Genomic DNA, 285,784 nt, shown 5'->3' with positions numbered 1-285,784 from the left:
GTCCCCAGGACCTGGAAGAGCCTGCCTTTAAAGGAAGCCTGGAACCACTCCTGCAAAGCCGTTAGCCACCTGCAGTTCTGCCTGGTCAGTGAATCAGATGTGGACACGACAGGTTTTCCTAATATGTGGCCTGATCCTTCGAAGAGAAGTCCCCTCCAGCCCAGTTCCCACATGTCATGAGAAACCGCAGGCCACAGAGCAGGGCTGTGTACCTGAATGCTTGCCTCCCTTCCCTTCCCCTGCCTGCCCAGCAACTGGCCCCATTCAGGATGGGAGCCTTCAAGAAGCCCCACCCCCACTGGTGCCCAGAGGTCAAAGTCCATCTTGTTGCCCTTAGCTCGATTTCTGGTATACCTGAGGGGAGGTCTTGGGCCCAGTGTCATCTCCCCTCCAGCCCCACCATGTGTCCAGCCGGGGTGCTGGGCTTGTTCCCTGACTTCTGGCTCTCAATTGAGCCCTGCGCTGGGCATCAGAGGCCCTGCCTTCCTGCCTGGTGCTATCCCCTTGGTCCAGGAGACCAGGTCTCTTGCAATCACCAGTTTGAGGTTAAATATATGTATTAACAAAGATGTGGCTGGCATCACTACTGACCAGAATGCCCCCGTGCCCCTCCCACCTGAGCTGTCCTCATGCTCACCAGCCCCCTCGCACAGGTAGGCCACTTTCTTTAGGAGCCAGGCTTCTCCCCACCTGCCCCCCACAACCAACAGCCAGGTCCCAGCATCCCAGCACGTGAGCCAATTTGAGTTGACCTATGTTTACCAGAAGGTGGACGTTTGACCAATACTAGACTCATCGCACAGAGCCATCCTCATCTTGTGCAAGTGACAGCCCCCAACCTCACTGCTGTCCTCCTTATTTCCCGATTCTGCCTATAAACCAAGGCAGGCTGGGAGGAGAGCAGACTCCAATATCCACAGACGTCCACCCTAAGATGTTCTCGCTTGGCTTGTCCACTCACATCAGCCCAGGCCAGACAGAGGATCCCTGGGGAAGCTAAGGAAGGCAGTGGCGGCCCTGGGCCTCCAGGAACCCAGAACTGGGTCTGGGAGATGGAGGCCCTCCCACCCCTGTGGTGCCTCTGGGCTCTCCCCTACAGCATTTTCTTCTCCCTGGTACCCGGCCCTGGTGCCCCACTCCTCTCCTCCCTCCTGGTCTTGGCCCTGAGGATGATGTCATGATGCTGCGTGGGGCCCTTGTGGCTCCCAGGTGACATGTTATCAGATTATCCTCCTCCCATGGGCAACTCGCCTCCTCTATTCCTGGTCCAACACCTGAGGGGGTCATCTGATTGGCCCAGCTCGTCTTTTGGCACGAGGCCGTAGGTCATGGCCAGCCTGTGCATGAGCTGCCTCCAGGCCAGGTGTCCACCCACGATCCCACCAGTGTGACCAGAGGGCCTATGGGAGCCAGTTTTCCTTCACGGCAGCTCTGCTCACCATCTTCCTCTCCATCATTGAAATCCCCATCTGGGTTTTGTCAATTTTGGTTTGTAAAGCCCCTGAGTTCGTGAAGTTTTATTTGACCTTTAAAGGTTGACAGACCATTGTATGGCAGCCCAAGGACCCTGACCCAAAGCCCATGTTCTGGTAATAGTTGCAGTGGGTGTGCGCTGGGCCCTGGTGCTGGGGGCCGGCCTGGCCAGCCGGATGCCCACTTTCCCCAGGAGCCTAGGTCGACTGTGTTCTCTCAAAGTGGGGACTGAACAGACAGGTTTCTCACCTCACAGAGGAAAACTACCCCACTAGCCTCAAGTTTCCCTGTCCAGACAGCCGAGGACTCACTGGTCAACTCGCTACTGGTTCTTCAGGGAAGGCTGAGGGTGGCCCCCCAAGGACACACGGGTTCTCAGAGGTGACAGCCGCACCCAGCTTCTCCTTGACCGCCAAGGGGCGTGGTTAATAAACACCTGGGTTGGTGGTGGGAACGCCTTTCTTCCAGGAAATTAGTGCAGGAGAGTTCGGTGGCCTGGACCAAGTCAGCTGTTAAAGAGTAACTTACACCCCATATTACATTCGAGACGTGGGAGTAAACATCCAGGGGAAGTGTTTATTTTAACGGGGGAACAAAGCATCCTTTGTCGCCAGCTCTGCCAGCGCCAGGCTCTCCTTTGATAGGAACCGGCTGGCTCAGTCCCCCGGGAATGTGCAGCCTTGCGGTTGGCCAGTTAACCACTCTCCTGGGTGGGTTTGTCCACACAGGTCTTTGCTCTCCCCAGAGCGTGGGATTGACGGCTCTGTCAGCAGCCTCTCCAGGCAGCCAAGAGGGAGTCGGCCTCTCCCTCTCAGACCCTGAGGTGGGCATGGGGTGGGATCTGTCTCCACGTGTGGTTTCTCTCCTCGTCTGGAGTGGAGGTGCTGTGCACCCCTCGAGTCTGTCCCCACTGCTCTGGGGTCTCACCACGTCTCCCAGACCCTCTGGAGGCAGCGCCCCAGGTCTCCCTGCCCCGCAGGCGGGCCCTGGCTGCACCTCCACGTCTCCCGGAGCTTTGCGGAAATACCCTTTTTCTGGGCCTGGATGACTCGATTAAATTCCTGGAGGTGAGAATCTGGCACTTGTACTTAAAAAATACCTCCTTGGGTTGATTCCAATAGGAAGAAAGGAAGTAGTTGGCAGAGTATAAATAAACAAGATGGACGTGGGCTGGTCATGGATGTGGGGACCCGGGGCACCACAAATTCTGTCCTCTTCTGTAGAATGTTGGACGTGTAAAATATGAACAGGATTTGACACAAAGTGAAATCTGTTTAAAATCTCCCAAGAGATTCTGCTCTGCAGGCAGACTGGGAACTCCACAAGCGAGCCCCACAGGATTTGATGGCCCTGGGGATGCGGCTCAGAAAGCCCCAGGGCAGCAGCCTGCAGCCAGCACCACCCCATGCCTTCTGAACACAGGGTTCCATCTGATCCAGGCAACAGCTGCACAAGGTAGATCTGAGGATCTCCGTTGCACAGGTTAAGAAGCCCGGGACCAGAGGCAGCCTGTCCAGGCCACACGGCCAGCAGAGCAGGAGGGCCTGGGGTGCACAGGACCTGCAGACCAAGCCCAAGGCCCTGTGGGGTAGGGCGCCTCCTCTCTGGGACCCTTTGTGATGGGAGGGCAGGCAGACCCTACTGGCTATGGTGCCCTTTGGCCACTGGGCACAAGTGGCCTTGTGAATAAGCCGGTGGCCTCCAAGGAGACTGGCACAAGGTGATCAGGTGAGCGCTGCCCTGGGGAAACCAGGCCAAGGACGCTGTGTGGGGCGCTGGCACCGAGGACACACCCTGGCCATACCCTGAGTGTCTCCCCGCCCCCACCTGCCTCCCCAGCTCCTCAGGATCACCCTGCTTGGCCTCTTTCAGCCAAATGCCTGGGAGGTAGGTCAGCTGAGGCGGGCCCGTCTGGGGAGAATGGGACCAGGCCCATGACCTGGCAGGTACCCATAAGTTTGGGGAAATTTGGTGACTTCCGGCTGGCAAGCGGGTCAGCAGTGAGTCAGGAGGAAACAGTGCGTAAGGAGGCTGGGGCCACTTCCCCTCGTTCTTCCTCCTCCTCGGGAAGCCTGCGTAATTAGGGCCTTGGCTGCCTGGGCCTACATGGGAAGCACTGCAAGTCACACCCTCAGCCCGCCCAGGTGGCCTGGCCTCCCCGGCATGTGCCTCACCCTGACCCCAGACTTGGGGACGGGTGCCCAGCAGAGGCCACCCAGCGCTGGTATGGTGGTGAGAACTGATGCTCTCCCATGAGGGATGCGGGCAGCAGCACCTGGCCCTGCACCTGGGCCCACCCGGCATGGAAGGGGGCACAGGTCGTGTGTCCTAGAGGGCAGGGCCCATTCGGACATCTCCCAACCCCAAGCACCCAGGCCACGGAGGCTCAGGGGAGTCAGGGGCCCGGAGGAGGGAGAGCGTGTAGCTGGACAGTGCCTAAGGAACGCCTCAGCATCCGGTGGGGCACTCAGCTCGAATTACAGCCAGAACCACTGAGGTTCCCAGAGGGCCCCATTTCCTCCCTCTGGCATCTGGGCTCTGGCCTTGGTCTCCCTCGTCGGCCACCCCTTTCTCTGTGCCCCATACTCACCTGTCATGCCTCCCCCTCTCAGGTGCCACCAGACCCTGACCCTCACGTGGGTGGGGACAACCCCGGGCAAGTCACTCACCCTCTCTGAGCCTCAACTTCCTCATCTGTAAAATGGGCATGAGAATTCCTGTCTCGGCAGTCCTCTGCGGCCCCATGTCCTCCGCGGCAGTTGCAGGTCATAAGGTAGATTTCAACCTCCTGACAGGGCAAGATCTCCAAGATTTAGTTTGCTCCAGGGGAAAAGCAATCTGCAAGATGATACATAAAGAGTGACGCTTTCTGAGTTTAAAAACACACACCCACACAGGCCCCAAAACTCAAACTATGTGTTTATATGGGCACGTGCTTGTATGGAAATCACACGGCGAAAGTCTGGAAAAACATATACCAAAACAACACAGTGAACACACCAGGAGCGGGGGAAGTTAAGGGAGATTGATCAAGATGCACGTGGATTTTACTGCTAGTGCTTTAATTTTAATTAGACTGTGTTCAAGAATTACTGCATGATTTCAAATAAACAAAATTTTAAATTGCACCCTTCCTGCAAGGGTGTGGGGAAAATTACTCCCTAAGAACCCAGTGCAGCCCCACCCTCCTGCCCTTGCTCCTCTCACCTTCTCAACACTTCCATTCAAGGAATGTTCCCCCCATCCAGGTCATATATTCACTCAACAAGCAGGCACTGCCACCTCCTCTATGCCAGCGGCCTCGGGCTGGACTCTGGGTCAGAGGCGGTTCCGAGGCAGGCCTGACCTGGAGAGGCTCCCAGCCCCACAGGATGCTGCACCGGGCTGGACAAGAAGAGAGACTTCACACCCAGTCCAGCTTCAACAAGGGTCCCCTAAATGTTTGGAGGTGCCACAAAATCCAGCAAGGGGTTTTTCATGCCAAACACCTGTGAATGTTTTCTTCAAAGGAGAAAATCAGTCAGACCCAAATTACTTAGCCAAACATTAAAACACACAGCAAGACTAGAGGAGGCCCAGGCACCTGGTACCCCAGCTCCAACGAAGTAACAGAAAGCAGGTGACTTAGCGAGCTTTACAAGCACCTGCAACACCCCTGTAAGGCGCCCCAAACCTGAGACTCTCCCAACTGCCCCCTCTGGGCACCCGGTGCCGATGGCAGCGCCCACTGCAGTTCCGCACTTGGTCCCCTTCTCTGCACCCAGCCCCATTCTGATGCTCTTTTCCCATTCCCTCCTCCCAGCCCAAACCCCAGGAATCTCTGAGCCAGCCAAGTGTGCCCAGGATCCACTATCACCAGGGCACGTCTGCCAGATGCCGGGGGCGCAGCATCCAGACGCAAGCCCAGGTTCCCAGCTCACTCCAGGGGATCTGGGAGGGAGTCCCCAGATCTGGCCACCTTCACTGGAAGGATCACACCAGGGCCTGGGAGAAATGTGTGTATCAGGCCCTGTGGAATGCAGTCCCCAAGATGCCACCAGGAAAAACAGGTTCCCGGGTTAGCCTCCCAGGTTCCCGGGTTAGCACACCCACTGCCTGCTGACCACTGGGCTCTGGGAGGCCCTGCTCCTGGAAGACAGGCAGCGGCATCGTGTCCCTAGGGTCAGGGCCTGGGGAGCCAAGTGTAGGTGGGGAGGAGAAGGGGGGAATGACTTGGACTGGCCCTACGAGGGGGCAGAGGAGGAAGCCACCCAGGCGGGCAGGGGGGAGCAGGCGGTGGGCAGGCAGTGGGCAAGGACCAGCTCCTCGGCAGACGGTGGGGCTCCAGTGCCCAGGCCAGGGTCTTAGACCTGGAAATGGGTCCTGGCTGAGGCCTGACCAGGAGAAGAAAGTTCAGGAACTAGGGCCGGTGGCAAGAGCCCCACATTCACTGGCTGAGCCCCCATGGAGCCAAGTGCTCCTGGAGTCATGGCAGACTCGGCACCCGTGATTCCCGCTGATGGGCCCGGGGGACACCCTGCTCGTGGCAGACTGGGTGAATGTGGAACAGAAAGAAAAAAAAGACAACAGTCCCATCACCACCCAGGGACATGCTGTTCCGTGCCAAGCACCAAGCTCGGTACCTCCACAAGACCCAGCCAGGAAGGGGTGGCCTCTGCGGGCCAGGCCAGGTGGGCCTCCTTCCAAGGCTGCTGTTCTTCACCCTGCTTCACCCATCTCCATGGTGACGGCCAGCATTCACAGGCCTGGCACCACGGCCCCTCAGTGAGTCCTTGCAATGGCTCTTGAGGTAGGGTGGTCATCATCTGCACTTTCCAGGTGAGGATCTGAGGCTCAGAGAGGCTAAACAACCTGTCCAAGGACACACAGCTAGTATTCAACAGAACCAAGACGCAGGCCTGGGCGATCTGAAGCCAGAATTCCAGCTCTCAGCACCAAGCTGTGCCACTCACCCCAAAGCGGTATGGGAAGGGGTGGCCTCAGCCCTGGGTCAGGCTACCAACCCTCTGGTCACCTCTGACCTCCCAGCCACTGACCCCTGCCTGTCCGACCCTGTTGCCTGCGAGACAGTAAGATCAACTGGAGAGAAGAGGGGTTTCTGTTGTCAGATGACACAAGTTTCAAATCAAATTCAGCCACTTAGTAATGTATGACTTCAGACACATGAACTTTGCCCCCCCGGGACTCAGTTTCCTCACCTGTAAAATGGGGTTGTAATGTCCACACGAGCAGCTCATGGGAAGACGGCGTGAGAATGAACTTAGGTGACCTGTGTTCCTCGGGACACCACAGTCTGGGACAGGCAGAGGGCTCAGCCCTAAGATCAGGGCTACAGGAACAGTCACAGCACAGAGTTCCTCAGCAGGACTCCTGCTCCAGTGCTCCCCAGAGGAACCTCATGCACGCTGACCCAGAATCGGCCTTCAGCTACCTTGGCATGGAGGAAGAGGGTCATTCCCCAACCCCTGCCTGCCAGCTCTCAGCGGCTCCCCCAACACTGGGAGGCACCAGAGTGTCAGAGCAGCCCAGGCCCACCCCACCCCCACCCCTAGACCCCGAAGCAGGAAGCAGCTGGAGAAGCAAGATGGGCAGCAGCACCGTGACAGCCCACCGGCGGCCTGGGGACTGTGCCAGCATCTGCCCTTAGTCCCTCTCCCATCCCTGCCCCACCAGGCTTGTGCACAAAATACCCACGTTTGGGGTCGACTTTAGGTTGGGAAGGGCCAGGGTGCAGACCAGGACAGTCTGCCAGCAGCCCCGCCTTCCCGTGTCCCGAGGGACATTGACTAAATGCTTTTTGTCTTCCTGCTGCTGATTCTGATGAATTGCGATGGAGTGCGTCACCTCCCGTCCCTGAACCGAACTAATAACACCTCCCACTCAGTGCTTAAAGTCTTTATCTTGAGCATGTATCGCTTCCGTAATCAAAAAATAACAACAGGGCACTTTAAGAACAATAAAGGAATAATCCCCCAGCAGAGGCGGGGGCGGGCATCAACGAGGGCGCCTCAGGGAGGAGCTTCCTGAGCTCTGGCAGCTTGGTGTCCAGATGTCCCTGGTGCAGCCTCACCACCCGACAGTGACCGCCACTGCTCTTCCCACCGTGGCTGCGGGCCCTCGAGGAGACCGCAGGATCCTCAGCTCCCACTGCGCGGCTCTTTAACTGGCGGCTTTGCCAGGGCCCTCGGTCCCTGTCTGTCCCCACATCTCTGCCCCTTTGCCCCGGGTGGGCTAGCAGGCTGAGGCTGTGCTGGGGGTGGCCTCCCACCTGGAAGGACAGACTCTGCTTCCGGAGCTGCCCTGGGTAGGGGCCCTCAGGCAGCCCTTGCCGGCCTTTGCCCCTCGGAGCCATACTCCTGACCCCTGCCCAGACCTAAGGCTGCAGCGGCAGCCTCAGTTTCCCCCACAGACATAGAGACGATCAGGGTGAGGCGACTGAGGTCCCAGGGCACGACTTTGAAGGAGGCCCTCACTCTAAGGGCCCAGGGGCCCCACCCTCCGCCCCTGCTCCACCTAGGGCCCCACTTCCCCACCCGGCTCTGCCCTGGGAATCTTGCCTGCTGTCCAGCCCTGGGAGTTTAGCCCTTCCAAGTGGCTTTCCCAATGGGCCTCAGAGGCCAGATCCACTGCCAGTGTATGAGAATCTGGGTAAAATTTTTAAATGCCAAACCAGAGTTACACACTGTGACACCCCGGAAAGGTAACTTTCCTGGTGGAATCTCTCTCTCACCCCAAACCCCACCTACACCTCACTGGAGCAGGTGCGAGAGGCCTACAGCTGAGGCCTTAGCGAGGGTGGCTCCGGGCAGGCCCGCACCTCCTGTCCACCGGGCCCTGCCCTCCTGCTCCGTGCTCACTGTTCCCAACAGCCTGGACTGGACGCTGGCCTCTCAGCACAGGGCCCAGCGCAGGCTTCAGGCACAGACCTGGTGTTCAGACAGTGGATGGAGGGACAGTGGAGCACAGGGCTGGGCCTCCAGGAGCTCAGGCAGGGACCTTCTGCTCCTGCCGGAGAGGTCGCTCGGGCTGGGATGGCACGCTCTTGCTCTCTTGGCCTCTCAGAAGGACAGTCTGGTGACAATCCACTTCCTCCTCCTGGTCCCGTGATTCACCTGCACTCAGGTCATCTTCTCGCCTGACTCACTTTCAGCATCAGCTGAGAGTGGCCAGAAGATGACAGACTCCATGGGGACCAGAGGGCAGGAGGGAAACGTGGTGGAGGCCAGCCCAGCAGGAGCTGCCGGTGCTTCTGCTGCTGCCGTAGAGGGGAGCCCTGCTTCCTGCAGCCTGCGGCCCTTCCTGTCTTCACAGCACATTACAGTTTACACAAGTGGGTTTCCCCATTCTCTCAGGAGGCAGGGTGGGAGCTGGGATTTCCATTTGGCTGATGGGGAAACAGAGGCTCCAGGGGACCTTGACCGCCTAGTGAGGGGATGGGCGGAATGGAAGGCTGGCCTCCAGCCTGTGCTCAGTGCCTGCGGGCCACATTGGGCAGAACCGGGAGTCGGCTGGTCCTGCCCCAGGGCCAGGCCTCAGCCTCAAGGCCAGGGCTGAGGGAGGAGAGCCCAGGTCCGCTTCTGACAGTGGAGTGGAGAGTGTGAGGATGGTCTGGGGGTGGGCACAGCAGGTGCTTAGTGCTTGGGGGGTATTCATGAGCCCCCCACTCCACTCTCCAGCCCTTCAATTTAACCTGCCTGGGAAAGGTTTGCTGTCAGAGGCAGCTCAGAAGTGGGTCAGCCTGTCTGGATGGTGGGGTGGGCAGAGGAGAGGGAGGCATCACATCTCCAGCCAGTGGGGCAAGGAGACTCACACGCCCACTGGGTGCTGTGTGTGTGGCTCACCCCAGCCTCACCCCAGCCCTGGAACGAAGCTGTCGCCCCAGGTGGAGGTTCAGGCGCGCAGCAACCTGCTCAAGCTCCCCTGTTCGGGACGGCTGCAGGGCACCTGGCTTCTTCCCCGTCTGCTGGTTCCAAGCCCACCTGCCTTGTGCTTGCGCAGGGCCAGTCACTGGAGGGACCATGCAGCCTGGTTCTGCCTCACAGGACCTTGGCCAGCCACCCCCATGAATCACAGTGGCCCCACCACCGTGTCCAGTTCAGGAGGCCTTGGTGGCTCCATCTGTGCCCATCCCAGTGCTGGGGGCCCAGGAGGTGCCCAGAAAGTGTGAGGGGAGGGAGGGTGCTGGGCATGCCCAAGCCCAGCCTTCGGAAGACGGAAGACATGAGGCCCGCCGACTCCAGGCCTGCCCCAACTGGCTGGAGCTTCTATTTTTACATCCACACTTCCCGTTTCTTTTCCTGTTCTAGGAAAAGGCCAGTGGAGCTCCATGGGGCCTCAGGTTTCTCCCAGGAGCCGGAGGCAGCCGGGCAGCACCTCTGCCCTCAGCGAGCAGGGGCTGGATCCCGCTCTCTGGACGGAGACGTGAAATGTACAGCTCCCACACACATCCCCAAGGGAGACTCCCTCCTGCAGCGTGTCCTGGGGATGCCTGTCTGCCAGGAACACGCAGGGCCGTCAGGGGATCCAGGGATCCTGGAGAAGCTGGCCTCGAGCCCAGAGTGAGTGGCAGCTGAGGAGTCTGCAGTAGCCACTGCCCACTTACCTGGTCTGTCCTGCCCACTGCCTTCCCCTCTCCCCCAGACTCATTCTCCCAGCCCCATCCTGCTGTGACGCCAGCCTAAGAGCAAAGTTGGGAAGAACCGGGGAGGAAGGAAGGAGTGGGCAGGAGAAACTGTGGAAGAAGCTGCTCGCCTTTCTTTAAAAAGAACCACCTGAACGAGAATTCTCGGACCTGGGCTCTGGATCCACAGCAGGGCCTTGGGCAAGGCAGGCAACTCTCCGGATCTCAGTGTCCTTCCCTGTGAAGAGAGGGCTCCGGGCTGCGGCAGTGATGAATGACACTCAGCCTCGCTTGGGGTCACAGCCCTGGTGGAAAGGCCGTTTATTAGCTCTTTCTACCACGAGCACCAAGAAACCAGCTCTGAGCAAAAAGGAGACCTACTGGATGGAGGTGGGGCGTCTCCAGGTTAACAGGGGAGCTTGCCCAGCGAGTCTGGGATGTTGAGGTTGGGGGTCCTCTAGCAGGCCCACGTTTCCCTGAGGCACAGCAGGCTCAGGGCCAGGCCAACGATGCTTTCAGGGCTCCCAGAGATGCTTTTATTTCTTCTAAAAGCAGAAGGAGAAAAATGAATTTTCAGGTTGAAGAAAATGTCTCCATGTGTGATATGAATATATTCATCTTTATGCCAACGTGGTTATAAAATGTAATTTTTAATATTCTTTTATGGAAGGGGAAGGGGCCCCAGGTGTGGCCCTCAGGGCTCTTCTGTGGGCCAATCCAGAGTCAGATTTCCAGGAGGGAGATTCTGATTGGCCAGCTTAAGTTGGGGGTCCACACTGGGACCAACAACTGAGGCCAGTGGGCAGAATGACTAGGCCCAGACTCGGCCACTGGGCACCCGCATGTATGGGGAGAACGGGGAGGTCTGGGAGTCCCCGAGGTGGGGGTTATCCTGACCACTGTGGTCCCCTGTAGGGGCTGTGGTTAGACTCGCCCGTTTCAGGGCCAGGCACCATCCTTTGTTCCCCCTCTGTACTCTCAAAGATGGACATCCACAGGCAGAGGCAGACAGCAGCCTCCCAAGTACAGAAGACCTGGGGCCACGGGCTGGAGTCCTCACCCGCCAGCTTTGGATGTGCTGCCCTCAGAGAAGCCCAGCAGAGACCACTGTGGTCACGACCATTTTCAAGGTCAGCATTGCCAGCCTTGACCTTAGCCATGGGAAACCTCAAGGACACTCCTGAGCACCCCACAGTTTGCTGGGGGGATCACCAGAGTGAGGCCTCCACCAGGCTCCCCTGATAGCTGGAGAGGGGAGGGACTCTTTGGGCCAAAAGAATTTGGGGTATGGTACAAGCCAGGGCCATCCGTACTGGCGACGGATGGGCTTCTTTGGTCCCCTCCAGGTCTGGTGATAAGGTAGACTTTGGACCAACGGTGGGACTCCAAGTGAGCTCCTTCCTCCCTGAGCCTCGTTTCCCTCTTCTGTAAAGAAACGCAACCGCAAGGAACTGACCTCACAGCATCGCTGCAGCAGGGGCAGAAAACCAGGACACCCTTGAGGGGCAGGACAGGGTCCCAAATTGACACTTCTGAACCCTCACTACTGGGCACTTGCCGAGTTCTTCCAGGTAACTTGGAACTCCTGAGTGGAAACGTTAGCCCAGGCCCTCGAGCCAGCTGGTCCTCGCTATCCAGCAGGCAGCAGGAGATGAGGAGACTCCCAGGAGGAAAGCTAGGGCGGGCCGCCGCTCTTGCTCTGCTGCCCGGCTCTCCAGGCCCTTTGGCACTCGGGCCCATGCCCCAGCCTCTGAGTCCACGGGCTTTCTCAGGCCTCAGTGTTTCCAGACGTCCTGTGCCCTCCGCCAGGGTGCCCTTGTCCATGTGGTCAGCCCAGCTTGTCCAGAGCAGACACAGGATGGGAAGATTCCCAACCTGACGGAGCCCCTCGCCCCTCCTCTGTGCACCTGGGCATGTACCTGCGCATCGTCCTGAGCGCTGGCTATGTGCCCGGCGCCCAGACTGTGTGCCTCATCCTTGCGACCCCCTAGAAGCAGTGCCCCGATTCCTATCCCCATATTTCAGATGGGGAGCCCGAGGCTTGAGGAACTGAGTCGCTTGTCGGTCTGTCTGCCTGTCCTCTACAAACACATCACCCTAGCACAGCAGCTTATAAAGAGCAGCTTCCAGGCTGGTCTCTTGATACAAGAGCTCTGGGCCTGGGGCAAGTGTGGCTCATCACGGCTGCATCCAGGAACTGTCAGGTATGCAGGGAAGGGCTGACTGGGTCCTCTGCCGGGCCTCCTGCTCACAGGCTGCCTCTCCGCCCAGCCTGTCCCACTTGGCACTGAACTGGAGTGGGCTGCACTGGGTCCCCCAGCCCAGTGGCCAGGCCAGGATCTCCAGCACTGGTCCTCACAGGCTGCTGCATAGGTGTTAGCAGAGCCCAAGGGACCCCACCCAGGCGTTCGGCCTCCCTGCTGTTCCCTCTTGCCCCAAGGCCCAAGCACTGCCAAGTGGCACACACAGAGCATTGAGCAGGAGCTAGGCCTGGGCAGGAGAATGGGAGGCAGCTCCTGCACATCTGGAAGACATCATCTCCCTCCCCCAGGCTGCGCTGGAGATAACACGGCCTGTTCGTGGGGGGCGATGCTCGTCCATGGCCCCGAGCGGAGTCCGTGGGAGGGTGGGGGTCGCACCTTTGGCCTTTTCATGTGAGCTGTGTTTTCACTGGACGCCCGGCCTTGCCCTACCCCTGCGTGACCACAGCCCTCCTCAGGAGGCCCGCCGCCGAGTCTTTCTTCTAAAGGTTTTGGAGCTACTGTTTTTGCTGGGTTTTTTTTAAAGATTTTATTTTTCCTTTTTCTCCCCAAATCGCCCCGGTACATAGTTGTATATATACTTTTAGTTCTGGGTCCTTCCAGTTGTGGCAGGTGGGACACCGCCTCAGCATGGCCTGATGAGCGGTGCCACGTCCGCGCCCAGGATCTGAACTGGTGAAACCCTGGGCCGCCACAGCAGAGTGCGAGAACTTAACCACTCGGCCACAGGGCCGGCCCCTGGAGCTATTGTTGGTGGTGGTGGTGTTTACATTCAGCCCTCTCATCCCTCTGGGACTATCCTTGTAAAGTAAACTACTGAATAACCAACCAGCTTCCTGCAAACCCTATTTACAGGAGTCTGTCTTTTCCCCGCTCATCTGTGCAGCCAGCTGTTTGTGGGTCAAGTTCTTGAAGATTTCAGATTTGATCCTGGGGCCGGCCCAGTGGCACAGCAATTAAGTTCTCACATTCTGCTTAGGCGGCCTGGAGTTCACTGATTCAGATCCCAGGTATGGACATGGCACCACTCAGCAAGCCATGCTGTGGTAGGCATTCCACATATAAAGTAGAGGAAATGGGCACTGATGTTAGCTCAGGGCTAATCTTCCTCAAAAAAAAAAAATTTTAGGTTTGATCCTGAAAGCGACAGAGACTGGTATACAACCCTAATCCAGGGAGTCAAGCCCGAGAGCAGTTGGGACCACACAGGCACGAAGCAGGGAGACCGGCGGGGTGGCCACTGCCTGGTCTGAGGAGCATGAAGGCAGCTGGGTACAGAGGAGAGGACAGGCCCGGAAGGGGACTTGAAGGGGCTGTCCCGGTGAGGCCGGCCAGCCTTCTCCGTAAGCAACCCTGCAGACAGGGTCTGGCTTCCCTGAGAGGCCAAGAACAGGATGAGAGTCCTACAGCCAGACAGAGGCCGGGGGGCTCCTGCCCGAGTGCTCTTTAACTTCCTGGATTCCAGGAAGTCTCCCAGGGGGCAGTGGGCAAGCCCCAACAGGGGTGTGCCCATCCTGCAGCTCCGGCCAGCCCTTCCGGCCGGGGCAAGCCCCACGCACACCCGCTGCAGTGTCTGGGAGTGTGTGGCCATCCAGAGCCGCGGCTGGCAGGCAGGAAGGCCCCAAAGCCTCACAGAACAGCGAGGAGACAAGCCCAGGACCACAGCCGCAGAGCGGAGCCACTCGGGGAGGCCCAGGGTTATTTGGGGAAGAGCAGGCGGTGACTGTGGCCACGCCCAGGCCCTGGCCCTGACCCTCTGTGTGCCCGGCCACCTCTGCCCTCCTGGTCTGAGAACTTTGGACTGCCCATCCTCCAAGGCCCTTCTGGCTGACAAGTGGGGAGTATGCGAGCCTGTGCCCAGCCATGTGCTGACCCTGAGTCATCCCTGAGCAAGATGGTGATGACTTCTCACCAGACACCGGCATTGCGGTGGGGGATGAAACACAGGGCACTTCGTGTGGGTGACTGGCCTGCCCGAGGCAGTCGGCCGTGCAGGGAAGGCGAAGGCGGGCAGATTCCGAGGTGTCAGTCTCAGGGTCCTGGGGAGTCGGGGCAGGGCTCAGGGGGCAGAAACGCAGGAGGGTGGGAAGGTGGGGGATGCCAGACGGCTCTCGGGATGTGTCAGTAGGGAGGGCTGATGGGGTCCTCTTGTTGAGCCTCAGGCAGTCAGCATTTCAGGCTGGGCCATGGGCCACATCTAACCAGAGAGGTGACGGGGGGGTGGGGGGTGGTGTGGGCTGAGAGGGAACAGAGAGGGCAGGAACCCTGAGAATGAAGCCCAGTGGGGAGGCAGAGGGTCCTGTGAAGGAGACAGGAGAGCCACCACCCACCCTCCCAGGTGGGCCTCTCTAAATCAGCCACAACCCCCCCCAGCCAGCTGCCCCCGAAATGCCAAAGCAGCAGAAACACAGGGACAGCTGCCAGGGCTGCTCCTCAGGAGAGGGCAGGAGAATGGGGTCCGGGCAAGAGTCAGGCCAGCCAACTCAGGGGTCGGGGAAGGAGGAGGAGGAGGAGACCTGGGCTTTAGGCACCTCTTGGGGACCTTCAGCAAGCCAGCTTAGGTGGAGGAGAGCCCTGACTGGGCACCCCAAGTTGGAATACACACAGGGCGGGGGGCTCACTCCTGCACCCCACAGTAGTCTGCTCCTCCTAGGGGAGAGTCCCTCCTCCCAGGAGAGATGAGAGGCGGGCATGGCTGCCTGGCCCCCTTGCCTGGGCCAGGAAGCTGGGGGAGCCATTTATCCAGACAGCTTCTCACTTGGGGACCCTAGAACCAACAGAAGCCCCAGTGGACACTAGCTTTACCCTGGCCTCTGGTGGACCTGCCCAGAGCAGACTCACCTGCAGGCCACTCTGCCAATCCCAAAACCACATGTGGGGGTGACGTGTGGAGGGCCCCAAGAACACACCGCACCTCCGCAGTCGCAGGCCCCTAAAGCCACTTCACAGCCCCGAAAAGGCAGTTCCCTCGGTTACCGCCCAGGGAGCCCAGGTACCAGGAGGTCAGTACTAGTTAATGGATCCCTCTTTATTCCAGCTTAATCAGCTAGTGGCAGCTAAAGGTGATTTTACACAAAATAATGTGTCAGAGATAATTGCTCCTGGGCACAGCTCCCAAATTCCAACCTGCAACCAAAGGCCAAACGTGCCCATTAATGATTAAACCCTGGAATCAGCGCTGAGGGGCAGAGTGGCAGGGAGAGGTGCCTGGCAGGGGCCCAGCAGCCAGCCCCGCCCAACAGGAGCTGCTTCCTGTTCAGCGGGGGAGGGGAACACTTCTCCGCCAGTGGAAAGCTAAATATTGTCTAACCTTGGAACCCGGGCGGCAAACAGGCATCTCATTGTCTATCACACAGCAGGTCGCAGTCACGGCCCAGGGTGTACCCACCTGAGGTCTGGGGAAGGCCAAGGGAGGTCAGAGCATCCTGGCACCCAGCAGGTGGGACCCCAAGTGGGAGAGCCCCTGCCTCTACTGCCTTCCTCTGCACCAGGGACATTACCAGGAAAGGTCTTTCGTGGCGCAGAGCACTTAAACTTCGTGAAACGAATGGGTATGGGTGGGCACCAGCTTAAGGAAACCCTTATTTGGCGACAGAAAACAAACGAGGGCCATTCTCCAAGGTGGTCAAGAGTTTTCGATTTATACTCAGAGAGGCCCGGGCTCCTCCAATCCCAGCTCTGCCAATTTTTAGCTGTCATGTGATGTCTCTAAGCCTCAGTGTCCTCATCTGTAAAGTAGGGACATGGTACCTGACCTCAGGACATCCTGAGGCTAATGAGAAGATGCATGTAAAACTCTGAAGGCCATCACCTTGGCACATAGTAAGTGTTCAACACGCAGCAATTATTTTTTTAATCACAATTATAGTTACAAAAGGATTCTGTCCCTTTGCAAGATCCTTTCCCAAGCTCAGCCTCCTACCACCTGTTGCTGTGTGTCTGCAGGCTGACAATGACAGTGTTGAGGGTCAGTGTTTGGGGCTGACTGAGCAGGGATGGGGGAGCAGAAGGGAGGGCACCAGTCACCTTGCCTTCCCAATGGGGTCAAGAGTCAGTGAAAGTACATATATTTTTACATATAAAGCTTTATTGATATATAATTCACCTGGCATAAAACATACCCTTTTAAAGTTGCAATTTGGTGGGTTTTAGTATAGTCTCAAGGTTGTACAACCACGACTATCTAATTCCATCATTTTCATCACCCCATAAAGAAACCCTGAACCCATTAGCAGTCACTCTCTGTTCTCAGAGTTGCCAGCCCCTGGAAACCACCTCTACTCTCTCTACGGATTTATCTGTTCTGGACATTTCATGTAAATGGAATCATACGAAATGTGTTTTTGTGTGTGTCTGGCTTCTTCCACTCGGCATCATGTGTTCAACTGTCCAGCGTGTGTCAGTACTTCATTCCTTTCTATGGCTGAATAATGCTCCATCGCATGGATAGGCCACCTTTGGTTTACCCATCATCAGCTCACAGACACTTGGGTTGTTTCCATCCTTCAGCTATTGTGAATAATGCTGCAGTGAACATTCATGTACAGGTTTTTGTGTGGACAGACGTTTACACTTCTCCTAGGTATATACCTAGCAGTGGAATTACTGGGTTATACAGTAGAAAGAATGTTATTTAAAGTCACCAAAAAAGCAGAAGAATAAACGTAATTATATAAAGATGAAAGATAGGAGGGAAATGGGATGTAGTTAGACTTCCATCTTTCATATTGAGGAGTCCGCAGCGTCCACAATTTGATGAGTCAGAGGCTAGAGACAGACATAGGGCGTAGAGCTGCAGGGGCAGCTGGGACAGAGCGAAGCACAGAGAGACAGAAGACCAGCCTGAGGAGACCCCGGGAGAGCCACTGCAGAGGGGGAGGCGGGTGGCCTCCGTGTGGCTCTGCATTATAAGCGCCGCTGTGTTATTTGATTTGCGACCGTAAGTGTGTTGCTTGCATCAAAAAGATACTTTGTTAATTATAAATGCTTGGAATAACTGACCATTTCAGAACTAAAAATGGAAGTTTGCAGGAATACCAGGTTCCATTTCCCACTCGTCAGGAACACAGCAAGAAAGGGCGTGTGCACCAGCGATTGGCTTCACCTAAGATACCATGGCACCATCCGCCTCCCGCCCCTTCTACCACTAGTCCCCAGTTCACTCCTGGAGCCATGGGGTCGGGGGGGGGGGGGAGTCCTTGCCTTCTCCTGGGGAAGAGCCTCCAAACCCTCAAAGGGAGCTCTCCTGCTCCCCTGGGCCTCGCCTTCTGCAGGCTAAGCTTCACCCACCTCTTCAGCTGTTCTGTGGACAGTCTCTCTGATCCGTTCTGGCCAGGAGCCCTGGGGCACTAGGGTGTGCCTGACGCAGGGGTGGTCTGCTGGCCTCGGTTAGGAACACACTAGCCACACACCTATCCATCCACCCAACCATCCACTACCTACCTGTCCTTTCATTCATCCACCCAGCCACTCACCCACCCGGCCACTCACCATCTACCTACCCACCCATCCATCTACCCATCTGGCCACTCACCCACCCACTCATCCATCCATCCGTCAATCCATCCACCCATCCATCCATCTATCCTTCCATCCACCACTTGCTCATGCTTCCTCAGAGCCATCCCTTGGGGCCCTGCTCTCAGTGCAAGGACCAGACTGGCCTGTAAGCCAGCAGTGATCACACGGAGTAAGAAGTGCTGGGGCTGAGGTCAGCCCCGGGAGCATCAAGGAAGACTTTCTGCTTTGGGGAGACAGTGAGGAAGACACTTGAATAAATAGCCTGGGGTCCAGGGCAGCAGAGAGCTGGAGAAACAAGAGTGGTCCACGGGGCCGAATATGACCAACTCAGGGGTCAGGCCAGAATGGGTACACTGGTGCCACCAGCAGTAACGATTCTGCAGCCATCCCCAGCCTCCTTCAGCAGACGCTCTGTTTTCAGGAACTCTGGTGGACACCCCCCAGCTCCAGGAGAGCACATGCAGTGACGAGCGGGGGCTCTGGAGCCCCTCCAGCCTGGTCTGGGCCTGGTTCTCCAGGGGGGTGGTCAACCCTGGGCAGTGACCTTACCTTCTCGAGCCTCCAATATCCACCTCCGGAAGCAGGAAACATGAAATGTTCCTGGGGTCTCATTTGACAAGAGTTTATTGAGCACCTGGTAGGTGTCAGACACAGGTCTAGTCTCTGGAGATACAGCTGTGAGCCAAAGTCCTGTCCTCAGGGCCTGTGAACTAGAGATAGCGCACAGACAGCTCACACGCAACAGCAGGGGCTCAGAAAAACCGTGGCTGCACGGGTTACTTTCTGTAAGAACGATGGAGATACAGAAGGAGCACCCACCTCCTGCAGGACCCTGGGCCTCGCTCAGATGGGGTGCTGGAGCCCACTCCAACTCCATCTTTCTATCGTGAGCAGACCCCAAACCAACTGTGAGGAAAGTGTGTCTGCAGACTACCCGGTGGAGACATTCCACTGACCAGGCTTTGGTTCCAGAAACTTCCTTTTCCCCTTAAAAGAAAAAAAAAAAAACCCAGAACTTCCCAGATGTGGGGGGGCAACCATGAGGGATGTGTGGCCCTTCCTCCTGTAGGCCCACCCTGTTCTGGGAGGACAGCCCCCTTCTCTTCTTCCTGACTCCTCAAGGCCCAAGTCACACTGCTATGAGAAAAGTCTGTCCTGCTCTTGCATGACAAGATCCTTGTGGCCGAGTTGGGCCATGTTGCTGGTGGCCATTGTGGTACCAAGTGACCCACGGATGTCGGTCAGTGACGGCACGTCTGACTGGCCTCCCCAATGCCCGGTCTTGGGGGCTGCTCGGAGGTTGGTGCTTGGGACTGGGGGTCGGAGTATGACTCTCCCGAGATGAGAAATTAAACCGGGTGCCCCCTGTGGAGGGGGAGTTTTGGGCAGGGACTGGGGGATGGGCAGGCGAAGAGGGGTGAGCCAAGGCGGTCAGCAGCCGGGTCTGAAGGTCTAGGGGGCGGGGTGGGGGGGGGAGAGGGGGGCCTGGAAGCGTCTGGTGAGGACGCTCCCAGGGCAGGGGGCATGGGAAAGGCGGAGGGTGAGCCAAAGCTCTCCTTGTTGTTCCTGTCATTGTCACCTCGTCTTGGACACTGGATTCAAGGAGAAAGGGGTGGCTGCGGGCATGGAGGCGCCAGGGGAAAGAAAGCAGGGCACCGCCTGCCGAGACAGAAGCCCCCCAACAGGAAGGAAGGGTCGCGGCAGGAAGGGCCCGCAGGGCTGCGAAAGCAGGCCCCGCCCCCGCCCGCCGAGGCCACGCCCCTTGCCGGGGCCGCGGACCCCAGGGCGCGCCAGCTGCAGATACCCGAGCCCGACGCTGGCGGCCGCCTCCTCTGCGCCTCCACGCCCAGCCGCGGCCTTCCGCCCCCGTCTCGTGCGCGCTCATCCTCCCGAGGGGCCGCGGCTGGCGCAATGTGTGTGGGGATGCCGCTGCCCCACTACACGTTCTCCCTGAATGGGACAGTGACAGAACCCCCGGGAGGGGCCTGCAGGCTGGACTTTGTGTGAGCCTGGGGCAAGGGTGTGCCCACCAGGACAACAGGAGAGGGTCCAGGAGTGAAGAGGCCCCGGCGGCCTGCCCACCTGCTGGCCCCAACTGAGGCACTTTCTCCCCAGGGGGAGGCTCCTTCAGGGATGCTCCAGCAGGGCAGCAGGGCACAACCTGGGCAGGTGGGCTGCTCAGGGCCCTTCATCTGGACCCCCTCCTTGGAATAGGAATCACCATCCCCTGGGAACCGGGGACAGCCACAAACATGGGACAAGAACTCCAGACACAGCCATCACGGTGGCTACCACAGCTGACCTGCACACACCTGGGGATTGTTGCTCCATTAACAGGACATTCCGCCTGACCAGCCAGTGTCCAGAGGCCATGCCCAGGGAGGATGGTGCCAGGGTCCACCCAGCAGGTAGTCAGTGCCAGTGACAGGCTTCACATAGTGTGCTTGGCCCAGCTGGGCAGCAACAGACAACAGTGAGGGCAGACCACAGGGCAGAAGGTGACCAGGGAATGGAAGCCAGAAATCTGAGAGGCCCACACAGGGACAGGGGAACAGAGGCTAAAACATAAGGACACTATTAGAGGTGGGGGACCCTTCCAGGTCGGACGGGCTGTAAGAGGCTTCTGCCTCTGAGCTCCAGAGAGGGACTGAGCTGGTTAGGTCCCTCCGGCCTCAAATCAGGCTTGGGGCTGGGCTGGAGCTGGGGGTGGGGGCAGGGAGTTAGACCAGACCTGAGACTCCATCTGTAGGGGTCTGAAGCCCAGTTCTGTGTCCCATATACTGTTCTGACCAACGCCACACCGTTCCTTCTGAGTCCTCCGAGGCCCAGGCCTGGGTGGAAGTTGGAAGGTGGAGGCTCAGGAGCTCTGGTTGCTAAGAGACCCCTGGAGGAAAAACCGGTCCCCCATGTCTCCCTTCTTAAGGGCAGTTCAGACATTGGAGGCAGAGACAGAGAGCCTCGAAGGCTGTGAAAAGGAGCTCAGAGCTGGCCCGGTGGTGCAGCAGTTAGGTGCACACATTCCGCTTCAGTGACCCGGGGTTCACTGGTTTGGATCCTAGGTGCGGACATGGCACCGCTTGGCAGGCCATGCTGTGGCAGGTGTCCCACATATGAAGTAGAGGAAGAGGGGCACAGATGTTACCTCAGGGCCAGTCTTGCTCAGCGAAAAGAGGAGGATTGGCAGCAGACATTAGCTCAGGGCTAATCTTCCTCCAAAAAAAAATGACTTCAGACTTTATCCTGCAGGCAGTTGGGAACCAGAAGTGTTTCAGGGTGGCCTGGGCAGATCATGGAGAAAGAGAGCGGTTGGGGCCAGGAAGCCCAGTGAGTGGCACTGCTGTCTGTGAAGAGGGGCGGTGGAGCTTGGGCTGGTTGGGGCCTGAGGGCTGTAGCAGTGGGGCTGGGGCTGGGACTGGGGCTGGGGAAAGTCAGGACCTCGGGCATTCACCCCAGGAGGCGTGGGGATGGTGAGCCGTGAGTATCGCCATGGGTCCTTGGGGCCCTCAGGTCTTTCCTTGGAGACCCAGCAGAGCTGATGCTGCTCAGCCTCCCAGAAGCCCTTTGTAGAGGGTGGCTCACCCCACCCCGCTCCCTGCCCCAGTGGCCCAGGCTGTGGTGGAGATACCCGAGCTCCAGGCTGGGCAGGTGCAGGACGATGCACAGTCGTGTCCTCAGGATGCCCCGCATGCTGGCTTGAAACTGACCTGTAGCTGCAGCTCTCAGAGCCTTCCGGAACCCAGATCCCCACTGAGATCAAACCAAAGACCTGGTTTCAGGTCCCTCGCTTGGCTTGCAGCTTCCCAATGCTGTCCCACTTCACAGTGTGTCCTTATGCCAGCCCCCCGAGCTCTCTGGGCCTTGGCTTTCCCATCTGTAAAATGAGAGGGGGCCAGAAAATTTCTGAGATCCCTCCTCACCCTCACCCCATGCACTCCTGGGTGCCAGGCCCTTGAAGAGTGATGGGGTCACAGAGGGGTGCAGACACAGTGGAGGGACAGACATGTACTCAGAAGGTGGCACACGTGACAGTGGGAACAGAGAAGAGGGAGGGGGAGGAGGTCAGGGTGAGGCCATCAGAGTTGGCCCTTGAAGGCTGGAGTGAGGCAGAACCTGGGGTTGCCTCACGCACCCTGCACCCTCCCCCACCCCGCGCCCAGCACCCAGTGCCAGCTCTTGCCCACAGGCCTAGCTGATGAACAGATAAGTTAACATTAGTAGCAGCTACCAGTAACTACCGATAGGTGTGGAGCCTATTAAGTTACAAAGGCCTGACTCATTGCAACTTGGTTTGCCTTCCAGCAGCACACACCTGGGCCTTGTCTCATTATGTCCAATTCACAAATGAAGAGACTGACGGTCAGAGTGGTACAAGTCTCTCACTGTGGGTGAGTGGCCATGTAGGGTGGCCCTGAGCCTAGGTAGGATAGAGGTGCAGCCCTGAGGGCCTGGAGTGGGCAGGGTGCTGAGGACCCCTCCTTGCAGCCCTGGGAAGCCAGACGCACTCAACCAGAGCCTCAGGGCAGCCAGTCCAGGAGAGCCCTTGGAGTGAAGCCCAGGGTGACTCCCCCCCAGGATAGGGGAGCCTAGGGCCCAAGCCACACCCTTCCCTCTGGCCTGCCCTGAGTTTTGGAGCAGGTAGTGGGGGCTAGGCTGAGCTCGCTGAGGCTGTGTCTTGTTGCGGTAAGGATTTCGTGAGATAAAGCCTGCTAAGTGCCTAGCTCAACGCCCGGCACTAGACCAGGAGAGAATGTGGTGGAAGAGGGAGAGTCTGGGCTGAGCTTTGAAGATGGAGTCAGATTGTAACAAGAGAAGGTGGAAGCAAGGGCCTCCGGGTGACAGCAGGAGTAAAGGCACCAGGTGGAGGCAGGTGCTAGAGGGAGGGCCCAGGGGATTGTGAGCCAGGGGCAGTGGGAAGCAGGGACCCAGGCCTCCTTCAGCACATGGGACCCCTCAGGTCCCTGGCTGATCACTTCTGTGTTGAGCTCTGAAGGGGACACCTGGAGGCCTGGGGAGCATCACCACCCACACCACACACCACTTTTGTTTGCCCACAAGGCCAGCTTCCCGGGCCAGCACTGTTATCCAGATAGGTCTGAGCTCCGTCAGTGGCCCCCGGCCAGGAGGGCATGGGGACAGGGAAGGCAGGGGTTGTGACCAGAGGCCCCACTCCAGGCTCCATCGCCTCTCCCCACAGCTGGCTGGTGGAGGAGATGCAGGGCCCTCTGAGGAGAAGAGAAATCCGGGTCCAGCAAGGAAGCAAATGGATTGTTTCCAGCCGACAGGCCCTGAGCCAGTGCCTGCAGGCCCAGGCATGAGTGAGAGCCGTCCTCCAGCCCCGCCTCCCACCTGGCACCGCCTGGCGCTGCATGCAGCTGGGCCCCGGGCGAAGGCACTCAGAGGGCGGAAGTGCAGGTCCCGTCAGAACTGCAGGTGTGGGAGCACCTGGAACAGAGCAGGGCTGCAGGGGCAGCAGCCCCCTCCTACCTGTGTGACCTCGGGCAGCAGCTTAGCTACCCTCTCTGGGCCTCAGTTTCCTGCTCAGTCAAGTGGGGAGGACAGCAGCGCTCGCTTCCTCGGGGCTGTGGTGAGGATGCAGGATACCTGTAAAAGCACCCTCGGGGAGCTCCCAGCGCGAGGCCGGAAGAATCATGCAGCACCCCAAAACCCACGTCAGCTACCTGATGAGGCTGCTCGACCTTTGGGGAGGTCACGAGGTAGCAGGAGTGCCGGGAAGGCTCCCGGCAGGCGCGGTTCTGGAACGCGGGCCCATGCGTGAGCCCCTCTCAGTGTCCCTCCAGCATGGGGGCGCCTACCTCTCCCCCAGGAGCAGCTCCCAGTCCCTGTCTCCTACAGGGCATGCTGTGTGTCCTCTGAGCCCTGCTGTGTGAATCTGGGCCTTAGGGGCCTGACCGGCTGGAGCAGCTCCCTGCTAGGTGTGACCTGTCACCCTCAGGGGAGAAGGTCACCTGCACCATCCCTATCCCAGGGCTTGTGCCAATAGCCAAGGTGCCCAGTGAGTCCCTCTTCAGCCCCTGCCCAGCTTGGAAGCAGTGGGACACCCCCTGTCGTTTCTGCAGTGCTGCCCCCAAGCTGCTTCCTCTCAGGACGAGGGATGTGGGCATTGCCCTGCTGAGGCTCTGGAAGCCCCGGGAAAGAGCAAGTCCCAGTCACCACCCCCAAAGCACTTGGCCTGTAGCTCAAGCCTGCCCCAGAGCCTAATCGAGGGAATCACACAGGTTCCAAGCAGAGGGCTTGTCCGGGCTGACACTCCCCACTCAACGGCTCGAATCTGGACCACCACCCAGCCAGGGGCGTGTGAACTGTTAGAACCACGTGACTCAGTGGTTGCTGGCTCAGGTTCATATCTTCTCCTGGGCACTTAGCAGCTGTTGGGCCTCAGGCAAGTTGCTCAACCTCTCTGACTCTGTTCACTCACCTAAAAAGTGGGAGTGAAAATTGTGGGACCTTCCTCTGAGGGTCCTAGGTTTACCAATGTGATAAGTGCCTACAAAGGAGCCTGTCCCTCAGGGCTGAAAATCTGACTTTCAGAGGAGGAGTTGGACTCAGAAAGGGGCGGGTTAGACAGGCCGAGTGGGCAGTGGGTCCTGGCTGCCACTTTCCAGAATTCCGTCCACAGCATTAGGGGCCGGCAACAAGCCCATAGGACAGCACAGGACAGAGACACAGAGCCCAGGACAGCCCAGTACTGGTTTTGAAGATGAAAAGGAACAGGAGGGCGAGTTGGCAGGTCTGAGGAAGCTGCCGAGGGACGCCAGTGGGAAGAAAGCCCATTCACTCACTCATTCGTTCACTCACTCATTCTCACTCATTTGTTTGCTCGCTCATTCACTTGTTCGTTCTACCTGTTTATTGAGCACTCATGTGCTGGGCGCTGTGCTGGGTGCTGGAAGATGTCTCCCTCACTGAGCGTCTGTTCCAGAGTTTAAACAACATGTGGAATGCCATCTGGAGCACTCCGGAGAACTTTAAAGTAGGAAATGGGCAAAGGGCAAAGGTCGTGGCAGAGGTGGGGGCGGGGCCATAGATGCCACAATGATGCAGGGTATGGAGCAGAGACCGAAGTGGGGGAGGAGCAAGTGCAGGGCAGGTTTAAGGGACGAGCAGCCCCGCGGGCCCCAGGCCCAGGGCTTAGGCTCTGTACCTGCCCCTTGAAATTCTTAATAATTTTATCTTTGAATTTGTGTTTTGGAGGGGCGTCCAATGGGATATGGAGCATGCACTTGGTGTTGGACCTGGGCATGTGTGTCGTGGTCTCACTTCCCACTGTCTCTCTGCCTCTTGGCTGCCCGCTTCCCTGCTGGCTAGCACCCTAGGCCCCATCAGAGCCGCATATTCATGCCAGCCCAGCAACAGCTGCCACCCTCTGTCCCCAGTGGGGACCTGGGCAGGGGCACAGGAAGGGTCAGGGACAGTCCCATGTGTCCCATGGCATCTTGGAGGTAGACGTCCTTGCCGTGGGCTGGCAGCCACATAGCAAGTTCTGTAGGTGATTTGGTGGGAGCGAGCCTGTCACCCACATCTGATCCAGGTACTGAGTGCTTCCTGTACAGAGATTGTATCCCTTGGGGGTCGCTCATGGGAAGGAGAGATTGCTTTCCCGCCCCGCTGGTGGGGGTCACTCAGCAGCCTGTGGCTTGTGCGTGCACTGAGTGTGGGGCCCTGGGTACTTGTCAGGGCCTGCACGTTCCTGCCAAGCATCCCTGTGCCCCAGGGAATGCAACATTAGATAACAAAAAACGCCATGACAGGTCAAGAGGGAGCAACTGTGGAAGAAAGGAAAACTTTTATATTTTAGTACATTTAATGACAGTGTTTTTTCCTGCTGTTTGAATGAGGAGTCCCACTTTTTCATTCTGCACTGGACCCCACAAATTATGTAGCTGGTCCAGGTCATGTGGAATCTGAGAGAAGGACTTCCCAGGCAGAGAGAAGAGCAGGTGCATAGGCCCGGAGACAGGAGTATGGCTGGCATAATTGAGCAAGGTGGCCAGTGTGGCTGGATTAGAGTAAGCAACGGGGAGAGTTGCTGGGGATAAGGTGGGAGAGGGAATGGGCAGTGGCATTTGTGTCGACCCTGTAGGCTGTGGAGGGCCTTTGGCTTTTGCTGGGTGAGATGAAGAGCCAGTGAAAGTTTTGAGAGGGGAGTGAAATGATGCTATTTCTTTTAGAAGGGTCACACCGGATGCCAGGTGGAGAAGGGGCTCAAGGGTGGCTGGGGAGTGGTAAGCAGGCGGCAAAGGCAGAAGCAGGGGACCAGTCTGGAGGCTTTTTCAGTCACCCAAGTAAGGGGTGATGCCACCATGGCCTGGGGCAGTAGCAGTGGAGGATTGAGAACTGGTGAGATTCTGGAGATGTTTCAAAGGTAGAGTTGAAATAATTGCCTGGTAGACTGGATATGGTGCGAGACAAAGAGCATTCACGGACAACTCCAAGGTTGTGGTCTAAGCAATTGGAAAGACGGAGGAGCCCTCAACTGACGCGAGGAAGGCTGTGGGAGAAGTGAGGGTGGGGAGTGTGTCCGTTTCCAGTTACTGCTAGAACAAATTACTGTAGACCTGGTGGTTTAAAACAACCCACATTTATTCACCTACAGTTCTAGAGACCAGAAGTTTGAAATCAGTCTCACTGGCCTAAAGCCAAGGCATCAGCAGGGCTGGTTCCTTCTGGAGAATCTGTGTCCTTGACTTTTCTAGCTTCTGGAGGCCACTTGTGTTCTTTGGCTTATGACCCCTTCTTTGCATCGCTCCAAGCACTTGCTTCTGTTGTCTCATCTCCTACTTCCTCCTCTGACCTTCTTGCCTCCTTTTCTAAGGACCTTGTGATGGCAGTTAGGACCCATCTGGATAATCCAGGATCGTCTCTCCATCTCGAGATCCTTAATGTAATCACCTGCCTGTCCTTTCTGCCGTACAAGGTAACATGCCCAGGTTCTGGGGTTTAGGATGTGGTTTTCTTTTGGGGGCTGTTATCCAGCCTACCGCAGGGAGTTAGAAAGCAGGGGTCCAGTTTGGGACATAATAAGCCAAGATTCCTATTAGATATGCAAGTAGAGGTGCAGAGAAGGCGCTTAGATAAAGGAATACAGTCACTCGTCACTTAACAACAGGGACACGTCCTGAGAAATGCGTTGTTAGGCGATCTTGTTGTGCGAAGATCACAGAGTGTCCTTACACAAACCGAGATGGTACAACCTGCTACCCACCTAGGCTCTATGGCACAGCCTGATGCTCCTGCGCAGCGTGCCACGGCACTGAATGCTGCAGGTCAGTGTACCACAATGGGAAGTATTTGTGCATCTAGTCATAGCTAAACAGAGAAAAGCTACAGTAAAAATATGGTATAAAAGGTAAAAAACGGTACGCCTGATAGGGCACTCACCCTGCATGGAGCTTGCGGGACAGGAAGTGGCTCTGGGTGAGTCAGTGAGTGAATGTGAAGGCTAGGACATCACTGGACGCTGCTGTAGATGTTATAAACACTGCACACTTAGGCTACACTAAATTTATTTTTGATTTTTTTTTAAACGATTTTTTTAATGATTTTATTTTTCCATCTCCCCAAAGCCCCCCAGTACGTAGTTGTATATTCTAGTTGGGGGTCCTTCTGGTTGTGGCGTGGGGGACGCCGCCTCAGCATGGCCTAACCAGTGGTGCTAGGTCTGCGCCTGGGATCCGAACCAGCGAAACCCTGGGCCGCCGAAGCAGACTGCTCGAACTCAGCCACTAGGCTACAGCGCTGGCCCCCCCTTTTTTTAAAAAAAGATTTTATTTTTCCTCAGCTATGTTAAATTTATTTAAAAAAATTTATTTCTTCAATAATAAATTAACCTTAGCTTACTGTACCTTTTTTACTTTATAAGCTTTTACTTTTTAAAACTTTTTTACTCTTTTGCTGTAACACAGCTTAAAACATAAACACATTTTACAGCTATATAAAAATATTTTCTTTATATCCTTATTCCATAAGCTTTTTTCTATTTTTAAAATGTTTAATTTTTTTGTTGCTTTTTAAACTTTTTTGTTAAAAACTAACACACGAACGCACGCATTAGCCTAGGTCTACACAGGGTCAGGATCATCAATATCACTGCCTTCCGCCTCCACATCCTGTCCTGCTAGAAGATCTTCACGGGCAATGCCGGGCATGGAGCTGTCGTCTCCTATGAGAGCAATGCCTTCTTCTGGATCCCTGCAGAAGAAAGGCCTGCCTGAGGCTCTTCCCGAGGAGGAGCCACTCTTTTCAGGAATACGTCCCTGGTGGTTTGCTTGGTTTGTTTCTTTTTTCCATCATAGATTTGCATGGAAGCAATTAATGTGTCATGAACATCCCTCTCGATTAATGAAAATCTTTCGGAGTTGGGGTCCATGTTTTCTAACTTTTTAAGGAGTTTGTTGAGGTCTGCAAAGCCTTCTGCTAAGCCCTTCACTGGGAATTTTCGTAGAGACTCTCTTTTCTTCTCATGCAGTTCCTTTTCTCTTCCCTCTTTTTCAGCTCTGTGTTCCTGTTCCGGTTCCCACAACTCCTCAGCCAGTTCCTGAGGAAGCAGCTCCAGGAGCTCCTCAGTGTCATCCTCATCCGCATCCAGAAGAAAGCTGTTTGCCATCCCAGCCACAGCCTTGTGGATTTCTGCAACCTCCTCATCCTTAGCAAACCCTTTGAAGCCGTGGACCAATCTCCTGAGTGTCTTCTTCCGATCCTGTTAGTACACTCCTTGGTGACATCACCCCAAGGCCAAGCAAGGCTCTTGATGCAGCCGTAGATATTGTAATCCTTCCAGAATCGCATCAGTGTCTTTTCAGTGTCTTCCTCAGTTGCAGCAATAGCCTGGGCAAGGTCCTTCTCGGGCTGTGGGCCTTAAAAGCTGCTATAACTCCTTGATCCATTGGTTGGATCAAAGAGGTGGTGTTTGGAGGGAGAAACACCACTTTGATACTGAGTTGAAGATTACTAATAAAAGGAGGATGTGTAAGAGCATTATTAACAATAAGCAGAATCTTGAAAGGTATGTTATTCTCCGGATAATACTTCTCCATTTCACTGTCATAGCAATTCAGGAGGGCTTCTTGGAAGAGGAGCTGGGTCATGCATTACTTCTCTCTCTCTTTTTTTTTTTTTTAAGATTGGCACCTGAGCTAACATCTGTTGCCAATCTTCTTCTTGTCCCTGAGGCACCTCCAAACATACTTGTATATTCTAGTTGTGGCATGTGGGATGCCACCTCAGCATGACCGGATGAGTGGTGTTAGGTCCGTGCCCAGGATCCTAATCGGATAAACCCCGGGCCACCGAAGTGGAGCGTGCAAACTTAACCACTTGGCCACTGGGCCAGCCCCTATCCGTAACTTCTTATTGCTCCTGTCGTGCACTGGCAGTGTGTGCTTATTGATATGCTTGCAGGCTCTGGGGTTCTCACTGTGCCAGATCACAAAGGGTTTCGATTTGTAGCCTGCAACACCGCCCCCAAGCAAGACTGTTATCCTGTCCTTAAAAGCCTTTAAACCTGGCATTGCCTTGGCCTCTTTATGGAGGAAAGTCCTTACAGGCTATCTGTTTACAGAATAATGAGGTTTCATCCCTATTGAATATTTTCTCTGGCAAGTAATTTTCCTCTACAATCAGCTTATCTGGAGCTTCCAAGAATTCTCCAGCTGCCCTCACATCAGCACTTGCAGACTCACCCTTCACTTCCACATGATGTAATGAATAAGGATTCTTGAATTGTTTAAACTACCCAGAGCTAGCAGTAATTTCAAGATCATAGTTGGGTCCAGACTTTTCTTTTCCTTTTCTTTTTCTTTCTTTCTTTCTTTTTTGCTGAGGAAGATTCACCCTGAGCTAACATCTGTTGCCATTCTTCCTCTGCTGTGTACACGAGCTGCCCTCACAGCACGGCCACTGACAGATGAGTGGTGTATGTCAGCGCCCAGGAACTGAACCCAGCCCACTGAAGTGGAGCATGCTGAACTTAACCACTAGGCCACCAGGGCTGGCCCTGGCCTCTTCTTTCAATGTTGCAAACAACCTTTTTGCTTTGGCCATGATTGTCATAGTGCTCAGAGGGATATGCTTCTGTGTCTGGTCTTCCATCCAGGTCAGTGGAAGTTTCTCCAAGTCTGAGATAGACCCTTCTGAAACTTTTGTTAGTCTCATTGCCTTCAATGAAGCAGATCCTTACCAGCTTCCTTCACTTTGTTCTTGCTCTTCAAGATCATAGCTGTGGTGGAATGGGACATGCCCGACTGGGGAGCAATAACCATCACTGATTCTCCACCTTCGTAGACCTTAATCTCTTTTAATTTCATTTCCAGGTTAGTCATTCGATGTAGCCTCTTGCTGGCAGCATTAGCAGTGGATTTCATATAATTAGTGGCCCTGATGAAACAAACAACATGAAATTATATCAGGCACAAGAGAAAATGGTGCAATCAAGAGACGCGATAAACACAAGATATGAGGCTGCTGCTGTCAAACGTGGCAAACTGTTTTACAGTAAACTTTTTTTTTTAATAAGTAGAAAGAGTACACTCTAAAATAACAAGAGGAAGCATAGTATATCCCAGCAGGGCCTCCCAAAAAAAAAAAGAAGCATAATATAGTAAGTACATAAACTAGTAACATAGCCATTTATTATCATTAAATATTATGTACTGTACATAATTGTATGTGCTATACTTTTATATAACAAGCCTTGAAGTAGGTTTGTTTACACCAATGTCATCACAAACACATGAGTGATGCATTGTGCTAAGACATTACAACAGCTATGACGTCACTAGACGACAGGAATCTTCAGCTCTATTATAATCTTAGGGGACCACTGTTGTATATGTGGTTTGTCGTTGACCAAAATGCTATTATTCAATGCATGACTGTACAGAGTTAAGAGGAGAGGTCCAGGCTAGAGATGTAAATATGGGAGTCACAAGTGTGCAAACAGCGTTTAGAGCCATGAAACTGGATAAGATCATCTTGGGATCATCATTTCATCAAGTTGAAGGAATCTCCCAAAAGACAGAGATAGAAACAAGGAGAGGAAAAAATAGGAAAATTAAAAGATTAAACCTGGAGGTCCAATATCCGAATGTCAGGAGTTGGAGAAACAAAAAACAGAGAAAACAGAAGAAATGAAATTATCAAAGAAAATTTTAAGAAAAACTCCCAGAACTGAAGGATATAAATATCATGATAAAAAATCCTGCCAAGTTACCAGCACAATTAATAGATAAAAATCCACACCAGTGCACTTCATCTTGAAATTTTAAATCAGCAAGCATAAAGATAAGACTCTAAAAGTTTCTAAAGAGAAAAAAGCAAGTCATCTTCCAAGGGTGAGACAGCAGAACAGCTTCCACAGCAACACTGGAAGCAAGACGACAAGGGAGCGAATGCCTTCAAAACGCTGATAGGTGATGATTTCCAACCTAGAATTCTATACCCAGACAAACTACTAATCACTTGCGAGAGCAGAATAAAGACATTTTCAGAATGCAAGACCTTAGTGGGCCAGCCTAGTGGTGCAGCGGTTGAGTGCGCGTGTTCCGCTTTGGCGGCCCGGGGTTCACTGGTTCGGATCCCGGGTAAGGACATGACACCACTTGGCAAGCCATGCTGTGGCAGGCGTCCCACATATAAAGTAGAGGAAGATTGGCACAGATGTTAGCTCAGGGCCAGTCTTCCTCAGCAAAAAGAGGAGGATTGGCAGCAGGTGTTAGCTCAGGGCTAGTTTTCCTCAAAAAAAAAAAAAAAATTTACCTCCTGTGCACCCTATCTCAAGAAGCTACTCAGGGGCTGGCCCGATGGTGTTGTGGTTACGTTCGCGTACTCTGCTTCAGGACCCCAGGGTTTGCTGGTTTGGATCCCAGGCACGGACATAAAGACTGCTTATCCAGCCATGCTGAGGCAGGCATCCCACATATGAAAAAAAAAAATAGAGGAAGATGGGCACAGATGTTAGCTCAGGGCCAATCTTCCTCAGCAAAAAGAGGAGGATTGGTGGCAGATGTTAGCTCAGGGCTAATCTTCCTAAAAAAAAATTATTCAAAAAAAGAAAAGAAGCTACTCAAAGATGTGCTTTGCCATAAAGAAAAGGCCACGTCAAGAAAGAGGAAGATAAAGGATCTAGGAAACAGATATCCCATGCAAGAGAGGGGGCAAGGAGAATTCCCAGGACAACAGCCATGCAGCAGACTGGAGAGCAGCCTATCCAGACTGAGATGTGTTGATTCCTAGGAGAACAAAAAATTATAGAGAAAAGAAGATGTTATCATAACTGAGATATTTTTGCTACAATTAAATATATATGTTCCTGTAAAGTCTTGCCTTCTATATACCCACTCATTAAAAATAACAGGGCTTACAGAGAAAAGAGGGTTAGATACAGACTACTCAAAATCTATTGAACATTTTTAAGAAGTTGGGTTTATCGAGGTATAATTTATATACAGTAAAATTTTTCTTTCTGAAGTGTATAATTTGATATTTTGAAAAATGTAAATAGTCGTGCAGCCACCACTATCAAGATATAGACATTTCCATCAGCCCAAAAAGTTCCCTCATACCCCATTGCAGTCAGTTCCCCTCATCCTTCAGCAACTACTGATCTAGTTTCCGTCCAGATGACATTCCAGAACGTCATATGAGTGAAATCATACAGTATGTAGTCTTTTGTATCCTTTCACCTAGCATAATGTTATTTTTAGATGTATCCATTTTGCTGTGTATATCAGTTAGTTTGTTCCCTTTTATTGCTGAGGTCATATTCCATTGTATAGATGTACGACACTTACCATTTGAATGCAGGGTGGGTTATTTCCAGGTTAGGGTTGTTATGACCAACGCTGCTATGAACATTCACATAGAGGTCTTTGTGTGAACTTATATTTTCATTTTCCAGGGTAAATGACTATAAGTGGGACTGCTTCTATATTCTATAAATGTGTGCGCGCGCACACACACACACGTGCAATGTCATAAGAAAATACCAAACTGTTTTCCAAAAGGGCTGAACCATTGTGCCTTCCCGCCAGCAGTGTATGAGGGTTCCAGGTGCTCTCCCTCCTCACCAGCACTTGATGTCATCAATCTTATTCCTTTTAGCCTTTACGGCAAGTTTGTGACGGTATCTCATTGATGTTGACTAATGGTGATTTTTCCATGTGCTCATATGTCATCCATATCTCTGCCAGGGCATCTCTGGCATCTCTTCAAATTTTTGCTCATTTTTTATTGGGCTGTTTGTCTTATTCTTGAGTTATAAGAATTCTTTATGTATTCTGGATACAAATGCTTTACTAGGTTTGTGTTTTGCATCTTGGAACTTTGTAGCCAGAGCCCTAATAAAAACAACAATGATGCTAATAAAGATAGAACACAGTCATTTTTCCTCTGGCATTAGCACCTAAAATCACAGCTGGTCCCTCCTTTTCAGGCTAAGCCTTCAGACTTCTTCCTTCCTGGAGGTGCTGACCCTTAAAGATGTTCACTTCTAAAAGAGACCAGTTTCATCAACAAGAAAAATACAATCTAGAGGTAGCTTTCTATATTGATCAAAAACCAAAATGTTTTAACATGAGGGAACGTCTTCACAGCTTCCTCATCTGCACACGCAGCTTCCTCAGAGACTGAACATGGAGGAGAGCGCAGTGGTCCTACACTATACTATTCTTGCCCTAAGGGAAGGCTTCTCTGTGGACTTTTTCAGCTTACATATTTTTTTTTATTTATTTTTTGAGGAACATTAGCCCTGAGCTAACATCCCAATCCTTCTCTTTTTGCTGAGGAAGACTGGCCTTGAGCTAACATCCGTGCCCATCTTCCTCTACTTTATATGTGGGATGCCTACCACAGCATGGCTTGCCAAGCGGTGCCACGTCCACACCAGGGATCCGAACCAGCGAACCCCGGGCCACCGAAGCAGAAAGTATGCACTTAGCTGCACCACTGGGCCAGCCCCAATAAGCCTCTCTTTTTAATTGCTGGCATGCTGGCCCCTGATGGCTTCAAAATGTTAACACATTGGGAAAAATTGTGCATGAACAATTCAATCTCCAGGTTGTATTGACATCATTCCCCCGCCTACCAGGCACCTGTGAGCTAAGCTGCATTAATAAAACGCATGTTGGAGCAGAACAGTCCATGCACAACTTGTCTCTGCGGTGAACAGTACTCACCCGGGCACGATAATGGAATCCTGAATATGTTTAAACCAAAACTATGATAAACTGGGCTGTGAAAAGGGAAAAGACGTGTTGGGAGAGGTCGCGTAAGATTACTAAATTCTCATCTGCCAGAGTGGGGAGCCAGTAGAAAATATCTAGAATTGAAAAATCAAGAAATAATAGTATAATCATAATATTTACAAATACAAAAATAACACACACACAAAAATCCATAAAAGAATTGAAACAGGCTGCCCCTGAGGCATGTGATTCAGAGACCGGTCTGCACAGGCTGTTTTTCATCAGAAGCCTTTGCATACTATTTGTCTGGTTAAAAATCAAGTCCGTGGATTATTTTGATAAAAATAAGAATTAACTTTAAACTTTAAAGAAAGTTAAGTATTTTGTCTAAACAGAACTATCTTTGCACATTTGGGTTTTTGAACATTCTGGAATTTGAATCAGGTCTTTCTGACTCCAATCTACGATACATGTAGAGAACGTTAGAAGCCAGTTTGGGAGGTGACAAGAAGCGAGGGCTGTGCTATAACCCATACCAACGTGTGTGTGTGTGTGTGTGTGTGTGTGCGTATGTGTGTAAATTCTTCTGACCCAGCCAGACCCATCTTTCAAGACCAACGTTCTCCGGCAAGGTTCCCACATGGCCTTGATGTGTTCCTCATCCTTCATTCAGCTACACCACCCTCCTTTCTCAGCCAGGCAGGCTAAGGGGTCTGCAAATTCCCCTCAGGGTCACTAGGAAGCATGTCCGGTGTCCTCCTGCTTCTCTTGGAGGCGTTTCCTGAACTTGTCCAGAATCGTCTCAGGCACCCCGGTATAAACTGTAGCATCAGTCACACTATCTCCACATACCAAGAGGGCCAACCCTGCCGCCAGCTGCCTTCTTTGGTGTTGGCAAAAAGGACAGATCACCCTGTTCCAGCCTGTGTTCACGTCTGTGTGGAGGAGGCTGAGGTGGGTGAACAAGAGGGAGAAGATGCTGCTATTTATCTGGTGGGGGTGTTTCGAGGTCAGGCTGGCGTGCCTGGGCACCCAAAGCTGAAGATCCCGCAGATGAGCACGGTGGCTCCAGAACCCCAGACCCTCCAGCCTGGCAGCAATGCCTCACCCAGTGCAGGATAACAGCAAATATCTCTGTGGCATTCACTACATGCCACAACCATCATTTTATGTAATCTAGACAAAAATCCTTCAGGTAGGCGTTGTTATCCCCATTTTACAGATGACCAAACTGAGGTATAGAAAGTTTTCAAAACTTGCTGCAAATTACACAGAACTGAATGACGGGTTGTCTAGCTCCACAGTCCAAACTCATAGGTACTACATGAAAGCACCTTTTGTTAAGTTTTTGCTACAAAATATCCAATTAGTTTCTGCAAAATGGATTCTAAGCTCATAAAGCCATGCAAAGTGTGTATGGAGAACAGGATTAAGAGTCAGAAGAACTGGGTTTGAATCTCGGCTCTCCAGCTGGGGAGGTCCATCTCCATGGGCACACACAGGTTCCTGGCCCTCCAAACCCAGGGGGTTTGCCCAGTGGCGTACCCTGGGGGGAGGTCAGGGAGTCCATCCTAGTCCTCCGGGTGGGGGCCTTGGACAGGCTGTGTCACTTGACTGAATGTTATTATTGCTCTCAAGGTCAGGCCTCTCCTTGGTGACTCTCTTCTATCATTTGTGGTGCCCTCCCCTCTCTTCCCGCCAGTCCCGGGGGTGGTGACTGTCCCCTTGTGCAGGTCCTGGAGTCCTGTGCTGTCCCTGTGATTCCCTTACCTCCTCTTCTGTAAGCAGTCCCCCTTTGTAAATAACCCTCCTGGAATTTCCCTAATTTGCGGAAGCCATCTGTTTTCCCACGGGACCCTGACTGCTGTGACAGCATCGTGAATAATGGTGGAAACTGGAAGCACCTGAAACGTCGGAGAGCACGGGGAGAGAGTCCTGGTTAGGGGACCCTGCAAAGCGGCCTGGCAGGAGCTGATGCAGCCACGGGAAAGGATGTTCGGAAAAACCCAGTACAACGGGGCGGGGTGGGGGTGGGGGGTGGACAGGGGGTTGGGGGATGCCTAGGGTAGGATGCTTGGGGAAGAACAAAAGACCAGAGACTAAACTGTGTTATGGCACGACCCCAGACAAGCTCCCTGGGGCAAGGATTGGGACCTCGAAGCCTCAAGTCTCGCACCAAGGACACAGTACAGGTCAGAAGTGAATGAATCAATGAATGAATGAATCAGTGAGCGTCCTGGCCCAGCACAGGCCTCTCTCCTTCCCTCACGGGCCCCAGCGGACCCCAGGAGGAGGGGAGAAAACGTTGTGGGCCTCAGAACAGGACCAGGGCTGTGTGTGTAGGCATGCAGACCCTCTCAAGGAGGGGGAGCCCCGCCCCCACGACAACCCGCCGCCCTTGGCCGAGCAGGCGGCACCTGCTCGGCTCCGGCACAGTAGGTTCCCCGCTCCGTGGCTCCGGGCAAGTGGCGAGACCTCTCTGGGCTTCAGAGAACACCTGTTTCACGGGGTCCCCGCAGGGATGAACCGAGCCTGTGTTCTGAGCGCTGGTGTGTCCTCGGCATGCGGACCCCTCCCCCATAGGCCACAGCCCCCCAGGTGGGGACCCCGCAGCTTGGCACTCGCGGCGGCGACAGGCCTGTGTGGGAAGGAGAACTGGCGGGTCGGCTCCCGAGACCCCGCCCTGAGGTCCCAAACTCCTCGCGTGTGAAAGCCTGGCAGGAACGCCGTGTTCCATGGCCCGGGGCGGTAGAGGCTGGGTTTTCAGCTGTGTTTTCCTTGGTGGAGGCGGCCGCGGCGTACGCGCTCCACCAGCATTATTAGGCGCCGCGGAGTATGCGCTCCACGGGCATCATTAGGCGCCGACTCTGTGCCGGGCGCTGGGATCCACGGGCTGACACAGCCCCGCGGGGCCGCGCACGGCCGAATAAAACGCGAAAAACAGATCGCTGAGTGTGTTCGTGCCAAGTTCTTCTTTTCTAACCTTGACGACATCAGTATTACTTAATGCCCCAGAGGAGGGAATGGAACCACGACTGGTTCACAGCCAACACTTGTGGAAACAGGTTTCCCGGGAACTGCGGTTTCCCGGAGCATGAGCCTCTGTCCCCACTGAACCCACCCCCTCACTGAGGGGGATAGGGGAGGCCACAGGAACTGTGGGGGTGGAGGGCTGCCGGCGGGGGGAGTGGGAGCAGTAGGAGTTGGCCTGGGGCGGGTGGAGATGGGGGGGACTGTCTGGCAGGCAGAAGGGGGGCCTGAGGCTGGGGAGCAGGAGGCCCAAGCCTCCAAGGGTTTAACTACCCACTGCCCTGCGCCCTGAGGGCTGTGGAGAGCCACTGAAGGGTCCCTCTGGGGCAGTAGCAGGTCTGAGTGCCGTTTTAGAAACACCCTCTGGCCATAGGGAAGCTAAATTGGTGAGGTGAGGGTGGCTCTGGTTGGGGTGGGGCAGGAAGCAGTTAGGGGGTGATGGGCAGAGAGGGGGAGAGGCCCCAGCGATGCCCAGTGTCTGGCTGGAGTGCTGGACCGATGGCAGGGTGGGGTGCTGGCTTAAGCTGGACCAAGGAAGGGGGATCCTGAAATGCAGCCCTCTCCAGGAATGGCATGGCAAAGCAGGACATCCACGCTGGACCTTCCAGAGCCTGCTTGCTGGGCATTCAGGGGGCTCTGTGACCAAGGCAGCCTGGTCTGCACCACAGCCCCCAGCACTGGGCAGAAGCCTGGGGGGCCATCCTGGCTCCTTCCTTTATGTCCTCCCCAAGTCTCACCCTTCAAAGCACGTCTCAAATGGAACCCCTTCCCACATCCACCTCCTCCACCTTAGTCTTCCTACGGGGCCTCCGTCCTCCACTCTTGCCACATACCAGCCAGCCTCCCCATGGTGGCCACTGGGCATTGGAAAACATAAATCAGATCTCTCTCCTTCCCTGGAAAATCACTAGAATAAAATCCATACCATGGCCCACAAACCCAAACCTGACCTCACCTCCTTCCGCTTTCCCCCAGTGCTGCCCATTGAGCCCTCCAGCACCGCCCCAGAGCCGCCATAAATTCTTCCAGCTCCTTCCCTTCTCAGTGCTCTTCCTCCTCCTTTTCACTCTCCTCTCCAGGAGCCCCGAAAGGCTGCCTCCTCAGTATTCAGGTCCCAACTTAAATGTTACCTTCTCCTGGCAAAAGCAGCTGTTTGTGTCATGTTATCTGGCTTTATTGTTTTTTTAATACACTTACTTGTATTTGAAGTTACTTTATTTGCTGATGGTCTTGTTTATCATGTTCTGCCCAACCAGCATAGAGGGTCTGTGAGGACAAGGACCTTGTGTGTCACCAGGGTCTGGACCAGTGCCGGGCACATGAGAGAAACCCAACTGATGCTTGTTAACTGAATGAGCTCACTCTGGGAGAGACAGGTGTGTTACCAGCTCTAAGGTGTTAGGTTGTGACAAGTGACCCAGGACTCAGCAGTCTGGGAGAAGGAGGTAGAGATGAGTTCTCCTGGGGGATCTGGGAAACCTTGAGGAAGAGGAAGAATTTGAATTGTGACAAGAACAGGGTAGCACTTCTTGAGGAAGTTGACAGAGTGCTTTTGCAGGTGTAGGGAAGCGAATGAACTAGGACCCGGAGCGGGGAAGGGCCAGGGTCTGGGATAGCTGCGGTGCAAGATCTAGGTGGGGGGTGCTGGGGCATGGGAGATTAACTTGAAAAGGTAGATGAGGGCCGTGCTATGAAGGGTCTTGTTGTGGACTGAATTGTGTCCCCATAAGATTCATGTTAAAGTCCTAGCCCCTAGTACACCTCCGAATGTGATCGTGTGTGTGGAGATAGAGCCTTTACAGAGGTAATGCAGGTCGAACAGAGGTCATCCAGGTGAGCCCTAATCCAGTGTGACTCGTGTCCTTATAAACAGAGAGGGACACCAGGGATACACACACAAAGGGAAAAGACCATGTGAAGACACAGGGAGAAGACAGCCGTCTGCGAGCCAAGGAGGGCAGCCTCAGGAGAAAGCAACCCTGCCAGCACCTTGATCTGGGACTTCCGGCCTCCAACTGTGAGAAAATAGATTTCTGTTGTTTAAGCCTCCCCATCTGTGATCTTTTGTTATGGCAGCCTTAGCAAACTAATACAGGTCTTAAGTTTTTAAAATTTTAATTTTAAATAGTAATATATTCACCTGGTTCAAAAATCAAATGCAAAAAGTAACAATGACCAGGTGATAAAGGTTAACATCAGCAGTGACACATCATGTGTCCTTGATATGTAATGATGGAAATGGCATTTTACCTCTGTGGTCTTCCTCCAAAAAACCCATAACCTCAGTCTAATCATGAGAAAAACATCAGATAAATCTCAAGTGAGGGACATTCTAAAAGACACCTGTCCAGTGCTCCCCAAAACCGTCGAGGTCATAAAAAACAAGCAAAGTTTGGGAAACTGGCACAGCTGAGAGGAGCCTAAGGAGACGTGATGACTAAATGCCATGTGTCCTGGATGGGATCCTGGGACAAAGGGCATCAGGTAAAACTAAGGAAGTCTGAACAAAGCATAGACTTTAGTTTCTAACAATGAATCGACATTGGTTCATTGGTGGTAACAAATGTGCCATACTAATGTGAGATGTTAACTGGGGAAACAGGGTAGGGGGGTGCGAGTAATATGAGAACTCTATATTATCTTTCAAATTTTTCTGTAAATCTAAAATTGTTCTAAAAACAAAGTTTATTTTTAAACAGTAATAGTGAAAAGTCTCACTCCCATTTCCATCCCTTATCTCTCCAGTTTCCATCCCCACCTAGTCATTGCTTTAGTACTGTCTACGGATCCTTCAAGAATTCCTTTATGCAAATATGAATCTATACTGATTTCCTCCCCAAATGGCCTTTATATTTGCTTTAAAAAGCATGTAGTCATTCTTTTTAAACATTTTATTTTTCCTTTTTCTCCCCAAAGCCCCCCAGTACATAGTTGTGTATTTTTAGTTGTGGGTCCTTCTAGTTGTGGCATGTGGGATGCTGCCTCAGCGTGGCCTGATGAGCGGTGCCATGTCCGCGCCCAGGATCCAAACCAGTGAAACCCTGGGCTGCTGAAGCGGAGTGTGAACTTAACCACTCCGCCACGGGGCCCGGCCCCATTCTTTTTTTTTTTTTTTTTTTTTGAGGAAGATTAGCCCTGAGCTAACTACTGCCAGTCCTCCTCTTTTTGCTGAGGAAGACTGGCCCTGAGCTAACATCCATGCGCATCCTCCTCCACTTTCATATGTGGGATGCCTACCACAGCATGGCTTGCCAAACAGTGCCATGTCCACACCCGGGATCCGAACCAGCGAACCACAGGTCACTGAGAAGTGCAACGTGCGCACTTAACCACTGCGCCACCGGGCCGGTCCCCACATTCATTTTTAATATAAAATAGTTCAAACATACAAAGCAAAGAGGAAAATACAATGCACTCCATGTACCCATCACCCATATTCACCAATTATCAAGAGTTTGCCGCCTATGCTTCAGCTGTCCCTCCTTGCCTCGCTTGCTCTCCCTTTTGCTGAACTGTTTTAAAGCAAATTCCAGAGCACTTACATATGCTAATGTGCATCTCTGAACCATCTGGACATCTTCCTACATCACTCTACAGTCCTTATCCCACCATGAATGGTGATTCTTGAAGGGCCGCTGGTGAACCTTGGTCTGGGTGCTGGGGAGACACAGAGGACTCTGCAGGGCAGGGGTGTGTATATGTGACCTAATTATGTGTGCATGTGGGATGGTTTGGGTGTGGAGGTTAGAGCAGGGAGGCCAATTCGGAACACCCTTGGTCTAGATGCCAGGTGAGGGGTCTGATGCTTGGCAGTTGCAGCAGGATGGAGAGGAGGAGGAAGATGAACTGGAGAGCCTCTGCGGGAGGCCGCTGGCCAGCCTGGTCTCAGATGGATGCCTACCTGGAGGACAGAGGGGGCCGTGGTGTGAGAGTGGGGTAGCCTGCCGTTGTCTGTGCCCACAGGTTCCTGCAGGGAATAGTGGACCCAATGGCTAAGGTTCCCCTTCTGGGGAATGGGCTCATTTTGACCACCTCACCCCAGGTGGCACTTCTCTGCAGTGCCCTGACAAAGCCTGTTCCTTGCCTGGCTTAGTGGGCCAGCACCAACCCCTTTATGACTTATGAATATTAGCATGTCAGAGCTGGAAGGCCCTCAGAGATCACAGAATCTAACCCTTTTCCAATTACAGATGGAGAAACTGAGACCCAGAGAAGGGGTGCAAATTGCCTAGGGCTACACAGGGAGTCTGAAGCAGGGCTGGAATTTGAACCAGGAATATGATTTCCAGCTTAGGATCTCCCATTACTTAGAGCTTCCTCTTCTCTCCAAACCCTGCTCTCAGAAGAGACATGTCATTAGCCATTAATGCCCAGTGTGTTTAAGTTTAAAAATCCCTGGGTGATCCTTCTCCCAGGGACATTTGTACACTAAGCCTGCTTGCTAATGATAGCAAAACTACAGAAAACTACTATTTATGGCATAGCTACCACAGTGCCACAAACTGTGCTAGAAGCTTTTCCCACATGTCTGAACCTCCCCAAATCCCATGAGGCAGGCGCTATCACTTCTATAATCTCCCATTACAGAGATGGGCAAATTGAGATACAGAGAAATGTAGCTTGTCTAAGACCACACAGCAAGGGTGTGGCAGAGGCACTCTGTCTAACTGGAAAGTCTATGCTCTCAACCACGAACCCTCGTGGCCTCTGAAGAAGAGGGGTGGCTCTCCATGAAGAGGATGGTGGTTACTCCCCGCCCTCCTCCTCCCTCTTTGCCTCCCAGCCCCACCCAGCAGCCTTGAGCCTCTCAGAGGACCAGACAGGCTACAGAAGGACGCTGATCACCACCTGCTGCCATCTCCAAGGAGCTAGGCCCTTCCCAAAGTGGTTTATGGCCTTTGGTGTTTGGGGCCATAAACAGACCTCCGTGTTCTGGATGCTCGTGGAAGTTTCAGGGCTGCCTGTGGAGTACATCTGTCACAGTCTCACCTGTCAGGGTTCAAGTGAATGGCACAGTGTGGAGGGCACAGAAAGGATGCCTACCCGTTTGGCAGCCTTTACTAGGGTCTGCTCCGTGTCCTGCGCTGGGCTTTGGATACAAGGATGGTCCCGCACAGGTCTCTGTCACTCAGGTGCTCAGGCCAGAAGGAGTGGGGTGTCACGGGAGACAAGGAGACCGGACCCTAGAGATGAGGACTGTGCCCTGTCCTGAGACGTTCGAGCAGCGAAGCATGCTGGCACAGGTGGGCAAGGCGTTCTAGGCCAGTGGCACAGCCTGAGAAGGGCGAAGGCTCGCAAGCGGATACGTGCCCTGGAAAGCCGGCTGGCCAAGGGAGCAGGGCACCCAGAGCCGCAGAGACGCGGAATGGAGGGGCGATCGGCTGCCCAGGGCCGGAGACCCGGGCCGGTTCGTGGGTTCATCCTGAGCAATGAGAGGCCGGGTCACGAGGATGGTTTAGGGCGCACCCACTGCCCTCCGACCCGGCCCCTCTGCAGCAGCCTCGCGGCGCTCCAGGAGCCGGGGTCAGGCCGCGGTCAGACGCGGGCGCGCGCGCCGCCGCTGCGAATGCGCCCCGCCCCCGGCGGCCTCCTGAAGCCCGGGTTCGAGTCTCGGCTGGCGTGAATCGGGGTGGCACCGGGCTGGCCCTTCCCTCTTTGGGCCTCCTTTTTCCCATGCACAAGGTCTCCGAGAGTCCGGGCTCTCGGTCCGGCGCGGCCATGAGCCCACAGGACGATCCACGGGGCGGGGCAGCCGCCGAGCGGCCGACCGTCCGCAGCGGCCCACCCCTCCCCCACCCGCTGCGGGAGCGCGGACGCGCACGGGCGCGCTCGCACCTGGCCGCCGCCGAGAGGGAGGGATGGCGGGCGGGGCCTAAAAGCCACGCCCCCCTGGACCCGCCCCCGCCCTCGCCGGGCCAATCGGAGGGGACGGATGACTCCGTGGGGGGCGACGCGCTGGGGGCGGGGCCTGCGGGGGCTGAGGAGCGAGCCCGCGGGCGGGCGGCGAGCGGCGGTCGGGCGGAGGCGGCGGCTGCGGCCGGTCCCGGGATAGCGACGCAGCGCGGCGGCGGCCGCGACCGAGCCCGCCAGGCTCCGCATCCCGCCGCAGCCGCCGCGTCGCTGCCGAGGGCCGGGGAGCGCGGCGGCGAGCGCGCGGCCTGTGAGGGCGGCCGGAGCGGCGGGCGCGGCGCGGCGCAGCGCGTCCTGTCAGGCGGCGAGGGCGCCGCGGACCCGCGCCGCGATGATGCCGGTGGGTGCGGGCGGCGGCGGCGGCTTCCTCCGTGGGCGGCCGGCCAAGCCTCCTTCCTCCCGCGGCTCCCCGCCCCCGGGGCTCGCGCGAGGCCGGCCGGGCGGGCAGGCGGGCGGGGAAGGAAGTGGCCTGGCGGGCGCGCCCGGCCCCGGCGCCCCCTGGGCTGGCCGGCAGGTGGGGGCGGCGCCGGGCTGTCAGCGCGGCCGGACTGGGCTCTGGGGGTCCGGGTCCGAGCCGAGGGTTGGGGTCCGGGCTAGCCCCCCCTGCGCCGCGGGGAACCCCTGTCCGGCGCCCCCCGCCCCCGTCCCCGGCGCGGCCCTTCCTGCGAGCCCCCCTGCCGGCTGCCCGGGAGGGAGGGAGGGAGGCGGGAGATGGAACTGGAGTGGCTTTTCCGTGGGCTCTGCCGGGTGGTCAGGCGGGGGGCGCTCGCCCGGTTTCGGGGTCTCGCGGCGCCTCGGTGACCCCGCCTGCACCGTGCCGGGGTCGCCTGCGGAGCCGGCGGCGTGGGCACCCCCGTGCGGTTCCCACGCTGCACACCCACGTTTCTCCGTAGTCCTTCCCTGATGCTGAAATCCTGTTGTATTTAGGAATTTACTTAGGGGACGGGTTCAGGGCCATTTTAGGAATTCCCTGTTACCGTGCCTTCGATATTTGTACTTTTCGCTGTAATTGGCCTGTTGTCACTGTGTTGTGAAGGTTGAACGAGGTTCGTTTGTGGTGGCGCCGCCTTTGTCCTGCCCTCAAGGATGCCTTCTACTAGAGAGAAGGCGCTGGTCGTTAGATTTGCCATCCTCCTACCCGACCTGTTCCTTCACCTGTGATCTAAAGAGCAGTGGGTGCTGGATTATAATTTTTCTAATCTGGCTTTTTGTCACGTAAATGTCAGGACTTATGAAAAAACGTAGGACTGGTGGTACCCAGTTGGGTATATTGGTTTTCCGAATGTCTATATAATAAGTACAATTCTCAAACACATTTATAGTGAAGTAACGACGAAATCAGTCTTTTAATCTACAATTTCTGCAGTGAAAATCACATTTCAGAAGGAAAGTGTCGTTTCTCTGCATCTTCTACCCGAATACTGTTATTCTGCTATGCTGCCCCCAAGGACGTTTAGATTAGAATTTTTTTTTCCTGATCTTTCAAGTCATTTCCTGTCTCTTGATAGTCTCTTCTCCCCTTTTTGAACTGATTCCAACACTTCGTGTTTGCAAAGTCTTAAGGTTTGACCTACTTGATCCTTAGATCCTTCTTTGGCTGCAGGGCCTGCTGGGTTTCTAAATGCTTGGTTTTAAATGAATGGCTGTTTTGTAATGGAAGGAGAATTGGATGAGCATCAGAAGATCCGGACTCCAGTACTGGTTCTGCTGCTTTTCAGCGATGTGACCTTGAACAAATCAAGGTCTCCGAGCCTGGAGTTACCTCTGAATTAGGGATAAAAACATCCCAGTCTGAAGGCCGTCCTGAGGATCGGAGAGGATGATGTGTCCACAAGTGCCTGTCAAACAGAATGCCATGCAAATATCTGTTGTTGTTAATGTGGCTCTGAATTGTCAATTTCTAATTTTAACCTCTGCAAGATAATGCCTTTGGAAACTGTTCCCTCCCTAATTCTGCCTGGCTAGATTTGGAAAGGGCAGTATAGTGGTTTGGAATTTTGAAAGCAGTTTTCGTTAAATCCTGTAATAGTTGATCGTTGCATTGTACTATAGTAATATTGAAGGATGTCTGCAAAACTTTGGTTTCGTCATGGTGTAATGTTCAATTATAAATACTCTGTTAAGAAACTCGGCTTCCATTTTACATATGGTACATTCAGACATTTTACCTCTATTCCACATAGTTAGAGTTTCTTACCAGGTTTCCTTGTTAAGAGGTTTGTTTAGCTGGCCACTGGGAATTTTCTTCCTGATACTCAAAATAATCCAATATTGTTTTTTAAAAAACAGATTAATGATTTAAAACACTCTGCTTTTGTTTTAAAATGCCTTCTAGAAACAGATGGTATTTCTTTTAGTCTCTCTTTTGTGGCCTTTACTATGGTATTTCCTTCTTGATCCGTCAAAATACTACTTGTAGGATTCAGTCCTTTCTCTAATGCAGTTTGAGTTGGCTGTAAACTAAGAGAAGTTTTAAGAATGTGCCGTTCTTGATGCTATCTTAAACTATATATCCAACATATAAATAAGATTTTTCTTACTTAATTGTATATTTGGTGTTCATTCTTATGATGAATCATCGAAGGAAGATTGGATCGTATTTTGCATATTTTGTACAGAGCAGCACTGTCCAATAGGAATGTAATGTGAGCCACAAATGGCATTTTAAGTTTTCTAGTAGCTACATTAAAAAAAGTGGAATTATCTTTAATATCTTTTATTAACTCAGTATATCAAAAATATTATTTTAACATGTGATCTATATGAAAAATTTACTAATGTGTTATTTTGAATGTGTTTTTGTACTAAGTCATTGAAATCCAGGGTGAATCCAGTGAAGTCTTACGTTTGTGGTGCACTTCAGACTAGCACAGTTGCAGTGCTCAGTAGCTACGTGTGGTTAGTGGCCACCATATTGGACAACACAGGTTTAGAGTATACTTTATTTCTTTGAGAGTTGGCAGTTAGTGTGCAGTGTCCGTGGTAACTGTTAATTGATTAAATGGTTTACTGCAGCGCCCACTGTCTCAGCTGTAGGGAATAGATGGGAGAGTATCTGGCCATGTTCTCATCGGGCAAGATAAAGTCTTTGGAGAAGTCTTCAATTTGCCTGTTACGCAAAATTCCATGACTATCCACTTTTAAACAGTTATATTTTGGAATTTTCCCTTATTAAAATAGTGCTGCATTCTAGTATCTGTAGCCATTCACCTTTTTCTCAGTGGATGACATTTTAAAAATGTTTTCCCAAGGAAAAAACTGGCTATACTTTAAAGATTACTCCTTGACTTTTCCCTAAGATCTGGACCTAAAAGCATGTAGGGCATACCTGAACAACTTTGATAGAAATAAGATTTTTAGTAAAAATATCCTGATTCAGAGCATGAAAAGGATGAAAACTGCCTTGATCATTAGCCAGCATCATTCTTTTTTGTGTGTGTGAGAGGAAGATTGGCCCTGAGCTAACATCTGTTGCCAATCTTCCTGTTTTTGCTTGAGGAAGATTGTCGCTGAGTTAACATCTGTGCCCATCTGCCTCTATTTTGTGTGGGATGCTCCCACAGTGTGGCTTGATGAGTGGTGCTAGGTCTGCACCTGGGATCCGAACCTTCGAGCCCCAGGCCACTGAAGTGGAGCACTCCAACTTAACCACTGCACCACTGGGCCAGCTCCGAGCATCATTCTTTTTGAAAGAGAGTGAACATTTTGCAGCTGGTAAAACTTTTTGTGCATAGATGAAATACATCTGGTGAATGGCGCTAAGATACTTTTTTCTCTTTCAGAGGGATGTTGACTTGAGCAAAGGAAGTTCTATGGTTCTGAAGTGTGTTTTATTCATAAGGAAGACACCCTGGTGATAGTGTTTTGGTAATGTTAGCAGTGTGACTAGCTGATTCCACTCATTTCTGTCCTAAGAGCCCTTTTGGCATATTCACTGTAGGCTCTGGGTTACATTAATTTGTGCTTAATGTTTAGCTCTCATTAAAGAAATATTCACTTATTTCAGGTATTCGCTTCCTTCTAACTACGTAGAAACATTTTGAGTACTGGAATAGATCTTTCTCTCTTTAAACCATCAGCTGTTGCATAATTGATACAACAACAACTTGGAAGTAGGGAGACTTAAGTTCTAGTCTCTACTTGTTAGTGACTATGTGACCCTTGGCCTTAATCTCTTTGGGCTTTAGTTTCTCATCACTAAGATGAGTTGGACCTGGTGATTTCCAAGTGTTTATGGTTGGTCCAGTAGTTGATATATAGCAGATACTTTCATGAAGGTCAGTAAGATTCATATGGGCTGCCTCAAGGGTTGAGGCAGCCTGGCGCTTGTCTCGGCAGCCTTTTACTCAGTTTGTTCACTTCCCAGGTGTCTTTGGATAGAGCAGATAGGAAGAGCCCAGGAGATGTTCACTGTTATGGTTCATTAATAATTAAGTCACTTGATAGACTTGAATTTACAGCCTAATTCAGTAAACAAAACACAAGACTGGACAAGAGTGTTTCTTTTAAACTCTAATTTCTTTAAAACAAAAATTACAAACATAATATTACCATTTAAAATAATAAAACTATTTCTAGTCTTTGGACTGCCCAGAAATTCATAAAAGGAAAAGCAAAGCCTCGATCATACAAAGATGTGTATATAAAACCTTTTATTGTTAGAGTTTTATTGAACTTAAAAATAGTCTATATGGATAACTCTTCTAAAGGCTACAGTATTAAGTACAGCCATAAAGTTTTGCAGCTATTTAACTTCCTACAGTTCAGTTTAGTAAGAGTGAGCACTTGGTGAATGGTCTCTTGTCATTCTGTGCTGAGGCACTGTGTCATAGGCTTTGTGGTAGTCTCTCTGTTTTTATGGAGAACTGAGGCTCAAGAAGTAAAGAAACTTGGCTGAGGTCCCCAGTTGGTAAGTGGGAAAACAAGGTTTGAAAACAAACTGTCTGACTCAAAAGCCTTTGCTCCTGGCCCTTGTGCCAGTCCCTTAAGGAGAGTTTGCCATAGTTAAGGCATTTTTCTAGAGGTGCTAGTAAATTGAGTTTGGCTAAATTTTTTCCCCTTATGCTTAGCTCAGATGGAGCTTCATATTTAAAAGAATCCCAAGGTGAATCTTTTTGATAAAAAGTGATAGTTTTCGGGGCCGGCCCTGTGGCGCAGGTTAAGTTCGCACGTTCCACTTCAGCAGCCCCAGTTCGCTGGTTTGGATCCCGGGTGCGGACATGGCACCGCTTGGCAAGCCATGCTGTGGTGGGTGTCCCACATATAAAGTAGAGGAAGATGGGCACTGATGTTAGCTCAGGGCCAGTCTTCCTCAGCAAGAAGAGGAGGATTGGCAGCAGATGTTAGCTCAGGGCTAATCTTCCTCAAAAAAAAAAAAAAAGTGGTAGTTTTCTCCATCTTGAATTTGGGGACAACTGTGTTTTAAATGTAAATGGGTTAAATGTATCTTTCCTTTCTCAGCATCCTGCTTTGAACAGTCTATGCCAGTATATATGCTTAACAGTTACTTAGGATTTTTAGTGTGATAGGAACTTAAAATATCACCAGGTTATTGTATTGAAGTTACATAAGTGGTTGTTGACATGTATTTTTGTGTGTGTTTGCACAGATGAACAGTGGTTTCTTAGCAAAAGTTCGATGAGATTTTGGTGCCTTGAAGTGCTGTTGCCATAGTTATTTCACAAACTGGTTCTAGGGCTGAACGGAGGGATGGTGGTAATCAAGTTCTATTGTGACACTTTCTTGGCTTGATTGCTTTATTTTATTTCACTGCAAAGATAGCTGTATGACTGTTGTTCATACTAATTGGTAAGCAAAAGCTGTTGTTACAGGATTTTGTAAAATAAAAATTTTCCATGGTGACATGGAACAATAAAAGACTGGAAAAATGAGGTAGTTTTGATTAAAATTAATAAATGACATTCAAAATATTAGTGTACAGTTCAGTACAGGATCTTGCTAGTGGCATTGTTAGTGTGTCTAGAGAATGTGTTAACTAAAGTTTTGGCAGAATCGTGATTTACAATATATGCTGTGATTGTAATCATCATAGCCCGAGCCCATGCAGAGGCCCTGTGGTGGGAGCACTCCCAGCGTCCTGGAGAGGCACAAGGAGGCCTGTGTGGCTGGAGCCAGTGTGTGAGGCGGGCAGTGGAGGTGAGGAAGCCAGAAAGGTGATGGTGGAAGGGGATGGTGTAGGGTCTATCCTACAGACAAAGGACGTGGAGAGAAATTTCTCTTGAAAGAAATGAAACACAGTAGTCTACTTACTGTTTTGTAAGTAGTTCTGAGTAATAGGCATTGCCTAGGTGACTTCACTGTAGCAGGTAAGAGAGTGGGCCCTGGTGTCACTTGGCTTAAGTGTGGCTTCTGGCATCACCGTTTACTGGCTCTCTGACCTTGGGTAAAGTTACTTGACCTCTCAGTTCTTTGTCTGTAAACTGAGGATAGTAATAGTTAACCTCATAGGGTTGTTAGAAGGATCAGATGGATTATTAGTGAAAGGTGCCTGTTGTGTAGTAAATGCTCAGTAAATGTTAGTTATTTGTAATAAATTTCATTTCCTCTGGAAAGCTTTCATCATCTTTGCATTGACCAAATCCACTAGCAGAGGCACTCAATCTGTTATGTCTTTTTCTTTTTATATCATTCACATCCCATAAAATTCACCTTTTAATGTATACAGGTCAGTGGTTTTTAGTGTATTTACATGGTTGTACAACTCTCGCCACTGTCTAATTTCAGAACATTTTGCCTGGTGTGTCTTTGCAGTACTTGTCATAGTTGCAGTCTTAAACATTTGTTTGTGTGACTGATTAACGTCTGTTTCTTGTCATAGAATGTAAGTTTCATGAGGGCAGGAGCTGTCTTTCTCTCTCTCTCTCTGTTTTTTTTTTGTGAGGAAGATTGGCCCTGAGCTAACATCCATTGACAAGCTTCCTCTTTTTTTTTTTTTTTCCTTTGAGAGAGATTGCCCCTGAGCTAACACCTATGGCAGTCTTCCTCTATTTTGTATGTGGGATGCCTTCACAGCATGGCTTGATGAGTGATGCATAGGTCCGCGCCGGGCATCTGAACCTGTGAACCCTGGGCCACTGAAGTGGAGTGTGTGAACTCAACTACTGTGCCACTGGGCTGGCCCCAGGAGCTGTCTCTTTTTATTTGCCATTTACCACCAGTGCCTATCCCAATGACAGGCCACATAGTTGGAGTTCAATAACTATTTGTTGAATGAAAGAAGATATGATGTGGAAAGAAGTGTTCGACCCCATTGTGAAGAGGTGTGTGTGTGTGCTGTAATGGGATTGGACTTGATCCTGTGGGTTATCAGAAACCACCAAACCTTTTTAAAAAGTAGAGTGATGCAATCAGATTTGTATGATAGAGAATTCTAGAGCCAGTGGAGGATAGACTGTGGAGTAAAGGAGATTAAAAACAGGAAGAGCAGTTAGGAGACCAGTTGGTGCAGGCCTGACTTGACCTGAAGAGGGAGAGAAAAATCCAGTCAATAGGAGGTAAAATAGATCTGATGGCGTGAACGTGTGTGAGAGAGTGTTTGGGAGTGAGTGTGATTGCTTGCATGTGTGTGTAAGTGTGCGCGTGATTGAGAGAGAGAGGGGAAGGAAGTGTAGTGGCTGGAGTTGAAGATAACAGGGTTATTGCTTCAGCAGCGAAGCCTGGCTTTCCTTTAGCTAAGATAGAGAACACTTGAGAAGGAATAGGTCTGGAGGGCTGTGAGGAATGAATGAGTTTGATTTTGGCTGTGTTAAGCTTGAGATGTCTGCTATTTCCCGAAAGATGTTGCTCTTAAATCTTAAAGTAAATGTATCAAGTAAAAAAAAATTTGCACTATATTAAGTGTTTTTTAATGTGTTTTTGGCATTCTAAGTTGCTGCCTGGGCATCTGTGGCATAGCACACATGTCATCCCTTGTACTTGTCAGTTTGCCTGATCAGCCCCACCCTGAGCCCCCAGTGGACCAGGCTTCCCAGGGCAGCGGCTGGCCTTGGCCTCCTCCATCTTTGTGCTCCCAGCACCTGGCAGAGTTTATATGCATGCTTTTTATAGCAGTGTCATCTGTGTCTCTTCTTTGATAGTTTGTGTTCTTTTTATTCTATTGTGTGTTTATATTTCTATCTAATTTCTTGAAAATAATATCGGTAAATAATAGTTAACGTCACAAATGATCAAAGTATAGACAGATTTTTGTGGTAGAACTAGAAATGAGAAATGAAGTTTGGTCAAAATGTGAAGAAAGATGAAGTAAAATTTGGTAATTTTAGGATTAACAGAAAAAACTCCAAACAATAGGAAAAGAGTATTTTGTGACAGGAAATACAGATGTCAAACAGTGTAGCACAGTGGTTATCAGCTCAGACTCTGGAGCCAAGACTGTCAGGTTTCAAATCTAGCTTTGCCATTTACTAGCTCTGTGACCTTGGACAGATTATTTAACCTCTTTTGTGCCTTATTTTCCTCTTTAAAATAGGTTTCTTAACAGTATATTTCAAAAGGTTGTTGTGAGGATTGTCAAATGTGTAGAGCGTTCTGTTAATATACGGAATAAGCACTGAATAAATGCTCTTTTTGTTTTCTCCGGCAACCATAGGCTTCATGGTGGACAGGATTCAGTTGGACAAGGGTCGTTAGTGCACTTTTATCCCACTGAGGTAGAATGCTTATGTTCTTCATGCTGAGAGAACTAGGTGGTAATTGCAGAATCTATCAAGTGGATAGCACAGAGAGAAGGAATAGTTTGCTTTTCTTAGAAATTAAAGTTGACCTTCTTTTTCCAGTACCTTCTGTCATCCAGACCACAGCTCAGAACCAGAGTAAGGTCCACTTCACTCAGTGTTCTATCAGTGAGCCGAGAAGCTCATGCCCTTCTTTCTGGTTGCTACCTGGATGACACCTTCCAGGCCCTTCTGTATAAAATGCCCCTCGGCATGCTGTGCTTTATTTCTCTTTATAGTACTTATGTCCATCTGGCATTTATTTGTGGGAGCTCCATAAAAGCAGGGCTCCATTTTCTTTTCCCACTGCAGTATTGCCAGGGCTTAGGACATTGCCTGCCTCTGGTAGGCATTCAGTATTTGTTTACCGGATGGCCTCAACAGGCATTTACCTGTTAGGGTTCATCACTTATATGCTGGGTCTATGCCAGGGCTGGGCACAGTCCCTGCTCTCAGTGAGCTCACGGTGGCGAGCAATCATGTAAACAAAAAATGCCATTCTAAAAGATAAGGACTGTAAGAGTGGCAGAGTGCAAGGTATAGCAGGGCACCATGGTGAGAGGAGTCTTCTCAACCTCAGGATGTCAGGGCAGTTTTCACAGAGGAGGTGACATTTGAGTGGAGTTTAGAAGGATGAGGAAGGGGTGGGTGGAGGTGGTGGGGAAGGGCTTTTAGGTAGAGGATTTAACGTGTGCAGGGCATTGAGATCTGAATCCACATGCTCTGTTGTGGGAAATTGCCTGGAGCATGAAGCCAAATGAAGCAAGAGGGTGGCTAGAATGGGAGGCAGAGGTCAGATTCTGAGGGCCTGAATAAGAGGTTGAACTTGATCCTGAGAAAGATATGAAACTGTTGAAGGTTTTTTTTTTTTTAATGATGGTAAAATATCCATAACAAAATTTACGATTTTAATCATTTTTAAATGTACAGTTCTGTGGCATTAAATACATTCACATTGTTCAGCAACCATCACCACCGTACATCCCCAGAACTTTTTCATCTTCTCAAACTGAAACTACTGTTGCAGGATTTTAAGCTGAGTTGTAAAGTGCTCCAATTTAAGTTAAAGTTGGTACTAAGTGTCTGGAATTGATACGAGGCATCTGTTCATAATAGTTGAGGCAGAAAGGTCTCTGAGCAGTCAGAATAGTTGTCAAAGAATCTGGCATTGAAGCCAACTTGTAGGAAGCCCTCTTCAGCCCTCACTTAACCTTTATTTTTACGTGTTGCACAATTCTAATTTACGTTGCTTCTAAATCTTTAGACGGTGCATCTGAGGTTGCTAGAGGGGTGTAGTTGTGGGCAGACAGACTGCTGGAAACCATAGAAAGACACAGCTTTAAGTACAACCTGAGGTTGTGGTCTGAGGTCTGAGGGTGGGCAGCCTAACCTCAGTCAACACGAAAGATATCACAATTACAGATTACACACAGGGTGGTAGTTAAAGTTCCTCATGATGACTGAGTCATCAAGAAAAGAGTAAATAATATCAGTAATGTAGACAGCTGCTGGATACAATTTAGATGAGCTCTGTCCGATAGAAATATAATGTGAGCCACAAATGGAATTTTAAAATTTCTAGTAGCCACATAAGAAAGTAAAAAGAAACAAGTGAAATTAATTTTAATAATGTATTTTAACTTACTGTATCCAAAATATTATTAAACATGTAGTTAATATTAAAGCATTATTGAGATATTTTACATTCTCTTTTTTCTACTAAGCCTCTCAAATTCCAGAACATATTTTACACATGTAGTATATATTAATTCAGTCTAGCCACATGTCAGGTTCTCAGTAGCTGTTTGTAGCTAGTGGCCATATCACATGGACAGCACAGTTTCAGATTTTGGCTCAGACAAAAGGGTTAGACCCTCAACTATTCAGAGAATGCTATTATTCATAAGAATTAGTTCCTCAAGGATTATAGATGGCTGATGTTTCATTATAGTAATTTTTACTTACTAGTTTTTGCTTTTATGTTTGAAAAACTATTGAGAGGCAGTATAATGCAGTAGTTAGAGAGCACAGATTTGGGGGCAGATTGAGATTTGAATCTCAACTCTTTCATTTCCTGCTTGTGTGATCTTGGATGAGTTACTTAATCTCTCTGTGTTTCAGTGTCCTCATCTGTAAAATGGAGGTCATAGTAGTACCTACCTTATTGGGTTTTGTGAGGATTAAATGAGTTCGTTTATGTAAAGAACCTATAACAGTGCTTGGTGTATAGTAAACCCTATAGATGTGTGCTGTTATCCCCAAAATGTTTATTGTCTCCAAAAAGTTAAGTGATTTCAATTCAGTGCATATTAAAGACATTCTTGCTTTGGGGACTGCTTAATTTCAGATAAGCATTTAACAAGTTTTCATAGGTGAAGAAAAAATGTCAAATTATAATTTTGTGAGGATACTTTGTAATTGATGTCTTTGGGTAACTAATTTTCTTGTTTGCTGCAACATTGATGCTGCTTAGCAACCACAGAAATAGTGTAATTAAAAATTGAAGGATTTAGGATTATAATTAAAATTAGGAAAAATTTGAAAGGATGATTTTATCAACATTTAATTACTAGTGCTGTTATAATTAAACTCCTCTCTCTCTCTGAAATACTTTATCAGTCATACTATGTCCAGGGAGACTACTTAGTTCTAATTTTTTCCATTCCATTTCCATTAACCCTCTGGTTAGAATATACTGGTTCTAACCCATTGTTTTGAGAGTTTCACCTTTTACTATTATTTCTAAATAGGGTAGAAAAGAGTAGCAAAAGTAAAGCCAAAATATAAAAGATCACTGTTTACAAGTGGAACACGTTTCAGAGGAGGTCCTCTGTGACCTTCTAGAGTGAAGCATGGTTACAAACATGACCAAATTATGGTATGGTTATTTAAATGTCAAGTTTTTGGCACAGAAGAAAGCAGTGCCTAATGGGGGGTTGTTTAATCACAGCTGTTTTCATCTGTGATTGATTGGCAACCCTTCCCTGCTGTCTAGTGTATGGACCAGTTAAACAGATTTTCTCTACTTAGAATATAACCTGCCCACCCCCGGCTCCGTATGCATTCTCCACTCCCCTTCATTGCTGACTCCTTTAATCTCAGCCCACCTGTTGCTTCCTTTGGGAAGTCTTTCCTAACTCTGGCATCTGGATCTGGTGGCCCTTCCATGGGATCTCCTGGCACTCTGCGGTTTCCTACCAGTTTCCTGGTGTCTCTTCTCTGTCTCAGCTCCAAGATCAGTGAAGGTGAAGTTGGGGCCTGTCTTGTTGACTGTGCGTGCCCTGAGCCTGGCCCAGGGCCAGGTTGGGCTCAGTAAAATTTTCCTAAATGAATGAATGAGTGATCTTGTAAATGTGCCAAATTTATGTTGTATACACAGTAACACTTTGCTTTATACTATGGAGTTGGGCTTCTTGTGCCAGTTTTACTCAGTGTCTTGCTGTAAAACAAATGAACCCAAGAGCCTAATTTTGATCTCCTTATGTGGTTATTTGTTTGTAGAATTGAATAAATCCTCAAGTATCATTGTTAACAGAGAATACCTTATGGTCTATTTGGTTTCTGATGGGAGTCCTTTTGGAGAGTTGCTGGTAATTAGATGCTAAGGCTTATATGGGTAGCTGGGAGGGAAAATGGGATATTTTTACAGTAGCAGTAGTAGCTGCTCCTGCTTTTGGTAGTAAAGTCAAAGTAGCTAAGTTCTATGGCTAAATAGAATGGAAAAATAAACTTTTGTGTTTGTTTTGCCAGCTTTTTTAAATGAGAAAACCGTTACTAAAGTTTCTTAATCTGAAGCTTTATGGTTAATGATATGCTAGAAGAACCCATTTCTAGCAGTTTGTGAGGTATTGGGTAATATTCAGAGAAGTCTAGTGCTAAAGATTACCAGGGTCAAAATTCTGCACTACCATGGAATCAGGCAGGACAAGACTGTAAACTCGAGGTTCTCAGTTTTTTGGAGGCGCAAATAGATATTTAGATCTTGTAAAATCTCATTGCCTTCATATCCCAGCCCCCTCCCTAAATAGTACTTAGCATAATCCATGTTTAAGTGCCTTATGCTTCTGTTTTGAAATTTTCAGTTTCTTGTGGGTTGAAGCCTTATAGTGTATCAGAAAACCATGGTTTACAATCTCTGTTGCTATGAAGTGAGGAGGGGTCCAGGCAAGTAACTGGTAAGATCATTTCTACTGCTAACATCTTAGGATGTTGTGTTAGAGCTGAATAGAGGGGTCTCCATGTGAAAAGCCCTCTGTGAGGGAAGCCCTTGGAGAAGCACATGGGCTCTGAGCTTGAGCAGCACGTGAGTTCTGAGATGGAGAGAGGCCAAATGACCCAGGCTGAGAGTGAGAGGCAGTTCTGTCCTGGGTGTTGGGTCTATACTTTCAACAGATATGTTTGTGCCCCCACTACTATATGCCAGGGCATTGTGAAGCATGTGAATGGCATAGTAGGGAAGATGAACGTAGTACAAAAAAGTGACATTCAACAGATATTTTCACAACAAATATTTAACAACTTTTATTATGTGCCAACACAATGCTAGGTATTGGAGACTCAAAGACACTAACTCGCTGTCTTCGAGGGGTTCATAGTCTAGTTGATGGAAACATGAAAACAGGTCCATTGTGGGCCAGAGGTGTTTGAGAATGCAGACTTTGGAATCTGGTAGGCCTGGTGCCAGCCCTGGCCCTACCACTTACTAACTTTGTGGCCTTAGACAAGTTACATAACCTTTGGAGCTTACCTCCTCATCTATAAAATGAAAGTAACAATGCCTGTCTCTAACTAAATTATGGTTTGGCCATATAGAGAAATAGTATGTAGCCTAAAAAAACAATGAAGTCGAACTGTGAGTATTCTCATGGAAAAATGCCTAAAATATAATGTTGGCTGAAAGACCAACATGCTGCTTATTGTAGTCTCACTGTAAAAAAGAAGAAAAGAATTTTGTAGTGTAGAAAAAGAAAGGATATATACCAGTTGTGGCATGTGGGACACTACCTCAGTATGGCCTGATGAGCAGTGCCATGTCCATGCCCAGGATCCCAACAAGCGAAGCCCTGGGCCACCCAAGCAGATTGCGTGCACCCAACCACTTGGTCACAGGGCCGGCCCCTTAGACTTACTTATTTTTAACAAATTGGTGTCACTTAGCTTACATTTTCCAGGATCCCACTGATGTTTATGGAGCCCTCTTATAATATTTTCAAAGCGTATTATAGGTCTATTTTATGATCAGCTACCCTTTATAATTTGCACTTGATTATGTGTTCCTGTGTCAATTTTATTTCATGATTCTCTTTTGTAACTTAGTTTCAGTTTATTTCTATAATTTTAAAAGTCCTGGGGGGTTTTCTAACCTTTTCAGTGCCCAAAATTGTTTTCAGGTGTTTAAATAAGAGAGGGAGGAAATAAGATTTGAGAGATTATTGTGTCAGGCTTCTTGGTAGACATTTCACAGCCCTTCTCATTTAATGTGGAGTAAGCAGTGTAACTGAATGAACTGCCGAGAGGGAGGCAGCGTGCTCGCTGAGAATCAAGCGTCCTGATTGTAGTCTTGGTTTGTTACTAATGAGATTTACTAACCTTGACAAATTATTTCCTTCTCTGGGCTTCTGCTTCCTTATCTGTAAAATGGGGAAAGAGTAGTGGTTAGATTAGGTTCCTTCTGGCTCTGGCTCTAAGATTTGGTGACTGATCTTTATGATAGCTTAAATTTGAAACTCTCAGCATATCCCTTTTAAAATAAATTGAATGTTTACAAAAGGATTAAGAAGCAAGTGCTCACTTACTCTAAAATAACTCAAATTACCAATAAATACATTTTTTTCTTTTCTTTTTCCTAAAACAACTTTAGTGGCTATTGAAAAAAAAATGGAGGCACCTACGTACTGTCCTCTCAAATTTGCAGCTTAAAATCTATGCTTTTAATAAAACTAGTATGAATGTTACCCTAGGGAACACAATATTTTATTTTTGCGTTAAAATATGAATCCTTCTGAGCCAGCCCTGATGGCTTAGTGGTTAAAGTTCGCTGCTCTTACTGCCTTGGCAGCCTGGATTCGTTTCCCAGTCGCAGAATCCCATCACTTGTCTGTCAGTTGCCATGCTGTGGTGGTGGCTCACATAGAACTAGGATATACAACCATGCACTGGGGCTTTGGGGAGGGGAAAAAAAATGGATCCTGTGAGGACATCCTGAGTGCTGAGCCAACAATAATACGTTAACTATTTTTGAGATCCGAGGGGAAAGAAACTGTTTTGTGGCAGTGTAGGAAGAAGATAAGACCAAAGGAAAGATGATCTGCCAACCCAAGCCCCATTTTCTCTCCTCTTCTGGATGGAAATAACCAGAACTTTCAACTTGGTGCAGAGCTGGGACTTCCCTGTGTTTGCTAAACAGAGTTGCTGAGGCTCTTGCCCCTGTGGGGTGGACGGAAAGGCGGGGGTTCTCCGTAACAGGACAGTCCCCTCTTCTCATACCTGGTGGCATGCTGGGACTGAAGCAGGCGTTCTTGCTGACCTTTTCTCCCTCCCCTGTCCCCCTGTTGTTTTTGTTTTAGTTTTAAGTTCTCTGTACCTGTTTGCAGGTGGAGGACTAGTCAAGGCCTGGGAGGCAGTGTGGTGGAACAAGCTCGGGCTTTGGAGCCCGGCAGACTTGTGTTCACGTCTGCACTCAACTACCCATAACTGTGTTGTCTTGGATGAGTGCTGACCTTTTTTATACCTCAGGTTTCTCATTTATAAAATGATAATAATTTAAGTATTTGAGTTCATTTTAGTTGCAAGTGGCAGAAACCAACTCTTGTTTTGTAACTTCTTAGAAAAGAAGGGATTTATTGAAAGTACGCTAGAGGGAGAGCTGAACAACTGAATCTTCAGGTGGAGTAGGACTGAGACAGCTCTGGGGACCTGGGCAGCAGGCCTGTCAGGCCTCTTCTCCATGGCGCAGCCTCTTTCTCTTATAGTCCACATCCACTCCATCAGCATATCTCATCAGAGCTACCTTCACAGTCTACTCAGCTTCTGCTTTGCACCACCTCCAGGATTCTCGGTGTCTCCTGGAGAGTGTTAGCCTCCTGAGGGGTCTTCTTGCTTCTGTGCTCCTTCCTCTCAGTCTGTTCTCAACAGAGCAGCCAGAGTGAGCCTGTCAGTCATTGTGGTAAAACGTGCCACTTACTCAGAACGCTCCAAGGGCTTCCAGTTTCTTTCTGAGCAAAAGCCTGATTAGTAGTTTACCTCTCCTCTCCTCCCCTCCCCTTGACTTGTCTGCTCCTCATTGATTCTGAACCTTACCAGGCATTCCTTCTGCCTCAGGGCCTCTGCGCTGTTGCCTCTGCCCAAGTGCTCTTCCTTCAGGCTGTCTGCAGGCTCACTCACCTCAGGGAGGCTTGTTTTAACCACCTTGTTTAAAATTGAAATTGCCCTGTTCCACTCTCTTTTAAAGACCTTCTTTGTTTTTCTCCGTAGAATACATCACCACCCACCATGCTACATGTTCTACCTACTTATTTTATCTTTTCCCCCAAACTATAATCAAAACTCCACTAGGGCAGGCACCAGTCTGCTTCATGGGTGTGAACCCCTGAGGCCTGGCACATGGCGGGCCCCAGGAAACACTTGTGAAGAGCCTTTCCATCAAGTGTCTTCCTTAGTTGAGTCCACAGTGGCAGGAGGGGTGAGCCTGTAAAGTGAGTGTGACCTTTGGGAACTTGCCGGTGTGGGTCCCAGAGAGGAGGGGAGAGAATCGCCATCTGAAAGATGTCCTGCTGGGCACTCTGCAGTTGCCAGGAGTTGTGTCTGCTTATCTGGTAGGTGCTGAGAAGATGCTCATTCTTTTCCCTTTCTGCCTTCTGACAATATTAACATTCAGAAATTCAGTCATTCTCCACAATAGAGGTTGTTGTCTGGAAAGGTAAATATTGTGATCATAAAAAAAACTAAATAGAGATCTGAATTTCTTGAAATTAAAAAAAAATTTATGGTCATATAATAAGAAAACTCATATGCAGCGTAATGTTTTAATAAGTGATGGAATATATAATTCTCTCTTCGGAAGGAGTGAAATTATGCAAATTGTACACAGTTTTTTAAAGACTTCCGGTATCTGCGCAGTCCCAAACCTCAGGACCCAAGCCAGGTCAAAAAAGAGGTGAATTCCTAAGAGTGGGAGAGCATCAGTTTTCATTTTAACCTTTCTTTAGTAGGAGTTCTTTTACCTGGGGAGTCTGGGCTGTTGAGTACATTCATCTTTGGATTTTATAATGAATCTCTACTAACTTACTCTTTTATATTCGTTCCTATAATGTTTTGTTTTTCACAGGGACGTGTGCATTATATGTGTGAAGTAAGTTCTTCCATTATAAAAAATAGTTTGACTTGATGTTTTTATCTGATAATTTTTGAATAAAGGTTGTTTCTTACAGTTTCATAAGGATGAAGAACTTCAGTAGCTGTTTTGTTCTGTTTTTAAGTGTTCATGAATTTTAGCACTGTTTTGTTCCTGAGCTATTCGATTAGAAACTTAAGCTTTGGAGTTGGGCACTTTGACACTTCTTAGTCGTGTGACCTTGGGCGGTCCTTCAGCCTGCAGCAGCAGGACCATCTGAGCTCTGGGCTCCCTTGGCCTTTGAGAGCTCAGTGACAGCACGGACAAGCAGCGGACCTGCCAGAGGACATAGTAAGCGCTGAAGTGATAGCTATGTTTATTATCAATAAATTGTGAAAGTCCTTCGATGTTAAATTTCTTGTTATAAACTTCATTCTGATTTTAAGCATATTTGAGTATGTCAATACTAGCAGAATTTGAAAAAATAAAATTTGTAGCTCTGTATCTGCCCTGCCTCCAACAAGCTATTTTCATAAGCGTAAAATATGAACAAGGCATTTATTGTGGAAACTTATTTTAAAACTTTGAGGTTTTCCTTTTTAAAGTTGATAACAAAGCTTAGACAAGTCTTTTTTAAAAAAAATATATAACATGTTTTATGTGGAGATTAGTAAATTAATGCTTAGTTTTCTTTTTCATAGTGATTTCTAGATCCTGGTTACAGTTGTTATTGAACAATGCTAACATTGAACTTTTTCTTCCATGGAACTCGCCTAATTCGGTGAAACTTTATCCACCGTACCACTCTGCTGTAACAACAGTGGTCTGTCTTGTTTCATCAGGGCATTTTATCATGATTCATGTCATTAGTGCCTGAATTTAGATTCCACAGGCCTAAGGGACTATCTATTTAAGTATTTTTCCTTTGTAAATGGCATAGATAATCTCCAGGCACTGGGACTTTTGTTTTTCATGCTCTAGTTTTGCTTAGTTTTCTAAAGGTGAGAAACATTTTGAAAATGGTAATTCAGATAATTATAAGCAAATTCAAAGTAGCATCATGGTTTTCTTTTTCTTTCTTTCATTCTTTTTTTGTTGTTGAGGAAGATTCACCCTGAGGAAATATCTGTGTCGATCTTCCTCTGTTTTGTATTTTGTATGAAGCCACAGCACGGCCTCCCACGAGTAGTATAGATCTGCACCTGGGAAGTGAACCCGGGCCACTGAAGTGGAGTACACCAAACTTAACCACTAGGCAGTGGGGCCAGCCCCAGCATCATGGTTTTCAAGAGCTGGCTCAAATCTGAAAGAGAAAATGCGCAAAGCCATTTGTAAAAAGATACGAGTGCTATTGGATTTACTTTTCCTTTGTAAATTGTATTCTGATTTTGTATCAGAAGAATAGTGTTTACTATGGTGTGTCTGTATATGATTATATAAAAGTGTTCTTCAGAGACATTTTGCTAATTACCTTTGTTATTTTAAGCTTTGTTTCCTGCTGGCAAAAAGATTAGTACTCAACTTTTGGTATTAGCAGACATGAAAAATGGGATTCATACAACTGGAAATGTTTATTACTTGAGAAAAGAAAAATATACAGTCATCCTTTGGTATCCTTAGGGGATTGGTTCCAGGACCCCCCAGGGGTACCAAAACCTGAGGATGTTCAAGTCCGTTCTATAAAATGGTATAGTATTTGCATGTAACTTACACACGTACTCCTGTATGCTTTAAATCATCTCGAGATTACTTATAATACCTAATACAATGTAAATGCCGTGTAAATAAATAGTTGTTATACTGTATTGTTTAGGGAATAATGATAAGAAAAGTCTGTACATATTCAGTACAGATGCTGTCATTATAACCTTTACAACCCAAGGCTGGTTGAATCTGTGATGTGGAACCTGTGGATATGGAGGGCCAACTATATACAAGGAAATATAATATTTATTTAAAGTTTCCATTGGGAAAAATACTTTACTGATTCTATAGGTTGAGTAATTGGCATAGCTAGATTTTTTTAAATAACAGTTTTATTGATATATAATTCACATATCATAAAATTCACCCTTTTAAAATATAAAAATTCAGTGGTTTTAATATATTCATAGAGTTGTGTAACTATCACCACTATCCAATTTTAGGACATTTTCATCACCCCAAAAAGAAACCCTGTACCCATTAGCAGTCACTCACTATTGCACCTTGCCCCATGCCCCTCGCAGTCACTAAGCTACTTTCTGTCTCGATGGATTTGCCTTTTCTGGACATCTCATGTAAATGGAATCATATGATATGTGAGCTTTTGTATCTGACTTCTTTCACTTGGCATAATGTTTCTAAGGTTCATCCATGTTGTCACATCTACTTCATTCCTTTTTATGGCCAAGTAATATTCCACTGTATAGGTAGATAGACCACATTTCTTTTCTTTTTTTTTTTTTTTGAGGACGATTAGCCCTGAGCTAACTGCTGCCAATCCTCCTCTTTTCGCTGAGGAAGACTGGCCCTGAGCTAACATCCATGCCCATCTTCCTCTACTTTATATGTGGGACTCCTATCACAGCATGGCATGCCACGCGGTGCCATGTCCGCACCCGGGATCTGAACCGGCACACCCTGGGCCACTGAAGTGGAACATGCAAACTTAACTGCTGTGCCACTGGGCCAGCCCAAGACCACATTTGTTTGTCTGTTCATCAGTTTGGGCTGTTTCCACTTTTTGGCTATTATGAATATTGCTGCTGTAAACATTCATGTTCAAGTTTTTATGTAGATATATGTTTTTAATTCTTTTGGGTATATACCTAGGTGTAAAGCAATGTTTTTTAAAAACACAGGGGCTGGTCTGGTGGCGTAGTGGTTAAGTTTGTGTGCTCTGCTTTGGTGGCCTGGGGTTCCTGGATTCAGATCCTGGGCGTGAACCTACACGCACCTCATCAAGCCATGCTGAGGCGGCATCCCACATGCCACAACTAAAAATACACAACTATGTACCAGGGGGCTTTGGGGAGAAAAAGGAAAAATCTTAAAAAAAAAAATTTGATTAGAACATCTATATAGTTTTAGAGCGATAATCTTTGTAGTTGATTAATTTAAAAAAATGCATGATTCTTTGCTCGGATTCCCTTGTGTGATGATTAACCTTGCAATTCAGCTAGTTCCAACTGTAAACACTAGATGAAACTTGGTTAATTGAGAAGTTATTACATAATGGGGAGGACATTGTAAGTAGGAAGGTACTTATTAAAACTTTTGCTGTTCCTTTTTTATTTTGAAGCAGTTTATAGTAGTGATTCAGAGCATAGCTGTGGAGTCAGACAGACAAGGGTTAAATCCTGCTCTGGTATTTATTATCTCAGTGACCTTGGACAAGTTATTTAACCTCTCCAAGACTCTCTTTCCTAATCTGTAAAATGAAGAGTGGTGTTTGTCTCAGAGTTAGTGTGAGAATTGAGTGTGTGCAGTGTGTGTCACAGTGCTGGTAATAAGCACTGATAGACGGTGTTGGGGTGCTGTTCCCCAGTGCGGTCATTGTTCACTTAGTCCTGGAGGGTTTCACGAAGCCCCGAGAGCACTGTCTTTCAAACTTCTGAGACCCGGACCTACACAGGTTAAGGAACACCTTTTACAAGGTGACCCAGTCTTACCCACACACGTATCTCTGGATGTGGATGTATGTAGTCAGAATTTCAGGAGACAACATGCGCCCTTACCATGTGTAGTCTCCTGCTTTATTTTTTATTTTAAATGAATAGACTTTATTTTTTAGAGCACTTTTAAGTTTACAGAAAAATTGAGCCCCAACAGTTTCTCCTATTATTAACATCTTGCATTAGCGTGGTACATTTGTTACAGTTGACGAACTAATATTCATACATTGTTATTAACTAAAGCCCATAGTTTGTATAGAGGTGCACTCTTTGTGTCGTACAGTCCTGCGGGTTTTGACAAAGGTGTAAGGTCATTTATCTACCATTATAGTGTCATTCAGAGGAGTTTCACTGCCCTAAAAATCTTCTGTGCTTCGCTCACTTGACCCTCCCTCCATCCCCAACCCCTAGCAACCAGTTTTTTTTACTGTCTCCATAATTTTTCCTTTTCCAGAATGTCATATAGTTGGAATCATACTGTAGGTAGCCTTTTCAGACTGGTTTCTTTCACTTAGCAATATGCATTTATGTTTCCTCCATGTCTTTTTGTGATTTGATAGCTCATTTCTTTTTATCACTGAATAATATTCCATTGTCTGGATGTACCACAGTTAGTTATCCGTTCACCTACTGAAGGATATCTTGGTGGCTTCCAAGTTTTGGCGGTTATGAATAAAACTGCTATACACATTGGTGTGTAGGTTTTTGGGTGGATATAAGTTTTCAGCTCATTTGAGTAAATACCAAGGATTTCAGTTCCTGGATCATATAGTAAGAGTATGTTTAGTTTTCTTTCTTTCTTTTTTTTTTTTTTTTTTGAGGAAAATTAGCCCTGAGCTAACTACTGCCAGTCTTCCTCTTTTTGCTGAGGAAGTTTGGCCCTGAGCTAACGTCCGTGCCCATCTTCCTCTACTTTCTATGTGGGACGCCTACCACAGCATGGTGTGCTAAGCGGTGCCATGTCCGCTCCCGGGATCTGAACCAGCGAACCCCGGGCCGCCGAGAAGCAGAACGTGCGAACTTAACTGCTGCACCACTGGGCCGGCCTCGAGTATGTTTAGTTTTGTAGGAAACTGTCTTCCAAAGTGGTTGTACCATTTTACATTTCCACCAGCAAATTCCTGTTGCTACACAACTTCACCAGCATTTGGTGTTGTCAGTGTTCTGGATTTTGGCCATTCTAATAGGTATGTAATGCTATCTCATTGTTGTTTTAATTTGCAATTCCCTCATGAACCTGTGATGTTGAGCATCTTTTCATATGCTTATTTGCCATCTGTATAACCTTTTTGATGAGGGATCTGTTTGGATATTTTGTCCAGTTTTTGATTGGGCTCTTTGTTTTCTTCTTGGGTTTTAAGAGTTCTATGTATGTTTAGGATACAAGTTCTTTATCAGATAACATGTTTTATAAATATTTTTCTTCCAGTCGGGGGCTTGTCTTTTCATTCTCTTAATACTATTTTATTGTTCCATTAAAATCAAAACTAGTCCTGAGGCTTTAACTAACTTCACAGTCCACTAGTGAGTCACAACCTGTGCTTTGACAAGTCAGTGTTCGCTCTGCTTCCATAATGTCACATGGACAGTGTCAGTAAAGCATCCATCATTCTGGGCTGTGATTCCCAATATTGATCAACAGGGATGTTAGAGTTGATACTGCCCTTTTTCTATCCTAGAGGATTCTGTAAGTTTTAGTGAATAGAATAAATTTGGTCAGCTGCATTACCTCTACCCCCGATATAATGACACATCTAGGCATTATGGAAAGTTTCGTGAATTTTGCATTTCTACAAGGTTTTAGACAGTTTCCTCAGAATGCATGTGCTTTTAAATACTGAAGGGATTCAGAAAATGAGGTAAAGAGAAGCTAAGGCGTTTATTTTGTATGCCCGGGAGGAAGAGGTAGCCAGATTTCACCAGTTCAGGTTGGCCAGAGGGGATTTTTGTATGATGGAATCTGTCTGTCTGTATTTTTTTAAGATTGGCACCTGAGCTAACATCTGTTGCCAATCTTCTTTCTTCTTCTTCTTCTTCTTCTTCTTTCTTTTTCTCCCCAAAGCCCCCCAGTACATAGCAGTATATTCTAGTTGTGGGTCCTTCTAGTTGTGGCATGTGGGATGCCGCCTCAGCATGGCCTGACAAGTGGTGCCATGTCTGCGCCAGGATCTGAACCAGCAAACCCCTTGGCCGCCAAAGCAGAGAGCACGAACTTAACCACTCGGCCACAGGGCCGGCCCTGGAGTATATTTTTTTTAAATGTTAAATTATTAAAGCAAATAAAAGCTGTGACCTGAACTAAACAATTGATAATATTGAGGATCTAATTTAATGAACATTTAACTGAGTGGATGCTACTCAAATATTTACATGTATTTGGCCTCTCAGGAGAGTTAAATATGTACCCCTGCAATCTTAGCACTTCTCATTTATTTAGGAAAAAAAATTTTCATTACTCTCAAAGCCAATTCTATTTCTTTGGCAAAACAATACGAGTTCCAATTTTGGAAATTGAACTTAACATGATCTTACTAAACCATTCCTCTGTTTTCTTTGGAGTTAATTCTTTCCCCCTAAATTTGCAAAGGAGGAGAACTCACCCCAGATACCCTGCAGTGCCACCTTGTGGAAGGAGGGAGGGATGTAACAAGGCACATCCGTGGATCTCTCTGTTTGCATAAAATCTGCCAGATATCACATACATGTATATAGGCTCCTGACTTTCCCACTAACATTGTTTAAAGATGTTTTTTTCCTTCTCTCTGATGTTGACTAACTCAGTGATTAGAAGGGTAAGATATTGGCTGTCTTTTTCTATCAAGATCTTGAAGATAAGAAGGTAGACACTTACCCTTCTTGACTCAACCTATTGTAAAAAACAATTTTATGGGGCCTGGCCCTGTGGCTGAGTGGTTAAGTTCGCGTGGTCTGCTTCGGCGGCCCGGGGTTTTGCCAGTTCAGATCCTGGGTGCGGACATGGCACCACTCATCAAGCCATACTGAGGTAGCGTCCCACATGCCACAACTAGAAGGACCCACAACTAAAAATACACAACTATGTACTAGGGGGCTTTGGAGAAGAAAAAGGAAAAAAAATCTTTTAAAAAAAGAATTTTGTGTATAATTATGGGAGTTTGTTGAGTGCCTGCTATGTGCCAGGCACCAGTGATACAGCAGTGAGCTAAAATTCCTGCTCTCAGGGAGCTTATATTCTAGTAGGAAGAAACAGAGGATAAACAAATATGTAAAATAGATCAGGTGGTGGTGAGTGCAAAGAAGAAAAAAATAAAGCAGGGTGAGAGGATAGACAGAATAGTGTGGTTTTAGATACACTGGTTAGGGAAAGCTTCCCTGATAAGGTGACATTTGAGCAGAGACCTGAAAGAAGAATAATATAGCCATGTTAGGAGCTGAGGGAAGAGCGGTCTAGGCAGAGAACAGCAAGTGCAAAGGCCTGAGACAGGAGTCGGTTTACTCTCTGGAAGGAACAGTGAAAATGCCAGTGTGGCCACAGCAGGGGAATGCAGGGACGTATGGTAAGAGGTAAGATCAGAGCAGTGTGTGTGTGGTGCAGGTCATGTAGGACCTTGTGGAAAGTACTTAGGACTTTAGAATGTATTCTGAGAGAAGTAGGAACCCACTGGAGGGTTTTGAGTGAAGTGATATATCTGAAGGCAAGAGTGGAGACATAGACCAATTAGGTTGCTCTTCAAAATGTCCGGACTGAGAGGTGGTGGTAGTTTGGGCGAGGGTAGTAGCAATGGAAATAAACCGGTCAGACTCTGGGTGCACTTTTAAATTAGGGCAACAGTATTGCTAATGTGTTGTTTGTGGAGTATGAGAGAGAAGGGAGTCAAGGGTACCTCCCACGTCTGTCCAATTTTATTCTCCCTGCTCTGTGTGAGTGGGCAAGGGCCAGTGCCTATTTTTCAGTCTTTTTCTGTTTTTGAGACATTGATTCAGGGAAGTGGGATGAGGCATTCAAGGCGGTGTCTTGGACTTCGTTTTCCTTATAGCCCTAATGTTTCTGAGATTCTAAATTGGTGAAGGTATTGCAACATGTTAGGGCTTAAGGGAGCTTAGTGTTGGTTCTCATATTGCAGCATGCAGCCCACTGGAGAGCTGCAAGGGTCTTCTGATGTCCCCCTACCCCACCCAAGCGAATCCTGTCTATGGCTTTCATGAGCTACTTACTCATAAGCTACCAAGTTGTTATTACAAGTTACTGAAATTTGATATAGCTTTTATTATCTTCTCAATTTACTCTTTGTCATCTCTGAGTTCCTTTTCCACTAGAAAGTGAAAGTATGTGGGGTTGGTGAGCTGAGGGGTCTGCTGCTCTACCTGAGGGGTCAGGGCCGGAAAAGTCTGAGAGACATTGTCCTAAAGAGTATCCCATCCGTATGATGTAGGGAGCTTCTCTGATGAGAAGCCAAGGCCCAGCGATAAACGCGGGAGCAGCTTCCCCAGGCAGTCACGGCAAAATCAGTGGCAGAGCCAAGGATAGAACTTGTTTCATATTCTAGGCTTCTTTCTACCATGTAAGAGTTTCTTGTTTTCTTTTTTGGAAGTCTATAGTTTGTACTTTTAAAGACTACCTTTATTGAGGTATAATTTTGTGTTGTAAAATTCACCCTTTTTAAGTGAACTTTTCAATGATCTTTAGTAAATTTACAGAGTTGTGCAACCATCACCTAAATCTAATTTTAGAACGTTTCTATTTACCACAGAAAGAAATTTTGTGCACGTTTGCGTCACTCCCCATTTCATCTAGTTTCTCTATGGATTTGCCTATTATGGACATTTCATATAAATGGAATCATATAATATGTGGTCTTTTGTGTCTGGTCTCTTTCACCTAGTATAATGCTTTCAAGGTCTATCTGTGTTGTAGCCTATGTTAGTATTTTGTTCCATTTTATGGCTGAATAATATTCCGTTGTATGATATACGGCATTTTATCCCTTCATCAGTTGATGGACATTTGGGTTGTTTCTGTTTTTTGGCTATTATCAATAATGCTGCTATGAGCATTTGCATATGAGACTTTGTGTGGACACATATTTTATTCTCTTCAGTAGGTACCTAGGAGTGGAATTGCTGGGTTGTATAGTAAATCTGTGTTTAACATTTTAAGCAGCTGCTGAATGATTTTTGAAAATGGCTATACCATTTTATATTTCCACCACCAATGTGTGAGAGTTCCAGTTTCTCCACATCCTCATCAACACTTGTTATTATCTGTCTTTTTGATCATAGGATAGTTCCTCTTTTTGTTGTTGTTACGGGTGATTTTTTCCCCAGCTTTACTGAGATATAAGTGACATATAACATTGTCATTGTGTAATTGCCATATCACGTTGTATACACTGTGATGAGTTGATGCATGTATACATTGAGATAGTTCCTATTTTTTAATGGCTTATACATCCCTAATTTGTGTTTTGCTTTGATTTCCTTGGATCAAGAACGTCCTTTAAATACTGCATTTGTAAACATTTTACAAATTCTATGTAGAATACTTAAATTAGTGCTTGATTCCGATTGATTTTCTTTATGTAGCCCAAATGGTTTTTAATTTTTTTGCTGAGGAAGATTTGCCCTGAGCTAACATCTGTGCCAGTCTTCCTCTGTTTTGTATGTGGGTTGCTGCCGCAGCATGGCCAGTGATGAGTGGTCTAGGTCTGTGCCCAGGAACCGAACCCAGGCCACTGAAGGGAGTGTACCAAACTTAACCCCTGGGCCATGGGGCTGGCCCCTCAAACGTTCTTGAAAGTAACGATAAGGTGACCTCTTAAGTTACTTGATATGGTTATGTAGTTGTCTGCCTGCTAGCCTGCCTCCAGCCTTCATTTACCAGCACCACTTATGTGTCTAGCGTTTTACTCAGGCGCTGAGTTAAAGACACAAGTCCTGCCTCAGTGGCCTTATGGTCATTCTGGGTTCTTCAGACATTTTTTTTTTAAATAAAAATATCTGCAGCTTGAGACACACTTAGATGATTTCAAGCCCAGGTAAGGGGCCCCCACTCAGTCGTGTGAGTCACAAACACTGTTCCAGTAGAGGATATAACCCTGAAAACCATTGATAACTTAGTGTAAGAATGTCATGCTAGAAATAGCCACAGTCTCTTACAAGAGAACATAAGAGGCTCTATCTCAGATTGGGTCAAGATGGGTAGACAGCAGTGTCAGGAAATACTTCCAAGAGGAGGCAGATGTTTGTGGGTGATGGAGAAGGATGAGCAGGCACTAGCAGGGTCTGTCAGCATAACTTGTCTGGGCAGAGGGAACAGTTTGAAGAAAGTCATAAATAGGGCATCTTGTCATCACATGCTGTATTTGTTATAGCACATAGTGCTGTGGTCCCCCCTTATCCATGGGTTGTTTCCACAGTTTCAGTTACTTGCAGTCAACTGCAATCCGAAAATATTAAATGGAAAATTCCAGAAGTAAACAATTCATAGGTTTTAAATTCTGTGCCATTCTGAGTAGGGTGATGAAATCTTGGGCCGTCCTGCTCCATCCTGCCCAGGACGTGAGTCCTCCTTTTGTCCAGCATATGCATACTGTATACATTCCCTTCCCGTTAGTCACTTAGTAGCCGGCTCAGTTGTCAGATCAACGGTCTCGGTATCGCAGTGCTTGTGTTCAAGGAACCCTTATTTTAGTAGTGATGCTGGCAAGTTGAGTATGCCAAAGAGAAGCTGTAAAGTGCTTCCTTTAGGTGAAAAGTTGGGAGTTCTTGACTTAAGGAAAGAAGAAAAGTCTTTGCTGAGCTTGCTAGGATCTACAGTAAGAACAAATCTTCTATCTGAAATTGTGAAAAAGGAAACATAAATTTGTGCTAGTTTTGCTGTCACACCTCAAATATGTATGTACTGGAGGAAAAAACGTAGTGTATACGGGTTCAGAACTATCCACGGTTTCAGGCATCCACTGCGGGTCTTGGAACATGTCCCCACAGATAAGGGGGGACTACTGTGTAAATCTTTGCATATTTTTCTGTTGTTGACCAAATCTTTTATTTTCAACATAATAATCTTTTAGGAAGGATAAACATTAACTTCTTTTTTTTTTTAAGATTTTATTTTTTTCCTTTTTCTCCCCAAAGACCCCCGGTACATAGTTGTATACTCTTCATTGTGGGTCCTTCTAATTGTGGCATGTGGGATGCTGCCTCAGCGTGGTTTGATGAGCAGTGCCATCTCCACGCCCAGGATCCGAACCAGCGAAACCCTGGGCCCCCGAAGTGGAGCGCTCAAACTTAACCACTTGGCCATGGGGCCGTCACCTCTTTAGTCTTTTTTAAGCTAAGGAAATCTTGCTAGAATAACAGTAGCAGTCACAGGCCTTTTCAGCTTTAATTTTAGGCAATACCTTAGGGAAGTAGGTACCGTCCAGGTCAGTGTCAACTTAATTTATCTTGAAAGCTTTTAAATCTGTCATGATTATAATGAAATTAGCTTTGATTAAGTAATAGAGATTAGGGAAGATGAATTTTGCCAAGATTAGGAAAGATAGAGTTTACTAACTATAAAATAGAATTAAAAAGTGAGGTAATGTTTAGGGCCTTTTGGATAAAGTTATCTGGGAGTTCTTAGCTCTTAAAAATAAATGTTCAGACTCACAACTCAGCTGTTCTGCCTCTCCTCCCTCTCTCCCTCCATATTAAACTTATTCATGAGCTGAAAAGTCTTGGTAATTCAAAAAGCGCCCCAAAATAGTGCCATGCCATCTTTCATTTGGACAGCAAGTTCATAAAGAACTCTGCTTGTCAGAGCAAGTAAGCACAAGCTGTGCCTTTGTGAGCTCTAAAGGGGCTACTCTGTGCCCACAGTGGGCAGTGAGCGGGCAAGTTCCTGGTTCTGGCCAGAGGCCCATCTTCCAGAAGCAAATTATTATGTGAACATTCAATAACGCATAGTATTGATAACAAACCAGGAGATACTGTAGCAGGCACAAGGGATAAGGGGTGAGGAATAAAAAAGACTGAAGGCCTGAGGGAAACAGGGCACTCTATTGGTTGTTAGTGAACTGTACTAATAACACTTAAAGGGAAGGAGTAAAAAAAGGAAAAATGTTTTTACTAATTTGAAGCTTTGATTTATAAAGCATGGTTTGGGAAAAATATATAATTAGATCTTGAAAAGCATGGGCTATGGAATCACATGGGAAAATATTTACCATTAGAAGAGTAAAATAAATGTGTGTAAACAAGAATAAAAATATATTCCGTTTGTTTTGGTGGAACTGTTATAGTATTAAGACTCTTTAGTTCTAGGCTTGTTTGTACAGGGTTCAGGAATTATCTGTTTTTTCTAATTTCTATAGATTCCAGGCCATTTATTTCAGTATTCAGAAGCCCCCAGTTTTTTATAAATTCCTCTTATGGGTTAGTGAGCAGAAATAGCTGTTTAATTTCTTGTAAAATGTAACTGTGTTTATAATATCCAAGAAGAACTGAAGGAAAAATGCTTGTTTATTGAGCAGACTGGATGTATCTTACTTAGATTATGTGCCGTATTTCCTCAGTTCTATGGTATGATGCAGACTTTAGATTTTGTGTGTCACTCATGAAGTCAACCGTATTTTAGTGTGTCCTCCATGGGTCAGGCAATGGTAAAGAAAGATTCAAAAGTGAATTGCTTGGAGGAGCACAGAGCCTGCTGAGGGGAGGAGACGTGTTCATGCTGTGATGTAATAAAGACACGTGTGCAGAGTTCCTGGATCACAAAGGAAGGATCATGTAGCCTCCCTGGTGAGAGGAGGTGGTGAAGGGAGGTTTTGCAAAGGTCGCAGCATATGAGCTGAGGTTCTTCTGAAGGGGGATAGGAGTTCACAGGCAAACAGCAAGGGCAGGGGGGCCTTGGGCCTGAGAGAACTTGATTGGAATTGAGGGAGCAGACTTCAGCGCGGGAGGGAAGGCACTAGGACTGCAGGCCCCGGAGGCTGTGGGGAATCTGTTTGCTGTTCTGGGAACTAGCGGTTTATCCTGTAGTCAAGGCTTTCTCAGAGGGTGTTCTGTGGAAGTCCAAGCCGCGTGCGAGTCTCTGGAGGGAAGAAGTTAGAGATGCACATGAGCATTACAACATTAGACTAAGTCTCAGTGAAGAAACCTGTTTCCTGTTTATACACCAGAAAAAGGTTTGGGGAAGGGCTGCTGGCAGTGCAGCGCCCTTGAATATCTTAAGCCAGGGGAAAACTTTACCTGATTTACAGTCAGAAGACGAAGGGTAGGTCTGAGTGAGGGGAGAGTGGCGGCAAGGAAACCAGTTCATAACTATTATCAATTTTGGTAATGTAAAATCTGATGAGCCGTATAAAGATGTTTTATATCAAAATTTAGGAATTTAGGGCACTTCTAAGAAAAATATTTTAGTAATGAACTAAAATACTTAGTTGACAGCTGCGATTTTAAGTGAGAGGAGAATTTTGGGACAAATGCAGATTTTGTTTCTGACTTTGATCAAAGATTAAACAAATACTTTATAATACTGTCTGATTAAGGAAAATCTTTGGTTTAAATTGTGCTTTAGGAGTAATGTTTAGATCAAGGTGGTAGGATTTTTTAAAGATTTGAAAAAAGATAATGCTGGACAATTTTTTTTTCAAATACGTTATAATGTATTTTCATGTTTAAGGGCAGTTTGCATGTATTAGATTATTATTATTATATATTATTTCCTTTCCTCAGCCAATTTTTAAAAATAAATGGATTTTTGGTCTTTTTGTTACCAATTTTTAGGAGTCCTTATTAGCCTTTTATTTGTAATATGAATTGCAAATATTTTCCCCTAATTTGTCTTTTTTGCCTTGTGAAAGAGTCTTTTATATATATATATATATTTTTTTTTTTGAGGAAGATTAACCCTGAGCTAACATCTGCTGCCAATCCTCTGCTTTTTCTTTTTCTTTTTTCTTTTTTCTTTTTTTTTGCTGAGGAAGACTGGCCCTAAGCCAACATCCATGCCCGTCTTCCTCTACTTTATATGTGGGACGCCTGCCACGGCATGGCTTGCCAAGTGTTGCCATGTCCACACCCAGGATCTGAACTGGCGAACCCGAGGCCGCCAAAGCGGATTGTATGCACTTAATCACTGCGCCACCGGGCCGGCCCCTGTATATATATATATATTTTTTAAAGGTTTTATTTTTTCCTTTTTCTCCCCCAAGCCCCCTGGTATATAGTTGTGTATTTTTAGTTGTAGGTCCTTCTAGTTGTGGCATGTGTGATGCCACCTCAGCGTGGCTTGATGAGTGGTGCCATATTCACACCCAGGATTCAAACCGGCGAAACCCTGGGTCACCGAAGCAGAGCTTGTGAACTTATCCACTCGGCCACGGAGCTGGCCCCAAGAGTCTTATATTTAATTACTTAATATATCAGTCTGGTTTTTTTTTTTTTTTTTGATGGGTCTGGTTTTTGAGTTGTAGTTAGAAAGGGCTTCTGTATTCCAAGGTTATAAAAAGGAATTTACCCAGTTTTATTCTAGAACTTTTTATAATTTTATGATTTATATTTAAATATTTGATCTGTTAGGAACTTATGCTAGTGTATGATGTACCATATGAATCCAATTTTTTTCCAAATGGGGATTTTAATTGGTCAAACATCATCCATTGTATAGTCTTTTCCTGCCTTGATTTTGAGATGCCTCCTTCATCATTTACCATTTCTGTTTCTAGACTTCCTAATTTGTCCTTTTGATGTATTTATGTGCTAGTGCCGTATTGTTTTGGGTTTTATAATATCTGATAGTGCTGGTTCTGTTCTAATACTCCCCTTTTGGAATTTTCCTAACTTATTTAATTTTTCTACATGAACTTTAGAATCAGCTTGTCTATTTCCAAAAACTAATCCTGTAGGCATTTTGGCCCAGGGGTGGAGGCGTGGGAGTGGGTGGAGGTGAGTGGAATTGGGGTAGGGGAAGAAGGGGTTGGAGAGATGGCTTTCAATTTACAAATTAATCTCTTTATGATAATGACTCTAAGTTGTAGCTTACATTTAATCTTTTCTCTTACAGATGATATTAACCGTGTTCTTGAGCAACAATGAACAGATTTTAACGGAAGTTCCTATAACACCAGAAACAACATGTCGAGATGTTGTAGAATTTTGCAAAGAACCTGGAGAAGGCAGTTGCCATTTAGCTGAAGTGTGGAGGGGAAATGGTATGTATTAGGCTCTATATACTAATTGTATGAAATTTAATGTTTATTAAGTGGAGAATATTGTTTCTGGTTCTTAGTTATCTGTGGTAATAAGGAATTGAATAATTAAAATAAAAACTATATTGCATGAGGATAGGATTTTAGAAATGCTTTTTGTAAAAAAAAAAAAGGATGTGATTTGACCTTTCTATAGCCATCTGAAATAAGCAAGGAAAGTAGATCCAGCTTTTGTGTGAACTCTTTCTTAATATCACTACTAACTAAATGAGAGCTTTCTGTCCACTGAGACCTGGCAGTGTTTTGTTTGTTACATGTCTAGTTGTTCTTCTCTGTCTCTTTTCTCTTTGATAACTGCATGAAGAGAGAACCGTTATTGTGTTCCCTAGTGTACAAAACCTTTTAAACAGTAGTGATGCGGGCTCGGTGAGCTGAATTGTCAAAAGAAAGCTTTCTTGGACTCTCAAGGTCTGGCAGTAGTGCTCTTTTATTCAGAGAATAGCATGGAGTAGCACGGGGACAGGACCCATGGGCAGTGAAGAGCTGCAATGTGTTGAGGGTTAGGGCTAAATTTATAAGGCATAGGTATGTGAGTTATTTCTTTACAAGACAAAGGAAAGATCATGTAAAAAAGTCATTAAAATGGTATCAGTGCAGGTGGGGTCTGGTTATTGGGTGGTCCTATAGCTTTGGATAGGAGTCAGGTCGGATCAGGTCAGGACGTCCTATGCTTCCCGGAGGATCATATAGATTGGTATGTAGGGCCAGAAGCCTTGGGCTTCTCTCCCTGGGGCAGCCCTGATCCTCATCAAGTAGGCCCTTCACAAATACTTGCTTATTAAATTGAGAAGAGTAAATACTGGCTCTTACATTTAAGGACTTTGTCAGCTACCTGGGCAGAGAGGATTAGGGTAGTTAATGTCATTACTGAATACAGAAACTTCTGCAAAATAATTGGGTCTCTATAGGAGGGACTGAATTTAGATAGGATAAGACATACTAGTAAGGGAAGCAGTAGGGTGGGAGGACAGGAGAGGAAAATGAACGTGGTTTGCTCCTAAGACAGTACTGAGAGAAGGTGGGCAGCAGGGTAGAGACTAGACGAGCTCGTGCAACGCCTTCAGCACCAGCAGAGGAGGCTAGCCTTTATTCAGCATGCAGAAAGGTAACTGTGTGGTATGGATGAGTCTGTGTTGGAATAAGAGAGTGATCGACTGGAACAAGTTGAGTTTGAGGTGATAATGAGATGGGCATTCAAATGAAAGTGTTTAAAGGGCGCTTAGGGATAATCAGTGAAGTCTTACACTGTTGTGTTTTTTTTTTTTTACATTTTTTTAAATTGGGATATAATTGACGTAAAACTATATTAGTTTCAGGTGTCGACGAAAATAATCCATAACCAATCTATAAATGAAAATTTGGGTGAGTTTATTCTGAGCTTAAATTTTAGGATTATAACCCGGGAGAGTCTTTCCACAAAGGAACAGAGCACTCCAAAGAAGTGGGGGTATAAGGGTGGTTATATACCCTCAAAGAGTATGTTTCACATATAATTGAAATGTCCCTTTTACAGTAGTCACGAGGCTGCTCTGTCAGCACAGCGATTGATGGAAACGGCAGATAGGTCTGCTGTCTCAGTGAACACCGTGGGGTGGCAGGTGTGTTGCCTCGGGCTGGGGGGGGGGGTCACAGATGAGCGCTGCAATCGGTTCCCAGCCTAAAGAAAGATGCTTAATCTTTAAGGAGATGCCAACATTGGGAGGGGGAGAGAAGTTGCACCTTTATCTCAAGGGCCTTTTGCTCTTGCCAGAGGGAATCTCTAAAGCAGATATACAATGCATGCTCAACGACCTCGGTCAGGCCCTTTTGGAAAGACAAGGTCAGGCCGAATTAGGTTTATACCAAATGGCTTCCTCATATATTCCAATATATCCTATTACTTGCCATTTTTATTTGTCACAGGTGTACAACATGATTCAATGTTTGTATATGTTGTGAAGTGATCACCATAATAAGTCTGGTTAACATCCATCACCACACAGTTACAGAATTGTTTTTTCTTGTGTTGAGAACTTTTCAGATCTACTCTCTTAGCAGTTGTCAAATATGCAATAAAAAATAGGGAAGGCTTGACGAATTTGTGCATCATCCTTGCACAGGGGCCATGCTAGTCTTTTCTGTACAGTTCCAGTTTTAGTATATGTGCTGCCCAAGTGAGCACTCTTATGCTTTTTTTTTAACAGCTTTATTGAGGTATAATTCACACACTATACAATTACCCATTTAAAGTGTGCAATTCAGTAGCTTTAGTACACTCAGAGAGTTTTGCAACCATCACCTAAATCAAAGAACGTTTTCATCACCTCAAAAAAAGAAACTCCATACCCGTTAGCATTCACTCCGTATTCCCCTGTATCCCCCTCCATGCTTGGGTAACCACTGATCTCCTTTCTGTCTCTATAAATTCACCTGTCCTGGACATGTCATGTAAATGGAATCATACGATATGAAGCCCTTTTTGACTGGCTTTCATTGAGCATATGTTTTCAAGGTTTATCTGTGTTGAAGCATGTGTCAGTCCATCATTCTTTTTTGTTATCAAATAATATTCCATTGTATGGGTGTACCACAATTATTTATCCATTTATCAGTTGATGAACATTTGGGTTGTTCCCACTTTTTGGCTATTATGAGTAACGCTGCTGTGAATATTCATGTACGAGTGTTTGTGTGGACATGTTTTCACTTAGGTATATACCTAGGAGTAGAATTACTGGATCGTGAGGTAATTCTATTTAATAACTTTGAGGAACTGCCGGGCTCCTTTTCCAAAGCCACCATTTTACATACTCAGTATATGTGAGTTCCAGTTTCTCCACATCTGGCCAATGCTTGTTGTCTTCTATTTGTAGCTATCCTAGTAGATGTGAAGTGATAGCTCATTGTGGTTTTGATTTGCATTTCCCTAATGACTAATGATGTTGAGCACATTTTCATGTGCTCATTGGCCATTTGTATGTCTTTGGAGAAATGTCTGTTCAGAACCTTTGCTCATTTTTTAATTGGATTGTCTTTTTATTATTGAGTTGTAAGAGTTTTTTTTATTGAGGTATAATCGACGTATGACATTATATTAGTTTCAAGTGTACAACATAATGATCCGATATTTGTATATATTGTGAAATGATCACCATAATAAGTCTAGTTAACATTCGTCACCATACGTAGTTACAAAAATTTTTTTCTTGTGATGAAAACTTTTAAGATCTACTCTCAGATCCCACAACTAGAAGGATGTGCAACTAGGATATACAACTGTGTACGGGGGTGGGAGGGGGGTTAGGGAGATAAAAGCAGGAAAAAAAAAAAAAGATTGGCAACCGTTGTTAGCCCAGGTGCCAATCTTTGGGGAAAAAAAAAAGAAATTAAAAAAAAAAGATCTACTCTGAGCAATTTTCAAATATGCAATACAGTATCATTGACTATAGTCACCATGCTGTACATTACATCCCCAGTAAGAGTTCTTTATGTATTCTAGATACAAGTCCCTCCCTTAGCAGGTATATGATTTGCAAACATTTTCTTCCAAAGTCTTATTCTTTTAATGTTATCCTTAGAATTCAGAGTAAAGACTTTAAGGACACATTGAGAGAAACTTGATTTTGATAAATGTTGAACTGTTACTAAACCAAAAGTAAGAGGGTAGGTCCTCAGTTATCAGTCTGATAACAGCTACAGGAAGAGGGGTGGTGGTTAATTAAGTGTAGTTTTTTGGGGGACTAATGTTAGAGCCTAGTCATTCCATCATTGTTTCTTCTTCTCTAGCTTCTTAGCACTCTTACTCTTTGTTACTTGTTATCACTTGTAATTCCTTATCTACCTCTCCTCCTCTTTGATTTAGCCTGGGAGAGAATACAATTTTTTGCGTTAAATATTGTAGCCCCAGGTGCTCCTTCGCCACTTGAGAGTGCTAATCTCTCTTATGTGAGTCATTCAGATGGTGCTATCCTTTCTCCATGCCCACCTGAAATCGTAACCTGTGGTTTTACCTCATTAGGAATGAGAACTACACCTCAGAGCACAGGGTCACAGCATACTGTATTTGCCATGGCTTTTGTGCATGCTATTCCCATTGTCTAGAACAATCCTTAGCACCTACCCTCCTTTGCTTGGCTAATTTCTATTCACTCTTTGCTTCTCATCCCTTCCTTGAATCTCACAGGGTGTTAAATGTCCCTCCCCTGTGCTCTAATACTGTCAGTAGTATTTATCAAACCTAATATAGTAGCTTTCATGTCTCTAACTCGACTAAAATTCCTGACAGCAGGGACTGGTCTGTTCACCATTGTATCACCAGTGCCCAGCCTAGTGCTCCTAATAGGCCCTTGGAAATGCTTAGATCATTGAGTGAAACAGAGTAGCGGAGCTGAATGTTGAAGAGCTGTTTCCCAGTGGATGAGATTCAAAGGAAGGGGAAAAGAACTGTAACAGCCTTTCTCAGCCTTTCTACCCTAAAGGAACCCATAAAGTAATCATCAGCTTTCAGAGAACTCCTGCGTGAAAATTGTTGCATCTATAACTCATGGTATATTAGTATGATCAGTATATGTCATAAACATAATACTCTAACATAATTGTCCATGCTTTTGAGAAGAGAATATTTCTCTGTGAATCTGTGTATTAGTTTGCTAAGGCTGCCATAACAAAGTACCACAAATGGGGTGGCTTAAACAACAGAAATTTATTTTCTCAAAATTCTGGAGGCCAGAGGTCTGAGATTGAGGTGTCAGCCGGCCTCGCTTCTCCTGAGGCCTCTCTCCTTGGTCTGTAGACAGCTGTCTTCTCTCTGTGTCCTCACATGGTCTTTCCTCTGTGAGTGTTTGTGTCCTAATTTTTTCTTATAAGGACACTAGTCATATTGGACTAGGGCCCACCCTAATGACCTCGTTTTAACTTATTACCTCTTAAAAAATCCTGTCTCCAAATAAGGTCACATACTGAGGTGCTAGGGGTTAGGACTTCAACATTGGCATTTGTTGGGGGTGGCGAGGCAGGACAGCACACAACTTAGCCCATAACGTTCTGTTAATTGGGCCAGTTTGTTACCCTGCTCTGCATGTGGCCTTCCCCACACAGTGGCAATGCTAGTGCAAGTCAGGAGTGCAGGTCGAACCTTCGGTTTTTCCTTTTGTGAAATTTGCTACTTGATTTTCTTGTTGCCTCACCCAAAGAACGCCTTGAAGTCGCATCGTAGATTTCCATTATGTCAAGATGCTAATGAGTGATAGTATATATTACATGATATGTATAGGGTAGTTTTGTTTCCACATTAAAATAAAAGTGACGTTTTAGTTAACCTTGCTTATTTAAAAAAAGATAGTGAAGCTTTGCTTGCTTTTCTTGAAATTAATCTTTTCTTTAAAAAAGGAAACAATAAATTTCTGTTAAATAACTGATTTAAGACAAAATTGGATTTAATTTTTATCAAGTTACACTCAGATTTGGTAGATTTAAATAAAGGTGGTAAATGGATTTTAATGAATGTAAAAAACATGAAAATTTTTTTATAATGTTGATTAGTAAAGTGACTAAAACTAAAGTTACTAACACCATAAGCCAAAGCAATCTGAATAAAAATATGGCCTCAGACAATTTTATGTCAAACTGAGGGACACAGTTAGGCTTTAATATCCGCCTCACCGTTAAAAAATTACAATACACATGTTTTTAAAAATCTTTTTTGTAGGCCTATATACATAAAAAATGTCACTTCTGTTAAAAACAAAATTTCACCCAGTAAATTGGAAGACCTAATTGGCTTTATTAAGCGATTCCTGAATTGGGCAGCATCCAAACTAGCAGGCAGAGAGATAGTCCGGGGGGGTTATACAAAATGGATGGTTTTTATAGGCAGGAGAGTGGGACAAGGAAGTTATTAGCCAAAGAAAAGAAAGGAGTATTTGGGGCCAGCACATCTTCTCTCTGGGGGGAAGGGAAGGCAAGAGTTTGATCGTGCAGATTGCCTTGTCTTCCTCTGGGGGATGGAGAGGGCCCACAGACCGGAAATGCTGGTCAGTGATTAGGACTGTGTTTCTGGGGAGGTCGAAGCTGCAGTTAGGTCAGGTATTAAGTCTGGGTTTGGTGTCATGGGCTTTAGCACAAGTGATGCCATTTTGGGCCTGTGGTTTTTGTCTTTAACGCTTTCTAAACTAAAAATATCAAATGATATTTACTTCTTTAATGTTCAATTTGTGCTTCTCTTTTGCTGTACACATACTCAGTTCTGAGTTGAACTTGAGCTAAGCACACACAGATTGCATTTTCAACTGAGATGAGACAGTTTCTGTCCTTGCCCTTGGTGTTTGCTGAATGAGACAGAGCTTGCCTACACATGTTAGAAGATGAAATGGCAGCAGCACAATGTATGTTGCATTTCTATGAATGGCAGGATTTTCTTCTTTATAGAAATCTAGGACTTATCTACAGCAAAGCAGTAATTCACTTCTTGAATGTATGATTAGACTGTAGCTTGCAAAGTTCTTTCTCTTGTCTTAAAGTCGAGTTCCAGACTGAACAGAAAACTTAGAGGAGGGTCGCTCACCCAGCCACACACTTGTGTTGAAAGGAGGAAAAACACTGGTTGGCTTCCTCCTGCTGCCCTCTCCTCCAGGTTGTTTTCTATCAGTCTTCTGACTTGCTGGTGGCCTTCCTCACTTGCAAGCAGAAGGAGCAGTGGGAACGTTTCAGACTTTCCTTTTTTCCCCTTTAATTTGAGATAAAATTCACATAACATAAAAATTACCATTTTAAAGTGTACCATCCAGTGGTTTTTAGGACATTCACAGTGTTATGCAACCATCGCCAAACTCTGTACCTCCCCATTCCTCCCTGACCCCCTGCCACTGGCAGCCACTCTGTTACTGTCGTGCTCTATGTATTTGACTCTTCTGGGTACCTCATAGAAATGGGCTCATGAAATATGTTTGCCTTTTGGTCTAGCTTCTTTTACTTAGCCTAATATTTTCAAGGTTCATCCATGTTGTGGTGCGTATTAGTACTTAATTCCTTTTTTTGGCTTAATAATGTCCATTGTATGATGTGCCACGTTTTATTCATTCATCAGTTGATGGACATTTGAGTTGTTTCCACTTTTTGGCTACTATGAGTAATGCTGCTGTGAACGTTCATGTACAAATATTTGTGTGGACAGAGGTTTTCAATTCTGTTGAGTGTAGGCCTAGGTCTAGAATTCCTCTTACCTCACACCTTGTCTTCCAAAATTGCTGCATTGGGCTACCAAGAATGTTTGTAAAGCACAAATGCTAATAAAATAAACAGAAAGGCATAATTAATAACTAAGCAAGAATTACCAAAGAGTGCCAAAACTTCAGAGTACAATTCACTTTTTACCTACACAATTCACATTTGTTAAATTAGCAACGCAAAAAGCCAGGGGGACAGCTCCTGAAGTGTAAAGCTTCTCTTTAGAAATAAAAATTCCCTTCAGTTTCCTTTCACAGGACGAGGTGGAATAGGGCCTGTAAGTTAGTTGCCAACAAATAGGGAAATCCTGAGGGAGATGTTTCTGAAGAAAGAGGCTAATGTTATCAGCTGTGGTTCTCCCCTCCATGCAGTACAGCACTCACCAGTTACCAGCTGCTTGATCCTCAGGTCCCCTCCTCCCTGATGCTCAGACACCACCTCAACTAAGTAATCAAGGCCAATGTCACCAGTAATACGACAAGGTGATGATGGCATGAATTCCCTGGTATGAGAGATGAGAACGGCAGCCCCCCCTCCCGCACCACGCTGTGGGGTTCCCCCCAAAATCCATAACCTCATTCTAACCATGGGAAAAACATCACACAAGCCCAAATCAGGACATTCTATAAAATACCTGACCAGAACTCCTCAAAACTGTCAAGGTCATAAAAAACAGGGAAGGATTGAGCTATTACAGACCAGTGGAGACCCTGGGATTATGACAAGTAAATGCAATGTAGTTTTCCGGATCAGTTCCCGGGACAGAGAGAGCATGTTAGTGGAAAAACTGGTGAAATCCAAATAAAGCCTGGAGTTTAATCAACAGTGAGGCAGCAGTGTAAATTTCTTAGTTTTGACAAATATGCCATAGTTATGTAAGATGTCAGCATGAGGGGAAGCTGGGTGAAGGATATACAGGAACTCACTGTAGTGTCTTGGTGACTTTTCTATAAGTCTAAAATCATTCCAAAATAAAACAATTATTTTTTTAAAAATATTTGCACATGTAAGCAAAAAATCTAAAGGTGCAGAGGAATAGATTATGATATGCAAGACCTCTATGGTGAGACTTAAAAAAAAATCATTGAAGAACACAAGGTACCCGGAAGAAATGGAGAGACATAACCATGCTCATGGACTAGAAGACTCAGTTCACAAAGATGTCAGATCTCCCCAAATTTATTTATAAATAAATTCTTATGAGTCCAAGTAATACCTTTAGAAAATGAACTTGACAGGCTGCCCTTAAAATATATGAGAACAAAGGGCTGAGAAATGCCAAGACAATTTTGAAGATAAGCCACGTGAGGGGACCTGACCTCCCAGGTAGCAGTCCTCTGTAAGACGATGGTAATTAAGACTGTGGTGTTGGCACAGAGGTAGATTGATAGCCGATAGGATAGAAGAAACAGCTCAGAAAAATCCCTTGCGCATGAGAAGTCCTGATACGTGTCGGGTGGTAATTACGTGTGTAGGGGAAAGGACAGACTATTGAATAGATGGTGCTGGATGATTGATTATTCAGGTAGGATAAAGATGGGGCTGGCCCCGTGGCACAGCGGTTCAGTGCGCATGTTCAACTTTGGCGGCCCTGGGTTCGCTTGTTCGGATCCCGGGTGTAGACATGGCACCGCTTGGCAGGCCATGCTGTGGTAGGCGTCCCACATATAAAGTAGAGGAAGATGGGCACGGATGTTAGCTCAGGGCCAGTCTTCCTCAGCAAAAAGAGGAGGATTGGCAGCAGTTAGGTCAGTGCTAATCTTCCTCAAAAACAAAACAAAACATGTAGGATAAAATAAAATCAGATCAATTCCATAGACACAATGACAGTAATACTTTAAAATTTGAGGAAAAAATATAAGAGAATATCCTTTTGAGCTTGGAGCAGAGAAGGATTTATTGTACAAAAAACTCAAAATTGGGAAAGATTGGTAACTGCTTACATGAAAATTTTTTTAATTTCTGTATAACAAAAGATACCAACAAAATTAAAAGACAAGCCTATTTTCAGTCTATGTAACCAACCCCAGATTAGTATCCAAAATATAAACACCTCCTTCAAATACCTAAGAAACAGGCAAACAACCCAGGTTTTCTTTTTTCCCCAAGGGGCATAATGCATGAGACAATTCAAAGGAAAATGGAATGTATTATAAACATACGAAAGTGGTAACTTTTAAATTTAACAGCTGTCTTAGTGCTCTTCTCAAGTAACTGGTAAAGAGATATTCTGTTAGCTTTTTAAAAAAATATTTGAAGTACATTAATATGTTTAATTTTATAGAATGTAATTTTTATTAGTAGTAATTTTTGGTCTCTGCAAGTGCTGGCAGACATTCACAATGTTACCTGAATTGCCGGGAAGTGCCCTGCCCATCCTCTGTGTGTGTGACTGCCATGTATAACATTTTGATGAATGATAAGACTCAGCCAGTTTGTTAATGTGTCTCTATGAAGAGTGAGAGACACACTGGTTAATGATAAATAAATATTGTAAAGGGCATTTTTTCTTCTTTTTTTTTTTAAAGATTGGCACCTGGGCTAACAACTGTTGCCAATCTTCTTTTTGTTTTTCTCCCCACATCCCCCCAGTACATAGTTGTATATTTTAGTTTTGGCATGTGGGACACCACCTCAACATGGCCTAATAAGCGGTGCCATGTCCATGCCCAGGATCCGAACCCTGGGCTGCCGAAGCGGAGCGCGCGAACTTAACCACTTGGCCACAGGGCCGGCCCCCTGTAAAGGGCATTTTTTCAATGTTCCCTATTTAATGTTGTAAATCCCAGGTGTGGACATGGCACTGCTTGGCAAGCCATGCTGTGGTAGGCGTCCCACATATAAAGTAGAGGAAGATGGACATGGATGTTGTAAAATTGCTTTTATTTATACTTCTTGTATTTATATATTACCTAGATTATTTCACATTCATATTCCTGCTTTTATTTCATCAAAGTTAAAATTCGGTACTTGTAATAGCCTTGAATTCTACTATATATGTGAACATTTATTTAAATTTATTTTTATTTTTTTTTTTAGTTTTTGTAGAAGTCATTTTGTTTGTGTCTGGGATAAGTAAGATGTGTGTTGTTTTTTTTTTCCTAGAGCGTCCTATACCCTTTGATCATATGATGTATGAACATCTTCAGAAGTGGGGGCCACGAAGGGAAGAAGTGAAATTTTTCCTTCGACATGAGGATTCCCCAACTGAGAGCAGTGAACAAGGTAGATAAGTGCTCTTTTTTCCTCATTTGTTAATTTTTGCCGTAAAAACTAACTTAAGAAACATAGGAATAATATTAAAATAATTATTAACCTGGTTTTTTTCCTTAACTCACAGTGGTGAGAAGGAGAGCTGGTCTCACGTTTCTTTGACGTCTGTTATTTCAATATACAGTTGTTTCACACTTTTTAGGCACCCAGCACTTGCTTCCTTCTCAGGACCCTACATCAGTCAGGTAATGTGCTCAAACATGTAGAGAGACCTGCTGTTTTAAGGAATTGTTTTTGATAAATACCAGATGGATCAAATATCTAGATTTTAAGAATAAATAAAACCATGAAAGGATTAGAAAAATTCTGGGAAATATGAATTTTTTTAATTTTTAGGATGAATGAGACCTTTCTCAGTGTAACACTAAGCCATAAAAGAAAAGACTGATAGGGGCCAGCCTGGTGGCACAGTGGATAAGTTCCCATGTTCCGCTTTGGTGGCCTGGCGTTCGCCGGTTCGGATCCCAGGTGTGGACATGGCACTGCTTGGCAAGCCATGCTGTGGTAGGCGTCCCACATATAAAGTTGAGGAAGATGGGCATGGATGTTAGCTCAGGGTCAGTCTTCCTCAGCAAAAAGAGGATTGCCAGCAGTTAGGTCAGGGCTAATCTTCCTCAAAAAAAAACAAGACAAGACTGATAAACTGAGTTATTGAAAAAACAAGAAACAAAAAACCCTGCGTGGCACTAACCACCCTAAGCAAGGTCAGAAGACAAATTATAAACTGCATTTATAGCTCATATTACAAAGGGCTAATTTATTATAAGAGTTCCTAAAAATTGATAAGGGAAAAATAATAAAAAATAGGCAAAATATACAAATGCAGAGTTTGCAGAAAAAGAAATATACGTGACCCTAGGATATATGAAAAGGTATTCAGCCTTACTTCTGATAAAAGAAATGCAGAGAAAACACTGAAATACTTTATTTCACCTCTCACATTGGCAAAAATTAGAACATTTAATAACATAGTGTTGGCAAGGGTGTTGAGAAACAGGCATTCTTCCACACCGCTGTAGGAGTGTCAGCTGGCAGCTTCTATAGAGGGCAATTTGGCAATATCTATTAAGCTTACAAAAGCACAAAACCTTTCACCCAGCAGTCTCACTTCTGAGAACTTATTCTAAAGCTGTGCCTGCGCACATACAAAATGACTTACACGTAGTGTTACTCATAGAGCTTTGATGGTAGGAGTAGTCTAAATGCCTACCAGGGACATGGGGTAAGGAAATCATGGCACATCCGTACAGTGGACTGCTCTGCAGCCAAAAATAACAAAGCTCTGTGCCCTGACCTGCACCATCTCCTGAACATGGTAAGTGAATAAGCACAGTGCAAAGCAGTATGCACACTGCTACCTTCTGTGTGACAGAGACGAAAGACTATGTCTCTATTGGCTTGTGCATGTATAAAGTGTCTTTGGAAGGATACCTAAGAAACTAGCCTGGGGGGAAGGCTGTGGGACAGGAGAGGGAGGGAAAATTGTTAATTGTGTATCTGTTTGTTCCTTTTGAATTTTGAACCATGGGAATATTTTGAATTTGAATTTTGAATTAAAATTTAAACAAAATAAGAGAATCTTTTTTTCTGAAAACATATAAACTGTACAATTAAGAGACTCTTGTTATTTAACAGTGATTGTGGATTACTTCTGGTATTTAAAAGAATAAACAATGAAAGGACATCCTTTTGTAAAAAGAAGATTTTTTTATTGCAAGTTATCCCTCTTTATTTGAATTTTATATTAAAGGACATTTTCTCCCTAGGATGAGCTACTGTCTACTTTAAAATCATCTTTCCACAGCCGTTAATACTGTTATGATGCTATTTTTTACAATGGCCCATTACTTCTGGGTTTTATTCCACTGGCTACTGGTCATCTGGAGCCGAGAGACCAAAGCTCCGGGTCCAGCTCTTTATCCACTTTACCTTAGACGACAGCCCTGCCTGCTGGACAGAATCCTCCTGAGAAGGAGGATTAGACCAGCTGACAGATGAAGTGCTGTTCTAGTGCTAAGAATTTATTTTAACTCTCCCTGAGCTCTCCAAATATTTACCCTTTCCTAGGTATACTTAAAAAGTTTTATATTTTACTTTTATTGATATGTGTACATGACCCTTAATGTTGCAAGGCTGTGGGGTGGGGGAATCTTATATTATTCTCACTTTATAAATTGAGAAGTATTAGGGATACCTAAGAGAACTGTCCAGAGTCATAAGGAAGGTGACAATGCTGACCTTCCAGTTGACCTTTACTGTCACACCACGGTGCTGCTCAGTCTAATGGTCATGCTGACACTGCAAGTGAACATGAGACGAGTGGGAAGAGTGGGGTGTTTTGCTGTGTGGTGTTAAGGAGACAGTCGTCAGTGCGGAGGAGATGGGGCTTGAGGTGGACCTCGGAGAAGGTGTAGGGTTAGAGGGGCAGAGTGCAGAGCTGCTGCCTTCTAGGCAGGGGCTCAGGATGAAGGAAGCTCCAAGGAGGGGTGTGGTGACAGGGAATACACCTTCTCAACCCGGGCTGGTACAAGGATTGGTCAGGATTGGAAGAACCAAATTTATCACACAACTTTGATCACTTTTCAGAACTCTCAGCGAAGTCCTCAGTTTGGCTTTGATGGCATTTGTAATAGGATCCTACCCATCTCTTCAACCTCATTGTTCCTTCTTTGTCTCTCCCAGCCACACTCTTTCTTGCATGTTCATTCTGTGTCCTAACTGAGAATCCCGTCTTCCCCAACTCTAATGCTCGACCTCTGCCCTTTTTCCTCTGCCTGTGTTCAGCCTGTGCTCCCTCTCTCAGAGCTCAAGAATGAGGTGGCGGATAGAACGACTCACATGGGCATGGTGTTCTTGTTCTGTTTTCATTCACAGAACTTGTCCTCCAGCTTGTATTCTAAGCTGCTGGAGTCGAGGGCCCAAAACTCATGTTTCCTCTGTGCTTCCCACAGAGCTGAGACAAGGCAGTTGTCACCAATTGATATTATTGAAAGGGGATTACATTTGAGTATTTATCATGTGGAGAACTACAGAATAGAACAAGAAGAAGTAGGGACTGGCCTGGTGGCATAGCGGTTACGTTCATGTGCTCGGCGTCAGTGGTCCAGGGTTTGCTGGCTCGGATCCCAGGTGGGGACGTAGGTGCACTGCTTGTCAAGCCACTCTGTGGCAGGTGTCCTGGGGCCAGTCTTCTTCAGCAAAAAGAGGAGAATTGGTGGTAGATGTTAGCTTAGGGCTAATCTTCCTCAAAAAAAAAAAAAAGAAGTAAAAGACATCCCTTACCTTAAAAGAGTGAGATTTCTCTTTTTGGAAGCTATAGAGGAGAGCGTAGAGCACATTTACTTCAATCACCTTTTACACTTGGGGAAACGAAGCTTAGAGCACAGGTAACTCGAGGAAGGTCATGCAGAGCATGAACTGGAACCCGGGAGCTGGCGTGATGGAGTCTGGAGCAAGGCCGCCTATGTTCAGCCCCGGCCCTGCTGCTTACTTAGTGTGCACCTTGAGCAAGTGGCACCACATCTCCGTGCCTCGGTTTCCTCCTCTGAGCAGTGTATAGGGTTGTGGTGTGGGTTAACGACATGTAGTGGTGAGGTGCTCAGAGGGGCTGGGTGCACAGTAAGTGCTCACTAAATGTTGGCTCTTATTAGTCATTATTTTCTGACTCCAAAATACAAGATTGTGAAGTTTCTTCTTTACCATCAGAGATTAGGTGGCACTTGGTATAATTTTCATGTTGTGTGTTCTCTAGTATTCTAATTTCTTGATAGTTTGTTGTTTGGAAGAGGCAGCAATTATAGAGTATTGTTTACCTGAGTACTTTATTCTTTAAAAATACCAAGAGTAACTACGAATTTAACTTACCCTGTAAATTGATAGATGCCATAGTCTAGGGGATGTGTGTGTGTGTGTGTGTAATTCCTGCTAATAGGAAACTACTCTAGATTTTATGAAATGGCTATTGTATAGTACATGACTATTCACTCACATGCCATGTCACTCACATTCGTTTAAACTCCTTTTTCGTTATCACTCCTGTAAGGACCCTTTTTTGGGCATTGTATTCTTGCTTGTCCCCCTCCTTTCCCCTCTCAGATATACTTGTGTCTGTTTGTGTACTATATGTCTTTGCTTTATACATAAAAAGAATAAGATACTTTTATCCCTCAAGAACCAATCTTTGTCCCCTTGGGGGCCATATCACTCTCTTTGAGGATGCATAGTTTAAGGTGAAGCCATACTTCCATAAGAGAATTTTTCTTCACATTTTTCAAAGTAATAGGAAGAAAATAGAAAATATTTTTCTGTTTTTTTTATTTTTTAAACATTAGGTTCATGGCCCTTTGAAGTCATGTATTCTAGGTAATAAAGCAGGTTCTGGGATGTGACAGTTCTCAAAATAGCATCAAGTAAAAGCTGGAGGAGATAAGTGAAGTATGAGCAGGCATTCAACACATAAGAGACGTTAATTTATATGACTTCAGACTCACCTGTTTAAAAATTGCGCATCACATTTTATTTTGTTTAAAAAAATACTGCAGGACATATAGAGAATTGTTCCAGTTTAAATTTGAAGCCTTTTTTAAAAAACATTTTAATTTTTAAGGAACAAAGGAGAATTCATAAGACTGCCCAGGGGCTGGCCCCGTGGCCGAGTGGTTGAGTTCGCGCGCTTCGCTGCAGGTGGCCCAGTGTTTCGTTGGTTCGAATCCTGGGCGTGGACATGGCACTGCTCATCAGGCCACGCTGAGGCAGCGTCCCACATGCCACAACTAGAAGGACCCACAACGAAGAATATACAACTGTGTACTGGGGGGCTTTGGGGAGAAAAAGGAAAAAATAAAATCTTTAAAAAATGAGATGATGTCCCATCTCAGTTTTAACCCTATTAGTGAAGATCACTGTTGTACATCAGTTTTTTTAATTACTGGATATTAAGTTCTATTTTAGTCTCTTCTAAAATATAAAAAGGCTTTAAACAATTTTAATATAAATTAATTGTGATAAAATACATATAAAATTTACTGTCTTGACCATTTTTAAGTATTAGAAACCTTTTTTTTTTTTTTTTAAGATTTTATTTTTCCTTTTTCTCCCAAAGCCCCCTGGTACATAGTTGTGTATTTTTAGTTGTGGGTCCTTCTAGCTGTGGCGTATGGGATGATGCCTCAGCATGGCTTGATGAGCGGTGCCATGTCCGCACCCAGGGTCCGAACTGATGAAACGCTGGGCCGCCGAAGCGTAGCTCGTGAACTTAACCCCTCGGCCATGGGGCCGGCCCCTAGAAACCTTTTGATACAAGTCAGTTTCAAGGCTCTGAAACAGAATGTTTTAGAAGAAAAAATTTTGTTTAAACAATTTTATGTATAAATTGTAAAACATTTTTTCAACTGTACTAAGTCTTGAGATTTTCAGCTTGGTATTTTGAATTTGTGTCAATAAATATTTGCATGAGTGAAGAAATGGGAGAATATTGTTTTTCTAGTATGTCTTTTAGAAAGTTTGGTCCTCTCATCTCTTTAGGTGGCCGTCAGACCCAAGAGCAAAGAACTCAGAGAAATGTAATAAACATACCTGGAGAAAAACGCACTGAAAATGGGGTAAGTAATAGTGATTTCAATTGAAAATTTTAAATTGCTTTTTGTAGACGCTAATGAGTTTAGGTTATAATTTATTTTTAAAGAATTACTTTTTGGGTAGAAATTGTCATTTCTGTTGAGTATTTCAAAACTTTTTCTGAAGTTGTGAAGGGGCGAGTACTGAGTGGTTTTACCTGTCTGCACCCTGGGCCGTGTACAGGACAGTCTCAAGCAGAGCAGTGCCCTTCACAGGTTGCTGCCTGTGGCGTGTCCTGGAGCAGCAGCTGCGCACCTGTGTGCACGGGGCACTGGTCTGTCTCCTGGAAGCAGATAGTCTCAGTCTCTAGACTAAGAGATGAGCAAGCTGACTTGCTTTGTATCTTCAGTGTTGTCCTGAACTTTGGGTCAGATTTTGAAAAATGAAATAGCTGGTGGATTGCAGTCTTCACGGCTGCCTCCAGGAGAGAGAACTTCCTTTATCGTAGATGTAGAGTTGGAGAACAGGCCTAGCACTGATTATAGGTGAGGAAGTGTGTCTAAATGAGGGGTTCTTTTTAAGAAATGTTGGTGCGTGTTAAAAGAATAAGCAGAAATGAATGAATCAGAATGAGAATGAGTAAATGAGAGAAGAATGAAGAATGACATTTTCAACAGGGTTTTTTCTGGAAATTTTAGTAATAACTTTTCCAAATAATTTTAAGGCTAGAGATTTGCTTTCTTTTCCTGGCTCTGCTACTAACTAGGTATGTGAGCTTGGGCAAGTTATTTCCTAGCACAGTGCTTGGCACAGCCAGATTCCAGTAAAGAACACAAGGTCTGGAGTGTGGAGAGCCCGTATTCAGACACTGGCTTCAGAACTTTCTGACTAGCTAAATTTGAGCAAGTTACTTTGCCTTCTACTTCCAGTTACTATTGTTCAATTGCTGTTTTCATTCTTTCGTTGGTTACCATGTGACTTTAAATGATACACTTAAATCTCTCTTTCTTTGTTCTGTTGACTTTAAACCCTGTCTCTGGACCTCCCTCTTTGTAAAATGGGGGTGTTAGTGCCCCTGCCTTTTCCATCTCTCTTCCCTCCTACCTTCCAGCATTTTCAGCTGTACTTCTCTGTTGTCAAGGTGGATGATATTTGTGTACTGTTATCTAATTAAGCCTTTTGTACTTGGTCTATAGATTGGTTATAAAGTTGAAAACCATTTAATAATGTTTATTATTTTAGATTTTGCAGATATTACCCACTACAGAGCCAAGTGGTATACTAGATTATGTTTTCTTCTCTTTGGCTCCAATGTTATAATCTTTGTGCCACGCAGGGAGAGTTAGTCCTAATGTCAAGATCATGGATTCTCCTTCCTTACCTTCCAATTTCAAAAGATCATTCCACAAATCCTCCTTTTACTCCTGCCTTCTGACATACTTGTTCACTCCAAATCTAGAGCCTCTGTAGGATTCTGCCAGGCATATCTGCTTCAGAAAGTCTTAAGAACTAAGGGCCCTTGGCCGGCTCCAGTGGCCTAGTGGTTAAGTTCGCCATACTCTGCTTTGGTGACCCGGGTAACCTTGGTTCCTGGGCACGGACCTACACCACTCGTCTATGTGGCTGTGCTGAGGGCGGCTCACATACGCAAAAGAGGAAGACTGGCAACTGATGTTAGCTCAGGGGGAATCTTCCTCAAAAAGAGAGAGAGAGGGAGAGAAATAAAGGGCCAGACCCCATTGGCAGAACTTTGGATTCGTTAAGTCTGATGTGGGCCTGAAAAACCCCTATATGACTGTGTTGCCCTGCCAGGTTTGGGAACCTCCAGGTTACGTACATATATTGTCATAAGCATTCAGAACTTACTTGTCCAACAGAATTTTGAAGATCCTTTTGAGTTCTAAGATTTCCCCTGACCTGAATTTTGAGGAAGGTGAAATAAATGTATTGAGTAGGCTGTGTATTAAGGTGAGGTGTGTGTATATATGATACAGGGAAGGGACTCGGAAGGAAAGGATTTCAATGGTGTAATAAAGTGAGTTTTGATGTTTTGATATGATGACTCTGTGATCTTTCACCTGATGAAGTTGTTTCTTGGTAACATGCAGATAATGTTTACATTCAAGATCAACAAAACTGAAACCTGAAACCAAAATTTAAAATCTGTTTGTAATAACCTTTATGTAAACTTGTAAGTAAGAGGTAGAGGGGCCGGCCCCGTGGTGCAGCAGTTAAGTTCGCACGTTCTGCTTCTGCAGCCTAGGGTTCCCTGGTTCGGATCCTGGGTGCGGACCTACACACCGCTTGGCAAGCCATGCTGTGGCAGGCATCCCACATATAAAGTAGAGGAAGATGGGCATGGATGTTAGCTCAGGGCCAATCTTCCCTGGCAAAAAAGAGGAGGATTGGCAGCAGATGTTAGCTCAGGGCTAATCTTCCTCAGGAAAAAAAAAAAAAAGTAGGAGGTAGAGAGCTGGTCTAGAGGTATAACTCTTTGCTGGAAGCATTACATCAAAGATGTTACTATATTTTATGGCATAGTACTTGCCTTTTAAGCCTAATAATGCATTACTTTTTGTAAAGCGTTTTATTGTCTACAAAGCACTTTTACATGCATTTTTAAAGTTAACAGGATGTTAAACATCTTTCTCCAAAAATGTTTTTTGTACACCCTGGGTGTGGAATAATGATATGCTGAACCTTCTGCCTCATGGGCTACAGCACCCAGGAACAGATCAAGCAGCAACTGAGGGAGGAGGGCGTGTGTATTGGAAGAGAAGGGCAGTGTGCTGAGTGGATGTGATTCATGCCCAGTCGCAGCTGCTGAGGCAAGAGACTGGGGAAGTTCTGCTCTCTGAAAACGGCAGGTCAGCAAGTAAGGTTGTCTAAGAAAGGTCCAGACCCCCACTGGCAGAGCTTTTGTTTCGGTAAGTCTGGAGTGGGCCTGGAAAACTCCCCATATGACTGTGTTGCCCTACCAGGTTTGGGAACCTGCAGGTTACATGCAGATACTCTCATAAGCATTCGTAAATTACTTGTCCAACAGAATTTTGAAGATCTGGTTTGACTTTATGCTGTAAAGGCAAATTGATTGATTCTTGTTGTATTTGCCTATATCCCAGGTGGGTACAGGCCATCAAGGCACAAACCAGCCTTGGTATTTCCTCATTGCCCAGAGCTGCTGCTGTCTCTCTGTTTTTGGCACCGGTAGACTGCTTACCATTGTGTCACCTCAGTGATGCTCTTAAAAATAGGTTTTTATGTTGTATCTTGCCTTTTAGATGTTGCAGTCAGGACTGTAGTTCAGTGTGTCTTGTGGGCCATACTGTTGGAGACAGACGCTTCTCACAGTGTTCGGCTTGTGGCTCTCATGTGGCACGTAGTTGATTTTCTCTCACTGTTACTTGTGTTCTTTGATAGCCTGGTTATCCTGCTGATCTTTCCCACCCTAATCATTTCTAGCCACTCGCCTTGGGTATGAATATGTGTTGAACTGAACTGAACTGATATGGGTGAATTTTAATCATAAGAGTAATTCACATTTATAGGATAAAATAGCATATTGTAGTAGTATTGCAGGGTTTAGGGATCTGGTATACATTTTAGATGACTAATTGACTCTTAATTAATTTGTGAGACCTAGTGATTGTTGGAATATGAAATATTCCCACTCCAGAGTATAATGAAGTGTCAGAGAGGCTTGATTTTACTGACTATTTTATATGATAAAAATAAGCCTGCGTGTTTATAATTTATCTTGATATCATTATCTCCTATTTTTTTGTTTGCTAAATAGGCAAGTAAAAATACTTTCCAAACCTGGAAATTTATAACTTTGGAGAGGTAAGAAAAAAGAGAAATGATTTAATGTTCTAGGATATTGTGTGAGCATAAATAGATTTTATCCTAATTATTTTGTCAGAACTTTGTTTTAGGGATGTTTGTCATTTTGAAGTGACGTTATACTTGATAATCCAGTTACACTTTAAAAAACTTGTTATAGTTTTAAACAAATGTCTTGTGATGATTAATTACAAGATAGAATACTAGCTGTTTGGTTTAATTCTTCTCTATTTCTTAGTTTTTATTGTGAAATATATACACAGAAGAATGTGTCAGACATATGGTTTATAGAACTACTAACAAAAACCACTCAGGTGACTACCACCCAGGCTTAAAAATTCTCTCTTTCTTCCTTTTTTTCTTTTTTTGAGGAAGATTAGCCCTGAGCTAACGTCTGCTGCCAATCCTCCTCTTTTTGCTGAGGAAGACTGGCCCTGAGCTAATATTCGTGCCCATCTTCCTTTACTTTATATGTGGGACGCCTGCCACAGCATGGCTTGACAAGCACTGTGTAGGTCCGCACCTGGGATCTGAATCGGGCTAACCCTGGGCCGTGGAAGCAGAATGTGCAAACTTAACCACTGCGCCACTGGACCAGCCCCTCTCTTTATTCTTTTTAAAGCAATTCTATTCAATTTATTTTTAGACAGACCAAAGACACTATGAAAGCAAGAAGTTTGGTGACGGCTACTTGAAGTCTATCTCAAATTCCAGAGAGAAAGAAAAGGTGTTGTTGGAGATAGGTGTGTAAACAAGCAAATCACCATACAGTGTGAAAAGTGTAGTAAACTGAGAGTGAGGCACCAAAATAATTGGCTGTGATTGGATTAGCTTACTGAGGTGGATATCAGGAAAGATTTCCCAAGGAGGAGGAGGTCAGAGGCTTCTGCAGAGATACAGAGGAAAACAGGAAACTCATTGGCGGCAGAGAGTTATAAACATGTTGCTAACAGCAGAACCTATTGGGGACAGGAAGGTGGGGGTGATGCTGAAGAGGGAAGACAGCCAGAGGATTGGCCGGTGGGGGGGGGGGGGGTCCAAATCTTCGCTGTGCTAAGAGCCTTTACTTAATCATGTAGGATTTTAAGCCAGAGAAAGACAGGATCAGCTATGTTTTAGAAAGTTCCCTCTGGTGCTAGCGTGCGACAATTATATATCAGGGGGTGGGGGTGAGCATAAGACTGGAGACGGGGCCTTGTGAGGTCATTGCTTGCTGTACTTTACAGTAGAGTTACAGCTGCTTGAATCTCAGAAGATTTACTTTCAAAGAAAATATTTGAAAATAAAAATTTTAAGGTTATGAAGATGTAAACTTAAAAGGCATCCGGTTATTTATGTAAACTACAATTTAGAAAAACTGTCCCTCCTTGAGATGATAGCATAAACAAGGGAGGTTGTTATTAGCTAACAGAGTGATGTCTCTTTAAAAAAATCTTAAACGCTTTATGTGAGAACAATGTTACTATCCAAGAAAAGAAATTCCTTGAAAATCATTTCTCAAGGAAAAAGGGTCAGACCTGAGATTTTAAAATTAGTTCATTCTCTCTTATAATTCGTTTCTACTTATATGAAATTGTCCCAAGAAAGTCAAAACTGGAATTAGGCTTTTTTAAACTTCCTCTGGAATAATACAGTGATAGGCAGGCCTCCTTAGCTATCCTGCCTTCCTCCAGAAAGCCCTTCAGTGTTGCTGGGCAGGTGACATTAGTCTATTTTGTCATTTCTCATAATCTTCCAAAAATAAAGAGTTTGCTAGAGTTCTCATTCTCCTCTTTATTTTATTTGTTTATTATTTTACGCTAGAATCAAGTTATCTTTAGCTTTTATGTTTTTCAAGAGGGGGAATTAATCCTTTCCTGTTAGATTGAACCATATGAAATTGTTGATGTTTGGCCCGTTTTTTTTAAGGAAGATCAGCCCTGAGCTAACATCTGCTGCCAATCCTCCTCTTTTTGCTGAGGAAGACTGGCCCTGAGGTAACATCCATGCCCATCTTCCTCCACTTTATATGTGGAACGCCTACCACAGCATGGCTTGCCAAGTGTTGCCACGTCCGCATCCGGGATCCAAACCAGTGAACCCCAGCCGCCGAAGTGGAATGTGTGCACTTAACTGCTGTGCCACCAGGCTGGCCCTGTTTGACTATTTTTGATTTACAAAAACAGCATTTTCATAAGATTGAAACCAAAAATAAATGAATAGATGGTATCTGGTGGTGTTTACCCTTTGATACAATGAATTGCTGTTGGTTGAGAGCAATCATATGTGCGTATGCTGCAGCCTGGGCAGGCAGCACCTCCTTTATGATGGAAAGTGCGTCCGCTTGCTGTCAGGAGATCCATGTTCAGATCCTGACACTGCTGCTGACCCACCACCTGAACTTGGGAGAGGTACCAACCAGCTGCCCAGAGACTTCTCTTTCTCAATGGTAAAATAAGCTTCCTTTTCCTCATAGGGTTTTTGTAAGCATCAACTAAGCTAACTATAAACTCATGTGTATATAAATGTCTGGCGTGGAGCAAGTGCTCTTTACATGTTGTTGAATCTCTTAAATTCAGACTTCATTAAAAAGTACTGAGTTCTCTCTCATCTCGGGAAGTGATGTCAGATCCTGAGTGTTAGAACAATTGCATGAGAGATTCCTTAGATGATCAGGAAAAACTTCAGGAAGCAGATGACATTTCCACTACATCTTAAAGGCTAGGTAGAGTTTAGAATGTGGGGGCATTATAGACAGAAAGAAGAATGTGAGCAAAAAATATGGAGGTGGGAAAGTGTTGGTTCTGCAATAGAGAGGCAAGCACAGATGTGAGAGAGATCATAAAGAGCACTGAGCAACAGCTTATATTTGGAGCAGGGTAGACTCAAGTCAGAGATGATGCTAGAACCATTAATAGAGGTAGGGAATATAGGGAGGAAACCAGGTTTGGAAGGAAAGGGAGGAGTTTGGTTTTGGCCATGTTGAGGTTGCAGTGCTGGCAGGGCATACAAATAAAATTTGGCTATGGGGGGCCTGGCCCCATGGCGCAGCAGTTAAGCACACATGTTCCGCTTCGGCGGCTCAGGGTTTGCCAGTACGGATGCTGGGTGTGGACATGGTACCGCTCGGCAAGCCATGCTGTGGCAGGCATCCCACATATAAAGTAGAGGAAGATGGGCACGGATGTTAGCTCAAGGCCAGTCTTCCTCAGCAAAAAGAGGAGGATTGGCACGAGATGTTAGCTCAGGGCTAATCTTCCAAAAAAAAAAAAAATTGGCTATGGGAACTGTGCATCTAGAGCTCTTTGGGGAGAGGCCGGGGGTGGATGGGTAAGGTGTGTTCCTCATATAAACTAAGTACAGAAAGAAACAAGCAGGACAAACTGTTGAACTATGGCATGTCATCTCATTGAAACTTGAAAGCTTAGGAAATTTATTTTTTCCCTGAATATTACAGTAACATTCTTGTCTGTTATAACCAAAGATGAAGTTTTTTGGTTGAGTCTTAAAATCAGCATATCAGGATTAGAGGTTTCATCTGAAGTGACCCATTAACGAAGGAATGTATGTTAGGCATTGAGGAAAAAAGCAGCATTTATAGTTAAAAACCCTATTGAGAGACTTACCGACGTCAGTGAAATGGCAGAGTGAGCTGACCCAGGACTCTCTCCCCTCCAAACTACAACCAAAACCCGGAACAACTGAATTTCAACCAATAACTCTAATAATACAAGAGATCGTCAGAGACCCACAGCAGCAAAATGACAATGGAGGGCAGAGAGGCTGGAGCCGCCCTCGGAGGAGCTGGAACCGGTAGGAGAGATCTTCGCTCCCTCCCCTAGAGACTGGGATCGCTGTTCGGGTGAAGGAAGGAGTGGAGGAGGGGCCGTGTGTCCAGGGGATCGTCCAGAACTCCCACCACCAGTGCAGCGGAAACCCGCTAATGGGGGAAAGCTTCCGCATGTGGGGACCCTATCAAGCCAGGGCCCTGGGAGACCAGAGAGCAAGAACTGATGGGAATCCAGGTTGCTGTGTGAGAGAAAGTGCCCCTCCTCCCCAACCCATGCTGTACACCGCCATCGCAGCTGAAGGCGGAGGACTCAGAACGAGTGCCTCTCGACCCCCATCTAGTGGAGACAGGCTGCCACTGCAACCGAATAATTCCATCACGCGCGAAAACCGCTCCTCTACCATTCAGCAATTTATAAAAGCTCCAGACCAGAAGGAAAATAATAAAAACACAGAATTAAGTCCTGAGGACTTGGAAATAGGTAAACTAAGTGAAAATGAGTTCAGAGTAGCTATCATCAAAAAACTCAATGAGGTAAAGGGAAATATAGAGAAACAAGTCAATGAGTTCTGGAGTTACTTCACAAAAGAGATAGAAACTATAAAGAAGAATCAATCAGAAAGAGATGAAAAATACAATGGATCAGATAAAACAGAATACAGATTCCCTGAATGCCCATGTAGACACCATAGAGGAGCAAATTAGCGTAATTGAAGATAGACAGGCTGAACGGCTCCAGACAGAGGAAGAAAGAGAACTAAGAATTAAAAAAAAATGGGGGCTGGCCCTGTGGCTGAGTGGTTAAGTTTGCACACTCCACTGCAGGTGGCCCAGTGTCACATGGCACTGCTCATCAAGCCACAATGAGGCAGCATCCCACATGCCACAACTAGAAGGACCCACAACGAAGAATATACAACTATGTACTGGGGGGCTTGGGGAGAAAAAGGAAAAAAAATAAAATCTTTAAAAAAAAAAAAGATGAAAATAATCTCTGAGAAATAGCAGATTCAATGAGGAAATCCAATTTAAGAATTATCGGAATTCCAGAGGGTGTGGAGAAGGAAAATGGAGCAGAAAGTGTGCTTAACGAATTTATAGAAGAGAACTTCCCAAATCTAGGGATTGAGGGAGAAATGTGTGTGGAGGAAGCTTTCAGATCTCCTAGATTTGTCAATGTAAAAAGACCCACTGCAAGACATATAGTAGTAAAAATGGCAAAAATGGAAGAATACTCAGGGCAGCAAGACATAAGAAAATAACCTACAAAAGAACTCCTATCAGACTTTCAATGGATTTCTCTACAGAAACCTTACAAGCTAGGAGAGAATAGAATGACATATTCAAAACTTTAAAAGATAAAAATCTTCAGCCAAGAATACTCTATCCAGCAAAAATCCTTCAGATATGAGGGAGAAATTAAATCTTTTCCAGACAAACAAAAGTTAAGGGAATTTGTAACCAAAAGTCCTCCACTACAAGAAATAATCCAGAAGGCTCTCATACCTGAAAAAAGAAAAAAAGGGAGAAAGGGGTCACAAACCACAGAGTAGGGAGACAAATAATAGAACCAGAATAGGATAGCAAATATTCAACTATAGCATTAGGATACAGGGAAGGAAACCACCAAAGCGAAGACGATCTTATCACTCTAACCACAAACTCATAACACAAGTTGGAATAAGGGATGAAAATAATAATTTAGGAGGGGAAGAAGAAAGGGACTGAATCAGTCTAGGCCAAGTAAGTAAGAGACCACCAGTAAATGGATTATATTATACATGAGATTCTGAATACAAACTTCAGGATAGCCAGTAAACCAAAAAACAAAACAGAGACACAAAACATAAATAAGGAAAAATGTAAGAAACCCAGCATAAGAAATTGCAGAAGTCAACGGGTGGCTAAAACACACAGGGCAGGAGACAAAGGTAACACAGCAAAACCGGATAACAAGCGACAGAATGACAGCATTAAGCCCTCATGCATCAATACTCACCCTCAATGTAAACGGATTGAACTCTCCAATAAAAAGACACAGGGTGGCAAAATGGATTAAAGAACAAGATCCAACAATTTGTTGCCTCCAGGAAACACACCTCAGCCCCAAGGACAAACACAGGCTCAGAGTGAAGGGGTGGAGGACCATACGCCAAGCTAATAGCAAACAAAAGAAAGCAGGTGTCGCAACACTTATATCAGACAAAACAGACTTCAAGATAAGGCAGGTAAAGAGACACACAGAGGGACAATATATAATGATCAAAGGGACACTTCATCAAGAAGAAATAATGCTTATAAATATGTATACACCCAACACAGGAGCACCAAAGTTCATAAAGCAACTATTAACAGACCTAAAGGAAGATGTTAAAAACAACACAATAATAGTAGGGGACCTCAACACCCCACTCACATCGATGGACAGGTCATCCAGACAGAAAATCAACAAACAGTGGAGCTAAACAAAAAGTAAAACAGTTGGACTTAATAGACATATATAGAACACTTCATCCAAAAACAAGAGAATACACATTCTTCTCAAGTGCACATGGAACATTCTGAAGGATAGTCCATATGTTGGGAAGCAAGGCAAGCCTCTACAAATTTAAAAAAATTGAAATAATAACAAGCATCTTCTCCAATCATAACGCTATAAGGCTAGAAATTAATTACAAGAAAAAAGCTTAGAAAGGCACAAGGATGCGGAGACTCAACAATATGCTATTGACCAAGCAATGGATCATTGAAGAAATTAAAGAAGAAATCAACAAATACCTGGAGACAAGTGAAAATGATAGCATGCCATACCAACTCATATGGAATACGGCAAAAGCTGTATTAAGAGGAAAATTCATCGCAATACAGACACATCTTAACAAACAAGAAAAATCCCAAATCAGCAATCTTAAACTACACCTAACTGAAGTAGAGAAAGAAGAACAAACAAAGCCCAAAGTCAGCAGAAGGAGAGAAATAATAAAATCAGAGCAGAAATAAATGTTATTGAAATGAAAAAGACAGTAGAAAGGACAAGTGAAAGAAAGAGCTGGTTCTTTGAGAAGATAAATAAAATTGACAAACCCCTAGCCAGACTAACAAAGAAAAAAAGGGAGAAAGCTCAAATAAACAAAATCAGAAATGAAAGAGGAGAAATAACAACAGACTGTGCAGAAGTACAATGGATTATAGGAGAATACTACAAAAAACTATATGCCAACAAAATGGATAACCTAGAGGAAATGGATAAATTCTTGGACTCCTACAATCTCCCAAAGCTCACTCAAGAAGCAGCAGACAATTTGAACAGACCAGTCACAAGGAAAGAGATTGAAACAGCAATCAAAAACATCACAAAGAATAAAACCTCAGGACCAGATGGCTTTCCTGGGGAATTCTACCAAACTTTCAGAGAGGATTTAATACCTATTCTTTTCAAGCTATTCCAAAAAATTAGGGAGGATGGAACACTTCCTAACACATTCTACGAGGCCAACATCACGCTGATACCAAAGCCTGACAAGGACAGCACGTAAAAAAGAGAACTACAGGCCAATATCGCTGATGAACATAGATGCAAAAATTCTAAACAAAATTTTGGCAACCAGAATTCAGCAATTCATCAAAAGAATCATACATCATGATCAAGTGGGATTCATACCAGGGACACAGGGATGGTTCAACATCCACAAATTAATCAACGTGATACACCACATCAACAAACTGAGAAATAAAGACCACATGATCATCTCAATAGATGCAGAGAAAACATTTGGCAAGATCCAGCAGCTGTTTATGATAAAAACTCTGAACAAAACGGGGATAGAAGGAAACTACCTCAACATAATAAAGGCCATATATGACAGCCCACAGCCAACATCATACTCAATGGGCAAAAACTGAGCATCATCCCCCTGAAAACAGGAACGAGACAAGGATGCCCTCTATCACCACTCTTATTTAACATAGTACTGGAGGTCCTGGCCAGAGCAATCAGGCAAGAGAAAGGAATAAAAGGAATCCAAATAGGGAGGGAAGAAGTGAAACTCTCACTGTTTGCAGACGACATGATCTTACATATAGAAAACCACAAAGAATCCATTGGAAAACTTTTAGAAGTAATCAACAACTACAGCAGAGTTGCAGGGTATAAAATCAATTTACATAAATCAGTAGCATTTCTATATTCTAATAATGAACTAACAGAAAAAGAACTCAAGAACACAATACCATTCACAATCGCAACAAAAAGAATAAAATACCTTGGGGGTGAATTTAACTAAGGAGGTGAAAGACCTATACAATGAAAATTACAAGGCCTTTCTGAAAGAAATGGATGGTGACATAAAGAGATGGAAAGACATTCCATGTACATGGATTGGAAGAATAAACATAGTTAAAATGGCCATTCTACCTAAAGCAACCTACAGATTCAATGCTGTCCCAATCAGAATGACATTCTTTACAGAAATAGAACAAAGAATCCTAAAATTCACACGGGGCAACAAAAGACCCCGAATTGCTAAAGCAATCCTGAGAAAAAAGAAGAAAATGGGAGGCATCACAATCCCTGACTTCAAAACATACTACAAAGCTACAGTAATCAAAACAGCATGGTACTGATACAAAAACAGGTGCACAGATCAGTGGAACAGAATTGAAAGCCCAGAAATAAAACCACACATCTATGGACAGCTTACCTTCAACAAAGGAGCTGAGGGCATACAATGGAGAAAAGAAAGTCTTTTCAACAAATGGTGCTGGGAAAACTGGAAAGCCACATGGAAAAGAATGAAAATTGACCGTTCTTTCTCACCATTCACCAAAATAAACTCAAAATGGATCAAAGACCTAAAGGTGAGACCTGAAACCATAAGGCTTCTAGAAGAAAATGTAGGCAGTACACTCTTTGACATCAGTATTAAAAGGATCTTTTCAGATACCATGTCTTCTCAGAGAAGGGAAACAATAGAAAGAATAAAGAAATGGGACTTCATCAGACTAAAGAGCTTCTTGAAGGCAAATGAAAACAGGATTGAAACAAAAAAAAACAACCCACCAACTGGGATAAAATATTTGAAAATCATACATCTGACAAAGGCTTAATATCTGTAATATATAAAGAACTCTCACAACTCAGCAACAAAAAATCAAACAACCCAATGAAACAATGGGCTGGAGACACAAACAGACATTTCTCCAGAGAAGATATACAGATGGCCAATAGGCACGTGAAAAGATGTTCATCATCACTGATCATCAGGGAAGTGCAAATCAAAACTACACTAAGATATCACCTTACACCCATTAGAATGACAAAAATATCTAAAACTAATAGTAACAAATGTTGGAGAGGTTGTGGAGAAAAAGGAACCCTCATACACTGCTGGTGGGAATGCAAACTGGTGCAGCCACTATGGAAAACAGTATGGAGATTCCTCAAAAAATTAAAAATAGAACTACCATAGGACCCATCTATCCCACTACTGGGTATCTATCCAAAGGGCTTGAAGTCAGCAATTCCAAAAGTCCTATGCACCCCAATGTTCCTGGCAGCATTATTTACAATAGCCAAGACATGGAAACAACCTAAGTGCCCATCAACAGATGATTGCATAAAGAAGATATAGTATATACATACAATGGAATACTATTCAGCCGTAAAAAAGAACAAAATCGTCCCATTTGCAGCAACATGGATGGGCCTTGAGGGAATTATGTTAAGTGAAATAAGCCAGATAGAGAAGGACAATCTCTGTATGATTCCACTCATATGAGGAATTTAACAATGTAGACAAAGAGAACAGATTAGTGGCTACCAGGGGAAAGGTGGGGTGGGGGATGGGCACAAAGGGTGAAGGGGTGCACCTACAACACGACTGACAAACAATAATGTACAACTGAAATTTCACAAGATTGTAACCTATCATTAACTCAATAAACATTAAAAAAAAAAAAAACCCTATTGCACTATAATGCAGTTCTCTTAAACATGTGCTCATAAATATTCATATGTGTCTCTCTCTTCTTTGGATTGTGACAGTGCTGTTGGGAGTAACAACTGAACTCCTGTAAGTAGTGAATAATAGAATGATAGAAGTATATAGAGTCTTAATGAGATTTTATAGTAAATGGATGTGGTTTTTAAATACGCCTGCAAATTCTTTACCACAACTCCCTTCAGAAAGTGGAGCATAATTCCCCTCCACTCCCAGAGTTAGTGACTTGCTCCTAACAAATAGAATGTGGGGAAAGGGATGCTGTGTGACTTCTGAGGCTAGTTCATAAAAAAGATAGCTTTGCCTTGGCTCTCGCTCTCTTGGATTGCTTGCGCTGGAGGGAGCCAGCCACCATGTTGTGAGGACACTCAAGCAGCTCTGTGAAGAGGCCCACTTGGGGAAGGACTGAGGCCTCCTGCCAGCAGCCAGCACCAACTTGGTAGCCGTGTGTTGTGAGCCATCTTGGAATCAGATCCTCCAACCCCAGCCAAGCCTGAAGATGACTACAGCCCTAGCTGGCATTTGACTCAACCTCTTGAGAAACCTCAAGCCAGAACCACCTGGCCAAGCTTCTCCTGAATCCTTTACCTACAGAAACTGTGAGCCATAGTGAATGTTTATTGTTGTCACTAAGTTTAGGCGTGATCTGTTACTCAGCAATAGAGAACTAATACGTGGCCCATGAAGTGAATAAAGTTGGACTGTTGCCTCCCAAATCATTTTCACAAATATAAAAATATATGAACGATGAATAAGATGGACTGTTGATGCCCAAACCATTTTCCCAAAATAAAATATACGAATTGAACAATGAAGTCATGCTTATATAAGTGATTAAAAAACACATAAATACAGTTGGGACATAAAATGTCATATAATGGAAGTTTGTTGTACTTGCCAAAGGAGGTTAAGAAGGCTTTGCAGTAGGCGTGGTTGATGGAGGAGGTGCAAGGAATCGTTCTTGGGAATGACTTCAGACTGTGAATTCTTCCTTTTGCATGATTTTTTCACCAGTTTTTCAAATTTTGGGGAGATTGCACTCAAACTAAACTTAAAAATGAAGTTATAGGAAAGGAAAGCATCTTCAGGGTAACAAAAGCTAAACGAGAGAGCACTTGAGCACAGGTGGAGGCAGCCCACGTGCACAGCAGAGAGTTGTAGCAGATGCCCCACCTCCTCGTCACTTGGCGAATGTACTCAGAGCATGCCATTTGGACCCATCCAAGGATGGTGTGCAGTTTAGAGTGGTGCCATATCCTGTTCTCTCACCAGGAGGAGCTGGGTTGAGTAAATTGGTGACTGTTTATTTGCCTGAAAAAGTTGTCTAGAAGATGGCATAAATCTTCAGGAACTATGATAGTGAAGAGTCGTTAACTGAACAGATATTGTGCAAGGTGATAAATCCTTTTGTTTTCATAGATAAAATTGCAACCTTTGATAGTTTTTGCACGTATCAGAAAAACGCATTTGGCATGTCTTGGCAGAATGTATCACTAGTACATTAGATGGAATGTAAAACTGTCTTCTTACTAATATTTGAAAAGACTAAAAACTCGACAAAAATATATCATTAGTGGCTTATGATGGAAGACATGTGTATATTGCATAATTGATTACAATGGTTTGTTTTAAGAAATTTTATTATATGTTTTTAATACCTGAATTATTGTAACACTAGTTTCAAAATCGTATGTAAAACTTTACCTAAGGAGACAAAAAATACATTTGCGTAAAGCACTGTTACCAACTGACTTGTGATCAAAAGCTTTTAACTTTAATTTCAAGTGAGTTGTAGTTGTTTTTTAATATCTTAAAAAATCTAGTTCTGATAGCCTGTTTTTCAAGGATACTTTATTTGATAGCTTTATGAGTCATGACTCATTCACATAATTAGTACAAATGAGGCATTAGCCTGGGAAATAAGCCCCATTTTCATACCAAACTTTTGGCAAATCATGTGCTGGCTTATTTATTGAAAATCTGATCATAGTACGTTTGGGGTTGATAGCTTAATTATGGACATTTTTATGCTTTTTTTCCATTACTCATTGAAATACCATTTATATGGAATCCTTTCATTGTCAAAAGGTTAACATTTTATTTAAAAAAAAGGTAATTAAAATTTAAACATTGACAATAGCAAGTGTTGACAAGGATGTGGAGAAGCCAGAACTCTCATGTGTTGCTGGTGGAAGTGTAAAATGATGGAGGTGGAAAACAGTTTGGCAGTTTCTACAAGTTAAACATACACTTACCATAGAACCCACCTGCTCCACTTCTTGATGTTGATCACTCAAGAGAAACCAGAACATTTGTCCACATAAATACTGCTATATGAATGTTCAGGACAACTGTATTCCTCATAGCCAAAAAGTGGAAACAACCCAAATGTCCATCAATAGATGAGTGGATGAAGAAAATGCAGTATATTCCATACAACAGAATACTGCCCAGCAGTAAAAAGGAACGAATTACTGATATATGTGGATGAATCTCAAAAAACATTGTGGCGAGTAAAATAAGACAAACACAAACACAGAAAAGTACACACTGTATGATCCCCTCTATATGAAATTCTAGAGCAAGCAGAACTAGGCTATCATGGCGCAACAAGAATGCCCCAGGTCTGTGGTTGCAGCCGGAGTCGGGGGAGTGGAGTTGACTGGGAAGCACGGTAGGGATCTGTCTGGGATGGTGGAATCGTTCTGCATCTTGACTGGGGTGGTGGTTACACGGTGATATGCAGTTGTCAAAACTCATTCAATAGTATACTTTAAATGGGTACATTTTGGGGCTGGCCCCATGGCCGAGTGGTTAAGTTCAAGCACTCCACTGCAGGCGGCCCAGTGTTTCATTGGTTCGAATCCTGGGCACAGACATGGCACTGCTCATCAACAGGCTGAGGCAGCGTCCCACGTGCCACAACTAGAAGGACCCACAACGAAGAATATACAACTATGTACCGGGGGGCTTTGGGGAGAAAAAGGAAGAAGTAAAATCTTGAAATGGGTACATTTTATTGTCTGTAAATTATACATCAATAACATTGATTTCTGTCTGTATTTCTTAAACTAGTGATTGTCATTTCATTTTGTTAACTCATTACCAGTATGGATGTCTTTGAAGTTTTGTATCTGAAATGGACTAGAACAAATGCTTATCAATTTTTTTAAAGTTGCTAATCTCAAATTTAAGACCATAAAAAATTAGAAAATCATATTTTATTTTTGTTTGAGTATTGTGAGATAATATTTTTATTGAAATTTCTGTAAAGTCAGGAGCAATAATGTACAGAGGGTGTAGCTTCTTATTTGGATTCATTGTTTCAGGGTGGGAAGTTTTAGGAGACATCTTTTTATTTTCAGACCCACAACTCCTGTGATGTTTGGACCCAGGGTAGCTGAGTGTGGTGTTGTGAAATGTCCCACTTTTCTGAGCTCACAAGCTTTCTAGGATGAGTGCCAGGCTGAACAGTGCAGTTCTACAAGAGTGCAGAGTGACATTCCATGTCCTTGCTGCCACACTGGGAAATGCTCTTTTTATTTCACGGTGAAAATATCGGTATAAAGGAAGACTGAGCTCCGGTCCTGTTCCTCATAGTTGAACTGATGGGTAACCTGATTGCTTGCCTGTGAGATCTTGTCTCAGCCATCAGGACAGAGGCTCATTGGAAACAGGGAGAAACTGCACTTTACTTTCATATTGCCTGCAGTGTCTAGAATTCTATCTGACATATTGAGGATAAGCAAATGATCATGGTATCATGGTATTGAACATGTATAGTCTTCAAAAAATACCAGTGCCCCGACCCTTTCACAGCCGCCCTGTCAGTGAATAGAGGAGAAGGCCGGTTGCTGGTCCTCCCTCCTTCCTCATGGCGGGCTCTTGAGCACGTTGAGTTTCTTCATTTGCAAAGCTCCATTGCCGCTGCTGCTTATAGCCTTTCCAGGCAGACAGGAGTTAGGGGTCATGGTCAGAAGGGAGGTGATGGGGGCCAGAGGAGTTTTGGGTTAATAAGGTGTTGGGAAAGATCTGGAGAGGCAAAATGGTGAGGAGGAAGTAGACTCTTCATAGAGTGACAGAACAAAAAGAAATCTGGGCTTTAAGTTTGAAAAGATGCTATCCACGTTGGGGTGTGATTGGGGTATTGTGGAAGGAGGAGGAAGTATTGAGTTCCTGACAGATCCATTCAGCAAACATAGATCATTGATCGTTGGTCGAAGGCTTTGGCCAGGCCCTGGGCCCAGTGCTGTGGGCACCAGATGAACTAGGACCTGTGGCTGCTGAGGCCCAGTCTCTCAAAGTCTCTCGTTAGCTAGAGGGTCCCTGGTATAAGTTTTCTGTCAGGTCAGTATTTTGTATGTAAAAGTATCATAAGTTAGAGGAATAAAATCTCTTAATTTATCTTCACCAGATAAGTGATCATGAAGGCTGGGGGTGAGAGGCCTCTGGGGCAGGGTGGGGGGGGCGGCGGGGAGTTAGTTACACCAGGAGTTGGGTGGGCCATGCTTATTGTGGAAAAATGGGTGATATCAGTGATCGACTGGAGAGTGAACTGCATTCATCAGGAACGGGAATGCTTTTCCTGGAATCCACAGTTCAGGTAGAACGTCGGCCTGAGAGGGGACCCTGAGCTCTGAGGCCCCAGGTGGCACTCCCCTCTGGAAGGACATTGGAGCAGGCGGAAGGCTGGTGTAGTGTTTTCTTTCCTCTGGGCCCACGTTTGTGGAATCCTCCTGGGCTGTTAGAGAACTTTTCCGCTAATTTTACTAGTCATGGAAGTGGCTTGTCCTCTCTGTGACCTGGAGTTGAACTCATCAGGTAACACTACCATAATGATGGACCTCGATGTGCCCAAGGGAACAGGATTTGATTTCTTCTTATTAGATGCAATGAAAAGGAATAAGTGAGGAATTACATCATAGGTTTGTTTGAATAAATTGAGTTCATATGGAGAATTTAAAATTGTAAGTGGGGTTTAGTTTACATGGAGAGAATGGGTGGGTAGTGATAGGCCTGTCATAAAAGGATCGAGGGGCTGGCCTGGTAGCAGAGCAGTTAAGTTTACACGTTCTGCTTCAGCGGCCCGGGGTTTGCAGGTTCAGATCCCTGGTGCGGACATGGCACTGCTTGGCAAGCCATGCTGTGGTAGTTGTCCCACATATAAAGTAGAGAAAGGTGGGCGTGGATGTTAGCTCAGGGCCAGTCTTCCTCAGCAGAAAGAGGAGGATTGGCGACAGAAGTTAGCTCAGGGCTAATCTTCCTCCAAAAAAAAAAATCGAATTTACATCGAAAGTTTTTGTTTTCTTAAACTCTGAAAAGGTGCTTCTTTTTGCTAAATTTTCACATTAAACAATTAAGGGAATATACACTAAAGTGTAAAATGTTGCATATTTGTTGACACAAGTTTATGGTGCCTTATGTTTTTATAACCCATTTAAAATGCAATTAAATAACAGGTGTGTTCACTTTGAAAGAATTCATTGAACCGCACACTATAATTTATACAATTTTCTGTATGTAAATGTACTTCAATAAAATTTTATTAGATTACCATATTTATTAGCATATGCATAAGGTATAATACCTGAATTACTTGTGACAACATAATATATCTTAGTTTTGTTGTTTGAAATACACATATGACACAACACTCACAAAGAGCTCTATCTTGCTCACAGGTATAAATATCAGAATACTGAACAGTTACATTTCTCCTCTGTCCTCTTCTCATTGTTATTCTAAGCCACTGGTGGGGAGGGAAGAACAAAGAGATAGTTTTTTGTTTTTTTCTTTAAGTTGTGAAATTATGAAATTAATGTAAATTGAAAGATTTGCTGAACGGACATAGTTTTTCTCTAGTCAAAAATATGTTTAAGAAGTAAAAGTTCTGCAGGTTTCAAAAAATATTTTTATTGTGGAGATTGGAAAATCTCAGTAGATGGACATTAGAAACCCTTTATTAGTGTTAAAGCGGAAATTTCAGGCATTTTGATGGGTCTGCCAGGTATTTTTTGGTAGAATAAACAAATTTCTTTTCAAATGGAAGTTTCTCTAACTTGGTACTTTACAATATCTAGTTTTGAAAAGGGGCTTACTCTATAGTCCTTCCTTCCTGGAATGGGGGTTCCAGTTAAGACTGTTGAACAAATCCTGATTCCATTTTTTAAGAGTCAAGAATGTGTTGGACACTGTAAGATTTGGGGCAGACTGGAGTCGGAGGAGCAGGGGTTGGAATCACCGTTAGGAGGGCATCGGGGTGGTGGGGCCTGAAGGGGTCCTGAGAGCACAGACGGACCTGGAAGTAGAGAGCGGAGGGCTGAGGAGGGGCTGTGGCCTCCGTGCTTAGCACTGAAGGGGTTGAAAGAAAACACACTTGCCTTGACTCAGAGCTCTGCTCCTTTTGTCAGCTCCATCCACTTAGCCATGTCCCTTCAACTTTCCCCCATGATTCCTCGCCCAATTTGGGGCTCATATACCCACCACACAGATTTGCTATGAAGATTATGTGGTGCATATAACACATCTAGCGCAGTAGTACATGCCCCTAGTTAGTGTGTGCTTAGTAAAGAGTGTGCTCTATGTGGTGGTCAGGAACAAGGACTCTGCATTCTATTCTGCCGATTTGAACTGCTTGACCTGTGGCAGATTATCTGAACTTCTCTGTGCTTGTCTTCTCATCTGTATAGTGGGGATGTAATAGTGCCTACCTAGTAGTATCACTACGAGGCTTAAATGACTTCATAAGTGGAAAGTACTTAATTCAGTGCAAGGCATATTATAAGCACAGTAAAAATGCTTGATTTTATTATTTATCGTCATTAACAGAAAATGGGGACACGCTTTCAAATTCCATCAGCTGCCACTCCTCTAGGTGTTACCTTTTTGTATTCATTTCACATACATAATTTTCTGTCGATGATGGGTCAATGCTTGATGTACGTAGGCGATAGATACGGTGTTTTTAATGAGGTATTTGTATTTTAGAATCTTTTGTATATTTCAGCTTCTCAAGACCAGGTGACAGTGAGGTAACATTTGTCCTTAGGTGTCACCTGCACATTTATTTTTTAGGTTCTGTATCCTTAGAGATTTGACATCCCCATTTACTCAAATATACTTATTAAATAGCCAGTTGGAAAAGAGGAAATATTACTTTCAATACACATTTGCAAAGGTTTGCTTAAAATTGGGCCCCTTATTAATATATTATCTGGTATATTAGAAAAACTGTTATTTATATTTAATAAAAGCAGTTAGCAATTAGGAAAAGTTCTTATGAGAAAATAAACTAATTCGTATTCTCCTATCTTCTAGGGAACCTATTTAAGATCCTGATATGTATGTGTGTGTGTCTGTTCTGACGCCAGAGAAAAACGATTATGCAGATAAACGTACATTCCAGCTTGAGTGTGTTTTGTTCTCTGTAGGTTGGGAATCCACGTGTTGAACTTACCCTCTCAGAGCTCCAAGATATGGCAGCTAGGCAACAACAGCAAATTGAAAATCAGCAGCAAATGTTGGTTGCCAAGGTAAGTTATAAAAGCAGAGGTGGGGAAGCGTTCAAAAAGTATGTTCTTCAACCAGTATTTTAGATTGGGGTTAATACATTCATGGGTAGCACTCATGAGTAGGACCATGCCGTGGAAGTGTGAAACACAGTGTCTTTCTCTCCTATATCTCCTATTATCATAAATGCATACTGTAGCTTCTTGAAGTTGGGAAGGTATCAGAGCAAGAGCGTTTGACCCTTGACACCCACTCACAGGCACCCCAGAACAGGAAATGGTTAACCTTACCCAATTGTAGACAAAATTTGGGAAGAAAGGATGTTTTCCATTGTTGTCTCCTTTTTCCTCTGGATATGTTCTCTGCTGGTGTAGTTGGCAGTTAGTGTTCTAGAAGAAGCCAGCAATCCATGATGAAGACAGTGTCGTGGGCCCTGAAGACAGTGACGCTTGGTTACTGGGGCTTCTCTTCATGCCACTCCACAAGGAAGTGGTTTGGTTTATTACAGTGCTGGGCATAGGTAACACTCGGTGTACACTGAGTTCTACGTTTGTTGTTGGAACTCTGTAATGGTAGGATTTGAAAGTTTTCTGAATAGTGGTTTAGTCATGGACTAAAAAAATCAGACCTATCACCCATGCCTGCTGGAAATGATTCACGTTGGAATGATCTTAAACGTTCTGAAACTGCTTTACAGAGGGCGTGTCAACATGGCTGCCTCGGTTCTTGCTGCTTTCACTGTAGAGAGATTTTCTTAACCAAATGTCCAAGTCCAATCCAACTTTTTTCATTTGTCGAATGACCATGTAATTCATTGTACTATCTACTTGTGTGTAAATAATAATTTAAGTTGGACTTGTTTTTAAAGTTGTCTTACAAAGCTTATTGGATTTACAAGAATAAAAAGCAAGTTAGTTGGAAAGTATTGCATCCCATTAATAAGATTTCTAAGCTGAAATGTACATAGTATTGTATAACTATAAAATTTTCTAATTTTACTTTTTATTTCCTTTCCAAATATTGATCCAAGAATATTGCTATTAAAAAAATTCTTAGATATTTTCAGCAATGTAAATCACAAGTTAAAGCTGATTTTTATGTATTAAGCACTTATTTCCTTACTGTAGAGTGTAGTGTGTAATGCCTGCATAATCACACTGAAACCACTCCTTAGTTAGTTTATTTATGCATACATATGGGACTATGAATATTTAATGTTGATGTTATCCTTAAGGTATGAATTTTCATATTAATAGGGAAAAAAACTATTGAAGAGTATTGCGTATATTTTTACTTTAGGATTGTCGTGTTCTTGTTTGCTTATAAAATGTTTCATTAGTTTGAAACTAATCCTAATGAAATCAAACACTTCCTTGAACTAACGACTGTTTGATGTCACTTAGCAAGTGAGTGCTTTATCTCCTTACTGGTTACCTTATCTCTTTGAGTATAAAATCCTCTGCCCGTCAGTGCCCATTTCCTTTAGGAGGTTAAATAAGGGATCTTTGGAAGCCGCTTTGTAGCAGCAGGAAACCTGGTACTAACAGCAGGAAACTCAGGCTGGCTAGGGCTTCACAGACGGGATGAAGATGAGATTGTGTCTTCGTGCATATGAAGTGTGGGCTTGATCTGCTCCTGCCGGAATGTTTTCTGAGGGAACGTGTCTGTTAACTGAATGATGTAGATCAGTGTGCATAGTGAAACCCATATTTGAAAAGCCTCACTCTTATCATCTCACACCTCTGTATACCCAATAATTTCAGTTTTGTGTGGTCTGATGTATGCAGGATTCCTCTAGCATTTCTTTAATATTCATTAAAATAGGTGATACTGTGGAATCCTCTCAGATTTTTTTAGTCTATAAAAGTAATCGTACGTTTCAATTTTCAAAGTTAGATGTTTCCTTCTTTTGTTAGGAACAGCGTTTACATTTTCTAAAGCAACAGGAGCACCGTCAGCAGCAGTCTATTTCTGAAAATGAGAAGCTTCAGAAGTTGAAAGAACGAGTTGAAGCCCAGGAAAATAAACTGAAGAAAATCCGTGCCATGAGAGGACAAGTAGACTACAGCAAGATTATGAACGGCAATCTGTGTAGGTGCCTGTGGGCCCACTCAGCCTCCATGCGCAGCAGGCGTAGATACGGTGAAGCAGAGCCCAGCTTCTGGACACTTTCACTCACAAGCTGTTGTCAGACCTTGCTATAGAAAGTGCGCTGAAGCTTTGCTCTCTTATCTGCTTCTAAAAGGATGGGGTGGGTTAGGTTAAGTGGTGTTGGAAGATCTCCTACAGCCTTGCAATGCAATGGAAAGATCCTTTCGTTATCTGTGTCACAGCAGCCCATGGGGTTGGGGCTGGGGTGCTCCAAGACTCAACTCGTTATGAGGATCTGTATCTGTGTATTAGGATAAACCATACAAATGCTCACTTTATTTCTGCATCTGTGGTTTCTTTGTTATTTTATTAATTCAGTTAGTGTCTACTTTATGTTACAGTGATAAGCAAGACAGACTTGGCTGGTTCTGCTCTTACAAAGCCTTGGTCTGTTGGTGCACTGAGATTCCTAAGTGGCTTGACCAAGCTAGCTTTTAGACTGATTAGCCTAATTAAAGAATAGTCAATAATTAGTGCAAATATAGTTGTTTGTCGTGTGCACAGTCACATCAGGTGTTCCAAAGGCTCGTTAAAATGTGTTTTGGATTATGCTCATCACAGTTTTCTTTCCCAGGTCTGGCAGTAGATGATGCTCTAGTTTAATGTATAGAAATAAAAAAGAAATCTCAAAACAAAAATAAGAAAATATCGTGAAAAAAAAGAATATCAACTAAGTGATTTATTTATTTATTTTTTTGGTGGGAAATTATAGCTGCTGAAATAGAAAGGTTCAGTGCCATGTTCCAGGAAAAGAAGCAGGAAGTACAGACTGCAATTTTAAGAGTTGATCAGCTCAGTCAGCAATTGGAAGATTTAAAGAAAGGAAAACTGAACGGGTTCCAGTCTTACAATGGCAAGCTGACGGGACCAGCGGCAGTGGAGTTAAAAAGACTGTACCAAGAGCTACAGGTAACTCGCCCGGTCTAGGGAATGGTTATAGCAAAACATCCTCATCTTTCAGACTTTTTTCCAGCGTAGGCTGGACACCTCAGGAACTGGAAGCAAATTAATGGATTCTAATTGAAGAGTAGGCACAAAATGTATTCAGTACAAAAGAATTTTTAAAATAGCTTTGAGATATAATTCACATAGCATGCAATTCACCTATTTAAACTGTACGGTTAAGTCGTTTTTAGTATCTTCACAGAGTTGTGCATCCGCCACCACAATCAATGTTAGAACATCTTCATCAGCCCCAAAAGAAACCCTGTACCCCTTAGTCATCATGCCGCCACCCCCTCCGCCTCCAGCCCTAAGCAGCCACGAGTCTCCTTGGTCTCGATGGATTTGCCTATTCTGGAAATTTCATGTGAACGGAATCGTGCAACATGTGGGTCTTTGTGACTGCCTTCTTTCACTTAGCATGTTCTCAGTACAGAAATTCAGTACAGAACTTAATTTGCAATATAATAAACTAGTCAAGAATTAAGCTTTCGATGACATTTAAGGTCTTTGTATGAACCTTGTTTTGACAAGACAGAGACCTATTGTTAGAGCCTCGTCTTGGTCGGCCTGGGCTGCTGTAACAACAGCAGAGACTGCGGGCTTACACAGCAGACACCAGGGCTCACAGTTACGGAGGCTGGAAGCCCGAGACCTAGGTGCAGGCAGATTTGGTCCATCGTGAGGGTCTGCTTCCTGGCTTGCGGATGGCCGCCTTCTTGTTCCATCCTCACAGCTCTGGGCTCTTCCTCGTCTTCCTAGAGCACTAACCCCATCGTGTGAGCCCCGCCCTCATGAACTCATGTTCTTCCTTCGCAAAGGCCAAATGCCATCACAACGGAGGCTAGGGCTTCAGCATGTGAGTTTGGGAGGGCACGAACATTCAGTCCATCACAACCCTCAGGACTTCGCTTTCTCACAAGTTGTCATTCAGCAGGTGATTTTTCATGCCAGAAACAAGTTTTGCAATTCTCTTGGCACTTGCTAGAAAAAGTATTATATTGTTTTTTGAAATGAAAATTTTTGATTACAGAGAGTAAAATCGTTTTTGTTGCTAAGTTCTTTAGTATAAATGCAGAAAAATAAAGTATTATGAAAAGTTATGATTTCTTTTACGTCTTAAGCAATTGTTAAAAGTGCAGGGTTTTTAAGGATTTTTTTGGTGAGGTGTGGTGAATGTAGTATATTTATATTTATTTATCTCCAACTTTTTTGGCTACAATCTAGGTTAAAAAGTGCGTTACCTCCTGTCTAGTACACACATGTGAGTGTGTATGTACTAGCACATGTGCATATGAAAGAGTTTAGCAAGACAAGATTGAACCTTCTATGTGCAGTGCACTCTGGATGTTTTCTATTCTCTATTTCTTTTTTCTTTCTTTCTTACTTTCTTTCTTTTTTTTTTTTTTTTGGTGAGGAAGATTGGCCCTGAGCTAACATCTGTTCCCAGTCTTCCTCTTTTTTTTTGCCCCTCCCCAAAACCCCAGTACATAGTCGTATATCCTAGTTGTAAGTCCTTCTAGTTCTTCTATATGGGATGCCACCGCAGCATGGCTTGACACGCAATGCGTAGGTCCGTGCCCAAGGTCTGAACCAGCAAACCCCACTGAAGCAGAGCATGTGAATTTAACCATGATGCCACCAGGCCCGCACCCTCTATTTCCTTTTTTAAAAGTGATTGCGACCCACTAATGATAAACGAACGTTCTATTTGGGGATTTAGGCCATCTTTTGTGAATTTCCTGCTGCCTCCACAGTAAGGTTCCTCATTCAGTGGGCTGTGTCGGGCGGAGCAGACACCTCTCCTTAGGTCCTTGGAGGACATGTTCAGGGCAGTGGTCACTAAAACGCCATCTCCAAGGACTATGATCATTGTTGGTACCAGTCATTCTGTATGCTTTGAAAAAGACACGTTTGCAGATATTTGCCCCTTTTTTGTTCCATAAGAAATCTGTTCTGGCTTGAGCCAGCCCTGATGGCCTAGTGGTTAAAGTTTGACACCCTCTGCTTTTGGGGCCCGGGTTCAGTTCCTGGCGCAGAACCACACAACTAGTCTGTCAGTAGCCATACTGGGTAGTGGCTCACACAGAAGTACTAGGAGAGCTTACATCTAGACACAGCTATGTACTGGAGCTTTGGCAGGAGGCGAAAGGGAAGGAAAAAGGAGGATGATTGGCAACAGTTGTTAGCTTAGGGCGAATCTTCCCCTGCAAAAAATAAATAATTTAAAAAAGAAATCTATTCTGGCTTCATCTGTGCTGTACTTGTAAAATATTTAGCACACAGGTGACAATGCATATATGTAAATACAGGTAAAAACTTAATGTTACTTTTTCTTCTTTTTAATCTCCCTGGCAACGAGAATGCAAACCATAAAAGTTGTATTTTGTATTTTGCAGATTCGTAACCAGCTTAACCAGGAACAGAATTCAAAACTCCAGCAGCAGAAGGAACTCTTGAATAAGCGTAACATGGAGGTGGCTATGATGGACAAGCGAATCAATGAACTGCGTGAACGTCTTTATGGGAAAAAAATTCAGGCATGTGGAAAAGAATATTTCTGAGATAAACTACTAAAAATGGTCCAAAATCGCACAGCTTCACTATGATGCCATTTTGCTCCCCCCCATCCACCACATCTGATAAAACTTAAATTGGCCATAAACCATAAAAAGCAACAGTAGAAGAAAGTTCTCTTTCCCAAAGATGCGTTTGTTCCCTGGCGTGGGGAATCCGAAGCACCGTGTGTGCAGCCGTGGGCTGCTCTGCCCTCCTCCTCCGCGCTCCTCCGGCTCCTCCCCTCCGCTGGGGGCGTGCGGGCTCTGGGGCTGCAAAGGCTGGGCCAGGTCCCGGTCTGCATGTTAGCTGTGCCGTGTGGGCGAATCCCTTGACCTTGCGTGACCTCCTGTCCTTGCTGTAGACTGATTTGCCCTGCCTGCCGGAGGAATCATTGTGAGGGTCCTTAGAAACACCTCGTGTGGAAGGGCTTTGTAAGTTCTCAAGCAAAGTGCTATATAAGGGTTAGTGCTTTTAAAAAATCTTTATTTGGCATTTTGAATGTCAAATGTAATAAATGCTCATTGGAAAAAAGATAAAACAGTACAGAAGTATTTAGGGACAGAAAGACAATGTGACAGTCCCTTCACTCTGTTCTCATTCTTCAGGGATGATAGTTGTTAGTGGTTTCAGTATTTTGCTTAATACAAACCAAAAGGTATTTAATTTGTAAGTGAAAGTGGATTGTAGAAATTATATCATTCACACTGTTCTCTAGCTAGTCTTTTTTGTTTTTACTGCAACGTGGGTATCTTCCCAGCTCATTACCTCATTCCCTTTATGGCTTTTGTATAATACTCATGTCCCAGGGGCTGTGGTCGCTTGAGCCAGCCCTGTTGTCAGGCAGGGTGTCCCCGAGTCTGGCTGTTACTGTCAGTGCCTTGGTGAGCACACGCTTCACCGAGAGCTTGTGGAGGACACGGGACTGCTGTGCGCCGTGTCTCTGGCTGGACGTGGCCCTTGGTCTTTCTCCCCTGGTGGTGCTCAGGGTTCGAGGGAAGCCGAGCTGAGTACAGAGCTGACAGGCACTCTGCCCTCGGGAGCCGGGAGTGGAGCAGGCAGCCCTCCAGCTGGGCAGTGCTCCCAGAGTCCCCTCATCACACGCAGTAACTGGTGCTTTCACAGTTGGACAAGCGTCTTCTCGTCAGCCCCTGCTGCTCTGAAGATAGCTTCAGGCTGAGAACTGCGGGCTTTGGGGGCTTTGCCTGGGTGGGATGGGTTAAAAGGGAACTGCCACTTCTTTGGGTGCCGTAATCAGTGGTCTCAGGTTACAAGTCTCATTAACAAATCTAACTTTTTTTTTTAACCAGAGAGCTTAAAGGTCAGTGGTTAATCTGTATAATTCGATGATTTCTGATAATGGTTTTTCTTTTTCTCTCAATTAGCAACACAGGGCCCATGGGGGAGGCAGCATGTCTGCTCTCCATGCTTGCTGACATTACTTTCTTTAGTAACGGTGTTACTAGTCAGGGTTCTCCGGAGAAGCAGAACCACTAGAGTGTGTGTAGAGAGGTGGGTTGGTTGATGTTAAGGAGCTGGTTCACACAACAGGGGGCGCTGGCACATCCGAAATGTGCAGAGCAAACCCGAAGACCCAGGAAACCGTTCATGTTGCAGCTTGAGTTTGAAGGCAGTCTGTAGGCAGAATTGCCAGTTCCTCAGAGGAATTCAGTCTTTTTCTTGTAAAGCCTTCAACTGATTAGATGTGGCCCACCCACATGATGGAGGGCAATCTGCTTTTCTGAAAGTCTGTTGATTTAAATGTTAATCTCATCTAAAAAATGCCTTCAGAGCAACATTTGACATGTTTGACTAAGACCTGGGTACCATGGCCTACCCGTGTACAATTAACCATCACAAATGGCTAGATAAATGTTACTTCTTGCATTCCACCTGATGCTTTAGGGGATCTCCTTGAAGAAGTTGGTGGTTCTGCAGAGATGTGTCTCCACCCCAAGGTCCTAGGCACCTTTGAGCAATTGTCAAAGACCCAGACCCTCTCCATAAAATGACAAGTGCTCATCCATGCATAATTTTGCAGACAATTCAGGGGGTTTCTGGATCTCTCAGTTATAGCCTGTCTGGGGACCCCTGAGGAGTCAGTGATTCTCTAGTTAGATCCCTGTTATGGCCCTCTTGTTGCTGGGCAGCATCGCATGATCAGCGTCATTGGCTATGGCTTGGTGTCCTTGCTAAGAATGGCAGAGCTACCTTCAGGGAACTGGTCAGAGCCTCGCCTAGTTCCAGACCCTGTCACTGTGCCGTGCAAGACTTGTTCAGTCCTTACAACAACCCTTATCCTGACTTTACAGCTGTGGTCATAGAGGTTCAGAGAGGTTAAGTCACTTGCCAAGGCAGCACAGCAAGTAAATGACAGAGCAGGATTTGAGGCCAGGCTCAGAGCCCAGGCTTTGACAGATGCCTCTGCCCACCCAGGGGAGGGAGAGCGCCCCTCAGGTAAGAAGATAACGTGGAGGTGTCTTGGGAAGCTGTTCTGTTATCAGCTCCTGGTTTTTATAGCTCACAAAGAGGTAGGTGTTACCAGAGTGAACTGCTCACCTGGAACTGTGGGTTGAGGCCCTTCTTTGAAGTCTCACCCTTTCTAGATACTGATCTTTCAGATGATGGAGCTTTCGAAGTACAAATTATTGAGTGAGTGGTTCCACTCTGAGCAGTCTGTCACACTACGCTTACAATTTTTTTTAATTTAGGAGAATCTTAATTTTCATTTCTCCCCGTTTTGTAGCTGAGCCGTGTGAATGGCACGTCATCGCCGCAGTCACCCCTGAGCACTCCTGGCAGGGTTGCTGCAGTGGGGCCGTACATCCAGGTACCCAGCGCCGGCAGCTATTCTGTTCCAGGGGACCCCGTAAAGCCCCAGTCTCTCACTATTGCCTCAAGCGCCGCCCATGGAAGATCTAAATCCGGTGAGTGGCCCAGGCCCTCTTCTTGGGACAGAGTAAGTGCGCAGGGAAGGGGGACTGTGGGGGACAGGGGCATCGGGGGGGCCCCACGTTGCTCCCCAGGCTCCACCCACCCTCCGTGTCCCCTGAGGTGCTTTGTCTTTTAGGGCAGCATTTGGGAGCTGTGTGGCACCATAGTAACGATGATGCTACAACAAGCACAGGTTCTCTGTATTGAACTGAATGTCTTCACTGTGTCGCTTTTCAAAACACAAATTATTTAAGACCTGATCCTCTCGTGCCACAGGTTGTGTGTACCCGTGGACGCCTCCCTGTGGCCCAGGCAGAGGCGCTGCCTCCCATGGACAGACACTGTGGCTGGTCTTTCCTGTGCCTCTCGGCCTGGTCTTAATCAGAAGGTCCACAGACCATCACTCTGGCCCTTGGCCACATTGAATCATGTGGTATGAGTGGACTCAGGTCTCCTGGCACCGTGGTGAGCAGCTCACCTGAGGAGGGTGGGGTGTCCTGTGGAGCCCCTGGCCTCCCAGCCAAGCGCAGGCTGCGTTCTCCGTGGACAGTCCACTCTCCTTCCTTGGATGCAGACGGCTAGTTTTTTTAAACCAGTGCATTAAAAGCCAGGGCTTCTTTGCAGTAAGACTTTCGTTATGACTGGGGTTGACACGTTTCCCTGTAATACACAGGATCGTGGGGCTCAGGTACTAACATTGCAGCATCCTTCCTTTGTGATGACAGTCCTGCTCACCGGCCTGTGTCAGGCCTATGTTTTGAAGACTTTCATCAGGATTGGTGCTAGATTTGTGTGGACTTTTGTTGGTTTGCTTTGTGTCCTCTTGCCTCGCACCTAGTCTGAGCAGCAACACCTGTGCTGCTCCTGCCATGGGGCTCGGGGTCTGTGCTGACCCAGCCTGGAGAAGGCATCAGCAGCTCTCATGAGCTGCGCTCCCCAGCTCGGATCTCCTCGCGGCTGTGTCTCAGCAGCCACGCGGAGTGTGTGGTCGGTACAACCTGTCATTGCAGCTTTCTTTGATAAGCTGTTATTTAGAGTTCGAACCACCCTGCGGTGGGAGTAGCTGTTCGTCTGTTTGCAATGGTAGACAATTAGCGCAGCCAGCTACTTCTCTGCTGACTTCATTTCAAACACTTGCCGAGCTGGGAGTATCTCCCATTTCCCTCTTCTCTGTGGGCATGTGCTAGGCCACCTCACGGGGGTTGCAGGGAGGGGACACCCTTACAGGGCCCGGAGAAGGTGTCCTTCAGAAGCTCAGCACTAGCCTTGGTCTGCCCGCTGTGGTGTAAGGTCACTGGACGTAGGAAACCTGTGTCACCCCACACTGGGGGCAGAATCTCCTCCCAGAGTGGAGCTGGGGTGAGAAATCTCCCCGGTGGGGACTCTAACCTGCACTGTCGGCTGTCCTTCTGGTTCCGTGTCACACAGATGGCCATGGTAAACTCAGAATGACCGGCTCGTGGACAGTGTCAGACCTCGATGTCGGGCCTGACTGCAGCTCCTCACGGCGCTCCGCAAACCTGTTTGCAAACCGTATGTCAGCTGGCAGGCCCAGCGGGAAGTGATGGTCCTCTTTAATCCTCCTAAATCAACAATCATTTGTTTTTCCAAACTGACAAAGGCCTGCTCATTGCGTCTAGACTTGAAAATTCCTAGTCCCTTCTTACTCCCTTTGTGGCTGAATTCCATAAAACCTCCCGTTGCCATGGGATTTCAGAAGTAGCTGAATGGCTGCATTCTCTGTGACCCCAAGACTGGGAAATTGGCTCCAGTGGCTGGTCCTGCCCTGCCTTCTTTGTCTGCGGTGGGCTCTGCTTGTTTCCCCATGGGCCCGTAGTTTTCACCTCACTACCCGCTTGGTGAACCTGTGTGTTTCTGGCCCACGCATCCCCAGGCTAAGCTAACCAGGGAGGTGTGAAGGCACATGTGCTTCTGGCCTGGAAGAGGCTGACAGGCCACAGAGAGCAAAGCGACAGTTAGGACTGGAGCTTCAGGAGGCCTCACCAGGCCCTTGCAGCTTGGCTAGAACCATCCTGGAGCCGTGCTTCCTGGAGCGACTTGTACAGGGTAGTAATTCAGCAGTACACCAGTGGATGCGGCTGGGCTCGCAGCGCTCCCGCAACGGTGGATGTGGCCAGGAGTGAGCACTGTACAGCTGCAGCCGACAGGGCCAGCCAGGGTGCCCGGAGGCTCTGCCCATCCTCGCTGCACGTGATGCTGCCGCCTCTGGTTGTGCTTAGAGCACGTGGGAGAGTTCCCTCTTCTTGTGTTATGAGTTGCAGGTTTGGGCTCAGGCTCTGTTGTTGTGAAGACGAGTGACTTGCCTGTCGCCTCTCAGTGGCACACCTCCCCCTCCACCTCCCTGCCCATGCTGACAGATGGGATGAAGGACCAGGATGTGCTGTTTTTGTCAGCAGGGCCCCAAACGGTCCCCTTGGATTTCTTTCTGACCCGTATGGCTGATGGCTGGGGTGCTTACTGCTTCCATCCAGTCCAGCGTCTGTGCCTGTGAAGGGGGAGACAGGAGCCTGAGTCAGGGTGGTAATCCAACCCTACAGATGCCGTGGCAGAAAATGTCACTGTGAGAGGGAATCCTCTGCAGTCTTTTTCAGTTTGGAAAATGCTCTGTAAAAAATATCTTTTCAGTGGCTTTTCTGAAGATGTGGCTTCACTGGCTCTCTAATCCTGGCAGCAGAATGGTAGCCTGCACTCCAATCAGTGGGCGCTTGTGCTGGCCGCCTGTGATCATGAGTCGTGTTAGGGGGTAGAAATCTCTAACAAGTTAAAGTCAAGTTTTTTCTTTTAATACTGGAAGCAGTACGGGTCAAACCTGTTATGAAGTCAAAGATAAGACTTTTTTTATTGCTGTATGTAATTATATTTCTAAATCGTGTTTCAAAATTAAGTGCCAATGCTGGTTTTATTCACTGGTGTTGATGTAATGGGTTTGAGCTATATTGAAACGGGGGCCTGAGGATGTTGCTTCAATCCTCTGGCCCCTCCTCCGGCTCAGAGCAGCTCTGTGCTTGGTCACCGAGTCCGTCCCCAGAGCGCTGTGGGCGTCGGTGATGCCATGCCAGCAGAGGCCGCCCTGCCTCTTGCCATGCATGAGCTGGTGTGTGGAGGGGTGGGGGTCGGCCGCCGGATTAGTGGAACTCCATCAGAGTGTGATGTCTCAGAAGGTGATTTTTGTTTCTGGCAGGGGATTTTTCTCATGTTGGTTCAGGTAATTTCAGGAAAAATTTTATTTAAATTCTATGTTCTTTTCAAGCCAACGATGGAAACTGGCCAACATTAAAACAAAATTCTAGCTCTTCAATGAAACCAGTGCAGATCCCCAGCGTGGACTGGAAGGACTCAAGCGTGGAGGGGCCTCTCAAGCAGGGGACAGTCTCAAGCCAGCCTGTGCCCTTATCGGCTTTAGGAGCCACGGAGAAGCTGGTAGGCCATTTGTCTTTATCACAAAACACAGACAAGCTCCTAACTATACCACTGTTTGGCCTTCGTCTTCATCTAGGGGGTGGGAGCTGTCATGAGGCAAATTAATCCTGTCAGTGTCCAAATTATACTCAAGTGTGAAGGAGGTCATGGACCCTCAGCACCTGAGCAGTCTGCAAGTGTAAACACCTTTTGGTCAGGATTGTTCTGTCACAGACAAGTGACGAGCAATAAGCCATGCTGTTTGATCCCCACAGTGTGCCCTGTGCCTGGTCACAAGCCGATTTGAAGGATTACAAGTCCTACTTTGTATTCTCTTGTGACTCTGGATGGAAATATGCTTAGCGTTCAAAGGGTGACTTTGTTTTTCTTCTTAACATCTCAATTTAGGGCATCGAGGTTGGTAAAGTGCCACCCCCTATCCCTGGTGTCGGCAAGCAGCTGCCTCCAAGCTATGGGACATACCCAAGTCCTGCGCCTGTGGGCCCAGGGTCAACAAACTCCCTGGAGAGGAGAAAGGAGGGCAGCTTGCCCAGGCCCAGCGCAGGCCTGCCCAGTCGGCAGAAACCCGCCCCACTGCCTCCTGCAGGCGGCACCCACCAGCCAGGTTCCTCGCAGCAGATTCAGCAGAGGATTTCTGTGCCACCAAGTCCTACATACCCGACAGCGGGGCCACCTGCATTTCCAGCTGGGGACAGCAAAACTGAGCTCCCGCTGACTGTGGCCATCAGGCCCTTTCTGGCTGACAAGGGGTCAAGACCACAGTCGCCCAGGAAAGGACCCCAGACAGTGAACTCAAGTTCCATCTACTCCATGTACCTCCAACAAGCCACGCCACCTAAGAATTACCAGCCAGCGGTGCACAGCGCCTTAAATAAGTCGGTTAAAGCAGGTACCGTGTGGGTTTGTATTCTCTTTCTCTTGCGCCTAGGAAATTATGCTTAAGAAAATGCCAGTTCATGTCCTTGTATTTGGGTTAAACTTGATTCTTATGTCAAGTGTGGCCTTAGGTGTCCTGGGGCTGGGGATAGAAGATGAAATGCATAGAGCAGTTTTGCAGGTGGGTCACAGCTCTCTGACTTCCTGTCTGAGCCCCCGCCTCCCTGCATTACTCAGGAAATCCAGTGCCCGGAAGGGTGAGATTTCGGAATTTCCTTTTTCTCCTGCTTCATGACAGCTTGTGCAGGAGCTGTCCAAGGAGCGGGCATAGGGGAGCTCTGTCTGGGCCTGATCTCCCTGGCCTCCTGGCAGTGGCTGAGCCAGACCCCTGGGAGGTGACTTGACGGATGGGGGGCGTCTCTGCTGCTTTGGGAACCTCCCTCAGATCCTACAGGGGAGAAAAGCCCTGGTTTGGGTGAAGGGAAGTCAGCCTTGGGGGCCAAGATATTCTAGAAAGGTGGGTGAGAGAACGGAGCCTCGTTCCACACATACCGAGGCCAAGGGTGATTCTGACCATACAGTAGGATCCTGCGCATCACCTCTGGCCTGGGGCCGCCTCAGACATTCTTGGGCTTGGGCCTAAGCATGTAGACTTGTGGTTCAGGGATTCCTGGGAGTGCCTGGCCACCCCATGCCCAGGACCTTCCAGGTGGAGGCGCCAGTGCTTACTTGTGGACCGGGCTCTGGCCCATGCCAGGAAAGGTTTGCACTCTTCTCTGGAGCTCCCAGGCCCCCAGGTAAAACCTTGCTGTCTGAGGTGGGCTGTGTTTTATGTTGCTGGACTTAGTCCAAGGGTCAGATGTGTGTTTAGAGGTGACATCTTTCTCCTTGGCCAGAAAACAAGGAGGACTTATTTGGAGCAGGAGAGTCAGGTTTGCAACCTTTTTGGTTTTTAATTTGAGAAGCCCCAAATTCTGGAAACCCAGATGTAAAAACTGATAAATTAGAGAGACACTCCACCTTCCAAAAGGAGTCGGGAAGGTTCTTTGAACAGAGGGTTCCTTGGGGATTTAAATTAGCGTTTACCAGCAACCACAGCAGATTCAGAGTCTCTGTAGGAGCCTGTCTCTTGTGTAATGAAAGATGCTCAGGGGCTGGCCTGGTGGCGCAGCGGTTAAGTTTGCACGTTTTGCTTTGGCGGCCCGGGGTGCGCCGGTTCGGATCCCAGGTGCCGACATGGCACCACTTGGCAAGCCATGCTGTGGCAGGCGTCCCACATAGAAAGTAGAGGAAGATGGGCACAGATGTTAGGTCAGGGCCGGTATCCTCAGAAACAAAGAGGAGGATTGGCAGCAGTTAGCTCAGGGCCAGTCTTCCTAAAAAAAAAAAAAAAGCTCAGTGACTAGACCCCAGACCCTGCAGGATGCCGAAGTTGCCCCTGTCCTCTGTGTCTCCTCCAGTGTACGGTAAACCTGTTTTACCATCCGGTTCAACGTCCCCCTCACCGTTACCGTTTCTTCACGGGTCACTGGCCACAAGCACTTCACAGCCCCAGCCACCTTCAGAAAGTGCTGAGAAAGAGCCAGAGCAGGACAGCCCTGCCCCGCCCGGAGATGCCACAGGCACCGTGGAGAGCCTGCCGCGGCCGCTCAGCCCCACCAAGCTCACGCCCATCGTGCACTCGCCACTGCGCTACCAGAGTGACGCTGATCTGGAGGCCCTGCGCAGGAAGCTGGCCAACGCGCCGCGGCCCCTGAAGAAGCGCAGCTCCATCACGGAGCCCGAGGGCCCTGGCGGGCCCAACATCCAGAAGCTTCTATACCAGCGCTTCAACACTCTGGCTGGGGGCATGGAGGGCACCCCTTTCTACCAGCCTAGCCCCTCACAGGACTTCATGGGCACCCTAGCCGATGTGGACAATGGAAATACCAACGTCAACGGGAACCTGGGAGAGTCCAGCCCTGCCCAGCCCACAGCCCCACTCCCTGCTGAGCCTGCCCCATCCTCAGACGCCAATGACAATGAGCTCCCTTCTGAACCTGAGGGGCTCATCTGTCCCCCAACCACTCACCAAACAGCTGAGCCTGCCGAGGACGACAACAACAATGTGGCCACAGCCCTGTCCACAGAGCAGCTGCCCAGCCCTGGGGCCGAGGCCCCCTCTCCAGAGGAAGAGCAAGTCCCTCCGCCACTTGCCCCTGCCATGCCCCCGCCAGCAGCCTCTACGGTGGGTGTCGTTCTAGACCAGGGCCATGGCTTCCTAGTTAGCTGTAGTGTTGGGGCGGGGGTGGTTGCCGGACTTGTTCCTGCCCTCACTGAGTCAGGCCAAGGGGGAGGACAGTCACGTCAGCACAGGGACCAGGCTCAGAAGGAGAAGTGCACAAGGCTGCAGAGCTCTTACTGGAGGACCCAGTCAGTGAGGCCCAAGAAGGTTTCCTTGAGGGAGGGGCGCTGCAGCTGGAATCTGAAGGGCAGGTAGCAAAGGGGAGAAGAACCTTCCAGACAGAGCCCTCTGGTGGGAGGTCAATGTTGATAGAGCAGAGAGGGAGCTAGGAGTCCGTCGCAGTTGGTAGGAATGAGCTGCTCACTCATGGGGGTGGAAGGAGTTAAGAAGCTTGACTGTCCCCACCTCACTCCCCCCAAGGGCACCCGGAAGACCCAGGGCCCCACCTGAGGCAGTGCTCCCCTCAGAGCACGCTTTCTGTGAGCAGAGGGCCTGGCTGGGCCGGAGAGCGGGTGCTCGGGCTGCTGGGTGAGAGCACTGCCTGAGGCTTCAGCCCTGCCCTCCTTCCCTGCAGGTTCGGTTCTTTGGTGGGTTGTCACCTTTTGTTTGAAAGCATGCTTCCTTCCCAACAGAGCAAACGGACCAACCTCAAGAAGCCTAACTCGGAGCGGACAGGGCACGGGCTGAGAGTCCGCTTCAACCCCCTGGCGCTGCTCCTAGATGCTTCTTTGGAAGGAGAGTTCGACCTGGTGCAAAGGATCATCTATGAGGTGAGCTGAGCACAGCTGCAGCCTGTGCTGCTCGGGGTGCCGCGGGGCTGGTGGCTTACACTCACCCATGTCCTAGGTGGAAGACCCCAGCAAGCCCAATGATGAAGGGATCACCCCGCTGCACAACGCAGTCTGTGCCGGCCACCACCACATTGTGAAGTTCCTGCTGGACTTTGGGGTCAACGTGAACGCTGCTGACAGTGACGGCTGGTGAGGGCCCTGGGGCAGGGGTCGAGAGATCCCCTCCATACAGCCCAAAAGGGGAAACACCACCACCAGACCGTGGGGAAGCCCGTCCCGCCTCACACCGCACAGTGTCCTCGCTTGTCTTCCTGGCCCTGCTTCTCTCGAGTAGCCTGCTAAAGGCATCTGGTTGGTGACACTGTAGTCAGGCATTCTGCCCATTCTGATTCCCTCTTGGTCTGTTTGAAGTGGCCTGATCATCTGTGCGAAAGAGCCCTCAGCCCCATTTGGGGTCGACGCTTAGGTGGTTTGCGAGGTTTGTGTTTGCCTTCAGGGCCTGCCACTGCTGTGCAGGCCCCCTGGGCCCCTGGTAGGTGTTACTGTGAACTTCAGGCCACTGTCTGTCCCGCTGTGTTTGAACATCTGTTTTTTTTAACTGTGGTAGAAAATACATTTACCACTGTAGCCATTTTAAGGGACACGTCAGCTGTGTGAAGTACGTTCATGTCGTTGTGCAACGAACATCTATTCTATAGGCCATTTCTCAGTCCATGCCCTGCTCCCTCTCTTCAGAAATTTATATGTGGTCCCAAACAATTTGTTAGTAGAAGTTGCACCATTAGAAACACAACTGCACAGAAACTTGCAGGGCCCCGGGGCACAGCACAGCCCTGAGAGGTCTCTAGAGGGCTGCATTGCAGGAGGTGGCCAGCGTGGCAGCGCCTCACAGCAGCTCACCTCCCGTCCATTCCAGGACGCCGCTGCACTGCGCTGCCTCTTGCAACAGTGTTCACCTCTGCAAACAGCTGGTGGAGAGCGGCGCTGCCATTTTCGCCTCGACCATCAGCGACATCGAAACCGCCGCAGACAAGTGTGAAGAGATGGAAGAGGGCTACATCCAGTGCTCGCAGTTTTTATATGGTGCGCAGCGGAGCTTGGAGTGCGCCTCAGGTTCTCTCTGGCTGCAGTGGTGACGTGCGCCAGTGCTGCCTGGCCAGGGGAGAAGCCCTGACTTCAATGTCGGGGGCAGTGCAGGAAGGTTCATTAGAATGGAGGTCACGCTGTCCCTTAGGTTAATTCCTGGGAACATGTTTGAAAATTCGTGTTGTTAGAAGGATTCTGTGCCAGATTGCTAAAAACCAAAAATCCCCTCTCTCTTTGCACAGGTGTTGCCCCTCTGGGCAGAGGGTTTGGGGGCGTGGGTGGCCAGGCAGTGCCTGTGTACTGCTGCTGCAAAGCACCAGGACTTGAGGCAGCCCAGAAAGAGGCCTGTGAGAGCTGTGCATGTCCCAGGGTCAGGCCAGGGTAGGGTCCCTGTCTCCGTCCTGTGGTGACCATTGATAAGTGAGCCTGTGATGAGTGAAGCTCATCATGTCTTAATTAAACTGCTTTAGCCAGGGTCCGAGTTCCCAAGAGATGGAAAATCTTCTCTGTTCTGAAGGCTGAACAGTCACAGGTCATCCATTCTACACAACTTGAGAGCCTGTGGGCCGAGTCCTGTGTGAGACCCTGGGGATAAAGTGATGAACTAAGTAAGACAGGCACCTCCTCCAGGCCCCAGCTCCCAGTGAAGAGAAGGCAGCGTGCCCTGAGGTCCGTGTGGTGGGGCTGGAGAGGCCGCAGTCACAGTGACACCTGTGTGGAGGAGGGAGGTACCCGGGCCGTTAGCACCTCTGGCCTTTCTTGGGTTCCCGCAGGTGACTTCTGGGCATGAGCTTGCTCATTGTGGTTCACCTGTGTGCAGCTCCTTCACTGCCATTTATAAGTGCTTTCTGCCGTCCAAGAGCAGTCACACAGCTGCTTTAGTTATTGACCTTTGAAAGTTTGTTCCAGATGTGAGTTCTAAGTCTCATCTTAAGAAATGCCTTTTGCAACAACACACCTTTGCCTCTGGACTCAAAACTTCAGTAGCAGTCATGGGACGTAGAAAGGACTGTTGACATTAAGCAAAGGGTCTTAAAGGCCTGGGGAGCTGGCCTGGGGAGGCTCAGGCAGTGTGGCCCTGGCTTCTGACCTCTCAACCATGGGCATCTGCTGGCCTGCCTGAGAACAGTGGCATGTCCATTCTGGTCCTGGAGTGGGGCTTTCTGCAGCCCGGCCTCTGCAGAGCCCTGACCCTTTGCTCTCTTGTCCAGGGGTACAGGAGAAGTTGGGCGTGATGAACAAAGGAGTGGTGTATGCCCTGTGGGCCTACGAGGCCCAGAACAGCGACGAGCTGTCCTTCCACGAGGGCGATGCCATCACTGTCCTAAGGCGCAAGGACGAAAGCGAGACTGAGTGGTGGTGGGCTCGCCTTGGGGACCGGGAGGGCTATGTGCCCAAAAACCTGCTGGGGGTAAGCACTCTGAGCTCGTTCTCCTGGGGTCTGACTCAACTGCTCCAACTTCACTCCCAAGGTTATGCACCAGGAAATCAGCTGTCCTTTTCTACCTGCCGTAAGTCAGACAACACCGGGCATAGCATGGGGTCACATCCTGCTGGGTGACTCGTACAGGAGACTGCCTTTCTCCCAGCCCCAGTGCCCCCCTCTGTAGACGGGCAGGTCCGCAGAGTTGGCACAAGGCTCTGGCAGACCCCTGGAGAGCCCCAGGCTTACCTCACACCGTGGGAGCAGCGGGGGCATCTGCTCTTGGGGAGGCCCGGACAAGGGCTGCTCACAGTATGCTCTGCCCATGGGGAACTACAGTGAGCAGCCAGCCTCACGCCAACCAGAATTCTCTGCAGCTCAGAAATTTCTTTAACGGGGATGAGGTGAGGAGCCTGCAGGTTGCTACCCGTGTTGTATTAATAATTGCATCACTCCTCTGGCACAGCGGCTGCCTCTGCTCCCCACCCCGTGTGCCTCTCTGGGGCTGGCAGATGCTGCTTGCATTCCGCAAACATGCACTGAACACCACGCACCTGCGAGGCACTGAGGGGAACCCAGCAGTGAACCGGGAGCTTACGGTGACAAGTATTTCAGTTGGTACTAAGCACTGAGAGATACAGAGGGATAGGGTATCCTGGGGGGGGGGGGGGGGTGCAACTTTTCAAGGGAGTTAGGGAGGGTCTCAGTAGGAGGGTTACAGCCCAGCTTCTGCCTGGAGGAGGAGCTAGCCATGCAGCCACCTGGGATGAGCAGGAGGTGGGGAGCCACACACAGGCCCAGGGAAGCCTGGCACCTGGACGCTGATTCCTGCTCAGTGTGTTGTCTCTTGGTCCTAACTCATTTCCGTTGCTTCCCAGTTGTATCCCCGGATCAAACCCCGACAGCGAACGCTCGCCTGAACTGCCCACTGGAGCACCCACCGCACAGGCTCGCCAGCGACGAGGAGCCACTGGAGAGATCATTCTGCCCTTTCCCCAGGAAAGCTGAAGCTAGAAATGGTTTTAATGGTGCTCACTTTAGCAGACAGCGTCCACAATGTGAAATTGCTGCAGTTTCTGGTGAGGCCCTCTCTCCAGTTTGCCCTTAACTGGGAGAGGTACTTTCGCCTCCAAGAAGACTGAATTTTGCCAATTACTGTAAATCTAAATAAATACCCAGCTTTCTAAACAACTGCCCCTGTTGCCAGTAAGAAGCCCTGTGATACCCCTGGTTGGTTGCCAATGAAGACAAACGCTCTGACTGACTTGGCCCCAAGGCCGTCCCTTGTTCTTGATGTCACCCCCACCCCCAACAATGAAAACTTGCAGCTGCTGTGAGGTGCGCCCCCTGCTAGAGCCCTACCCTCCTGTTACTGGAAATCACAGAAACCCATCATCCTCTCACCCTCACCACACGCGTTTCTTTCCCTCATAACCAGAGGAGCCCCCGTCTGGAAACTCCTGCCTAGTGGTGGTCCCTGGCATGTGTCCTGCCGTGGGTGCTCCACTTCCTGTTCCAGGCATTGGTCTAGGTCACCCACAGGCTGATGGTGCTGGGCTGGACTTCTGTGCCCTGGACACGAGAGCCCTCGAGACCAATTGACAACACAGTCAGGAGCCTCAACACAGCACTGTCCCCTCCTTCGTTCACAGCACTACCTTTTATGCAGCCTCTTGCTGCCCAGGTGTGGTTCTTACCTCTCACAGTGTGGACATGCTCTGCTCTGAGTGCGGGCAGACCCTGCAGCCCATGGGCCAGGAGGCTGAGGGCAGTCATTCGGGGTGGGGTGGACATGGGGAGGCCTGTGTGTCAAGAGGGGCAGCTGTGGGGCAGAAGGGCCCAGGGCCCAGCCGCCCCAGTCCGGCCAGCAGTGATGCAATAACCTTTGCCCCAGTTCCAGACTTAAAGTAAGTAAGGCACTTCCCTGAAGTCTGAACGAACTGTACACACAGGCTTTTATATACCAAAAGTATTTTTTGACTAGACCGTTCAAAACTACCAGAATGACATTGGAAATGTTTTCTCATTAAAATCCAGGCCCTTAGCCTTTATTTTCCATGTACGAGTCCTGTGTATAATTTATGTATAAATATGTGTATAGATCTGTTGCTGTAGTCGATCACCTTTAAGCATTGCTTGTACACAGTGTGGTGATGAAAAGTGAACGCCCTTGTGGGGCAGCCTCTGCTGCTGGAAGCAACTGCTGTGTCCCGACACCGCTGCTGCGTGTCACTGTGCACAATAAACGCTGTCTCCCACCGCGGCTGTGCGTCTTGTGTTCTGGAGCCGGAACCGAGCTAGAGCGGGAAAGCTCGGGGTATCTGGACACAGTGAGGTGAGGCCTGGTCTGTATTTTCAAAATAGGATTTAATCATAAGCTTTATATACAAATTATTGTACAATTATTTTAATAAAGTGGAACAGTAAGTGAAAAGTATAAAACACAAAGCTGGATCCTTCCCCTTAGTGACATCTCAAAGGTTTGTTCATAGCCCCAAATTAGTGACTCAGTAAACGGACAGTCTGTGAAATGGGCTCAGGCAGACTGTACACAGGTGTATGAGAAACCCGGCAGGCTCCAGGACAAACTCAAGCCTGAGCCACCACTGCCCAAATCATTTTATGGAAGAATTAATGAGACACTAGGGGGCCAGAAACTTCTAGTAAACCTGGGCACTCATAAAACCGTGGCATAGATTATGCTAAAAATAGTTTAGCGGTAGTGTAGCTCAGTCTCTCCCATCCCCAATTATCAACAAGATATTTGTGTATTCACAAATTCTAAAGCATGAAGCTGTTTAGAGCATTAATAAACTGTGTACATATTGCACTAGGTAAGCGAACGCTTCTGTTTCTCCAAATACTTGAATTGCATTTCCCACCACATGTGGAACTAGCGTCTGTGCATGCACAGAGTGCAGGCTCCGCTGTTCCAAGCTGTCTGTCCCACGTGGAGTTACTGGTCCCGAGATTCGTAGAGGAGCTTGACAGCCTACAAGGTGACCAGAAGTAAATGTGGAGAAACCTGATTGGTCCTGTGCTGGCTGGAGCTGGTGTGGGCACCCCCAGCTGGCAGGAGGCAGGTCTTCCTCTGGGAAAAGGGGACCTGTGCTCTAAGCAGAAGGGCCCAGCCTCCCAAGCCCCCACCTCAGTACCTTGTGCATGGCTGCCAGCCACGCCGTTGACTGCCTCCTGCTGGCATTTGCATCCTCCCCAGCCGTCAGCTTCAGCTGGGTCACACCATCTGCCCCTGGTGTTGTGTACTGGAGGGACATGCCTGTGGCCCGTGCGTTGCCTCCTGGAGGAGGGAAACAAGGTAAGAAGGCACAAAAGGGACCCTAAGCACCCAAGATGCCAGCCATGATGTGGTGGTGGCCAGGATGCCTCCTTCTCCACCCTCAGGCTGGGCCAGGAGAGCTTGGTGGCAGAGGCCTGTGCTCAGGAAGCACCCAGTGAACACAAGCTCCTCAGGCCTTTTAGTAGATGACCCCAAGTTCACAGGATGGGAAAGGGACTGAGTCACCGAGCCTGGTGCCTTCTAGGACCCTGGACAAACAAATCGCACTAAGAGAGACACTGCTGCCTGCATCTCCCGGTCCTGTGTGGGACCCCTGCCATCAGGAAACCCCGACAAGGCTGGCTCCATCCAAGCTCCGTCACATTTATCTGTAGCCAGGGCTGGCAGAAGCAGGGCTGCACCAGTGCACAGGCCACCCAGAGGCCAGGTGGTCACAGCCACGCCCCCAATGAGAACCAGGGTCAAAGCTCAGAGACTGAGGATGCAAGCAAGGCCCAGCACCAGAGAAGTGCCACATCCTGGGTCACCAACCCAGGGAGCCAACGCAGCACCCTAGTACACGAGCTCCTGCAAAGATGCCGCATAGGGGAATCGGCCTGCTGGGACACGGCCCGTCTTTGGGCCATGACCAGCTGCTCCATTGATGACAACAAGATTCCAATGCCTGCTCTGAGAACCAAGCGCTTGAACGGAACGGCTCTTCACAGTCACGACTACAGTCAGAAAAGTCATGTGAAGACCAAGCCTCACAGTGAACTTTACCAACAGTTTTTCTACTTTGTGACTTCAGTTTTCAAGAAAACTCCGTTTGGCGCAGTAATCAATCAGAGAGAGACCTCTTGAGTCCAAACTGAGGCCTGACTCTCCCACAAGCCAGAGTGAGAGCCACGACTACAGACAAGGGGGGGTGTGCTCTGGCTGGGAGAGGCCTGACCAGCTGTGAGAGGGTGACAGCTATTGAGTGCTGTACCACCTAAGGCCAGGAAGGCTACTCAAACTGACCTTCCACAAGCCACGTTCCTACCCTGCGTGTCAGTCTGGCTTGTCCCTGACTGGGCTCCTTGCAGGTTCCCACCAGTGCCTGGAGCAGGCTCACTGCAGCTCTGCCCAACACCTGCTTTTGTAAGTCAAGTTTCATTGGCACACAGCCCCGGCTGTTTGCACTCTACAAGAGTCCATGTGGCCGCAAAGCTCCACAGTCACTGCTGGGCCCTCGACAGAAAAAGCTGTGTGCCCTGCTGGAAGTCTGCAGCCAGCAGGCAGGCTCCTGGCTGCCTTCAGCTCAGGGAGCTGTTCCAACGCCCCAGACCCCATGGGAAGACAGGGGTCTGGGGTTTTAGAGGGTCTAGAAAACTTGGCAGAGCAGCACTCACTGTGCCCCCAACCCCACTCCACGGGACTGTAAGGTGCCAGAAGTCCGAGGGCCCCGCCAAGGATGGCACACCTGCGACCAGAAGCTTCACTAGGCCAGCTGGGGTGGCAGCCTCCTCCTTGGCCTTGGGAGGGGCAGCACACCAGCACCCAGGCTGACCTCTAGCATCTCCTGCCACAGGCAAGCAGCTTGGTGTCACCATGCACACCTCTGTGTGCACGTGAATAGAGGTGGCAAAACACTGGCCTGGCCCTCTCACCTCATCCTTCAGGGGGCTCAGATAGTGCGGAGAGTCAGAGAGTGCCGGGAGGCACAGAGGCTCCCAGAACAGCACCATGAGCCAGGCTGTGAAGGGGCAGGAACATGTTGGGAGAAGGGCCACTACCCACTTCACGCTCCCAATGCCCTCCAGACTCAGCCTGCTCAGGGCCAGCAGATACAAGAAGTTGTGAAATGTTGGGTAATGTTTCCCCCATTGGAATAGAAGAACTGAGCAAATTAAATACAATTCTGCTGCTGGCATATTTTCATTTATGCTTTATATACCCACATCTTGGACCCAACTCTCTTTCAAATCAACCAAAAGAAGTGCACGTGTGTTTCACAGAGAACTGTGGCGTGGATCACCCCCACAGACAGACGCAGGGCATCAAGGGGAGGCACAGGGCCCACAGCATGCTGGGGAGAGCGGCGAGGAGCGTGTGGCTGACCTTCTGAGCCGGGCTGGCTCCCCAGGAGGCTGGCGTAAGTGTGAATGTCTTTTTCTACGTCAAGAAGGTAGGCAGGCAGGAGAGAACAACCAAGAGCCAGTCAGGAAAGAGAAAGCAAGATGGGTTAGGTCTCATGGGTTTGCTCACCACACTTCATATAATTTGGATGCAAACTCCACTTCAGTGGAAAGACGGCTACTGAAGCGCTAAAGTTTAGATGGAAAGATGCAGACTGGGCTACATGCTCCGGAAGCTCACAAGGAAATGTAAAGGAATTTTGTTTCCACAGACCCTGACAGGAGCGGGAATGCCAGGATGCCTGGATACTGTTTCCCAACTGGCCACCACTCCAGACCCTTCTGGGAATCTGGGTGATACCGACTGCGTCTGGAGCTTTACCCTGGGTCTGAGTCGAAGGGTGAGTAAGGTGGCACAGGAGGGCATGTCGACAACACATGCAGGCACACTTCCCTTCATTGTTTTACTTGTCAAGCCCCTACTCACCTGGCGAGTTCCTAAAGCCACTTACTCAGAACAAGCCCACAGAGGACAGGCAGGCATCTCGGAGACCCTGCCAAGAGGCTGAGCAGGATGACCTGACAGACCCGTCCTTGCTGCTGCTGTTTATCCCAAAAGTCACCCAAGCTGGCACCAAATCTCCCGTGTAGTAAAGGGCACGCCGTGGTTACCTCCAGGAGGGAAGCCTTCTGTGAGAACCTGCACGGTTGAAATGTGTGCGATCTCAATCTCGTAGTGGCTGTCTCCATCCAGAAGCAAGTATCTGTCCAAAAAAAAGGGTGTCCAGACCACGTTCCTCCAGGGCTGATGTGACAAAGCTGTCAGTGCCAAGCAGCGTCTGCCCCTTACCTCTGGTTGTTGGAAAGACGACAAACCATTGTTTCTGATTTTTCCGAGTTTCCAAAAGTTACGAGGAAGGTAGCTCCTTGGGATACAAAAACAAACGTGAGAACACAGCTTCTCTCACCCTGCGCCCTTCCCCAGCCAGGCCAGCTGCCCGGGGACATGCACACGCTCAGAGCACAGAATGGAAACAAGCAAGAGCTCTGCTGCACGGGCCCTCAGGTGAGGCAGCAAGGCCGCGACGGAGTGCGGATGTAACAGGCACGACGAAAGGCGCTGTCAGAGAGGTTCTGCTTGCCCACAAAGGTGCAGGGGACTCCATCCCAAAGGCCCAGCTCAAAGAGCACTCTCTCCCCTACCCACACACTTGAGGAGGGACCAGAACAGGCCCAGGATGGTGGAGAGAAGACACCTAACGCCCACCCAGCCCAAGAGGCACAAGGCTTGCCCTCCTGCCAGGAAGCGATGCCCTGCTTTACAGAGGAGGGACGGCAGGGGCAGGCCTGCGGAAAGAGCGGCCAGAGCGAGGACCAGGGCGGGCCGTGGGGAGGATGGGGGTTCAGTTCTCAGGAGCTCCTGAGGGGGCAGACCCTTATTCCCTGGAAAGCTCCTCCTCTTATGCCACGCAAACCCCGAGATGGCCGGGTGGAAGGTTCTGCCTGCTGCTGGCGCCGTCCTCTGGGGCCATATCACAGCGACCCATGTAAGTACCGCGTCCCGCCCGGGCCCAGGGCCTCCCACCCAACAGATGTCCCAACTGCTGGTCCCAAGCCCAGCGAAGTCAGACTGACATTTTGGGTGACGTTTTCATCTTGGCAGAGAGGAGCTGGCTCTGTACCTGCTTCTAAAGGAGTGCAAGAGGGAGAGAGGGTGAGACAGAACGTCACAGAAAAGTAGCCACAGCTCGAGCCCACCGCAGCGACACAGGCACCAAGGACCAGGTGTCACGGGCAGGACACTGGACTGCTTACCACTCAGGAGCACTTTGAGCTGCTTGTCGTAGAACTCTGCCTCCTTGTGGGACACCAGGGCGCACTCGGCACACTGCCGCACGGGGTCCACGAAGCACATGCGCCTCAGCGGCACCTTCTGGCTGCAGCACTTGTCACAGAAGCACCTGCCGCACCGGCGACAGTGGTGCTGGAGACGGCAGGGGGCAGGCAGTGAGCAGGGGCCCGAGGACAAGTGCACCCCGCAGGGACCACCTCCTAAACACGCCTGAGGTGGGACACGCTGGGTGAGGGCCACAAGTGCATTCCCAGACATGGCCCCAGATGTCAAACCTGGCCACTCAAAGGACGAGCGTGCCCCGAGGGTGCCCGCATGCAGCAGGCCACACTGCTGCTGCTCCACTCTCTCTCTCTCTCTGAACCCTGCGTCCCGCTGGCCATGGACCAGGACACCCACCTCTGTGCCACTGCGAGCCAAGGACTGTTCAGAGTAGGACACCCCGAGGACGAGACCCAGCTGGAGGGGCAGCAGGAGTCCCTGTCTTACTGATTCTTACACAGGTGGCCCCCGGGAAGAGACAAGGCTGCACTCTCCAGTCCCTCCCAGAGAGCTGGCCCCCCCAGGAAGAGGCTGGATGCTCCGTGGGCGCCCCCCCCCAGTCAGTCCTTCACCCGCCCCTGCAACCCCATGGCCTCAGCTCACCTTTCTGGTAAGGAAGTCAAACTTGGTGTCACACTGCATACATCTTGGGCACTAGGAGGGAAGGAGACAGTCTCAGAACCCAACTCTGTCACTGGCTGAACTGCAGAGGCAGAGCTCACAGGGGATGGGGAAGCCCACCTCCCCTCTGGACCAGATCGCTCCCATGGCCTCCCCACATGCCAGGCAGCCTGTGGTGGGCAGGAGGCAGCACGCTGAGCTGGGCGCCAGCCCAGGAGCCAAGCGGGCTCAGCAGGTCCCCAGCCCCAGGCCATGGTGTGCGGTGGGTGCTGCTCAGAGACCTGCAGGAGACACGCCAAGGGCACAGATGGGGGCCGAGACTGAGTGCCCAGCGGCCAAGGTCCTGCCAGGGTAGGGAGTGGGCCTAGATGTCAGGGTGTGCTCGGGCCAGAGGGCAGTGGTTCGAGCCTGCCTCACCAGGCTTGAGTGAGCTCACTTCAGGAGCTCCCTAGTCCTGTTACCAGAACAAAGGACCAGTGCCGTGAAATGACCATGAGATTCCACAGCAGGAATTACCATAAACCAGGAAAGCACACGCGCTCCCCCACTTTATAGTGAAGAAGGCGCGCTGAGTCTGCCAAGTTGCAGGGGGAAGTCCCAACTGGCAAAGCCCGTCCACGTGAGACACAGTGTACTCTGCTTGTTTACTGAGTCCTCGAGTGCGCCCTCACCAAGGCCCGGGAGGGAGGGTTTGGAAGAAGTTGAAGCAGGACATGGGGATGACGGGTTTAATGTGGTCAGCCGCCAGACCCAGAAATGCTCCTCAGAGGAAGGAGCTAGAGGGAGGAGGCTGAGACCCACGACCCGGGGCTCAGGTGGCTGGACTTGCTCAGCAATAGGAGTCCCACAACTACAGACCCTCGCAGTGCAGACACCAAGGAAGGTCAGGAAGTCTGGCTCCCACGAGATGCAGGGATTGAGCACATGGCAGCAGGGTCTCCCCTCCCCCAGAGCTCAAGGAACAGGCCAAGCCCTGCTCCAGACACCGAGGACAAGGGACTTGAAACAGCCACATTTTCATCAACCACACCAACCAGATCAAAGAGCTCAGACCTCTAACACAAGAGCAAGTCGTTTTAGAGCTCACCACCACGGACAGACGGGCCGTCCCAGCATTGACAAGGCTCGGTGTCCCCTAGTGGGAAAGCTGCTCCTTGACACAAATGTCACTTCAGCCAGGAACAGTGTGACAGTAAAACCGCCCACCTGCCCAGGCAGGGAAGAGGGTTTATAATCAGGACCTGCTTCACAGGACAGACCAACCCGACCACGTGACCCTGAGGGAAGCAGGGCAGGCCCATCAGTCGGCCCGGCCATCAAGGGCTGCGCCCCACGCCCTTCCCTGCGGCCAGTGCCTCACTGACCGTCTTCACTCTGGTCAGCCAGCAACGCACTCATCCTGCAGGCCAGCAGGGGTTCTCGCTGCAGCCCCGCCCCCGGTTCTTGTTCCCCATTCCACCAAGGCACAGGGGCCTGAATTCTCGGCACCCTCTCCTCTGGGCCTCGGCCTCCTCAAAGGCAGCAGACTGTGGACACCGTGGGCCCAGCACCAGGCTGGCTGGCGCACGGGCTCAAGATCCAGGCAAGCAAGTAGCTCTGAGGAAATCCACATGAGGTGCCAAGTACGCACTATTCATAGTTGGTCCCAGAGGCCAGTGGTGCCGGGACCCTGCAGATGCTTCGGGAGAAGAGCCGGGGCTCCCTTCACCGTGGAAGGAGAGGTGCTGGTGCTGAGGCTGGGCCTTTTCAGACGCCACCCTGCAGCAGGAAGGGCATCCTCAGCCCTAGCAAGCTCCACGCGGCTGCGGCCCCTACACTGGGCACGGTGTCTAGGCTTCTCCAGATCCCGTAACTAACATTTTCCAGTTTCCTTTTTGCTCTTAAGCTGCTTCCTGGACTTGGACACAGGGCCTGCCCCATCCAGGGCCTTCCAGAACCATCTACAGAGTCTCCACCGGCTTTAGGCATGGGCTGGCTGCTCACTGCGCTGCTGCTGCTTCTGGAAGCCCAGCTCCTGCCACTGCCTCTCGCTTCTGTCAGTTCTGGAACATTGTGTGGCACTCAGGACCCTGCCGGCACCCATGTGCCATGCTGTTCCATGACCCCAGACATCCACCAGCCACAGAATCCACTCGAGAAAGCCTCCACAGCAGGGACAACTAGTGAGGCTGAGCAGCCGGGAAAGCCCACGTTACACCCGGTTCTAGAGAGACTGACTGCTTGCCGAGCCTCCCGAGGGCAGGGCCCACCCTGTGCTCCCTCAGCAGCACTGCTCCGTCTCCCCAGCAACACAAAGGGCCTCATGCGGACTGGGAGGCGTGTGCTGGGCAAGTTGAAAGACCAATTTCTAAACATAAGACCACATCTAGAATTTAAAATTTGCTCCCTTAAAAATATAAGTGATCTACAGGGCCGGCCCTGAGAGCAGCGGTTAAGTGCGCACGTTCTGCTTTGGCGGCCAGGGGTTCGCCGGTTCAGATCCCGGGTGCGGACATGACACCACTTGGCACACCATGATGTGGCAGGCGTCCCACATAGAAAGTAGAGGAAGATGGACACAGATATTATCTCAGGGCTAATCTTCCTCCGAAAAAAAAAAATGTGTGTGTGTGTGTGTGTGATAAGTGATCTAGAAGGTTTTTATCATTCTAAATAACCAATGAGGTTATTCAGAAAACTGACAGATTTTTAAACAAGGTAATTTCCTGTTGATTATATAAGAGAAAATACCTGTTAAAATTATCAACAGAACAATTTAATGTGAAGAGAGAATTAAATAAGGAAATAAAGCACTGGGTGAACATCTCAGAGTAAAGCTGCCGCTGAAGAACTGACATGGGTCTGACAAACCAGCTCCCCCAAAAGGAAACAAGCACAGGCGCGAGGACTAGCCCACGCGGCTTTCTGAGGCTCCAGGAAACTGCTACTTGGGGAGAGAGGGAAAAGTACAACGTCCAGAAACCAGCTGTGATCAAGCTTCCCCTGTATGTAGCAAAAAGCGTCTGAGTGCCCAGGCCTCTGTGTGTCACCGCGTCACCGCTGAGGTGGGCTGGGGCTGATGTTCAAAGAAGCACAATCATGGGGAAGAATCTGCAAGAGCAGACCTACCCAAAGGGGCTGGGAGGAGCTGAGCAAGGGCCCCAGGTGACAGATATGCACACACAGACCCATCTGCTGCCTGATCCCCTGGCCGGGCTGCTCCACAGACCTGCAGATGCTGCCCCCCGGGGCTGGGCAGCAGGACCAGTGTCAATGTCCACATGAAGCCGCATAAACAGAAGAGCCTCCAGCCCAGCCCCTGGGGCCCCCTGCACCCACTTCCACCGTCCTCGGCCCTGGCCCGGCAGACAGGAGGGAGGAAGCTGGTAGCAAGGAGCGGCCACGAGAGGACAGGGAGCTGGGGCAGGCGGCATGGGATGGCTCCTAGTAAAATCCCCAACTGCGAGCACACTCCCCTGGCTGCAGGCCCTCGAGTCAGAGCCCGGGCAGCTGTCCACTCCTTGCTGGTCCAGTAAACCAATCGCTGAGTGTAGATGAGGTTGAGGCAGATGCTGTAAACTCAGCTTCCGGGTAGATAAGTAAGGAGGCTACCAGAGGTCAAAGAAGAAACCAGAAAGGCCCTTGGGCAAACCTGGCCTGGAGCAAAGACTTCCCACAGAGGGGCCCTGGGGAATTGTGGGATCCACCCCAGCCCCACAGCTGAGGGCAGAGGCCCCGGGCACAGAGCTGTTTGGAGAGCTGAGGTCTCTGCCAACCCACTGCCCTGACTCAAGCACAAGGAGCCCCCACAGGTGCCCAGGGCAACTCTTCAGAATCAGCCCCGGTCCCCAAAAGATAACGGACAGAGCATCTCCCCCTCAAGAGTCAGGAAATACAGAGTTTGGAAAGTTTCAGGAATGTTAAAAAAAAAAAAAAGTAACTATAGAAAACACAAAGTTGGAGGACACATGCCTATCCTCCCTTTGAGGCTGGAGTGACAGGAGAGTCACACCCTCCCACACTGTCCCCTGGCACTGGTGAGAGACGCTCCCTGGCTGGCTGGCGCCAGCCTCCCACACCAGACTATTTCTTAGGTTCCTCAAAAATCAATCAATCATAAAAATAAACTTTAAAAATACAAGTACTGAAGTATCTTTGTTGAAAGATAATCCTTTTTAAAGGGTAGAAACATAATTCCTAGAAATGTAAAATGAACCGTGTCAAAGATTTAACACGCTAATTAATGAGGGAGCCAGTAAGACGTTAACAACCCAGCTGGAAGGAGAGCCCAAAGAGCAGGCCCAGGGCCGCGAGGAGCAGGGGCGACTGGGAACGGATGCACGCGGCCACTGGCACGCGGGTGGTGTGTGACAGAGAGTGAGCGGGAAGGGGGAGGGAGGGAGGCCTCCGGCACCTCCAGAGGACAAGACCCACTGGCAGCACGATCAGTTTTCTGCGGCGTAAAGAGCTGTCGGAGAGTTGGGAACGGAAGGTGCAGACGCCACAGCTGTCATCACATCTAGGAAGGAAATGCCAGGCCCCGCCCGGGGGTCCGCGACGCCCAAGAAGCCTTCACTGTGGTTCACGGTCCCGGTCCCTCCCCACAGCAGACAGCCTGGCCAGCCAGTGGGGCCGGGCGGCCCTCCTGGTCAGGCAGAGGCTCCTGCAGCCACCTCACAACAGGGGACTCCCCGTGACCCGGCAACTACGAACCCCTGCCCTTTGGTGTTCCAGGAACGTGTGCTGCAAAGGCCCCCCCCCCCCATGACAGAGATAAGACTCACAGATGCCCCCCGTTCACCGGTGACAAGGCCGGATTTGGACCCCAAATCCCCACAGTTCACACTATTTGACTGGCTGACCTGTTTGTCCCCTCATCAACCAGAACAAAATGCCCACTAACCTGACTTGATCAAACTTTAGTTCAGCTTCTCTCCTTCCTTCAGGACCCTGAGCTATGACCCACCCTCAGCCTGACACGGCCGACCTCTGGGGATGCATCCCCTGATGTGTGGTCAGGCTACACCACCTGCAGCTGCACCCCTCCACCTGCTCATCCCCCACCCCATTCTCTTCTAGCCTGGGTCACTCCCCCCTTAAGAAAGTCCTATTCTGCCTGACCCTGGAGACCCGTGCGCTGGCAGCAGTCCCTCTCCCCTGCTTGCATGGACCCTGTGAGGAAAATCCCTCCTCACCCGAGTCCGGATTTGTTTTCCATTTGACACACTTGTGCTCTCTCCTCCCTGGTTCTGCATCTGCAGAGTTATCTGAACCTCAAAATGACAGCACGGAGCGGTCATCATCATTGGTCATACCCAACGAGGATGGGAAGACAGGGGGAAGGAGTGCAAAGCTGCATGGGTTTTAAGGATCAAACTCAATATTTGGGGCTGCTTGTGACAAATCCTTACAGCTGCATGCCCAGACAGCCCACCCCTAAGCCCACTCTTCCTTGCTAAGGGACCCTTTGATGGCAGAGTCACTCAAGCCCGAGAGCATTCCCAAGCTTCCTCTGTGCTCCCACAGCTCCCGCCTCCACCTCCCCAGCCCCATGAACTCCAGGGAAGGCGCGGACTGTGTCGTCCTCCCGGTGTGTACACTCGGGAAGCGATTCTCAGTTATTTCTGGGGCAGGAACCCCTCTGAGAAGCTGAGAGCTACAGACATGTGCACACATACCGCCAAATTTTCCAACCTGTTTAAGGGACGTCCCCGCGGGCTCAAGCTAATAACCTGGCACAGACAGGGTCAGGCACCTGATAAATACTCAACAGATGTGGAAAGGGCTGGCCTCAGACTGAAGACAGAGCCATAATGAGAAATGGGGTAGCGTCTACAGATGTGACAATGACACCAATCTAAGCACAGCCAAGAAGTGGGGATAATGGGTGGAAGCTGAGGATGACATGTCACCCCCCTGCTCATTCCAAACCACCACACATAAACCTACTTCTCACAGCTGGTTATCTCCACACATACGTCGCCTCCACACACCCAGTGATCACGCCTCCCAGGAGCACCGTGCAGGCAGAGTGCGGCTAAGTGCGTCCAGCTTGGCGCCACTGAGCACCAGGCCACTGTAAGTGCCGCCACACTCTGCCCCTTGAGCCACTGCAACCACGGCTGCCTGTTTGGAGTCTCCCAGCCCAAACAGCCCACTGCAAGTCTCCCCTCCTCCAGAACACTCTCTCTGGTGGTTTTTGCAGCCCCAATACATCAAAATATGTCCTCAAATTCCGAGAAGTCCACCCTCACTTGGCTGTCCCCTCCCCTCCTCCCAGCTCACTCGCCTTCTAGGGCCTTCCTTGGCTGCTCAGATCATGGCTAATCATAGTTCTAACACATGGGGGGTTGTATTTCTGGAGGGACACCCCGCCAGCCTTCCAGCATCAGAACGAAACTTCTGTCAAAGGAACGGGTGCCACACTGACTCAAGCATTTCAACACAACTTAATCAGAAGTTCGCAAGAGTTCTCAGGACCGCGGAGGCCGAGCTCCAGACACAGCTCACCCACCAGGCCCGCAAAGCAAGGCAACTTACGCAGGAAACGCACGAAACAACTATTTCAGGAAATACCACAGGGGTGAGAGAGGGAGGGCAGAGGGGATACAGCGGCCAGCTACAAAGCAGCCAGAACTGGGAAAACACGGCTGCATGCAGCCGGGGAAACCCGTGCATCGTCCAGACCACGCGTTCCCGCGCATCCACACGGTCCCTAACAGACACGTAGCACTTCCGTGCTGCTAAAATTTCATGGGGGGATCAACCAGGAAAAAAAGATCTACAGAGGCTGCAGGGAGGCAATAGTGGAAAACGCTGAGACACTGCCTCAGGCTCTAGGACACCCCTCAGGTGATGCTGGGTGAACCGAGGGAGACAGCTATGGACACGGTCTGTCCATCCGCTCAGGACCGTGGGCTCCCCTCCCCCACTGTGGAAGAGGGCAGTTCGCCTCTATCTGCACTTCATTCACTTGCCATCCTCCACGCCAGTGTGTGCTGCTTCTCCTTGACCATGATGACATCTGCAGGGCTCCCTCCCTGAGTCAGTGAAATGAACTCTGCGACACTCTTCAGTTACGAAAATCAGAGTTTTATCTTTTAACAGCACTAACCAAGAGAGTGACGTGAGAAAAGGCACATTGTTATCACAAAGAAGACAAACACCAAGAGTAAAAATGCAGGAAAGAAAGAGCACAAACAGGGCGTCCTGGGAGAGGGAGAAGACGTGGGCGGCTCAGTGACGATCTCCCCCAGTGGCTGGGCAACTCCCACGCCCCTGCGCGCCCACCTGCCCTGTCTCTTTCACCCTCAACTCAGTGACTGCGATCAGAGCGCCAGGGCGGGGCGGCTGAAGGAGAGGACCAGGCGGGGCCGGGTCTGTGCCCTCCTCCCAGCCGCCCTGCCCCCAGGCCCCGGCCCCCGCCCAGCTGCCTGCTCTTCACCGCCCACTGCAGTAAAAACACCTGATTTCATTCCTCTGCTCAAAACCCGCTGCTCAAAACCTACTTTTCCTCTCAGGGGAGGGAGGCAAAGTAGTTTATCAGAGTGCGGGAGCGGGGTTGTAATTCAGAGCATTTTCAGAATTCAGAGTTCTTGGATGTCTCCGACAGGCCGATCTGCAGGAAGGCACGAAGTTGCGCCGGCTCTACGCAGCTGAGGAGCACTGGCTACGGGATCGAGTCCAGACTCCCTGGCGCGGCACAAAAGGGCCTTGAGAAGGGGCCAAGGGGCTGCACCCGCCCCGCCAACGGGGCGCTCATCACCTCCCAGCCCTCACCTGCCAGCCGCAGCTGCTCCTGCCTCTCTGCCTCTCGGGAGCAGGTGCAGCCCCCCCAGCCAGGGCGCCTCCTTGTGCTCCATCTGGGGACTCCCACCGAAACACCGCCGCCGCCGCCCGCACCCCCGAGGGTCCCTCCGGAGAACGCCGGATTACAAATAAACGCGCGGCTCCTCACTCCCCCGGCGGGCAGGGCCCGGCTCTATCGCAGCGGGTCCAGCCCAGCAGCTCAACCGGTGGATGCGGCGGATTCGCAGACGGCGTCGCGCGGGGCACGGCACTGGCCACGTCCGGGGGGAGGCCCGCGCGCGGGGCGTGTTTCTGAGCTCTGGGAGACACGGGGGGGTCTGGGCGCCCCGAGAAAGGGAACCAGGCAGAGGGCCCCGGCCCAGGAGCGGGCGCGCGGGAGGCAGGAGCCGGGGGCTGCCGAGGGGCGCGGGGCGGGGTGCCCGGGAGGACAGCGGGGCCACGGGAGGCGCTCCGGGGTCCCGGGCGCAGGCAGCGGGGGGGGGGGGAGGGCCCGGGGCACGGACGGGGGCGGGGAGCTGGCGGGCGGCCGCGACCTACCTCCTTGTCCGGCACCCACTGCGGCTCCTCCAGGCCGAAGGGGCTGCCGAAGGCGCGGTGCTCGGGCACCATGCGCAGGCCGCTGGAGGAGCGCACCAGCTTCTTGGCGTCGCGGCGCGCGGCCACCTCGGAGGACATGACGCCGCCGCAGCGATCGCCTGCACCCGCGCCCTCGCCCCGCCCGGAGCCCCGCCCTACCCGCGCGGCTGACAGCGCCTGCGCCCAATCGCCACGCCGGGCTCGGAGCGCGTGCCAATCAGCGCTCGGGATCCGCCCCATGGCTGCCCCCTCCAATCCGCGCAAGGGCACCTCCCCTGCCACCCTGCTGTCGGTCACCAATCGGCGGCGAGGGCCGGCCCAGGCGCGCCCCGCCCCTCTTGGGGCAACTGAGACTTTGGATTGGTCAGTTAGTGTGCACGTGAGCGCTGCTTCCTCTCTGATTGGCGTATCCGGCGCGGGCCGCCCGGCGCTCATTGGAAGAGGAAGTTGCGGGGGGCGGGACGGCGCGAAGAGGCGTGTGGAGCCCGCGCGAGGTGAGAGCTGCGGGGCGGCGGCCGGGAATGGGGGGTGCAGGGAGGATTGGGGGGACCGAAGAAGAGGTGGGAGAGTAGAGGGGAGATAGGGAACGCAGAGGGGATAGGGGTACAGGAGGGATGGGGTTGCAGAGATGGAGTTGTGGGGTGCGGTAGGGATGGGGGTACAGGAGGGATGGGGCTGCGGAGGTGGAGTGGGGGGTGCGGGAGGGATGGGGGTACAGGAGGGATGGGGCTGCAGAGGTGGAGTTATGGGGTGCAGGAGGGATGGGGGTACAGGGGGAATGGGGCTGCGGAGGTGGAGTGGGGGGTGCGGGAGGGATGGGGGTACAGGGGGAATGGGGCTGCGGAGGTGGAGTGGGGGGTATAGGGGGGATGGGGCCGTGGAGGTGGCATTGAGGGTGCAGGGGCGATCGGGCTACAGGCTCGGTGGAGGCCCAGTGAGGGCCGGGCGTGTGCCGGGCCCTCCTTAGGGCTCCCAGTGGGGACGGTGGAGTCATCGAGGCGGGCGGTCGGAAGGGACGGCCAGAGCAGAGGTCCTAGCGGGGTCCTGGAGGTGGGAAGGACCCTGGGCCAGTGCTTCACTGGCTCCGAGACGGGTGGCATGGCCCATTTGGGGGCTGTCACCCGCAAGGTTTGGAGGAGGCCTTGCTGCTGCAGGGCCAGTTTGGATTATGGCAGCCGCCCAGGAGCCATGGGGTGGAAGGTGAACTAGGACCTTGTGAAGTTGAGGTGTTTTAGGGGTGGCGACAGGGTCAGGTCAAGGGTGGTGGGTGGACAACCACGGAGTTGAAGGCACTGTAGGAAGAGCGGGTGTGCATGGATAGCAAGGTGAGTGTGCAGAGCACCCTGTTCCGACTGGACAGCCAAGGCTGGGGTCTGCTGGACATCCAGGTCTGGGGGAGTTGTTGGGAAATAGGGAGTTCTCAAAGCCATGGGGCACGATCGCTCAGGGACTGATAAAAGAAGGAGTCTCCAGAGGAGGAAGAGGGTCCCGGCCAGGCAGTTCTGGAGAAACCACAGTGGTGGCCCAGGCGTGGAAGGACCGGCTTGGCCACCCAAGGTCACTGGTAATGAAAGCTCCCTCCCTGCAGCTCCAGGATAACTGAGAGCTCATTGTCCCCTCCTGGGGGGGCGGAGCGGAGAAAGAAGGTTAATCTTGAGAGTGGGCTGGGCACCCACAGGTGAGTCAGCCTTTGGATAACTGAGCTTTGCAGAGTGTGGAAACTGAGCAGGTTCTGTAGGATTTGTCAACAGGTGGGCCGTGTAAGCTCATGGTCAGGCTAATATAGGTCAGGAGTTTAGTATATGCATCATGGACCTAAGGCCCAAGCCAGCCACACTTGCTGGCTGTGTGACCTTAGCTTGTTATTTAGCCACTCTGTCCTTGTTTCCTCTGCAGTGAAACGGAGATCATAGCGTTGCTGTGGTAAGGTTTGAATGAGTTCATCCGTGTCAAGTTCTTAGAACAGTCCTGGGGACGGACTGTGTCTGAGAAATGTCAGTGCTCAGCGGTTCATTACCTTTGCTGATTTCAGGACGGCGTCAGTGGAGCTGCACGTCCCTTGCCTGAATTTAGCTCCCAGCCTGGCACGAGAAAGACTGCTGCAGTTGTGTGGGGGATGTGGCTGGCCGTCCCCTCCAGTGCGGCCAGTGCCGCTCCCGTGAACCCCGACAAACCAGGCGAGGCTGCTGCATCCCCTTTGATGACTGGCTTCTTTTCCTGGAGTTGCTATTTGTCTTTTTTATTTGCTGTGTGTCCTCGGGAGTCTAACCTCCTTACACGGGCCGCCAGCTCTGCCAGCATCTTCCATGCAGCCTCGGCACGTTTGAGCTCTTCCAAATCCCCGCTGCCCCTGCTTTGGCGCATCTGGGACTGGGGCCCCGGGGTCAGCCGCCTCCAGCCTTCTGACCGTCACCCGGCCCTCCAGCAGCAGAGCCTCCCTCTGCTCCATTCAGCAGTCCTGGGGGTCGCTGGGCAGCCAGGGGCTTCGTGTCTCCTCTCCAGCCTCAGCAGTGTTTACTGTCAGCCCTGCCCTGAGCAGCCGGCCCAGGAGCCTCCCGTCCCCCTGTTCCAGGCAGAACACAGCACCAGCCTGCTGGCTGGGGAGACCCGCTGGCCAGGGCCCCAGGGGCCTTGTGCCAAGGCAGGAAACCCGCCCTCGGGGCGCCAGCTTCCTCCTGCCCAGCAGCCGCTGGTGTAGTGATCAGACAGCACGGTCGTGCCTGGGTGTCGGGCTGCTGTGGCCGCTCCTGGAACTCGTACTGTCGGTTCTGGACAGTGTGACCCTTGCCAGCATCAGACCTGTGTCTCCCTGACCAGCCTGTGCAAATGTGAGACTGCGGGTGACCTGGTTCTCGAAGCTTCAAAAACAACCCAGTATCGTCCAAGTCAATCCATTGTTCTAAGCATTGCAAGGCAAAGTCCACAGTTGTGTAACTTTCCCCTCAGCTGAGGCCCTGGGACTTTGTGAGACGCCAGGAGGGAGCACGGGGCAGCTGCTGGCCTCGGCGTTCCCGCCTGCCCCGCTGCATTCCGGGCCTGGCTCTTTTGGGCGGCCACAAGGGGAATGCAGAGTGGCTTGCTAGAGAGCTGTTGGGTGACCCTGGGCTGAGCCTGGCCGCCAGCCGCGGAGGGAGGGAGGAGCCGGGTTCCTCCCACCAGCAGGCTTGGGCTCCTGTTACCAGCTGCTTTTAGTGCTTGGGCCGTAATAGGGCTGCCAGCTCCCCTTCCTGGCAGGGGGCCACCTACATGCTGGCTGCGTGAGGGGTGGGGGCTGCAGGAAAGGGCTCCCTGCCCCCCACAGCCCGGCCGGACAGTCTCCTTTGTTCTCCACTGGGACACTTGTGGAGCTTCCCACTCCCTGAGGATCCTGCAGGATCCCAAACTCACTTTTTCCACTCTTTCCTGATTCCCCATGGAGACACATTTAAGGGAAATTAAACTGGAGGATGCGAAAGAATCTTCATTCAAGTGAGCCCAAGGCACGTGCATCTCCGACTGTATACGGTGTCCTCGCCCAAGAGAAGTGGGTTGGGGCAGGCCACTCACCTGGATGCTGGGCCCAGGGCTGGGACTCAGGGCTGTTCTCACTTTCTCAGGGGTGACGTGGGGTGGCCACATGCCGTGCTGACCTTCAGAATGCAGGTGGGTTGGGGGATTCCTTCAAATGCATCGACGTGTGGATTGAGTCCGAGGTTTCTAAGGTTCCGGATAATTTCTGGATGTAAATTGCTCCAACAGAAGTTGCCCTGGACTCCCGTTGCTGGTGTTCCCGATGCAGCAGAGACTCTCCTGCGGCCCCTGAGCTGATGGTGAAGCCCTGCCACAGAGGGGGCTGCGCCCCGGACTGCTGGACTCGGCTCCCCTGGCTCCAGACCGTTGGAGTTGATGGCAGGTGGATCGGAACTTGGGTCCCTGGGAAGTGAGTTGTCTTTGTGGTCAACCCATTGAAGAGATGGATTTGGACCAATTGGACCTGAATCCCAGAATTATTGCTGCAGTTAAGAAAGGTGTGTTTATTGACATTTATGTAAAATGTTTGGATGTACATACATAGACTTACGTAGGACAAGTTTACAGGTCGCCTCTCCAAGGCTCCGTCCCCCCCAGCTGACCCTGATTGGTGCACTGATGCTCAATGTGCTGCTGTTTTTCGATTGTCTGTGTGTTTTTGACTGAAAGGACTCTTTTTAAGTTAATTTTACTTTCATCAAAGTTGCTGTTGACCGTCTGTTTTATCGACTACTCACAGACTTCCTGTTACAGGTGAGGGCTGGCTGGCTTTCGCCCCTCAGGCCCCTACTTCCTCCATCCCCTCCCCCCACAGTTGGAACACAGTTTGGGTCGTGTCAGCCGTTAGGGTTGTGACTGGGGACATAATGTCCATCGCTGAACCAGGGGGTTATGACTGTTTCCTTTCTTGTGCCATCTTTGTTTTTTTCCCCCAAAGTTAGTAGTTGCCTCCTTTTCACAGGCTGCGTTTTCTGTGTGCTTCTTGCTGACTTTTCCCATATCCCCTAGAAGATCTGTCAGGCACCATCGGCTCGTTCTACACGCAGAAGGGCTGCACAGCTCCCCCATTCTCTCTCCCGACGCCCCCTGCCAGGCCGCTCCCCAGGCCTGCTGCATGGCTGCCTCCCGGGGCTCCCCGTTCATCTCCGCCAGCTCCCGGGCTGTCCATTAGGGATGCTTCCACATTAGGACGCTCGTTGATCATGTAATGTGGACCCTGAGTACACGCGGGGGCTGGCGCAGCAGCCTGGTGGCGTCCCGCTCCTCCGTCCTCAGGTGTTGGTTTTTCCAGGAGCACGTCGGTGTCTTGTCTGCTTTCCTTTCATCCAGTCTGACCATCTTTGTCTTGTAACTGGAGCATTCGGTGCATGTGTATCTAAGTGATTCCTGATAAATTTGGGTTTAACTTGCCCCTCTTGTGCTGAGCTGTTTGTCCTCTTTCGTTTTTGTGGTGGTGTTTTCTCTTTTTTGCCTTCTTCTGGATTGGTTGGATATATTTTTAGCGTATTTTTTCTTTCTACTAGTCTGAAAGTAGTGCACTTACCCAAGCCTAAAATTAATTTATTCACTCTTCTCCCCAAATGCCAGATCTTTCTGCATGTTAACTCTGTAGTCCTCTCCACCCAGCTGCTGCCCGCTGGCCTAACTCTCATGTGTTCTTTGCTCTGTTCACCCCACTGGCCATCCTGCTCTCCCGCTACCATGTCATCGTGACTGTCTGCTGCACGGGACATTTGATTGGATCCCAGCTCGGCTTTCCTTCTGCACCCCCTGCACCCCACCTCGTGCGCGGTTCCCCCCACCCTGGGCTCAACCACTAGCCTTGCATCTCGTGCAGGCCTTTCTCTTCTTTTCTTTGAGGAAGATTGGCCCTGAGCTAACCTCTGCTGCCAATCCTCCTCTTTTTGCTGAGGAAGATTGGCCCTGAGCTCATCTCCGTGCCCATCTTCCTCTGCTTTATATGTGGGACACCTGCCACAGCGTGGCTTGATGAACGGTGCATAGTGTCTGCACCCAGGATCCGAACCCGCGGATCCTGGACTGCTGAAGCAGTGTGTGTGAACTTAACCACTAGGCCACTGGGCTGGCCCCACAAGCAGGCCTTTCTTGAGAGCTGTTTCCGGGGTGTGAACTGGATGGCACCCGTTGTTCTCAGCACCTGGGAGATGCCCCTCTGCACGTCTGGCCTCTGCTGCTGCAGCTCAGAGGTGGGGTTCCCACAGCTTCAGGGAGGGGTGGGTCTGGCCCCTGCCCAGCAGGTCCCTGGAACTGGAAGACAAGGCTCCTAGAAACACCTGCTGGCCCTGCTCTGTTGCCTTGCGTTACTATAGTCTGACCTTGTCCTGTAATTTATTTGTATTATTTCAGCCAAACTGAAATCAGTAAAGGAAGTTTTGCATTTTTCTGGACCAGACTTGCAGAGACTGACCAGCCTCTCTGGCCCTGACGTGCAACACCTGCTGAGAGCAGCTGCCACGCACCTGCAGGGGAGCAGCGTCCTCACAGGTGGGCTTGGAGAGCAGCTGCCGTGCACCTGCAGGGGAGCAGCGTCCTCACAGGTGGGCTTGGAGTGCACCTGCAGGGGAGCAGCGTCCTCACAGGTGGGCAGGGGCACACGTTGCAGGGGTAGTGTCTGCCATGCACCTGCAGGGGAGCAGCGTCCTCACAGGTGGGCAAGGGCAGCGTCTGCCCTGTCCAGTGCCCCGGGCTCTCTCTGGAGCCTTCCTCCTCATCACCGCTCCCGCCTCCAACGGTGGGGCCGTGTGCACAGACTCCATTGAGGAATGACCCTGGGGCATGGTCACAGCCTCGGGATTGGGACACACTGGGTGGGTGGGGGGAGGGCTGCAGGGCCATGGGGGCCCTTGCTCCGTGCATCGGTTCTCCACGGTCACCCCCTTGCCCTCCGGCACCCTGCCCACCGTGTGACAGCACTCACCTGTCCACCGGCCACACAGCGCCCAACAGGCCCACCAGCAGGGTGTGGGTGGGAGAGCCCAGCCTGACGCCCGTCCCCCTTCCCACTCAGCGCTCCACCTGCACCAGCAGAAGGAGAAGTTCCCTGCGCAGCACCAGCGCCTGAGCCTGGGCTGCCCGGTGCTGGACAGGCTCCTCCGGGGTGGCCTGCCCCTGGATGGCATCACTGAGCTGGCTGGCCGCAGCTCCGCCGGGAAAACCCAGCTGGCACTGCAGCTCTGCCTGGCCGTGCAGTTCCCGCGGCAGCACGGGGGCCTGGAGGCCGGTGAGTGGCCATTCGCTTTGGTGCGGGGCGGGGGGTCCTGGCCCTGTTCTCGGGCCACTTTCCATTGAGGTTGGGTCTGAGGACTGTCTTCCACGCTTCCCATCTCTCTGCACATCCGCTTTGTGGTTCCTCCTCCAGAAGAGGGAAGCGGGCAGCCCGAGGGGTCGGCGGGCACGTGCAGCCTGCCCTCAGCGGGAGCCACACCTGCTAACCGGCCCATGCCTGCGTGGGCCCCTGGAGGCGGTCACGGGTTGAACACAAAGACCCCTCGGTGCTGTGGGTCAGGCCCGCGGGTTCCCATACCCTCATATGTGCACGCGTCACACCACCAGCCTGCAAGCCATTTGGCCCAGAGAGCCAGAATCACAGGACAGACAATATTTAGCTCTTCTCCTTTTTGGGAAGGAGCGAGGAGGATGAAGCTCGAGGACACGGAGGCTGGCCGGGCCATGTGCGAGGGGCGGAGCCGAGCCCTCCGCATTGTCTGCGTGTCTGAGAAATGCGCACAGGCTGTGCCCAGCGTTAGAGGGACTCGTCTTTTGAGTGTTAAAAATTCTAGTCGTTTTTATTAACTGTGAGGTAACTACCGTGAATATGAGGTTTTTTGGTGGCTCTTTGGTTTTTATGAGACTTCGGCAGGACCAAGGTGCGGTTCCTTCATTGCTTGGAATCGCACGTGAACAGAATGGCAGCACTTGTCGGCTGGCGTCCCCTTTGGCTTGCCTGCTCGCTTCTCTGCTACGTGGTGGGTTGGGGACGGCGCTGGAGCTAGCTCTGGAGCGTGCCTCCTGAGGCCAGGCCGCCTCTTCACCCTGTTGCCAGACCTGATCTCGTGTCATCTGTTGCTGAACCTCAGCACGTCCCTGTTGTGGCTGGGACCCCCGTGGAAGCTTTGTTTGAAATCACCGCATGTCCTTTGAGCCCTGTGGGCTCCCGAGCACGCTGGCCTTGTGGGTTTAGTGCTGGGGTCTCCTACCGAGTGTGGGGGTCGCTCATGCCAGAGGCAGGTATTTGCGCCACCTCCTGTCCCTGCGTCTCTGGGCGAAGGTGTGGCCCAGGAGGACCTGGGGCGTGCCCGGCGCCCTCTGCAGCACCGTCCGAGGCTCGCCTGGTGCTTGGGTGGATGGACTTGGCCTCGAAAGTGGGAGTCCTCAGTTTACCCCACAGAAGAGCTGCCGTGAAGCGAGACTAATCTGCTCAGAAGTGAGATGGGAGCCACCTGGCTCCCCGGCACTCCTCGACGCCAGGCTTCGGGCAGACCTGCTCTTGGCTGCGGCGCACGCAGAGCTGCTGCCCCATTTGCCTTCTCAGGGAGCCCAGTTGGGAGGGGGGTGTGCCCGAGATGGGCCAGGTGCCAAGCGTGGGGACAGCAGGCAGAGTACAGGGCAGCCGAGTCTTGATCCCGAATCTCTCCTGAGCCTGGTCACCTTTGCTCTACGAGGACCGTGATGTTCTGGCCCAGCAGGGTCCCTGGGGATCCCTTTCTCTCTTGGAATGTCACATGAGCAGTTACCTGTTGGTGCCGGTGTTCACACTGGGTCCAGGCCCAGGTCCGCATCTGTACCCTGTGTGTGCCTGGCACACAGTAGGTGCTTTCTGACTCAGTGGGAGGAAGGTCACAGCACAGCAGGGTCAGGTCCTCAGAGCTGCTTGGGGCCCTGTCCCTTCTCCCTTCCCCTCCCAGCAGTGGACCCCTGAGGACGTCCCACAGCAGAGCCTGTCTCCCTCGTGCCAGGACACAACAGGCCCAGTGTGGCAGCCTGACTGCGCTCACTCCGCCCTCAGTCCCAGCCTGATGTGGCCCTGCTATGTGGGGAAGGCTACCTCGTCCACTCTAGTCTGGAGGGTCTCACCCCTCCTCCACCACTGCCATGTGACCCAGGGTCTCTTGGTGACAGTTGCATCACCTTGCATGGATTCCTCGTGACCACCCCTGCAGGGGACTGGGACTCCGCTGGGGGTCCGAGGCCCATACTCCCAGCTGCCCATGCCTCCTCCATGGAGCCTCCACCTGCGCCAGACGTGGGCAAGGACATGGAGAACTCGGAGCGGGGGGCCAGGAGGCTCGGGGGGCGGGGCTCCTGTGTAGCCAGTGAGGTTCTGGGGAAATCTGTCAGATCCAGGGAGAAGCCAGTGAGACGGGCCATGGCTGGCATGCGCGGAGGTCAGCATCAGGCTGACCGTGCCTGTTTCCAGAGATGCACCCCTTGGGAAAGAAGAGGGACGCAGAGGTGGCCATCCCAGTGGCAGAAGGAAAATAAAGAGGCGTGTCCTGCAGTGGCCTGGTGGGGAGGGGTGGGAGGGAGATGAGCACATTAAATGTTGGGTCCCATATGCACATTTTCCTGAGAAAATGAGTTCTTTTCCCTAAATCAGATCTAAAAGCCCTAATTTTGAAAAGAATGGCAAAGAGGCTCTGGAGTTGCTTTATATCCTGCACTTAAGAAAACTCTCCTTGGCCTGCTGCCATCTGCCGAGGCCACCTTCCTGCCAGCTTCACGAAGCCGCTGCGGCGATGCAGCCCCTCTGGGCGGGGGCGGCAGAGAGCACCCCGCACGCCTCTCCCAGCAAACCCACGAGGGGAGGCAGGCTGCAGGGCATGGCGGGGGCAGAGGCCAGTGGTTCTGAACCTTCTGCCCAGAACACGCTTCTCCAGAACGTGGAAAGCGTGGTCACTCCCAGCTGCTTCAAGGACAACATGGGCCTTCTGACAAGGGGCTCAGCCCCGTCAAGGGGACTTTGCAGGCACTTCCCCCAGGAATGATCTGGAATGTGCTGAGGAAAGTTAAAAAGATGCCAGTGGTCAGGAGCTTACGAGTGACACCGAATCAGACGTGGCGGTTCTGGTCCTGTCCGGAATCTAAGTTTGAAATTCTGTCGAAACAAAATTAGATCAAGATGAACAGTTACACACCCACCCACACGTAGGGTGCTTGTGTGGGCGTGGGTGCTCTGGCTCTCCTCGTGCCATGAACAGCGCAGGGCCAGGAGTGTGGTCAGTGGCAGGCCCTGGGGGTCCTGGCGGAGCACAGCCAGCATGCAGCCAGATCACAGGCCTTCTTTTTTTTTTTTAATTGAGATGTAATTCATATACCATAAAATTCACTCTTAAAATGTACAATTTAATGGTTTTTAGTGTAGTCACAAAGTTGTGCACCCATCACCACTATCTAATTCCAGAACGTTTCATCACCCAAAAAGAAGTCGCGAACCCATTAGCAGTCTCCCCCACTCCCTCCCCAGCCCCCGGCAGCCACCCATCTGCGCTCTGTCTCCATGGATTTGCCTGTTCTGGACATTTCACGTAAATGTCATCATGCAAACATGGCCTCGAATGTCTCTCTTCACTCAGCATGATATTCTCAAGGTCATCCATGCTGGAACACGTGTCAGCACTTCACGCCTTTTTATCGCTGAATGGTATCCCGTTGGGCCTACCGACCACAAGTGTTGACCCCTTGTCTGTTGATGGACACGGGTTGTTTCCACCTTTTGGCTTTATGACTATCGCTGCCGTGAACTTTAGTGCCCATGGCCTTGGGGGGACACACGTTCTCGTTTCTCTTGGGTAGATCCCAGGAGTTCCCGGGATTGCTGGCTTACACAGTAACTCCATCCTCGACTTTTTGAGGAACTGCCACACTGTTTTGAAACAGTAGCGGCATCATTTTATTCCCACCAACAACGTACGAGCGTTCGTTTCTCTGTGTCCTTGCCAACCCTTGCCTGTGGTTTTTATTCTTGCCATCCTCGTGAGTGTGACATGGGATCTCGTTGTGGGAGTCTGGTTGTTTTGTTCTTTTTTTGCTGAAGAAGATTAACACTGAGCGAACATCTGTTGCCAATCTTCCTCTTTTTTTGCTTGAGGAAAATTAGCCGAGCTAACATCTGTGCTGGTATTCCTCTATTTTGTTTGTGGGTCAGCACCACAGCATCGGCGATGAGTGGTATAGGTCCACGCCCAGGATTCGAACCGCAAACCCAGGCCACCGAAGCAGAGTATGTGAACTCAACCACTACACCATGCACGGGGCAGGCCCCCATTTGTGGCTTTGATTTGCGTTTCCCTCGTGACTAATGACGGTGAGACTAATGACGGTGAGCATCTTTTCACGTGCTTATTGGTCATTTGCATATCTTCTTTGGAGAAGTGTCTATTCAGATCTTTTGCCTGTTTTTTAATTTCGGTTGTCTTCTTGTGGTTGAGTTGTAAGAGTCTATATGATCTGGATACTAGACTATCAGATAGATGATTTGCAGTATTTTCTCTCTTTCTGTGGGTTGGTCTTCATTTTCTTGATGTCCTTTGAAGCACAAAAATTTTTCATTTGGATGCAGTCTAGTTTGTCTGTTTGTTCCTCATTGAGTGTTTTTTGTGTGCTAAGAATCCGCCGCCTAACCCCAAGGTCATGGAGATTTATTTACCCCCCCCCCACCCCGTATTTTCTTCCTCAAGTTTAGAATGTTGGCTCTCACACGTGACCAGTGTGGTTCAGTTTTTGCATCTAGTGTGAGGTAAGGGTCTAACTTCACTCTTTTGCGTGCGATGTCCAGTTGTCCCAGCACCGTTCTTTCCCCGTTCAACTGTCTTGGGACCTTTGTTGAAAATCAGCTGCCCTAACGTTAGGGTCCCTTTCAGGTGGCCCCTGGTTTTTTTAGCTGCAGGACTCGGGGTACATTCTCTGATATGAGTGTCCAGGCCCCAGCCAGTATTTGGCCCAGGTTGTTCAGGGTCTTGGTGACACGTCACCTGTTACATGTTTACTGGCTTTTCCAATCACAGCAAAGACACAGTTACCCGCACACAGCCAAGGAACGCAGCAGCCTTGACAGTGGAATCGAGGAACATCTGCCCAGTGGAGCCTTTAAGGGGCATCTCCCTGTGTCTGCGGGAAGGGGCACTTCCAAAAGCCTGTTGGCCCTGGTACTTCCACTTGTGACAGTGTGGGCAACAGAGCCACAGGGTGACGTGCTGTAGGTGAGATGGCTGCCGTGGAAGACCAGCACTGGCCTGCCGCCCTCCTATGGTCAGAGGGGAAGAACCTGCAAGGGGCAGTATTAAAAATGAGGGGAGGGGCCAGCCAAGTGGCGTAGTGGTTGAGTTCGTGTACTCCACTTCAGTGGCCCAGGGTTTGCAAGTTCAGATCCCTGGCGCGGACCTAGCACCACTCATCGAGCCACGCTGTGGAGGCAGCCCACATAAAATAAACAAAGATCGGCACAGGTGTTAGCTCAGCAACAATCTTCCTCACCAAAAAAAGAAACAAAAACAAAATGAGGGGAGGCGTTTGCCTGGGGTTGTGTGGCGGCCACAGGCCCCTTTCCTGTCGGACCTGCGGCGCTCTGCTCCCAGGGGCTGTCTACGTGTGCACCGAGGACGTCTTCCCGAGCAAGCGTCTGCAGCAGCTCATGTCGCAGCAGCAGCACCTGCGGAGGGAGGTCCCAGAAGAGGTGGTCAGGAAGATAAGATTTGGCAACCAGATCTTCATTGAGCACGCGGCTGACGTGGTGAGTGTCCCGCCTGTCTCTCCAGCCCAGCTCTGCAGGGCAGTCGGCAAGGTGGGCCGGCAGGTGGGCCGCACACACGACACCCTGTCATTTGGCAGCGTGGTGCCTTCTGGAGTGTGCCCCGTTCACATAGACAGCACGAGTCCTTACCTGAAAGAGTGGGGACGGGGGGCCCCTCAGTCCCCTTGAAAAGGCTGCACCTGGGGTGAGCGCCTCCTGCTCACCTGGCCACCCTGAGGTGACTGCTGCCCAGAGGACAGGGCCTGCTGTCCAGGCTGGCTGTCCCAGTGAGAGGAGGCTGTATTAGGTTTTTACTTCTGCCTCTGATGGAGGGGAAAGCCCCCTTGTCAGAGCACAGGGGCCCCCCCAAACCTGGCCAGGGCCTAGCAGGCACCCAGCCCTCTCAGATCGGTGACCACCACCTGGCTGTGCCACTGGGGCAACACCACCTCTGGAACCATCACTGAGTCACAGGCTCCCTCCCTGTGGACAGATAAACCTCAGGGAGGGGGCAGGAGGGCGGGTCAGCGGGGTGTGGCCTGGTCAGCCTGTCAACTTAGATCATCATTTGGTGGAGGAATCAGTGAGGAATGGAAAGGATTCAAAGGAGATGTGGTGAGTCAGCATAAACCAGTACACCAGAAAGAACTGACGAGGCCTCGCACGGGGCTGCGGCTTCTCCCTGCGGCCTGGTCCCGGGAGAGCCCCTCATGTCGGCTGCAGCTGGGCCGAGCCTTAGCTCCTGGGTGGGCCTTTCTCCCATTTAAGAATTGTTATGGAAAGAATTTCAAGTCAAGGATAAGGCTTATAAATGTTTTAATTTTTTAAAAATTTACAATAAAATACATTATCACACAGCGCAGAGAAATAACACGATGAGCAACAGCACACCAGGCCCGGGCAGCCGGAGGTCTTTCAGTGCAGGTTCAGGAGGCAGACAGCCCCGTGGTCTCCGTGGAGCGGTGGCCGGGAGGGGTTCTGCATCTGCCCTGCCATCCTTCAGGGGCTGAGCGCTGCCATTGCTGAGCGACGCATCCTGACCAGCAGTGGGGTTGTTAGTACGACAGTGGGCTCCACAGTGGTGGGCCCAGGGAAGACGAGGTTAGTGCTGCCGGCTCCCAGCTCCAGGGCCCTCCAGCCTCAGCAGCTGTCCCCTGGCTGTCACAGGGCCGGCTCTTGCCACACACAAGCAGCATTGTCCTGGGTCTTCCAGGGCCAGGTACAGCTTCACTGCAAGAGAAGGCAGTCGGTCAGGGCCAGATCACCAAGACTCGGTGGTGGTGGTGGTGGCGTTTCTAAGTTTTGTTCTGGAGCAGCTCTAGGGGGAGGCGGCCTCCACGCTGTCGCCTGGTGTCTGCCTAGAGCCTAGGGGCGTAGGGGTACTGCAGGGCGAGAGGCCAACGGTGCGGGCCTGGGCCTGTGGCTTCTGCACAAGTGGGGCCTCGGAGCCCCAGTCCCCGCTTCCAGCTCCTGGGGGACAGGGTCTCGAAACTAGGCACTGCAGAATCCTGGCCCTGCAGCAAGCAGGCACAGCCATCACCTGCCTGATCCCCAGGTGCCCCAGCGCTGCCTCTGGTGACAGAAAGGGGTGTGGAACTCACGTTCATGTTAGCATCTTCTAGGCCGCTACTGCTGCCGTCATTTTCCACAAAAAGAGGCTCTACTGGAGACACCCTGGAAATTTAAGCACAGAACTGAGTTTCATTCCAGGGTGACAAACCAGACACTGAACAGCTCTTACAGAGTTCTGGATGGGACGGCCCATGTTTGGCTACCCGGCACCAGGGCCTGAGGACACCCTGCCCCACCCTGAGGACCCTGGCCATTTCCACCTCCTGGCCAGGCCAGTGCTGCTGAGTATAGGGCTAAGGCCTTGGAGGATGGGCAGGGCTGGCCGAGAGGGCCCCTGCATCTGCAGCCCCCACCCGGGCCCAGGGGTCTTCACATTCAGGGCAAAGCTGGGTGCAGGAAAGACTTGGAGCCCCCCTCACCCCACTGTGTCCCTCCTCTGGGTGGGGTTGGCAGGGCTCAGGGCTGCCCCCAGACCCTCCTGACTAGGGTAGCCTGGTTCCCGTGGTGGTAACAAGTCAGCCTTGGCACTGCGGCTGGGTCCAGGTGGTCGGCACCCAATGTGGGGTCACTGAAGGAGAGGGGCTCACTGTGATGGCCCTGAGGGGTTGGGGGTCAGACCCAACAGGACGACTTGGTAAGTAAGATGGGCAGGACATGGGGTTGGGGGGAGCGTCCCTCAGCACTGGGCAGAGGGGAGATACAGGTGGCGTGATGGTGACAGCCACCTCCCCTTGGCTTCCAGGACACCCTGCTGGAGTGTGTGAGTAAGAAGTTGCCTGTGCTGCTGTCTCGGGGGATGGCGCGCCTGGTGGTCATCGACTCTGTGGCAGCCCCATTCCGCTGTGAATTTGACGGCCCAGCTTCGGCCCCCAGGGCCAGGTGTCTACAGGCCCTGGGGGCTGCACTGCGCCAGCTGAGCTGCACCTTCCAGAGCCCAGTGCTGTGCATCAACCAGGTGGGCCAGCCCTCCCCGCCCCACCCCAGACGTGGGTGTGGTCAGTGAGCCCATATTTTAGGGAAGAGCCTTGGGGAGGGCAGAGCCCGTCAAGTTGGAGGCAGGTGGCAGTGGGTCCTTGCTGCAGCTGACCCTGACTGATCTGGATGTTTCAGGTGACGGAGGCTGTGGAGGAACGGGGCGAGGCACCAGGGCCACCGGGGTGAGCAAGTCCTGCCGGTGAGTAGGAGGGTGGCACAGGCAGCGTGTCCTGCCACTGGTTTTGTAAGTAAGGCTGTGCCTGTTTTCTGTCTCAGGCTCTGGGACGAGCGGACTTCTCCAGCCCTTGGAATAACCTGGTCCAACCAGCTCTTAATGAGGCTGATGGCCGATCGGCACCACCCCACGGAGGCCGTCCTCACCCCGCCCAGCCACCCTGCTCGCACTCTCAGGGTGATCTTCGCCCCTCACCTGCCCCCCTCGTCCTGCTCCTATACAGTCAACGCTGAGGGCGTGCGAGGGACGCCCGAGACCGAGGCTGCTGACCCAGCAACTGCAGAACACTAACCAGATCCCGGCAGAGCCTTCCAAAGTCCACGGACACAGGGGACCACCATCTTTGACTCAGCACACCCATCACTGGGTTAGAGTCCCCTCGGAGGTGTCTGTCGCACTTTCTCAACCAAAGAGACAGTGAGCATGGATACCGCCCCCCGCGCCCCCCCCCCCCCCGCCCCCACCCAGGGCTGTGCCTTCCTCTCCCTGGGTTTTGGGACACACCCAGCTCTTGGCCATGAGCACGTGTCCTCCACTGCCGCACTGGCCCTTGCAGGTGCTGGCAGCTCCCCGGGTGTCTCTACAATGAGCTCCTGGAAACCTCAGCCTCACAAGGAGCAGCTTTCTCTGTCTTCTGTGTCCACGTCAGCTCCCACCCGGGATGGAGGCCAACAGTCTTCCCTGGCCCCTCCCAGTGAGGTCTCCACTCTGCTCCCCTGCAGGCTCCTGCCCTCCTTCCCGCCGGCTGCGTCCCCTTCCCCCACTGCTCCAGCCGCATCAGGCCGCAGTCAGATGAGCTCCCCACTGGCCCTCACCCCCTGTTGGGATGTTGGCTCCCAGCCCCCAACACACTCCCCACTCCCAAAACTCCAATTTAGAACAGGGTGCAGAAAACAGACACCAAGCTGACTGTAGGCTATGGGGTCCAGGAGAGGTGTCTGGGAGTGGGATGGGGCTTTATTTTACTTTTGTGTTGCCTCTGCCACCAGCCCGAGCTGGACAAAGGAGCAAGACACAACTATGGGCACTGACTTGGCCCATCTGCTAGGAAAACCAGTTCTGGGCAAACGAGAGTTTTGTTTTGTTTTAAAAAAAACACATCCCACCATGTTCTTGCTGCCTCCCCAAGCCTGGCCTCAGTGGTCAGGACATCAGCCCTGGCCTGGCAGGACCTGCTGCACAGACCCAGCTCCCACACCATGGCTGGGGGCCTTACTTCCAGCTAGAAAGTGGGATCTCCTGTCAGCTAGGGTCCTGCTCCATCTTGCTACGAACTCCAGAATCTGACCATCTGGTGGAGACACAAGACATGAGGGACATGATTGCCCGTCCAGAGGACATGGCCTTGGCACAGGCAGAGCTGTGCCCGTCTTCATCCTCATCATCCCCACCCCCCAGTGCCTCACCATGCTGCCTGGCACAGAGTTGATCTTGGAGAAATAAACGTGCTAAGTGACTGCTGTTGTAGCCCCGGACCCTTTCACTAGCGACCTGCTCTCTGCCAGACACTGTCCTAAAGTAACTCATCCAAGTTGATGTATGTCCTCTTCATAGCCCTTGGACACAGGAACTGTTACTACCCTCACTCTCAAGGAAACTGAGACACAGAACAGCTGAGTGACTTGGCCATCCTCCACAGTTCCATGAGCCAGACACTATGACCCCAGGGCTGGTGCCAGGACAGCGGGGACTGCCCAGGCCAGCACTGCGGGTGGGATCATAAACCCCTGGAACTGGGCAGACTTTCCATTGGTACAGTTTTCTAGGGCAGAATGGCCCATTTATAACTTTCATCATATTTTCAAAGTAGTCTGACCCCTTACGGTTAAGAATGGCTGGTGTAAAACAGGAAAAAGATCTTTTAGGGTTGGAGTTTTACAAAAGAGCCTTTCTGCAAAATGTGCAGGGACTTGACAACAGGAAATAAAACACTTTATTTTTGTAACATAAACATTTCACATAATTTCCTAGGCAACTCACACTGACAATGAGAAAGGAAAACAACAGTTCCAGGACAGAACATACACTTAAAGGACGACCCACACTCCGGCAAGTGGAGCCCAGCACCAGCACTCAGCCCTGGGCAGCCCACATGCCCGCTGGGCTGCCCCCAAGGCCGAGGACACGTTTGCAGGAAGGCTTCCTCTTGGTGTCTCAGAACACCCACAATTCCCCCGGGTGTGCGGCGCAGGGGCAGTGATGGGTGTGGAGGCCCAGCTCCCTGAGGAGCACCCAACAGCAGCCTGCCGTCCTGGGGCTTCTAGGTGCACACTCCCCTCCATGACATGCTCTCTGGGCTCGTCAGACAGTCCACACAGACCCATGATCCCCCAGGGTGAGTTCCACACCATGGTATAAACCACTCTGATTCCCCATAGTGTTGGGGAACTAATTCACAGCAGAGGACGTGGGTGTGTATGGACCTGCCCAGAGGCACCTCCCCGAGGATGTCGGCAACGCTGTCTGCCCTGCCAAGACTTGCTCAACTGACGTGGGCACACCTTTGGTCGGGGCTATCACGGGCCCTCCTAGAGTTCAGAAATCTGACAATTGTAGAGTACAGTGCTCAAAAATAAGGGCAAACATACACTTATCAGAGGTTAGCCTCACGCACACAACATGCCTTCCAAGAACATTCTCTAAAGTTGACAGTGAAAGATGTTTCATAAATTATAAACTACATATCCTTAGCAATATTTATATAATCTTACTATAAACACTGAATTTCTAATTACATGATATTTCTAGCAGCTTTCTGACCAAACAAATGATAGGGTTTTTTTTAAATTACAGAAAATAACTCTCTGGATCCCCCAGCGTTGTGAACACAAAGACCCAGTGCTGCAGGCCCCGGCTCTCCCACACCCTCTGCCCTCAGACAGGCCCCCTGTTCAACCACGTGCAGAGGCGGGCCCTGCAGATACCTGTCGGCTCTCGTCCACTTCCTGTCTGTCCTCTGGCCAGGAGCACGCTACTTGATAGAAACTGTAGAAATGGGTGCTGGCTCCCCTAAGGTCCGCTCCCCAGGAAAGGAAAATATTGAGGAGGAGGGACGGCAGACCCACTGCTCTTCTCTCCAGGAAGGTTAAAATTCAGACAACCAGGCTTGGAGGAGGTTACAACCTGCCTCCTTTCTGTTTTGATCCAAGTTCGAAAGTCAGAAATTGCAGATCCCTGAGTAGCATCCCCTCTGCAACAGGAAGGTTCTAGCACCTGGCTTCCTGGAGGCCCGGTGGATTCTCTTACCCCATCACTGCTTCCACACAGCCCTGCAAAGGCGACCACGGCCCCCAGGGGGGCTGGGGCTGGCAGGCTCGAAGCCTGCACAAGTGCAACAGAAGCTTCTGCAAAGATGGGCCATTTCCACCAATCAGGAACTTTAGATTCTATTTTCAGCTCCATGTTGATTCTTTCTAAACGCCCCTTCTTTTTCCAGAGAGAACTATCCACTAAGGGAAACTGAGTGGGTTTCCAACGTGCCGGCGTGTGGCTGGGGAGAAGAAAACTTTACCTGGAGTGCAAGGGAGGAGAGGGACAGTGCCTTGGTCCCTGTCCCCTGGCGATAATGTGGCACAGACACAGCAAACTGCATCCAGGCAACACCACGTGTTGCCCCATGGCACCCAAAGTGTGAACTTCAAAGAGCCAGTGTCCACAAAAGGACACGGCTTTGCTCTCTTCTTTCTTTTTTGGTGGTGTCTCACAACACATCGGGTTTTTTGAACACTTCTAGATAGCATTTAGAAAATAAGTTCCTGATCCATCAGAAACTGCAAAACCTAAACAGAGTCAGGAGCCCAGGAAAGGAGCACAGCCAAAGGAGACCGTGTCAGCCCCGCCGGCACCTTCAATGCAGGACCCACACACACTAGAGAGCCCCTGTCCCTGGGAGGAGACCAGCACACTGCCTCAAACACAAGCAATCTATGCCATGAGGTAATTTCTTATCAAATGACAGAAAACCTTTAAAGAAAGTGCACGGCCTAGCCTCGCTGTACCCAAAACCCCGGTGCTGCTACCTCCAGCCCTCAGCCCTGAAGCCATGCTGGCCTGAGGACACATGCCTGCCTGACGGAGACGCTCCCAGTGAGCCCTCAGTGCGCAGGTCCCCCAGCCCAGTGCATTCACGAGGAAAAGGTGGCTGGGAGCAAACAAAAACAAGTGCTTTGCTGTGACACCACCTATGTCATTACATTAAACTAAATTAAAATCAAAACCTGACAGCAGTTCACGAGAATGCTCAGTGTTTCCAATCTTCTTTGAATCTAAAGGCCGAGTCTTCATATTCCGGCTCACCTGCCCCTCTGCACAGCTGTCGTCATCTGCAGTTACCGACACCTTGTCATTTGCTTAGTATTTCCTGACCCTACCGGTTACTCTTACAGATTCCCCTTAAGGAATAATGCCTTAGGGTTGATTTGAAAATGTTCCTGTCAAAGTCTACTCTGTGTTACTTAACCGTACAAAGAGAAGCTTAGTGTACAGGGGCCCGAAGAGAGGAAGAGGGGTGGGCGTGGGAGCCCAGGCGTGTGCAGCAGAACGGGAGGCAGGGGTCCCACACCACAGGCACTGGGACTCGAGAACCAGAGCCCCAGAGGGAAGCAGGCCTCCCGGCAAGTTACTCATTTCTCCCATTTCTCATCAGACACTTTCCTCTAAATTCTAGGCATTACTGCCACGGATCATTAGATGCTTATTCTAAAAGGATGTAGGTTAAGGTTCCAGACTCTTAATTTACAGCCTTAATACACTATTAAAATTTAAAACAGATTTTGGTGTTGTGGCAGATAAGTTCAAGTGTCCATGAGCAGTGCCGATTCTGAACATGCTGAAGCCGGCTGCTGGTGCCAAGTCTGCCTCCCCAGGCCGCCGCGCCGGGCCAGGTCTCACGTTCACGCTTCGGCAGCTCTCGGTCACTAGGACTGCAGACTGCTGAACGGAATTCGGGGCAACCTCCAGGGGTCGGTGGAGGTCACTATCTAGAAAAGGAAGCGACCCCGGTGGGGGGCCTTCCGTGTGGAGTGAGGAGGGGCTTGGCAAAGCTTTGAGGGTCTCAGGGCTTCGTTAGTCTCGGGGATTTTATCTAGCTCTGCCTTGACCCTCAGTGGGCCAGGTCAGTGTGGCTGGCACTCAGAGCTCTCGAGTCTGCCAGACAATTATTTCGTTCCTGCATGAAAAAATAAACGGAAAAATTATACTTAACCAGTACTTCAAATGACCCCAGCTTCACGTGGTCTTAGCTCTACCAGTAACAGCCGCACGACTCTCAGTCAATGCACCAGAGTCCTGATGCTCACACATGCAGGTGCAAACACCAAGAACCAGGAGTGAGAGAACTGTCAGCTCAGGCCTTTTAAAACAAAAGTCCCTGCTTTTACTCTCATAACCAGGAGGGCTTAAAGCAAACTAACCAACATCCTGCCAGCATCTTGTAGCTTCTAACTAGAGGCCTGGTGACAAGCACCCAGGGAACAGTCAGCTCCCAGGGTGCTACGGGTGAGGTCAGCATCCCTGCCAGGCCCGTTACTGTCAGTGTACATCAAACACTTTCTCACTTGGACTGGGTCACTGCACCAGCCACTGACTCAACAGGTGCAGTGAGCAGGAAGTGAGGAAGTCTGGACACCGGCGGAGCAGCAGTGACTGCTAAGTCACAGGTTTCTCTCCACCTAAGTTCAAGCTCCCTGGTCTGCTGGGCACACTTGAGAAACAAGGCCAGGTGCTGGGGTCCAGGAGCCTGGCCGCACTGACAGTTATACCAGACATGGAAAAGAAATGGCAAATAAAAAGGCCATTTTTGATAGAGAATAGGATGCCCACAGTTTTGAATGCAAAAGTAACATGTTCCTGACTCGGACAGCTGACAAAGTGCTAAACATCTTAGTATCAAAGTGACAGTGTGTCACTTATGTTAGTAACGTTTTGAATAGTTTTAAAACACTGAACAGCTTAACTAAACAATGAATTACTTATAAACTTATTAGAGACTAAAATCATACACGTTAATACATTTATTAATTTAATATAAATTAAGTGGCCAAGTTTTCCTATTACTTTATCAGAATTATTTAATTTTTAATTAGGTCAATTAAACTATTTTTAAAGATAATTAATTAATATACTGAGCATGTCCACAATGTGAACATTCCTATAATTCACATAATCGAGTTAATGCAGAATATGAAAATATCAGGGTGCCTATTCGTCTAAGAATCAGAAATATGTCCATGTTCACCAAAAGACTACTGAAACAGCAGTGGTGCCGAGCATGGTGTGCGGCCAGCCCGGCTAGCCTGGTCAAGGTGGTCAAGGACGTTAAGCAGGGCAGAGCTCCTTACTTGGAAATGGTCTTCAGCTGCCTTGCCACCCACGTTAAGGACATTCAGAGAACAGGCACGCTTCATGCTGCAACCCGGACAGTGCACATGCAAGGACAAACCATCAACACATTGGTCAACCAGGAGGAGGAAACACAGCTAAGCCACCCCTCAAAGGCCTCTGTTACTTCTGGAGGGGGTCCCTGGAACCGTCCCTAAGGGAGAAGGGGCCTTTCTCTCGCTCGGACCGGGATGCCCACCCAATTCTGAACAGACATGTCCCAGGTCTAACTGTACTCAGCGCCAGGTAGAATAAAAGGGCAGCTTCTCTGTGTCTTTCTGGGCAAAATGTTTGCGTTAAAAGTACCACACGTAATCTCCAAGTGTCAGTCTACTTTCACTTTTTAAAACCTGGCTCACATAGGAGCCGAGAGGCTCTGCCGATGCAACCCTCTGATTCAGCAGGTGAGTCCACAGCGCCCTGTCAGGTGAGTCTCGGGCAGGGGACCTCAAGGATCCACGTAAAACCATCACCCTCAGTGAGCATGTCAGAAAGAGACACTTGAAGCTCACTGTGAAGATCAGATACATAGGGCTGGCCCGGTGGCGCAGCCCAGGGTTTGCCAGTTCGGATCCCAGGTGCGGATATGGCACTGCTTGGCAAGCCATGCTGTGGCAGGCATCCCTCGTATAAAGGAGAGGAAGATGGGCATGGACGTTAGCTCAGGGCCAGTCTTCCTCAGCAAAAAAGAGGAGGATTGGTGGTGGATGTTAGCTCAGGGCTAATCTTCCTCAAAAAAAAAAAAAAAGATCAGATACATAAATATATTCTGTATTTTATGTATTTTTCTATATTAAAAGTAGGGAAAAACAAAATTTTTATTAGTAAAATAAACTCTGAAGCCAGTATTTCTCTGCTTATAAACCAAAATTTAAAACAAATTTCATGGCTTTACATAAAGGAATACAGTGATTTTTACATACATTTACCTTTTCTCCCATTTGACACTTTTAAAAAACTTTCTAAAATATCCTACAAATTTCCTTATAACCTAAAGTTAAATTACGGCTATCATAAAATTACTACACTTGCTTACCACCACAGACGCCCTCAAACAGAAAGTCACCTTAGCTTTTAAAGCTAAAATAACTGATGCTAAGGGTTATTTTCAAATGTGTGCAAGGATCCGTAATTCTGACTGTGAACTAGCTATGACACAAACAGAGAACACTATCGTGTACTCTGTGAGCTGGGGGCACGGCTGTGAGGCTGAAGCACACGTCTGAGGGGTGAGCACAGGCAGACACACACACAGGAACGCTCCAGAACAGGGAGTGAAGGCCAAGGTCACGGCCCACGTTTCCGCCAGCACCATGAGCACAGCTCCTGGCAAACGACAAACGCTAAGTTCTCAGTAAATAAACTACACCAAAAGCAAAGACCTTCATTTACTTATCCTTAAGTAAAACTCACTCCCAAAATGTCCCAATCAGGACAAAGCAAAAACATCCCAGTGAATTCCACACAAGTGTCGCTGGAGTTCTGAGTCAGCTTTTCTCTACCTAGAACTAATCAAGAACAAACGATAAAATCAAACCAAATCACACATAAATTATATTCTGGCATATTTAATTATTCTATTATTTAGCTGGCCAATTAACTTTTTCTAAGAAAGCTATGCAACCTTTTCCCTCAAACTCCCTTTTCATTACAAGAGGAAAGTGAAAACAACTTGACTCCTGTCAACGACTCTTCGCTGACTCTCCCGAACTGCGCCCAAAGTGTTCACGTAAACCTGTGGTGCTCACAGCATTAGTGTGGAAGCTCAGTGGAGTCACTCTCAACGGAGAGCTGCCAACACGGCTCCTGGACTCCTAGGTCAGTGATCCTCGAAACACAATCCCAGGCCAGGAGCACTGGCCCTACCTGGGAACTTGCCAGGAAGGCAAATTTGGGCAGCCCCTCAGACCCACTGTATCATAAAGCGAGGGGCAGAGCCTAGTAGTCTGTGTTCTACAAACGCTCCACGAGATGCTGATGCACGCTTAAGTCTGAGAACCACCGGTCCAGTTAATAAAATCTGTTACTCTTACCTGGAAAGATTATTCCATTTTATGTACTTTATGGGATGAAATCTCTAAAGTCATTTAGTTTTTCAAAAAGTTCAGTCAGGCATCATCTTAAATAATATTACACATGAAAAATGTTAGTACATGCAAGTGTAAAGGTCTATTTTACACCAGGTCAGGCTGGCAAAGTGTTTTCAGTACTGTGAATATTTACCACGTTGGGGAGTGTTTGCACATTGTTCGATCACAGTGAAGAAAGAACAAATGGAAGAAAGAGAATGAAAAATTCTGAACTCTGCCACATGGGAAGGAAGGTCCACGTCATAGGACTTAGTCCCAGAATTGGACTTTGCGTTTAAAAAGCTTCACAACATCCAGAACCTCCAATGACCAGTGCGTTTACCCTGGAGGAACTAATAGCCGCCTGTGCACAGCACAGTGACGTACAGATCACTTCTACTCATCAGCTCCATCAAAGGAATGGAAACTAAGTGGTCGCACGACAATCTGTTCAGATTCTTGTAACACTGTAAGAAAAAATGTTTAACCTTTCAAAATTCAGAGAGACAGACAATAATCTATCATTTTAGTTCTGGAAATTTGTAAATATTCGAAAACAAGAGCCCTTTACTCCAAAGGCAATTTAGAATCTGCTTCCCCAAATAAGTGTTCATTTGTCTCATCATGGGCACTTTGGTGCTAGCCAGAGAGCAGGACAGCAATCTGCTGCTAAGCCCCACATACTTCCAGAAGCCTAGACTGGCTTCAAACACTGGATCTTCCAGGTGGTTTTCACAACAAACATCTACGGAGCTCCTAAAACTCCCTACAGAGAAACGGGCTTGTAAATATTTCACAGAAGCAAAGCAACAGCCACCTAGAAAAATCGAATGACGCCTCTTGTCTCAAAAGCCATCAAGAAACATGTTTATCCACAAGCAGAGAGAGATCTAGGGGGCACAGAGCTAAGAGCAGACCTGGGCCTCTGCTCCCCCAGCTGAGGGGCTGATCCTGGAGCGGGGCCTGGATCACAGCAGGAATCGCAGAGTTAGACTGTCACTGACAGCGAGAGGAACAAGACCGGACATACCTTAAAATAGCAAAGGAGACAACTGAAAAGACTTAGAACTTTAATACTTCCAATACGTGGTCCAAAGGAACTTGGCCTCACACTGCTGAGACATCAGAATTGTTACCCACAGAACTTAAAGTGGGATCACTCGTAAAACACGGTTTTACTAAGAGTCAATCTTTAAAGAGTAGGAAGCATTTAGGAAGTTGAGTTTCATAGAACAGCTGACAAAACAATGCTTCTGGGAGAAATGCATCCAAAAACAGGTGGCTGTTTACATCAGAAATAACCCAGATACCGGGGCAATTTGTTAACACTCTAACAGAGAAGTACAAAGAACCATGCCTCTGATACACCTTATAAACAAAGAATATCTCAGAACCAAATTTCTTTGACAATGTAAATGTTATCGCTCAAAAGACTCTAAGATGCACAACTGAACCTTTTTTTAAATACATAAAAAACCTAAGTTTTTTTAACTCTCCTGAAGAAACTCCTTAAACTCTCGAAATTGTGATCCTTCTATTTAAAAACCATTTTCCTCCCTATACTAATACTTACAAATTTAATGGTAGCTAGCATTTGATTTTAAAAGATTAAAAGTAATTCTAAAGGATCTAAACTGATGCTAATTTACGAATTAAATGTACATCTAGAGTAAACAAGTTAATATGCTCACTCTTTTAATCTCATATCCCCACTTCTCACTGCTAAGGCTTTCTTTGAACATGTAACAAAACCAAGGAATTCCATAAATTTCTTTTAAAGGCATCAGCCCTTTTAGCCTCTAAAAACAGGAAGTTTCACAATTATTTCTCAACCTATCCTGGGGAAAGAAAGACTGAAACTACTAAACTTCTCCATTGCTAGAGTGAGGGAAATGAGCTGGATGGCTTCCTGAAGCCTGCGGGTGAGGACGCTGTGCTCGAAGAGAACGGCCGTGGGTGGCGTGGCAGGACGGGCGGCAGGGCTGGAGATAATTACCCAGGGTTCTTGGGCTCACTCTCTCGTGCACTTCCTCCCTTCAGCTTCCTAACCAGCTTCTCACTGCTGCGTCTAATTGAAGCCCGGAGTTTGCTAAAGGAACCACTGCGTTTTAAAGATCCAGTGCCATCCTGAAAAAAACGTGAACAAACGTGAAGGTGCAGATGGTTCTCCCCCCAACCCCTCAAGAGGCAAAGCTGAATGAAAACAAGAATTTACATCACAAGTGACCTGCTTGTCTGTGACTTGCTGGTGATATGATTCCTACAGAAATTACCAATTTGCCATTTATGTAAACACACTTTAAACAGAAATCTACCCATTTTAAATTTCATTACAGATAATCCAATGATCATGAAAACCTCTGAACATGAAGCTCATTCAAACAAAAGCTATAATATCCCCAAAGGAAAATGAATTATATTGCTGTTTTGAAACAGACGATAACACACACAAAAAGTCTTAAGAAAATTAAGGCAGCGTGTCTAGGACTGTCACCAAAGTCAGACCCCACGTTCAGTGAGCACAGAAGCGTCTGGTCCATGTAACCATACGGGCCCTGAACATTCAGATCTGACAGGCAACTTCCTTTTAACAACTTCATCTAAATGCAATACTTAGACGTACTGTTTCTTTAGTAAATTTTAAAGAACGGTTTTATTAATGTTGATGATAGATGTGCTTGGAAAATTAAACAAAATGCTCATTCTATACAAATAACTAAAAACTCTCACACACCTTGTAGAAAGCAAATAAAAAAGTACCCAGCTTTCATCATCATTGATTCAGACATTAATAAGTGAAACATTTGGCAGTATCTGGATATGAAAATCAAAAACACAGAGTGAAAAAAATGTGTATACAGCAACTTTTATTCTCAGAATGAATCACTTAGTAAGATTAACAGTAGCCCTGTTCCTTCTAGAAGCTATGCAATGCTGCATTCCATGGAAAGAGTGAGAAGTTCTACTAAGCAGACAGACACCAAGACACAGGTCAGTTGGAGTGAGTTTATTAGAAGTTAGAAAGACACAAATACACAAATCACTGAACACTTAAGATTAGTAGAGAAAAGCAGAATTGCCAAAATTTCACACAAAGACTACACAGCAAATGCTACTTGAGTGTGATCCTAAAAGGAGAGCCCGGAGCCCAGGGTGGCCTCACCAGGTCTCTGAGTACAATGGGAGCAGCACATGCCCTACTTTTACAGCCTACCTAGTGTCAACAGTCACCGTCATGCCACTGCAATAACACCTGTGGGGTATTTTTAACTACCTTTTATCAGAGTGAACAGCTAATCGCTCTTAATTTTTAAACTCATGTATTACACAGTAAATGGTTTTTATTAATACAGTTTATATTACTAAGTACATATCTGGCAAAGCTACATGTATACAGAGATAAGGAACCCCCCAAAAGGACAGCAGCACCAAAAGGAACGGCCAGTCACAGAGAGGCGTAGCTCTGACAGGAATCCTAGGGGACTGAAACACAGCAGTCAGCACTGGAGAGAGAAGCAAAGCTGGAGGAGGCGCCGCCCGCCATGCAGGAGACAGTGTGAGCGTCACACAAGGCAGCTAGGCCTGCTAGACAGAAACGGAGAGAGAGAGCCCAGATGAGACCACTGTGAGAAAAGGGCCCATTTCCCACTTAGCACAGCCTGGCTTACAGTATTTCTAGGTCACAACATCTTAGCAGCATTTTCATCGCTTTAGTATTGGGGATTACCTTCTGCCTGTTTCTATCAGCCCAGTATAGAACAGGTACTGGACCTTATGTTGTCTTTCACATAATCTAGACTAGTGATGCCTAACCATCATCAAAATAAAATTCAACATTTTCAGAGCATGGATTAGCACTGTGCTAGAAACCTCCTTGATACTTACTAGAAAAAGGTTTTCAAGTAATCACATATAAAGGAGATTCCACAATGAAAAACATCGATAGTGACCAAAGGAAAGGCTACACATAGGAGAGCACATTCATTTAAGCTTTAGCTTTGACAGAAATCCTTTTATATCTCTAAACTACAAAGTTCTCTCTGAAATCAGGTAGGACTTTCTCTTAAAAGCACTAACATTTTAGACATTTCAGAAACTTTAAGAAACCACTGACTTTAAAAGTCTACAGCACATTTTAAACATGCAGTTGATAATCCAAAATAAAATTAATTATAGGAAATGGATTTCCACAGGCAGCAATGCATCCTGGGTCCCGGCAGACTGGAAACCCGACGGTCTCGTACCGAAGCCCCAGACAGCGGGGACCTGAGCCCCTGCCCGTTCTGACTCACCATGGAACGCTGAGCAAGTCATTTAACCAGCCCGAGCTTCATTTTTCTCATCTTTAAAATGGAAAAATAAAACTTGTTACCAACTCCCCACAAATCTTGGGAGGACAAGAAAACATAAGTTCTTGCTGCTCTTCAGAAAAACGATGTTAAAATGTTAACACAGTTCCATAAATAGTACAACTGCTGCTGTTCATTTCAAACTTGAGTGCTACACTACAGCAGTGTTGTTTATAATATTCCTGTATTAGACACTCAGCAGAACACAGGAGAGTAATTTCACTCAAATTCCAAAAGTATTTCATGTTAAACACACACAGACACACTCCCACCCTCTCCCCCTCCCTATCTCCCGCCACTGGCTGCCAGCTGGGTTCCGAGTGGCCCTTGGCTCGCACCCTCCTTGCACCCACCACCTCAGACCCTCGCCCGTGAGAACGAGTGGAAAGGACAGCTGCAAACCCGCCCCAAACCCAGGCAGATTTCTCTTCAATACGGGCATGAGAGTTTGGGAGATTTCACTACATTCTAACAAGTCCAAAAAATATAAAGTCTGCTTCTTTATACTGCCATGAAGAATATTTACATCAGAAAAGTGGGCTCCTGAACAGAAATGAAGAGTGTAATCTACTGATTAAGAAACAAACAGCAGTAATTCTCTATGGATTTCAGGTGACTTGGTGTTTTTAATTTTTTTTTTTTTTGGTCTATTCTAGTTGTATTCTGAATATAATTTTTTTAAATAAAAATATATTTCTAATTAACAGTATATCCCATTCCACAGTAATCGTAGGTAAGAGTTTAATGTATTAAAAATCTTTTAGAAATATTAACACAGGCAGCAGAGTGAATAGAATGGGGAGGTGTGGGTGGGGCTGCTTCTGAAGGACCCCAGTGGAGAACCAGCAACCCACAAACAGGAAGGACAGCACAGACAGAAGCCTGACTTCAGGACCTGAGCTCCCATGTGCAATGTGACATGTGCGATGCTTCCTGCTGGTCTAGTAGGCCTGCTGTAAATACAATTAACACTGGGACAGCCTGGAGGCTCCCACACATCCCGGTGGGACCGGGGTGCCAGTGACGGACACATGCGGCCTCACAGTTAACATAAAGCCCCGTGGACAGAGGGTAAAGGGAATCCCGTCTTATCCAGAAAGGATTCCTTTGCACACAAAACCTTCAGTTTTAGAAGTAGGACCATAAGAGAACTAATTCAGACTTATCTTGACAGTGACTTTTAGATCTGCATATTTTATAAAAAACTAAGTTTGAAGAAGTTACTTTTCAAGTACTTTAATCACATTCTTTATGGTACATAGTTAAAGAACAGAATTGTAGTTCCCTAAACAAATTATCTACCCTGTCAAGAAACATATAGGGGCCGGCCGGGTGGCGCAGCAGTTAAGAGCGCATGTTCCGCTTCGGCGGCCCAGGGTTCGCCAGTTCGGATCCCAGGTGCCCATATGGCACCACTTGGCAAGCCATGCTGTGGTAGGCGTCCCATATATAAAGTAGAGGAGGATGGGCATGGATGTTAGCTCAGGACCAGTCTTCCTCAGCAAAAAGAGGAGGATTGGTGGTGGATGTTAGCTCAGGGATAATCTTCTTCAAAAAAGAAAAAAGAAATGGATCAAGGGGCCAGCCTGGTGGTGCAGCAGTTAAGTTCGTGCACTCCGCTTCGGCAGCCTGGGGATTGCTGGTTTGGATCCCGGGCATGGACCTACATACTGCTTACCAAACCATGCTGTGGCAGGCGTCCCACATATAAAATAGAGGAAGACGGGAATATATGTTAGCTCAGGACCAGTCTTCCTTAGCAAAAAGAGGAGGACTGGCAGATGTTAGCTCAGAGCTAATCTTCCTCAAAAAAAAAAAAGAAATAAAAAGAGGGGCCGGCCTCATGGCCGAGTGGTTAAGTTCGTGCACGCCGCTTTGGCAGCCCAGGGTTTCACCACTTCGGATCCTGGGCGCGGACATGGCACCACTCATCAGGCCATGTTGAGGCGGTGTTCCACATGCCACAGCTGGAAGGACCCACAACTAAAAGTATACAACTATCTACTGGGGGGGGGATTTAGAGAGAAAAAGCAAAAAAAAAAGGCAAAAAAAAAAAAGCAAAAAAAGGGGTTGGCAAGTTGTTAGCTCAGGTGCCAATCTTTAAAAAAAAAAAGAAAGAAAGAAATAGATCAAAAAAACCAAAGACTTAAATCAAAAAACTTCATATGGATTATTAGCATATGTGCAGTAAGCTTACTTCTCTTGTTTTAATAGCATGTGATTCAGTTCTGTGCTGACCCAGACGTTCAGTATCCACAGGGAATAATTATTACAACCTAGTGTGCCTTATCTTTGACCACACTGTCCTTTGTTTTTTTGTATATTTTTTTATTTTTCCTTTTTCTCCCCAAAGCCCCCCAGTACATAGTTGTGTATTTTTCATTGTGGGTCCTTCTAGTTGTGGCATGTGGGACGCCACCTCAGCATTGGCCTGACGAGCGGTGCCATGTCCACGCCCAGGGTCTGAACCGGTGAAACCCCAGGCCGCTGAAGCAGAGCATGCAAACTTAACCACTCGGCCATGGGGCCAGCCCCCTCAAACTTTTTAAAGAGCAGTGAAACCCTGTTTTAAAAAATTAAAATCTGGAGCCACACCAAAAAAAAAATAGTACTTCTTACCAAAAAAAACTAAAATCTAATACAGAAGCCCAATATAAAACAAAATCTGAATGGTCTTTTCTCACTATAAATGTATAACGGGTTCTTATGATAATAAATTAATAAGAGCAATGAAGCTACCTTTACAAAATGCACAATTTGAAATATGAAGTTACAGATGACAGGTCTAGTCTTGACGTCTACCTCAACTCCCAGTTTACTCCTGTATTTTATCCTGAGTGATAACACTGAGAAAATCTTGAAGCATACAGATAAGTGGTTGCAAATGTTAACAGTCCTTCAAGCGTTTGCCTTGTCACCTCAGGGAAATCTTCACTCACACAGAGACAGCATCAGACGCTTTATCCTCACACCTGGACAAAGACTAATGCGGGGACTGCAGTGCGTTAACATCTAAATCAAAGGCGATGCTTAAAATGGGCTCCTTTGATTGAATATAATTATACTTCGATAAAGTCGATTTAAAAAAATACCTGTGTGTGCATACTGCCTTTATTGCCTCTTCTTAAACAACAAAAGTATGCTTTGAAAATAAAACTAAAATCAAATGTCAGGAGAGCTCAGCCCCACCTTCTCAGAACCTCAGGCTTCAAGGAAACCAGTGTGAGAGGCATGGCCTTCCCGCGAAGGTGACGGGGTGGGGGGCTGAGTCTGAGCAGCAGCCTCAGGGGACCAGTGTGGAGAGCGCCAGCCCTCGGCTGCCCCGTGCCCGGTTAATCCAAGCAGTTCTCTATTTACTTGCTGCTTTATGTAAGACTCCATTTGAAGAAAGGGCTCCTTCCGCTATGAGTTTAGGAACCACTGCACTGCATGACCCAAGATCCAGATTCTGCAGTCAATCGACCCCACAGCCGATCGATGTGCCCTGGGGTGGATTTTGTCAAAGACACAGAGCCACTAGTGTCTAGAAGTCAAGTACAAAGGTGTCCAAAACCCAGTGTGTGAGCATCCCAAGTGACAGCACGTCCAAAGTGAGAAAGAGACGTGAAGTGATAGGGGAGCAAGCACGCACTCAGAGGAGTGCTGGCTTCTAGCCACTGCGTCTGTACTTCCAGCCTGCAGGCCTGACAGGGCGCTGCCCACCAGCCCCTCCAGGATGGAATGAAAGCAGCTCCCCACATCCCTGAGTCTCAGTCTTGAAGACAGTAATAAAACTCTGGGTCAACAATTTTACTATCGTACGATTTCACAGGAAGATCGACCTAGAAATACTGTCTCAAGAGAAAGTTCCTCCAGAACTTCATTCAATAGTATCAAAATCTGTACCGTGGCTTCTAAAGACAAAAGGGACTTGGCCCTCCACGTAAAGCATGCAGGACAACAGCAACCACGGGGAGAGTACAGTACACAGTGCAGGCCGCACAGGGACAAGAGCAGGGGCCGCCATCATTGTTTTTGTTTGGGATGACTGCCCAACAGGGTGAATGGTCAAAGCAGATGCTGATTGGTTGTCTTGGCACAGGAAAAAACCAAAGCAAGGGAGTCACCAGATAAAACATTCAAGAAGACCTCCCTGAAATTTTGGCTGCTAACACTCTGTACAAAATGTCTATTTAGAATGTTAATCCTTACCAAAGTGCTACAGCTATAGAAAATCCCAAAGAATACACAGATTCAAAAAGACAGATTAAGAAAGCCCAAAACTACGACTTGGCCAAACATGTGCACTATTACAACTAATCAAATGGCACTACTGCGACTTCCAAACATCGATAGTGCACCAGGACGCACTCCAGCTGATCCAGCGCTCAATCCTCCCTGAGGAAAGCAAAATTGCAAAGATACCAGCTCAATGTACAAAAAAGTCACCTCTGTGTTACCAAAATTCACTGGAAAGAAAACGTCCAGAAGGTCACAGGCTCTTTGGCAACCAGTGGATAAATAGCAGTGGTAAGAGAGACAAACCAGGGAAACTCAGAGGCAGCACCTCGCCAGGGGTTGACAGTTTCTGAATACAGGCACGTGTTCTGGATGCGAACCTCTGGCAGATAACTGTGAAGAGCAATGAACCACTGGACCCGTCAACGGGAACAGGACGTTCAGGACTGAGGTGGGACACAAAAGAGCAGCCACCCTAACGTTCTTGCTCTGTACCTGTTCTTTTCTAAAGACAACTTCTCCTTGAAACATCATTTCCCTTTAAGGCATTTAGATTAATTCTAACAAAATCTACAGTAGCCTGATGAGTGAAATTAAGAGCACTAGAGTTAGCAATGAAAATGGGTAAGTTAAAAAAGCGAGTTAGTTATCTGCCACGCTAATCCTAATATTAAAATAAAATCAGATTATGGATTATGCTTTAAATAACCAGGACACTCAATCAGCATTTAAGTGCTCAAAGTTAAGCCAAACAGCTTTCACGGGTTCCTAAAAAGAAGAAAATTACCACTTCAAACAAATAACAGACTTCAGTATTAGGAGAAGATAAGAACTTACAAAAAGCTTAATTGGTACTTAATTTGAGAAAAGTAGAATGTCTAGCACACAAGACAGGGGAAGCTGCGGGAAAGCACTCCGGTAGGAGACGGGCCCCGCCGCTGCCCACAGACAGACAAGCCCTGCCTGAGCGCGCTGGCAACTGTGTACTGTACTTACCCCATTCCACTCTACGCTCATACTCACTTCCTCCCCTCCGTCAGGGCCACTCTCGTACTTGACCACGTCCACATTGAGGCTCTCCCGGCTTCTCCGCTTCTCCATGTTCTCAGGGTCATTCAGCACTTCAGCCACTCTCTGTTTGTGAACATTGTCAAGGCCCTGTGAGCCAGGCAGGGGAAAAGTGGTTCATCCATTAGCACTCAAGTTGTATCAGTGACTTCCAAAGATAAATAAACTTCACCAGAAATAAAAACAGTTCTTAAACGTTAGAGGGAAAAAATGAGAACAGTGATTCTCAGGAATGTACACTTGAGACTTGTGCATTTCACTATATACAAACTTTACCTCAAATTGTAAAAACCTACAAATACTGAGCTCCGGTTAATGATCTGTACACTTGAGTATTCAGAAAGAAATGCACTGATGTATACGAATTTGAAATGCTTCAGAAAACAAAAGGACTGATGGATGGATAGGTGGGTGAGAGGTGCTAAATATATAATGTTCACAATAGAATCTACGTGGCAGGTATACAGGTGTAAAATTCTCTCCACTTCTCTATAATTTGGAAAGGTTCACGGTATGCTGGGAAAATGCCCAGCTTTTAACACTTTAACACTAAGTCTCTTGTGTTTCTTGCTTCCATGATTGAAAACGCATGTATTACTTTATGCTCAGTAGAACATTTTTGAAAACTAGCCACTGATCTATAAAAGGCACTTTGAGAGCATCCTGTCACACTTTTAGAAAGTGATGAATGACAGCAAGCACTCATCTTGTTTGTTCAACGATTATTCACATCTATTTGAGTTAAAACATGATGGGATTACAACCCAACAGGGACTGTTCTCCATGCGTACTTCAGGACCACCTGACGACCAAGACGCAACATGTTTATGTTCTACACGGGATTTCAACCCAAACAGCTCATGCAAATACTGCACTTTTGCTGACTTTCACAGGTTTCTCCTTGGGAGACATAAATCCCAAACAGACGATGTGTTGCTCTGACTTTCACAGCGAAGCCAGCTGTGGCCCTCACCAGGCAGAAAGGGAACATTCTCAGTAAAGCACTAGAAACTCCTTTTTTTTCCAAACTTCTGCAACTCTTGACTCTGGACTCTGCTCGTTTGACAAACGTCGTCTGGCACCTTGAAACAAAGCCTGGATTGTTGACTTCACTCCTGATGGTGACAGCTCACAGCACTCTAGAGCCAGAATGAGCACCACCGACCATCTAAGTCACCCTCCATTCCCAGGGTGACACAGACAGCACAGTCTGTGCCGGAATCCCATGCAGCACCACAAAGCCAGATCCTAGCCAGGGCTCCCGACCCCACATCACAAAGCCCCAAGCAGCAGCCCTTCAGAGTCAGAAGACCCACGAAGGATGACAGGACATCAGAAAGGGTTCCTCCAGGGGCACGAGCTAGGAGAACACCATCGACAATACCTCTGTCAGGTCTTCTCTAACCACTCTGCACAGACTTTTTTTTTTGGCTGAGGAAGATTCACCCTGAGCTAACATCTGTTGCCAATCTTCCTCTGTTCTATACGTGGGTCACTGCCACAGCATCATTGACAAGTGGTGTAGGTCCACACCCGGCATCCAAACCCACAAACCTGAAGCACCAAAGCGGAGCATGCCAAACTCAACCACTACACCACGGGGCCAGCCCCTGCAGAGACTTACTTGAAAGAAAAAAATTCTAAGGCATATATGGGTAATTTTAATCCCAGCCAAAAAGTGGCCATAAACCAACAGCCAGAAAACAGTCCACATATATTCCATTCAGGTGGAAAAAACCCACACTTGCCCCTCCAGGCCTGAAAATATACAACCAAAACTGTCATCTCTATACATACATACACATACATAATGATACATTAACTCCTTACTCTGAAAACTGGCAATTAAACAGCAAGAATTAAGCCTCTTTCCCGTGTTTTCCTTACAAACTGTAGTGCAGCTTAACTAAAATACCTCAGTTGATGAAGGAAAGTGCTTCAGTAGCTCATAAGTGTTTATTGCCAAATACTATTCCAATGTGTGGATCCATGATGGTCTGTTCATCCATTCACCCTATGATGGACACGTGGGTTGTTTCCATGTTTACAGACGACTGTGAGTAACGCTGCCATGAACACATGTGTGCAAGGACAGTGAACCCTCATTATTGACAGAAGTCATATTTGTGAACTCAGCTAACTGCCAAAATGTACTTGTGATCCCCAAATCAACACTCACAGTGCTGGCAGTTATTTGTAGACATGCACAGAGTGGCCAAAAATTTGAGTCATTGGATATGCACGTCCCCAGCTAAAACTGAGCAAGGTGACACTCTGCTTTCTTGTGCTGCAGTGCCGGCCAGCATTCCTAAGCACAGGAAGGCTGGGCTGGGCCTCACAGAGAAAACACCTGCATCAGGTGAGCTTCCTCAGGCGTGAATGGGAGGCCGCTGGCTGTGAATTCGACGTCAATGAATCAACAGTATATATACTAAATAAGGTGTTTTTAAATAAAAGCACACATAAAACAAGGTTACATATTGTCTAGTTGATATAAATGTGATCAGAGGCTGGCAGGAGCCTGACTCTGTATTTTCCCCTACCAGCAGTGGTTCAGTATTTGCTGATTCAGTGTTCACAGCAACTTACAGAACATAACTAACTACCAGGAATAACAAGAATCAACTGTATTTGTTTGAGTACCTGTGTTCAATTCTTCTGGGTATAAACAAACCTAGGAGTGGAACTGCTGGGCCATACAGTAATTCTATGTTTAACTTTTTTGAAGAAGAAGAAGATTAGCCCTGAGCTAACATCTGCTGCCAATCCTCCTCTTTTTGCTGAGGAAGACTGGCCCTCAGCTAACATCCGTGCCCATCTTCCTCTACTTTGTATGTGGGATGCCTACCAAAGCATGGCTTGCCAAGTGGTGCCATGTCTGCACCTGGGGTCCAAACTGGCGAACTCCAGGCCACTGAGGCGGAACGTGTGCACTTAACCACTGCGCCACCAGGCCAGCCCCCTATGTTTAACTTTTTGATGAACCATCAAACTGTTTTCCATGGTGACTGCAACACTTTATATCCCCACCAGCAGTGCATGAAGGTCCCAATTCCTATACCTCCTTTTCAACACTTATTTTCTGTTTGTTTAGTTTTTCTGATTCTAGCCATCCTAGTGGGTGTGAGGTGGTATCTCACTGTGGTTTTGGTTTGTATTCCCGTAATGACTAATGATGCTGAGCACCTTTTCATGTGCTTATTGGCATTTGTGTATCATCTTCAGAGAAATGTCTATTCAGGTCCTTTGCTCACATCTTTAATCAGGTGGTCCTTCTGTCTTTACACATTCTCGAGACTAGACTCTTACCAGATATGTGATTTGCAAATATTTTCACCCATTCTGCGGGAGTCTTTTCACTTTGATAGTGTCCTTGAATGTACAACATCTCTAATTTATGTGAACCCAATTGGCTGAGTTTCTCTTTCGCTGCTGTGCTTTTGGTATCATGTTTATGGTCTTTTAAACGATGTAATTTTATTTGTACAAACTAAAATATTAAAAACTTTCTATTTCTAAATCAAACTTCCAATAAGTCACACGAAAGAAAATCATTAAACTCAAAGTTCTAACAGATAAGTTTTAAAAATAGAAGATATCTCACGGCATCATACATTTGTCCAAACCTACAGAACGTCCAACGAGAACAGTGACCCCTAAGGTACACTATGGACTTTGGGTGATCATGATGTATCAGCGTAGGTTCACTGGTTGTAACAGGTATATCACTCTGTTGAGGGCCACTGATGGTTGGGGAAGCTATGTATGAGTAGGGGCAGGGGTATGTGGGAAATCTTTGTACCTTCCTCACAATTTACTATGAACCTAAAACTACTCTAAAAAAATAAAATCTTTTTTAAAAAGTGAAACAAACAAACAAAAAAAGAAGGTATCTAACTGACCTGTTTACGTGACCTCATGGCCGCTTCTTCCAATGTTTCTGCAGCTTCAAATTTGCCTTGACGTCTGTAAAGTGCCCCAAGGTTTTTTAAAGTAGTTGTAACAGTTGGACTGTAAGAAAGCATGTAACACACAGAACTATTAAATATAAGTTTTAGAGCAACCACTATCAACAGCACATAATCTAAAGGACTAAGAGACTTATGTCTGGATAAAAATAATTTTTAAATATCTATGGTAATTTTTTAAACTGTAAAATTCTAAGAAGCTCTGCTATCTCAAGCATTGCCTGCCTACCAGTGCTGTTTGGGGCCATCACGGCTGACCCTGGCACCGCTTGCTGAAGACATCTCTGCAGGGCTGGGGGACACGCCCTTGCCCTCTTCCAGGCTGTGCTGCTCTCATCCATTCCTAGCCACTGTGTCCACAGAAACGTCTGTGATGGGTCATGCTCGCCTGGAGGCAGAGCTTATCCTGTGCTGAGCGGTAAAGAGGACACGGTGTTTTTAACATTGCTATTCACCTTCTCCCTTCTCTCCACAGGCAGAGGGGGAAGCAGAACGAATCCAAACCTCACCATCTTCAGGGTCTGAGTCAGAGAATGAATGCTGCATGTGTGAAGCCAGAATAAACAATATGGACAGGGATGGTGTCTTTCTGTACTCTTGACCGAGCAGTCTTACTAAAGAACTAAAAACAAACCTAGTTCACTTTAGTATAGATATGTACTTCAAGATACATTTTTCTTACTAATGATAGGTGCTTTAGACACAGAAATAAGGTAGCTATACTCTACGTCTTTGAGACAATTACACAGCAGTGGGAGAAACAAAGCATATAAATTTAAGACATTACGGTAAGTGCTACATGGAACCCAGAGGAGGGGTTTATTCCAAACTAGGGGTTCAAAGAGTTTTCCTGAAATAGATGACTAGTAAACTGAGTCTGAAAGGATGCATGAAAGTGAAGATAGGAAAATGACTGCAGGAAAGGGGTTCAGGTCAGAAGAGGGAACAAAGGTATCTGCAACAGCCCATGGCGTGGAGGCAGCAAGCACAGGCTCACAGAGCTGGTCTCGGAGGAGCTCACACAGCCCTCTGCAGATATCGAGACCCTAGGGCCTCGAAGAAAGGGGGGTGTGCACCTAGGGTCTCCCCATGGCATCCCGGTCACATATTTGCAAAGTGCTGGCTTTTACACATCTGCTGGCCTATTTCCCATGAGTCTGCTCTATGGCCACCTTAACTACTGTGTCTTTATCTAGCTGTCTCTTTCTCCTGCAATGCGGTAGTGAGGCCTGGACAAAATAGTGTTAATGGACAAAACTCCTATCTTACCCATATTACAGTGGGTTTTGTGTTTGTAGATTATCTCATTTACAAAGCATGGAACTTTTTATTGGAATTTGGGGAAAATATGGGACTGTGCAACCACACCACCCTCAGGAACTTTACACATTCAGTCATTCACAAGCTGCCTTTAAAGCATTAGTACTTTCCACAGCTGTTGGTGTTTTCAGTGAAACAGACATACCTATCAACTTTGCAGGCCTTGTACCAGCCACCATACTCTCCAAAAGATGTCCCATCCTTTTGCTTTCCCTAAATTATAACAAATAATTTCAAATGAATAATTATCTTGAAAGCAATATATCCAATTTAGAAAATCTCATTTACAAAATCTCTCAAAATAGTATATTCTTACTTTGCATTCTTCTCTTTCTTCAGCGTGCATCCAAATGGGTTTGTTTTCATCTGGGGAAGAAAAAATAACACTATAAATTGAAGAAGAGAGCCCACTGAGTAGAAGCTGTCAAGTTCCAGTGACTGCAAGGTTTTTGTTTTGTTTTTTATATGATCCTCCTCAGATACTACTTCTTACAACTTGGACAGATGTGGCTCACAAGGGAGGAGAAAGCCTATGAAGACAGAACTAGATCACAAGATACAAGCAGGAGACGGCTGACATGTGCAGCACTGTGAGGAGAAGACGCAGAATCAAAGGTACCTAGACAGTGTAGGCAACCATCAAAAGAACCTGCCACAGGCTAGGGTCCCTAAAATGAAACATTTTAATGTTAGAATCCTCACATAACACATGGGAGTATTTAGAATTTGAGCAGTCCAGCATTAAACAAAAGTCTAAAAAGAGGTAGTAAGATATTAAGAGCAAAACTGGAAGAGATGCCAATCAGTATTCCCTTAGAGTCCTCTCACCTCCTGAGAACACTGACACCACTCATCCAACATTTCTACAACTTATGTACCCAACACCACGGAGGACAGAGAGTCTTAAAAGTGAAGCTGATGAAAATATTTTTATGACATGAGAAATGCTTATGCTGCAAGCATAAAGGAAAATAAACAGTAGACATGATTATATACAAAGTATGGCTTCAATAATGTAAATCAACAGGCACAGAAAGAAGGAAAACACCAAAAAAATTAAAAGATACCCTGGTGATGAAATTATGGGTGATTTTCACATTCCCATCTCTCCATGAATTTTTGAGGTTTCTTACCATGAGGACCTACTTCAGCCTCTGGAGGAAGAGACCTGCACTCCCACCCAGTCCAACCACTCATCAACTACCGACCTTGGGCAAGCTACTTAGTCTGCAGTGTCCTCCTAACATGGGGTAACGTTGACCCACTTTACAGGAGCGTTGAGAAAATTAAATAAGGTTATACATTTAAACTGCTTAACTGAAAGACCAGTACGTGGTTAACTATTATGATTATTACTCATGATGTCATAGAAGAGTGATTAAATATTGTTTTTAAAAGACTGAACAGTATTTAAAACTTACTAATATGTTATGTAGTGTGGTTTTAGCTCCATCTACTAAACTAACTCTCTTGCTAGAATAGCTAAGCAGACACCACAGTTAACAGGGCTTGATCTCCTGACAACAAACCAGGTCACAAATTTCAGTGTGCACACTGTGAAAAACAAAAGGCCCTGTGAGACTGAAGGTCACGCCCCAACAGCATCACAGGACACATTTGCATCTTGCCTAAAGAAAAAATGCCTTTCTGTCCTACGTTTTAACATTTGTATGGAGGATAAATCCAAGTATAGAAAACTGTTTTTAACTAGTCCAATTAACTGAACTTCATGCTATTATTTTTAGCAGAAAGAAGATAGCAAACCACAAGGAAACAAGTCTTCCCCAAGAGTAGAATTTTTTACAAGCAGCCTTAAAGAGACAGCCTTGGAATCACTACAAAACCAGCACAGCCTCCGCAATTAGATGAGGAGAGGCAAGCTCCCCATAAACTACAAAACGCCAGGGAGGTCAGTTGTTGGTCCTATCCTGCCACACAACTGCAAACAGAACCCAACTTCAGCATGACGAACCTGGGCATCGCTATCTTCTGACAGTAAAAGACATTTACTGCTCCACTGATTATTAACAGAGGAAAAAAACCAAAAATACTTTCCAAAGATTCTTCCAAAGTGGATTTCAGAAAATCTCTGTAAGACAAAAATTTTATTGAGGTCAGCCCCGTGGTCCAATGGTTAAGTTCAGCATGCTCCGCTTTGGCAGCCTGGGTTTGGTTCCTGGGCACGGACCTACACCACTCATGGGAGGCCATGCTGTGGCAGTGACCCACATACAAAATAGAGGGAGACTGGCATGGATGTTAGTTCAGGGCAAATCTTCCTCAAGCAAAAAGAGGAAGATTGGCAATAGACGTTTGCTCAGGGTGAATCTTCCTCAGCAAAAAAAAAAATTATCAACCAAAACCTCTCTTTCCCTACACATTCTAAGGTTTCCAGCACACTAGTAACAACTGGCCTCATTCTGAACATCTTATGTAATAATTGATGGAGGGAAAAAAAAATGCCTTATGTAACATACAAACATCATTTAATTGAGCAATTTAAATCCTATAAAAATATTTATTCCCAAACTGTGTATTACGCACCTATAATACTTGAAGGAATATAAAGGAGACAGGCCTCGGTTTAAGACAGTGAAACAATCCAGCAGGCCTGGGACAGGGCGACACTTTGCATTTGACAGGTCCCAAGTGGTGCTTATGCTCCTGGTCCCTGCCAGCACTTTGAGAACCACTGGATTACAGAACAATTCCAGAAAGCATTAACGACTGCAGGGAGGATTTGTGGAGTTAGTGTGTCTAAACTGTGCCTGAAGCAAGTACGGACTCTGGAGAGGTCAGCATGGAAAGACATGGGCAGGTGGCCATCACCCCACCCCACAGGGTGCACAAACCCACTGAGTTATCAGTATGCCAGGCAAGAACACAGGTGTTCACCATGTTCACTGGATGATGAATGAATGGATAAACTGATGAGTCAATGAGCACTCAGGCTGTGTCATATCCTCTCCTCTAAGCGCTATTTGAAAAATCATTTCTAAAATTAAAATCAAATTCTATCTTGAAAATACTGTGATGACTTGGGCATTACCAAGTTCAAGCTGGAAATCACTACTTTTAATGCATCCTACAATTATATCTGCTTTGAAACAGGAGTGTATATCTTACCATCTACAGAACCAAACTCCCTTTCATGTGCACGAGTGAGAATCTCTTTGTACAGTGTTTCTGCTTGCTTGAATTTTCCTTGCTTCAGATAGCAGGATGCCTTAAAATAAAATAAAATAAAACACTTAGTATTCTTAATATGTAAATGAAGCACACATTCTTATCTACAGGTTAAATAATGAAACAAGGTTCATATTTCAGAAAGAAAACAATTCTGGCTCTATCTATAGAGTTGTACCTCTGTCAACATACCAGGTTATTTTTTGTCTTGGCCACATTGGGATCATCGGGTCCCAGTTTTGTCTGGTAGATCTCGAGGGCTCTTTGATAATAATATTCTACTTCTTCATACTTGCCCTGGTTCTGGCACAGTAAGGCCAAGTTATTTAACTGCTTAGCAACATCAGGGTGATCCTTTCCCAAAACCTGAAAATAAAAAACAGTGTATTAGAAAACACTTACTGGTTTCACTACAATCCAACCCATTCTCCACCCTAGGATCTTTCTAAACATAAATATGACTATGCCTCATTTTCAGGCTTATAATCCTTAAATGGCTTCTCACGCTGTGTAACAATAAAAATAACCAGAATTTACTGAACTCTCATTCTTGTGGGGAGGCAGGGAACTGTGCCAATTTTCTCTACAGACATTCTCATAATAATCCTACATGGTAGGTAACGTTATCCTGCACATTTTGAAGATGAGGAAACTGGGTTTTATAAAGGCTGTGTTAACCTGGCTGCCAAGTTCTGGAAGAGTCCAAACTTAAACCCAGCCCTTTCTGGCTCTAACTACCGTGTTACACTTGTTCCTATCCGTACAAGCCTTCAAAGGAAATTTCCAGCTCTTCAGCTCAGCCTACACATCCCTTCACATTCAGACCTGGAGGTCCTCTACAATCACCCAAACTCCTTCCCCTCACTGAAATGGCTTTCAGGGCTCTTCGAACTTGCTGTCCCAGATGCCTGATGCTCTTCTCCCACTCCGCACCCCCCAACTACTTATCCTTCAAGTCTCCCTTCCGGCCCCTTCAGAGAGAACTTCCCTACATCCAATTTAAGGGAGCCCTCAGCCCATCCCCACCCAGTTAACTCACAAGCACAGCACCTCGTTTTTCTCTTTCTTTGCAAGTACACTACCTGAAACTCTCTCATTTACCTATTTAGTCCTTTATTACCTGACTCTCACCCATTAAAACATAAGCCCCAAGAGTGCCAAGTCTTTGTCTGTCTTCCTCTGATATAATCTCAGCATCTAGAAAGGTGCTGGCACACAGATAGATGAATAAATATGAAATTATTTCCACAGTACCTTGAACAAGCAATTTATCCTCAGTTCTGCTCATTGACCTACATACTCTCCAATGAGGCACGCTTTCTCTCCACCCCTTTCTGCATCTCCTACCTCTCTCCCTTCCTGGGAAACTCTGAACTCAGTTACCTAAGACTCAGTTCAAACACCGACCATTTGTGGGAAGCCATCTCCAACACACCGAAGCCCTGGACTTAGAGGAGGCCCTGCTCCATCCTCTCCCAGAGCTGCATCCTAGAAGCCACGCACCCTGCATTCCTAAGGTCTGTCTAGCGGACTGTGCTCCTGGCGAAGGAACTGCATCTCTGATTTGTAAATCAACAACTCTAACCAAACAAGGGGCTCTCAAGTACTCAATAAACATTTGCTAAATGAGTGAATGAAAGAGCAAATATATATGAAGGAATCTGGCAGATAATCATATATAGTTCATTATCTTTAATTTGATATTTTTGTGTTCTCCAATTTTAACCCCAGTCCACTCAAAATCTGACCATTTTATTTCAGAAATATTATGTGGATGGCAACATGATACAATTTTACCTGCATAATTTGGTAATGAGACCCTTTTCCCTTTCCTTTACCCAATTCCTTGTCATAGGGCTCAAAATTAAATGATTAATCTCTCAGCATCACTGATAAATAATCACAAAAAATACCAAGTTACAAAATTACCCTTGGTCATTCATGGCATGGACCTGACAGCTGAGTCTCTGTAACATTTGAAAACAGTCATACACAGTACTGCTGAAATTCACAAGTTACATTTTTTTCAATACCTAATTACCATAAACTGTAGCAGCTGGGATTAAATAGCCATGACATTGACTCAATCTATAGCTCTGAATTAATCTCTAGTTATGAAAATAATTATTTCATTTTTTAAGCTTTATAAGCATATTTGGTGAATTTATTTTTAAATTTTAATGTTTTCTTACTGACAGGCACATGCCCCATTGTCAAATGAAATGCCCTCATGCTTTCCACCTCAGTCCTCAGGAATTCCTTCCTCAACAGAGTCATTCCTCAGCCACCTCAGGCTGGGAGGGCATGCAGACTCAAAGCTCCACCCTTTGAATACCCACACCTCTTACACACCCATTTGTATGAGCCAGTATGGCTGTGTTTTGTGAGCTGTCCACCTTATTGAATTATTTTCAGTAAATGGTCAGTAATGACATATATCACAGTGGTCATTTCTCAAAATTTTAAACTGAAATACTTTAAAAAGCACAAAACACCTCATCTCAGAGAACAAGCAGCCCCCCCTTGGCCCGCACCTTTTCTCTGATCTCCAGAGCTCTTTTACACAGCGGCTCGGCTTCCTTGTACTTCCCTCTTTTGCCATAGAGCACTGCAAGGTTATTGAGAGTTGCTGCCACCTATCAACACAGAGGGAATCAGGAAGAATGGTAAACAACCCCAAGGGAAAGGATTTTAGACACCACGTGTTCATTTATACCCACCATGTACAGTGAAGTGCTCTTAGCTGGATGAAGGAATATGACGTCAGTTAAAAGCAAAAGAGCAATTGACTGTAATACAGATAGATCATACGAAGTAACATTGCAGAATACTATAATTAATCAACATCAACATGATCTTGATTTTTTTTTTTAATTTCACTGGAAGTCACAAAGCCAACCAAAACAGATCTGTATGCAAATCTGAATATAAACTCTTCAGAAAAATATTTATAGAAGTACATGCGATTTGATTTAGGATCAAAAAATACAGTCTGTGATCCATTTGAGGTGGTGCTGATAAACAAATTAAGTGTGCACTGGCATGGGCTAGTATGAGTCATCAGCACTGAAGCGTATCACTGGTATAAGTAAGTGAAGACTCCTACCTGTGCCATCTAGTGAAAAGGCAGCTCTTAAACCTTCCCTGTTGAGTTTAATATTAAAATGAGTTGGGTAAAAAACAATTAGAGAAAATAAAATATAAAAAGAACGAAAGAACCAGATATACAAACCGCGGGATGATCTTTGCCCAAAGTTTTTTCACGGATAGCCAAGGCATCATTCAGTAGATTTGCTGCATCTTTGTATTTATTCTGGTCTCTAAATTGAAAAACACACATTAACTGTTTTAGATGTAGCTTACTACATCTTTTTAAAATGTAATTTTGGAACTACAGAAATAAAAGTTAAGCTTCAACTATTTAAAAGATAAAAGTCAGCTATTAAAACTATTAAACACATCACTAGTGTAAGAGAGAAAGTCTCCATCAATAAATGTACTGGCAAGATGAGCCAGAATCAGGCCTCCTTAGCTTCTGAACCTGGTCCTCCCATCTAGATCACTGGGACAATACTGCCCCACAGTGCAGTGTTGTCCTGCACATGCTAGCTGCCCCACACAGGATAAGTGACGCAGTCGAGAACAGTGGACGGAGCTTCACATGGTATCAGATGAACTGATTCCAGCATCCAAGCCTGGGTTCTGCCAGTTAACAGCTATGTGGCTTTAGGACTAGCCTCCTGCAGTTCCAGTTGGCCCATCTATAAAGCACGTTACCTAACTCCCAGAGTTACTCTAAGAAGCTAATGATACACTACCTGTATACTGAAAAGATAAATACAATACACTGTACTGTCTTAATTTGGTATATAATTTGCCACCACTTCCTTGAGTAAGGAGGAATGAGGATCTTTTTTGTTGTGGCAAGACAGAAACACCACCAGCCTAGCTCCCCTTGGTTTAAGTGTGCTAATGGACATTGTGATTGCAAAGGATTTATTTGCTATATGAGACTTAGGTACACATATTTCTCAACTAAGTAATTAGAGCTGCCCAGCAAGGCTTTGCCCTACAGAACATGGACAGGGTTAATAACGCTTCTAGAACCTCTGAAGCACACTAATTCTGACCAAGTATATTGGGTTTTTTCCTTCCTTCATCATCCTATTACACATTATAAACTGGCTCAAACTTCTAATGAAAGTCAGCAAGTATGAAATAAAGTTTCAAAAATTACTAGACAGGGGCCAGTCCTGTGGCCGAGAGGTTAAGTTCGCATGCTCTGCTTCAGCATGCCCAGGGTTTAGCCAGTTCGAATCCTGGGTGCAGACATGGCACCGCTCCTCAAGTCATACTGAGGCAGCATCCCACACGCCACAGCTAGAACGACCCACAACTAAAAATACACAACAATGTACCAGGGGGCTTTGGGAGAAAAAGGAAAAATAAAATCTTTAAAAAAAAAAAAAAAAAAAAAAAACCAAAAACTGGTAGACACTGAAAAACAGTAACAACTATTACCTAAGGGTGTTGCAACAGCTAAATGAGAGAAGGTATACCCAGTACTTTCATAAACTATGACATGTCATAAAACATCAGGGACTGTTAATCAGACAATAGTGAGGTCTCACCAAGAGTGAGAGCACTGGTTCTCAGCAGTGGCCCCACACTGAGAGCAATCAAACTCCGCTGAAACCTGCTATAAACTCAGCCCTACCGACCCCTGACCTGCTGAATCAGAAACTCTAAGGGTGGGGCCCAGCATTCATATAACAAGCCCACAAGGAAATTCAAACTCAAAATGAAAACAAAAGTATACCACTGAAAGCATTAAAATCCTAAGAGAAAAATGGGCAAGATAACAGAACATTCACAGCAGGACACAAATGACTGAAAATATATAATCAAAGAAACACTAACTAAAATACAATGATGCATTTCTCCATTAATAGAGAGTAAGGGATGACCAATGCTGCCCCAGGTTGGTGACAGTGTAGCAGGACTGCCACCACCTTCCTAAAAAACAGTTTGGCAATATGTACCAAGAATTGTAAAATGTTTACAGTCTAACCCATTTTAGGAATTGATCCTAAGAAAAAATCGAAAATCTTGAACTAAACTTATAAAGATGTTCACATCAGCATAACATTAATGGCCCCAAAAAAGCTTAAAATTAAATGTCCCTCAATATAAGAATGATGAAATAATGAGCTATGGTACAGTTGTAGGATGCAGTATTGAATGTGAATATATATGTAGCTACTAATGTTTTCTCAAACTTTTTACTGACGTGCATAAACTCTCAGGTGACAGCATTAAGGAAAAACACAAGACTGAAGAGAGGTCACCGACTTTCCAGTCTTTCCAGTACCCAGTACGGTGCTAAGAGTACCACCATGCATGCTTACAGAGAACAAGAAAAACCCTGGTATGTTCTGCATGCGTTTTTATTTAACTCATTTATAATAAGAGTACCTAGTGTTAGCCAGAGGCTCTCATGTTGTTAGTAGGCATAAAAATTTTTTAAAAACCTTTCTGGAATGAAATTTAGCATAACCTATGAAGATTTTAAATGAAAATACCTGTGATTAAGGAATTCCTACAATCATAACAGTAAGAGTGTGCAAACCACCCAAGTGTCCATCAACAGAAAAACTGAACAAATTCCAGGACTATCTGTAACAGAGCACTATGCAGTCATGAAAGACTATGCTGCCAACAAAGCGCAGTTGCAGAGCATGATCTCATTTTAAGAAGTGCCGTTAAGGGTGCTTTCTTCTTTGTTTCTTTTTTTTTTTTTTTAAGAAATCACGTCTCTATGGCTGTATTGCTCCCTTTCTCTTCACTGAGCCCTCATCTCTCCTGTTCCTCCCCACTGCCCCTGTCCTTGCTCAGGTTCCCATCTCCATACTCCTCAAGACCCTGTGCAAGCCTCCTGACTGGCCACCCAGACTCCAGGCTCCAGCCCCGACTCTGTCCTGTGGACCACGCCAAAGAGACTCTTCTAAGACACAACTCAGAGCCCGCTGTTCCCCTCAGGCACCCTCAGCACAGCCCGAGAGACCTCTCTGATCTAGCCCAGCCCCTTCTAGCCCCATGTCTTACTGCTTTTCTGGTGCCATTGAGCTTTTCAAAACTGGCTTCAGGAGTATGCCCCAAAACATCCAACTCCCCTTCCCATCTCTACTTGCTAAAATCCTACCAACTCTTCAAGGCCCCAGAAAGTGCTCCCAACCCTTCCATTTATGCTTCTCTAATCCTCTCAGCTGGAAGGAATCTTTCTGTTCCACGAACACTTCTGTGTTATTTTATGAACAATACCGCAGTCTTCCTGCTTCTGTAATTACATATGAATGTAAACGGCTTATTTTCTAAACAGGGTTATAAGTTCCTTTAGAAACAAATTTAGACAATGCTGTTTGAATGCTTCATGTCTGCCGGGCAATACCATGTGTCACATCCCCACAATCCTTCCCTTGGCCCTCTGAGCAGATATTATAACTGCTTCCATTTTAGATGTGAGGAAACTGAGGCTCAGAAAAGCTAAGGGCTCTGAACAACCACCTCTGTCTAGTCCCCATTTAGCAGAGATACAAACTAAATTCTCTGAACTTCAAATTCAGTGTTGTGGTTTCCCCTTGAGAATAGGAATTATGTATTCAACTTTAGGGCCTCACAGGAACCAGCCCAGTCTTACATATACTTGGGTCTCAAAAAATGTTTGTTATATTGAAACAACCACACCAATGAGGAGAAATGAAATAGTTAACTGAAAACACAAAACTGGAATGGCCACAGTAAACCAATCCCGCTGTGTGAATACTTTCTCCCTCCTCAGCTCCCTGCTTACCCTGATCTGCTCTGTTTCAGGTTAGTTCAGCTAAAGACACGAGCATACAAAGGGCTCCAACATATCATTTCCTGATGCCATGAGGGCAAACTAAATCCACTCAATACATTTACCAAGGGCTTCTAAAGCAGGAAACATGGTAGAGTAATACAAGAGGCAGAGAAACGAAAACAACCTGGTCCTCAACCTAAAGGAGTCAATATTCCAGGAGAAGAAAGAACAAAATTCAAATAACCCAGTGCCCAACATAATGAGCAAGTGCCCTAAGAGGCAGAGATAAAGGATTATGAAGGTACAACAGGGGCAAGGGGCAAGGGGCAAGTGGAATCCTGAATTCAGAAAGGAGAGAGAGTGAACAAGGCCCTAGAAAGGTGGGAAGGCTGCTGGCAGGCATAGTGGGAAAGCTATTCTGGACAAAAGAAACCTCGTACACAGAGTCTTATGGAAAAAAATCAAGAGTTTAGTTTCGCCAGAGAGAAGGGTGTGTGTGGGCTCCTCTAGAAAGGTGAATGGGGGGCTTCCAGGAAACGTCTGTCCCCACAGGGTGATGCCCTGGCTATAGAGCTTGCTAAATATTTTGAATTTAACCCCTGGCTGTGTGAAGGGAACTGAATGATAAGACTGAAAAAGTAGCTTATACAGGTTTATAAAAACGTATTTTAAGAGCAAGTTCTTTAAAAGTACTGTCTCTAGGTAAAATTAAGAGGATAAAATGAAAACTACTAGCCTGTACACCAAGGCCAAGATATTCAGCATGGTGGCCACATCCGGGTGGTCATGGCCAGAAGTCTTCTCCAGGTCCTCCAGGGCCTGCTTGCAGAGGGGCACGGCAACCTCATAGCGCCCCTGTGAGGCATACTGGATGACCAGGTTGTGGAGTGTGCGCAGCCGTGCAGGGATCTCATAGCCACCCTGCTGGGCGGCTGCTGCTGCACTGCTGTGCTGCTGCTGGACTATAAAGAGAAAGTTTCACTTCAGATATTTTTAAAGAAAATTATCCAGATGACATCATCGAGTTAAAATTTCCTTCTCTAGCTTTGGTGCAGATCCGCACGTAGCTGCTACACTATGGAGACCTATCCAGCACTCCCTAGGCAAGCGGGGTAAGTAACTTGCCGGGGGCGCTGCGATGCCCCCACAGTGCGCTGCAGTGAGACTGCTCTCAGCATCAGGAAAGCTCACTCTGCCTTTTCACTCTGTAAGAAGCCATGGATCACGTCTGAACTGTCTGCGCCTGCCCCTGTTTGCCAGAGGCTGGTCTAACTTATTACTATATCGCAACAAGAAAACGATTGGAAATCCTTTTGAGAAACACAAAGCAATCCGAGGGTGCATGTGCTCCTGTGAGGCAGGCTGTACACACTAAGACGCCCCTAATCATGGCAATTAGATCCCAAGAAGACAAACCACTTTCCATTTGTATGCTGCATTTAACCACCACTCCCTTCACTTACTTCCTTGACCAGGGTCGTCGTCATCATTTGGGAAAAGGTCATCCAGAGGTTCTTTGGTGGAATCAGTGTCTTTGTCCTCCTAAAAACCAACCCAGGACAATCTTAGTCTTACACATACTATAAATCCTGTACTGGATGTCTTTGATATAAATTTCATTTTAATTAAAAATCTGAGAAAAGATGGTCCATTTTTAAGATTAAATATAGGATTATCCACAATTTGGTTTATCCATCAATTTAGAGGGTAATAAAAAGCTTGCTAGACTAGAACTCAAAATAGTAAATGCAGACCAGGGGTGGAAAGGCAGACCCTGATGACCTCTCTATCCAACAGATTCTTCACCTGTGTTCTGAGGAAGTTAAAATAGAGCAGGGAAACCCTTACTTGAAATAAACTGTATTTGGAAACCAAATATGTAATAACACATTAAAATGCATCTCTGAATGCCACAGACCCAGAGATTCCCCCCATCCCAACTACCAGCTCCACCGCAGGACAGCTTTAAAAGTCTGTGACTTGTATCTCCCCTATAGATTGCTGATTAGTGCAGGGGTAAAAATAGTGACTACACAATGGAGAAAACAGACAACAGCTTGACTAGGTGAGAGATTAGCTTCGCCCTGGGGTTTGCCTCTTGAAGGGATAATCTGAGAAGTACACAAGGTCACTTCTCTAATATTCCTGTCTGGGATGCATAATCTGAATATACTCAAAAAGAAACACTAGACAAACCGAAACTAAGGAATGATCTATGAAGTAACCGGCCTGTATTCTTCAAAAATATCAATGTCGGGGGCCAGCCCCATGGCCAAATAGTTAAGTTTGCACACTCCACTCTGGCGGCCCAGGGTTTCACTGGTTCGGATCCTGGACACAGACATGGCACCACTCACCATGCCATGCTGAAGTGGCATCCCACATGCCACAATTAGAAGGACCCACAACTAAAAAATATACAACTATCCACTGGGGGAACTTGGGGGGGGGGGGGGAGAAAATTGGCAACAGTTGTTAGCTCAGGTGTCAATATTTAAAAAAAAAAAAAGCAGTGTGATAAAGGATAGACTTTTTATTTCTTTGTAAAGGACCTGCTCCAGGTGAAAGATGATGACTAGAGATATGACAACTATGTGCAGTATGTGATCTTGAATCAGATCCTGAAATGGAGTGGAAAAAATGCTATGAAGAATTCTGTTGAGACAGTTAGCAGAAGTGCAATACGGACTGCAGAGTAGATGAAGTACTGTGCCCGTGTTAAATTTCCTGAATTTGCCCCTGGCCCTGGATTTCACAGAAGAATGTCCTCATGCTGGGGAAATGCACCCAGCAGCAACAGGGGGAATGTGGCATGAGGGACGCACCCACTCTAAAGTGGTTCAGAAGAAACCGTCACTGAGAAGCACACCCTGAAAGGGGGCGCAGAGTTAGCTCACTGTGTAGCTCTTCTCCGAGCTAGACACTTTTTCAAAATAAAAAGTTTTAAAAGTCTCTGATTCTATGAAACCAGCTTTCCCCTACTCAAAGCTATCCAGTACTCCAGGGAAACCACTGGTTGCATCAACATCTCCATTTATTCTTATTACCACAGCAGTCTACAGCAGTATATCCTTTAAATCAAAACAAATAGTTGCTTTTGATCCAGAAATGTGAGGGACATACAGCAAACCTAATAAAACAGGACGCTACAGACTAATTGTACCCCACCAAAATCGTCTGCTGAAGCCCTAGCCCCCATTGTGATGGTATCTGGAGCCAGGGTCTTTGGGAGGGAATCAGGTGTAGCTGAGATCTCGAGGGTAAGGCCCTCATGATGGGATTAGTGCCCCAATAAGAAGAGACACCAGAGAACAAGCTCTCTCTCCCCATCCCGCCCCGCCCCGCGCCATGTGAGGACACAGCAAAAAGGTGGCCGTCTACAAGCCAGGAAGAGAATCCTCACCAGAAACCAACAATGCTGACACCCTGATCTTGAACTTCCAGCCTCCAGCACTGTGAGAAAATAGATGTCTGTTCTGGGTTTTTTTTTGTTTTTTGGGTTTTTTTTTTTTTGAGGAAGACTAGCCCTGAGCTAACATCTGCTGCCAATCCTCCCTTTTTGCTGAGGAAGACTGGCCCTCAGCTAACATCTGTGCCCATCTTCCTCTGCTTTATACGTGGGACGCCTACCACAGCATGGCTTTGCCAAGCGGTGCCATGTCCGCACCTGGGATCTGAACTGGCGAACTCCGGGCTGCTGAAGCAGAACGTGCGAACTCAACCGCCGTGCCACCGAGGCGGCCCCTAGATGTCTGTTTTTTAAGCCACCCAGTCTATGGTATTTTGCTACAGCAGCCCAAGCTGACTACGACACAGGCAGGGTGAGTGTAGGTTCTCTGGTGCAATGTACAAGACTAATCCAATAGTCTTAGGATGAGGGTTTTGACTGGAGACACAAATGTGGAACTCACTGGTATGTAGATTACGTAATGAACATGCCTAGCACCGTGCAGGCATTAGAAAAACATTAGCTCACGGACAGCTAATCTTCAACGGAGGTACTAAGAACACACAATGGAGAAAGGAAAGTCTCTTCGATAAATGGTGCTGGGAAAACTGGACAGCCATGTGCAAAAGAATGAAAGCAAATCATTATCTTATGCCATACACAAAAATTAACTTAAAATGGATCAAAGACTTGAAAGTAAGACCTGAAACCATAAAACTTCTGGAAGAAAATATAGGCAGTACACTCTGACATCAGTCTTAAAGGATCTTTTTGTTTGTTTATTTATTTTTGAGGAAGGTTAGCCCTGAGCTAACATCTGCTGCCAATCCTCCTCTCTTTGTGGAGGAAGACTGGCCCTCAGCTAAAATCTGTGCCCATCTTCCTCTACTTTATACGTGAGACGCCTACCACAGCATGGCCTGCCAAGCAGTGCCATGTCTGCACCCAGATCTACACCGGCGAACCCCAGGCCGCCGAAGCGGAACGTGCAAACTTAACCACTATGCCACTGGGCCGGCCCCTTAAACGATTTTTTTGAATACCATGTCTACTCGGACAAGGGAAACAAAAGAAAAAAAATAAATAAGTGGGACTTCACCAGACTAAAGAGCTCCTGCAAGGCAAAGGAAACCAGCATCAAAACAAAAAGACAACCCATCAATTAGGAGAAAATAGTTGCAAATCATATATCCAACAAGGCGTTAATCTCCATAATATATAAAGAACTCACACAACTAAACAACAAAAAAACAAACAACCAGATCAAAAAATGGGCAGAGGATATGAACAGACATGGGCACATGAAAAGGTGTTCATCATCACTAACCATCAGGGAAATGCAAATCAAAATTACACTAAGATATCACCTTACACCCAATGGAATGGCTATATATCACCAAGACTGAAAATAACAAATGATGGAGAGGGTGTGGAGAAAAGGGAACCCTCATACACTGCTGGTGGGAATGCAAACTGGTATAGCCACTATGGAAAACAGTATGGAGATTTCTCAAAAAGTTAAAAATAGGGGCCAGCCCAGTGGTGCAGCAGTTAAGGGCGCACATTCCGCTCTGGCAGCCGGGGGTTCACCAGTTCGGGTCCCAGATGCAGACATAGCACCACTTGGCACGCCATGCTGTGGCAGGCATCCCACACATAAAATAGAGGAAGATGGGCACAGATAGAGGAGGACTGGCAGCAGATGTTAGCTCAGGGCTAATCTTCCTCAAGACAATAAAAAATTAAATAAATAAGTAAAAGTTAAAAATAGAAATACCACACGACCCAGCTATGTGACTACTGGGTATTTATCCAAAGAACTTGAAATCAACAATTCAAAGAAATTTTGCACCCCTATGTTCACTGCAGCATTATTCACAATAGCCAAGGTGTGGAAGCAACCCAAGTGCCCATCGACTGATGACTAGATAAAGAAGATGTGGTGCATATATACAATGGAATACCACTCCGTCATAAAAAAGGACAAAATCGTCCCATTCGCAACAATGTGGACACACCTTGAGGGTATCATGTTGAAATAAGTCAGAGAAAGACAAACACCTTATGATTTCACTCATACGTGGAAGATAAACAAACACATGGACAAAGAGAACTGTTTGGTGGTTACCAGGAGGAAGGTGGTTGGGTGGTGGGCACAAATGGTGAAGGGGCTCACTTATACGCTGACTGACAAATAATAATGTACAACTGAAATTTCACATTGTAAACTATCATGACCTCAATTTAAAAAAAAACGATAGCTCAAAATGCCATGTGGACTCCTGGATTGGATCCTAGAACAGAAAAGGACCAATGGTGGAAGGACTGGTGAAACCCAAATAAAGGCTGTAGGTTAGTAAACAGTAATGTAGCAATGTTAAATTCTTGGTTTTAACAAACGTACTGCTATGGACTGAAAGTTTGTGTCCCCCCAAAATCTGTATGTTGAAGTCCTAACTCTCAACGCGATGATGTATTTGGAGTGGGGCCCTTCCGAAGTAATTTGGATTAAATGAGGTCATGAGGGTGTGGCCATCATGACAAGATTAGCGTCCTTATACTAGAACTCTCTCTCTCTCTCTCTGCATGTACCAAGGCAAGTCATGTGAGGTCACAACCAGGAAGACAGCCCTCACCAAGAACCTGATCCTGCTGACACCCTGATGTTAGACTTCCAGCCTCCAGAACTGCGAGAAATAAAAGTCTGGTTTTTTTAAGCCATGCAGCCCATGGTATTCTGTTACAGTGGCCCAAGCTGACTAAGACATGTACTACGGTGATGTAACACTACGGGACACTGGGTGAAGGGTGTATGGGAATTCTCTTTACTATCTTTTCAACTTTTCGGTGAATAAAATTATTCCAAAATAAAAAAGGTTAAGAAAAAAGTTAAGTGAATCAGAAATAAATGGTGAATGAAAAATAACTGAGACTGGGATGAACATCCAAAGAAAGCCAACAGAAAAAGGAAAAAACCAGGGCCGGCCCCATGGCCGAGTGGTTGGGTTGGCGCACTCTGCTTTGGCGGCCCAGAGTTTCATCAGTTCAGATGCTGGGCAGACACGGCACCGCTTGTCAAGCCATGCTGAGGCGGCATCCCATATAGCACAACCAGAGGCACTCATAACTAGAAGATACAACTAAGTACTGGGGGACTTTGGGGAGAAGAAAAAGAAGGGGAAAAAAAAGAACAGTGGCAACAGATGTCAGCTTGGGTGCCAATCTTTAGAGAAGAAAAAAAAAGGAAAAAAGCAAGGTCCTTGGGGAATCCTAACATTCCAGGAACCACAAGATAAGCTGGCAAGAGAGCCCAAGAAGGAGGCTTGAGCGAGGTAGCAGGAGAACCAAGTGGTGTCCTGGGGCAGGGAAGAAAGAGTTTCAAAGAGAAAGTCAAGATCCACAGCACGATAAACTGCACAGCTAATCCCAAGTCTGGATTATAGATGACTGGATCAGGTCACTGTTGCCCTGAAGGAAAAGAGTTCCAGCTGCGTGATGGGCAGACTGCAATGGGTTAGATGTTCAGAAGTCTCAAGCTGAGGGAGACCTCGCTGAAGGAAATGGTGCCTCTTTGTATTGTACCTTATACTTACAAAGTATTTTTACATTTTCTGACCATTGTTCTAAAATATACAAATGAAAAGAATATGACAAAGAGAATTTATATGACTTGCCCAGTCCCAAGACCCACAATCCTTGGTCTTACTAAATGCAATCACTAGAGGGGAGAGGAAAACAAAGACAGCTTTACTAAAACAATCTCCCAACTGTAACGTGGTAATCATCAATATCCACATTCCTACAGAACCACTTACGGATGGAGAAATGTCATCATCATATTTTTTTAACTGATTCATGAATTCCAGATGCTTCTTTTCTTCCTCCAGTTGAGCCACAGACTGCTCACTCTTCTGTAATTTCTGCTGTGTGTTGGCCAATTCATCCCGCAGCCACTGATTCTCTTGGCACAAACGACGAACCTGCGCACGCAGTTTCTGTTTCTCTGACTCAACAGCATTCAAGTGATTTGACAAAGCCATCATAACCTAGACAGAAGAAATGTTTACAACACTGCAGCATTCTGCCCAACAAATATTACCTCCCAACTATACAAGCATCCTGTGGTTGCAGCTCTAGCTTACACCTGTAGATATGTTCTCCAAAGTACATGTAAGTACAATTTGCCATCTACTTCTATTTTCACCCATCAGTCACAGGCTACATTAACGGGGCATGATAAAGAATATCACATGCTCAGAACATCTACAAAAAATATACATTTGTGTGTGTGTGTGTGTATGTTTGAGAGCATCTCACATGGACTAGCAATGGACACACAGCTACTCTTCTGATGAAACCCTATTTTTTCACTTTGTATCTAGAACAGCTCCAACATAATTTCTCATAGATCCTTTTCCATGTGTGAGAGTGTGTGCACATGCAGGCATCTGTGTACAGAGTGCAGGTCACTCTGTGAGGTGGTGGAGTTGGGGAAGGGCAGGCAGACAAATCTTCTTCGATGTTTCAAGGTAAGAGAGGAAATCTTTGTAGCTAACACCAGAGTCAGAATGCACTGATGCATTCATAAGTTTAGGTCCACGTCATAAAATCTGGTGGCTGCCCCAGGGCTCTACCTGTGGTGCACCGGTTAGCTGCAGGGACAGACCTGGCAGAGGACACACCAAGTTCCTGGGAGTGTAAGAGCAGAAGTGGGAGGCTGGCTTCAGTCTGTGCTCTCTTTAGACCATGCACCTGCCCCTCCCTCTTTGTTATCCTCCTAGGTTTAAAACCTGAAACTCCAGAAGGTGGGACTTCTTCTTCATTCTTTTTTAACCCTAATATCCGCCAAACCAAAAAAGGAAGCTCATACTCATATCGCTTTTCAACAACAGAACTTGCAGAGTAACAGATTCGTGGGGCCGGCCCAGTGGTGCAGCGGTTAAGTGTGCACATTTCGCTTTGGTGGCCCGGAGTTGGCCGGTTTGGATCCCAGGTGCAGACATGGCACCAGTCGGCAAGCCATGCTGTGGTAGGCATCCCATATATAAAGTAGAGGAAGATGGGCACGGATGTGAGCTCAGGGGCAGTCTTCCTCAGCAAAAAGAGGAGGACTGACAACAGATGTTAGCTCAGGGCTAGTCTTCCTCAAAAACAAACAAACAAAAAAAAACAGATTCACAATAACCAAATAAAGTCAGAGTTCTACAATTAGAGTCTGTAAGATGGTAAGAATGAAAAACTCCAAAATCAGGGTATGGACAGTCACTTTGGTATAGAATGATTTCCTCAGTGAAAGCAGAAATTGGTAACCCAGCAGCCCCATTTCTGCTTTATTCATTCACTATACAAGAAGAAAGCTAAGAAAGAAAGACATCAACTTTTAGTGTATTTAATTTCACCTAAAATATGTTGGCAGAGCCAAAAGTTATCAGGGAGCTGGGGACACCCAGACGTTTCCATTTCTTCATCCCTGTCTAGCATGCCAGAAACAAAGGTTTAGTCAAGTACATAAAGCAATCATGTGTTGGCGTATTGCTGAGACTATTAGCTGTTGGCCAATATTCCTTCTCCCTTCTTCTTAGGCTTAAGAACCTGGAACTTTAAGTTGGCGAGACAACATTCCCCTGTGTCCCTCACAACTAGGTGTGGCCCTGGAACCAGCTCTCACCAATGAAACGTAAGCAGTGTTGTGCACCAGTTCAAGGAAATAAAGGGAGGAGGCATGCCCTTCCTGTCCCTTCCCTGTCACAGAACGGGGTCACACAGCTACAGCTGGAGCTTTTAGTTCACGAGACAGGCTGGCTGGGGTGTAGTACAGCAGGTGGCAGGGGCCTGGGTATCCCTGACAACCATGCAGCTGCAGAACCTGTCTGTAGTAGAGACAGCCTAACTCAGTGTTTGTTTCACACATCTATGATGTTTAAGCCACTGTTACTGTTTTTTGATACATACAGCCAAAATCAAATCCTAAATGCCACACAGGGTTACTTCTCTTTTGGCTCTGCTTTTTAAAATGCAGACATGTTGAAATCAATCATCATTTACATAACATACAGAACCCACATATAAGTTATCTCTGTTATTCTTTAAATATCTTCTCTAAAGTTTAGTTAAACTGCTTATTTCAAATGAAGTCTCCATTTTTCCAGACGGTCAAATTCATGTTCACGTCTGAGACAATCTCACTTATACCTGTGCCTCACTCAGGCCAAGCTCCAACATCTCCAGTGACTTTCGGATCATGTTTGATTTCTCCTCCACCAGATTACTTTCATCATCTTTCTTCAAACACTTCAGTGTCTCAAGTAAACTTTGTAAGATGGAATTGTGCTCATTCTTCAGAGCTTCCAGACCCTGAATTACTTGCTTTGTCTTAGAAATAATTTCATCCTGTGTAAGTTTCTCCAACTTGTCTTCCTTTATATACACCATTGTGGACATGTTGTCATACATTCTAGAATAGAAAAAGGAAAAAAATTACACATCTCATTACAGGTTTAATTTATGTTACATCTGTAACAAAATACACATGTGAAGACTGTTAAATTGACATTTTTATAGATGAATAATAAATGCATATTTGTGATTTACTACGATGAAATACTACATTCTGTACTGCTTCTGTTTTTCCTTTGCAGACCAATTTAACTACTTTTCTGGCTTCTAAATTCTTTTTTTATAGAAGAAATGACAGCAACTGAAATTAATGCCAAAGATTAAAAGCAGAAAACATCCAAATGACATTTCTAAAACACACAGCCTCAGCGCACAAAATTTTCTCTGAATATTTGCAAGCTTTTTTTTTCCTTAATGAAGTGCAGAAGGGGCAGTAAATTCCTGGTAACTTATTTACCAGGGAAGTGAGAAATGGTCACAGTTGGAAGAAGAAAGCAAGACAGCAAAGGTACATGGGAACAATCAGAGTAGCTGGAGAAGGACTAGATCCATAGGAAACATGGTGAGAGAGGGACATGAGTGAGCAGGGTATTTAGTGCTGGACAGACTCAGGAACGACAACTAAGCAGGCCTACTGGAGAAGACCAGCTGAGGGGTCTTCAGGATGAAATCACACAGTGTCTGGAACTGGCTCTAAAATACTACAGTGAGAAAGAACAAGGATTGGGGAAAGGGGCATATGAAATAGTATTGGCAAAGTAGTGATGACTGCTGAAGCTGAGCCTTAGCTCTTTTACTATCCTCTCTAATTCTGCATATGTTTTTAAATCCCATAATTTTTTAAAAAAGGGATAATTAAGAAACAGGATAGGGGCCGGCCCCATGGTCGAGTGGTTTAGTTCATGCGCTCCGCTTCGGTGGCCCAGGGTTTCGCTGTTTGGGATCCTGGGTGCAGACATGGCAAAGCTCATCAGGCCATGTTGAAGCAGCATCCCACGTGCTACAACTAGAAGGACCCACAATTAAATATACAACTATATATACTGGGGGGTTTTGGGGAGAAAAAAACAGGGAAAAAAAGACAACTGGCAACAGTTGTTAGCTCAGGTGCCAATCTTTAAAAAAAAACAGGATAATTAAGAAAGCCTGTTCAGGAGAGTGACAGGGATGGAAGTCAGTATGTCAGAGTGATTTCCCTCAGAGCACTTACCACTACCTGAAATCTCACTTGTTTTCACGTATTGTATTATATCCCCTTGAATATAAGCTCTGTTTAAGAGACAGGGACTTGATCTTGTACTTCACTGAATCCACAGCACCGAGGACTGCTCCTGACGCTCCACAGACCATCTGCGTAAATGGATGGACTGAGAGATGCCGGAGTAAGGGAAGCAGTGTTGAAACAGCGGTACAACTACGCATTCCAGTATTCAGGATGAAGCCTACAAGTAGCTGATAACAGGGTCACGTCAGTCCCTGTGCCCCTAGTTTCACACTGGAAAACTAATTTTTTCACATAAATATGAAAACTAAATTCCTTTGGAAATTCAGAATCTGTAGGACTATTTAGAAATCCACCTCCTTACCACAAAGAGCCCAGAAAACAACAAAAGAGAGGGGCAACTCCTCTACCTGACAGTCTGTATTATTATTAGACTTGTTATGTATGTATTTAGCTTACAGCTCTCCAACTCCACTGCAAACTAGAGGAGATGAGGGACCCCACTTGTCCTGTTCAGCACTATATTCTCAGCCTGTCACACAGTAAGTGCTAAATACATACTTGTTGAATGAATGAACAAAACACTTTAGGACCAGCTTCCAATGAACATGATTCAACACCACTAGCTTAAAGTGCTGATCTGAGCAATACGTAAGGCTCCTACATGAGAAGGAGAGAGATCTCCAGAATTGGTGTCCCGAAAGACACCAGAGGAAAACAAAAATAAAGGCCTCCTCCTCCGCCTGTGGCAGCGAAGTAGTTATGCATTATTTCCAAATGATGCAACATGTGTTTCTTTCCCAAACTAAATGACAGAAGCGTATTACTAAAACGTACTCTGACCCAGGCCCTGGAACATAGAGACTGACAAGGGCCTCACCCTCAGGGCCATGCAGACTAGTAGAAGACAAGCTAAATGAACACGGGTACCAAGAGCTAAATGCATGGTGACAGGAACTGTACATCAGGAGCACGGTGGGGAGGAGCGGAAAGCAGGCACTTCCACTGGAGAGGGGAGGCCAGCCACCCAGGGGTGAGGCAGTCTTATCAAATGAGCATATCTTCTGCAGACAAGAGTGCAGAGGGCATTGCCAGCTGAAGGAGCAACAGAGGCCAAGGCAGAGGCGTGAAAGTGCCCACTCTTGCAAGCAGCAGCATCAGGCTGCAGGTCATTGTGAGCTACGCACGCAGTAACAAGCCTAGAGAAGTAGAGGGGTGAGGTCACAGGACACCTGCATTCTGAAGGCAAGAGCCTGGGGGTGAGGAGGAAGGCAGCCGGGTTGGCAGTCAGCAAAGGGAAGAGGGCTTCAGGTAATAAGGCCACAGGAACAGCCCACCAAAGATACAACGCACTTACTTCCCCAGCCCTCTGCTAGCGTTAAGGTTCATCGCCTCTCCTCAGAAGGCCAAACACCCAACCAGCAACTTCTTAAGAGTCTTTTCCAACAATATTAAACCCAGGGGGTTTTAGGATGCAAAGGAAAGGTTGCAAAGGAGAGTCTCAAGCCCTAATAAGAAATGACAGCAACTTCATTACTCAAACCACCTCTGGAAAATAAAAGCTCTTGGGGTATGAATGGACAGTGAGGTACATCTACGTAAGATGGTCCAATTATAAAGATGGTCAGTGGCATACTTTTACAGGTTATAGTGGTGGCTGAAAAGAAGGGAAGAGAGGGCAATCTTGTTTATGTAAAACAGAAAAAAGCGGGGAGCGGCAGAGGGTTTAAATAGGAGTAGGAAAACCATAAAAGGTAGGACTCACGTGCAAAAAAAAAATCAAAACCAGATGAGAAAGACAATCACTCTAATTGAGGGCATGCCTCAATTAAGTAAGTACATTTAAAGAAATCCAACTTTAATTACTTAAGGAATATGTAACAAAACTGGTGACAGAGTAATGCATGCTTACACACTCTTGTAAAGGCTTTAACCAGAGATAAGAATAATGAATTCAGATGTTGTCTGGATGTGCACCAAAAAAGCCGCTTACGGTAGTTTTCTTTTTTAACTTAAAAGAAAATTAATAATCCAAATGCTTTGGGGGGGCACTTAGCTCTCTTGAGAAATGACACAACAGGTGCTGTGGAAGGATGGACTCCGAATTCAGTGTGACCAGGCGCAGAGCCTGGCTCCACTATCAGCCATCACCACTGCATGAGGTAAGGCCCCAGACCTCCCTCACTGCAGGGCTTTAGGAGCACCGGAGAGCGTCAGCGAGGCAACAGGCACAGTGGCTGACAGACACATAGGAGCCACTCAGTAATCAGTGCAGTCTCCCACCCCGGAGCTAAGGAATCAGGAACACCCCTGACACATGACCGCTCAAGATCTGCACACACGCTTCCTATAACACAGGCTTCACTACTTTGCAAGACAAGTCGGTTCTTTGCTAATCTGCCCCAATATTTAGTCAGAAAGCTATTGCTTTTGTTGAGTTGCTATCTCCTTCCTTGTAACTTCTACCCACTGAGCCAACTTCTTCCCTCTAAAACAAACACAAAATATATTTAACTACCTCATCCACAAGATAACATTTCAAATACTGTATAACAGGCCGAGGGCTCTCCAAATCTTTCATTTCCCAAGCTCATACCTCATGCTACTCTCAGGCACTCCTTAATCCTAACAGCTTCCACATCTCCCATCCAAGTCACCATCATATAAACATACGTATACATGCCACTTCTTTAGAGGGAAACATGCAGTGGCATATATATTTATATTGCTCGATATTTCTTATTTCTAGGCTGAGCCATTATAACCAACGGTGGGTTATATAAGAATAGTGCTAAGGTTGGGGCTGGCCCCGTGGCCGAGTGGTTAAGTTCACGCGCTCCGCTGCAGGCGGCCCAGTGTTTCGTCGGTTCGAATCCTGGGCGCGGACATGGCGCTGCTCGTCAGACCACGCTGAGGCAGCGTCCCACATGCCACAACTAGAGGAACCCACAACGAAGAATACACAACTATGTACCGGGGGGCTTTGGGGAGAAAAAGGAAAAAATAAAATCTTTGAAAAAAAAAAAAAAAAAAAAAAAAAGAATAGTGCTAAGGCAGGGCCGGCCCGGTGGCGCAGCGGTTAAGTTCACACGTTCCGCTTCTCGGCGGCCCGGGGTTCGCTGGTTCGGATCCCGGGTGCGCACATGGCACTGCTTGGCAGCCATGCTGTGGTAGGCGTCCCACGTATAAACTAGAGGAAGATGGGCACAGATGTTAGCTCAGAGCCAGGCTTCCTCAGCAAAAAGAGGAGGACTGGCAGTAGTTAGCTGAGGGCTAATCTTCCTCCAAAAAAAACAAAACAAACAAACAAACAAAAAAAAATAGTGCTAAGGCAACTGGCTATTTAGAAAAAGAAGTTGCATTCCTACCCTCACTATACACTAAAGTAAGTTACATCTTGATTAAAGAATTACATATTTTTAAAAAAAGCAAGAAACCAGAAGAAAATTCAGGCAAAGGTCTATATGCACATAGGCAAAAATAAAAAGCCTTGAGGGCCCGCCCCATGGCCAAGTGGTTAAGTTCGAGGTGCGCTTTAGTGGCCCAGGGTTTCATCGGTTCGAATCCTGGGCACAGACGTGGCACCGCTCATCAAGCCATATTGAGGCGGCGTTCCACACGCCACAACTAGAAGGACCACGACTAAAAAAAATATACAACTATGTACCGAGGGGCTTTGGGGAGAAAAGGGAAAAAGACAAAATCTTAAAAAAAAAGATAGCTGCAAGCATCACAATCCTTGACTTCAAAGCATACTACAAAGCTACAGTAATCAAAACAGCATGGTACTGGTATAAAAACAGGTGCACAGATCAATGGAACAGAACTGAAAGCCCAGAAATAAAACCACACATCTATGGACAACTAATCTTCGACAAAGGAGCTAAGGGCCTACAATGGAGAAAAGAAAGTTTCTTCAACAAATCGTGCTGGGAATACTGGACAACCACATGTAAAAGAATGAAAATTGACCATTCTTTTTCACCATTCACAAAAATACACTCAAAATGGATCAAAATCCTAAACATTAGACTTGAAACAATAAGTCTTCTAGAAGAGAATATAGGCAGTACACTCTTTGACATCAGTATCAAAATGATCTTTTCGGACACCAAGACTCATCCGACAGGGGAAACAATAGAAAGGATAAACAAATGGGACTTCATCAGACTAAAGAGCTTTTCTTCAAGGCAAGGGAAAATAGGATTGAAACAAAAAAACAACCCACTAGTTGGGGGAAAAAATTTACAAGTTATTTATCTGACAAAGTGTTAATCTCTGTAATATATAAAGAACCCACACAGCTCAACAACAAAAAATCAAACAACCCGATCAAAAAATGGGCAGGGGACATAAACGGACATTTCTCCAAAGAAGATATACGGATGGCCAACAGACACATGAAAAGATGCTCATCATCACTAATCATCAGGGAAATGCAAATCAAAACTACACTAAAATATCACCTTACACCTGTTAGAATGGCAAAAATAACCAAAACAAAAAGTGACAAATGTTGGAGAGGTTGTGGAGAAAAAGGAACCCTCATACACTGTTGGTGGGAATGTAAACTGATGCAGCCACTATGGAAAACAGTATGGAGATTTCTCAAAAAATTAAAAATAGAAATACCATATGATCCAACCATCCCACTACTGGGTATCTATCCAAAGAACTTGAAATCAACAATTCCAAAAGTCCCATGCACCCCTATGTTCATTGCAGCATTATTCACAATAGCCAAGACGTGGAAGCAACCTAAGTGCCCATCAACTGATGAATGGATAAAGAAGATGTGGTATATATATATACAATGGAATACTACTCAGCCATAAAAAAGGATAAAAATCATCCCATTCACAACAGCATGGATGGACCTTGAGGGTACTATGGTAAGTGAAATGAGCCAGACAGAGAAAGACGAACTCTGTATGACTCCACTCATAGGTGGAAGTTAAACATATAGACAAAGAGAACTGATTGGTGGTTACCAGGGGAAAGGGCAGGTGTGGGGAGGGCACAAAGGGTGAAGTGGTGCACCTACAACATGACTAACAATAACGAAATTTCACAAGGTTGCAAACTATCATAATCTTAATAAAAAGTTAAAAAAATAAAGATAAAAAGCCTTCTATAAATAAAATGGTAGAAAACTAAAAGAAAAGACTGGTAAGAATTTACTTAAGAAATTTTTAGGGGGGCTGGCCCCGTGGTGTAGTGGTTAAGTTCGACATGCTCCACTTCAGTGGCCCAGGGTTCACGAGTTCAGACCTCGGGCACAGACATACACCACTTGTCAGTCATGCTGTTGCAGCAACCAACATACAAAATAGAGGAAGACTGGCAGCAGATGTTAGCTCAGGACGAATCTTCCTCAGCAAAAAAAAAGAAAAAGGAGGGGAGGAGAGAGAGAAGGAAGGAAGGAAAGAGGGAGGGAGGGAGGGAGGAAGTTAGTTCTAAAGTGTGAAGCAGAAACTAAATACATTTCTGAGGAAACTCTATTTTGCAGCCCATCACAGTGAAGAGCTCAAAAGTACCCACGCTCTGGGGCAAGCCTGGTAGCATAGTGGCTAAATTCAGCACACTCCATTTCAGTAGCCCGGGTTCGCAGGTTTGATCCCAGGCAGAGACCCACAGCACTCGTAAGCCATGCTGTGGCCAAGCCCCACATGTAAAGTGGACCCACATATAAACTGGCACAGATGTTAGCTCAAGGCTAATCTTCCTCAGCAAAAAAAAGAAAAAGAAAAAAGATAAAAAAGTACCCAGACTCCTAGCGCAAATGATTAAGATAGACTCAAACATCATACTTTATATCAGCCTATAAATCACACTATCCCTAAGACCTCCTTCCAGCTTTTATGCTATGTATGCCTTGAGGGGACTCATTGGAACACTGAAGCAGCCAGAACAAAGCCTGGCACTCCACAGGCACGTAGTAAATATGTGCTCAATAAATGAACAAAGCAGCTTTACAGTCAGCATATCTGAATCCAATAGCTTTTCTTCCCCTCACCGGCCATGTGACTTCTTGGAGCCTCAATCTCCCTACATGTCAAGGGGCATGGATACTCACCTGACTTGGAACGTGGCTCAAAAATAGTCCCTTCTTCCCTCTTGCCTTGTCAGTGACACATGACATCTAGCCCCAGGTTATTCTAATTAACCATGGGAAATTATTTATTATGCTTTTATTTCCCAAAAAAAAACCTCTCTAGAGACCGGCCCAGTGGCGCAGCAGTTAAGCACACATGTTCCGCTTCAGCGGCCTGGGGTTCACAGGTTTGGATCCCAGGTGCGGACATGGCACTGCTTGGCACACCATGCTGTGGGAGGCATCCCACATACAAAGTAGAGGAAGATGGGCACAGATGTTAGCTCAGGACCAGTCTTCCTTAGCAAAAAGAGGAGGATTGGCAGCAGATGTTAGCTCAGGGCTAATCTTCCTCAAAAAAAAAAATTAAATGAATGACCTATCAATTCCACTCCTGGATATATACCCAAGAAAACTGAAAACATGTTTACGTAAAAACTTGCACATGAATGCTCCAAAACTTAAAATGCTGGACAAATGTAAAACTTGTACACCAATATTTTGGCATTATTCATAATAGCCAAAATTTGGAAACAACCCAAATATTTATCAACTGATGAATGGATAAACAAAATGTGGTATATCCACACAATGGAATATTATTTGGTTATAAAACAAACAAAATATGATACATGCTACAACAGTGTGCTAAGTAAATGAAGCCAGACACAAAAAGCCACATATGCACAATTCTATTTATTTATTTATTTTTAAAGACTGGCACCTGAGCTAACATCTGTTACCAATCCTCTTTTTTTCTTTCTCCCAAAGCCCCCCCAGTACGCAGCTGTACACTCTAGGTAGGTCCCTCTAGTTGTGGCACGCAGGACGCTGCCACAGCACGGCCCAATGAGTGGTGCTAGGTTGCTGTCCAGGATCCAAACCAGCAAAACACTGGGCCACCGAAGCAGAGCGCACGAACTCAACCACTTGGCCACAGGGCCAGCCCTGCACAATTCTATTTATATGAAATATCCTTAAGAGACAGAAAGTAGACTAGTGGTTGCCAAGGACTGGAGGGTGAGGAGGATGAGAAGTGACTGCTAATGGGTACAGGGTTTCTTTTCGGGGTCACACAAATGTTCTGGAATCAGATGGTTGCACAACCCTGTGAATTTTTTCATATGTGAATCATATTTCAGTAAAATATATCCAGAGGTGTTTTTAAATGATACCGATCAAAGAAAACCAAACACAAACCCCACTTTGGGCTCTAATCTATTTTAGCTTTATGAGGAGTCACAGAAAGCTTTATCTCTCAATCCTTTTATCCTATTTCCTCTTTTGATAAACAACAAACATCTCAAGCCCTCTTCAATGTATTTAGAAATTTCCAAATACATAATACATTACCTATTGTGACTAAAAAGCAAAGTAACCAATGGTAATATCAGAAGTAAAAATGTAGCTTTTTTTGGTTCTGAGGTTTCAGAACAAAAATTACATAGTGCAGAGTCAAAGGGAGAATATACCTTGCTCGAAAACAGGTAAAACAAAAAACTAAGTCTTGAATTTTCAGGAGTATTTGGTCTTTGTTTTGGTGAGGCAAAAGAGGGTGGGCAGTGAGGAGGAGGGGTGTCCCTCTCCCAGCTTATACAACAAAGTTAAAGTTCGTATTTGAGCAAAATCCAAAAAGGTCTCTTGGAGGGTCTCAATCCTTTTCAAAGCATGACACCTTTGGATAAAAAGATAAATGTCATATCCCTTTGTAGTTTGTATTACCACAGTGAGTTATTTTACTTTCTAAACACCATATTATAATGATAAATACATTTTATCCAGCTATACATTGCCTACCCTTTCCCAATTAAGAATCCCTATATTCTACTCAGGGGAGGATGTGCTCCATTAGGTACCTCCTGATCAGAAATTTCATCTCTGGGTCCTGAACTGACAGAGACAGCTGAGAGATACAATTCCAGAACTTGCCAAAAAGAGCCATTATAGAATGGAATTTTTATGGATTCGTATTTCTTACTTGTACCATTGTTATCTCCTCTGATCTAATCTTCCTCTAATCTAATCTAACCTAATCTGTTTAGCTCCTAAACTTAAATCACAACAATGAGCTGAATGAGTTAACCTGCTGGCCAAAAAAAAAAAAAAAAATCACAAATATCTATAAACTGAAATGTTTTAAAATTAAAGGCTCTAGAATTACAGCACCTATTCTGAATTTGTTTCCATCCTAAAACTATAAACCAGTAGATAAAACAAGAGCATCTATTTGCCTCCTGGGTGATTCTATTGCAGATGCCCTTACAGAATTAGGGTAACGAGGGCAGTCAGAACTCCTTGCCTTCTCTTCCCCACAGCCCTGCTGAGGAAGTCAACAGTGGTTCTGTTTTGAAATCGGCCATCTCTACGTACAGGGATCCTCTAACTCTACAATAACCTAACCATAGCACCTGTTTTGAGGTATGCACATAATGAGTAAGAGTTTACTCTGCCTGTCAATGACCAAGCCTGCACCTGAGGAAAGGGCTTTACAAGAAGGCCATGTCCACCACCAGGCAGAGCTCTCAGCCAGGGCCAAACAGTACACTGAGGTCATTTAATTTGCCATGGGACTCAAGCTCATCTCTGCAGATGCAAATTTTGGCATGAGAAACTACACAGAAGGGTACTACAACAAGGAGGAGAAAGCCCAAATGATGCAGATGTCTCTAATACAAGTCCTTGGCTGAGCAAGTAAAAAGGAAAAACAGCTTCATCAGACAGTGTGACTAATACATAACAGGGTGTTATGGGAGTCTGGGGCAAAAGAATATAAACATAGAGAGCATTCATTCAAAAAAAGTATTCAAAAATAAGTACTCAGAAAGTATTCAAAAAAAGCATTTTTATTTCAAGATGAAAAACGTCAGCAGACTAACATAATACCATAAGACTAAGTTTATGTATGTAAGTGCTAATCAATGAGACATACATGGAGTGACTTTCTTTCCTAACTAAAGAAAAGCCATTAAAACATTTTTTAAAAATCAGTTCTCTCAGGGGGCTGGCCCCGTGGCCGAGTGGTTAAGTTCGCGCGCTCTGCTGCAGGCGGCCCAGTGTTTCGTTGGTTCGAATCCTGGGCGCGGACATGGCACTGCTCATCAGACCACGCTGAGGCAGCGTCCCACATGCCACAACTAGAAGAACCCACAACGAAGAATACACAACTATGTACCGGGGGGCTTTGGGGAGAAAAAGGAAAAAATAAAATCTTTAAAAAAAAAAAAAAAAAATCAGTTCTCTCAGGAGACAGGAAATGGGAAAAGAGACGACTCACTTACACCTTTACATCCTTCTGTATCATTAGTTTTCCCCAAAAGAGCATATATTTTTTAATGATTTGAAAACATAAACAGAGAAAACAACAGAAAGCAGAAACCACAAAAGAAAAAAACTGATAATGTGGGCTTCATCAAAATTTAAAACTACTGATTATTAAAGAGACAGCCAAGGGGCCGGCCTGGTGGCGCAGCAGTTAAGTTCGCACATTTTGCTTCTGCAGCCCAGGGTTCACCAGTTCGGATCCCAGGTGTGGACCTACACACTGCTTGTCAAGCCATGCTGTGGCAGGCGTCCCACATATAAAGTAGAGGAAGATGGGCACAGATGTTAGCTCAGGGCCAGTCTGCCTCAGCAAAAAGAGGATTGGTGGCAGATGTTAGCTCATGGCTAATCTTCCTTAACAAACAAACAAACAAAAAAGAGCCAAAAAACAAATAGTTAAGCCTTAGATTAGGAAAAAATGGTTTTTTCCTAAACATATGTATCTGGCAAAACACTTTTACCCAAATACCCAAATATGTAAAGAACTCCTAAACTCACTAATAAAAAGACAATTTTCTTTTTATTTTTTTTCCTTTTTCCCCCCAAAGCACCCCCGTACATAGCTGTGTATTTTAGTTGTGGGTCCTTCTAGTTGGGGCATGTGGGACGCCGCCTCAGCGTGGCTTGATGAGCGGTACCATGTCCGCACCCAGGATTTGAACCGACGAAACCCTGGGCCACCTGCAGCACAGCGCGTGAACTTAACCACTCAGCCAAGGAGCCGGCCCCTAAAAAGACAGTTTTTTAAATGGACAAAAGATTTGAACAGACACTTCACAAAAGCAGGTATACAAAAGGCCAATAAGCATGTGAATAAGTGCTCATCATTGTTAGTCATCAGGGAAATGCTCACTAAACCCACAAGATGCCACTCCACATCCCATAGAACAGCTAAGATGAAGAAGACAGACAATACCAAATGCCAGAGAGGATATGGAGCAACCGGAACACTCACATTGCCGGTGGGATTGTAAAATGTGCAACCACTTTGGAAACCTGGCAGTTTCTTTAATCATACGTCTACCCTATGAGCAGTTCTACTCCTAGGTATTCATCCAAAAGAAATGAAAATGTATGTCCATACAGTCCTGTACAAGAATGAGTGGTCCTCCCAATGTGCATCAAGAGAAGAATGGCTAAACTGTGGTAGATCATACAATAGAACGCTACTCAATAGAAAGGAAGAGACCACATGCTACAACACAGGTAACTTCAAAAAGGGTATACTGAGTGAAAAAAGCTGGATGCAAAAAAATATATCTTGCACAATCTCATTTATAATGAAATCCTAGAGCAGGCAGAATTAACCCGTTTATAGAAATCAGATCAGTGTGCTGGGGGTGATGGCTGATGACTAGCAAGGGGCATGAGGGAACTTTCTGGGCTGTATCTTGTTATGCAGTCATCAAAACTGAATGAAGGGTATATTTAAAGTATTAGCATTGCACTGTATGTAAATTATATCTCAATTTTTTTAAAAAGCAGAATTTCCTAAAATTCAATGCTGTACATATTCATAAACTGTTATTCCAATGTTAACTGAAAGATGGTTAGGAATGGTTTTGTTTTGAGAACACAGTAAAACTGAGATGTGGTAGACAGATTAAAATGCCCCTTCCCCGACAAGATTCCTGGCCCCTGATGTACACACACCTTCTCCCAGTTATTCAATCAAGTGCTAATCTAGGTACTTCAGTAGAGGGATCTTGCAGATGTAATTAAGGTCCCAGATCAGCTGACCTCTTTAATGTCAAGATAATATAAGGTTAAGATAGGGAGATTATCCCAGTGGGCCTGACCTCATCACATGAGCCCGTAAATCTGGGTCTAGAGGTCAGAAGACAAGAAGTCAGAGATTCAAAGAGCAAGAGGGGGCCAGCTCGGTGGTGCAGCGGTTAAGTGGCCCTCCCCGTTTCGGATCCCAGGCGCAGACAAGGCACTGCTTGGCAAAAAGCCATGCTGTGGTAGGTGTCCTACATATAAAGTAGAGGAAGGGCATGGATGTTAGCTCAGGGCCAGCCTTCCTCAGCAAAAAGAGGAGGATTGGCAGTAGTTAGCTCAGGGCTAATCTTCCTCAAAATAAATAAATAAATAAATAAAATGAAAAATAAAATCAGCATGTAGGCAAAAAAAAAAAAAAAGAGCAAGAGGAATTCAGGGTGTAAGAGGTTCTCCATGCCTGGCTTTGAAGCTGGAGCAGGCTGTGTGACAAGGAATACAGGACACCTCTAGGAGCTAAGAGAGCCCCCAGCTGACAACCAGCCAGCAAGGAAACCAGGACATCAGTCCTACGACCAAAAGAATTGAATTTTGCCGCAACCAGAAGAGCTTTCAAGATCACCCTAAGCTCTGGAAGAGAACTGGAGCCCAACACACAATTGCAGCCACATGAACCCTGAGCAGAGGATCTAGCCAAGCTGTGCCAGGACCCCTCACCCACGGACACTGTGAGGTAATAAATGTTGTTCTTTTCTGCTGAGGAAGATTCACCCTGAGCTAACATCTGTTGCCATTCTTCCTCTTTTGTTATGTGTGCCACCACCACAGCATGGCCACTCACAGACAAGTGGTATAGGTCTGCGCCCAGGAACCAAACTCAGGCCACCAAAGGAGGCCACACGGAAGGAACTTAACCACTAGGCCCCCAGGGCTGGCCCAATGTTATTGTTTTAAGCCACTAAATTTGTAGTAATTGGTTATACAGTAAACAGAAAACTAATATAAACGTCATGCTAAAAAAGCTTTAGAAGTTGATATTTTAGTTAAAAAGAACACAAATTACGGAGGAACCTTGAGGACATTATGCTAAGTGAAATGAGCCAGTCACAAAAACACAAATACTGTATGATTCCACTTATATGAGGTATCTAAAGTAGTCTGATTCATAGAAACAGAAAGTAGAACGGTGGTAGCCAGAGGCTGGGGGGTGGGAGGATTGAGGAATGGGAGTTGTTATTTAATGGGTATAGAGCTTTAGTTTTGCAAGACGAGTAAGCTCTAGAGATCTGCTGCACAACAATGTAGACAGACTTAAGACTACTCAAGTGTATACTTAAAAATGGTGAAGATGGTAAATTTTGTTTTTCACCACAATTTAAGGAAGATAGAAACTAACATATTTTTCCCGTTAGTCAATAATACAAATCCTTTTTAAGCAGGCAGAATAAGTGAATTTAAGAGAAAACTGACCATAAGAATGAAGACTCACTCATCTACTGACCACCTATGCTATGCCAGGCTCTGTGAAGAACACACATACTACAATGCTGATACAGTGACCAAAACACCACACATCAGACAGCAACCCCAAGGAGTCACCACGACCACACTGCGTCACCAGGGCTTTTGAAATGGAAAAAGTCGGGCAAAGGCTTCCCAGGTGAAGGCAACTGGAGGACCGAGCTTAGCATTATCGTGACCCAGGACAGCAAGGTGGTTCAAAGCTTGAATGTACAAGCAGAAGACTTGAGTTAGAAGCCTGACTTCACAGCTGTGTACCTCCGGTTTCAGTAAGTTGCCCTTTCTAGCCCTCAATCCTCAATTTCCTCAACAGAATGGAGGTGATTACAGTGCCAATTTTATCTGGTACAGTGTGAACTTTACTATTATCAGTTTTGTTAGTAGTAGTATAGTGAACTTTAGAGAGGCTGGGACATAAACTTCCACATTATGCAATCAAAGTCAGGGAACAATCCAAGGTTTAAATTGAGGTAACTGGGATATTTTAAGAACCAAGGAAATAACTTTCACTTTCCATATGCACTTAACTCAGCTTAAAATGCCTGTTCTATTGATATTCATTATCTGCTTTATTAAGTACAGACAACATACCAAGCATACAGTCATGCTCCACATAACAACATTCCAGTCAATGATGGAGAGCATATACAACAACGGTCCCATACGACACCACAGAACCTAGGTGTGGGTAGCAAGCTATACCATCCAGGTTTGTGTAAGTACACTCTATGATGTTCACACAATGACAAAATCACCTAATGATGCATTTTTCAAATATGTCCCTATCGGTGAACAATGCAGGATTGCATTTAAAAGCACAAATCCATGGGGCCAAATCCAGTACATTTTTCTGTCCAAATCTTCCTTGACTTTTTCACCAATTTGATACTGACCTCCTCCTCTTTCCTGTTTCCCAGGGCTCGATCCTCCTACTCCTAGGGCCACTTCATAGTCTCTACCAAGTGTGAGAAGCTCTCTAGGAGAGGCCATGACAGACGACACCACTTGCTTTCAGTAACGTGAGGAGGTCTCTCAAATCTGTATCTCCATCCTAAATCTTTGTCTTGAGCTCCAAACCTGACTCTCCAACTGTCCACTGGTCCACTTGGCCGCCCCACAAGCACTTCAGATTTAACCTATCCAAAACCAGCTCACCATCTCCTCATTTTCCCCATCTTGGTGGGTGTCACCAGCCAATGAGTCACTCAGAGACAATGAAGTAATTCTAGATGTATTCCTTCAATAAACATTTATTAAGTGTTTATTACATGCCAAGCACTGACACTGACTAGTACAGATAAAAATCTCCACCCTTGTGGAGATTATGAATCTAAGTGGAGGAGACAGACAACAAACTAAATAAGAAACTAACCAAGTAAAATAATATATTATTGTAGATAGTGAGACGTGCTAAGGAGTGCCTGGGGAAGTGAACACACGCTGATATCCAGGACAGCGGGCTCAGGATGCACCTGGGTGTGCTTGGGTGAGGGTGGGAGTATGAAGATGAGGGGAAGAGATGGGGGAGGGGTGCCTACAGACACTGGTAAAAATTTGAGCAGAGAGACATGACCCACCTTATGTTTTAGCAGTTCGCTGTGGCTGTGCACACTGCTGGTCTCTTCCCGCCTGCAGCCCTACCCTTAGCCCAGTCCGCTCAGTCCCAAGTCAGGGCCACTCTAACCTGTCGATCCTTCTCTGACCCATCCGTTCCTCTGTTCCTACTGTCCCTGCCCTAACTCAGAAGCCTGCAGTCCTCACTTGGTGTTAATGGCTTCCTAACTAGTCTCATCTCAGCTCAAAGCACCTGCCACATTGCCTATGCCCTTTCTAAAATGCCACCTCTCTCCTTAGAATCCTCCAATCCTCCTTCCCACCCTCAGGACGAAAGCAACCCTCCAGGCACGCTGTACAACGCCTTTCCACTCGCACCGCTTCCCAAAACTCCCCTTTACTGCAGCACCACTTCAGGGCTAATGTCCTCCAGAAGCACCAATCCCACCTCATCCTTTGGCCAATTCATACCTTCCTTCCAGTCTCATATCCGGAATCCCCTCCTCTGGGCACTTAGCACAGTATTTAACCTAGTCTGTCCTACCTGACAAGTTCTTGCATCTCCCTCGCCAGACTGTGAGCTCTTAGAGGACAGAGCCTGTCTTATCTCTATATCCCCAACTACTTAACACAGCACTTGCCATTCCGTTGGTTCTCAATAGACATTTAAGACAGCGCTTTCACAATTTTAACATGCTAATCATTTTTAGTCTATGCCCTGAAATCTGACATCAGAACTTTCCCGTATTTTGTTTAGGATATTACTGATCACTTCTTGGGAACATGAAGTTTCAGTTTCTTATCATATTCCACCTAGGTTTACAGGTTATAAAAATTCTAGATTTGGGGCTGGACCAGCGGCGTAGTGGTTAATTTCGCACGCTCCACTTCAGCATCCCAGGGTTCAGAGGTTCAGATCCCAGGCACAGAACTAGCGCTGCTTGTCAAGCCACTGTGGTGACATCCCACATAAAATAGAGGAAGACTTGCACAGATGTTAGCTCAGCGGCAATCTTCCTCAAGCAAAAAAAGAGGAGGGCTGGCAACAGATGTTAGCTCAGGGCCAAACTTCCTCAAAAAAAAAATTTCTACATTTTATTCAACTTTTGATTTTTTTTTTTTACTTCCCCCCAAAACCCCCCAGTACATAGTTGTATATTCTAGTTGTCGGTCCCTCTAGTTGAGCCATATGGGATGCCACTTCAACACGGCCTAATGACCATGTCCGTGCCCAGGATCCAAACCAGCAAAACCCTGAGCCACTGAAGTGGAGCGCACAAACTTAACCACTCAGCGACTGGGTCGGCCCCTGACTTTTTTATTTCTTGTCTTTTTTGACATAATTATGTTTTAAGATAGTTTATAGCCCATATGGAAAGCTACACATTGACTTACTTTTCAACATCATGAAACATACTTAAGAATATATAATTTTAAAAAATGTAAATTTTAACTTACTGCAGTTAAGTTTTTATTTACTATGAAATATTTAAGACATTACATGCTCCGCCCCAGTGCCACTTCCTCCCTCTTCCTTGCTACAGATAATCACCGTCCTGATTCCCACGCATGTCTATCTTTACTACATATTGTCTATAGTGTTTTTAGAAGACACCGCCAAGCAAAATGAACAAGCCAGGCCACAGTGAGGTTACCACTCTGGCTCTTCCACACCCCTCAGCAACACCACAGGGCTGCCAGGCTCCACTGCAACATGATGTTGCATTCTTTGATGACTTGGAGAAACTGGCTCTTAAGAGTGCCTACCCTCCCACATAGAATTCCGCACAATCTTCAATTTTTAATACTTAGTATCATTGTATTCTTACAGATACTTAGGAAACAACAATGAACCAAATTTCCCCCCCTAAGTCTTGTGGCCAGTGCCTGGAAGAGGTAAATCCAGAACTAAAAACAGATTCTGAGACTTCAGGGTGTTCCAATTTCCTAGTGGGTTTTTCACTGAACTATTACAATGTATTCTGAGCTAATGATTCTGATCAATGGCTTAGTCACGCTGTACAAAAAAAAGCCTTGGAATTTAATGCAAAGAATCAAAGAACCAACTGTCCTTTTACACAGCAGTTTAAACGGTGTATCTCAAATTTTCTGTTGTTCCACACACTTTTTAAAAACATTTTGCAAGTACTCCTTATCAAACACTTCATATGTAAATTCTAAATGTGTTCTTTAAATTTAAAAAAAAACACTAATAAACAGCAACATTGCAAAATTTCTAACGTAAAAATTACCTGGATCTACAAACCTTAAATTGTAAAACCGTCCAACCCACCAGGCATTAATTTTACTTTTTTAGTGCTTTATCTTAATATTTTCAAGGAAAGAACAGCACCAAATTTGACAACCGACTCGATGTTCCACGACCGGGGCTTCTGAAAGTTCAGCAGGAGCAACGACCTAGCCTAGGTGAACACTGTCGATGAAACGTTTCCCGTCTGGCTACCAAAATAAAGGGATCGCCAAGGAGGCGAGGTCGAGCCGGCCTCTCGGGAGGGACCCGCACGCTTCCGACCCGCCCGGCCGCCAGTCGTCCGCGAGCCTGACAGGCGCGCCCGCCCAGGGCGGTGCCGCGGGAGAGGGCGGGGGCCGGAAGGAAGAGGAAGGATTCGGACAAAGCAAACCCGGCCGGCCGACCCCTCCCCGCCCGCCGCGTCCCCGGGGGCGGCCACATCCCCGCCGCAGCTCCCGGGGCCACAGCTGTTCCCGGGAACGGCCGCCCCCGCCCGCGGCAGGGCTGAGCCGGGATGCGGACGCGTAGGGGACCCGAACCTGGAGAGGACCTGGATGGGAAGGAGCCGGGGATGCGAGCCGGGATATGGGGACGTGGATGGGGCGGCGGCCGGGGACGAGAAGGGGACGTGGATGAGGACCGAGGTCCGCGGCCCGGGGAGGGGCCGGGAAGGGGACGTGGATGAGGACCGAGGACCGCGGCCCGGGGAGGGGCCGGGAAGGGGACGTGGATGAGGACCGAGGACCGCGGCCCGGGGAGGGGCCGGGAAGGGGACGTGGATGAGGACCGAGGACCGCGGCCCGGGGAGGGGCCGGGAAGGGGACGTGGATGAGGACCGAGGACCGCGGCCCGGGGAGGGGCCGGGAAGGGGACGTGGATGAGGACCGAGGACCGCGGCCCGGGGAGGGGCCGGGAAGGGGACGTGGATGAGGACCGAGGACCGCGGCCCGGGGAGGGGCCGGGAAGGGGACGTGGATGAGGACCGAGGACCGCGGCCCGGGGAGGGGCCGGGAAGGGGACGTGGATGAGGACCGAGAAGGGAAAAGGAATAACCACGGCTGAGGGCCGAGTCCGGGGCGGGGCCGGGAGATGACCCGAGTGGGACAGGGGCGAGCTCCGGGAACCGAGGAGGGGCCGGGGCCGGGCAGGGGACGCAGGTGAGGCCTGCGCCCACTCACCGTGCTGCTCCGCGGGCCGCGCGCTCGCGCTGTCAGCACCGGGAGGCCGCGCGGCGCGTGCGGGGAGCGGGTCTGCGCGGGCCCGCCGCCTAGACGCCTCAGACGCGGCGCCGAGGTCACGAGCGAGGGACGCCGGCGCGGCCGCCCCGCAGCATCCTCGGCCGCCCGCGTGCACTGTCCTCGCGGCTCCTTCTCGCAGCCGCCGCCCCGCGCTCCGCCAGCTCCGGCTCCGCCGCTCCCGCCGCCGAAAATGGCGTCTCTCCGCGTCCCTCCCCCGGCTGGGCGCTCCCGCCCCACAATGCCGCGCGCCGCCGTGACGTCACGCGGGGGCGGGGCCGAGACGCTGGCCCGGGCACCTCCCCGGATGCTTGGCCAGCAGAGGACGGGGCGCGGTCTCGGCGGGCTGCCCACGCGGGGAAGGGCTGTGGGCCTGCAGTGGGTGGCCCCGCGCGGGCGCGGCTGCCCGCGACCACCGCGTGCGGGGCGGAGTGTGGTCTGAGGAGCGCGTTGGCCCAGCAGGGCGGGTCGGCCCCGCGTCCCGGCCCTTCCCTGCCATACCCGGAACAAGGCTTATTGTGTGCCAACTCCGTCTGCACATGTGTTCTGTGCTCGTCTACATCTTTCCAGAACACGCTAGGAGGGCTCTCTCCAGCCCCTCCAAAGGACAGGATGCTGAGGGCGTAGGCTGAGCCAGGAGGCCTTTCTCTCTCCTCCAGGAAAACCTAAAACTTTTGGTCAAGACCAAGGTCCCCAGACCCCCGCTCCCTCCCATCTTATTACACCCTCTCTCCAGGGCCATTGCAGCCTCAGGAGTAGAGGAGACGTTACAGGCCCTCCCCTCAGTCGCAAAGGCCTCCCAGGAGCTGCATCTCAGGCTGGTAAGAGGAGCCAGGATGCTTAACCACGAGGGCCTGGCAAGAGCAGAGATGCCACCTCATGCTGTCGCACCCCACCAGCACCATCGCCAGCGCACACCCTGGCTGCAGTGCCACGACCTCCAGCCGCCCCCTGCCTGAAGGGCAGTACTTCCAGGTCAGAGAGCGCCCCTGGCCTCTTCCTGCAGCATCGCCAGCTCCGCAGGCCTGACTCAGCAGCCAGCCAGGAGGAAGCATGCTGAATCAGTGCATAAGGCTCAGCTTTCTTTGCCTGCCACCAGCTTGGGAGAACCCCACCCCAGGTGCCAGCAGATGTCCCAAGCGCAAGGTCCCATGGCATTATTTACCAGGAGGGGTTCCTGCACCAGTCTCACACTCCTATTTGCTCATCAACTGCTGTGTGCTTCAGATGTTATCATGCAGCCCAGCAGCCCTGTTTTAACCCTGCAATTACACAGTCACAGAGAAGTAAGTTCTCTTGGATTTTCACAGGGAGGTCCAATGACTTTTCTTTCATTTATAAATGCAAAGATGAGCTAAAAAGGGAGGAGTTCCCACAGTGACATAGCAGTTACTGGGCCAAGGGAGAGGCAGTGAATCAGTCAAACAACCCCTCCACATTCCCGTGGTGATTCGGCCAACTGCAGCTTAGATGTCACCTGCTCCTCAACCACCACCTTGGTGCTGAGCAAGGCAGTTGTGACCAAAGTGCTCTGGAGAAGAGAGGAGCTGAGGCTCTTTTCTCTGTGACTCTGGGCTTATAACTGTCCCCAAGCTAGAAACCTGAGATGTTTATACCCTCTCCTAATGGGGGGCCAAGATTCTACCTCCTTAATATTGCTTTACTCCATCCCTTCTCCATTCCCACTGCTGCCATTCTATTTAGGCTTTATTATCTCCTTCTTTTATTCTCTCAACAAGTATTTGCTGAGCTGCAGTGGTCCCCAGGATAAGACGCAAGGTATGTTGGAAAGGAGGATAGTAAGATCCTTGCTCATACAGTGCCATGCAGAGAATTAGAGTCAGACAATGCAACAGGCAGAGGTGGGGTGATCAGGGTGAACTCCGAGGCAGGCAAGTGCACTGAGACCTAAATAATAGGCAGGAGCCAACTGTACCAAAGCCTGAGGGAAAACACTCCAGGCCAAAGTCCTCAGGCAGGAATGAGTCTGGAGAGTTGGGGAAAAGAAAGAAAAGCCAATTCATCCACCTGCGGGGACCTGAAATTGGCCACCCCAAGATATGTCTCTTTGGCATCAGGATTATTTGAGGCTGATTGCTTTTGATAAACTGGGACAGGGAAGGAGCCTCTGAGGAATGGAACTTGCCCTTCCTTAGGACACATTTACATTTGTAAGGTAAATCTCTATCTGTAAAGGTGCCTCCCTCTCTGTACCAGGAAGAAGAAAGGCGATGACCTTCTTTCTAAAAATTCTTAATCAATACCAAAGGCAAGGACTTAAATCTGCATTTTATTGTGCTTCTCTGGTAACCTCCTGTAACTGACTTCCCTCCCCCTCCCAACTTTGGCGTCTCCTTAAAGATTAAGCATCTTTCTTTAGGCTAGGAACTGATTGCTGCACTCACCTGTGACCGCCCAGCTCCAGACGATAGACTTGCCTCCTGCTACGCCCACCCAGATAGCAGACCCACTACCTGCTGTGTCCATCAAGCACTGTGCTGACGGGGCAATCTTGTGACTATTGTGGGAGGGACATTTCAATCACATGTGAAACACCCTGTTTGGGGGTATATAACCACTATGTGCACCCCACTTCTTCGGTGCCCTTTCTTCCCTCGGGAAGAAAGGCCCCGGGCCATGGTTCCTCATAAAGCTTTGTTTAATTTTCTCTTGCTATTCTGTCTCATGTGAATTTAATTCATTCTCCGGCCAGACGAACCCCCATTTGGGAAGAGGAAATGTCTTCCTCCCCTACAACCACATCCACGGACCCTCCTGAATCTGATCCTGTCACTTCCATACTGAAAACACTGGGATGCACCTATCACTCTGAGGGGCGGGGCTGGAGCCAGCTTCACCCAGCATCTCACACTGAGACTAACAAGTGCCTGCCCTCGCTGAGCTGCTCTGCCCTGAGCATCCTCAGTCCCTTTCAATCCTCTGCTCCTCACAGCTGCTCTGAGAGAGGCGCTGTTATCCCATTTTACAGATGCTGCAGCTGAAGCCCTGCAAATTCCCAGGTTTGCTTCCCACAAGAGGGATTAACTTAGCTCTGGGAATCAAAACAGAGCCCTGGGGGCCAGCCTGGTGGCAAAGCGGTTAAGTTCACATGTTCTGCTTCGGTGACCTGGGGTTCGCCGGTTCGGATCTCGGGTGCAGACATGACACCACTTGGCAAGCCATGCTTGTGGTAGGCGTCCCACATATAAAGTAGAGGAAGATAAGCACGGATGTGAGCTCAGGGCCAGTCTTCCTCAGAGAAAAGAGGACGATTGGCGGCAGATGTTAGCTCAGGGCTACTCTTCCTCAAAAAAAAAAAAAAAAACAGAGCCCTGCTCCCTGTGCAGGCACTAGCAGAGCCCAGGAGTCACTGCCTTGGGTGGAGTCAATGTGGGGAAGCCTCAGCAGAGCGACTCCAGGGCATCAAACCCATTATCTGTCTTTCCCTAAAAACCTAGAGGACCAGGACCCAGGGAAGCAACCATCTATCTGTTTGCACAAGTCCTAGTGGCCTCTGAGCATCCCTGTGGCCCACAGCCTGCTGCGTTAGCCAGGGCCCTGGAGGGGTGGGGGCTGTGCCTGAGGGGGCATCTAAAGGACCCTTGGCCAGGGCCCGGCATGCACCCCACCCTCCATGTCCTCCATGCAGGACTAGGGCTTCCTCCAGCAGACGTGAGAGCAGGGAGCGGGCTCTCTCCTTGTTCCCTTGTAAGCGCTCTTCCATTCTGGAAAAGGCAGCCTGCATGGTGTGAGCCAGCTGCCCCTCCTTCTCTCTGCCTGTCTCAGTCTCTCCATCCTCCTGCTTTCCCCAAATAGAGATACCATGTCTTCTGCCCTCATTTATTTCTGTCTCCCTCCCACCTCTGACTCTTTCACTGCCCTGGTCCAAAATGTGGGATCTAAACAGAGGCTGGGGCTGGAGTACAGATTTGGAGGTGGTGTACAGGGCCCAGATGAAGCCGTGGCTGAGGTCCCTAGTTCAGCAAGAGTGAAAACATCCACACACATCCGGTGATTCAACACTGACCTCCTGCCATTTGCCAGGCACTTGGGCATCAGGGATAAACCAGGAGCATACAGTCTCCCAGTCATTCCATTCCCAATACTTATTGAGTACTAGTGTCAGGTGCGAGGCTGGGCAATGGGAGAACAAGGCACCCCTGTGTGGGTGAGCTGACAGCCTTTGGGAGCAGAGACAGGAGGCTCCGGTCAGGCACTGACGGGGGAAGCTCTATGTCCCTCAGGGATCAAGGGACTCCATGGAAGAGGAACATTCACACGGCAGGTGGGAAGGACCCAGCAGATGAAGATCCAAATGGAGAAACTGCAGGAAGAGAAGGACAACACGCAACAAACCACAAGTCTCATTTTGGCAGCCTGGTGGGGCTGGGAAGCCATACTTGGGTGTGTGTCCTGGGGTTGGGAGTTGCAACCTGTCTGAGTGGCCCTTTCTGGAGAAGGGCTGCACTCACATGGAGGGACAAGGAGCTGGGAGGGTAAGCAGCGGCAGTGTGGCCAGAACTCTCCCAGCTCCCTGCTACCCTGCCGCGTTCCCCTCCAACCCCAGGGCTTCGGGGGCCTGCCTCCCCCGCAACCTTCCCCCAGCCTGGGTACCGCCACTCACCCTCAGCCTGGCAATGCCTGGCCTGTGTGAGGCTGAGGATGAGTGGCTGGTGCACCTGGTCTGGGGAGGGGCTGCCTGGCATCTGGGCCGGGGCTAACGGGGGCTTGTCTTCCTTGCTCTCCACCACAGGCCAAGCCACACCCTCTCTGGTTTCTGGCTTCAGTTTTGAAAATGGCATTTATCAGATTTTCAGGGTGTTTTTCCTTTAAAGAGTTGGAGATGCTGGCATTCCGCTCCAGTGACTGCTCCTCTGACAAAGGGGAAAACAGCAGCACTGTGAGTGGGAAGGAGGTGCGATGAAGGAGTAGGGTAGCTCCGGGGAGAAGCCCAGCCCGCTTCCTCAGTCTCTCTCTCACACACTTTTCCCTGATACAGGGGGATTGAGGCCTGGGTCCTGCTTGGTGAAGCTCAACTCCTTCAGGGGTGCCCAGGGTCCCCAGCATTCCTGACCAGCCCCTCCCACGCGCCCTCGGGGCCAGCCTGTTTCCTGAGACCAGCCTGTTTCCTGAATACAGCAGAAGTGAGGCTGCTGGTTCCAGGCTGAAGCCTTAAGAAGGCCCCAGAGGGACCAGCCCCATGGCCGAATGGTTAAGGTCACGCGCTCCACTTCAGCAGCCTGGAGTTTTGCCAGTTCAGGTTCTGGGCGGGGAGATGGCACCACTCATTGGGCCATGCTGGGGTGGTGTCCTGCATGCCACAATTACAAGGACCCACAACTAAAAATACACAACTATGTACCGGGGGGCTTTGAGGAGAACAAGGAAAAATAAAATCTTTAAAAAAAAAAAAAAAAGAAGGCCCCAGAGATTTCACTTGTGTGCTTTTGGGAGCCTGAGTGGCCAGGTAAGAAGGCCAGCTACCCTGCTGGAGAGTCCCAGCTATCCAGGTCCCCTTAGCCCTGCCTTCTAGCTGTCCCCCCCACCAGGCACCAGGCCATGGGGGAAGCTGTCTTGGATGGTGAGTCCAGTGTACAGAGCCATCTGTGGGACCCAGGATGTCACCAGGTGAGGACTGACGCTTAAACTTAGGCAGGATGGCAACCGAGCCTCTGCTAGAGAGAGGTCAGTCTGGCTGCTTGTGCGTTTGTTGATCCCAAATGTGTCAACTGACAGAAGAACTTGGACAGCAAACTTGCACGTACCCACCACTAAGATTCCACAATTAACCATTTGCCTTCTTTGCTTTGTTTTGTTTTGTTTGACTATAGGTTAGTTTTGCCTGTTCTAGCATTTTATATAAATGGAATCCTACAGAATCTACTTTTCGCATCTGGCACCTTTCACTCAGCTAATAGTGTTGATGTTCATCCATGATGTTGTGTGTTTGCCAGTCTCCTGTTGATGGAAACCTGGGCTTCTTCCATTTTGGTTCATATGAATGAAGCTGATCTGAACTTTCTTGTACAAGTCTTTTGGGAAACACATATTTTCATTTCTCTTGGGTGAACACCTAGGAATGGAAGTGCTAGGCCATAGGGCAGGTTTTTTTGTTTTTGTTTTTGTTTTTTGAGGAAGATTAGCTCTGAGGTAACATCCCCCGCCAATCCTCCTCTTTTTTGCTGAGGAAGATTGGCCCTGAGCTAACATCCATGCCAATCTTCCTCTATTTTATATGTGGGATGCCTGTCACAGCATGGCTTGATCAGCAGTGTGTAGGTCCGTGCCTGGGATCCGAACTGGCAAAGCCCGGGCTGCCAAAGGGAACACATCAACTTAACTGTTGCACCACTGGGCCAGTCCTTATGTTAGTTTCTTAAGAAACTTCCAGACCTTTTTCCTAAGTGATCAACCATTTTACATCCCACCAGTGATGTATGAGCATTCCATACACAGCAGTTTGCTATACAGACATCCTTGAAAAGATGATGTGGAGCAAAGAACTGTCAGTGCCTCCACTCACAATATGTGCAGGAATGGGAGAGGCTCATGGAGAATTGTCTCCCAGCAGGTACCATCAGGGGTGCGATACACTTGATTACAGTGGCGGCAGGGGTGGGGGTTGTGCTGGGTAAGAGGCGTCAAGCTTCCTGCAAGGAAGGGAGATGGTTCCTCAGCTGCAGCCCAGCCCCAAGATGCAAAGTCCCTTCATAAGATATCCTGTAAGCCAATGATTCTGCTAATAAAAATAATAACTAGGGGCCAGCCCTGTGGCCGAGAGGTTAAGTTTGCACACTCCACTTCAACAGCCCAGAGTTTCGCCGGTTCTGATCCTGGGTGCGGACATGGCACCGCTCATCAGGCCATGCTGAGGTGGTGCCCCTCACAGCACAAGCAGAAGGACCTACAACTAGAATATACAACTATGTACTGGGGGCTTTGGGGAGAAGAAGAAAAAAAAGAAGATTGGCAAAAGATGTTAGCTCAGGACCAATCTTTTTTTTTCTTTTTTTAAAGAATTTTATTTTTCCTTTTTCTCCACAAAGGCCCCCAGTACATAGTTGTATATTTTTAGTTGTGGGTCCTTCTAGTTGTGGCATGTGGGATGCCACCTCAGCATGGCTTGATGAGCAGTGCCATGTCCGCACCCAGGATCTGAACCGGCGAAACCCCAGGCCGCTGAAGCAGAGCGCACAAACTTAACCACTTGGCCCCAGGGCTGGCCCCCTCAGGACCAATAATAATCTTAATAATAATAATGGGGCCGGCCTGGTGGCATAGCGGTTAAGTTTGTGGGTTCTGCTTCGGCGGCCCGGGGTTCACTGGTTCGAATTCTGGGTGCAGACATGGCACCGCTTGGCAAGCCATGCTGTGGTAGGCGTCTCACATATAAAGTAGAGGAAGATGGGCATGGATGTTAGCTCGGGGCCAGTCTTCCTCAGCAAAAAGAGGAAGATTGGCAGCAGATGTTAGCTCAGGGCTTATCTTCCTCAAAAAAAAAAAAAAAAAAAAAAGAACGCCCACAGCCTCCACAGGGCCCTCTCTCACAGCACTAGCACCTCCACCCCACATTACCACTTAAGCACGTGTCACCCCGCCTCCCCTGCACAGTGGAGGTGAGGGGCATCTTTGTGGCTCCCACCATGATACACAGCACAGTGGCTGGCACAGAGAGTGTTCAAGGAAGGAGAGAGGGAAGGAAAGAGGAAGGAACTGAATTCAATCCTGAATTAGGCCCATGACTGCAGCCCTGGTTCACCGTGGTGTGATCTTAGTCTATGCATCTGTAATGTGGGGAGGATCACCCCGTCCTTCTGCCTCCTAGGAACCTTGTGAGGAGCTGGGGGGTGGGAAAGGGTCTTGTGAGTACCAGTCCCGTGTTCGCCTTGATCCACGGAGGGCGCCTGTGCCAACGGTGGAGGCTTGGAGACGCCTTCTAGGGAAAGGGGCTCAGCTGGAAGCTGGCAGGGACTGAGCTGCTCCTGTCTCCTTCCAGGGGGTGTCTACAGCAGCATACAAGGACTGCACAAAGGACTGCACGAAGTTCCAAGGCCAGGGCTGCTGCTCTGGCTGACCCCTGACCCTCGCCCCCTAGGTTACAAATGGATTCACAGACTTGCACTGACCGTGTTGTGTTCTCTCACCTCCCTACCCCTGTCCACCTGATGAAGGCCTCCTCCACATTTTATGGCCCAGCACAAATTGGCCTCCTCCAGGCAGCCCTCCCAGGGACTCTGTGGGCCTCAGCTCTGCACACCCTACAGGAGCACGCCAGAAGGAAATGGCTGGGCCCTTCTGGGGCGGGGGGCGGGGGGGGGTCTCTTGATTACCAGGCTCCCCATAATGCCCCTGCTTCTGCAGAATGCTGGAGGCCCAGATGCCACAACATCCTGCCCCCCCCCCCCCCCCCCGCCCTTTTCACCTGAGATGACTGTGATCACAGAAGGGGGTAGACTTGCTCAAGGATATGAATTTGGGGCTCCTCAGATGGGCAGATGGATAGCTTCTTCCAGTCTTTAGACAAAAATAGCCATGCAGGTGCCAGGTTTGTCCCGGAATCAGCACATGTTGCTCCTGGCTGGGCAGGCGGCAACCCCCTCTGTGAACAGGAGGCTCTTTGGGACTTTGACCACTGGGTGCCTGAGAGCGGCTGACGACAGGGCTCCCGGGAGCTCCCTCTGCAGAACGCACCTGCCTCCCTGCTCTCCCCACAGTCTCATCCAGCAGGACCAGACTCGTCTGCCAACTGTTACAAGTGTTCTGGGGGCACAGACCCCACCTTAATTCCGTTGGTATCTCCTGCCTCCTCCTCCTTCCCATACACCCCAGGCCTAGCTCACGTTCTTGAATATGGTGGTTCTTCATAAATGGGGTTAAACTGAATGAATGAATGAATGAGGAAACAATCAATACCACCCACGTGCTGGACTTCACGTCTCAGACCAGAATCGGCCTCACCCCTCCCCAGCTCCACCTGAGGGTGCCCTTGAACTTCTGGATGCTGCCATCAAGGGGAGGGCTCCACTTCCTGTGGCTTTCTTACCTTTGCCTCCAGCCTGTGTGTAGTCAGGCCTCGGCCTGGCTCCCTTTGCAGGAGCAAAAATGGCTGCAGCATCTCCAGACATCACATCTTTGTACCTCACTGTCCAGAAGGCAAGAGCCTCTCACCTCTCACCCATCAATGAATACCCCGGGCTTTGCTGAGATTCCACCTCCCAGGTCACAAGCCCACCTGGACCCACCCCTGACCAGGAGAATGCCTCATACTGCTTGGCTTAGCCAATGGGGCCCACCCTGGGAATGTGCTGCTGCAGGATTGGGGACAACGGGGAATGGAAGCTGGCGGATGGGGAACTGAGTCATCCTCTCTATAGGTGGCTCTCTGAGCTCATGCAGCCCTGTTCCCTCGGGCAGCACCCCCCAGGGAGGGTGGTACGGTGGTGTACCTCCATGCCCTGACAGTCTGCGTTGATGCTGGTCTGGCTCACCCAATCAGGCTTGTTAAACCTCCCTGGGCCCCACGCCATACTCCCCAAACCAGCTTCCCTCTTTCTTCCCCCTAGCCCCCGGCCGGCAGACAAACACGCCTGGCTATGTATGAAGGGCAATGGTGGACACTGCTCACGCTGGTTTTTTCTCTCTTAGCGGATTTCTTGGTCCCTAAGTGATCTACTGGATTCACAGTCATGTTTGGGAGAAGAGGTTCACTTGTCTCCTTTCACCAGAATCACTTCCATGCTGGCCCAGCTGGGACCACATGCCTCCAGAAATGCCCAGGAGAAAGGCAACCTGGGGCATCAGTGGGCCAAAAGGTGGGCTTAGAGGGTCACCGCCAGGAGCAGCAGACTCCTAGCTACCAGGACAGCTGCTGTGCCCATCACCTGTGCAGAAAGAAAGGCCAGGCCTGAGGAAACCCGCAAGCTGGGCAGACCCCGGCTGCCCACCCACTGAGGGCTGTCAGCCCTGCCCACGTTCATACTCTGGGATGCGCTCCTATTCCAGCCAGGCTCTTCTCAGCTCCACAGGACCGAAGGTACAGGGGGCAGACGCTGAATAAGGTAATGCACAAATGGATATATCATTGCAAAGAGCTAAAAAGAAGAAAACCCAGCCTTTGCAGTATCCTGGGGTGAGCCCACTGCGGCTGGGCCAGGCAGGTCCACGTAAGCTGCACCCTCAGCCTCTGTCCCTCACTTCCAGGACCCCGATCCCCATCTGCACAGAAACGCAGCAACCACAGACAACCCTTCGTCCCACGTGTTGGCACGAAGGGCCTCACACCCATTTCCCACAAGCACCAGCCAGGTTGGGGAGCACTATCCCACTTTACAGATGGAGAAACTGAGGCTACGCCCAGGGAAACTGGCCAAAAGGCCTGGACTCAGAGCTAGTCATTGGACTGAACTCAAGCACCCACACACTGCTACCGCAAATAAGAGTAAAGCATTTCCCCACGTTGTCGGCTCTGGAGGTGAGATTCAGGAAGAGGGATTCAGCAGGGCCTCTAGAAAGTTTCACCTATTGATTCATTCTGGAAGATGCTGATCCATCAGACATAAATCTGGTTCTCCTTTTCCAGGACTGCACATTGACCCACACTCACTCCAAAATGCCTGAGTTCCTCCTGCTGTCCTCCTCGGCTCTCAGTCTGGAACCCATCAGAGCACGTCTCCTGTCGCTGCCGTGACAAATGACCACACACTGGGGGCTTCAAGCAACAGAAGTTTATTCTCTTACAGTTCTCAAGACCAGAAGTCGGAAACCAAGGTGCAGGTAGCTTGGTTCCCTCTGGAGCCTGGGAGGGAGAACGCGTTCCGGGCCTCTCTCCAGCTTCTGGTGGCTCCATGAGTCCCTGGGGCTTGAAGACACATCCCTCTGATCTCTGTTTTCATCCTCACGGGGCCTTCTCTTTTGCATCTCTGTGCTTCAGATAGCCCTCTCCTTTCTAAGGACACTTGTCATTGGACTTAGGGCCCACCTTAAATCCAGGATGAGCTCCTCCTGATATCCTTAACTTAATCACATCTGCAGAGTCCCTGTTTCCAAATAAGGTCACAATCCCAGGTACAAGGGGTTCGGATGTGGATGCCTCTTTCAGGGGCCCTCACTACAGTCAGTCTCTTCACAGACCCAGCTGGTCCACCCGACTTCAGGACGCAAACTGCTGCTGCCCATTTTACAGACGAGGCCAATGAGGTGCTGAAGGATAAACTGCTGTTCTGTTCTCAGTGTGGATCCATTACAGGGCCTGTGAAAGGGGTGGGATAAGGAAGCGAACTATTCCTGGCTTGTCCTGGCACATGCTGTTTTGGGGACAGCCAACACGGGCCAGATGCTGCCTCACCTGCCGAGGGCTACTCTCAAGTGCCTAGCAAGGCCCTATTAAATGAGAAAACATTAGGCCAGGCAGGTGGAGCAGGGGTTAAGTGTGCACATTCTGCTCTGGCCGTCCGGGTTTCACCAGTTTGGATCTCAGGTGTGGACATGGCACTGCTTGGCAAGCCATGCTGTGGTAGGAGTCCCACATATAAAGTGGAAGAAGGTGGGCACAGATGTTCGCTCAGGGCCAGTCTTCCTTAGCAAAAAACAAAGAGGAGGATTGGCAGCAGATGTTAGCCCAGGGCTTATCTTCCTCAAAAAAAAATAAAATAAAATAAATTTAAAAAGAAAAAAAAAATAGGGCCGGTCCTGTGGCCGAGCAGTTAAGTTCACGTGCTCCGCTTCGGTGGCCGAGGGTTTTGCCGGTTCGGATCCTGGGCGCAGACACGGCACCATTCATCAAGCCATGCTGAGGCGGCATCCCACATGCCACAACTAGAAGGACCCACAACTGAAAATACACAACTATGTACCGAGGGGCTTTGGGAGAAAAAAGGGAAAGCCCCCTACCAAAAAAAAAAAAAAAGAAAACATCCGCTGACATGAACTTCTGAACAGGCAAATGAGCTCACCCACCAAGGCCCAGCTGGAATGTCACTCCTTTGGGAGGCCGAGCCCATCCTGCTGGCAGTTCAGGCCTCTCTGTAAGGGCTCTCTGTGCTGGGTCACTCTCGCCTGTCTCTTCCTCTGGACCACAGAGACCCCCGGGGTCTGTGCCCAATGCAGCAGCGCTGCCCAATAGAAACTAACATGAGCCACAATGTCATTCATTCATTCATCCATCCATCTACTTATTTATTTATTTGTTTGTTTGTTTGTTTATGTAAGATTCGCCTGAGCTAATATCCATCCCCAATCTTCCTCTTTTTTTGTATGTGAGCCGCTGCCACAGCATGGTCACTAACAGACAAGCGGTGTGGGTCTATGCTCGGGAACCGAACCTGGGCCACTGAAGTGGAGCACGCTGAACTTACCAGGGCTGGCCTACACAATGTCATTTAAAATTCCCTAGTAGCCACAGTAAAAAAGGCAAAAAGAAGCAAGTGAAAATAACTTTAATAATATAGGGCCAGCCCCATGGCTGAGTGGTTAAGTTTGTGCGATGTGCTTTGGCGGCCCAGGGTTTCACCGGTTTGGATCCTGGGCGTGGACAGACATGGCACCTCTCATCAGGGCATGCTGAGGTGGTATCCCACATGCCACAACTAGAAGGACCTACAACTAAAAAGATACAACTATGTACTAGGAGCACTTTGGGGAGAAAAAGGAAAAATAAAATCTTAAAAAAAATAAAAATAAAAATAATAATATAGGACCAGCCCAGTGGCACAGTGGTTAAGTGCACACGTTCCGCTTTGGCGGTCGGGGTTCCCAGGTTCGGATCCTGGGTGCAGACATGGCACCACTTGGCAAGCCATGCTGTGGTAGGTGTCCCACATAGAAAGTAGAGGAAGATGGGCACGGATGTTAGCTCAGGGCCAGCTTTCCTCAGCAAAAAGAGGAGGATTGGCAGTAGTTAGCTCAGGGCTAATCTTCCTCAAAAAAATAAAATAAAATAAAATAATAATATATATACATATATTGTTTCTTCAGCAAATTTTATCAGAAATTTTTTTAATTGAGGCAAAATATACATAACATAAAATTTACCATCTCAACCACTTGAAGTGTACAATTCAGTGACATTACGTATATTCACAATGTTGTGCAACCATCACTACAGAACTTTTTCATCATCCCAAATTGAAATTCTATACTCATTAAACAATAAATAACCATCCCCCACCAGCCCCTGGCACCCACCATTCTACTTCCCGTCTCTATGATTTCAGCTACTCCAGGCACCTCATATAAGTGGAATCATACAGAATTTGTCCTTTTGTGACTGGCTTATTTCACTTCATATAATGTACTCAAGGTTCACCCATGTTGTAGCATGTGTCAGAATTTCCTTCCTTTTTAAGACTGTTTAATAATATATTTTACTGAACCCAATATATTTAAAGTATTATTTCAACATGTAATTAATAAGAAAAAATTATGAATGAGATAGCTTACATTCCTCTTCTCATGCTAAGTCTTTGGAATCTGGTACATAGCTTACACTTACAGCACATCTCAATTCAGACCAGCTACATTGCAAGTGCTCACCAGCCACATGGCCGTGGCTGCAGTGTGGAAAACTGGGCACTTCTCACTAGATGTCCTGGGAAAAGCCTCATGGCTATACCTGGCCAGCAGCATCTTCTGGATCCCCTCCCCCCTCAGTCAGGTACTGCCCTTTCCAGTTGAACTGACTCTCACATGGACAGCCCACCTGTCCTCCCAGTGACACAGCCTCTCACATCCCCTCCTTGACTCCCAGCTCCACCCCGCCCCACCTGCTGCCCAGCCCACACTCCCACATTCTGGGCCCCGGCCTCCCCAGAAGAAAGAAGAGCATGCCTTATGGCACCTCCTAGGCCAGCGCTAACAGAACTTTCTGCCATCATGGAACTGTTCCACATCTGTGACGTCCAATATGGTGGCCACTAGCTACGTGTGGCTATCGAGCATTTGAAAGGAGGCTAGTGCAACTGAGGGGCTGAGATTTTTTTTTAAAGGTTGGTACCTGAGCTAATATCTGTTGCCAATCTTCTTTTTATTTTTCTTTCTTCTTCTCCTCCCCAAAGCCCCCCAGTACATAGTTGTGTATTCTAGATGTAGGTCCTTCTGGTTGTGCTATCTGGGACGCCGCCTCAGCATGGCTTGATGAGCAGTGCCATGTCCGCACCTAGGATCCGAACTGGCGAAACCCTGGGCCGCCAAAGTGGAGCATGTGAACTTAACCACTCGGACACTGGGCTGGGCCCCCTGAGTTTTTAATTTCACTGAATTAACTGAAATGTAAATAGCCATGTGTGGCTAGTGGCTCCTGTACTGGACAGGCCACTTCCCAGCTCACCATCTTCCCAGCCACCACCTCGTAGGAGCCACCTGGGTCCTGGCTGTGGCCTGGATGGGGCTCCCCACTCTGCCCCGGGCCCCTGGCAGAGTGATCAGGCTGTGGCCGTCCCTTGCTCAGAGCCCTCAGTGGCTCTGCAGCACACTCAGGAGAAAAGCTAGCGTCTGTGTGGTGGCTGGCAGGCCCTGGCCCACCTCCTCCCACCCTCCTCTTCCCTGGCTCCTGCCGCCCAACCACGCCAGTTGCCTGCTGCTCCTGGCCCTGCCAGGCTCACTGCAGTCCCACGGCCTTAGTCACTCTTGCCCAGATCTCGCCCCCTTGCCATCTGCTCCCCACAAACTCCCCAGCCCGTTTGCTCTTTTTCCACACCACTGAACCTCTGGCAACCTTTTATATAATTGATTTATTTACTGCATACATTGACCCTCTAGAAGGATTTCTGCCAGTTTTATTCACAGATGACCCCTAACCGTGTGGCAGTGACTGATGTGTGCTAAGCCTTGGTGCATTTCATTGACTGAATGAATGACAGCTCCAAGCATGGGCTTCACAGCACCCATCCTCCCCGTTGGTGGCATCTGATAAGCCAGGGGCGGGGCCACAGCCCACCTGGGCCAATCAGAACAGAGTCCCGATTCCAACCTGCAGCTGGACGGAGCCTGGCGGGCCTGGCCGGGTGCTGTGAGGAGAGGACCCCTCAAGGGCTGGTCTGAGGATGCCACAAATCCGCATAAACAAAACTCTGAGAACTGTGCCTGGCAGATAGCTATACCAGCCCCCTATTATTATTATTTGGTAAAAGGATCCAGGGGCTGCACTGGTTTAGCACCGTTGTCCAAGGCCTACTCTGTGCCAGGCAGCATGGTGAGGCACTTGGGGGAGGGAATGAGGGGGATGAACACAGGAACAGCTCTCGGTGACTGCTGGGCCTCGTGTATCCACGACCAGATGGTCAGATTCTGGAGTTTGTAGCAAGATGCAGCAGGACCCTGAGCTGACAGGAAATCCCACTTTCTAGCTGGAAGTACAGCTCCCAGCCATGGTGTGGGAGCTGGGTCTGTGCAGGTGGCCCTGCCAGACCGTCCTGCCATGTTGCCATTAGAGTGGACGCCCCAGCAGGCTAGGGCTGTACTGGACGTCCTGCCTACTGCAGCCAGGCTTGGGGAGGCACCGAGGACATGCTGGGATGTTGCTTTCTTTTTAAAATAAAAATAAAAATCTTGTTTGCCCTGGTGTTCCTAGCAGATGGATCAACCTTTCACAAGCCGGTGCCCAGGGCTGTTTTGCTCCTTCGTCCAGCTGTGGCTGGTGGGCCCTGTGGGGTGTGCAGAGATAAAGGAATAAACAAACAAACAAGCAGCTCTTCTCTGCCTCTCCGCCTACGGCCTTGGCTTTGTACTAATCTTCCCACCCTGCCCCAAACTGGGGATCTGTTTTGACGGCAAACCTGTCTCTGGGTGTGAGTGTGTGCTAGGGTATGGGGAGGAGGGATGGGCCTGGGAGAGCTTAGAACCCCCAAATACCTGGATAGAAACCACCTCTGGACACCTGCCAATCTCGTCCATCCATCTCATCCCCCCTCCAGAAGCTCTTTCTGTACTTTTCCACCCAAGGTCTGACTCAGGACAAAGTGAATACAATGATCATTGCAAATCAATACCCGAGTGGCTACAAATACAGCTGAAACAGCCCAAACATTTTGGGAGGACTGATCAATTTCTTTTCCATGGCATGAAAGGAAAGAAATTACTTTCCTGGAAGACCAGTGAGGTGAGCAGAATGTCTGAGCAGGGGCACTGCCCAGCCAGGAGGGCAGCTGTCCCTGCCACATGGGCACAGGGCCCTAGGTAAACAAGAGGGCAGTGTGACCCGTGAGGGCTGTCTCATTCACGGCTCCATTCCCAGTGCCTAGAAGAGGGCCTGGCAGGCAGCGGGTCTCATGAGCAGCTGCTGAATGAATGAGAAAGCAAGGACCCTGTTGTCCTCACAGGACCCCAAAGGGAATGCCATCACGTGGCCTGTGTTGTGAGGGCTATTTCTGGTCTCCAGTAGTGTTTGAGACTCAGAGGGCTTAGCTGCCACAGCTGAGACTGGGACCCGGTCTGTCTGTCTGCAAACAAACCCATCTTCACTTGCTACAGCATCGATGAACCTTGAGGACACCATGCTAAGGGAAATAAGCCAGTCACAAGAAGACAAATACTGTATGATTCCGCTTATATAGGGTCCCTAGAGTAGACAAATTCATAGAGACAGAAAGTAGAATGGTGGTGGGTCGGGGGAGTGGAGTGGGGAGTGAGTTAGGGACAAAGTTTTAGTTGGGGCAGATGAAAAAGTTCTAGAGATGGACGGTGGTGATGGTTGGACAACAATGTGAATGGACTTAAAGCCACTGAACTACACACTTAAAAATGGTAAATGGGGGGGGCTGGCTCGGTGGCGCAGCGGTTAAGTTCACACGTTCTGCTTCTCAGCAGCCCGGGGTTCGCTGATTCCGATCCCGGGTGGGGACATGACACCACTTGGCACGCCATGCTGTGGCAGGCATCCCATATATAAAGTAGAGGAAGATAGGCATGGATGATAGCTCAGGGCCAGTCTTCCTCAGCAAAAAGAGGAGGACTGGCAGTAGTTAGCTGAGGGGTAATCTTCCTCAAAAAAAAAAAAAAAAGAAGGCATGTAAGTTGCTGAAAGGCAATTACTTTGCAATAAAAAATTATACATGTACAACAGGGTCTGTGAGGGAACCTAACAGGACTTAAGCAATCCCCAGGGGGCTCGGCTGCACAGGGAGGAAAAGCGCTGACGATGCCAGAAGCCCCAGTCTCCACTGGATCCCAATCAGGTGGGCTTTCTGAGCAGGAACCCCCAGCCTCTCCTTGGGAAAGTTGATTCTCCATAAAGGAAGCCTGCTCCTCTGCAGTCTGCTCCTCCCTGCACTGTTCCAGTTTTCTAACCGGAGGCATCGTTAAAAATGTCATTTTTTGGTTTTTAAAAACAGAAAAAAAGCAATGCTTGTAGGGAAAAAAATCATCAAATAGAAAATTTTATCATACAATTTCCCACAAGTTCTGTGATTTCCCCATTAATCAAGTCTTTGCAAATTTACAGAACAGAGGGTGGTTGGGCTGACCCTCCGTGGCTCTCTGCCCTCCTCCAGTGTAGAAGCCTTGGAGTACAAAGACAGCAGTGCCCCGCTGCCTCTCTGGGTGAAAACAGCCTAAAGCGCTGGCCAGAAAAAGGGCTAGTCAAAGCTGAGCCCTTGGAGGGACAAAGGATTAAAACACACGCCAAAGCCAGACCAGCTGACGCCTGAGTGCAAGGCTTCTTTGCAAAGATGCAATTTTGTTCTCTTTAAAGAGCCAGGAGCGAGGCTGCCAGCAGGGAGCCAGTGTGCGTGTGGACATTCAGGGAGGGGTAACAGGAAGGACCAATGCTCCATGGATAACTCCTGAGCATCACTGCGTGCCGACAGCTCCGGGACATGGAAGAGACCAAAGGCCTTTCCTACTAAACTCCTGGCTGGTGCTGGGGGCTCTGCTCTCGACTCAGCACAAGGGCCAGCTTTCAGTCAACTTTGCCCCACCGAGGCCTTCTGGTGGTCAGGAACCAGTTGCTTTGGACGTTATTACTAGTCGCTATCATTTTAGATTTATGAGGAGCCCGTTAAGTGCTGACACTGTACCTAAGATGCCATGTCACACCCTGCTGGGGCTTTGCCAGGTGTGCATAATTACAAGCCAGGAAGCTGAGGCCTGGAGATGGGCCTGAAGGCAGACAAGTCTGCCCTGGAACGCCGCTCTAGTGCAATCACGTTACAAAGACGCTTCACTGTTCCTCCTGGAGGCAGAGTTCCCAATATATTATCAGGATTAAAACAAAACAAGGAAAGACTTTGTGGTGAGATGTCCCGCTGTCAGTGACTTGAGCCAGCCTGGGCCCCGAGGCCCACTGCCACTTCTGATGGCCACACCTGGATTCTCTTTTTTGGGGGTGAACATGAGCAATTAAAAGACCAATGTCCACAAACAGCACCCAACACACACAGGGGAAAAGAGACTCAATTTTATTTTACTTCTTAATCCAGAAAACAGAAGCATTAAATTTTATCAAAGGGAAAAGCAGGAAAAGATACATCACTGAGATAACCTTTATTCTGTAATTATTTAAAAGTTCACAAAAATACTCTACTGGAATACGGCTGTGACAGAGAACTGTCTTAACCTAACATTTCCTTAACTGAGCATACAAATGTTAGAGTCAAAATAACTTTATTTCTGACGTGAAGCAACATTTACCACAATCATTTAATCTTAAATGTTTAAGAATCCAAGACAGGAACACAACACTGTCACTTCTCGTTAATTCACTCAGAGCATTTGAGAACCTAGCAACAGTTAACACCACGAGTCAAGTCAAACTTGTCGGCATTAAGTTAAACTGTTCTTACAAAAGGATAACACAGGTTACTGAGATTTCAACCACACTTACGTCTTGAGTTGCTAAAGCTCTCCTGCCAGTCCTCAATATCTACCTACCATGTCAGTTACGCCAAGTGGAAACGATTTTAGGAGAATTACTTGGGACTCTGAACCTGGGACTTGTGGATGCTGCTCCTTTGGCTCTTAACCAGCAGTCCTCCTGCGCCCGCAAGGCCTCTCTATCCCTCCGGTAGGAGGGTGTCAAGACCCCCACAACTCAGCTCACCCGGCCCAGGACGCTACCACCGTGGGGCACTGCTCCCTCTGACAATTTCAAAGAATGCTTTACTTTCTCAATTGTTACTTTATAAAGTCAAAGAATCACTTGTCCTTTCCTTTGTCAGAATATAGAACATATGTTTGTTTTTCGCTCTTTTTAAGTTTCTTAAAAGAAAGCACCCTTGGACCTGTGAAGGCAGCATCTCCACCGCCTCAGATGAGAGGGGCTCTGGTGAGGATAAGAACCTCAAGACTCTGCACGGCACTGTGTCACCTTGGTCACTTTGCTGTCCCATGCCTGCCCACTGGACAGAGACCTGCCCAAGGCCCGGCCCACCCTTGGAGGGTGGCACTGGTGGACAGAGCTCCGTGGCCCCTGACAGACACTGGGGGCATCGCGTTCCCTGGCTCTCAGGCTTTCTCGCTTCAGGAGGTCTGCTTCTGGAGACCTCTGCCTTCTAATGTTACCTGCCCCTCCTACCCCCCATGCGACCAGAGCTTATTTGAAGAAGTTTCTGTTCCTTGAAACCTCAAGAGGCTTGCCTCTAGGAGCCCTGAGGATCTCAGGAGGTAAATTATCAAACGTGCCCGGAAGAGCTAGTTGGTGAAAGCTCTTGTTCAGTGTAAATGCTGGTAATGCACCGCCAAGCCACCAGCTGAAGGGCAGAACCCATGTGCTCGAGGACGCAGTACACAAGCTATCTGGAGCGCCGGGCTAAGAACTCTGGCACATGGTCTCAGCATCTCAGGGTGTGATTCAGGACCCTTGTGATTTCCAAACCCTTGTGTTTGGAAAGGCCCTTTATGAACAGCAGATCCTGCACAGTTGTTCAACAGTCCCACAGATTACAAAAGACACCCATACTTTCCATCTTCTCCCTCTGCCTTCACAGACAGTAACATGTAAGACAAAACATGATGTATCTCTTACAGTCTGCAAGGATGCCGTGAGCATACACACACCGTCACCACCCACGCTGGAATTCACTTTCCCAAAAAACAAATTTCCTTTCAGACAATCCACTTGTTTTTTGCTGTTACTCTGGAAAGTCATCCTCAAAATTTCTAAGAATTGATGTACAAAAAGAATTAGAAATGATACCACTGGAAGTTGTTTATGCCAACGTCACACTGCCTGGGGAGAAGACAACCATTAAATGACCTTCAGTCAGTGAATTTGATGGGAGAGGAGGAATTAAAAGCTAGGAAGTGGTTCATACCTTCTGGGCTGGGCTCGCCCACACGGAACAGAGGGCCCCTGTCCGGGGACCCCAACCCTGGTGGTTATCACTTTTTCCCTTGTTTCTCTGCAGCTGCACACAGTGTGACACACGCTGGTGTCAGGCTGAGAACCTGTGTTTAGCAGAGGGAGTGGCAGGAATTAACGATACAGTGTTATTTCTGGGTAACCTCATGGTCCACGCGCCCCACTCTCCGGGGACCTTGGTTAGCAGAGCTGGGTTAACTGCCCCGCAGCGTGACTGACCCAGTGCAGGGTTCTCCAGTGGTGCGTGGCGCACGGGCTTTCCTCTTCGGGTTCTCACACTCACCCTCATCCATCTGCACAGCCCTTAAAGGCCTCAGTGCAGGGGGTGGGGTGGGGTGATATGCTTCTTCTGGTTTCTGGAATTTCTCCTTGGAAATCATCTTCAGTGGCAGCAGTTTATAAGTCACAGAAGAAATCCAGTCTTGTGACTCTATTGTCATGCCTCATTTTGGAATAAAAACTACTTGCCAAGTGGCGTTTAGTTAATTCCAGATATCTTGTCTATCCTCAGAGGACACGCTGGCTAATGTGGCCTGCCTCTGAAGGCCACTTCCCCATTGCTGAGGCAGGCATCCCCTCCTGCAAGCTGTGACCCCATGCCACACGGCTCCAGGATGCAGTACAAAGAGAGCCTCCTCATTTTAAAACCATATAATCCTACTTCAAACAACTGTGGTTTCAAAAGAATTTAAAAAACAGAGGAGTGTGATCCAGAGCAAGTTGTCGGGGAAAACTCTGGAAACAGGCTCTCCCTCACTTGAGTAAATGGAGAAAAGTTCTCTCAAGGTGGCTCCGCAGTCACCTGAGGTCTCTGACAGGAGCTGCACTTGCTTCAAGTCTGTAGGGCAAGCATCCCAGGACAGCTGCATTTCATCAGGGTACAAACCCAGGGGCCTCCAATAATTCCCGGCTCACTGGTCATGTGAGCGCGTGGGGACACGTGGCAGCTTCCAGTTCACTCGGCAGCAAGCTTCCAAATCATTCCCAACAGTGGAGCCCACTTTTTTAAGTGAAACTTTATTAATATTTTTATATTGTTTTATTTCAAATTGGTACAATTCAAAAACACAGAAAACAGGCACACAGTGATTGGGTTTTTATTTAATATGACGTCTGTGACTGAGAGCTGGCCTGGTGTCCACACTCAGGGTGAAGCCAGGTGACCTACAGCACCCCAGGACCCGCGGATTCCCAGCCCGCCCTGCACTGAAACATAAGCCAAGGGGCCCCCATAAAGAAGCTGGTGGACTCAGATCACTTACGGGTGTTTAGAGCCCTGGTAAAGCGGGCTCCTGTAACCAGCTGTTTCTTGTGGAAACTTGGACACTGGGCGGGTGGGTCAGGGTGGGCTCCTAATTGATGGTCTTCTTTTGTTTCAGTCTAAGCTTGTTCCAAATCTTCTCCAGGGCCACTTTTCCCATGAAGTACGTGATGGCAAAATTACGCTTGTACCAATCTCTACAGAGGAACAGGACAAGCACAGGTGACATATCCCCAGTGACTGACGACTAGCACGCAGGTCTCTGAGGTGAGTTCCCAGCCAAAAGGCAAGGCCCCCTGACTCCTCCTCCTCCTTTCCTCACAGTCTCTTCCTTTGCCTGCCTCCATTAAAGGTAAATTGTCCATAAAAACCTTCCTTCCTTCCACCTGGATTTTCATCAGGATGAGAAAAAGGCTCAATGGTGATGTGCCCAGGTCACCCAAACCCCATTTTGTCCCATTCCTGGAGGACACTGCAACCCTCTTCTGGTTTTTGCTAAAAGACTCCAAAAGAGCCCTCGGAATCGTGGGGCTGCCCTGGACTCCAGTGGCATTCTTGGAGAGACACAACTGTTGAGTGACGGGGGCGTGACCGCTTAGCAAAATGACTGGCAGGCTCTGCAGGAACTCAGTGGGGACCATCCTGGTATTGGCATCTTATTGGCATAAGGAACACATGACAAAAGCACTGCATCATGAGAAGCTAATTTATCACGAGTGCCAACATTACAAAGCTCCAGATCCTCTTTTTCGAGATGATCTGAGCTTCAGTGTAATTTAAGTCTTTAAAGAGATAATTCCAGAGCTTCTCATACAAATATTGGGATGGAGTTCACACACAGTCGGGGCTCACTTGCCTGTGAGTTACTCTACAGAACATCCAAAACTTACAAATTCACCCCATTGTCAGCAGTTGAACGAGCAAAGCTTGGAAAGTTTCCACAACGAATGCACACATTCCAGGCTCTTAGTGCTAAGGCCTTGGAAGCTGAAATGCCAACAAGACCAGTGCTTTTCGGCCAAATGAGCTAATCAGTGAATGTGGAACTGCCATTCCGAACTGGACTCAAGTGATTTACTGGCTCTGAGTATAGAAGGAAGGAGAATAACCAAGGGCTCAAAAGAAGCAATAGCAAGAGGTAAAAATGCTCGTTTTCTGGAGCCTTCGCATGGCTGGATAGAAAATCCCTCTCCACATGAAAACCATCTTTACATTTCTAGCTATTTAAGTGATGCAATAAATGGGAAGCTATTTATTTATTCTAAATAAATAAGAAAGGCTTCCAGAAAAAGAAAACCAGTATCCCTTTGGGATTCAAGTTCTTCTGTTATTAAGGAAAAGCCAGAGCCCACTCCACCGATACAGATGACTTGATTTAATGAAGTGTAGGGACAGGCAAACTACGCTCTTCCTGTTTCCATAGGGAAGCAGGGGCAGCAGGTGGGGGGCGCATACAGGGGCACTCAGCCTCCAGAGTTGCTTGGCCTTTGGTGAGCTGTTTCTCTCTGCTCTGAATGCCGCAGACTGCACAGACAGCTAACGTGCTGTGCCCTCCTCAGAAATCAAAGGTTCAGAGACAGATAATTAATACTGGCCTGAGTGAGGAACTGAACTAGTTCAGAGCAATATATGACAGCACGAGCAACAGAATCCAGATGCATCAGAACTAATCTTTATGTCCAAGCCTTGCTCTCATGAGCTCCTCCAGCCTCAACCATCCTCTAGATCCTGCCTCACCTGCCTGATCCGATGCTGTCACTATTACATCTTAAAGCAAATCTCAAACATCATATCCGATCATTTCCACTGGAAATACACATTGTTATGCATCATTAAAATCTTTTTTAAGAACACATAACCACAATACTACCACTGCATTGATAAAATGAACAATAACTCATCCTTAACCTAATACACAGCCACTGTTCAATTTCCTCTGACTTTTACAAGTGGTTTGTCTGAACCAGGGTCCAAACAAGGTCTATCCATTTCATGAAGTCTCTTTTAATCTATAATAGTTCACCCTATATCTGTCTTTGTTTTTGATTGTAGTTACTTGCTGAAACTGAATCATTTGTCTTACAGAATTTCCAACATTTTGGGATTGTATCTTCAGGCTGCCTCTCTCTCTCTCTTTTTCTTGATGAGGAAGTTTGGCCCTGAGCTAACATCTGTGCCAATCTTCCTCTATTTTGTACGTGGGTCACCACCACAGCATAGCTTGACAAGTGGTGTGCAGGTGCATGCCTGGGATCTGAACCTGTGAACCCTGGGCCACCAAAGCAGAGCACATGAACTTCACCACTACGCCACCAGGCTGGCCCCCTTCAGGCTGTCATTTTATTTATTTTATTTTTTTGAGGAGGAGTAGCCCTGAGCTAACATCTGCTGCCAATCCTCTTCTTTTTGCTGAGGAAGACTGGCCCTGAGCTAACATCCGAAGCGAAGCGTGTGAACTTAATCACTTGGCCACGGGGCCAGCCCCCAGGCTGTCATTTTAAACAAGGTCTGCTATGAATCCCTCTCTCACCCCCACATACACGCTTTTACGCTTTCTCTGTGAACTGGTATTAGATTTGGAGGCCTGACTAGATTCCAATCCCATTTTATTTTTGGTAAGAGCACCTCATGGGTGGTGCTGCACGCCTCCTCCTGTATCTCAGAGGCATGTGGTGATAGCTGTCCCACTTGGTACTGTGTGAAGGTGCACCAGGGGTTCAGGTGCCACCAGCCTGACCCATCTGCTGTTAAGTCCTCATCAGCTTCCTGCTCAACGGCTTTAGCAGCACGGGTGACTGCTGTCCGGATTCATTACTCCATCAGGGAAGCGGTAGTTTTCCAGCACCATCACTCCTTTTGCAGTGGCTGTCATTCTTCCACAAAGAAAATGCTCCTTCATTTGGTTCCCATGTACTGAAATAGTCAGTACAGGAAAAGAGAGGTTCATACGCATGTGTTTTGAATTCTTTCCTTTTATTTATCAGTTTTCAGAATAACGAGTCGGCTGGCTAGCAATATCTGGAGGTGACTCATGAGCCTGTCGGTATCATTATGGTTACAAAGATGTTTGCATATCTGATCCATTTTTAACCCACCATGGTCACCTTTGTGTGGCTACAATGGCTTCATCTTTGGCCTGTGGGAGCCCCTCAAGTTGGCTCCTATGCCGTTTTTCACGTGACTCTGCTGGTCTCTGAGCCTCTTCACTTTCAGACACAGGATGCCTAGACTCCTTCTGTGCCACCCCAGACTGGGCTTCTCCACGGAGTCAGGCTCCCTTTAGAGGGAAGTACTGTCAGAACCCACCGTCCAAGCACTAGGGGTGCAAACTGCTATAGGGCTGCCAGGAAAATAACTTTAAGTTGTCAATTTTATTCAAAAGTGAAAAAACTAAGTTCACAGCAAATTCTACCTTTAATATAAACATGAAAGTTGTTAAATTCAGGTAAGAAAATAATATACCCAGCATGGATGTGACACTCAAATTTTTAGGAAAAAATTAAACACCTACCTGTTATAATACATATGCTTCTGAAAATTTTTACTTAAAAATTCCTTATAAAAGTCAGCCATTTCTTCTGCATTCAATGTTGCTTTTTGACCTGAAAATTAATTTCAACGTAAACATTAAGACTTAAGGAGAAGGGATCCACAAATAACTACTGATCTGATAACTGAGTTCAGCAAGGTTGCAGGATATAAGATCAATAGACAAATGTCAACTGTATTTCTATACACTGGCAATAAACAACTGGCAATGAAATTAAGAAAATGATTCCATTTATAATAGCATCAAAAAGAATAAAAGACTTAGGAATAAACTTAAAAGAGAAAGTATAAGACTGATACAACGAAACTACAAAATATGGTTGAAAGAAATGAAAGAAGACGTAAATAAATGGAAAGACATTCCATGTTCATGGTTTTGAAGATTTAATACTATTCAGATCGCAACACCCCCCAAACTGACATACAGATTCAACATAATCCCTATCAAAACCCCAGCTGGCATTTTTTTGTAGAAATTGACAAGTGAATCCTAAAATTCATATGGAAATGCAAGGACTCCAGTGAACTTGAAACAAACTTGAAAAAGAAGAACAAAATTGGAGGACTCATACTTCTCAATTTCAAAACTTACTACAAAGCTACAATAATTAAGACTGTCTGCTGCTGGCATATGGATAGGCATATAGATCAAAAGAACCAAACTTACTCAGAAATAAACTCAAACATTTCTGTGCAAGTGATTTTCTTTCTTTTTTTTTTTCTGAGGAAGATTAGCCCTGCGCTAACATCTGCTGCCAATCTTCCTCTTTTTCCTGAGGAAGACTGGCCCTGAGCTAACATCCGTGCCCATCTTCCTCTACTTTATATGTGAGACGCCTACCACAGCATGGCTTGCCAAGCGGTGCCATGTCTGCACCCAGGATCCAAACCGGCAAACCCCTGGCCTTGGAAGCAGAACGTGTGCACTTAACCACTGTGCCACTGCGCTGGCCCAATGCAAGTGATTTTCTTTCTTTCTTTCTTTTTTTTTTTTTTACTGAGTTAATGATAGGTTACAATCTTATGAAATTTCAGTTGTACATTAATGTTTGTCGTTCGTGTTGTAGGTGCACCACTTCACCCTTTGTGCCCACCCCCCACCCACCTTTCCCCTGGTATCCATTAAACTATTCTCTAAGTCCACATTTTCAAATTCCTCATATGAGTGGAGTCATACAGAGATTATCCTTCTCTAACTGTCTTATTTCACTTAACATAATTCCCTCAAGGCCCATCCATGTTATTGCAAATGGAATGATTTTGTTCTGTTTTGCAGCTGAGTAGTATTCCACTGTATACATATACCACAACTTCTTTATCCATTCATCTGTTGATGGGCACTTAGGTTGCTTCCATGTCTTAGCTATTGTAAATAATGCCGCAATGAACATTGGGGTGGATAGGACTTTTGGGATTGCTGACTTCAAGCTCTTTGGATAAATACCCAGTGGTGGGATGGCTGGATCGTATGGTAGTTCTATTTTTAATTTTTTGAGGAATCTCCATACTGTTTTCCATAGTGGCTGCACCAGTTTGCATTCCCACCAGCAGTGTATGAGTGTTCCTTTTTCTCCACAATCTCTCCAACATTTGTTACTATTAGTTTTAGATATTTTTGTCATTCTAATGGGTGTAAGGTGATATCTTAGTGTAGTTTTGATTTGCATTTCCATGATGATGAGCGATGATGAGCATCTTTTCATGTGCCTATTGGCCATCCGTATATCTTCCTTGGAGAAGAACATTTGTCTGTTCATGTCTCCCGCCCATTTTTTGATTGGGTTGTTTGTTTTTTTGTTGTTGAGTTGTGAGAGTTCTTTATATATTATGGATATTAAGCCTTTGTCAGACATATGACTTGCAAATATTTTTTCCCAGTTAGTGGGTTTTTTTTTGGTTTCAATTCTGTTTTCATTTGCCTTGGAGAAGCTCTTTAGTCTGATGAAGTCCCATTTGTTTATTCTTTCCCTTCTCTGCAAAGACATGGTGTCCGAAAAGATCCTTTTAATACTGATGTCAAAGAGTGTACTGCCTACGTTTTCTTCTAGAAGCCTTATGGTTTCAGGTCTCACTTTTAGGTCTTTGATCCATTTTGAGTTTATTTTGGTGAATGGTGAAAAAGAATGGTCAATTTTCATTCTTTTCCATGTGGCTTTCCAGTTTTCCCAGCACCATTTGTTGAAAAGATTTCTTTTCTCCATTGTATGCCCTCAGCTCCTTTGTCGAAGATAAGCTGTCCATAGATGTGTGGTTTTATTTCTGGGCTTTCAATTCTGCTCCATCCAATGCAAGTGATTTTCAATGAGGGTGCCAAGACAATTCAATGGGGGAGGAATAGTCTTTTCAACAAATAGTGCTAGGATAACTGGATATCCACAGACAAAAGAATAAAGTTGAAGCCCTACTTCAAACCATAAACAAACATAACCTCCCAATGGGTCAAAGGCCTAAATGGAAGAGATAAAACTATAAATCCCTTTGAAGAAGACTCGTGCAAATCTTCATCACCTTGAATTAGGCAACGCATTTTAGATATGGCACCTAAAGTACAAGCAAAGAAAAAAAGATAAGTAGGACTTCATCAAAAGATAAAACTTCTGTGCTTCAAAGGGCATTATCAAGAAAGTGAAGGGGCCAGCCCAGTGGCACAGCGGTTAAGTGCACACGTTCCGCTTTGGTGGCCTGGGGTTCGCTGGTTTGGATCCCGGGTGCGGACATGACACCGCTTGGCAGCCATGCTGTGGCAGGCGTCCCACATATAAAGTAGAGGAAGATGGGCACGGATGTTAGCTCAGGGCCAGTCTTCCTCAGCAAAAAGAGGAGGATTGGCAGCAGATGTTCGCTCAGGGCTAATCTTCCTCAGGGGGGAAGAAAAAAAGTAAAGTGAAGAGACAATCTAGAGAATGGGAACAACTATTTGCAAATCATCTATCTAATTTCGGTCTAATATCCAGAATATGTAGAGAAGTCTCACAACTCAACAATAAAAAGAGAACCCAATCATTATGAATTTTAGTTGACCAAAATCCCAATGTAAGTGCATTCCTTAAGTATCTACGTAGCAGAATTAGGGCAAGTGTAATATAATAAATAACTCTGTTCACATAAATTATTAACATAAGTGTATGATAAAAGAAATTAGGCAGAAAGGGGAACGAGCTCAGGTCAAGAATTTGTCTTCTGTTGGTGCAACAGTGCAGAGCCTACGGCAATAAAGAGGAAGAAATGGAGCAATGAAATCATTTTCACATACTGATAGAAAACCAATGCTTTCCGATGTTGGGTGGGAAGGTGAACAACGTAAAAATGAGCTGACTGGCTGGTTTGTCTGCCTGGTCATTCAATAAACTCTGATCCATTTATGCCCCCAAAAAACAAACAAACCGTGATCCCAATTTAAAAATGGACAAAGGATTTGAATAGCTTTTTCTCCAAAAAAGCTATAAAAATGGCCAATGGGAACATGAGAAGATACTCAACATCATCAGCCATTAGGGAAATTCAAGTTAAAAAGATAATAAGATATCATTTCACACCTACTGGGATGACTATAATCAAAAAGACAGACAATAACACGTATTGAAGAGGATGTGGAGAAATTGGAACCCTCATACACTGCTAGTAGGACTGTTCAATGTACAGCCACTTTGGAAAACAGCCTGAAAGTTCCTCAAAAAGTTAAACAAAGAGTTAACACAAGACCCTGCGATTTCACTTGTAGGTATATACACGATTGTGCACAGCAGCATTACTCGTAAGAGCCAAAAAGCGGAAACAACTCAAATGTCCATCAACTGATGGATAAATAAAATGTGGTGTATCCCTACCACTGAATGTTATTCAGCCATAAAAAACAATCTTTGAAACACTGAAACATACTACAACATGGATGAACCTCGAAAATACACACTGAAGAGAAAGAAGGCCAACACAGAAGACCACATATTGTATGATTCCATTTATCTGGAAACGTCCAGAATAGGGAAATCCTAGAGACAGAAAGTAGATCAGCAGCTGGTGGGAGGAGTAACCGGCAATGGGTGTGGCGGTTTTGGGGTGACGAAAATGTTTTGGAATTAGATAGTGGTGATGGTTGCACAATCTTGTGAATACTAAAAACCACTGAATTGTACACTTTAAAAGTGTAAATTTTATCATATGTTAATTATCTCAATAAAGAAAGAGGACTTAAGGATGAAAAAAGCATCTTCCTCTATCATCTAATGGTTATGGCGTTAACTCATTTTCTTCACAACTGATATACATGAAGGCATATATCTATCAACGTACAGAACGTGTGATGCGTCTTATCACGTATACCTCAACAGCTGAAGTTTCTAATGAAGAACTGTGAGGTACTAGTATAAAGGAAATGAAATGTTTCCTACTTTGAATGCATCCTGGGTAGATACCAGCCTAACCACTCCATCTCTGAGTCAGTGAGCACACACGAACCAAGTTAACACATTAGGTGTTGGTGTGGAATGGTGGCACACAGGGACTGACCTGGCCACCACCGGGGTGCCCCCCATGCAGGGGGAGATGCCAATTGTGGCGCCCACTCTCAGGGCTCCTCTACTCTCCAAAGACTGGAAAAGGCCACACAGGACAGCAACCACACCTGCCATGGGGGCAGCAGAGCTCCTCTGAAGTGGGGCTGCAAAGCAACCCAGGGGCCAGTCTCAGGAGCCCAGAAATAGCTCAGGGGCGAGGGAACAAGACCACACTGGGAGGGCACTCTGGCTGAGTAGCCCCAAGCCGTAAACAGACACCACCATCTCTAGAGGAGCCCAGGCACGACATCCAGGGCTTCCTGCACTTTCAGGGGAGCCCCATGCAGAGGCCCGTGCTCGGGCTCCCCCTCCTCGCAGTTTGGTCCACTTGCCCCACGCCAGCCCCCCGAGATGAGTCTCCATGCAGAGGCCATGTTTTTTGGCTGCATAGCAGATTCTGATGCTCCAAACCCCATCAGGATTTTGGGGAGACAAAGCTGAGAAGGTAGCCCAAAGGCATGTTTCCACAGAAACAGGAGGGAAAGTGGCCCTTTACTCATACAACATACAGGCAAACACTCAGATGGCATGGCACAGGCATGGCTCTCTCCTCACACAAGGACCACATCTCTTCCAGCACTTGACCAAGGGCCTGCCACATCACCTGGACTCCCACTGCTTGAGGAAACAGCAGTTTATTCCACGTGTCCTTGCTCCTCTGACCCAGCCTCCTGCTGCTCCTCAAAACCTCTATCTGCAAGCTGTTCCCTTATCCAGAAGATTCTCTCCCAAATCTCCCCCCAGCTGCCTCCTCCTCAGAGGCCTTCTCTGAGGGCCCTGTTAAAATGCTCACCTCTGGGGCCGGCCCCGAGGCCGAGTATGGTTAAGGTCTCACGCTTTGCTTTGGCGGCCCAGGGTTTTGCTGGTTCGGATCCTGGACACAGACATGGCACCGCTTGTCAGGCCACGGTGAGGCAGCCTCCCACATGCCACAGCTAGAAGTACCCACAACTAAAAATATACAACTGTGTACTAGGGGAATTTGGGGAAAAAAGCAGGAAAAAAAAAAAAAGGTTGGCAACAGTTGTTAGCTCAGGTGCCAATCTTTAAATAAAAATGCTCACCTCCTTCTCACTTCCCTGCTTTTTTTTCTTCAACACACTCCAAGAGTGCAGTGTGTATTTACTGAGCTTACTTGTCTGCCTGTTACACTCCTGCTCCACGTTAGAATGTCAGCTCCGCAAGGCACGGCCACCACTAGTCCCACTGCCTCGTCTGGTATGTGGCAGGTGTTTCATAAATACTTCATCAACAAATGGATGGATGTTAAGTGGGGCAAGGGAGGGAACAACTAGCTGCCCGAGGAGGGGAGGGAAGCCAAAGGCTCCCAGAGAAGGTGACATTTAAGCTGGGTCTTGAAGGATGAATAGGATCCCGTAGGGCAGAGAAAGGAGAGAAAATCATCACAGGCCAGGGACCAGCACAGGCAACAGAAATGAAGGGTCTGGAGATGTGCAGATGTGGCTGAACACAGAGCAAACGAAGAAGGGGGCGGGCAGGGCCATAGTGTCGTGAGGGGGCCAAGGAACAGAGACCGGGCTTTAGGAATCAGGAGCGACCACGCCAGCTCAGGAGCATCAGCGACTTTTGAGGAAAAAGCAGGGTTTCCGGCCAGTCCCTGAGGGAGAGGCGTGTGTGCACCCTCCAGTCAGCTTCCTGGCACATCTTGTTCTGGCCTTTCAACAGGCGTGAGGAGCTGAAGAGGTGGGAAGTGTCCTCCCAGCAGCAGCAGTGAGAGCGGCTCCACGTGGATGGAGCTCGGTCCCTCACTGGCTGTGCGGCGGACTGTGGCTTCTCCCATCTCTAGACTGTGGATCCCAACAGCACACCTCATGAGAGGTGCTTTGAGAGGAACCGAATTCTAGCCAGTGCAGCGGCTGGGATGGGGCCTGGCACAGAAGCACCTGCTTGTTACCACTGCCAGTGGAAGAGTGGAAGCCCAGGGTTCTAAGGACAGGTCAGGGTGCCACCTTCAGCAGTTGGTCCAGTTTGGTGTCTTGCCCAAACACCCCCAGGCCGATGCTCAACATAAAGCAGAAGCACCATAAATGTCTGCTAAGTAATTCCTATTCCACACCTGTCAACACTGCAACGTGCTATTGAACTTTAGGAAAACTAAATAAAGAAAGGCAGAATCATCTAATTCATTACACACTTACTAAAAACCAAGTGGGTGTTTCATAAATACCAGCTGTCCTAAAGCGAATCCATTTTGATGGCATACTTTGTCTTCCACTGCATAAACACTTTAGCAATAAAAGAAATTGGAGACAAGAATCCTCCCACAGTACTGCCTGGCTTACAAAGGAGATTTAATTTGAGGACAGGCAGTGCTGAAATCATGGTATTCTGCTTTTTGCACTTGAAATTAACTCAATACTTTTTCTACATTGTTGCAGAATATTCCAGTGAACATCCACTGTGTGGGTGGGCCACCACAGCCTTATCTAATCTGCGATTACTGGATATTTAGATACTTCCCATTTTTGGGGGAATGAAAGATAATGCTACAAGGACACAAAGCTAACTCTTCTCATGTTTTCCTCTAGAATGAATTCTCAGATATTCCGTGGTCATAATTTCCCTGGTTCTTGGCATATGTGCATTGCATGCAACTGACTCCTTCTGGAAACGGGGCTGGGCATTTTCTACTGCCCTCACCATCTACGAGCAGCATACTGTCAATGTAACTCCAACAGCGTTGGGTCCAATCACAGAAAACATCCCCCGTGAATTCACTAAGCATAAGAAGATGCCTGCTTGCTGTTTTAATACACACTGTAAAATTCAGAGTTTGAGCAATCTTCTTCTTTACTCATGTTATTCGTCTTAGGTGTTTTGTTATTTCTACAAATTTATTAAGCCTTTTCATAAAGTCCAGACTGCCTGTCATGTGTGCTGCAAACATCCCCCAATCTGCTGTTCATGTTTCACTTGCTTCCCGGATGCAGACCCCTTTGTCTGCCTGCCCCTCTGGTTTGCTGGGCAGCGTCCTTGCACTGCCTCCTCCACCCCTCGTTGCCATGGCAATAGCCAGGCTCATTTGACATGAATGAGCCAGGCTTATTCAACACAATCCCCACCCTCGGCCTCTGCCAAGCCTGGGGCACCTCCCCACTGGCCGACCTACCTGGGGAGAGCCTCCGGAAGGCTACTTTCTTGAACTTGGGAGGTACAAACTGAGAGGTTGAGAAAACCCGTTTACACCGAGAGAAGGCTGCAGCAGTGGGGTAGAGAGGAGTTTAAATGAGAGCAGAGAGCATGTCCTGGGTTCCCTCTGGTGCCAGCATCTGAGTGCAGGCCATGTCTGGGCCCGGCTCCACCTGGCCCTGGGTCTGAGCCACCTCTGTGCCCCTCAGCAAACTCTCCCTTACAAAAGGCTGGATCAGAGGGACTCTTAACTGATACAGCTCTTGTCAGTTTTCATGTTCTTGAATCTATTTTCATTGTCAAGCTTAGGGAATCGTCATTCTTCCAGACAATGGAGAGTCAGTTTTACGCTGTTAGATTGTCTATGTAATTCTACTTTCTAGGAGCTACATATTTAACGTTTTAATCCATAAACAATTGATATTTAATAACTAATTTTTTCACCCATTAGAATATATTTGTATTATAAGGGGCATGAATCTAAATTTGTTCTTTTGGGCCAAAAGTAAATAGTTTCCCCAATATCATTTAGTAAACAAGCCTTGTCTTCCCTCAGTTCTGTAGGACCCCTCTACTTGCGTTAGCCACCTCTGTATGAGATGTGTGTCCTGGCCCACTGAGGTGACAGCCTGTTACCAGCCCCCACTTCTGTCACTGCAGCCTGGTAGCTGTTTAAACAGCTGACAGAGTGGGCACCTCCCTTTTCGTATCCTGTCCTCATACCTGATTTAAGGCCAGCCTTTCCATTCTTGGTAATGTCAGCAACAGGAACTCTGTGATATTAGTAATAAGACTCAAAACCACCTCTCCCGTCTGTTACGACAGCGGTTGGTCTCCCAAGCACTTGCGCGGCAGGCAGCGAGCTGGCGCGACGGGACCCGGGCTGGCGTCCTCCCGGCAGGCGCAGCGTTGAGTGGTCCACACAGCCAGAGGCCTGGGCCCGGCACAGCTAGGATAGCACCGCGCAGTGGGCTGAGAGCCACTGTGGGAGGCGAGGCCAGGCGGATCCTTGGAACCCAACTTTCTAGGTCAGAACCTCAGCCCCTCCACTTACTCACTGTGTAATTTTGGTTAAATAATTTATTCCCAAGTTTTTTATCTGTAAAATGGTAAAAGCAACAGTACCTGCACTTCACTGGGTCATTGTGGGAAATAAAGCAGATAATACAGGCAAGGACTTAGCATTAGCACCCAGCATAGCATCAGGACCCGGAACTATGAGCTGTTCTTCTATGCTGACTGTTGGGAGGTAGCACCCTTTCCCCTTCGCTCCTGCCATCTGAGACCCCATCTTGACGGGGCCCGTGCAGCTGACAGCAAACAATGAGGGCCTGGCATCTGGGTTACTGCATCTTCCCCAGCCCTTTATTCTAAATATATCCAGGCCACGCTAAGGATGAGCAGGCGCTCTAGCCCAATGACAGACACGATTTTTAGGGTCAACAGCTTTGGATTTTCCATCAGAATAATGTCTTGATAGCAGACATCTTTTAACATACAGTATGAAATGTTATTCAGGCCTTATATCAACACCAAGAGAAAAGAAAGGTTATTTTAAGCACTAGACCTCCCATCCAAAAAGAAAGGACAGCACAGTAGGCAGAGGGAACTGAACACAGCCTGGCTCCCCCGGCCCATCAAGTGCAAGGGATGGGGGACAAGATGTGAAAGAGGTGAGCTAGGCATGGGCTGGGCAGCCTGCCATCCAGATGGAGGAGTGCAGCTGTCATTCGGTAGTCAAGGGGAGTCCAGGAACCTAAGCTGAATGGCAACTATCAGATTTGCAGTTTGAGTAGAACAGTCTGGCTAAACTACAAAGATCGGATATAAAGCAGGAGTTGACAGACTACAGCCTGCAGGACAAATCTGGCCCACCATCTGTTTCTGTAAATAAAGTTTTATTGGGACACATTCATGCCCATTTGTCTATGTATTATCCATGGCTGCTTTGACACTACAAGAGCAGAGTTAAATAGTTGCAACAGAGACCCACATGGCCCACAAAGACTAAACTATTTACTATCTAGTCCTTTACAGAAAAAGTTTGCGGCCCCCAAGCCCCCTGATTTAACGATTGGAAGCCAAGGAACCAATTAAGAAGTTAGGCAGAGAATTTAACAAGGGCCTGAACTAAAACAATGTTTAAAGGATAGGAAGTAGCAAAAGTGTTACTTTTAGTTAAAATGTTAAGAACATTTAGTAGTTAAAACATTAAGAAATGTTTAAGGGGCCAGCCTGGTGGCGCAGTGGTTAAATGCGCACGTTCTGCTTCTCAGCGGCCCGGGGTTCGCCAGTTGGGATCCCAGGTATGGACATGGCACCGCTTGCCAAAAGCCATGCTGTGGTAGGCATCCCATGTATAAAGTAGAACGGAAGATGGGCATGGATGTTAGCTCAGGGCGAGTCTTCCTCAGCAAAAAGAGGAGGATTGGCAGCAGTTAGTTCAGGGTTAATCTTCCTCAAAAAAAAAAAAAAAGAGAAATGTTTAAGAGGTAAACCTGGAGGAGAGATGAAAGGGTGAGGGAGAGAGGCTTCAAGGATAAATACTGCTCAGGTGAGCCAGTGAAAGCATGGACTGAGATCAGGAATCCAGACAAGGAGCTGGTATGAGAGAAAGAGAAGCTGGAGAAGCCATGGGACCTTGCGATATAACTCCAAAGGTCAGTGGGAGGTCATCAATCAGAATGACCTGAAATCACAAGAGAGCTGATCTCACTCAAACAGAGGAGGAGGACCAGCAAGAGGACAGCCGTACGTCCCACTGAGTATGCCCTCAGGGAGCCTGCCCAAACAGGTGTGACTTGCCTCCTGAACTTTCTCTACTTTGTTCAACATCCTTTCTTTTTTCTTCTCATGTAGTTACTTAAACAAAAACGTTAGCAGAAAAAGAACCAATGAACTAACCTGATTCAGCTCTCAGTCCCAGGCCTTTAGCTTTTAGTCTTGAGTGAATAAATTCTTCTTTTTCCTAAAAGAAGACAACTATCAGAACTCCTTTGCTCTGTCTTTCCATTTTTCCTTGGCTACGACACAGCTCGCAGTGTTCTGAAGTCTGGATGTGGATTTCCTGAGAAACGACCCATCTCAAAGCATGTTTTAAACCATCTGATTTTGGTTAAAAGTTTCATGCTTGAAATAGGATTTGAAAACGAGATGTTTAATAAACTTTGGGAGGGACTCTTTGTTTATAAATCCACAGAACAAGAAAAATGCACTCCGTTTGACTTAGCTTGCCCAAATGGGTAAACATATAAAGCTTAAATATTTTTCTTCTGGATTAGAATATTCATACTTCTTTCTCATGTAGCTCATTTATGAGTATGTTGTTAAGAATTCTGAATTCTCAGGAAGAATGGCAGCACATCACAGAAACCCCTATTTTTATAAACACACACACACACACTAAACATGCAGTCCTAGCTCTGGCTCTGCTACTCCTACCTCCCTGAAGTCTAAAGAGCTGTGATTCCATGAATGACTGACATTCTTACGTATAGTTACATATTGGTTTAAAAATTGCATCCATATAAATGTACTTGATAATGTATCCGTATGAGGAAAGAGAGGCAAGGGAGGGCAGGACTGAGACCACCAAATCACTGAAAGGCAAAGCAAATACTGAAGATTTAGCTCCCCCAAGTGGCCAACTGTATTATTTCTCATTCTGACCTGAAACCTAAACTTACCTTACGAAAAGTCAAATTCTGGTTTGCCCAGAACTGTTGGTTCCATTCTTGTGTTTCTTGTCTTAATTCTCTGAGCTTTTGTTCCAGTGGTGATTCATTTTCGGGGATGTAAAAGTGAACAGGTCGAAGGTTTGAACATTTATCTGGGGGTCCTATCCAATCATAGCAAGATTTTCTTGGAGGACAGAATCTTGAGACCTTTAACAAAAAGCATGGAGTTAACATACAACATAAAGAATCTCTGGTATTATAAAATGAACAGTCCAGATTTATTAAAGTCCTTCATTAACTTCCTCTTTCTTTAATTTTTAAATGATTTTTTTAAATTAAAAAAAAATTTTTTTTGAGGAAGATTAGCCCTCAGCTAACATCCGTGCCCACCTTCCTCTACTTTATATGTGGGATGTCTGCCACAGCATGGCTCGACAAGCAGCGTGTATGTCCGCACCTGGGATCTGAACTGGCGAACCCCAGGCCGCAGAAGCAGAATGTGTGCACTTAACCGCTGCGCCACCGGGCTGGCCGCCTAACTTTCTCTTTTTAAGATTATGTGCCAGGGAATATCCAAATTAAAAGAACTATAATGAATATTATTAACATTAACACTATACCGAACACGTTCAACAATGGTGCTGGAATAATGCAACATCCTAAGGCAAAAAAGAAGCTCAACCTGCACTTTGCACCATATACAAAAATTAACTCAAAATGGAGCAAAGACCTAAATATAGAATCTAAAACTATAAAACTTCTAAAACATGGTAGAAAATTTTACAACCTTAGATTAGGCAACAATTTCTTTGCTACAACAGCAACAGCACAATCCACAAAACAAAAATAGACGAACTGCGCTTCACCGAACTTAAAATCTTCTGCTCTCTTAAAGACACTATCTAAAACAATTAAAAACAAGCCACAGTCTGGGAGAAAATATATGCAAATCTGGAAAAGGAGCTGTTTCCAGACTAAAGATTTCTCAAAACTTAATAACAAGAAAACATCTAATTAAAAATGGGCAAAATATCTAAATTAAAGTTCTTCAAAGAAGACACATCGATGGAAAATAAGCACATAAAAACATGCTCAACAGCATTAGTCATTGGGGAAATGCAAATCATAATCACAATGATGGGCTGGCCCAGTGGCGCAGCAGTTAAGTGCGCACGCTCCACTTTGGTGGCCCGGGGTTCACCGGTTCGGATCCCGGGTGCAGACATGGCACCGCTTGGCAAGCCATGCTGTGGTAGGTGTCCCACATATAAGGTGGAGGAGGATGGGCACGGATGTTAGCTCAGAGCCAGTCTTCCTCAGCAAAAGGAGGAGGATTGCCAGCAGTTAGCTCAGGGCTAATCTTCCTAAAAAAACAACAACAAAAAGATCACAATGAGATACCACTACATACGTATTAATATGGCTAAAAAAACAAAACAAAAATATCTAACAATACCAGTACTGTCAAGGATATAAAACAATCGAGCTTTGGGGCCGGCCCAGTGGCACAGCAGTTAAGTGTGCACATTCCACTTCTCGGCGGCCCGGGGTTAGCCAGTTCGGATCCCGGGTGTGGACATGGCACCACTTGGCAAAAAGCCATGCTGTGGTAGGCGTCCCACATATAAAGCAGAGAAAGATGGGCATGGATGTTAGCTCAGGGCCAGTCTTCCTCAGCAAGAAGAGGACGATTGGCAGTAGTTAGCTCAGGGCTAATCTTTCTCAAAAAAATAAAATAAAATAAAACAATCGAGCTCTTATACATTGCTGGTGGGAACACAAAATGGCACAGCCACTTTGGAAAAAAGGTTGGCAGTCCACTATAAAATTAAACATACAGTTAATGTACCAGCAAACTCACTCCTAGTTTATTTATCCAAGAGAATGAATACAGATGTTCACATGTTCACACAAAAACCTGTATGTAACTATGTAAAGTGGTTTTATTTATAACTGCCAAAATCTAGAAACAGTCCAAATGTCTGTCCACTGGTGAATGAACAAAGTATGGTGCATCCATCCAATGAATACTAATCAACAAGAGAGGTCTACAGGCAATACGGATGAATCTCAAATGCATTATGCTTGGTGAAGAAGCCACACTCAAGAGGTGACATACTGAATTATCTATTTATATAATATTCTGGGAAAGACAAGTGTTGGGAGGCAGGAAGGGGTTGACTACAAAAGAATTTTCCAGGGTGATGAAAATGTTCTATATCTTGAATTGTGATATACACATACGTCAGGAGTGAATTTTACTGTAATTAAATTGGACTTCAATAAATTTGATATTAAAATAAAAAGATCAGCTGAGTAATCAAAAGACTAGCTTTCCATTTGTCTGTTAAAAGATCAATGTAACCAAAATTCATGGGGGGAAAATACTATTCAGTTTGGAAATCTCTTAGATCTTATCTATTTATTCATTTTTCTAAAAGATTTTATTTCTCATTTTTCTCCCCAAAGTCCCCCAGTACATAGTTGTGTATTTCTAGTTGTGGATCCTTCCAGCTGTGACATGTGGGACGCTGCCTCAGCATGGCTTGATGACCGGTGCCATGTCTGCACCCAAGATTTGAACTGGCAAAACCTTGGGCTGCCGAAGCAGAGTGTGTGAACTTAACCACTCAGCCACAGGGCCAGCCCCTAGACCTTATTTTTTAAAAAGCAAGCTCTGGAGCTGGCCCTGTGCACAGTGGTTAAGTTTGGCATGCCCAGGTTGATAGGTTCAGATCCTGGGCACAGACCTACACCACTCACCAGCCAGGCTGTGGCAGTGACTCACATACAAAATAGAGGAAGACTGGCACAGATGTTAGCACAGGGTGAATCTTCCTCAGCAAAAAAAAAAACAACAAAAAAAACAAGCTCTACAGAACTGACTTCCACCTCCAAGAACGACAGAGTGCTTCCCAGAACCAATCCCTCCATAAACAAGCAAAAATTACTCAGCAACAGAAAGGAGCCACTGATATAAGCAACATGCATGGATCTCAAAACAATATACATAGTGAAAGAGCCAGGCACCAAAGAGGACCTACCACGTGATTCCACTTGTGTGACATTCCAGAAAAAGTCATCAGATCAGTGGTTGCCTGGGGTGAGGGGTGGAGGGGACTGGAGCAATGTTCTACATCTTATTGGGGTGGTGACTGAAAGGTTTATACATTTGTCAAAACTCATCAAACATATACTTAAAATGGGTGTGTTTGTTTTACCGTATATAAATTACACCTCAATAAAGCCAACTAAAAGAATGGAAAACTTACATGGACCAAAACAATACTAGATTGAACAGAATTAACAAATGCTTTGCATATAGAAGGCACTGCATTCAGGACATTTCAGGACTTCACTATCACCACTACAAGCTGCAACATCGAAGGAACTGAAAACAGAGATGCAGGGTTTGCGAATTTTAAGGTAAAACAGCTCTTGTCTACTTGGCTGCTTACTGATGATTTAATTTGAAAAAATAGAATAATTAATAATTTTACAGATCCAATGTGGCTCACCAGGTGAAGCTGTGCGTTTTGCAGTGGCTCACCTGGCACCAGCAGCATGGCAAGAGAGGAGAGGCCCAGCAGAAGAGTTGATTTGCTCGGCTCCACATATAATCCTCAGCCTTCCTGTCCCCAGTGCAGGTCTGGCGGTCATTTAGGTCCCTGGACTCAAGCCTTGACAACGAAGCTAAAGACCAAGTGCAGACTGAGAAGGGAACCAAGTCACTGTTCAGGAGACACAGCTTGTTTGTTTTCCCTTTGATGGCCACCACTAATCACCACCAACAAAACCACGCATGCCAGGAACTTGGCAATAAGGAGACTGCTAAATGCAGAACCATCCATCAGCATTCCCATATTCTCCTTTGCTTGGATGCTATGATCTTCCTAAACCTTCTAAATTCCCAAGCATTCTAAAAATAGTAAGAATTTAGAACATGACAAGGATAGCAGCAGGGAGTGGGTTACAGAGCTCAGTGCGGCTACTTAGCACGACAGTTCGGAGACCACAGAGAACATTTTGGGAGGTTCCATCAGCTCTGAAATGACTCGTTTGAATTCAGCCGGTCAAGATAGGTTATAAAATATGTGGAACATCCACTCATGCAAAAAGCTTCTTCCCTACACCTGAGAACAGTTTCTGAGTTATAATATTACAGCTCTTCCTACAGGACAACACTGGCAGTTGGGATATATTGTTAAAAATCTGTGGTATGTTTAGCTCAGCATTAGAATGCTTATCATTTATTTATTTATTTTTTGAGGACGATTAGCCCTGAGCTAACATCTGCTGCCAATCCTCCTCTTTTTGCTGTGGAAGACTGGCTCTGAGCTAACCTCCATGCCCATCTTTCTCTACTCTATATGAGGGATGCCTGCCACAGCATGGCTTGATGAGCAGTGCATAGGTCCACACCTGGGATCTGAACTGGCAAACCCCAGGCCACAAAAGCAGAACGTGTGATCTTAACCACTGCACCACTGGGCCGACCCCTAGAATGATTACCATTTAGAAAATTATTTTGAGTCTAGAATAAGTAAATGAGCAAGAAAAGCTGAAAAGCACATATGATTTCCTCAGACATTCAAAATGTTTCTAGAAACGTATCTTTTAAAAAATTCAAATTGTTAAAGACTCTTAGATTAGGTAAAAGAAGTTATAGAATTTGAGTGAGAAAAAAAAAATTCTCAACCACTGAAAAGCAGCTGTATAGTAATGAGTTAAAGATTTGGTGACAATTATTATCATGAAGTGGAAAGCTCCTTAAAAGTCAACCAACATTTACAGAGCAATAGTGGAGCCTAAGATGCTGAAGGAGGCCCCGGGGGAATGTGAGGGGTCCCCCAGGCCTGCTCTGGGGGGATGTGAGTGCTCTGTTGGGGCAGAGGATGGCAGCCATTCTCTGCTGCAGTTGAGGGTGGATGAGAGGGTTTCAGAGACAGAGGAACACGGAGAAAGCATGAAGACAGTGGTGAGGCACCTGCTGGAGTCGCCCCTGGGCAGTGGTGTGCTGGCGAATGTTTAATACGGGTGGGGGATGTTTATGATTATAACTTTACTGATATAAGGATCCAGAGCACACTCTTTACAAACAATAATAAAATATGACATCTTTCCTTGTAAATTCCACATAGCCAATTCATTCCCACAAACTGCTTCAGTGAGATATAATTCACATACTATAAAATCAACCCCCTTAAAGTATACAATTCATGTTCACAGAGCTGTGAAGCCATTACCACTAATTCCAGAACATTTTTACCACCCCAAAAAGAAACCCTGTGCCCATTAGCAGTCTCTCCCTCCCCCAGTCCCTGGCAACCACCATTCTACTTTCTGTCTCTGTGGATTTGCTTATTCTGGACATTTCGGGTAAATGGAATCACACAATATATGTACTTTTGTGACTTGCTTCCTTCACTTAACACATTTTTAAGGTTTATTCTGCTACCCTTCAGTATTCTTTAGAGAGCTAAAACTTACACTATTCATTTAAGTGCCTAAAAATGTTTTAATTTTCCTAAAGATATTTAGGAGGAAATAGATGAAACTTAAGAGAACATCCAAAATTATCAACATAACAAAACAAGTTTACTTATGTTTCCTATAGTTAATGGCTTCTGGAAGCAAGCAAATATAAATTTGTGTGTATTAGAAAAATAGTAAGGAAAAATTTTTTTAAGAAAACATTTCTAAAACTCACTGTATGCAGTTTTTGCCATGAGAACTCTGTCCATTAGCCTCATTTTACGAGCAATGAATATGAGCAGGTTCTCCTGCTTCTGATACTTTCTTTTACGTTTTTATCATCTTCAGATTTCTGGAGGATGAAGCTTCTGGAATTGAAACTTTCTACCCGTTTCATGTTAGCTTATTTCATGATTGCTGTAAATATCTTTACACAGATGAATTTTTCTCACAGCTACAGAAGATGCAAGAGCCTATCGCTGATAAAAGTTAAAGGGGGTCGAAAATAATAAGTTTTCGGGGGGAGGGGGGAGGGCAAAAGGCGTGATTAGGCTCACATGTGAGGGGATGCACTATAATCAGTGTTCGAGTGGTGAACATGATGTAATGTACACAGGATTTGAAATATGATGTACATCTGAAAAAAAAATTTTTTTAAAAAGTTTAAAAAAAAACAAAACAACAAATTAAGGAAGTGTGGCCATTAGTTGATTTTTTTTAATCTGGGTAATCAGTACATGGTAGTTCACTGCTCTCTACTTTTGTTATGCTTCAAATATTCCGTAATAAATATTACTAAAAAAAGAAAAAGAAAGAAAATAATAAGTTTTCACATATCGAGGTATATGGGGAGCCATTCTGGTTTAGATGTGATTCTGCCTAAAACTCGTTTTTCCCAGAGCAGCCTGACTGACGGCCCACTGAACACGCACTGTACATCTGCTTCAAACATTTCCCCAAAGCGAAGAGTACGCTCTTTAAGGACAAGGACGAATGTCCTCCTTTCTCTGACACCAATACCAGGACTTCTTTGAAGATGAGCTTTTCTTCCCAGAGAATCAAGGTCAAGTTGACCTGCTTTGTAAGTGCTAAACTGCAGCAAAACATATTCTTGTGACTTTGGGAAAAAAAATTGTATTCTTGTCATGTTTGACGTATGCTCAGAACACCTTTGTTCTGAAACGGTATCTAACTATGCTGTAAACCAAGCTTCTCCACAGCGCCGTCCTCCCTGGGGAAGATAACACCTCAGGGCTAGCCCTCAGTATTGGCTCATCAACAAATATCACTCTTTCTTATCTATAGATAGATTACTTGCATTGACAAAGAAGGCAGACACTATCTTGCAAGAAAGCTTCTTCTCTGTAGCTGAAGGAATAAGTTTTGCAGAATTCTGGCCTGGGTTCTGCCCCAGCCCCAAGCAACACTTAACTCTGGTACCCTCATACAGACAGGAACCAGCCTAATGAGACAGGGCCATCTGAAAGGCCCCTGGCCTAACAAGATAAGGCTCTTAACCAATCTGCAAGCTAAGAGAATCGGACAGAGACCACCAAGATCCACAATCCGCAGTTTCGGGGACTTTCCCAGGCTTACGCATGTGCCCTAGGACCCAGGAGTTGTCTAAAGGCGACCCTAGCCCCATTAGCATACTAAAAATCACACCCAGGGGTGGAGAGCCAGCGTGCTAATGATGTAACAGCATGCTACATGACAGTGCAGGCACAAGCACAACCCCACCTCTCCATGCCATGACAAGGCCCTCCTCCCCAACCTTTGCCTGATGAAAGCCCCACAATCCCATTCCCTGTCAAGCCAGTCACCTGCCCCTTTCCTTTCTGCACCCACTCCCTTGTGCCTTCCCCGTGCACAAGCTAATAAACTGCTACTTTTCTACTTCTGTTTGCTGTCTCTCTTGATTTCTATCCTGGGGGACAACAAGAACCCAATGTGCCAGTAACAATACCAGGGCGTTTAAGGATTCAAACAGCTGCACCCGATTTCTTGCGATGGCTGCTGCTGCAATGGCTGCCGCTGCAATGGCTGCCCAGAGGTTTACAGTAGGGCAGCAGACAGCTCTACTTCTCTTCCCCGTAGGAGAGGAAAATAATTCCTCTACCCACTCTAGGTCCTTCTGGCTGGGCTACAAATTAAATTGATGTGAAAGAGAATAACAGGAGAAAATCAAACAAAGCTCTATAACATGTATACATGGGAGTCACTCAGGAAAACTGAGCAACTCGCCAAAGTGGCTGAGGTTGCCACCTTAAATACTATTTTTAGCTAAAAACAAAGGAGGGTGTTGGGGTTGGGGAGAGTCAGTTATGGTAGATTACCAGAAAAGCATAGTAAACAAGAGTAAGGTTACTATGCAGATTTAAGTCCTTGCCTTCTGCACTGATAAGAGTTTCTAGAGATAAGGTCATCCCCCTCTTCCTGGTACACAGAGGGAGAGAAGATGATATCTTTACAAATGGAGATTTCCCTTACAAATGTAAATGTCTCTTACAAAGCATACCTTCTACTTGGTTTTCAGAGCTTCTCCCCTGTCTACAGTTCCTTAAAAGTAACCAGCCCCAAATAATCCTCATGCCAAAGAGACACATCTTGGGGTGACCAATTCTGATCCCCCACACCTCCATTACAATTCTGTGATGAGCTGGTCTAAGAAGCTCCAACTGCCTCCAGACTGCGGTCCCCCCCACCGTTTACTCTGTCACCACACCCACCAATTCTCCAGACTGCAGCCAAAGCAATCTCTCCCAAACACCCAATCTAACCAATCGAACCTTAACAACCTTCAGTGAGGGGGCCGGCCCTGGGGCGGAGTGGTTAAGTTTGCGTGCTCTGCTGTGGCAGCCCAGGGTTTCACCAGTTCGGATCATGGGCGCGGACATAGCACTGCTCATCAAGCCATGCTGAGGCGGCGTCCCACATGCCACAACTAGAAGGACCCACCACTAAAAATACACAACTATGTACTTGGGGGGCTTTGTGAGAAAAAGGAAAAATAAAATCTTTAAAAAAAAAAAAACCAACAAAACAAAACAAAAATAAATAAATAAATAACAAACCTCCAGTGAGGGGCTGGCCCTGTGGCCGAGTGGTTAAATTCTTGCACTCCACTCCGACGGCCCAGGGGTTTGCCGGTTCAGGCCCTGGGTGCAGACATGGCACCGCTCATCAGGCCATGCTGAGGCAGCATCCCACATGCCACAACTAGAAGGACCCGCAACTAAAATACACAACTATGTACTGGGGGTACTTGGGGAGAAAAAGCAAAAACAAAAAAACCCTTCAGTGATTACTCATTACCCTCAGGATAAAGTCTAAAATCCTCACAGTAGGGGCCAGTCTGCGGGTGTAGTGGTTAAGTTCACGTGATCTGCTCTGGCGGCCCAGGGTTCAAGGGTTCAGATCCCAGGCACAGACCTACAGACCACTCATCAAGCCATGCTGTGGTGGTGTCCCACACACAAAATCCCACAAATTCCACACACAAAATGTGAAAGACTGCCACAGAAGTCAGCTCAGCAACAATCTTCCTTCAAGCAAAAAGAGGAAGATTGACAACAGATGTTAGCTCAGCGCCGATTTTCCTCACCAAAATGATAAAATAAAAAAATAAAATTCTCACTGTGGTCTGGCAGGCTGGCCCCGCTTGGCTGGATCACGCCTTCCTCCCTTCCTCCTCCACCCAGCAGAACTTCCTTTAATAACATGCCCTTCCTCAGGAACTCTGCTTATGTTCTCTCTGAATTCCTCTCTCACTTGCCCTTCACAGGCCTCAGGTTTAATGGCATGTCTCCAGGAGCTTCCTGAGCCTCCTGGTGAGGGTGAGGCCCTTCACAGCACTTGCTCACCTCTGTTTCTCCCACTGTGAGTCCACGAGAGCACGGACTGCATCTGTCTGTCCATTCTCTGGTGGTAACAAGCACTTGGAGGAATGTTCTTCCCAGTTCTTAAAAATCTTTCCTGTTTGGGGCCAGCCCCGTGGCCAAGTGGTTAAGTTCGCGCGCTCTGCTTCGAGGGCCCAGGGTTTTGCCTGTTTGGATCCTGGGCACAGACATGGCGCTGCTAGTCAGGCCATGCTGAGGTGGCATCCCACACACGACGAGAAGGACCTATAACTAGAATATACAACTATGTACTGGGGGGCTTTGGGGAAAAGGAAAAATAAAATCTTTAAAAAAAAAAAAAAACCCAAAACTTTCCGGTTCACTTTCTCTATGCTTACGCAAAAAAATCCCCTTCATCTTCAGAAAGCTTGATTTCTATGAATGATTTGGCAGAGAGACATTTAACCAGATAGAGCAATTATTCACGAAGTAGCATCAGAATGCTCAGGAGGTATACTGGGGCCAGAAGTCACGACCTCAAGAGTGTTCTTTACATAACTGCTAGTTCTTGATGATTATCTAGGTTTTCCCGTAAACTCTCAAACGCTGTATACTCAGAGACGCAGAACCACGCTGAGTGTTCTGGAGCATGACATACGCATGGTGGGAGAACAGGGAGGCATTGGTGCAGGGGGACAGGTCAGGGTTGCAGAGGAAGTGGGAAGCCAGGCTGACCAGCTGCTGGAGAGGGACGGGAGGGAGAGGGAGAGATACAGCTATCACCTCTGCGTGGCCACTGCTGCTGCAGGTCGCAGATGACACAGTTCACAACCCACCCTGGAATACTGCACCACGCTGACTAGTTCAGTATGACTATTTCATTCTGCATTCACTTCTTCTTGTAGATTCAAATATCTTTGTATTTGATCATGTTTACTTTTGTCTAGTACTTCTAAAGAGTGTCTCTCTCAGTGTCACTGGAAAACAAAGTTGGGTCATAAGAAGCACAGCCCAAGTGGAAAGTTCCAAATGAAGGGCCAGCAAGTCCACACAGAAGGGACTGAATTCATCCTTGCTGTGTGAAAGCCACAGGGCCCTGTGGGCAGAAAGACATTCTGATCTGCTACTTAAGACCTAAAACTCCCTACTCATCATTGGGGTCAAAATATACTCATTTGATGGTAGACTGACTTAAGAATCCTTTTTAGAAAGTAACAGCAGGATTGTAATATATAGATCTTTAACATTGTATCCAACATTCTAAGAACGATTACGATCACCACATTTTCCTTTTAATTTGGAAAAAGGTCTTTAAAAAAACCCTACTTTTCTTTTTTTTTTTTAAAGATTTTATTTTTTTCCTTTTTCTCCCCAAAGCCCCCGGTACATAGTTGTGTACTTTTTTCAGTTGTGGGTCCTTCTAGTTGCGGCACATGGGACGCCACCTCAGCATGGCTTGATGAGCGGTGTCATATCCATGCCCAGGATTCGAACTGGCAACACCCTGGGCAGCCGCAGCGGAGCACATGAACTCAACCACTTGGCCACGGGGCCAGCCCCCAAAACCCTACTTTTCTGCAAATACTTCTGGACTTCTCCCCTACAGCCTTTGCATCTTTCATAGTTAGGTATTCTTAGAAACTGAAGGTGATTCACACAAAGGGACCCAGTAAGTAGAGACAGAGCCAGAACCAGCCCGCGCCACCCCTGTGGACTTTCGTCGCAAGGTGGGGGCTCCTTCCCCTTCTCCAAGAAGACTAAGGAGGCTGCAGAACTGCCCTCAGAGATGTCAGCTCTGCCAGCAGCAAGGGGATGAAAGCGCAGGTTCCACCCTAACTGTGCATGTTTACCTGTTTCATCACCTTCCAGAACTGTACCCGGCCTTTTCTTCTCACAGGGCCCCTACCAGGAAATGTAAAAGGAGCCATCCCAACAATTATGGCTTTTTCAAGCTACCCACACATAACAAAACAAGCTCAGAGAGGCGCCAGGGTGCTCAGTTACTTTTCCAGATTTATCTCTTAGTTATTGCTTATAACAACAGCTTTACAGGTGAACTTTGTGAACCAACTCTTTCAATCATCCTCAGTTTTCCATCATAATTTGAGAGATTTCCTCTTCAATTGTGGCAGTAGTTCCTCTGCTCTCCCCTATAAACACAGATTCTTTGTTTACCCAAGAACTGCTATTTAAAAGAGAGGCCGAGAAGGGACTTGGAGGAGGAAAAAGCCCTTTTGTAAAAGGAAAAATCCCTGAGGTCGGAATAATTACCGTAATTTAGGGTCTTAAGCCCGGAGTGGCAGGGATGCGCGGGGCAGTACAGGGGGGAAGGCAGGCGAGAACCTAACAGTTCTGCAAGAAAGCAGCCTGACACTTCTTCCTTCTTCACAGGGGGAGGACCGTGCATTTTCTTACTTGTCAGACTGAGTTTTCATCACTGTGTCGGGGGAGCTGATCTTCCAGTTTTTTCTCTCTAACTGTAAACTGCGAGGCTGGGCAGCCCCACACCAGGCTTCTCCCTGTCCCGCTCTGCAAGCCCAGCCTGGCTCTCCAGCCCTTCTGCTTTACAGCAGGCTCCTGAGCTCTCCCAGCACACTCCCACCCTGGGGCTTCTCCTTCCAGCAGTCAGGATTTGAAGCTGGAGACCTTTCCCTAGCGCCCTCCTTCCTGGAAGTGCCCACATGCTACACAAAGCTTCTGAGTTAAGGCTTCACTGCCAACCACTGGGGAAACAAACAGGCGATGATGAAGGGAACCTGCGGGTGTTTCATGATCTACAGTCCCAACTCTTCTGAGACGGGAACTGAAAACCTTTACCTCCTAGACGGGTGGCGTTCCTAGCCTCCCATTCTAGACGGATGCTAGATAAATCAGCACATCAAATTCAGCTGTACAGAAAATGACCGGTACATCAGGACCACACTGGGTTTATACCAGGAGTTCAAGGTTGGTTTAACATCAGAAAATCAATCAATTCTGATGGGAGAACACACCACCAATGAAGTAGTCTTCTCTAAAAACAAAAAAGTAAAATCTGAATGTGGTCAAGGTTCTAGACTGCAGCTGTCAATTTACAGGAAACACACAGGTCAGAGGAACATGTTAAATTACACCATGGGAATGCAATCAGCAAAATCCAGATTATGGGAAATTCTAAGGGACACATCCTTCCCCCAAGCCCAACAAATAACTGCTTTAAAAAACAGAAGATGGAGTCAAAATCTATGGATTAACAGAGAACTAACAGAATATCAATCAATCGCAATGTGTAGACCTTATTTGGATCCCGACGCAAGCAAATTGTAAAAGAAAACATTTATGCCATTTCTAAGACAATCAAAGAAATTTGAACACTGGACCTTTGCTGGTATTAAGGAACTGTTATAATATTTGTAAGCATAACCTTGGTATTATGTTTATATATATATATTTTTTTTAAAGTCCCTATCTTTTAAAGATACATAATGAGATATTTACAAATGAAATACAATGTCTGATATTTGCCACAGGATTATGTGGGAAGAGGGAGTGGATGGGGGTAAAGCTGAAATAAAGAGCCATGAGTGGATAACGGTAGAAGTATGGTATTGGATGCATAGTGTAGGGGAGGAAGACATTTCCTCTTCCCAAATGTGGTTTCGTCTGGCAGGAGAACAAATTAAATTCACATGAGACAGAACAGCAAGAGAAAATTAAACAAAGCTTTATGAGGAACCATGGCCCGGGGCCTTTCTTCCCAAAGGAAGAAAGGGCACCGAAGAAGTGGGGTGCACATAGTGGTTATACACCCCCAAACAGGGTGTTTCACATGTGATTGAAATGTCCCTCCCACAATAGTCACAAGATTGCCCTGTCAGCACAGCGCTTGATGGACACAGCAGGCAGTGGGTCTGCTATCTGGGTGGGTGTAGCAGGAGGCAAGTCTATCATCTGGAGCTGGGCAGTCACAGGCGAGCGCAGCAATCAGTTCCTAGCCTAAGGAAAGATGCTTAATCCTTAAAGAAATGCCAAAGTTGGGAGGGGGAGGGAAGTCAGTTACAGGAGGTTACCAGAGAAGCACAATAAAATGCAGATTTAAGTCCTTGCCTTTGGTATTGATGAAGAGTTTCTAGAGAGAAGGTGATCTCCTTTCTTCTTCCTGGTACAGAGAGGGAGGCACCTTTACAGATAGAGATTTACCTTACAAATGTAAACGTCCTAACAAAGAGCAAGTTCCATTCCTCAGAGCCTCCTTCCCTGTCCCAGTTTATCAAAAGCAATCAGCCTCAAATAACCCTGATGCCAAAGAGACATATCTTGGGGTGGCCAATTTCAGGTCCCCACAATAGCAATTCTTTATATTCCTCTATCCCTGTACATGTTTTAAATTTCCCATAAGTAACAAAAAAATAAAATCAATGTAATTCTCATTTCACTAGATGAAGAAAAACCATTTGGAAATGTTAGAACACTGGACTAAGAGTGGAAAGACCTCGGTTTTAGTCCCGACCCTGTTGTGTAATACCAAGCAAGTCACTTTACTTCTCTGGGTCCCAATTTCCTCATCTTTATGATAATGGAGTTAAACCACATGGTTTTTAAGGCCCTCCTACCCCAGCTTTAATTTTTTTCCCAACTATTTATGGAAAGCCTTTTCAATACTAGAAATATCCATATTAACTTTACAATGCTATGACTAGACCTCTCACCAGTTTCTCATTTATCTTGAATTTCAACTTCCTCCTTCTGATGTTTATCCTGGATCTACACTTGGGGGTTTGCAGACCATTCTCCTTAATGAAAATGTAAGCAAAAGATGACACCAGTAGTTCCATTATTTGTTATTTGTAAACATTACCTCTCCATGCTGAGGGCCTGTTTCTTTGTTCTTTTTGATCCAAAAATTAATAGAACACTTTCAATTTATTATCCTCTGGATATAGGAACCACAGCATACATATAACTTATGTGCAAGCATTACAACCTTGAGGAAATTATTCAATCTTACTGTGCCTGTGTTTCCTCATCTATAAAACGGGCATGATAAAAGCCTCTACTTCACAGAATTGTGAGGATTAAATAAGTGAAAATCGGGCCAGCCCCGTGGCTGAGTGGTTAAGTTCACACGCTCCACTTCAGCAGCCCAGGGTTTCGGTGGTTCGGATCTTGGGTGCGGACATGGCACCGCTCATCAGGCCATGCTGAGGTGGTATCCCACATAGCACAACCAGAGGGACCTACAACTAGAATATACAACTATGTACTGCGGGGCTTTGGGGAGAAGAATTAAAAAAAAAAAGATTGTCAACAGTTGTTAGCTCAGGTGCCAATCTTTCAAAAAAAAAAAAAAGAAGAAGACGATGACCTAATATTTAAAACCAAAAGACAACAATCTCTCTGTGTTGCAGGAATTTAATTACCTGGAGAACCAGCCCTGCACTCAGGAAGCATACAAAGTTGGGACCAAACCCAGGAAACGCAAACTGCCCTGAGGCAAGAACTGTTCTTCTTTTATGTTCCATCCGATACCTTGCATCACGGGGCACACATGCTAAAAACAACACGGGTCGTGACGCTAGAATCGGGCAAGGCCTGACTCATGGACCAGCTGCTCTTCTTTTCAGCCTCATCACTCTTATCACCTTCACAGGTTTAGGCAGCTCAACAGATGCACAGCACCAGCTTCCTTGTCACTTGGGCCACAAAAGGCAGAGAGATCTCATCTTGAGGATCAGACCCACGGTAAGACTTATTTCAACAAAAGGCTGTAAGACAATAGAGAAAGCCTTGTTTGGGTGCTGTTCTTTTTTTCGAGCACTAATTCACAAAATAAACTACAGTAGGTCCTTACCCTGGAGACGACTGTTGTTGGCTGACGTTCAGCATGCCCTCCCAGAGCATCTTCGGGTACTTGTTGAGTATCTTTCTGCCCAAAGACTAAGATGCTGAGTGGATTTCTATGTTCTAGGAATGGAAGTCAGGACTGCAGCCACTGTAACAGGGAACTGAGCCAGAGGCCTGCAGTATGAGTGACCACTTGACCTGGTAACTCCTTGTCTAAACTGTAAACTAGGTAGAACTTCAAAGCTGCATTTATAAAAGCCTACTAACAGCAAAAGACCAAAATAAATGAAAATTTACAGGCAGGCACATTTTGCAATTCTTAATTGGCTCTTTTTTTATCCTTAATTATTGTTTAAACCAGACTTTCCAGCCTCCCTTGTTAGCCTGTTGACAAACTGAAGTGTTAGTATTGTATGCTTTGTTTAAATATTTTATCTGCAGCCCATTCCACAGTGTTAGTCAACGTTTTCATCTGACAGTTGGAATCAAGGCCGAGGACTTCCTTAAACAAAACATCCTTCCCCAAAGAAGTGCAATTTATAAAAACTGCTTGCCATTCTTTGCTGCTACAGACATTAATCTTTGTGGATCTTTAGCCAGTAACATGCATATATGCACAGTTTCCAAACAAGAAAAACTATTCAACGTGAAGTCCTACAAAATACGATGATAAAGTTAGACATCGCTTGAAAAAAAAGCACTAATAACCTTAACGAAACCAAAACACGAACAAAATATAAATACACGCCGTGCACATCAAGAGCTCTTTAAATATAACAAGTACCCTCGAGAAGAAATAAGGTACGTACAAACTTGCCAGCTGACTGCTCTATTAGCAAAAGTTCCGTCAACAGCACCCTCAGTTCCATCAGACCAAGGGAGCTGATACAGGAAACTCGGGGGCTCCGGGGCCTGCCCAGGTCAGCTCGGGGACCCTGCTCGAGGGGAGCTCAGCTGACGCCGCAGCTGGGCACACAGGTGTGCGGGACCCACAGGTGTCCCTCAGGGGCGCGGCCCGGCTCTGTCGCCCCTTGCAGTCACCCCTCCCGGCCCAAGCTCTCCGGGAACCCCGCTTACCCGGCTCGGTGCCGCATCCCTGCGCGGAGCGCCGCACTCGGGGGCGAGGTGAGAGCCGGGACCAGTAAAGGCGCGGCAGAGAGGAGAGACAACCGTCCGCCTTCCGGACCTCAAGGACGCCATGGCCGGCGCCCCCCACCTCCCGCGGCGCACGGCAGAATCGCGACGGCGCTAGGGGCTGCCTTACGGCACGGTCGCAAAGCCAGCGGGAGGGGAACGGCGGGGCCGACCGTGCGCTTTCCCTGCGTGTGACGGGCTGCGGGGGCGGGGCGGGGGGGGGGGGAGGTGGGTGGCTCGGACGGGGTCCCGGCGGCCGAGTCCTTGGCCGCAGCCATTCCAGGCTGCCGCGCAAGGCGGCTAGCGGCGGGCTCGGCACGGGTCGAGGTGCGACGCGGCCGCCGGGGGACGCTTTCCCAGGGCGGAGGCTGTTTGGCCCGTGGGCGGGGTTGCCGGGCCAGGGCGACAGCGGGAGCTGCCGTGTCTCAGGGCGTCGGCGGCGGAGCTCGCGATGGCGCGGGCGGCACAGGTGAGCGTGGCGGAGCGGCTGCGCGGGCCCCTGCCCTCCACGGCGGCGGGCGGCCTTCCCTTGGCGCGGGCTCCCGCGGACGACCCCCGCCCCGGCGCTCCACCCGGCTCTGGCCGGGCGGCACTCGGCGCCGCCCCCACCCCTGGGTCCGATGCGTGCCCGGGCCGGCCGCCCCCTCCCCACGCGGGCCATTGTGAGGTCAGGCCGGCGGGCGCGTCGTGGGGCCCGGGCGAGACGCCCGGAGCGGCCGCAGCGGCCAGTAGCTGCCGCCGCCACCGCCACCGCCGGCCCCTTCACCGGCTGCCCCGTTCAGATCTAGCCGGGAGGGGTGGGAGGGATGCTGCTTGGGGCCCAGCTCCGGTGCCGCACCCCGTAAAGGGCTGATCTTCCACCTCGCCACCTCACCTACGGGAAGCCAAGACCAAACCAGCTGAGACCTCTTCTGGGTAAAGTGCTGGGAGGGAAGGACGAGGAGGAGAGGAGAAAGGGAGGCAGCTGTCCTTCGTGGGCCCCCAGGGGCGCATTCTTGGCTTGAACACCCACAAGGGATTGGTTTCAATTGATTATCCACGCACCTCCAGTGAGCTGTTTGATAGAAACCCAAAAGCAGGGAAAAAATGCGTTAAGCCTTTCTGGATTCTTAATGGGAGGCTAGTTAGTGAATTATTCATAGTTGTCACATTTTTGTGGGATGTATTGTGGGGGAAGGGGAGCGTGATAAGCCTGAGGCAGTCGGCCTCTAAAGCCCCAAGATGGTGCCTTTAACATAATCCCAGTCGGCCCTCCTGTGGGATTTTATACCTGTGCCGGGAAGATTTGTGAGGTGAGAAACAGGGTGGCTTTGCAGAAGTGCATAAAGGGACGGAGAGGAATGTAGAAGCGGGGACTTGTCGGGGGTGTTTGGGAACCACTGGTATTTGTTTGGCTTAGAGTTACTTGTTCTGTAAACTAGGTATGGCTCCGTGGCCAGGTGGGGTGCTTAGATGGTGCCCTAACCTTTGGAAGGTTAGAAGCGCTACTGTTTCACATTCCACCAAGGTTCCCTGCTGGCGCCAAAAAAACAACGTTCAGTGTTAAGACCTAAGATAGTTGTGCTTTTTCCAAGCTGATAGTTCAACTCCATGCTGTACTTATGAAGACACATGCTGCTGTCTTGTACAATGAAAGAAACTTGAAATCCACAGCCCCAGAGCACCAGGTCCTTCCTGTTGGGCCCTGCAGTAACCCCTGCCTGTTCTTAATGGCTGCTGTGTTTATGTTGTTTTCAGGAGAGGGAGTCAATTAGTCATTCTTCTTACTGTGCTCGAGTATGACTGTCATTTGGATTACAATAATAATAATCACTTTTTCTTAAGAATCGTTTTAAGATGAGAATTTTAGAATGAATGAATATACAATTAGTGTTCTGCAGAAACTTTGTGATGTAATAAGTTATTCTTGTCATCTTTTAGTGCTTGTGAAACTGAACACAAGAAAAGTATGGATATGGGAAACCAACATCCTTCTATTAGTAGGCTTCAGGAAATCCAAAAGGAAGTGAAAAGTATAGAACAGCAAGTAATTGGCTTCAGTGGTCTATCAGATGACAAGAATTACAAGAAACTGGAGAGGATTCTAACAAAACAGCTTTTTGAAATAGACTCTGTAGATACAGAAGGAAAAGGAGATATTCAGCAAGCCAGGAAGAGGGCGGCACAAGAGACAGAGCGTCTTCTCAAAGAGCTGGAGCAGAATGCAAACCACCCACACCGGATTGAAATACAGAACATTTTTAAGGAAGCCCAGTCCCTGGTGGAAGAGAAGATTGTGCCATTTTATAATGGAGGCAACCGCGTAACAGATGAATTTGAAGAAGGCATCCAAGATATCATTCTGAGGCTGACACACGTTAAAACTGGAGGGAAGATCTCCTTGCGGAAAGCGAGGTATCACACTTTAACCAAAGTCTGTGCAGTGCAAGAGATTATCGAAGACTGCATGAAGAAGCAGCCTTCCCTGCCGCTTTCGGAGGACGCGCATCCTTCAGTCGCCAAAATTAACTCTGTGATGTGTGAGGTGAACAAGGCCAGAGGCACTCTGATTGCGCTGCTGATGGGAGTGAACAATAACGAGACTTGCAGGCACTTGTCTTGTGTGCTCTCGGGGCTGATTGCTGACCTGGATGCTTTAGATGTGTGCGGGCGCACAGAAATCAGAAATTACCGCAGGGAGGTAGTAGAAGATATCAACCAATTACTGAAATACCTGGATTTAGAAGAGGAAGCAGGTACTACTCACGCATTCGACCTGAGACAGAATCATTCCATTTTAAAAATAGAAAAGGTCCTCAAGAGAATGAGGGAAATTAAGAATGAGCTGCTTCAAGCACAGAATCCTTCTGAACTGTACCTGAGCTCCAAAACAGAACTGCAGGGCTTGATTGGAGAGTTGGATGAAGTAACTCTGGAAAAAAACCCCTGCATCCGGGAAGCCAGGAGAAGAGCCGTGATTGAAGTGCAAACCCTGATCACCTACATTGACTTGAAGGAGGCCCTTGAGAAGAGAAAGCTACTTGTTTGTGAGGAGCACCCGTCACACAAAGCCGTCTGGCACATCCTTGGGAACTTGTCAGAGATCCAGGGGGAAGTTCTGTCGTTTGATGGAAATCGAACTGATAAGAACTACATCCGGCTGGAAGAGCTGCTCACCAAGCAGCTGCTGGCCCTGGATGCTGTGGATCCGCAAGGGGAAGAGAAGTGTAAGGCTGCCAGGAAGCAGGCAGTGAAGCTTGCCCAGAATATTCTCAGCTATCTTGACTTGAAGTCCGATGAGTGGGAGTACTAACAGCAGAGGTCTTCCAGCTGATATTTCCTGTTTTGCACTTTATATATACTTCTATGTATTTACAGAGAGCTTTCAGTTCGTTGGGCCTAAATGAGATTTATACATGCATATTTCAATCTCAGTATTTATGATTCAAGCAAATTATATTCAGTATCTCAGCTGCTTTTGATGTCGCAAAACAAATATCATTACAGCACATTAACTTTTCCATTTGGATCATTATCTGTATGTTGTGGTGTGGTTTCTTTAATCAGAAAGTAGAATAGCGAAAGCTTTTGTAATGTTTAAATGGGTTGTGCAAGCATTAAAATACAGATATTTCAGAATCTAGGCATAGACATAACCTTACATAATACTAGAACAATTATGAGAAAGGAGAAAATTTTTGTTTCAATAGAAGAAAGGTCCAAGCACAAAAGTAGTACAATGATATATTTTATTATGCTAAATAAAGCAGAAGGATTTTTTTCATTTATAAAGACTGATTAGTCCCACCCAGTTTCATAGGGTGGGATTTTTTGTTTGTTCCGATGGTCTGTTCTTTCATAAACATTTTTTGTTTGAAAAACAATGTCTGTATTTTCCCCCATACTCTTCGTTTAGAGGGGAGAATCATTTTTGTGTGCAACATAAAATTATGAAAATTAATAGCAAAAAAGCCTTTAAGACTGCATTGGAGAAGGAATAAAACAGCAGCTAACACCTTCAAGTTTTTGTTTGTAAAATCTGAACTTATCATTTTCCGTAGTAATTTATAAGGATGGAAACATTTAAATGAAGTTACTGGACTTTAAAAAAAGAGGGAAGCACTCATACCTATAGTAGGATAATGAGAACTGGAGATTAGTACCACTGTCAGCTTGTACTAAAATTAAGCAAAAGTGTCTGAATGTAGCATGTAATGGGCTGCTTCTGTGGTTTCAGGCTGCGTAACAGACAGACTTGTTAAACCTACCCAATGCCGTTGTACAATGTCTGAGAGCAGGAACTGTCTGGAGCCCTGCAGGACCAGGCCTTTATATCTTGTCAGAGAAGTTATCATCAGCTACTAGCATCTTAAATATCGCACTCCTGGGGACAAAGTAGCGAAAGCTGCTTTGGTTGCCTGCTCCTTAGCTCATGTTGTTGGCATGTGGATGTTTCTCTAGTGCCTAAAAGAGCCAGTGAAGTCTATCAGTGCATGAAGTGTTTCTTTCTTCTGCTAAAGGGTATACATATTTCTGTAAATACTTTCTGAGGGTCCACTTTCTCGGTTGCCCTGTTACTGTGAACAAAGGAATTCCCCAGAGTTCTGAAGTGCCTTGACAACATGTTAGTCCCAGTGTTATAACTAGCAGACTCCTTTCTGTAGTCACCTTTCACAAAAATAATCATATTAGAATACATCTTTTGAACTCTATAGTAATCTGTTATTCTCTTTCTGAGGTAGTAATTTGGCAACTTTGTATGGGGAAATTATTCCTTTAAACAGCTAAAGATGTGATAAAGGAATAGCCCTAAATACCTAAAAGATAATAAGCCCCCAACAGATTTTCACTTTGTTTCACTATTGCCCCCAAATTAAAAGCCCTTGACATGTCTTTCCTACTAGAATGTTCTAGAATCATTGGATAGTGGGGTCAAAGGGCAGTTGGGGTCTTTGGGCAGTGCCCCTCCCATCTGCAAGGTCATTTCCTGGCAGCTGTGGGCTCTCCCAGCGCAGGTCATGGGTAGCTCAAGCTCATTTTGGCCAAAGTCGTTTTAGGATTGCTATTCTTTGTCAGATTTTAGGGTGCTCTTAACATCTTGAAGACTAACTTCGAGCACTGTCCCAGTTGTACCACTGGGAAATCGAGGCCGTCCTCCGGTTCACTTCAGACACACCCCACACCAGGCTCTTTCAGATTTGAAAGTTCAGTGTCAGCATTTCCTTTAAACATAGCCGTTGTTCCTTGAAGGCAGATGGATATTCCCCTATTGTTCTTGCGAGCGGTTTCCTGTGGCTTTGGTGGAGGAGGCTCAGACTGCTAAGCCGCGAGCGTGAGCGCTGCGTGCGATGGAGGATACTGAACTCTTCACCGTCATTGGATTTCTCACGCGCTGGTTTCGGTCATCGAAATCGTCAGATGACCCTGAGTGACTGTTAAGGCATGGCGTTTCCTGTTTTCAGCTCTTCTAGTTCTTGTACCTGATTATTCTGCTCCCGTAATGAGCCCTAGTGACACCAGACTTAGCTTTTCTTGTCCCTCGTTGGAGCTGTCTGTGTTAATATGGGCTGCCTGCCGCATGTAGTTTGTAAATTGGGCTCGTCGCATTGTATTGTATTTTTATGATCTTACCTGAAGAGAATCTGTAATGGAAGTAAAACCTACCCCCTAAAAATGTTTGGCCTTGGGTCTGCATTAAACGGTATAGTCCATGTTCATGCGCAAAATAGCTGGGAATGCTTGCTTTCTTCACCTGACATGCAGTCAGCTTCACTGTCAGATCTTTCTTTATCCAGATTAAAGTCAGTCCAGCTATAATGAAGTCGTTATGAAAATAAATGTGATGAATATATCTACGAAGTACAGTTTAATGCTTTATTTTGCTAAAATGCCTTGGTATAATATATTTGATATCATTTAGTATGTTCAAGAAGTTTAACGAGTTTTTCTCATTTGTCTTACTTTGCCACTTTTTTTCTGGTTTTTGAGAATCTAAGCTTATCCTGTATATACAGGGTTTTTTTAAGCAAAGCTTTTCAGCTTTTAACTCATCTGGTATTCTTAAGAATAATTGGAGAAATATTTGCCCTTGGTTTGATGTATATAATACAGATGTGGTGCTCCGTTGTGCTGGTTCCCGTGCCCTCTCTGTTAACTGTATGACTATAGTAATAGTATGTCTTAAATAATTCAGTATTCTTTTGAGATATATATATTAGTATACCCTTAATTATTAATGAAATAAAAAAAAGTCTCTTAGCTTATCTGTGCCATGGAGAAAGGATGTGAGCCTGAGGTGTGAGTTCTGTTCTGATGTTTTCACCTTCATTTACTGTCTGACTTGGGTAAGGAATAATGTCTTACCAGAGCAGGCCAGGCGTGAGGGAGGTGGGCTCCTTCACTCCAGTGGGTGGCAGCAGTCTAAGGAGGTGGCAGTGCTGACCACAGACCAGGATCCAGTCACCAGTGAAGGGGTAGCTTCCAGTTTAAACAACCCGGGAACTGTGGGGACCAGGGAACAGCTGTCACACCCAGGAGAGATGTGGCCTCGCGCCCCACTCCTCCACGAGGACGCCCACAGCCCCTCAGATGCAGGCATTGACCTGATTTGTAGAAAGGAGGAGAAACTCTGAGAAGTGGTTCTGGAAAGATCCTCTCCCCAGAGAACAGGTTTAAGGTGTGCCGTTGAAACTCATCTTCTCAATGGAGATGTTGTGGGTGTTTCTGACCATTTAGTCCTTCCAGTGTTTCTGAAATGCTCTTAATTTTGAGCCCTCCGCCACCCCCCAGCTCTACCTCCAGTGAGGACGTGTCACATTCACTTTGGACAGTGGTCTGTCTGTCATCAGCCCTGGTCGGCACAGCGGGAACTTCTTTTTCCTGTTCTGGCCTTTCCTGCGGGTTCTTTCCTCCTGTCTTCTCTCTGCCTGCTCATGTCTGCTAGGAGATCCAAATAGAGAAGCAGAGGTGGCTTGCGCAGCCATGCAAATCTATGATAGGCCCAGAAGCGAAAAGAAACAAGGGATACAGGCTAAAAAGAAATACTTTGGGGAAATTTGAAATTTTTAATAAATTCTCTGCCACAGACAGAGATGCACTATACCACATTAGGCCTTTTTTTTTAAATTGATCTTTATTTGATGATTTTGCGTGCACAGCACTGCATTGTAAGGTGTTGCCCAACCCAGCAGGTCAGCCCCTTCACCACCCTTAGTCACCGTGCCTGGGGCTGGAAGCGGCCTTCTGCTTAACCTTCCTACTGGAACCATTCTCTGTAGGCCCCTGCGTGGCTGCGAGCACCTGTGAATCCAGGTCCCTGGGCCCACTGAGTGGCCTGCAAGCCCCTGTCTGACAAAACGAGATTCTCATCTTCCAGCTTTGGCTTCTCAGTGGAGTACGAAGCCTGGGAAGCAGCTGCCTCCATCTGCAGGGTGCTTTCTAACTTAGACACCGGGATGTTGAGCACCCAGGGCAAGGTCCCAGCTGCCTCCGCGTCCCAGACCTCACATATACTGAGCTAGCCCAGTTGGAAGCTGGGAGCAGACAGAGCCCAGGGTGCTCCAGCCATGCTGTGCGCCATGGCTGCGAGCTGCAGGAACTGACATTAGGCTTTGATTACTTACGTTAGAAACTTATCGAGGGCCAGCTCAGTGGGCCCTCTGCTTTGCCGGCCCAGGGTTTGCAGGTTCAGATCCTGGGTGCAGACTAGCACTGCTCATCAAGCCATACCGTGGCGACATCCCACATAAAATAGAGGAAGATTTGGGGCTAGCCAGTGGCACAGCGGTTAAGTGCGCACGTTCCACTTCGGCAGCCAGGGGTTCGCCTGTTCGGATCCCGGGTGTGGACATGGCACCGCTTGGCAAGCCATGCTGTGGCAGGCATCCCACATATAAAGTAGAGGAAGATGGGCACAGATGTTAGCTCAGGGCCAGTCTTCCTCAGCAAAAAGAGGAGGATTGGCAGCAGTTAGCTCAGGGCCAATCTTCCTCACCAGAAAAAAAAAAAACTTATCAAGCTCCTACAGTGTGTTTAGTGCTTTGCTAATGGTTGGAAAATGTCCATTATACCATGCCGCCCCAAAGAAACCACAGTCTAGTTGAGGGGATAAATGACATCATGAATGTGCCCTCTGGATCTGTCTTGAGCATAAAGGCCTAGATGCCAGGAGAGCAGGGCAGGTGCAGAGTGCAGTGGAGAGACCAAAGGGCGCCACAGGCCAGGGAGGCCGGGAGTGGGCTGTGGAGCAATGATGCATGGGGACTGAGGGATGCTGGACTGGCAAGCTTGGCTCTTGCTTCTGGGGTACAAAGGCGCTAGCTGGAGTGCAAGCTAGGCCCAAATCAGGGACCTGGCTGCAGGTGTGAGGGTCCCGGGCTGTCAGGAAGTGTCTGAGGGTGTCTTCTGTTGCTCCTGGTATGACTGAAGTGCTTCCTTTTTCAAGCAATCATCGATTGAACGTTTCTATGTGCCAGGCCCCGAGCGGAGCATTTTCCAGGCACTTGGAACTCTCGGAACAGTTCCCAGGCCGCTGTTAGTTTTATCTTTATTTCAGAGATGATTCCGATGCTCAGGTGTTCACTTGCTCAAGGAACTGCCTGCGGCCGCCGGCCTGATATGAAATGCAGAGCAGTCCAGTCTGGGACAGCACAGACAGCACAAGCGGGCCGAGGCGGGGTCCCACCCACGGGGCTTCTGGTTTCACTGGTGTGGGTGCAGTCGGGACATCGGTATTTATAAAAGCTCCCACGTTTGTGAACGCCAGCCAAGCAGCTGGGAGCTGGGGAGTAAGCCCCGCCGAGCCTCAGGGTCTTCTGACGTGGGGTCCTCAGCGCTGAAGGTTGAGGACTCAACTAGTTAATACGAACCACACTGAGCTCCAAAGGTCAGTGAGTCACGTGTGCCTTTTAATGGGGAAACCTTAAGAAATACTATCTTAACAAACCAGCATCTCATTCTGTCCCAGCCTCTTTCACTTGTAAACTATAGCTGGAAACAATGTATCCTTCCAGTTTATCCTCCAAGTGAAGTTGGTATTTC

The 285,784-nt window shown here is 47.4% G+C and overlaps 6 protein-coding genes and 1 non-coding gene across 59 annotated transcripts; 3 read left to right on the top strand and 4 right to left on the bottom strand.

Moving 5' to 3' along the window:
- Nucleotides 1–43,112: 43,112 nt before the first annotated feature.
- PPP1R13B (protein phosphatase 1 regulatory subunit 13B) lies at nucleotides 43,113–132,803 on the top strand. Of its 11 annotated transcripts, none has more exons than XM_023628477.2 (18): nucleotides 43,113–43,353; nucleotides 74,760–74,907; nucleotides 85,273–85,392; nucleotides 90,964–91,040; nucleotides 112,038–112,139; nucleotides 114,033–114,207; nucleotides 114,980–115,176; nucleotides 117,609–117,749; nucleotides 120,512–120,692; nucleotides 122,128–122,232; nucleotides 123,971–124,140; nucleotides 124,528–125,029; nucleotides 126,477–127,243; nucleotides 127,873–128,010; nucleotides 128,087–128,220; nucleotides 128,948–129,114; nucleotides 130,329–130,528; nucleotides 131,419–132,803. In XM_023628477.2, exons 1-18 carry the CDS (start codon nucleotides 43,345–43,347, stop codon nucleotides 131,458–131,460), a joined length of 3,375 nt encoding a protein of 1,124 aa, XP_023484245.1. In that variant the 5' UTR covers nucleotides 43,113–43,344; the 3' UTR covers nucleotides 131,461–132,803. The 11 variants fall into 11 exon arrangements, with proteins under 11 accessions (XP_023484245.1, XP_023484248.1, XP_070105427.1 ...); XM_070249326.1 differs by lacking the exon at nucleotides 43,113–43,353 and adding an exon at nucleotides 43,370–43,527; XM_070249320.1 differs by lacking the exon at nucleotides 43,113–43,353 and adding an exon at nucleotides 60,385–60,428.
- LOC111770511 (U6 spliceosomal RNA) lies at nucleotides 77,019–77,125 on the bottom strand. The gene has a single exon (XR_002803782.1). It is a non-coding gene; the product is annotated as a U6 spliceosomal RNA (small nuclear RNA).
- Nucleotides 132,804–132,888: 85 nt separating the features above from the next.
- On the bottom strand, nucleotides 132,889–147,020 carry ZFYVE21 (zinc finger FYVE-type containing 21). Of its 3 annotated transcripts, none has more exons than XM_023628498.2 (8): nucleotides 146,778–146,999; nucleotides 138,435–138,485; nucleotides 137,753–137,921; nucleotides 136,788–136,863; nucleotides 136,610–136,701; nucleotides 135,921–135,974; nucleotides 133,696–133,838; nucleotides 132,889–133,532 (listed from the first exon to the last, which is right to left on the bottom strand). In XM_023628498.2, exons 1-8 carry the CDS (start codon nucleotides 146,913–146,915, stop codon nucleotides 133,497–133,499), a joined length of 759 nt encoding a protein of 252 aa, XP_023484266.1. In that variant the 5' UTR covers nucleotides 146,916–146,999; the 3' UTR covers nucleotides 132,889–133,496. The 3 variants fall into 3 exon arrangements, with proteins under 3 accessions (XP_023484266.1, XP_023484268.2, XP_023484267.1); XM_023628500.2 differs by lacking the exon at nucleotides 146,778–146,999 and adding an exon at nucleotides 146,211–146,489; XM_023628499.2 differs by lacking the exon at nucleotides 135,921–135,974 and having other exon boundaries at nucleotides 146,778–147,020.
- A 156-nt stretch (nucleotides 147,021–147,176) lies between these two features.
- Nucleotides 147,177–163,314, top strand: XRCC3 (X-ray repair cross complementing 3). 10 transcript variants are annotated; one of them, XM_070249349.1, is made up of 10 exons: nucleotides 147,177–147,310; nucleotides 148,849–150,295; nucleotides 150,413–150,458; nucleotides 150,555–150,823; nucleotides 152,739–152,831; nucleotides 153,355–153,567; nucleotides 158,921–159,075; nucleotides 161,390–161,602; nucleotides 161,758–161,804; nucleotides 161,899–163,314. In XM_070249349.1, exons 4-10 carry the CDS (start codon nucleotides 150,769–150,771, stop codon nucleotides 162,146–162,148), a joined length of 1,026 nt encoding a protein of 341 aa, XP_070105450.1. In that variant the 5' UTR covers nucleotides 147,177–147,310; nucleotides 148,849–150,295; nucleotides 150,413–150,458; nucleotides 150,555–150,768; the 3' UTR covers nucleotides 162,149–163,314. The 10 variants fall into 10 exon arrangements, with proteins under 10 accessions (XP_070105450.1, XP_070105444.1, XP_070105445.1 ...); XM_070249343.1 differs by having other exon boundaries at nucleotides 152,694–152,831; XM_070249344.1 differs by lacking the exon at nucleotides 150,413–150,458 and having other exon boundaries at nucleotides 148,849–148,993; nucleotides 152,694–152,831.
- Nucleotides 159,875–224,523, bottom strand: KLC1 (kinesin light chain 1). Of its 29 annotated transcripts, none has more exons than XM_023628483.2 (17): nucleotides 223,959–224,480; nucleotides 204,895–205,156; nucleotides 202,518–202,748; nucleotides 196,718–196,796; nucleotides 195,991–196,216; nucleotides 191,646–191,733; nucleotides 190,948–191,049; nucleotides 188,606–188,779; nucleotides 188,354–188,453; nucleotides 185,544–185,593; nucleotides 185,373–185,440; nucleotides 183,842–183,950; nucleotides 179,868–180,029; nucleotides 172,301–172,431; nucleotides 168,196–168,262; nucleotides 160,677–160,749; nucleotides 159,875–160,305 (listed from the first exon to the last, which is right to left on the bottom strand). In XM_023628483.2, exons 2-16 carry the CDS (start codon nucleotides 205,153–205,155, stop codon nucleotides 160,714–160,716), a joined length of 1,884 nt encoding a protein of 627 aa, XP_023484251.1. In that variant the 5' UTR covers nucleotide 205,156; nucleotides 223,959–224,480; the 3' UTR covers nucleotides 159,875–160,305; nucleotides 160,677–160,713. The 29 variants fall into 29 exon arrangements, with proteins under 29 accessions (XP_023484251.1, XP_070105430.1, XP_070105431.1 ...); XM_070249329.1 differs by having other exon boundaries at nucleotides 179,895–180,029; XM_070249330.1 differs by having other exon boundaries at nucleotides 179,868–180,005.
- A 17,865-nt stretch (nucleotides 224,524–242,388) lies between these two features.
- COA8 (cytochrome c oxidase assembly factor 8) lies at nucleotides 242,389–276,881 on the bottom strand. 2 transcript variants are annotated; one of them, XM_070249144.1, is made up of 5 exons: nucleotides 276,710–276,881; nucleotides 260,505–260,702; nucleotides 259,723–259,786; nucleotides 249,078–249,168; nucleotides 242,389–248,479 (listed from the first exon to the last, which is right to left on the bottom strand). In XM_070249144.1, exons 1-5 carry the CDS (start codon nucleotides 276,830–276,832, stop codon nucleotides 248,386–248,388), a joined length of 570 nt encoding a protein of 189 aa, XP_070105245.1. In that variant the 5' UTR covers nucleotides 276,833–276,881; the 3' UTR covers nucleotides 242,389–248,385. The 2 variants fall into 2 exon arrangements, with proteins under 2 accessions (XP_070105245.1, NP_001420540.1); NM_001433611.1 differs by having other exon boundaries at nucleotides 242,393–245,763; nucleotides 276,710–276,864.
- Nucleotides 276,882–276,895: 14 nt separating this feature from the next.
- On the top strand, nucleotides 276,896–283,028 carry BAG5 (BAG cochaperone 5). Of its 3 annotated transcripts, none has more exons than XM_023628475.2 (2): nucleotides 276,896–277,235; nucleotides 278,687–283,028. In XM_023628475.2, exon 2 carries the CDS (start codon nucleotides 278,715–278,717, stop codon nucleotides 280,056–280,058), a length of 1,344 nt encoding a protein of 447 aa, XP_023484243.1. In that variant the 5' UTR covers nucleotides 276,896–277,235; nucleotides 278,687–278,714; the 3' UTR covers nucleotides 280,059–283,028. The 3 variants fall into 3 exon arrangements, with proteins under 3 accessions (XP_023484243.1, XP_023484242.1, XP_023484244.1); XM_023628474.2 differs by having other exon boundaries at nucleotides 277,225–277,681; XM_023628476.2 differs by lacking the exon at nucleotides 276,896–277,235 and adding an exon at nucleotides 277,260–278,058.
- The last annotated feature ends 2,756 nt before the right edge of the window (nucleotides 283,029–285,784 follow it).

Source organism: Equus caballus, chromosome 24, assembly GCF_041296265.1.
Source record: "Equus caballus isolate H_3958 breed thoroughbred chromosome 24, TB-T2T, whole genome shotgun sequence".
Lineage (NCBI taxonomy): Eukaryota > Metazoa > Chordata > Mammalia > Perissodactyla > Equidae > Equus > Equus caballus.
This window is presented reverse-complemented; position numbering and strand designations above follow the sequence as displayed.

Bases quoted from the DNA above. Each gene is read 5' to 3' on its own strand.
- KLC1 (XM_023628481.2), bottom strand. From the start codon at position 205,155: ATGTATGACAACATGTCCACAATGGTGTATATAAAGGAAGACAAGTTG. The intron at 196,797-202,517 runs GTAAGTGGTTCT...GTTGGTTTTTAG, and splicing joins ATGATGACATTTCTCCATCC to GAGGACAAAGACACTGATTC. The intron at 180,030-183,841 runs GTCAGTTAGATA...CCTGGCTCACAG, and splicing joins CCATGAGGTCACGTAAACAG to GGCCTTGACAATGTTCACAA.
- ZFYVE21 (XM_023628498.2), bottom strand. From the start codon at position 146,915: ATGTCCTCCGAGGTGGCCGCGCGCCGCGACGCCAAGAAGCTGGTGCGC. The intron at 137,922-138,434 runs GTGAGCTGAGGC...TGCCGTCTCCAG, and splicing joins TTGACTTCCTTACCAGAAAG to CACCACTGTCGCCGGTGCGG. The intron at 136,702-136,787 runs GTAAGGGGCAGA...TTTTTTGGACAG, and splicing joins CGTCTTTCCAACAACCAGAG to ATACTTGCTTCTGGATGGAG.
- XRCC3 (XM_070249344.1), top strand. From the start codon at position 150,769: ATGGATTTGGACCAATTGGACCTGAATCCCAGAATTATTGCTGCAGTT. The intron at 150,824-152,693 runs GTGTGTTTATTG...GTATTATTTCAG, and splicing joins TATTGCTGCAGTTAAGAAAG to CCAAACTGAAATCAGTAAAG. The intron at 161,805-161,898 runs GTGAGCAAGTCC...TTTCTGTCTCAG, and splicing joins GAGGCACCAGGGCCACCGGG to GCTCTGGGACGAGCGGACTT.
- COA8 (NM_001433611.1), bottom strand. From the start codon at position 276,832: ATGGCGTCCTTGAGGTCCGGAAGGCGGACGGTTGTCTCTCCTCTCTGC. The intron at 260,703-276,709 runs GTAAGCGGGGTT...TTTTTGTTAAAG, and splicing joins GGGATGCGGCACCGAGCCGG to GTCTCAAGATTCTGTCCTCC. The intron at 245,764-249,077 runs GTAGGTGTTTAA...GTTCCTCTGTAG, and splicing joins AAGCATATGTATTATAACAG to AGATTGGTACAAGCGTAATT.
- PPP1R13B (XM_023628477.2), top strand. The intron at 112,140-114,032 runs GTAAGTTATAAA...TTCTTTTGTTAG, and splicing joins AGCAAATGTTGGTTGCCAAG to GAACAGCGTTTACATTTTCT. The intron at 128,011-128,086 runs GTGAGCTGAGCA...CCCATGTCCTAG, and splicing joins TGCAAAGGATCATCTATGAG to GTGGAAGACCCCAGCAAGCC.
- BAG5 (XM_023628475.2), top strand. From the start codon at position 278,715: ATGGATATGGGAAACCAACATCCTTCTATTAGTAGGCTTCAGGAAATC.